Below are 288,358 nucleotides of genomic sequence, written 5' to 3'. Positions count from 1 at the left end.
GCGCGCTACTCATCCGCTAGATGGTCCTGGGTCAGCCGTGGGTGGGTGGGGAGGGAGTTCCATGTCTTGGCTGCCAGGTAGGAGAAAGATCTTCCCCCGGTGGTGGTTCTGCGAATCCGTGGGATGGTGGCGAGGGCGAGGCTGGCGGATCGGAGCTGGCGGGTGGGTGTGTAGAATGTGAGGCGGTTGTTGAGGTATTTGGGTCCCATGTCTTGGAGAGCCTTGTGTGCGTGGGTGAGGAGCCTGAACGTGATCCTCTTGCTGACGGGGAGCCAGTGCAGGTCTCTCAGATGGACAGAGATGTGGCTGTGACGAGGGATGTCCAGGATGAGTTGTGCAGAAGCGTTCTGTATGCGCTGGAGTCTTTTCTGTAGTTTGGCTGTGGTTCCAGAGTAGAGGGCGTTCCCGTAGTCCAGTCGGCTGGTGACGAGGTCCTGGGTGACCGTCTTTCTGGTTTCGGTGGGGATCCACCGGAAGATCTTTCGGAGCATGCGCAGGGTGTTGAAACAAGATGACGAGATGGCGCAGATTTGTTTGGTCATCCTGAGGGAGGAGTCCAGGATGAAGCCCAGGTTGCGTGCGTAGTCCGTGGGCTTGGGGGCGGTGCCCAGTGCGGGGGGCCACCAGGAGTCGTTCCAGGCGGAGGGGGATGGTCCGAGGATGAGGACTTGCGTCTTGTCTGAGTTCAGTTTCAGACGGCTGAGCTTCATCCATTCTACGATGTCTTTCATTCCTTCCTGGAGGCTGGCTCTGGCGGTGGCAGGGGTCGTTGGTGAGGGAGAGGATCAGCTGGGTGTCGTCAGAGTAGGAGATGATGTTAAGGTTGTGTTGGCGTGCGATGGCAGCGAGGGGGCTCATGTAGACGTTGAAGAGGGTGGGGCTGAGCGAGGAGCCTTGAGGAACACCGCAGATGATCTTGGTGGCCGCTGAGCGGAAGGGGGAAGGCAGACTCTCTGAGTTCTGTCGGAGAGGAAGGAGGTGATCCATTCCAGAGCTTTCCCTTGGATCCCGGCGTGGTGGAGGCGGGTTGTTAGGGTGCGGTAGCAGACTGTCGAATGCGGCCGATAGGTCAAGGAGGATGAGGGCAGCAGTTTCCCCATTGTCCAGCAGGGACCTGATGTCGCCGGTAGCTGCGATGAGGGTGGTCTCAGTGCTGTGGTTTGCTCGAAAACCGGACTGCGATAGGTCGAGGGAGCGTTTGTCTCGAGGAAGTCGGACAGCTGTTTGTTGACGGTCTTCTCGATGACTTTGGCAGGAAAAGGGAGGAGCGAGATGGGGCGGAAGTTCTTGAGGTCCGTGGGGTCCGCGGTGGGTTTCTTCAGGAGGGCGCTGAGCTCCGCATGTTTCCAGCTCTCCGGGAAGGTGGCAGATGCGAAGGAGTTGTTAATGATGTTCCGGATTTGGGGTGCGATGATGGAGTCAGCTTTGTTAAAGATGTGGTGTGGACAGGGGTCGGCTGGGGAGCCGGAGTGGATTGTGTTCATCACGCGGGTGGTGTCTTTAGTGCTGACGGAGGTCCAGTTGCAGAGGGTGGTGGTGGGGGGTGTTGGTTCGGTGGTTTGGTGCGTGGTCTGGGTGCCGAAGCTGTTGTGTATGTCGGCGATCTTGTGGTGGAAGAACGAGGCGAGTGAGTTGCAGAGGTCTTGCGAGGGCGTGATGTCGTTGTTGCTGGCGCTGGGGTTGGAGAGCTCTTTAACGATGCTGAAGAGTTCCTTGCTGTTGTGGGTGTTGTTGTTCAGTCGTTCGCGCCAGATTGTGTCCCAGGGGGAAGTCCACTGGGGTGTACCACTGTAGGAGTGTAATTGCAGCTAGTTGGCCAATCTCGTAAGTCTATATGTGCGGGCTCAAACTAAACACAGCACTGAATACGGTGCAAGGGGGAGACTGAAGGGGGGGCCTGTAGGGCCAGGCCCGCACTTTGTAGTCTCTAGCGTTTATAAAGCTGGGTTTAACATCATGGTACCGTAGTCCCCCCTGACTCAGCACGGCCCACTGGAATGGCCACCGTGCAGGTATGTATGTATGTATGTATTGGTGTTTTTATATAACGCAATGACTGTCACCCATCGGGTATCCTGGCGCTTAGACTTGGATGACACACACACAATGTACAGACAGTTGCATAGCTTACAGAAAGGGGTTTTAACAGGTTATGGGAAACAGGAACGTTTTCAAAGCCTTCTTAAAAGAAGTAAAATCGTCTGTGCGGCGTAAGCCAAGTGGTATAGAGTTCCACAATTTTGCCGCAGTGAATCTAAAGAATCGGCCTCCTAACCGAATCCTCAGAATCTTGGGAAGTGTCACCATACATGCTGAGGCCGAGCGGAGAGATCTGGAAGGTACATACCAGGAAAACAGGTTCTGCAAGGAAGAGGGACCCTGTCCATGAAGGGCTTTATGTACCAGGCAGAGGGCTTTAAACTCAATCCTCTGAGGGATTGAAAGCCAATGGAGCTCCCTAAGTGCTTTTGTTGCAGAGTCAAAACGACTACGTGAGAGAGCCAGCTTGGCGGCGAGATTTTGCACTCGTTGCAATTTTGCCACCAGGGTCTTTGGAGCCCCTAGAATTAGTGAGTTACAGTAGTCAAGCCTACTTAGGATGATACCTCTCACTACTTCTGGCCTAGATTGTACCGGGAGCATCGGTAATATTTTCCGCAGCATTCGCAGAAGTGCCATACAAGTGGCCACTGTTTTATTTACCGACACATCTAGCTGCAGACTGGAGTCAAACATCACCCCCAAGTTTCTGACTGATTGGGCCGGCATGCTGGTATCCCGGAAAGTTGGAGGCCAGAAATTCGATGGCAAAGGCCTAGGGGAACGGTCCATGGAACAATGCAACACCTCCGTTTTGGAACCGTTGAATTGCAGAGAATTACGGCTCAGCCATGCCGCCGTCATGGACATGCACTGATGGAAAGTCTCTTGCGACACTGCCTCCTTGCCCTCAAACGCGAAGACAAGTTGGGTGTCATCCGCATAGTTGGTGACTGCTATGCCGTAGGATTTTATCAACTGGATCAGGGGGCGGAGGTAGAGATTGAACAGGATCGGGCTGATGGCCGATCCTTGGGGCACTCCCTCTCCCACCTTTCTGGTGTTAGATTTAAAGGGCGGCAGGGCAACCATTTGGTGTTGGTTGTCGAGATAGGACACCAGCCAATCCAGAGCCAGTCCCGATACCCCTATTTCCTCCAGTCTCCTAATCAGGATCGTATGGCTGACCGTGTCGAACGCGGCCGACATGTCGAGTAATACTAAGAAAAATAATAATTAATAATAATAAGAAAGCAGCTCGACCTTGGTCGGCACGCGTCCGCAGGTCATCTAGCACTGTCACCAATGCAGACTCCGTCCCGTGGGCAGGTCTGAAGCCAAACTGGGCCACGTCCAGGCATGCGTTGCTCTCCATAAAACTGGAAAGATGTTTAGTCACCAGTTTCTCCAAGATTTTAATTGGGAATGGGAGCAACGAAATGGGTCTATAGTTTGCTGGACAGGTAGGGTCCAAAGTGTCCTTTTTTAGGAGAGGGGATACCACTGCCAACTTCCAGCAGTCCGGAACCTGTGCCGACTCAAGGGACTGACAGCAGATGGAGAAGAGCGGCGGGAAGAGCTCTTCCCGGAAAAGTTTCCAGAATTTAGGTGGAAGAGGGTCTAAAGGCGAGCCCGAGGATACCCCATCTGCCAGTGCACAGAAATCTTCAAAGGACGGCGAAGGGAAAATGTTCAATTGCGCAGAGCTGGCATCAAGCACAGGAACAGCCATAGAGGTGGAGTGGTCCAAAGTGTGGGCGATGGAACCAGGCGGTGTGCCAAGATTATTCAGGATTGTTGTGATCTTATCCTCAAAGGCCGAGGCCAGTGCGTTACATAGAGTTTGAGTGGCGGGAATGTTCTTGACGGTGCTAGCGGGAGATGCCAAATCTTTCACGATTTTGAATAAGGTCTGGGACTTATTCTCCGCTGCCAAGAGTGATTCCTCTAGGAAGCTGGCCTTGGCCTGCTTGATCTGGGCTTTATAGGTCGCCAGAGCCTGTTTAAAAAGAGCTCTATCAGACTCAAGGTATAACTTTCTCCACTTCCGCTCAGCCCGTTTACAATGGTGCTTGAGCTGGTGGAGTTCGTCTGAGAACCATGGCATTGCCTGTTTTGTTCTGCCTCTAGTTTTTGAAGGGGAGCCAGTGAGTCCAGAGACGTTAGAATTCGTTGACTAAGAGTCTCATAGCTGGCCGCCACATTATCACCCAACCTAATGCCATCTGAAAGCAAAGTGGGGCATGGAGAAAGTTTCAGGAGCTTCGACCATTGTCTGCCCACCTTAGTGGCTCCCACATTGCGTTTCTTCATAGATGGGGTGGGGAATGAAAGATGAAAGTGAAAAAGTGCATGGTCCATCCAACACTGAGGAAGGATGCTTCGTATGGCCACTTGGTCGGCGTCAGCAAAAATAAGATCGAGAGCATGACCCTTTACGTGTGTCTGCGAGAGTACCAACTGCTGTAGCTGGATGTTACCGTTAGCCTGAACCAACTCTTTAAAAGCGGAGTCGGTCGGGCCATCTGGCCATAGATTAAAGTCACCCAGCACTATTAGCCTCGTGTGCGTGTTAGAGAACTCGTAGATAACATCAATAAGTTCCATTACAGCAGATAGGGCACTAGCCGGAGATCTATAGCACAGTAGGCCTGAGTAAAGTGCGCCCCCCTGATCATTAATAGAAAAACCCATAAGTTCACAGCCTGGGATTGTCTTGGTAGCTATATATATGGAGCAAGCCTCTGGGGCACTGCTGTTGTGCAACAGTCGTCTCCTTATGAGAGTCTTGGGTTCCAGACCTGATCGATTTACACCGGGTCGTTTAACTGCTACCAAGTGGGCCGTTTCTACCATTAGGCAGGACTAGGTGGCCGCCTAGGGCGACAAAAGGGCTAGGGCGGCAAAAGAAACGTCTACATAGGAAAAAGGGTGCGCGCTGCACGCCTTCCACGGGATCATCAGCAGTCAGCCATTGCAAATTTGCGATCCTTTACACTCTAACGGCCACATGCATCAAACGATTTTGGAGTCGCAAACGGTGCGAATCGGAAAATTCGTCCGTTTGCGATTCCAAAATCTCTTTTTGGTATGCATGAAACAATTTTAAAAAATGTGTGCGATTCCTTAAATGCAATGCATGAATGTTTTAAAAAATGCGAATTTGCAAATAGGAGGTGCAAATTAACACGAGGTTGACCCTCGTGTTAATTTGCGAAATCTTTCAAAAATGCTAAAAAAAGCATTTTTGAAAGTGTCATGTTACACACACACATGTCCTTTGGACATGTGTGTGTGAAACTTGCACTTAAAAAAACATTTCAAGGGTGCAGGGGGGGTCCTTTGGACCCCACTCAGCACCCTTGAAATGCATCAACAACTTGTCATTCGCAAAATAAAATTCGCAAAAAGGCATTGATTCCTATGGGCCTCTAGGCCCATAGGAATCAATGTAATGCCATTCCTTAATTGCGATTCGCAATTAAGGAATCGCAAATACAGAAAATTAAGAAATCCTAAAAACTTTTAAGATTTCTTGAGGCATAGGATTTTGCAATTCCTAAATTGCGATTCCTTAATTTTCGCAATTTAGGAATTGCAAAATCCTACAATGATGCATGTGGCCGTTAGGGAATAGCCTCCAGTGGCAAGGTGTTGTGTAAAGTGAGGCGCACATTTCTAATACTTGCTCACTGGTTAGAGGAGGCAGACCTGGAAGCAGAGGTCAGCCCGGGACCAGGGTTCAATTCCCGGCTCGGCGGGGTCTTGAGTCCTAAAATGTCCATGGACTCGACAATTCTCGCTCCGGTGCCTACTCGATTCACGGGTTCACACTCTGCGACTCTGGGCAATAGCTTGCTTAATCTCCACAACGGCCCCTCGCGGCGGGATGCCTGGCTTTCACCTTGCGGATACCCTGCCGGGGTTATCTCACAGGGGAATACCAGGACGGGTTCCCTAAGCAAGCGCTTAGAAACCGCGTGGTGATTTGCGCTATATAAATTCCTGGACATTTACATTTACACCTGAAAGGGCTCGCGTATGCCTCTGCACAGCTCCAAGCTATCTTTCAACTTCGTCACGCCCGCCCTGCTCTCTCGCTGCACTTTTTAAAAAACACAGCAGGAGGCGCCATGACAAAGCTGAGGTGCTTTATCGTGCTCTTGGCCACCACCTGCGTTTTCGCCGCTGGAAACACAGCTGTCATCACTGGGGTAAGTGGTGAAGCGAACGTCGCACGTTTTAATTTTCTTAGTCCCGTCACTGCCCATGTAGCCTCGATGTCAAATGTTCCCTTACAGTGCGGGAGAACGTTTAGCAAGATACATATTGGCTTCTCACCTCAGCTGTCTGCACTTTGTCCAAATGATAAAAAACACAGACCATGCTTCGTTAAGTAATGAGGGGAGAACATCTGCATATGCTAAGTCAATAATGATATGAATAGTTACAGGTAAAGGTCCAGGTTCTTTATAAATCACTATGATTCTATATTTACCTGTATTTTCGAGGATGCCTTTTGGCCTACAGTTGACTACATACCGTATAGTATGACTATTAAAAATGTTTAGGTTGGCCAAATTACATTATGACTAATGTGAAGAGCAGACAAATGTCGTCTATGTAAATCAAATTTGTGTAATTGAGTTTTCCCTTTCTGACAGGTAACCTGTATGTATAATTATGTAGTTGAAAAGTAAAGTTACCGTCTGTCATCTTTCATCCAGGTCTGTAGTTTCCCTGCCAATTATTTTTGGGATTGAGGACAAAATACGTAAGGGGAGTGTTTCCTCTCATTAGCTGAGCTTGGAAACATTGAATCATGTCACAGCCACCAGAAACTCAAAATGTAAAGTATTAATTGAGAGCTATACATAAACATCAACATTTTCAATCACGAAGCTCCTCACCCAATTCTATTGCTTGTTTTTCTTTCATGTCTGGTTTATACCAAGAATTTGTGTTTTTGTGTGTCAAACGCTGCTTGCTTATTTCTTTTTATTATGTTCCCGTTCGACTTTTGAGGTGAAAATCCAAGAGGATATTCCACGTGGGCCTGATTCACAAAAATATTATTACCATACACAAGTTAATGCATATGTACTGTATGGATTTACAAATGTTTAGATATTCTTGGTTAAAAAACTTGCTTAAGTTTTACCCCAGTTGCATGTTTTCCTGATTCAATTTGTTTATTGTGAGCGTTACAACAGTAAACGTACAAATGGTACTTGCAGAAATTCAGTTTCTCTTTTAACTTAAGTTTTCTTTTTCACTAAAAAAAATGTTGTTCTTTATTGCGATCTCCCATTTCTACTGCTTCATTGTGATGTGTGTGCTTTGTGGCACGCGCTGCTCAAAACACTTAAGGGGTGCACTTTTATCTCAGCCATACGGTAAGGGCGTTGAGAACACCCTCTCCTGCTTTGTCTGCAACAGGAGGTAAAGGTAGTTTTTAAAACGTTCAAAGCAGAGCTCTGAGCTGATGAGATTATCTAATAAATAGACTTGTGGCCAGGTATGGAGTCGTAGCTGCAGGGTGTTTGAAATATGTAAAGTTTAGTGGTCTATGCTCTGGACTAGTGTGCATCCTGCAAATGAGTGAACAGGGTTTCTGTGCAAAAGTGATAGCAATTTGTCGAATATCTTTTCCCAATCTCAAAAGTAATTGAGGTAACGTGGAGGAAAGAATTTTTGTTGGAGAGTAAATTATGTTTGTCACCCGGATGGTCCCAAATTAGAGGCAGCCCAATGCTGCAGGTTCAAGTCCGGGTGTTCTGTTTCACTAGCACCCAGGAGTTGTCAGTGCTAAATAATTCAGGTTGCTGATTCCCTTGGTGGTAAAGTTAGAAACCCTCTACTTTTTGTCAGACACACTGCAGTATCTGTCTAGCACGTGTATGCAAAGGGGTAACGGTGGCTTCTATGTGCGTTGCAGCGCAGTGATCTACTACAGTTTGGCAAGGGTACCTTCTGAGAATACAGACACACTCTATTTCAGAATGATTTTTCCAGATGTGTCAGCATTGTTCTCCATGGTCATAAATGTATATAAAACAAATATTTCCACTTTTGGGAAGTTCTGTGCCCTCGAGGACGTGTGGTCCTTGTTTATACAGGTCTAGGAGGACGAACAACAAGGACAGGTTCCAGTGGTCATATTTGGTGGTGAACTAAACATGGGGATGTTAAGCACATCAGGATGAAGAGGAGACTTGGGATTCTCTTCCTTCAAGATAAGAGTTCTCCCCTGATAAGCATGTAAAGAATGGAACTGGCTCTTCCCTTATAGCATTAAAAGAATACTGATTGAGAGATCATTTCCTATGCTGGGTCCAACAAAACAGATAGTAAACAGTGTTCTTTTATAGTAATGCCCATTTACTAATGGAGTATGTGAGTGTGAAGAATGCATCCCAAACATGTCAACACCATTCAGAGCACATTGTTTTTCTGCACTCTTTAATATTTCCCTTCACAAAAATGAAAGAAAATAGTAAATGGTATGCACTCAAGATACACTTGTCATAAATGAACAACTTAATTTTTTGTGTAATAGTCAAGTTTACTCTACAATACTGAATCCTGCCGATATGTTCCTTCTATGTTCTGCTAATATTCAGGAACAAATTCACCCTTATTCTCACCATCCCAAATGGAGGTGGGGGCTATTAGGAATATAACCTTTTATTGGATGCATATAATTTTTTCAACGAAATGATATCATTTTTGTCAAAACATTACCAGCTCCATGTTATGTGTAGCTAAATAAATGCCTCCTGCTGCATCCTTCCATGGCAAACCATTTGGAGATATACCTGCAAGGTACAAGAGCGTGCTATTTCGAATCGTAAGCTTTGTGACCTGAGCAGCACAAGATGTATGCCAGTGTAATCATGAACTGGGCAATATAGCTGGTTCACTGTAGTAATTTGGCACCTGCTGTTTATCTTGCTGTAATTTGCTTTCTGGGCAAAACACAACCATTTTGTCACTTCCAGACTTTCCAAGTTCTTTTATATCTAATGCATTAGTTCTTCTTGCCTGGATGACAGGGGGAGAGAGTGATGGTAGTAAAAGGGAGGGGGCGGCATTTTTCAATTCTCGCCTAGGGCGGCAAAACACCTAGAAACGGCCGTTAGGCAGTATGCAAGTGACATCATGGTGCATGACATCGCATGAAGTAACATCACAGCTTGTGACATCACAGGTGGCATTACAGGAAGTGGCATTACAACTCATGAGCTCGCGTTACCGTGTCCCTGAAATGTTTTTCACAAAAAGGTGTGTCACCAACATGGAAAGTTTGGAAAGCTGTGTGCTAGGCAGACGACTTGGCAACGCTCCTCTTCAGATCATGATCAGCCAAACCCCCTCAACCCCATTTGACCACCACTGACATACAGGCAATTCGCCCACCTGTCCTCTCACATTCCCCAGCCCCTCTTTCCAAGCTTTCAGGAACATTGTAAATCCTCAAGGCCAACTCCCCCCCGGAACTTAGCAATATCGCCTTAGACCTCTCGGGCCCCCTTTGTGGCCCCACCTCTCTACCTGATCCCCCCACACATCCTTTACCCCTCACCCAGCACTCAGACCTGGTGGCACACCTTGATGATATATCTCTTCAGTTGCACCTTCTTACAGCCGAACTTCATGTCTTGAAAGCCCTCTCAATTGAGCATCTCCCCTTGATCAGCTCCCTGCTCTCCCTTCGAAATTTGGCCAGAGTCCCCTCTAGCGTGAAAACTTGCCCTGTCCAGCATCCTTCCCTCTCCACATTTGGTACCTTACCTCTCCCTAAAGTCCACTCCCGGCCCAGAAGGACGAAGACCGATCTAGCGTCTAATGATAGCAATGATCTGCTCTCCTCTTATTCCCTTACCTTAGACACCAACAAGACTCATCTCGGTCAAATTCAAGCCATTCACGCTAACCCAAACAGAGAACCCCCACACAACCTCAGAGAATAATAAATAACGACAACCTCAAGCGGGTGAACATCACACAGATGCCTCCCTCCCACACACCGGGACAAATTAAATGCCTACTGTTCAACTGCAGATCAGCCAGTAAACACACCTCTGATATCTTCAACCTCATCCAACACAATGAGATTGATATCGTCATCCTCACTGACTCTTGGTTGAATCCCTATTCCACTCCTATCCTAGACCTCCTAGTGCCTCCTTCCCATGACATAATTTGTCTCAACAGATCGAAGAAGCAGGGCGGTGGCCTAGCTTGTATACATCGGTGTACACATTTGGTCTCTCACTCTGAGTCCTCTACACTTTCCTCCAGTGAATACCTTTGTCCCAAAATCTCAAGTAACCACCTCCCGGTATGTAAACTACATACATTCTATCATCCCCCTGGGGGACAATCTCTCCTTCATTGAGCAATTAATGGAAATCATTGCCGGTAATGTCGATTCAGTAGTGTTCCAAATCTTCCTTGGTGATTTCAACCTTTACTGGTCTAACGCAAAAAGAGAACATGTCAAAGAGCTTTCTCTGGCTCTGCCCAGAGGATCTGGAACTCTCTCCCTCCTGAAGTTCACAGACTCACCTCCACGGTTGCTTTCAAACTGGAAGTAAAAGATTCCTTATGAGCAAGTTCTTATCTTAATTTGGGTTTGGCTCATCTGCTGTAAGACACTGGACTTACACCTTCACGTCTGGTACTGATTTGCTATATTTCCTTCATTAATCTTTTCTTCCCCTCCCAGATCCGCTATTCTAAGCTATTGTGATGGTTTGATTCACTCTTTGTAACTGTTTCGTTTGATATGTATTTGACGCCTGTACATCCCTGAACATTGTCCCTCCCGTAATGGTGAAGCGCTCTGATATCCCTCGGGATCATGTTCGCGCTATATAAAACTTTATAAATCAATGAATAGTACCAATTAAGAGTGCTAAAAATTACAGCCCCATTGTGAGGAGGAGCCCGCTTTTACCCCCCTGATAGACCCCTGCCGGGGCTCTCAGGACGTGTTGCCATCCGCCGCACCAGACAAGCGAAGGTTAACTAACCCCAGCTCCTCTTCCCTGCAGGAACGCCCAGGGAAGAGAAACGACAATGGGAGGAGGCCTAGGGCATTAGAAAGGCGGACCTGGCGGGAGAAGGACGGAACCCAGAAGACGCCAGGAGCAAGGAGGACGACACACAGAACCCGGACGGGAGGAACCTGGAAACCCTGAAGACGGCTGGACCTGACGAGGACCCACCCAAGATCAGCTCCTTCACAGCGGAGAACGAGGACGACATCACCGGTGAAGCAGAGGCCTGGTCCGAGGATTGGTGGACGCCCCCGGAGGACGCCTGTATACCGCCGTAACTCTGGAGAGTTACGGCTTTCGCTGTATGTGAATCAGGCGAGGGGGTTGGGGGAGGGAGATAACATTATTGGGAGTACAGGCACGGGGATTGAAAGTGTTTGCCTTTTTCTTTCCCTTCCATTTGCTGAGGGGAGGGGAGCGGGCGCACCTTTTTAAGTTTCTTAGCCCTGGCTTTCCATCCCTGCTTGTTGCCGTCCCTGTTGTTGCCTCCTAGACATTGGCATTGACTGTTTAGCACCATACTTAAGCTCGTGACCTGATGTAAGGGAAGAGTTGAGACTTCTGCATATTTTACCCCATCATTTGAGCACGTTCCCTACTCAGCCTCTGCACTGCCCTTAATCCGAATGCACCCGGTGTTCCCTACCTCCTTGGTGATGGTACTCTTTTACCAAGCCCAAAGCCTGTGACAGCCATACTTATTGCCTTTGTCTCTTCTCTTTCCACGGTACCCGGGGTAATGTCATCACCGCCCACCGGGAGAGGAGGAAACCGGCAGAGAAATCTCAAGCACCATCCAGAAACCAACACCCACAAAATCTCACCTGTGTTTTTTTTTGTGTGTACACTGTGATTTGAATAAATACGCCAACATAGATCTACGCATAAGACCTCCTAGCTTCTTTTCCCGCCCGTCCCTCTCACATCTAGTGTCAGAAGTGGGATCCAGGAAAATGGAGACTGCGTTTTAGAAAATGGCCGAAGGACAAGAAAAACTTGGCAGGATAATGGAGAAATTCTTAGCTGTTGCACAGGAAGACCGAGAGAAACTCCACAAGATGCTCTCAGCCCAGAGCCAAGCCCAGGAAAATGTTATAGGGAAGTTGGCTGATACGCTTAGTCAACCTCGAGGACATACAGGCTTACCCTCAGTTGTTTTTCAGAAATACATCGAGGGAGAAGATCCTCATTTTTTCTTTTCCAATTTTGAGCAAATGGTTCGAGCTGCTGGATGGTCCCTAGATAAATGGGGACAATATCTGGGTCTTTACAACAATGGAGAGAGAGAGGGAAAGATAATAATGCTAGGCACTATGTGAGGTGGGAACTCCTGGTCCCCCAATTAATCTAGAAAAAACAATGGAGGAGTAACCCCTCGTGGGTAGGGAGAAAAATAACTCTCTAATAATGAGCACAAGAGCTCTGGTTAGCAAATTTTGCCCCAACCTGTTACTGGATAAGGCATATCCTTATAGAAGACCCCTCACTCACCAACCTGGTTGGTGACATGCTTCATCATTGGGGTCCCACCCCATAAGCCGAGTGCCTACGGGGTGTGCTGCGACACCTGATTACAGTGGAGCTGGTTTCGTTTTTATGTGTTCAAGACTATCAAAAAATGTGTATTAAAAAGGGCCAACACTACTCACTTCAAGTATTTATTCTTGAGCGCTTGAACCCTTAGTAAAAATCAAGTGTGGCACCTTTGCCTAATTAGGAAGGCTTTGGTGTCAGAAAGTCGTGTTAAAATATATAAAAAAATAGCGAAAGTGTGCTATGTGATTGTGAATATACAAAATTATTGTTTAAAAAGGTCTACATGTTTCAACCCATACATGGATTCAAGGGTTTTCGTCAGGACCGTAGGTGATTTGAACTGGGTGGTCCGCCCGCGCTAAGGAGCGTCCTGCCCTAGTTCAATTTAGAGATCGTAAATAAGGATCTCGTGCAAAAAGGTGCGTTTTTCACTTTTGGAAAAAACCTGTGACAAGACAGAGAAACAAAAAACAGGAAGGGGTCACGCACAGGGGTAGACAAAATGGATTGTACCACATATAACATATATATTCATGATCATTAGGACAATCATAATATCCACGTGTGGAATCATACCAGCATATCACTATTGTGATTAGAACATATCTATTGCGTGGGTGGCAACAGAAATATAGTGATAAAATGCCGGGAGGTGCCTTTCAATCAAAGGGCAGCCGCCAAATGAGGGGTGTCGATATGGTTTGGCGTCTGTAATACGTGAAAAACAGGGGTCGATAAATGGGAGAGTGACCTATTAGCGTGCTGCGCTGTGATCGGCTGCCAAATAGATGTGAGCAGTCGTGAGAAAAACCGTCTCAATAGTATTGGGGCGGCTAGATTGTGCTTACGCTTGGAAGCGAGAGTCTCGCTTCATAGGCACCAGCGTAACCAAGTTGACAGGATTCCGTCTCCTGTAGATTAAAAACAACAACAAGTATCTAGTGTTAGCGCTTTGGTAAAAGCGCTTTTACAGTCGAATATTGCCCCAAGCAAAATTACGGGTGATCGTTCCCGCATAGCGATCCTTCAAGTGTACTTACTTGTCGCTTCTGTTCATCAGACCGATTAACCTACTTGGTTCTTGCTCGGCGTGCCCCGTGGAGTGTCTCCGGTGTCTGTTTGCCGGTAATGTGAACACTTCCTCGTTGGGCGTGGCCGGGTCACGTGTGGTGAGCACGTGATCCGGAGGTGGCCAATCACAGTGTTCAGTGAACACTGTTGTAGGACAACCCCAGGTAAAGCAGTGTTTACTTCGCCATGGTAACGGTTGTAATGCTCTAAGGCGGACAGCGCTCGCTTAGCTGAGTCATAGTTCTAGGGTATTTTTTCGTGTTTCTGAGCAAAAGCATAGATGTGAATGGGGAGTATGTACAAGGTGTTAAGTGTACAGAGAATGCTTACAGGGAATAGGAAAACAGGCAAAGTTGCCGTTAGGAGGCTTTTGTAAACCGGAACAGGCATAGGATAACTCCATGTGGTGGGTCTGGATTCCAACATGCTCTCTTATGTCAATACATTGTTCCACGGGATATTATCGTTTAAGCCGGTTTTGTGCGTGGAAAGTCTGTAGACCCATCTCTGTTCCTTCTCGTATAGGCGTTTGTCTAGGTTTGTACCAGGTTGTACTTGTTCAATTATTGTCCATTTTATGTCATCAGCAGTGTGACCTACCGATAAAAAATGTTCAGTAAGCTTTGTATTTGTCTTTTTGCACCTGATGGTGCTCCTGTGCTCTCCGATGCGAAGTTTTATTTTTCTACTGGTCATTCCTATATAATGCAAGTTGCATGGACATGTCAATCTGTAGATGACATTCTCGCTATTGCAGTTAGTCTGCCCTCTTATTGTCCACACTTTGTTGGGTTCCAACAGTAGTGTTTTTGTATTTGTGGTGAAGGGGCAGACACTGCAACTTCCGCATTTATAGTGACCAGTTACCTTAGGTAGACCCCAGAGATTAGTTTGTGTTTCTTTTCTAGGGTGTAACGCTAGGGGTCTGGTATTGACTACTGCATCTTTTATGCTTCGTGCTCTTTTGAAAGAGAATAAAGGTTTGTTCCATCTTAGATTGCCTGTGTTCAGAATGTTCCAGTGTTTTTTTATTATTCTTGATACGTCATTGGATATAGTGTTATATGTTGTAACACACGTCAAAGGTATCTCTTCCGGGACCCTTTCTTTTGGTTCCAAGAGCGCTGCGCGAGGCTGATTACGAGCTCGCTTCTGGCTTTTCTGGAGGATTCTGTTTGGGTAACCTCTGTTTTGAAGTTTCTGAGAAAGGTCTTTGGCTTGGCTCTTGTAATCATTTAGTTCACTACAATTCCTACGGATTCTAAGGTATTGCCCGTATGGTAAATTTTCGCGTAGGGGTCTGGGGTGAAAGCTTTCAAAACGGAGGAGGTTATTTTTGGCAGTAGGTTTATAATGGGTAATAGTAGTCAGTTTCCCATCTTTTTTTGTGATTTTAACGTCTAGGAAGACCAGGGTGTCACTGTTTTTTTCATATGTGAACTTTAGGTGATTGTCTCGAGTGTTTATCCAGTTGAAGAAAGAGGTTAGTGACTCCTCTGAGCCTTTCCAAATGGTTAGCACATCGTCGATGTACCTACGCCATATCAGGAGATTAGAGCTATAGGGGTTTGTATCGCTGAGGATGTATTTCTCTTCAAAGTCAAATACATACAAACCCGCTATGCTTGGAGCAAAAGAACTGCCCATGGATGTCCCACCTGTTTGTAGGAATATTTGACCTTCAAACTCGAAATAATTCCTTTTTAGTGCTAGCCTTGCACACTCGAGGATAAAGTTTTTGGGTGTTCTTGATGTCCATGTTTCCTTCTCTAGAGCTCTTTCTAGTACTTCCAGCGTTGCATCCTGAGGGATGCTGGTGTACAGGCTCTCAATGTCAAAACTCACCAGGATGGTGTCATTATCCACAGTGAGTTGGTCAAGGATTTGTAAGAGACTCTTTGTGTCCTGTAGGTATGTGCTGGTTCTTTGCACCATGGCTTTGAAAAAAACGTCACAAAATTGTGACAGTGGTTCGAGGACTGATCCCAAACCAGAGACAATTGGTCTACCTGGCGGTGGTGTCCTGTTTTTATGTATCTTGGGGAGGGTATAAAAGTAGGGGATTCTGCCTTCGCTTTTGCAAAGGAAATTTGCCTCCTGTTTCGATATGAACCCCTCTGTTTCTGCATATTCCACTAGCGATGTTATCTCGCTTTTCAAGTCTTCTGTGGGATCCACTGGTAGTCTCCGATAACTGTTGTCATCTGCTAGGAGTCGCAGACATTCGGTTTGGTAAGCTGTGCGATCTTGCACAACAATTCCTCCACCTTTGTCCGCAGGTTTTATTACAATTGTTTCACAATTCCGCAGAGTTTCGAGGGCGACCCTTTCCTGATTGGTCAGGTTCATGAATTGTTTCTTAGGTTTAGTGTTCTCAATTTCATTGAAAACTGCCTGCTCGAAAGTGGAAACTTCCACAGGTATCAAGTGTGGCGGGGGGGTGAAAGTGGCTTTGTTTCTCAGACCCGTTTCGTTAGGATCTGGATTCTCCTCAGAGATCGGTCTTTTTTCGAAGAAAGCTTTTAGTCTAAGTTTTCTAAAAAAGGAGGAGAGTTCACAGTGAAGTCTGAATTTGTCCAGATTCGCTGTCGGGACAAATCCTAAGCCTTTATTCAGAACTGATTCTTCCTCTGTGCTCAGTGGTCTACTTGCGAGGTTGGTTATTAGGTTTTCCGGTTGCTCGGTCCTGCCTGTTGCGGTCTGGGCTTGTTCTGATTCGCACTCGGATCTTCCGCTGCCCAGTGTACATGTGCTCCCTGGTTTTGATTTCTTCGTTTTCCCCTTCCCCTTCCGCCCCGGTATAAAAAAGGGGGTGTGTATGGGTTTGGTTGAAAAAATGGCTGCTGGAACGGTGGTTGCCAGCCATACATTGGCATATTTTGTGGGTGGTAGTATGGATCAGGTGGTCCTTGCATTGGTACCAATGCGTAATGTGACCAGTTCCCTTGACCTCTACCCCGTCCTCTCCCTCTTGGTTTGGAATTGCTTCCTCCAGAATTTGTACTCGAATTAGAAGTATTGCTTGAGGCATTACTGGAGGCATCTGAGGTATCTTCTCCTTTAGATTGAGGGGTAAACTCTGGGTCAGAGTATGGGTATGCCTTGGTATAAGAGAATTTCTTTAGATCCTTCTGGAACTTTTGTACTTTTTGCTGGGTCAAATTGTCTTTATAGTCTGTCATTTCCTTGTTTAATTCATCCAGTTTTTTCTTAAAGCCTGTAATCGTAGTTTTCATGTGGCTTTCTGTCACCTGGATCTCGACTTGTATTTTTTCGGACAGTCTTAAGGCTGTCTTTAATATCAAAACGATCCAATCGTGCGTGCAGTGCCATGCTATGGCCGCCCAGTCCTTACGAAAAGCTTCGTCTTCAAGAAAAATGCGTGGTGCATTTGAAACCAATAGCCCTTTAGGAGCCATACTGTTACTCAAGTATTCTTTTAGAATTGTCCCATGCAAGATGGTCCTAATTCTGTTTCTTTTCATCTCTGTAAGATTCTCCCAATCTTTTGTTGTTGAAATACTTTGTGCTATATTAGCATCTGCGAACACGGATAGGTCACTCATGATCTCATCGACCTCAGCAGAGGTATATGATAGACCCTGGTTTTCGGCCATGTTGCCAAAGGGTTTGGCAAGTGTAGTGTGGTGTCTTATGTGTTTTATCCAACTCTCGCAGCTGCGAAAACGAAGAAATCAAAACCAGGGAGCACATGTACACTGGGCAGCGGAAGATCCGAGTGCGAATCAGAACAAGCCCAGACCGCAACAGGCAGGACCGAGCAACCGGAAAACCTAATAACCAACCTCGCAAGTAGACCACTGAGCACAGAGGAAGAATCAGTTCTGAATAAAGGCTTAGGATTTGTCCCGACAGCGAATCTGGACAAATTCAGACTTCACTGTGAACTCTCCTCCTTTTTTAGAAAACTTAGACTAAAAGCTTTCTTCGAAAAAAGACCGATCTCTGAGGAGAATCCAGATCCTAACGAAACGGGTCTGAGAAACAAAGCCACTTTCACCCCCCCGCCACACTTGATACCTGTGGAAGTTTCCACTTTCGAGCAGGCAGTTTTCAATGAAATTGAGAACACTAAACCTAAGAAACAATTCATGAACCTGACCAATCAGGAAAGGGTCGCCCTCGAAACTCTGCGGAATTGTGAAACAATTGTAATAAAACCTGCGGACAAAGGTGGAGGAATTGTTGTGCAAGATCGCACAGCTTACCAAACCGAATGTCTGCGACTCCTAGCAGATGACAACAGTTATCGGAGACTACCAGTGGATCCCACAGAAGACTTGAAAAGCGAGATAACATCGCTAGTGGAATATGCAGAAACAGAGGGGTTCATATCGAAACAGGAGGCAAATTTCCTTTGCAAAAGCGAAGGCAGAATCCCCTACTTTTATACCCTCCCCAAGATACATAAAAACAGGACACCACCGCCAGGTAGACCAATTGTCTCTGGTTTGGGATCAGTCCTCGAACCACTGTCACAATTTTGTGACGTTTTTTTCAAAGCCATGGTGCAAAGAACCAGCACATACCTACAGGACACAAAGAGTCTCTTACAAATCCTTGACCAACTCACTGTGGATAATGACACCATCCTGGTGAGTTTTGACATTGAGAGCCTGTACACCAGCATCCCTCAGGATGCAACGCTGGAAGTACTAGAAAGAGCTCTAGAGAAGGAAACATGGACATCAAGAACACCCAAAAACTTTATCCTCGAGTGTGCAAGGCTAGCACTAAAAAGGAATTATTTCGAGTTTGAAGGTCAAATATTCCTACAAACAGGTGGGACATCCATGGGCAGTTCTTTTGCTCCAAGCATAGCGGGTTTGTATGTATTTGACTTTGAAGAGAAATACATCCTCAGCGATACAAACCCCTATAGCTCTAATCTCCTGATATGGCGTAGGTACATCGACGATGTGCTAACCATTTGGAAAGGCTCAGAGGAGTCACTAACCTCTTTCTTCAACTGGATAAACACTCGAGACAATCACCTAAAGTTCACATATGAAAAAAACAGTGACACCCTGGTCTTCCTAGACGTTAAAATCACAAAAAAAGATGGGAAACTGACTACTATTACCCATTATAAACCTACTGCCAAAAATAACCTCCTCCGTTTTGAAAGCTTTCACCCCAGACCCCTACGCGAAAATTTACCATACGGGCAATACCTTAGAATCCGTAGGAATTGTAGTGAACTAAATGATTACAAGAGCCAAGCCAAAGACCTTTCTCAGAAACTTCAAAACAGAGGTTACCCAAACAGAATCCTCCAGAAAAGCCAGAAGCGAGCTCGTAATCAGCCTCGCGCAGCGCTCTTGGAACCAAAAGAAAGGGTCCCGGAAGAGATACCTTTGACGTGTGTTACAACATATAACACTATATCCAATGACGTATCAAGAATAAAAAAAAAACACTGGAACATTCTGAACACAGGCAATCTAAGATGGAACAAACCTTTATTCTCTTTCAAAAGAGCACGAAGCATAAAAGATGCAGTAGTCAATACCAGACCCCTAGCGTTACACCCTAGAAAAGAAACACAAACTAATCTCTGGGGTCTACCTAAGGTAACTGGTCACTATAAATGCGGAAGTTGCAGTGTCTGCCCCTTCACCACAAATACAAAAACACTACTGTTGGAACCCAACAAAGTGTGGACAATAAGAGGGCAGACTAACTGCAATAGCGAGAATGTCATCTACAGATTGACATGTCCATGCAACTTGCATTATATAGGAATGACCAGTAGAAAAATAAAACTTCGCATCGGAGAGCACAGGAGCACCATCAGGTGCAAAAAGACAAATCCAAAGCTTACTGAACATTTTTTATCGGTAGGTCACACTGCTGATGACATAAAATGGACAATAATTGAACAAGTACAACCTGGTACAAACCTAGACAAACGCCTATACGAGAAGGAACAGAGATGGGTCTACAGACTTTCCACGCACAAAACCGGCTTAAACGATAATATCCCGTGGAACAATGTATTGACATAAGAGAGCATGTTGGAATCCAGACCCACCACATGGAGTTATCCTATGCCTGTTCCGGTTTACAAAAGCCTCCTAACGGCAACTTTGCCTGTTTTCCTATTCCCTGTAAGCATTCTCTGTACACTTAACACCTTGTACATACTCCCCATTCACATCTATGCTTTTGCTCAGAAACACGAAAAAATACCCTAGAACTATGACTCAGCTAAGCGAGCGCTGTCCGCCTTAGAGCATTACAACCGTTACCATGGCGAAGTAAACACTGCTTTACCTGGGGTTGTCCTACAACAGTGTTCACTGAACACTGTGATTGGCCACCTCCGGATCACGTGCTCACCACACGTGACCCGGCCACGCCCAACGAGGAAGTGTTCACATTACCGGCAAACAGACACCGGAGACACTCCACGGGGCACGCCGAGCAAGAACCAAGTAGGTTAATCGGTCTGATGAACAGAAGCGACAAGTAAGTACACTTGAAGGATCGCTATGCGGGAACGATCACCCGTAATTTTGCTTGGGGCAATATTCGACTGTAAAAGCGCTTTTACCAAAGCGCTAACACTAGATACTTGTTGTTGTTTTTAATCTACAGGAGACGGAATCCTGTCAACTTGGTTACGCTGGTGCCTATGAAGCGAGACTCTCGCTTCCAAGCGTAAGCACAATCTAGCCGCCCCAATACTATTGAGACGGTTTTTCTCACGACTGCTCACATCTATTTGGCAGCCGATCACAGCGCAGCACGCTAATAGGTCACTCTCCCATTTATCGACCCCTGTTTTTCACGTATTACAGACGCCAAACCATATCGACACCCCTCATTTGGCGGCTGCCCTTTGATTGAAAGGCACCTCCCGGCATTTTATCACTATATTTCTGTTGCCACCCACGCAATAGATATGTTCTAATCACAATAGTGATATGCTGGTATGATTCCACACGTGGATATTATGATTGTCCTAATGATCATGAATATATATGTTATATGTGGTACAATCCATTTTGTCTACCCCTGTGCGTGACCCCTTCCTGTTTTTTGTTTCTCTGTCTTGTCACAGGTTTTTTCCAAAAGTGAAAAACGCACCTTTTTGCACGAGATCCTTATTTACGATCTCTAAATTGAACTAGGGCAGGACGCTCCTTAGCGCGGGCGGACCACCCAGTTCAAATCACCTACGGTCCTGACGAAAACCCTTGAATCCATGTATGGGTTGAAACATGTAGACCTTTTTAAACAATAATTTTGTATATTCACAATCACATAGCACACTTTCGCTATTTTTTTATATATTTTAACACGACTTTCTGACACCAAAGCCTTCCTAATTAGGCAAAGGTGCCACACTTGATTTTTACTAAGGGTTCAAGCGCTCAAGAATAAATACTTGAAGTGAGTAGTGTTGGCCCTTTTTAATACACATTTTTTGATAGTCTTGAACACATAAAAACGAAACCAGCTCCACTGTAATCAGGTGTCGCAGCACACCCCGTAGGCACTCGGCTTATGGGGTGGGACCCCAATGATGAAGCATGTCACCAACCAGGTTGGTGAGTGAGGGGTCTTCTATAAGGATATGCCTTATCCAGTAACAGGTTGGGGCAAAATTTGCTAACCAGAGCTCTTGTGCTCATTATTAGAGAGTTATTTTTCTCCCTACCCACGAGGGGTTACTCCTCCATTGTTTTTTCTACAATATCTGGGTCCCCTTCTCTCAGGGGATTTGCAGGCAGCCTACCAGGCAGTTAACCCTCAAGGACTTACCCCATATGAAGAAATAAAGAAGAATATACTGGAAAGATTGGGGATAGATGAGGACACCTATCGTATAAAATTGAGACAAATCAAGGAGGGGGCCACAAGAAACTCCCAGGGCTCTGGCTTATCGTATTAGGGATATGATGGACAGATGGCTAAAGCCCCAAACAGCGACCAAAGAAGAGATCATGGAAAAAATCTATCTTGAACAGTATTTGAGTTCTTTGTACCCCCATTTACAGAAATGGGTACGCCAGCATAGAGGCCTAACTCTAGAAAGTGCCATTGAAATAGCCAGTGCCTTTTATAGGGCGCAAGAACTGCAAAAAGGACGAGATGATCATCATTGGAAACAACCAGGGAATACCCCCATCTGACCAACTAAACAACCCTCTACTAAACCAGAAACTGTCACCCTTTTACCTAGTCCCATGCCAGTACCTGTCAGGGCAACACCTCAACCAGGACCTCAGTGTTATAACTGTGGGGCTTTTGGGCACATAGCCACAGTATGCCCCCAGAAAGAGGAGCCCATAGAGGTTGGCCTCACTCCTACCTACTGTTGTAGTCCCTCCAGCTCCAGTTTTTCCTATCACAGAGAGGTCCTAGTTAATGGGGAAAGAAGACAGGCCTTAATAGACACCGGTTGTTTACAAAGTGTAATACAACCCCAAACCATCCCCGGAGGCATCCCTCAACCCATGGGTCATGTTAACATACAATGTATTCATGGGGATACTCAAACGTATCTCGCCACTGAGGTTCAGATACAGCATGACCCAGCCATAGATGCCCATCCCCTGCGGGTAGGTCTTGTTCCCAAACTACCTGAAACCCTAGTGTTAGGGAATGACTACCCACATATGTCAAAATTAGTGAGAGAGACATGGACAGAAGGGGAGGAGTGGAGGAGTACCGCTCCTTTTCCACAAGAGCCAGAACCCGGGTTTCCAGAAGGCAAGCCGAAGAAAAGTGGAAAACAGAAAAAAAGAGAAAAAAGAGACTGGACCAGAGCAGCCTTAAACCCGTAAGACCGAACCACTTATTTGGCAATATGATCGAGGTTTCTTTTCTGCCCAGAGAGAAGATCCCACCTTAAGAGAGGCTTGGAACAAAGCCATGGAAGAGGGAGACCCAAATCAAATAGGTCCTCAATTTATTTCCAAAAAGGGATTACTGTACCTATGTCGGGCTTGGAAGTATATCTAGGCAGAAGGCCAATCTCCTCGGAAGCGATGGAAGTATCACTGTCTTTCAGAAAGATACCACCCTCTAAGTGATTCAAGGAACACCAAGGAGAGAGTGCCTATCTCACTAAAAGAGAGATACCAAAAAACCATAGGTCTGCCAAGGAAGCGGGTAGTAATGCAGGTAGGTTTCAACTCAGCTCACTGCAGTGTGGAGAAAATAAACACATATGATAGAAGTTAGCATACGTATGATAGCTTAACAGACTTACCTAACATATGGCCACTTGTACTGTGCTGTCCCACACTTACCTGACCTGATGAACCAAGGTGCCCCAAAAGAGGTTTAGAGACTCTTGAAAATAACTTCAAGATAAGTACTTTTTGGATGGTCTCTCTTTGAAAAGAAAAGCAGGGTTGCCGCTGTACTCTGTAGGGTGCAAAATAGTGGAGAAACGATCGCATTCCTCATATAATTAGGGCAAAAAGAACCATAAGTTAAGGAATCCTTCTCAACATATCCATCCAGAAAAGACGCATCCAGCGTTTGCAGTACACGAGGCTTGCACGCCTCTAATAAAGAAAACAAAATAAACGCGTCCTCGCGTTTTGATATACAGCGGGCAGCGGCTTAATTCACGGTTGCAGGTCACAGAGAAGAAACGCGTCCATGCGTTTTAACGATAAACGGCTGGTTCTAAAGTGCAGGATCCGGTATACTCGAGCAACGGTGTTTCCCAAACACGACTCAAACCAGTTTTTCGTATTCGGCAAACACAGGTGTTGCAACCGTCAGCAATAACCTCACAACCACGCTACCGATGAGTTCAAGAATGCAGCATTGTTCGAAGCAATAAAGTTCAAGTTGAAAAAGAAAAACGCCTTGTGGAATGGTTTGTTTCTCAGAGAGGCAGGGGATCAGAGAGTGGGAAAAGGGGAGAATCCAGGCGCTCCAATACCTCGATAAAGGAGTTGCAAGAGTGAAGGTATAAAGGAAAGGAATACACTAGTCTTCTTGAACAAACACGGATATTCAAGACGGTATTGCAGGGAGAGGCTGTTGAAAGGTCAAAGGAGGGTTCAGCAAGGAAAACCAAGCACCGCCATATTGGTAGGAGAGTATTATGAACCTCCCTTCAGATCATATGACGGGTCTCAATGGCAGCATGGGACAGCACACTACCATTCTCCCTGGTGAGGCATTCTGGGACTTGTAGTGCGGGAAGCGCTTACATGCTTCTAGTCCTAACAACCTGGTAAGGGGGAGGAATATGCCACATCAGCTAATGGTTCCCCAACAGTATAGAGAGAAGTTGCTATTCCTGGCACATAGTCACCTATTGGGCGGGCATTTTTGCGAGGAGAAAACCGAAAAAACCATCTTAGAGAAATTCTACTGGCTGGGGGGCGTGGCTTGGAGGCCAATGCGGATGACAGCGTGAGCGCTGAGCTCCACTGAGAACCTCCGTAGAAATCCTGAAAAGTGAATAAACCAGACCCGATACCCCTCTGGACGGTGAGAGTGAACAAGGGAACCAAGTTGGGACAGCAACTCGCTCCCGAGCCGGGGATAAATCGCGGCTATCGGGAAGAGAATTAGAATGAGGACGGAGGCTGGGAAGACGGAGAAAATGGCGGCGAATGCATAAAGGGGACGACCGAGTCGGGCCGCGAGAGTGGGGAGCCAGGACTGCCAGGGAGCAGAGGGGGGCATAGAACACGTCTGGCAGGGAGAAAGCTTGCGAGTAGCCGAAAATCGGGAAGCGTTAGGCTGAAAGGGTCGATCGCGGTACACGCCGCCTGGAGGATCCACACGGTGGCCCATTGGCAGCGAGGGGAGAACGGAAGCTGGAGCCCTGAGAATGGAAGCGCGAACACCACCGGAGCGCAGCTCCTACGGCGAGCAGAACAGAGATGAGCATTCTCGGAGGAGGATAAACGGCCACGCGGACGACAGGCGGTCCAGCCCTGGTGAGCGAGCGCAGACGGGAAACGGAGCGACGAGCCCTGAAGGCGGCTGAGGAGCCCCGGGACTACAGCGATCTGCGCACTGGATTGAGCATGGCACTGAGAGCTGTGGGAGGTTGACTGGTCCCCTGTAAACGGCAGGAAGGCACAAGAGGAGCAGAAACGCAGGACCCGCGGCGACAACGGGCTGAGCAACAGGACGTTCGTGGGACGCTTGGGGGAAAAAGGGGCACCATCTTGCCTGCATCAGAAAATGACGGCGATAAGAGGAACGCCACAACATAGGGCCGGGATGCAGGGCTTATGAGGGCCCAAGGTGTGACGCATGACAGGGATACACGGACCGTAGCTTGGAATTGTGTATCCTGGAGAACTACACCACAACCCAAGGGCGATTTCAAAACAAAGGTGAGACCGCGGCCTTTCGAACGAAACACAGGAGCTGCTGCGAATGAGGGGTGCTCAGTGTGAGGATGTTTGATGGAGTGGCGCTGGGCCGAACTGGTGTCTGAAGGGAGAACAGACTGGGGACTGAACACTCAAGGCGAACTTGGGAAGGGGGGGATCACTGAGCCCCGCGGATATCAACGAGAGTAGGGAAGGAGCGTGAAACTTTGTTGAGGATATTAACCAACCATTATCATGGGCAAACCAAGAGCGAAAAAAGAGGAGTCGCAGCAGCAATCTGACACTGAGCTCTAGTCCCAAAATTAACAGGAATTGCAGGAGACTCATCAGGAATCGGGCATACAATTACAATTTGACAAAATCTTGGCGGCCATAGCGGATTCCCGAGCAGCCCTACAACAAGACATTGCACAAGTGGCGACAGGCCTAGGACTCTTGCGAGCGGACCATTCAAAATTAAAGGATAGAGTTGAGACCGTGGAAAAGGCACTTCAGGAGGTGGTATCCGCGCAGACCACGCTGACTGCGACAGTGGCCAATGTGCTGGAGCGCATTCGAGTGCTGGAAAAACGAGCCAAGGATGTGGAAAGTAGGAACAGAAGGAACAACATACGCGTAGTGGGACTGCCGGAAAAAGCGGAAGGGCCAGATATGGTGCGCTACCTAGAGTACTGGCTGAAAACGGTGGTAGCTCCTGAGGGATTGTCAACCTACTATACCCTAGAAAGAGCGCATAGGGTCCCTGCGAAACCGCCGCAACAGGGACGACCCCCTAGACCGGTGATAGCACGGCTGCTGCACTTCAGGGACAGGGACTTGTTGCTCCAGAAAGCCGTACTGATGGCCCCTTCCATGTAGGTAATAGTAAGGTAACCCTGTTCCCGGACTATACCTTTGAGATCCAACTCCGACGGGCGTCCTTCCAGTCGATCAAAAAGGAATTGAGGGCAGAAGGCTTGCAGTACTCTTTGTTGTTCCCGGCTAAATTGAGGATAGCGCGGGATGGAAGGACTCACTTCCACGAAATGCCTGAGGAAGCGTGGGAGTGGTTAGAGTCCTACAGAGCGGGTAAAGAAGGCCCAGAGCGTCAAACGTCTGAACGCGTGGAGGGCCAACAACTTCGCAAATCGCAGAGGATATGACGCCGACGGTGCGGACTGCATAAACCGACGTTGTCACAAACTGAGGTGCAACGACGGGACGTCCTTAAGGCAGTAACGGATATCTCCAGTGAACTGTTGGGAAACTCACAGAAGGACATGGATGCTGAGAAGGAAGTTGAGCACTCGGTCACTGACACATCAGGAGTCGAAAGCGTACAAGCACCGTCGGTCACTCCGGGAACGGCGGATGAACTGCTGGATGAGTAGACCTAGATAATGATTGAGTGAAATGGGGTTGTTGGGAGCGAGGGATGATGGCTGAATAGAGATGCAGATTTATTGATGAGCCTATTGGACATATAGTAGAGATGACCTTAGGGTTGGAGCCCACAATGGCGAACCAGAGCAAGGGTTGAGAACTTATGGAGGTCTGGCACAGTGTCTGGAGGGGGGTTGGGGAACGGGAATGTCATGTTTCTGGAGGGGGTTTGCAGTGGGTTTAGAACCGAAAAGCACAGGGTCACTGGCCGGCACTGAGCACCCCTGTTGCCCTTAAGGCATGCCATCAGTGACGACTGGTGGGCTAAGTGAAGACTTAGTTGTTACAAAGGTTTGGATGGGGGCTAACTATGTTGTTCTAGGTCCTGTTCTTGGGAGGGGGATGGGTCAGGGGAGTTTGGAGAAGGGGAGGGAATGGGGGAACCACCGGTGTGTCGGATGCGGGGAATGAAGTAATGAAGGTGGTACTGAGCAGTAATGGGGACAACACCTGATTTAAGATGTCTTACCTGGAATGTGAGGGGCTTGCACACGATGACAAGAAGGCACAAGATACATGCCTATTTGGTTAGAAGGGGAATACACATAGCGCTGCTCCAAGAAACGCACCTCACAAAGGCGGAGGGAATAGCTCTGCAATGAAGATGGAGAGGGCAGGTATTCAGCACGGCATATTCAGCATTTGCTAGAGGAGTACTGATATGGATACGGGCGGTGGTGCCGTTCCAGGTCATGAAGCAAACTATTGACCCTGATGGCAGATTTGTGGCCGTGGAAGGGAGACTAAGAGGGAAGGAAGTTGCACTGTGTAGTATTTACGCTCCAAACACTGAACAGGCAGGCTTTTTTGAACAACTGTCTGGCTCATTAGCACATTACAGTGATAATGGGGGTAGATTTTAACTCTATTGTTGATGTGTCCCTGGATAGATCGCACCCACCTTTACTGGACTCTCCTGTGCATAGATCGGCCAAGGGACGATTGAATTGGCAGACTAAATGGGGTTTGATAGACGTGTGGCGCACACAACACCCGCTGGCCAGAGAATATTCCTACTTTTCAGCAGTGCACGAGTTACATGTTAGATTGGATGCAGTCTTGTGCTCGTCGCAGATAGCTCCCTTAGTGGCGCACACAGAATATCTCACACGAACGTTATAAGACCATAATCCACTGTTATTTGACTTGCGTTGGTTGACAGCGCGGTCGGCTATTCCAACATGGAGGCTTCGGCCTGAAACGTTGGACGACCCGGCTTTCCACAGCGCCATAGGAGAGGGAATAACACATTATTTTCACAGCAACTACGAGGGTGATAGAGTGGGACGCATTTAAAGTAGTGATACGGGGGATTTGCATCAGTAAACACATGGGGGTGAGGAAGATCTTGCTACAGGAAGTAGGAAAAGCTGCGAGTAAGCTGAAGGTAGTTGAATTAGTTCGACCTGGCCACCCTGAAATGCAGGAGGAGGTGGTGGCAGCCAAGGAAGCTGTGGCGGGGGAGGTGGAAAGGACTGAGGAACAATAACTACAAGGCCTATATTACACGAGCGTACGATGAGGGTGATAAGGCAGGATCGCTGCTGGCATGGCTAGCCAATCCGATATCATGGGGTTCACCGATCTTGGCCTTAACGGAACGAGGAGGTGACACGGTCTTTACGCAACGAGAAATTTTGTACAGGTTCTTAGCTTATTATGAGAAGCTATATGAAAGCGCTCTGGTAGCTACGGTATCAGATATAGAAGCCTTCTTGGAGATTGGAGCAAGCAAAATTTTTAGGTCAGGGGATCACATTGGAAGAGGTTTGGAGCGCCATTAAACATATGGCCCGTAATAAGACACCAGGTGTGGATGGGTTACTGATAGAATTTTATCTACAGTTTATTGATCTTTTGGCCCCCCGAATGCTGGAGGTTTATAATGAAGCAAAGGAGCTGGGATGTCTCCCTAGTACCATGAGAGAAGCGCTTGTTATCCCGTTATTAAAGCCTGGGAAGTATAGCACAGATATTGCGGCTTACAGACCACTATCCATGTTGACCACAGTTTATAAGGTTTTGAGTAAGATATTGGCGACCCGCCTGCTGCAACACATGACAGGTCTGGTCCATGATGACCAAGCGGGGTTTATTCCAACCAGGAATACAGCCAATAATATACAGAAGCTGATACGGATTATGGGAGAGGTAAACCCAGACGCTCTGAACCCGATGGTGCTGTCGGTGGATATAGAAAAAGCCTTTGACGGCTTAGAATTGAGGTACCTGCATGCGACATTGGGGCGTTTTGGGTTAGGGGAAGATTTTGTGAACTGGACGAGGGTGCTATATAATGATGCGGTGGCCAGAGTGAAAGCAGGGGGGCTGATATCACACCAATGTGGAGTTGCACGTGGCACGAGACAAGGATGTTTGATCTCCCCGTTACTGTTTGCACTAGCGATAGAGCCCCTGGCGACGAGAGCGAGATTGGGTAGACACTATGAGAGCCTAGATTTCAGGGTGGGACCAGCAGTATATTTCGCTATACGCGGATGATCTGCTGATGTTTTTAGGAGATGCTGATGCGGCGCTGGATGGAGCGGCAGCCCTGTTATCGGGGTTTGGAGATGTTTCAGGACTCCGAGTAAATTGGGCCAAGACATGCCTGTTCCCGATAAAGCTCGGTGGGCGCCCACCGGAGGGTTTGAGCGTAGTGCGTTGGGAGCCGACATGTCTGGTATACCTAGGTGTGAACATATACCATGGAATGGCATACATTCTGGAGGGGAATATAGGACGATGTGTGAGAGCCTTAAAGGATAATATGACCTTTTGGTCCACACTGCCATTGTCTGTGATGGGCCGCATTGCTTTATTAAAAATGGTAGCGTTACCGCGACTGCTATACTACTTTAGGACCCTGCCTGTTTGGATACCGAACTTAGTCTTTAGGTCTTTGCGCACCCTGATAACAGGCTTTATATGTGGTGCAGGAAGAAGGGTTGCACTGGCCACCCTGATGCATCCGAAAGCTGAAGGGGGCTTAGCGGTTCCAGATTTTGAGTTATATTACTTAGCGGCACAACTCCAGGTGCTAACACAGGAGATCGCGAGGGAGTTTAGGGGCCCAGATAATAAAAGAGGGAAAGGAATACCACAACATGTTCTGTCCTATATAATCTTACAGCAGAAACTAGACCTAGCCGACCTTACCCAGGAGGAGAAAACACCACGATTGTCTTGGAATCGCAGCCAGCGCAAAGTGGGAGTGCTACATCCTTATGCGCCATAAATACCGTTGGGGATGCTTACAGCGTTACCACACGGGAGTGACTGGACCCATTTGATGGACTGGGAGCAAGCTGAGATACAGATGATTGGGGATTTGTATGAAGACGGGGAACTGTTGCCATACGGGGCCTTACAGGACAGGTATGACCTTCCCAGGGGAGGCTTTTTATTGCACGCGGCAGTGGCGCATGCCATACGGCTGCAGTGGCGAGAAGGACCAAGAGAACCCAAAACGACGAAGGCATGCCAATATGTGGTAATGGCGGCGTGAACTTTTAAGGCGGTCACGTGTTTGTATTCCAGAATGTTACATGAAGATTTGGCGCCCCTAGAGGATTTGAGGGTAAAGTGGGAAGAGGGAGTCGGGAAACCGATATCAGAAACGGCATGGGAACACATAGTGCGTATAGCTTGGAAGGGCACGAAGAATGCGCGATTCCAAGTAGTGCATTTTTTTATATTGCACAGAGCGTACCTGACGCCAGTAAAGATTAAGAAGTATTTCATTGTAGAGGAAGCCGTGTGTCCCAGATGTAGGAGGGAGGAAGTGGAGTTGGAACACATGCTGTGGGAGTGCCCAAAGATAGGAGATTATTGGAAGGAAGTGGGAAACATATTGCATGAGGAAACAGAAAGGAATTTAACATTCGACATGGCAACTTGCATATTACACAGTCAGTCAGTCAAAATATCTTTATTAGATTTAGTTAAAAATCATACAAAGAGATAAAACATTGCGAGACAAATAAAAACTATTTACAATATCATACAAATCAGTGCATACAATTAGGTTCTGTACCAGGCTCCATTTAAAAAGAGCGGATTAAATTCATTTTATACAACGTTTAAAAATATTAATAAAACTCATTTAGGGGGCCCATTACTCTGGTGTGTTTTTTTAGCTCTAGCTGCCGCCACCAAGAAATTTGCCATGCAAGATGTAATGCGAATGTCGTTCAGTGATTGGAGATAGAGCAGGGCTGGTCTCATCTGTGTGAAGCCAGCCTCCTTTAAAACAGATAACAGATATTTTTTCCTAGGCTCTAGAAAGAAACCACAAAACATAACAAAATGCATGGTATCTTGAACAGAAAAATAATCACAACAACAGGGGGGAGCTAGCTCTGGTTTTTCCCAAGTTTTAAAGTTACCCAGATAAAAAGGTAACAAATTAAACCTAAACTTGGTCAAGAGAAACCTATGGAATGGCTTCGTAACGAAACCAAGGTAGGGTGCTAGTGCAATGGGATTTACAAGCAGATAGTGTTTCCTCACTGCCGGTTTCTGCAGTTCCCTTTCCTCACGACCCACTCTTGCCCTACCCATGAACTGCTTCTTGATTAAGTCTATATCCTGTTTCTTAATGTCCATGGGGGATGTGAAGAGTTCCGGTCGTCCCAGTTCTGAAAAGGACTTCATCAGATAGGCCAGCCATGGCACCCTTTTAAAGTGGTCCAAAGACATGACATCAGCCATTATCTTATGATCAAGGGGCAGTTCTTCATTGAGCCACGTCTTTAGCCAAAAGATCAAGGGTGCCATGTTCAACCCATCAATGAAGAAATCCAGACCCACCTCCATATGTATGGAAAAGGTCGGTGTGGACTGTGGGACAGACAAGAGGGACCGTAGAAATCTGTTTTCCGCCTTCTGTATTGGTTCAAGATTTACATAGCCCCAAAGGGGTGAACCATATAAGGCCAGAGCAACAGATTTGCTATTATAGATCTTCAGGAGGGCTTCCATCGGCCTAGCACCCAGCCTGCTTGCAAATCCCATGAGGGCTGCTGATGATCTAGTCACCGCCAGCCTCTTAGCTCTGACCTGGGGTCCCCAAGAGCCCCTCTAATCAAAAAGGACCCCCAAATAGGGGAAAGTCGAGACTCTGGTGACAACCTCGCCTTTACATTCAAAGGTTTTGAATTTCCCCTTATTACTTTGGCGCCCAACAACCATTGTGTGTGATTTATTCGTGTTTATTTTTAAGTCCAGGTGGTCCTTAAATGTGCCAAAAGCATCCAGAAGACGTTGCAGACAGACACCAGTGCGAGCTATCAGCACCGCGTCATCCGCGTACAAGAGAGCAGGGATCTTAACTGCTCCTGCACGCGGAACATCACCCTCAACGTCCTCCAGGTAGGCACCCAAGCCATTAATGTAAATGGTAAAGAGCAGCGGGGCCAATATACAGCCCTGCCTGACCCCACGCATAGAATTAAAACTGGGCGTACACCTTCCCTCATTTGTAACCCGCACCACAGCAAATAGCTCTTGGTGAAGGGAAGCCATGTACCTGACCAGCGCCTCATCTATCCCCATCCCCAGGAGGGTGGTCCACAACTTAGACCTGTTCACCAAGTCGAAGGCCGAGGAGAGGTCCATAAACGCTAGGAATAGAGACCCCTCCTTGGCCACCGTATATTTCGAGATCAACAGATGTAAGTTGGAGCATTGCTCAACCGTTCCTCTCCTCTCTCTGAACCCATATTGAATATCGGCCAGCCACCCGCACTTCTCAACGCTATCCCTCAGTTTAACCAGAAGGACTCTGCCTAAGATCTTAACTGCAGAGTCCAGGAGGGATATGGGCCTATAACACCCGGGATCATCCCGCTGGCCCTTCTTAAAAATGGGGACGATGGTAGAAGTTACCCAGGTGGTTGGCAGAGAGTTGCCATTAGCGGCGGTGAAAACGTTAGCCAAAACACCCGCCCATAGCTTGGGTGAGTATATATAGAAATCGGCCGGCACCCCATCAGGGGCAGGGGCCTTATTCTTGGTAGTGGCCAAAATAGCTTTCTCCACCTCTGACCTTTTAAAATAAATAGGGGAAGCATCTGGGACCACCAGGGGACACACTTGACTAGCCGTCTCGTTGTCTCCGTACACCGTTCTAAAGTGGGCCAGTCATTTGTCGTCGGGGATAACACAATCCATGGCAACATTGGCTGAATCAGAGAAGAAGGGCTGGTTGATTATATCCCAAAATTGCCTGCTGTCCCTTAGGACAACCGTAGAAAGAAGATTTTCCCAGGCCTCGTGTTTGATATTGTCTTGTCTGGTCTTGACTGCTTGCTTGTATTCCTTCCTCAAAATAGCAATGTCAGCCCATATTACACTGGTTTCCACACATGTCCAAAACAAAGCTGACTAGTAAATTTGTGGACCTGGGACTGCTGTTAGCTAAAAGGGAAATAACGAGGCGCTGGAAAGCAAAAGAGGGCCCTTGTAGCGGAAGGTGGAAGGCAGAGATGCAAAAGTGGGTCAGCAGCAACAGTATGCTCAGATTCAAGCAGGCGAAACGTTCAAAAAAAGAAAAGGACTTTGAAACAGCACGGGCCTGGGAAATGATGGTGCAAGCACTAGCTGATACTCACCAGGAAGAAGACTAGGACAAGGCTACTAGAAATTGCAAATCCCTAGCAGGTACACGTTAGGATTGGCCACGCTGTAGTGCAATTGCAAAATGCAGTTGGAAATGGATAATCACAGTGCGACACACCGGGGGAGGAGGGGAGGGGAGGGGGTGGAAGTCGGTATGGTTTCAAGTAAGATAAGTAGGAGGTTACAAGATAATCCATCGAATGATACTATGTACAAGGAGATGGGAACAATATCATGGGAGAGGGGTTGGGGAGGTGGGGGGAGGTAATTGAAAGCGGATGCAATGGTATTTTGTAATAGATTGTTCAGAAAATAATAAAAATTGTTTTAAAAAAAATAGAGAAATTCTACTGGCCAGGTATTTACCAAAAGGTACGTCAGTACTGCAAGGAATGTCCCATCTGCCAAGAAAACAGCAGGATTTTACCCACGAAAGTTCCTTTACATCCCATGCCACTTATTCAAGAGCCTTTCTCGAGAGTGGGAATGCATATAATCGGTCCCTTACTTCCCTCTCACAGTGGATGTAGGTTTGCTCTGGTGTTAGTGGATTATGCCACCCGCTTCCCCGAAGCAGTAGCCTTACGCCAACCAAATGCCGCTCAAATTGCCAAAGCAATGATCAATATATTCTCTAGGGTGGGGTTCCCAAGAGAAATTATCACAAATCAAGGGACTCCATTTATTCTCACCTCTTGAAACAAGTCTGTCTTATGTTAAACATCGAACAAATCAGAACAGCAGCTTAGCACCCCCAGACCGATGGGTTAGTGGAAAGATACAATGCTACATTGAAGACCACCTTAAAAAAGCTGTTGGATCTTGAGTCTCGTAAGTGGGAAGATAAGCTTCCTTTGGCTCTCTTTGACATTAGGTGCAAAACCCAGAAAAATACGGGGTACTCCCCCTTCGAATTACTATATGGACGCCAGCCTCGTACCCTGCTGGACATGCTCAAAGAAGAGTGGGAAGAAGACCCTGAGGGTGTAAAACCCCTCCCAGAATATGTCCACAACCTAAAAACCCATCTGGGACAAATCCGTAGTATTGTTGCTTCCCACATGGAACAGGCCCAAGCTGCACAAGGGGCTCAATACGACAAAAAAGCTAAAGACCACAGTTTAGAGGTAAACGATTTTGCTCTACTGATGATTCCCTCTTCCGATCACAAGTTACTAGGACAGTGGCAAGGTTCTTATCGGGTTGTAGAAAGGGTCACTCCAGTAACCTACCGGCTAGAGTTGGATCCTAAGAGAAAAGCCCATACCCAGATATATCATATCAATTTGCTGAAAAAGTGGGAATGAGCTATTCCTGTTTTGTTAGGGATCCCTCCAGAACCTGCCTGTCTCTTCCAACAAAGTATCGACTGTGACTTGCCCGAGAAACAAAGACAGGAACTAGTGACCAGATAAAACCCCTCTCTAAGGTATTTTCCGTCGAACAGGGAAAAACCCCACTTATAGAAATGCCATCACCACACCCCCAGGCAAGAAGGTGAAACTAAGGCTGTACCATATCCCTGAGTCACGCAGGCAAGCCATAGAACAGGAAGTTCAAAACATGATAAATATGGGCATCTTTGATCCCTCTAACAGTGAGTGGAACTCGCACATAGTTTGAGTGCCTAAGCCTGATGGGTCCATCAGATTCTGCATCGACTTTAGGGAGGCTAACAAAATTTCCCAATTTGATTCCTACCCCCTTCTGAGAGTCGATGAAATGGTAGAACGACTGACACAGTACGGTACATCAGTACCTTAGACTTATGTAAGGGGTATTGGCAGGTGCCCCTGAAGCCACAAGATCGGGAAGAAATGGCATTCTCCACTCCTAGTGGGTTATACCATTTTACAGTATTGCCTTTCGGTCTGCAAGGGGCCCAGCCCCCTTTCAAAGGTTAATGAACCAGGTTTTAAGACCCTGTGCAGAGTTTGCAGCAGCATACATTGACAATATAGTCATCCATAGTTTGTCATGGGAAGAACACTTGTCTCACCTTACCGGAGTTATACAAGCACTGAAAAGCAGTGGGCTAACCATAAACCTGGCCAAAAGCAAATTAACAGCTTGCTCAGTAAAATATCTAGGGTACCTTAAGGGAGAGGGATATTGAAAGCCACAGGAAGAAAAGATAGAAGCCATCACCTCTATCCCCTTTCCCCAGACAAAGAAAGAATTAAGAGCTTTTCTTAGGGTTTTAGGGTATTGTAGAAGGTTTATACCCAATTTCTCACAACTGGCTTCACCCATGACTGATCTATTAAAAAAAGAGACAAAGACCGAACAAGAGTTGAGGCAACCCTCTCCTGGCCTTAAAAAAGCCTTTATGCAGTTAAAACATGCCCTCCCTTCCCGACCGGTCCTACTCAGTCCTAACTACTCTAGGCCTTTTGTGTTACAAATGGACGCCTCGGACGCTGGCCTGGGGGCGGTGTTATCCCAGATCGACTCCCAGGGGCACGAGAGACCTATACTATATATAGGCAGAAAACTGTTCTCACGAGAGAAAAGATACGCTGTTATTGAAAAGGAGGCCCTCGCCATCAAATGGGCAGTGGAAACCCTTAGGTATTATTTAGAGGGCCGAGAATTCACCCTATATACAGATCACTCCCCGCTAGAATGGTTGGCTAAAAACAAAGGACACAACGACAGGATACTAAGATGGTTCTTGGCGCTCCAACCATACTGATTCCGGACTCAACATTGAAAAGGAAAAGAACAAACAAATGCTGATTACCTCTCCAGATACCCACTCGATCCTTTTCTTGCTAGCAAGAAAGTTAGGGAAGGGGGATGTGAGGAGGAGCCCGCTTTTACCCCCATGATAGACCCCCGCTGGGGCTCTCAGGCCGTGTTGCTGTTCGCCACACCAGACAAGCGAGCGTTAACTAACCCGAACTCCTCTTCCCTGCAGGATCGCCCAGGGAAGAGAACCGACCAATGGGAGGAGGCCTGGGGCATTAGAAAGGCGGACCTGGCGGGAGAAGGACGGAACCCGGAGGACGCCAGGAGCAAGAAGGACGACGCGCAGAACCCGGACGAGAGGAACCTGGAAACCCCGAAGACGGCTTGACCTGATGAGGACCGACCCGAGATCAGCGCCTTCACAGCGGAGGACGAGGACAACGTTACCGGTGAAGCAGAGGCCTGGTCCGAGGATTGGTGGACGCCCCCGGAGGACGCCTGAATGCTGCCGTAACTCTGGCATCGGCATTGACTGTTTGGCACCATACTTAAGCTTGTGACCTGATGTAAGGGAGAGTTGAGACTTCTGCACATTTTACCCCGTAATTTGAGCACGTTCCCTACTCAGCCTCTGCACTGCCCTTAATCTGAGTGCACCCGGTGTTCCCTACCACCTTGGTGATAGTACTTTTTTACCAAGCCCAAAACCCGTGACAGCCATACTTACCGCCTCTGTCTCTTCCCACGGTACCCGGGGGAACGTCATCACCGTCCACCTGGAGAGGAAGAAACTGGCAGAGAAATCTCAAGCACCATCCAGAAACCAACACCCACGAAGTCTCACCTGTATTTTTTTTGTGTGTACACTGTGATTTGAATAAATACGCCAACATAGATCCACACATAAGACTTCCTAGCTTCTTTTTCCACCCGCCCCTCTCACAACCATTAATACTTCCATTACCAGAAGCAGTCCTGTAGGTGGTAATGACACTATTAGTAGTACCCAAGTGCAGAAGTAGCATCATTACTAGCAGCTGTAATAATACAGATCTATTAGTAGTAGAATTATTAATGCTGGTAGTAATACTATTGGTGATATTACTAGTAGTAACGGCCTTTATACTACCCATTAGTGTTAGAATATCCAGCGGTAGCAGTATCCCTAAAATCTGAGTCATAGAGATCAGAGCGCCACTAGTACAACCACTAGTAGCAGATACTACTGGTACCACCATTACTCACAGCAGTACTGGGAGTAAAAGTAACTACACTGGAGTTATAGTTTATTCAGTGCACATCTCTCACGTCCACGTGTTTCAAACAAGTGATGCTAAGAACTGTTACTGTAACTCAGACAACGCAAGAAGAAACAAGCATTGAAAATGCAATAGGTCTTGCCTTTGATTAAGTTAAAGCCATTTGCTTTGCTAATAGTATTGTATAGCAAAGCAAATGGCTTTAACTTAATGAAAGGCGAGACCTATTGCATTTGTAATGCTTGTTTCATCTTAGCTGGGAGAATGATCATGTTGATGAATAACTTCTCAGGCCAGTCTACATCAAGGCAATTTGTTTGAGTCTGTCTTATGTAGATAATGCATGCTCTCTCACAGTACATTCTGGCATGCCCTAAGTGGGTTGGTGGGTCAGGAAGTGAGCTGCTGGAAAGACAACACTGTTTGCCAAGGACAGGCACCTCTGGCTTCTGCAGGCCGAAACTCACACCAGCCTTATCTGGGGCCAGGTGTAAGATTACCGCGTCATTTGCTCATGTTATCAATCAATCAATCAGCAATTTGTATAGCGCGCTACTCACCCAGTAGGGTCTCAAGGCGCTGGGGGAGGGGTCCGCTACTGCTCGAAAAGCCAGGTCTCGAGTTGTTTCCTGAAGGAGAGGTTGTCCCGGGTCAGCCGTAGGTGGATGGGGAGGGAGTTCCATGTCTTGGCCGCCAGGTAGGAGAAGGATCTTCCTCCAGCGGTGGCTCTGCGAATGCGTGGTACGGCGGCGAGGGCGAGGCTGGCCGATCGTAGCTGGGGGGTGGGTGTGTAGAAAGTGAGGGGGCTGTTGAGGTACTTCGGGCCCATGTCGTGGAGAGCCTTGTGTGCGTGGGTGAGGAGTCTGAACGTGATCCTCTTGTTGACGGGGAGCCAGTGCAGGTCTCTCAGGTGGGTCAAGATGTGGCTGTGGCGAGGGATGTCCAGGATGAGTCGTGCGGAGGTGTTCTGTATGCGCTGGAGTCTTTTCTGTAGTTTGGCAGTGGTTCCCGCGTAGAGGGTGTTCCCGTAGTCTAGTCGGCTGGTGACGAGTGCCTGGGTGACTGTCTTTCTGGTTTCGGTGGGGATCCATCGGAAGATCTTACGGAGCATGCGCAGGGTGTTGAAGCACGATGACGAAACGGCGTTGACTTGTCTGGTCATCGAGAGGGAGGAGTCCAGGATGAAGCCCAGGTTTCGTGCGTGGTCCGTTGGCTTGGGGGTGGTGCCCAAGGCAGGGGGCCACCAGGTCTCGTCCCAGGCGGAGGGCGATGATCCCAGGATGAGGACTTCCGTCTTGTCTGAGTTCAGTTTCAGGCGGCTGTTCTTCATCCACTCGGCGACGTCTTTCATCCCTTTGTGTAGGCTGGCTCTGGCGGTGGCGGGGTCGTTGGTGAGGGAGAGGATCAGCTGGGTGTCGTCGGCGTAGGAGATGATGTTGAGGTTGTGTTGGCGTGCGATGGCTGCGAGGGGGCTCATGTAGACGTTGAAAAGGGTGGGGCTGAGTGAGGATCCTTGTGGTATGCCGCAGATGACTTCGGTGGCCTCGGATCTGAACGGGGGGAGGCGGACTCTCTGGGTTCTTTTGGCGAGGAACGAGATGATCCACTCCAGAGCCTTTCCTTGGATTCCGATGTTGTTGAGGCTCTGTACTAGGGTGCGGTGGCAGACAGTGTCGAACGCCGCAGATAGGTCCAGGAGGATGAGGGCCGCTGATTCCCCGTTGTCGAGCAGGGATCTGATGTCGTCGGTGGCTGTGATGAGGGCGGTCTCGATGCTGTGGTTGGCTCGGAAGCCGGACTGCGAAGGGTCGAGGGATCCGTTTGTCTCGAGGAAGGCGGCGAGCTGTCTGTTGACGGCCTTCTCGATGACTTTGGCAGGAAAAGCACTGAGAACGTCGCCTACCTCTGTAGAAGCAGCTTTTTCCTCTGGTTGTGTTATTTAAAAAAAAAACGACCAAATGCTACTACATGCACTGCAGCTGAAAACATTACTCTCGCCTGAAGCTGTCTTTAGGTGAATTTAGAAACCAGATTGAAAGCATATCACTTAAGTTTAGTGGCTGTTGCTTGAGGTGTTTTCTACAGAGCCATGCGTGCGGCATTACTTTGAACTATGCGAGGCGCGAGCTCCATGTAATCACAGCTGATCCCCGCAAGTTTCTGTTTAGACAGGCTCTTTTTATCAAGTGTGTGCGGTAAAGCTGAAAAAATTACACAGAGAGAGATGTGCGCTTGGAGAAAAGCCTCAAGTATGCGAGGCTGCGAGCTCCACGTAATCACAACTCATCCCTGGGAGACATGTGCGGGAGGAGCTAAATAAAAAAATCGCTTAGGGGCTAATTAAGAGACCCTGTCTCCTGCCGCAAGTAAAAGATCCAATCACAGTGGGCTGGGCCAAAAGTGGACAGGGTGGTAACCAGGAGGGACTAAAAAGCCTCCTGGACAATCATAACACCCGGTTTTGCATAATTGGTGACGCACAATGACGCGCACCAATGGAAAACACGGGCGGAGCAGAAAGCGAGCTTCTAAAATCGTATTGATGACAAGAAGCCGTCACATGGTGAGAGCAACGCGAGCGCTGCTAACGTCAGCCTGGACCTAAAAACACAGCAGAACAGACACACCCACATTTAATTACAAGCTAAAACAAACAAAGAGTTAGCATGAATAACATACTTCTAACATGTGTCATGTTGCTAGTTGGTGCACATGAGATGAGCCAAGTCCAATTATGATTGATTCCGAAACATGAGGACATCCTTCAGGAGAGAAGAGCACACACTGAACACTAGTCTGTATTTGGTGATTAGATGACAGTTTTCATCAGACTGTTTTATAAACAACTGCCACTAGAAATGTAAAGTTGGTCGCCTTCTGAATAGCTCTGCCCTCCGATGTGTGACTCACAGTTCCTGCGACCTGTGATTTAAAGTGTTGTGAGAGCGGTACATGCACACTCTCCCAAGCTGTAGCTGTGCTGTGATAGGTAGGTGTGTACTCTCTCATGCATGCATGGTTGATGCCAGTGTACCTGCACACTGCCAGGCTCTGATTGACAGGGTGGTGTGTGAGCAGATCCCATGATGTGTCTGTGAGAGTTGTACATGCACACTCACTCTCCCAAGCTGTAGCTGTGCTGTGATTGGTAGCTGTGTACTCTTGCACATCCATGGTTGATGCCAGTGCACCTGCACACACCGCCAGGCTGTGATTGACAGCCCAGGGCGGTATGTGAGCAGATCTGTGAGGGCGATACTTGCACACTCCCAAGCTGTAGCATCAGTATGTGCCTGTACTGTATCGAAATTGGAGATATAACTTCCTTGTTCCTGGGGATTCAATCTCATCAAGAAACTGTTCTAGCTAAATTCGTCCATCATCAAAAGAAAGGAATCGGTCAGTGTGCCAAATGTAGGATGAGCCTGCAATTGAGACAATATATACTGCCATAGTTTCTCTCTAAAAATAATTTGTTAGTTGAGACAGCTACCTGCAGATCATCCCACAGGTTCTCACACCTCATCATACTCAGTGTCTATTCTATATACTTGATCCAGGGTATGCTTTCCAACCCAGGGATGTCTAGGACTTCCTTTATCCCTTCACGATGGAAATGGAGCTCAGGGGTTGCCCAAATACGTCTCGGAGTGCTCATTGGCAAACTCGTCAGCTGTCGTAGAAATTGATTTTCCACTATTACCATTTTGGCCATATGCTTATGGCTCCAAAGCTCCACCTCATATAAGGCTATTCCTAGAGCCTGCTGTTTGAATATTTGAATTACTGGCAAGATTGGGCAAAAGTGAGATCCTCGTTGCGCTTTGACCAACCCTCCGAAGATTTGATCTAGTTTAAGCCTGCATCTTTCGATATGGTGCTGCCAACCTAGCTGCTCAGTGAGGGTCAGTCCTAGGTATTCAAACGTATGCACATGTTCCAGGGGGGACCCTTTGAGCTTAGGATTTGACCTCACAGAGTGGCAGGGATTTTTCAAGCCCCTTTGACTGCAGAAGTTCTCAAATCAGTCTTAAGATTTTTTGAAGCCCCATTGGTGATTTAGACAGTAGCAATGTATCGTCGGCAAACAGTGGGGCAGGAACCCTAATGCCTGCCAGACATGGGGCATCAACATGATAAGGTAATTGACATAAAGAGTAAACATGGTAGGAGCATGAACACAACCCTATCTTACCCCTCTGTGTACAGGGAATAGCTCTGTCAGCTCACCCAGCTGGCCACAACGGACCAGGGCATAGTTATGTTTATGGAGATTCATTAGGATGGCTAAGAACTCATTGGGTGTGCATATTTCAGCCAGACCTGCCAGAGGGTGGACCTAGGGACCAGGTCGAATGCAAACCGCAAGTCAACAAAAACAAAAAACTAAGAGCTGGCCATCTCCCGAAGCCACCATTTTCCAGAATAAAACTTAGAGACGAAAGACCTGGTCCACAGTACTAGTACACTCCTGGAAGCCCGCATGTAATGGAGTTATAATCTCTCTATCAGTCATCCATTCTTGTAAACTTTAAAGTATTATTTTACTGAACAGCTTCTGCGCAGTGTTGATTAAGCTAATTGGCCGATAGTTGGACGGCTGCGAGGGGGACCTTTTTATGAATTGGTATAATCTCAGCTCTGCCCAAGTTGGGGGAATTGGTGCACCTAACAAGATGGCATTAAAGAGTAAAGTGAAATATGGGCTCCAAACAATGGTCTCACTCAGGTAGAGATCACCCGGGATCTTGTCCAACTGAGGGGCTTTATTTGGAATGATCTTACTAATTGCAGAGCTTACTTCCAGCATTGTGATAGGTGGGATTCCTTCTCTGATATTCCCTTTGCCCCATCTACTAATTTGTCATCCCACAACAAAAGTGGGGTATTGATATCCATTCCCTTTACAGAGTAAATGTAATAATAAATAATAGAGGCTTCGGTCACGGTGCCTGATTACTCATATCCCTCTGTTTCAAGCCATGTTCTTCTCAGGGGACTGAGTCTGTATCTGGTGTGCTGCACCGCCAGGCAGTGCCAGGACACTGTACTGCTGACTGCCCCACTGGGACGGTCTCGTAGACAACCAAGCATCTTTTCATCCCTGCCACTACAAAACAACTCTGCTCACACAGCATGGCGAGGTATGTTATGTTATGTTATTAGGCTTTGTAGAGCGCACAGCTGCCCCAGCGAAGGGGCGTCCCGGCGCTGGCCGCGAAGAGGGCACAGACACACATAACAGTCTAAAAAAGTGGTAAAGTATCCTGTCGCATAACTAAACTGAAGGAAAGAGAAAAGTCTTAATAGCTTTCCTAAAAGCAAGCAAGCAGTCTATGCCACTAATTTGCTCGGGCAGGGAGTTCCATAGCCTGGGAGCGAGGTAGCGAAAGGAACGTCCACCCGCACGGGAGAGCCTCACTCTAGGGACAACCGCCAGGAGTTGCTCTGCTGAACGAAGCTGGCGGGAAGGGACGTAGAAGGCGAGTAGATTGCTCAGAAGGGCAGGACTAGCAGATTTCAATATCTAAAAGATAGACACAGTGTCTTAAAATGAATCCGCTTTTCAACGGGGAGCCAGTGCAACCTAAGGATAGTACTAGTGGCAGAGCAAAAGCGCGGGAGTCCCACCAAAGCTCTGGCAGCAGCATTTTGAACCCGCTGCAACCTGAGTATTTCCACCTTATTCGCCCCCAAAAGGAGGGAACTAGCATAGTCCAGGCGAGATAAATTAGTCTCCTGAACAATCAGTTGTCGAATTGGTGGGTCAAAAAACTTCAAAATGAGCCGGAGGCCTCTCAGAAGGCCAAAGCAGGTGGCAGCAACTTGCCTAGTGTGGGCTTGAAAAGTGAGAGAAGAATCCATCAAAACCCCAAGGTTTTTAACCACTCTCTTGGGCGTGGGTAATGCACCCAGGGCAGTAGGCCACCAATGCTCGTTCCACAGACTGAAATCTTTTCCCACCAACAGAATCTCCGTTTTGCAAGTGTTTAATTGCAGACAGTTGGCCGCCATCCATTCTGCTACTGCTGTCATTCCTTCTCTAAATCTGGAGGCTGTTGGGGAGGATGCTTCAGCCAAGGTAATGACAAGCTGCGTGTCGTCAGCGTAGGAGACCATAGTAAGGTCCCATTGCTTAGCGACCGCAGCCAGCGGCTGAACATAAAGATTAAAGAGCGATGGACTCAGTGCCGATCCCTGGGGAACCCCCTGATCGATGGAGTGGATCTGAGAAAGGAATGGGGGGGCAGACACTTTGAAAGATCTGTTGGTCAGAAAGGAGCGGAACCATTGTAAGGCCGACCCCCTTACCCCCACTTCCTCTAGCCTCTGAAGTAAGATGCCATGGGAGACCGTGTCGAAGGCGGCGCTGAGGTCTAACAAAAATAGCGCCGCACTTTGACCATTGTCCATGATGGACCGCAGGTGCTCAGTCATGGCTAGAAGGGCCGTTTCCGTACTATGACCTGGATGGAACCCATTCTGTGAGGGATCCAAGATGCATTAGAATTCACAAACTGAGTTAGGACATTGTTCACATGTGCCTCTGCGATTTTGGCCACCCAAGGAAGAAGGGATATGGGTCTGAAATTCTCAGGTTTGGTTGGGTCCAGTGTAGGTTTTTTTAAGATAGGTGAGACCCATGCCTGTTTCCAGAGAGCCGGAACAGTCCCAGTTGAAAAAGAAGAGTTGATTATTTTGCAGAGCAAGGCCAAAAAGATGGAAAGACAAGACAAGCCAAAGACAAGCAGAGCTAACTCAACACATGGTTGTCCACAGCAGTCCTGGCTTCTCCAGAGGGCCCAGTTCCTGTGAAATCCACGTTCCTTATTTATTGTTTTAAAGCGTAAAATAGGAATAATCCTAATATAAATCTCTTGGCGGACCACCTGCGCTAATAAATGAAACTCATTAGTAATGGCAAACCGAAACCATTTTCTCACTAGTAAATACAAGCAATAACATGAGCAGAAAGCCTGATAAACATTGCTAATCCTGGCGCACAATCTTGCTTAAACTGAAAAAGGTAAGCTTAACAAAACATTTCTCCATCATGCCCAGAATAGTGATAGGTTTGCTGTATCGTGAGCACTTCTTTGCAGTGGTAGCCTCTCGCTAAGTGGGATAGGCCGAGGGGGTGGACCCTGTTGTCCAACTTTCGTCAAGGCATCTAACCCTCCCTAGTACCAGCCTCGCCTCGGTCGTCCTGCGACCACGGTGGGAACCCAATGATGAAGCATGTCACCTACGAGGTTGGTGAGTGAGGGTTCTTTTAAAATATCCTTTGGGTTCCAAGGAAGTGCACCTATAAAATCCACAAAAAGTGGTTATAGCTACAGTAGCAAACAAAATAGGAGATCTGTACTCATGTTGGTATTATACTAATTATTTGAGAAGACGAACGGGTCTTGGCTCTTGCTTCTCACTCTCCTACTGATGTTTAGATGAAAAAGAAAACAATAAGGATATTAGAATGACCAACTCAAAGTCCAGACCATAATCTCATTTAGAAGCTGTGACACAACCTAAAGAAAGTTGTGCATAAACAAGTGTCTTCAAACATAACATAGCCTAAGCAGTTTTCTAAGGAGTAGTGGGCTGGAATCCCTTCCCAGCATTATGAGAGAGAGATCAACTCTTACAGGAAACATTCAAGTCAAGTTATTGCAGCCATAGGATACCCACACATGACTGAATCATGCTGTACTTTTCATTTCACACAAGGCTACTAAAGGTTAGCTGATTTTCTGTTTAATAATGACAAATTAAAATGTGTGTGTTGTCACATGAGATTAGATGTATGCACAGATAAAACTTGGATTTGTACGAATTTTGCATGTAAAACCTCTGAATATCAAAAGGGTGTACATTCTTTTTCTGTCACTGTATATTAGTCAAATACACAATGCACATCAGAAACTGACTTGTCTTAGCTCACCCATGGCAAATGTCAGAGCATGAGGGTATTCTCAAATGTTACTAAGTTCATGTTTAAAAACTACTTTTAATAAATATCACTGAATGTAATGATTGAATGTAATGCACTATAAAGAAACACAATAGCTGAACAAATGTTATAGAGTTTTAATCTTATTTTTAGGTTTAACCTCAATTACACCACCTAGGGCTGCTTGGGGCAAATCTATTTTCATGGTTTTCCCCAAATAACTCCACGGAGGTTGTGAAGTGAAACTGCACCCCCTTGTTGTTATGCAGTATGCTTCCATCTGCACAGCAAAACATAACAAGCATTTACAATGCAATGGTCTCGGCAATATTATAGGTAGAGCTATTGGCATTGCTCATCATTTTTGTATTTTTTTTTATCCCTAAATTAATGGCATTGTCATTTCTATTGGCAATAGCTGAATTGTTTGCAAATGTGAGACCTATTGCATTAGCAGAGAGAGAGTGAGGTAGTGAAATAGAGAGAGAGAGTTAGGTATTGAGAGAGAGTGAGGTAGTGAGAGAGAGAGAGTGAGGTAGATAGAGAGTGAGGTAGTGAGGGAGAGGGATGTTGTGAGGTAGTGAGATATAAACAGAGAGTGATGTTGTGAGGTAGTGAGATAGAGAGAGAGTGAGGTAGTGAAAGAGAGAGTGAAAGTGAGTTAGTGAGATAGAAAGAGAGCGAGTGAGGTAGTGAGATAGAGTGAAAGTGAGTTAGTGAGATAGAAAGAGAGCGAGTGAGGTAGTGAGATAGAGAGTGAGTGAGGTAGTGAGTTAGAGAGAGAGAGTGAAGTTGTAATGTAGTGACTTGCAATATCCTTATAAAATGTGGCAGGGGGTCTTTTATCACATATATATATATATATAAAAAATCTCAAATGTTGGTGGGAAAGAGAAAAACATGTCTGCCATATTCGGACGACAGGTGGAAGTCTACCAGCAGTCTCAAAGGGATTGATGAAGTGAATGGGGGCTACCAACCAACTCTTAAAAGCCATTGAAGTCGATGTATGCCTGTCGGCTGTCCTCAGAGACCAATGGAAAGGCTGGCCAGAGGACCCAAAGTGTTTGTGAAGTAGATTGAATCAGAACTGCTAAATCAGAATATTTTGTCAGGTCAATGTAGTTCGCCAGCCAGACGCAATGAGTTGCCAGGTCGGTAGAAGCCACTCAATCACCTCCAGGGGGATGGCAACAAGTATGCATGTCATCCAGCAATAGGTCTTCAAGTAATCAGTGGAATTAGGGTAAGGGCAATACCAACAGAGAAAGACAAAGGATGTATGGTATGTACAAACAATACTACTGTTCCAATTGGTACAGGTAAGTTGGAAGAAATTAATTACAATAACCATTTCATTTTCAAACCAGCAGATAAAGTGTAGGTTGTATTACCACCCATCTCCACTGGTAATGACATAAATGGAAGACTACCAGTCTCCAGGAGACTAGTCAAGTTGATGAAGCACTACAAGCAGTGTCAAAAGGATTCTGGAATATAATAAGGCCGGCTAGAAAGAAGTGGTTCATTTGCCAGAAATCTCTAATTGGGTTTTCTAAGTGTGGTAACCTAAAAGAGTTGAAGTGATTAAAACAAGTCTCAATCTGCAAGACCTGTAGATTAGAAAAGGCACTAAGAGCCTACTGTACTTGGTGGAGGAAATGGAGGTGTAGTAACTATACCGCAGTGTTTTGGATATGGATGAAAACATACTTGCTCTAACCTAACAATTCCACAATCAAGCTCTTGACAAAGTAGATGGAGGACCAAGGCTGTATGCAGTGGATTGGTGAGGTAGGTGGCAGCTCTCCCGCAATTTGCAAGGTTCTGAGGGGGGTGGCAGTCGGAAAACCACCCCCCAAGAGTTACGTCAACTCATTAAAATAATAAATGCTATCTTTCAGAAGTTGTACAAAAGGGGGTGGTGATGGACGGAGCATCTGAACCAATCAAACACTCACACCCAGTCAAAAGATCTGGGTTTGATCCATCACCGTTCTTTAGCCCACTCTGTCACCCCAGTTCAGACATGGCTATATGCAAATCAGTCTGACCCTGTGCCTCATGGGAACAGTCCAGCCCGAACTGCCAAGCCATGCCTTCCCTGGACCGGAAACAAGCTTCCGAGGACCGGTTTCTGGCATTACAGCCGTCTTCAGCCCAGCTTGCTCTACTACAAATGTGAATGCATATTTGCTTGTATACACCACAAGCAATCGAGCAACGAAATGAATAATTAACTTCTCAATCCCGGAGTAGTCTCCTTGGGGTCCTGAACTACATCCCACTGCCTAAAGTAATTACGTTGCTACTGGACAGCCAAGTATACCTCCATCATCCCAGGCCTAGTGCCTATTTCACACTAAAAACAACGCTGATCAGAACGTATTAGTGGGGACAGCATTTGTCAGTAAATTAAGCATAACACGACAGAGGCTGATGGAGCGTGGGCATTTCCGTAGTTTTTGTTGTTGCCACAATAACACCGTGTGACTTGCGTCGCACAGGATGAGTTCCACTTGTCAGCCACCTTTACACAGCGGGTTTTGTGCATGCTGCAGGGATTGGCTGGCTCCTGTGCATTAGAAGCAGTGGGTGCCGCAGGTCAGGGCCGAGGCAGCGACCGCAGCATTTCAGGACTAAGGTGCATTGTCAGAGCTGAGGGTGAGTCCCGTTACTGGGGGTGCAGGGTGCAGCGGACAAGTGTTGGAGCTGGGAAGGAGGGGCAGAGGGAGTATTAGCCAGAACTGAGGTGCATTGGCAGAGCTGAGGGCGAGTCCCATTACTGGGGGTGCAGCGGATCAGTGTTGGAGCTGGGAAGGAGGGGCAGAGGGAGTATTAGCCAGGACTAAGGTGCATTGGCAGAGCTGAGGGCGAGTCCCATTACTGGGGGTGCAGGGTGCAGCGGATCAGTGTTGGAGCTGGGAAGGAGGGGCAGAGGGAGTATTAGCCAGGACTAAGGTGCATTGGCAGAGCTGAGGGCGAGTCCCATTACTGGGGGTGCAGGGTGCAGCGGATCAGTGTTGGAGCTGGGAAGGAGGGGCAGAGGGAGTATTAGCCAGGACAAAGGTGCATTGGCAGAGCTGAGGGCGAGTCCCATTACTGGGGGTGCAGGGTGCAGCGGATCAGTGTTGGAGCTGTAAGGAGAGCCAGAACTGAGGTGTATTGGCAGAGCTGAGGGCGAGTCCCATTACTGGAGGCGCAGGGTGCAGCAGATCAGGGTTGGAGCTGGGGAGGAGGGGCAGAGGGAGTATTAGCCAGGACTGAGGGGCATTGGCAGAGCTGAGAGCGATTCGGAGTCTCATTACTGGGGGTGCAGCGGATCAGGGTTGGAGCTGGGAAGGAGGGGCAGAGGGAGTATTAGCCAGAACTGAGGGGCATTGTCAGAGCTGAGGGCGAGTCCCATTACTGGAGGCGCAGGGTGCAGCGGATCAGGATTGGCGCTGGGGGGGTAGGAGGGGCAGAGGGAGTATTAGAATAGCAGGGGACGCTGCCAGGACTGAGGGGCATTGGGAGAGCTGTCGTGAATCGTCGGGTGGACGCGCACCGGCCTGCAATCCTAATTAACACCAAAAAACTGGGGTCCGAGGGGGTGGGAGTGTGAGGGGGCATGTCTTACCTCGCAGAGCGTCGGAGAAGCATCCAGGCGCTAGCCAGTCGCTGACCTCAAGCTGCTCGGGGTGGAGGGTCCTCTCGGGCCCGCCAGGTGCAGACCCTCTGATGCTCGGAGTGGGCGAGCTCTCAGATGCCAGCCAGGGGCAGCCTTCCTCTGCTAGGACAGAAGCAGATAACATCAGGGCCTCTGCGGGTTGTAATTGATGCCCCGTGGGTGTGTGGGGGGGGAGGGGGGCTGTCAGGCCCCCATCGGTGTTACCCCTCTAGTCCCCTGCTGCACTCTCGGCACGGGGTGATGCGGGATGCTGAGGCCATCGCAGAAATGTTTCGGAAAAGTGAAGGAGCGGGGAAAAGCATTCCCTGTGTGTGTGTGTGCTTCAAAATGCCGAGTCGGCGGAGCTAGGCACTACGCAGGGCAGTTTGCATGAGCCCGGGAGCCGAACATGCCATCAGGATCTACACCTAGAGCCATTAGACAATACCAGACACGACAGAGGCAGATGGAGCGGACTGAAACAAGAACAAGGCACAGAGACGAGACGGGGTGACGGACGAGTGCGGAGCATTCAGGAGGGGGCGGGGAGGAGAAAGCCGAAGATGCAGTACGTAGAGGGGAGGGGAACACGCGCATCAAGCAGAGAGGGGGATGGGGGACTGTGGGGGCAGCATAAGAGTTAGAGAGCATCAAACAGGGGTGCAGGAGCACTAAAAACGGCATAAACGGGGGCAGAGGCTCGATGCTCACCTTCACTGCGGTGAAAAAAAATGGCGGCCGCAAGCTTCCGAATTTTTCGGAATCGGGGGCGTGGTTTTGTGGTTCTGAGTGACAGACAACGTCACTGTGTAAAGAACAGCAAAACTTACGCCCCCAAACCTGAAAAAGACGGGGCTAAATTGGAGTGACGCATCTCTCCTCCAATGGCTGGCCTCCGTTTAGGAAGCCAGCCAATGGAGGAGAGACGGGGCAGGGAGGCGGGTTAAACAGCACTACTAAGAGACATTAAATCTCCGACCCCAGACTGCGCAAGCGCAGCCTTTAGGTCCTCGACCTAAAAAGGGTTCAATTTGCTTGTCTTTCCAGCAAATAGAAAAAAAAACTCTATTACTGGGATGAAAACAAGCAAATAGAAAAAAAACTCTCTTACCGGGATGAAAACACCCCTGGACCTTCCTCCTCTGGTAGAAGGTACGAGGCGTCCCTATCCTCGAGTGTGCGCTCGACTGTCCAATTGGTCCCCTCCTCCAGGCTGCCCTAGCACGCCTGTTGACTTCCTGCTTGCAGTGCACTCCTTCCCATGCTCCTATGCTGGCAGTGCCAAGCAGACATTTTGTTCTTTTTCATTTGAAATGTTGATGCTATGATGTGTGCACATCTTTGAACGTGTGGGCAAGTGAGAGGTGTGTTGTGTTAACTGCCCACCATGGTGAAATGCTGGCCCTCACACAATGTGGGCAGTTTGTCGACATCCAAGGAATGATTCTAAATGTGGTCAAATTTTTGTCCTTGAATAATGGTCATAATCCTGGCCTATTCTGAGGAGTCATACCATGATGAGGCCAATCTCTGGCATAATGCTGGCCGTGACAGAATGGCATGGGTATAAGAGACAGGGACTGTTTCGAGACATTACTACCAATGCAACCTAAATTTCCATTCCTTACTACTCAAATCTGCACATCCCTATAAATGTGTAAAGATGAATAATCACACAATTTTAAAGTAAAACTTTAAGACTAGTTACTAGTTTAACACTATTCCTTTGGCATTGGAAAGGCACTACTGGAGAAGGCTGAGTTTGCCTTGGTCCAAAAAACACAGAGAATGCACTCCTACAGGATGGTCCTACTTAAAGGGTCCTTTAAGCACATTATAAACATAACCGAAATGATACACAGTAAGGAAAAACATGAAAACAAAAAAAAGAAATGAATAGTATAATTGTGTTATTAGTTTGATCATGATTCGCATAGGGAATTTTGGCTTCATGCGTGCCCAATTATGGTGTCAGCATACATATAACAAAACTGTGGAGCACAGCACACTGGAAAGGGGAGAGGGGAAAGAGACAATGGCACACCACTTCTACAGTACTACATCAACCTTCAGCCACATCTGCATTTTGTGTCTTAAAAGGTTCTAGCAATTGCGCCCACTCTAAGGATATTGGTTTCTTCCTCAAACCTCCATATTCTTCGCAATGTAACGCCTCCCTCTCAGCAGTGGCCTACTTTATAACCTCCTCCTGCCATACCACTACATGTGGTGCCTTGCGTGACTTTCATGGCTGTGTAATAAGTCTCTTATCCAGCATTAAGATAAGGCTTGAGAAGGGGTACAGTACTTTCACCTTCTTGGGAAGGGGAAAGTGACCTAGGAGACAGGCCTCAGGGGTATTCCAAGAGTCTCGCTCAGTGAGATTTGTGAGGCCCTGTAGAACCTCCGTCCAAAATTCTACAAGGGAGGGGTAGGTCCAGAACATATGTATGAAATCTGCCTCCCGGCTACGACACCTAGGACATTCCGATGCAGTATCGGAATTTGCCAAGCAGTGTGACCGTAAGTTCCAATTCTATTAAGGACACGGAGGCGAGGATTATGCTTATCTCTCTTTGCTTTATTATCATTCAAAAAACACAGCAGCCAGAAAGATAAACAACCTATCATCAACAAAGAAAAAACTACAACTCCCTACAACCAGGGAGGTATGTGAGTCAATAGTCCTTCCATCATTTCCAGCACTTGCAGTACATAGTCCCATGTTTGTCATTCCTCTTCCTCTTTCTTCGCGCGAGTCACGCCCAATCATCACTGGTCCTGTTTCGACCCATCATTTCCTGGAAAGGACACGATACGGTCAGGAAATGAAGAACTTAAAGAATCTGTAAAAATGCACAAGAACGACCGTATAGAACCAAGATTGGATGCACAATCTTAACAACCATCAAGAAGACACCAAAAGTGATTACTTACCACAGTACGGGTGGGTTCGCACTATTGTGCTCCGGGTGGGATAATCCTCGACTCCGTGTCCTTAATAGAATTGGAACTTACCGTCACACTGCTTGGCAAATTCCGATTCTATGTCAGGACCGGAGGCTTCAGATTATGCTAGTTTAAAGCTTACTTACTACCAACTGACCCACATCGACAACCGGTTTAAAATAAAACCTTTTGAACGTAGAGTCCGAAGACCAATAGCTACTCGCATCAAATCCTCTAGGGCACGCCCCCAATGCAAACGCCTTAGAGGCCATGGCTCCTCTAGTGGAATGAGCACCAAACTGTTTTGTGTCAATGTGCACTTCCTGCATGACCCAATGCACCCATCTTGCACTTGTAGCAGAAGACACAGCCTTGTGTGGTTTCCTAAGTGCTATCAAGAGTTGTTGTTCGCCTGGAGGACGAAATTCTAGGGTCAAGTCTTCATAGGTCTTGAGACAATCTACCACACACAACTTCGGAGTATCCCGAAAAGCCGGGTATGAGACTTAGTACGGTGCCCTATTGTAAAAACTACTCCCTCTGGCGAAAATGTTCTCGCAAGATGTCCAACGCACGGACATCTGAAGCGCTCCTGCAGGATACCAAACATAGCAGCATAGCCAATTTCGAGTATAATTCCTTCAAAGAAAGGTATTTATTGGGTTGCCAAGATAAAAGGAGATTCAGAACTAAATTAACATCCCAAAGGACCGAATACCGAGGCTCCGGAGGCAAGAACAACTGGATACCACATAAGAGTCTACAGACCAAAGGGTGCTCCCCAATTGGTTTCCCTTCGAGCGGGGCATGACCCGCGGAAATTGCCGAACGAATCGCATTTATTGAGCGATACGCCAGTCCATCAGACGCCAACTCTGCCAGAAAATTCAAGACATGCATGACGTCCGCGACCACGGGATCCAAGTCCCTTCAAACACACCAACGGAGCCATCTTGTCCAAGCGGACCTATAACGTTTTGTGGTGCTTTCTGCCCGAGCCTTTGAAAGGAGGTTTGCAGCCAGCTCTGAAAGGCCTGGCAGCGACCAACGCTGCTTGAAAATCACTACAACGCTGCTTGAAAATCACTACACCATGAGACGGAGTTGTCCCTGCGTGATTAGATGGTGTGGCATCCCATCCGAGTTCAGAAGCAGGTGAGGATACCGGGGGAGTAGGATTGGAAAATCCCAAGAAAGTTCCAGAAGAATCTGAAACCAAACTTGAGACCTCCAACAAGGTGTTACCATGATCACTTCCGCCCCTTGACAGCAGATTTGAGCTGCTGCTCTTGTTATCATTGAAAATGGAGGGAACGCATACCCGATCTCCGTGGTCAAATCCTGAAGGAAGGCATTTGTGGCCACTGCCATCGGATCCGGTCTCCAACTGAAAAACCGGGGAAACTGATTGTCCAAGCGGGCGGCAAAGAGGTCCACTCAGGTGTGTAACCTATCTACAATAAATTATGGCCTGTCAACCAGTGAGCCAACCATTGCAGTTGGGCCACTATGGAATAGGCTTTAACATCTGATGCTCCCGTGCCACCCAACTTAGGGAGCACTACCATTTTAGAAACGGCTATACGGCCTGCAGCGGTTAACGGTAAGGTATTCCAAAAAGCTACCTGGGTTCTGAGAGTATTAAGTGTATGGACAACATTTCCATCTACAGTGTCCAAGGAAGCTCTGTAGATATGAATCCCCAAGTATTTAAAAGTAATTGGCTCCACCCTGAACTGCATTAGACCAAATTGTAGCGCTGGGAGAGTGTATGTGTCATAGAAAGAAAAAGCCACAGATTTGGAGGCGTTCAGGCGCAGACTATATATCTCACCAAATTGTTCAAACACCTGGGCGACAGGTGCCATATCCACATACAGATACGCAAAATAGAGCAAAATATCATCAGCATACGCTGAAACAGAATGACATATTTGACCCACCGGGATACTATATGGTGCCATCGTACATTGCAGCTGTTGAGCCAAAGGTTCTATAGCAAGCACAAACAGCAAGGGCGATAACGGGCAACCTTGCCGTGTACCCGAAACACATTATACGCCGGAGAGATATTGGTGCCAGTCTTGGCCCTTGCCGTGTGTTTAGTATAAAGTAACTTCACCCACTCAATATATGCTGGGAGAATCCTGTATTTAACCAGTGCAGCCAACATATATGACCAACTTAAAGAATCAAAAGCCTGACGCATATCTAAAGAGAGACAGGCCGAACGTGGGGAATCAGCTCGGGCAGAGTGCAAGATGGCGCAGAGGCGGCATATATTTAAGGAGGTGCTGAGATTAGGTATAATGCCGCATTGGTCCGGTATGAATCAAAGTGGGGAGTAAGGGGAGCAGTCTTGATGTCAAGAGCTTACTAAGGATTTTGTATTCCGTATTGAGGATCAATAGGGGCCTATACCCTGTGAGATCTGTTGGAGACTTATCAGGTTTCAACAAGGAGGTCACTATCGCCTCCTTATTCGTTGGAGACAGTGTACCCTCCGTCAAGGCAGTAGTATATAGTTGGAGCAGTTTAGGAACTATAGGTGTTACAAAGGTAGAATAAAACTCAATGGGGAGCCCATCAGAGCCTGAAGTCTTGTTACTGGCAAGTCCTTTTATAGCGCCCTGGATTTCGGGAGCGGTCAAGGGGGCCGCCAGGTCTTCCTCCTGAGCCACCGTGAAGCGTTTTAAAATCCATGAATGTAGCAGTTGCATCCGTCCTGTCATGTGAGGGGGCAGCGTATAGGGCTGCATAATAATCATGGAATGTTTTATTAATGTTTATCTGCGTGGTGAGCAATTTGTGGTGGTTAATATGTAATTTCAGAATAGGGGGAGGGGGATGGGGTGTGGTTTTATCAGCCTAGCCAGTAGCATCACGATCTATCTGAATCCGCATGAGTGTGCAGCGTGTATGCATGCAAGTCTATCACCCTCAAGTTTTCCAACAGCTCAGCATATTTAACCCTGGCTTCCTGGAGGCCCAGTTCTTTCCTGGCATCGATCTAAGCAGCTACTTCTAGCAGTTGCAACAAATCCTCTTGATCCGTAAGATTCCGCATTGCTTCAAGCCGAATCCCCACCAGTGTTGCCATAGAGACCCCTCGGATTATCACCTTAAATTCCTCCCACTCAACAATCCTAGACGTTGCCGAACCTTTGTTGTCTTTAAAGTATGTGTCAATGGTAGTGGCCAATTTATCCCAATATATCGGGTCTTCTAGTTGTAGTAGTTGTAGGTGCCACGTGGGAATCGGTGTGGGGGGTCCGACCCCAGTTAAGCACCAGCTCCAAGGGGTTGTGGTCAGATATGGTCTTGCCCAAATATGTGGTGCGCACAATCATAGGGAACAAGTCTGGGGAACAAAGGAAGTGATCTAGGCATGTGTGCATGAGTGTGGGTAGGAATAGAATGAGTATTCACCCATACCAATGTGTTGCATCCTCCAAACATTCAACAGTCCCCAGCCCTTCGTCCAATTAGCCAAATTGGCCGCTTGTACAGTATTGTATTGTATTGTAATTGCATTTATATAGCGCTTACTACCCCTGACGAGGCGTCGAATCGCTTTTTCGGCGGGTAGCACGCTACTCTGGGACCCATAGAGGATTAGTGTTGAATTAGTATAGTGAAACATGCAAGTACATTTTAAGTGGTGGATAGGTTAGTCAGTTATTTGGGTTTGGAATGATAGCAGAAGGATAGAGGAGGACAAAGGTTTGTATTTATTTATCGCTCGCTTGTTGACGCATGCTATTCAGGAAGCCTATAAAGGATTAGTGGTGAATTAATATGGTGAAATATGAGGTCATTTCAGTGGTGGATATTAGTCTGTTACTTGGAGTGAGAAGGATAGCGGAGGGATAAAAGGGGAAGAAAGATTTGCATTCATATAGCACTTGTTACCCCTGATGGGTGTTGAAGCGCTTTTCTGGCGAGTAGCACGCCACTCCGGAACCCATAAAGGATTAGTGTTTAAAATTAGTATAGTATAAATATGAAGTAATTTGAGTAGTAGATATGTTATTCAGTTATTTGGGCAGTATATTAGTATAGTTAAATATGGAATATGGAATTTGAGAAGTGAACATGTTAGTCTGTTAATTTTGATTGAAAAGGATAGTGGAGGGATAAAAGAGTGAAGGATTATTTTTTTTTAGGTCTTAGCAGTAGGAAGAGGCTTTTGGATGAGTAAAAAGGAGTTTGAGGGAAGGAGTCAGAGGGGAGAGTTTAGTATGCTTTGTTTTAGGGGATCGGTGTAGTAAAAAGAGGTGTCAGATGATTCAAGGAGGGGTAGAGCAGGAGAGAGTCTAGAAAGGGTTATTTTGGCGATCATAGTAGTGGTATGGGGTTTGGGATAAATGAGAGAGTGGATGTAGAGGATATATTGATAGATGTATAGGATGAGAGATAGGGTAGTGCGTTAGAAGGAGTAGTAGAAAGAAGTTTGAGATGAGTCAGAAGGTTGGGCTAGAAGATATATTGAGCGAAGTATAGGCTGAGAAATAGGCTAGAGCATTGGAAATGCTAAATTAGAAGAAAGTGATAAATATATAGATCCATAAGTACATTGAAAGTATATAGATACATAAAGGAAGTAAGTATATTTAGATTAAATATATTGATAGAGGCACAGGATGAGAAATAGGGTAGTGCATTGGATATGCTTTTTCAGGAGAAAAGTAACATACACACAGATCCAAGTACAAGTACATGGAAGCTACATAGATGCACAATGGAAGTATGTACATGTAGACCAAAGATGATTTTTATTTATTGATGAATATTATTATTATTATTATTATTATTATTTTTATTTTTTATTTTCTCTTAACAACATAATTATTTTACATGTTTTATAAAGTAATACACAAATATAGGTACATATCTATATATATATATATAAAATTCTTTATTCGGTTTTTGTCATTATAAAACCATAAAAGCAACAGTATAAAATTTACAGTTTTAAGAATGTCTCACACAAAACAAATTTTTAGAGGTTCCTTCGATGCCTAATAATACATTTTAAAAAGTTCAGTATATGATAACAGGTACACTCCGAATCTAACATCTGTAAGAAAATCATGGCCGGACGACATTGTCTGAAACCCCAGGCTTTTAGTAATGGGTATAGCCAAGTTTTTCTATGAGGGTGATGATATTTACAGAACAGAATCGTATGCAAGCATGATTGTGCGGAAATCTCATCACAGGGGCACAAAGTCAGTTTGGATTCCCAAGTGTTCATTTGCGGAAAAGCTACTAGTCTGTGGAACAGATTGAACCTAAATCTAGTCAAAAGCATTCTTTCATATGAATTAATTTCCAGTGCAAGATAGGGCTGAATGTGTGGCGTTATCTGTACCATGTTTGCGTGTTGAACAGATTGTTTGTTTGAAAGCAGGGTGGTTCTGAGCGACTCTAGGTGGCTCATTGCTTTCTGTTTCAGCTCTTTCTTGCTCATCTCAATCAGAGAGAGTGGACTAGAATAGAACCTTTCTAGATCCATGTCCGTGAAGAATCGTCTAACATAGGTAAGCCATGCTATCCTGTGCGCGTTATCCAGGGCCATTGAATCCTCCAGAATGGCCTTGGTCAGCATGTTCTTATCGGATAGCCATATGCGTCTCCAGAGTAGCAATGGCTGGACTTTTATTAGGTCCTCGATGTAAGGAATTCCTAGTTCCATGTGGCATGCATATGTCGATGAGCACTTGGGAGCGGATAAAAGGAATCTCAGAAAAGAGTTCTCAGCTACTTGAAGAGATCCAGCATCAGCGTGTCCCCAAACGCCAGCCCCGTATAGGGCAATGGCTAGGCTTTTTGCAGAGTAGATTTGAAGCATCTCCACTGGTGATCTCCTTCCAAGTCTTTGTGAGAAGCTGATCAGGGCCGTGTTTGCTCTCCTAAAAAGATGTCTCCTCGACTCGATAGCTGATTTCCAATTTAGTTTCTCATCGATCATTATGCCCAGATAGGGATACTGTGGAGTTCTCTCAATGTTTTGTTTGTTTAATATGATGTTCTTAGTTCGTTTTCTCCCTCCACCAGCCACCATTATAAAAGTTTTTTTCACATTAATGTGGAGATCTAATGAGCACATAAAGTCAGCGTATTTGTTTAGAGATTTCTGAAGTTCTATAGGGGTGCGCGCCAGGATCACTGCGTCATCCGCGTAGAGCAGTGCCGGGATCATGCGTTGTTTTAGTCTCGGGAGGTCCTGCCCCCCTCTCAGCATTTTCTCTTCTAGCCCGTTTGTATATAGGGAAAAAAGGAAGGGGGCTAGAACACACCCCTGCCTGACTCCTCGCTCTACCTTGAATGATGCAGTGAGCTCTCCCTTTGTCCCGTAACGCACTCGCGCAGAAGCGTCAGAGTATAGTTCCCTTAGGAAGTCCAATAATGGGGGATCTACCCCCATGTTTCGCAGAAGGGACCACAACTTTGAATGGGAGACGCAATCGAAAGCAGAGGACAAGTCCACATATACCATGTACATTGTCCCCTGCTTTGCGTGTATGTACTTAGACACGATTAAACTTAAATTGAGGGCCTGTTCTACAGTTCCAAACCCTTCTCTGAAACCGAATTGAAGGTCCGACAGAATCTTATTGTCATCAGCCCATTGTTGTAGTTGTTCAAGGATTATTCTGCCAACTACTTTTCCTGAGGAATCTAAAAGGGAGATCGGTCGGTAACATTTAACATCTTGGCGATCCCCCTTTTTGAAAATGGGTATCATAATGGAGTTAGACCAAGACTCCATTAGGCCCAGTCTCGCTGTTGCAGTGCATACTCTGGTGAGTATAGGGGCCCAAAGATCCAAATGCTGTTTAAAAAGATCGACAGGAACCCCGTCTGGGCCTGGGGCCTTGCCCCCCTTACTTAAGTTCAGAGCTTTCAGAACCTCGGAGATATCAAATTGTAAGTTTATTGGAAAATTGGTAGGAGGATGAGGAAAAGTTGTTTCTTCGTTTGATGATGTTAATTTGAAGATCTGAGTAAAATGGTTTACCCAGGTTTCCTCATCAATCGCTACATCAATCTGGGGTCTGTTAGAGTCAGAGAGAAAAGGGGTTTTCACAATCCGCCAGAAAGACTCACTGTTTTTTGTGAGTGTGCTTTTATGAAGATCGTTCCAAAGTGATTGTTTCAATTCCTGTTTTCTTTGTTTCCTGACCTTTTTGTAGCACTGTCTTAGATGTTTAATTAGTTGCTTATCTCTTAATGGTTGTCTGAGGGCCTCTTTTAGCTTATTTAGTGAAGTGGTGCAGTCATGGTTAAACCAGCCTGGATTTGTTGAGTTATTTGGTTTGTTTTCCCTGGTCAGCGATAGTTTGATTTTATCCATAATAATCCTGAAGTTTACGAGAACGGTGTTATCGTCAGAATCCAAATCTAGGCATTTCATTATATATGGATATAAAGTCTTAATTATATCGCTGCTTAGCTTAATTGGCTCTATCTTGCCCCATTTCACCGTGAAGCCATTTACCTTACCCACCTCCAGTTGATTTTGGGAAAGGGTATGTGCAATTATGGTTGTCTTTGTTGGGTGGTTTAAGAGGTCCATATCCACTCTGAGAGCTGAGTGGTCACTTAGGTTATTTGCCATTAGGATAAAGTCTACGGTAAGCTGTCTCAGTCCATCCGTTGCGAGAACATAGTCGACCGTGGTCTCATGTCCCCTCCCTAGATAAGTGGGGCAGAAAGTATTGTCATCCAGGTTTTGCTTGTTTATTATTGTTAGTTCCAGGTCTGTAAGAAGGTTGTTCAACGCCTCCCCTTTTCCATCATGGATGAAGTGAGCGAGAGGGTTGTCCTGTTCATCCACCATCCCACAGTTGTGGTTGTTCAAATGTGGGCAGGGGTGAATATTGAAGTCTCCTCCCCACAGTACATGGACGGTGGCTTTTTTCCTATGTAGTTCAATGGATCTAGTGATTTTTTCCTGGATTGTAACAAGGATTTTAATAAACTTGTCCTCTTCTAGGTTGTTATAGAGGTTTACTAGGATGACAGTGGTTTCTTTGGCAACTGAAATAGAGAATAATTGGTAGTTTGGTGAGTTCTCACTTTTAAGTAGTTTCAGGTTAGGGATTGTATTCGCTATATAGGTTATCAAGCCCCCCTTGGGTCTGCCCGCAATACCAGGGAGGGCTGGGGAGAAAAAAGTTTTATAGCCTGCAATATGTAGCTCTTTAATAGCCCATGTTTCCTGGAGGCATATTATTTTGCCATTCTCTAACATTTTGGCTGCCGAACCGTCTTCTATTTTTGGGCGGAGTCCCGCTATGTTCCAGAAACTGACCGACAATATACAATAGCTGTTATCTTGTTCTTTTGTCACTTTCCTTTCCGAGACCCGAGATGATATAGTTGGATTATCATTGGTGGGAACTGGTGATGGTCAATCGACCATTTCCAGACTACTATATCGATTCGTTGTTGGAATGCCCTGCCAGTTTTCCCAGTATGGTGTATCTCCGTATCTGGGTCTGTATTGCCTCTGTGGACGAGCACCCCATTGTTCCCAATCTCTTCTTCTATTACGGGGTCCCATTATCTGCCATGGGCCGTCCTGCTGATGATGATTTTGATCAGCCGACCACCAGGAGGGCTCGGGGCCATTCTGCTGTAGGGGGAATTTAAATCCAACATTAGAAAACTCCCAGGGTTGTGGGACTGCTTTGCGCCAAAAATTATTTTGTTCGTTGAAATGACTATTAAAATGTTTTTTAGGATAAAAAAAGGAAAGACCCTTTGTATCTATACCCCCAGTTGGGTTATGTTGATCCCAAGAGCATATGTATTCGGCAACTTTGGGATCCTCAAATGTGATAACGATGCAATCACCCTGTATTACTTTTTTTGTGTGACCCACCCAGGGGGTCCTACCGACTGTAGCTATCCTACTTATACGGTTGGGAGGAGAGGGGCGATTTATATTCAGCCAATGCTGGACTTTGTTCTTTAATGACCAATTTGGTTCTGCTGTCTCCCCGACTAGTTCTGGTACCCCCGTCATTACAACCACAAATGGCGATGCTTCGGGTGGTAGGTGCATGTAAGATCTAGATTCAGGGACTCCTCGCGTGTTACCTTTATTAACCGTAGACTGTGGTTTATTCTGGGGAATATTTGTAACAACTGGCGTTTTGGGTGCTGGCGTCGCTACGTTTGTTGCTTTTGTGACAGGAGCTTTTGAAGGTATATTAGTATTAGAGTTTGAGGTTGTTGTTACCGGAAGCAATTTTTCTACTAGAGGATTTTTTGCGACCGGTTTTGGGTTTGTTAAGGGACCAGTTTGAATAGCTTTTTTGCTTTGCAAAGAGGGTACAAGTTGGTTATGTGTTCCCTTTTTTTGGATTTCAGATGTTAAGTTAGATTGCAAAGAGTTGATAATTATTAACATTTGAGTCTCGATATTTATTAGTCTTCTTTCAAGGGGTTGAAGTAAGGATTTTAATACCGAGGTAATATTGTTTGCCAGATCAGGGGTATATGGATCATTACTGTGAGGGATTATAACAGATGAGTCTATAACAGTTGTATTTATATTATTATTAGGTGAAGAATGGTGTACTAACACCTGATGATTAATAGGATCCACCACTCTTGGGGGTGAGCTCGCCAGGTTTGAGGGCGTGATAAGGTCAGTTGTCTCAGATGTTTCAGTTCCGTTAGCTAAGTCTACTTTTCCCTGTTCCTTCCTCTTCTTTACAGCCCCCTCCCTCCTCCCTCTTGCTTGTCTTACATCTTCTGGTGTGAGCTCATGTAAGAGTTCAGGTGTTTTTTCTAAATCAGAATTGGTAGATGAGAGGGAAAGTTGAGAGGCTGACAGATCTACATTATTCGGGAGGCTGAGCCTTTTAATTCCATCAGATGGTTCAGGAAGGGCTTTCTCTATCTCTGGGGTTCTAGCTGTGGCCAATGGGCCCATAGAGGAACGTCTTGCATTCGCTAGGTCTGTGGATACTCTGCGCTCTATTAGACTGATACTGTGGTCGATAAAGGTATTAGCCCTAGTAAGAAAATCGTCCATTGGGCCTAAAAGTTGTTCTCCTATCCCTCCTTTTTTTAGCTTCTTTAGTTTGTGACTCCTGGTATTCATTTTCTCTGAGATCGGTGGGGGGGTGTTGCAATCAATGGTAAGCAGTTGAGTAACGTGGAAATATAGGCTTAGAGGGGGGGCCCGGTCCGGACTCTGCCGTACTCGAACGGCCTCAAACGGCCCGCTCTTTGCCCGGTCTTCGCCCCGGGCTCCGTCCCGCGCGCGTCCCGCGTCGCGGAGGAGGTGATGGCAGTGAAATACGTGTAGGCGGTGGGCGTGGCCGCCGGGGGAAGAGGCACCAGCTGGGCTGACTCTGGAATGCTGGTCCTCGCAGTCCCCCGGTCGGTGCGCTCCGCACTAGAACTTGCCTCTATGCCTCGACCCACCGGACTCCAGCTGGGAGCGATGACAGGTCTTGCCGATTGCAAGACGCGCTCACACCAGCGAGTCCGCTGCAGTGGGGAGGCTGAGTTCCCAAAGGAGTTTCAGGCACAGTAGAATACGTCCGTGGCAGGCAGCAAAGGAGCAAGGAAGATGCTGTGAGCGGCACCCGCGAAGCGGGTGTCGCGAAAGGTAATGAGGCCGCGAAGCGGTGGGCGTGGCCGCCGGGGGAAGAGGCACCAGCTGGGCTGACTCTGGAATGCTGGTCCTCGCAGTCCCCCGGTCGGTGCGCTCCGCACTAGAACTTGCCTCTATGCCTCGACCCACCGGACTCCAGCTGGGAGCGATGACAGGTCTTGCCGATTGCAAGACGCGCTCACACCAGCGAGTCCGCTGCAGTGGGGAGGCTGAGTTCCCAAAGGAGTTTCAGGCACAGTAGAATACGTCCGTGGCAGGCAGCAAAGGAGCAAGGAAGACGCTGTGAGCGGCACCCGCGAAGCGGGTGTCGCGAAAGGTAATGAGGCCGGGAAGCGGTGGGCGTGGCCGCCGGGGGAAGAGGCACCAGCTGGGCTGACTCTGGAATGCTGGTCCTCGCAGTCCCCCGGTCGGTGCGCTCCGCACTAGAACTTGCCTCTATGCCTCGACCCACCGGACTCCAGCTGGGAGCGATGACAGGTCTTGCCGATTGCAAGACGCGCTCACACCAGCGAGTCCGCTGCAGTGGGGAGGCTGAGTTCCCAAAGGAGTTTCAGGCACAGTAGAATACGTCCGTGGCAGGCAGCAAAGGAGCAAGGAAGACGCTGTGAGCGGCACCCGCGAAGCGGGTGTCGCGAAAGGTAATGAGGCCGGGAAGCGGTGGGCGTGGCCGCCGGGGGAAGAGGCACCAGCTGGGCTGACTCTGGAATGCTGGTCCTCGCAGTCCCCCGGTCGGTGCGCTCCGCACTAGAACTTGCCTCTATGCCTCGACCCACCGGACTCCAGCTGGGAGCGATGACAGGTCTTGCCGATTGCAAGACGCGCTCACACCAGCGAGTCCGCTGCAGTGGGGAGGCTGAGTTCCCAAAGGAGTTTCAGGCACAGTAGAATACGTCCGTGGCAGGCAGCAAAGGAGCAAGGAAGACGCTGTGAGCGGCACCCGCGAAGCGGGTGTCGCGAAAGGTAATGAGGCCGGGAAGCGGTGGGCGTGGCCGCCGGGGGAAGAGGCACCAGCTGGGCTGACTCTGGAATGCTGGTCCTCGCAGTCCCCCGGTCGGTGCGCTCCGCACTAGAACTTGCCTCTATGCCTCGACCCACCGGACTCCAGCTGGGAGCGATGACAGGTCTTGCCGATTGCAAGACGCGCTCACACCAGCGAGTCCGCTGCAGTGGGGAGGCTGAGTTCCCAAAGGAGTTTCAGGCACAGTAGAATACGTCCGTGGCAGGCAGCAAAGGAGCAAGGAAGACGCTGTGAATATAGGTACATATCTATAGTGAAAACAAATGCTTATATACAGAGGGATATGCTGTTTCCGTATGGTGCTTATGTGGGGAAGAGCCAGATCTTGAGTAGTTTTCTGAAGATAAGGTGGTTGTCGGTGGATCTTATGTTGGGGGTAAATAGTTCTGTATGGTGCTTATGTGGGGAAGAGCCAGATCGTGAGTAGTTTTCTGAAGATAAGGTGGTGTCGGTGGATCTTATGTTGGGGGGGTAAAGAGTTGCATAGTTTGGCTGCTTGAACAGAGAAGGATGTGCCACCCATGGTTTTTTTCTTGTATAGTGGGATTTTGAGGCGAGATGCTCCTTTAGAGCGGAGGTTCCTTTGTTGAATGTGTTTGGAGATTTTATTCCTGATGAAGAGTGGTCCTATTCCATGTATTGCTTTGTGGGTGATACAAAGCAGCTTGAACGTGGATCTTATTGCATCCGGTAACCAATGCAGGGCTTTCAAGGCAGGGGAGATATGGTCTCGTGGTTTGATATGCAAGAGTAGTCTGGCAGCCGAGTTCTGAATCCGTTGTAGTCTTTTCATGGTCGTTAAAGGTGATCCGTGGTAGAGGCTATTGGTGTAATCGAGTTTGGATAGAACAAGGGAGATGGTAGCTTGGACCTTGTGTGGAAATCCCAAATGAGGGAAAATTTGTCGCAGCGTTTTTATAGTAGCTAAGCTTGATCTTGCTAGTTTATCCACTTGGACATTCATCGACAGCTTGGAGTCCATGGTCATTCCAAGGTTTCTTACTTCCTTCTATACTTTAGGCAGTGAGCCCAGTTCATCAGGCCATGCGGCAAGCGGGTTGTAATTTTTCCATTCGCCACACGTGAGTATTTCAGTTTTGAAACATTCAATTTGAGATGGCTCCAAGTCATCCACTGATCCACGGCTCTGAGACAGCTGAAAATTGGTGATTTTCCAATGTCTTAGGGGCATTCCAGTTGAATGAGTATTTGCGTGTCATCTGCATAGTTGTAGCACGTGAGGTGAAATTTATTGATCAGTACTGGTAAAGACTTCATGTAGATGTTGAAAAGCATGGGCAAGATGATAAAACCTTGAGGGACCCCTGCTTTTGTGGAGTACGGTTTGGACGAGAAAGGTGGGGTGTGGATGACATTAGTTCTCGAAGGTAGGACGCGATTCAGTCTAGAGCAGTTCCCTCTATGCCGCCTTCATAAAGTGTTTGTTTCAGAGTGTCATGGTCAACCATGTCAAAGGCAGCTGAGAGGTCCAAGAGGAGTAGCGCAGAAACCCCGTTGCAGTCAACTGTATTCTTTAGGTCATCCCAGATGGCAAGGAGGGCAGATTCAGTGCCTCTTCCCGGACGGAATCCTGTTTGAAAATCTGAACGTATGTCATTCTCTTCAATGAATTGTGACATCTGGGCAAACGCTGCTCTTTCTATCAGTTTGCCCAGGAAAGGTCCATTTGTAATGGGTCTGTAGTTGTCAGGGTTCAGCGGGTCCAAGTTTGTTTTCTTCAGTAAAGGGCGTATGTATGCCTTTTTGAGTTCTTCTGGAAATATTCCAGTAGTTAAGGAATTGTTGATGATTCTTCTTACTGGAATGGCAGCAGAGGTTGTTAAAGGAATTGTCTTGAAAGTTTGTGGCGGACAGGGGTCAGAAGGGCTGCCGGCAGGCCTGCTTGCTTTGACCAGGTCCATAAATTCATTGTGTGAGATGTGTTGGAAGGAACGGAGAGGCTTGATAAGAGCATTCTTGGATAGTTGTTTTGTACAAGGGTTAGTGCTGGTGCTTTGTTTCTGGTCTAAGTACGAGTCCAACGTGTCTGCTTTGTCCGTGTAATGATTTGCCAGTTTGTCTGTGAAATCTTGAGTAACAGGATGAGTTCCTTCTAGGCAATTTGGTTTTCGAAATTCATTAAGTATTTTATAGAATCCTTTATTTGCACATTTAGCGTTTTGAATTCTGTCTGAATAGTAGCTTTTTTGATAGCCGACTTATATAATCTGTTTATTTTTTGTAGGTGAAGTTTGTCTTGTTTGGCGTTTGTTTTGAGCCAGGTACGTTGCAGCTTTCTAATTTGTTGTTTTATGTCTTTTATTTCTATGTTTCTCCAAGGTGCTTTTTTTCTTTTGTTCTGTTGTGTTGTTTTGAGTGGTATCAGGATGTCAAAAGCTTCCTGTAGCCACTCATATAGATTCTGAAAAGAATTTATGGTTTCCAGATTTGTACTGGATGTTAGTTGTGTTTCCAAGTGTTCCAAATTGAGTTTGTTCTACGGCCGATAGGTGGATGGATGTAAGGTAGTTTTAGGTGAGTCGCTTAGTGTTGTTTTATGTTGGAAAGCAAGCAAGTGGTGGTCTGACCATGTGACTGGAGTTATAGTTTGAAAGGTAACTAGTTCAGTATTAGCAAAAATGACATCTAGAATATGTCCAGCGGTGTGTGTCGGATTTGGGACAATCTGTTGCAGGTTCAATGCGTCTAGGCCAGTGATTATTGTTTTTGGATGGGTCATATTGGTTTTATCAAACCAATGTAAGGTCACCCAGAATGCATAGGCTGGAGTGCATTGTTATCAGGTTTGAAACTGTGTCTAGAAGTGCGTCTGGGAATGTTGCCTTGCTAGGTGGAGGTCTGTAAAGGAGCAGGAAGTTACAGGTGGAAGACGGTGTAGGTTTGCATCTTGTTAGAAGAGCCTCACAATTCTTTATGGAGATGTTGTCAACTTTAGTGATATGTATTGTTTGCCTGAATACAACAGCTAGACCACCTCCTTTTTTGGCTATACGATTTTGGGTGATTATTTGATAGCCTAGAGGAATGGCTTCATGCAGGACTGGAGCCATATCCTCTCCCAACCATGATTCGGTTATGAATAGTATGTCTGGTTTTGCATCGGTGAGAAGGTCATAGATGTGATGCTTGTTTTTAGAGAGGGATTGAGCATTTATTAGTAGACAGTGTAGAGAGTGGCCTTTGCTGATAGTGGGACTTTGTTTTGTAGAAGAGTGATCAGTATTGTGTGGGTGTGTAGCAGGTGTGTTTTTTAGTGCTGGTATTAGCTGTATTAGGATAGCAATCGTGTAGCTGTTCTTTATCGTGTTCCTCATCCAGCATGCTAAGAAGACATTTTGATGGGTCTGCATATGTATGTGTTGGAGAAGGTGTTTGAGAATGAGTTGGAGTGCTGTGTTGCTTTTGTGGTGTAACATTGTTGTGAGGTAGACTTGGGGAAGAAAAGTTGTGAGGTGTGGCATGTTGCTTATATTTTTTGCTTGTGTTTAAGGCGGAAGGTGTATGAGTCAGGGGAGGTGGTGCAGCATGTGGCCATGTCGTAATGTTCTAAATTGTCCAATGGATGAGAGGTGGTTAGAAGAGAGGTGCTGTATTGCTGTATCTGTGTTAGGTGTGGTGGAAGAGTGAAAGCTTGGCATTGGAGTTTGTTCCTTTGTGTGCTTTGAAAGGTGGGTATATGTATGTATTTTGTGATGGTAAGTATTATGAGGTGTTGCGCTCTGAAGATCTTGTTGTGCTGGTGTGTGTGATATGTTTTGCTTTTGAGGTGTAGTGAAAAGGGGTGCTGATGTATATGTTTGATGCACTGGATTTGGTTGTGTAGTATTGTTTGTGAGAGGAGGTTGTGACGTGGAGGGGGTGGTGATGTGTTTATGAGTAGAGTGTATGTTGTGTGTAGGAGGGAATGAAGTAGAGGTGAGAGTGTTTATCTTACACAGGTTTGTTTGAAGATTTACAAAGTGTGGTGGTGTGCAGTGTGTGTGTTGTGTGTTAGTGGTATTATGGTAGTAGGGAGAGGAGGGTGTTTGTTGGACAACTGATGGAAGGATCATTATATGTTTGTTAGTGATAAAAGGTTGACTGTTAGGTGTAATTACAGCAGGGAGAGTGTGTCTGAGTGGGATGTAGTGATGTATGGTGTTGATTGGCGTTGTGAAAAGGCCTGTGAAAGGCGAGCAAGGAAGGCATCTTGATCAGTGTTGGGTGCATAGATCGACCCCAAGACCACTCGTGTACCATCCAGTGTCCACTGTAAGAGTACATATCTCCCTGGATCGTCAATTCTGCTATCAGTCAGTGAGAAAGGGACTCCAACTCATAGCCGAATCGCCGCTCCTCGGGAGAAGGCAGAGTACACAGCACCATATAATTGACCCCTCCATCGTCTCTGCACTTTAGAAAGCTCGGAGGATATCAAGTGCGTTTCTTGAACTCACACTATCTGTGCGCAGCGACGGTGTAATTGGGCAACTATCCCATGCCGCTTCTGCATCAAACCCATACCCCGTATATTCCAGGAGATGACAGTGTTTGACTTTGTCACAGACATGATATCAATGCATATACTCCCTCAACCCCAAGCCCCCCACCCCCCCTGCTGCCCCACCGGCCCCTGCCCCCCACACTCCCAGGAATATCGGGAAACAGACCAGTTTTTTAAGCACAGGAACAAAAACCCAATACAGGGTCAAACGACTGAACTTGAGTCGACCAAACTGTGTGAAAGCAAGACATATAACACACTGTATATAAAAGGGCTTCTCGCCTACGGGGCAGGCTGCTTACTTCAGATACGTAAGTATCAACTATGAATAGTGGAATAACCCAGGACAGGCCAGGCCACAGGACTATAATATACGAGCATACCCTGTACTCTCCTATGAAGCAGCCCAAGCTTGGTTCAGATTTCAACAGATGAGAAATAGTGTGCAAGGAGAAATAAGCGTTCCCACTCGGGGAAAGGCAAGTGTCGGAGTAAACGAGAATAATATCCCAGAACATCATACATTTACATTACTCATTCAAGTAAGGGAGTTGTGTGGACACAGAAGGAAATAACGCCATACTGCCCTTAGAGTCCAATGAGACCTCCACAGATGGGCTAGTGCTGATAGGCGCCCGAGGAGCCTGCAGCGCTAAGGCAGAACGGAGCACGCCTACCCTCCAATACTGATTGCTGCGACTGAGGATTAGACATGGTGCTCTGTGTAGTGAGCCCCCTCCATCTCCGGCGCTGAGGGTGACGTGGCTTAAGCTGCAGTTGTGAGGGGTGAATGTCACGTGCAGTGCCAGGAAAGTTCCTGTCCAACCATTCCCATGGACTTTCAGGCATGTCAAAGAAACAGGCCCGTTTGTTGAACATGCTCTTGAATTTGGCAGGGAATAAAAGGGCAAGTGGCAAGCCAGCAGCTCGAGCTCGGGCCTTGACCTCCATGAATGAGTAATGTAGGCGTTGTACTGTCAATGTCTAATCCGGAAAGATGGAGATTTTGGCATTGTCAAAGAGAATCAGGCCAGTTTCCCATGTTGTTTGCAAAATGTGGTTGCCATCCCTGTAGTTTAGGATTCTGGCCAACAACAGTCTAGGGTTATCCCAGGCACTGGTTTTCGCATAGGGACTTGGTGGGCCCGCTGTACCGTGAAATGCGTCGACAGACCAGTGGGGGCCACCTTGGTCTCCAGCCATTCCTCAATGATCGTCGTGAGGTGCTGTCCCTCCTCTTCTTCCGGAAGCCCAACAATACGAAGGTTGTTGCGTCGGGCCCTACCTTCAGCATCGTCAGCCCGGGCCTGTAAGGCTTCAACCTGCTGCTGTAATAGATGAATGTTCACATTATGTTCTTTCACTTGTGGTTGAAGTGTTAAAAGCGAGTGGTCATATTCCTTTACTTTATCTGCCAACTTTTTATGGTCGTCCTTGAGCAGGTTCAGTTTGGTAGTTATAGTGCCTATTTGTTGTGCTATTGCGGAGCGTGATTCATGGATTTCCTGGAGTATCATATCCAGCTTATCAATGAGAGGAAGAGGTACAGTTCCATTGTCACTTCGATGTGACTGTATTGAAGAGGTCTCAGAAGGCGGGGAGCCAGCCCGGCCCATGTTTGCTGCCACTTTCGTCTTATTTCTTCCCATTGCTGTCAGTAGTGTGGACGTGTCTCAGAGTATGGGGCCGGAAATAGCTTCTTGCGGGATCCGGTGATCTACAGTGCAGGCCCATTAATAGACACAACTGTGTTGGGTATCCTTTGCATCTCTTTCCCACCAGGATCCAAAGAATTGCACCCCACGAGTATAGGTACCAAGGGTGGATAGGTAGCCTAGGGCTCACGGTTGGATAACTGATTAGGAAGGTGGGGGGGTCTGGAAGGCCACTGCAGATCAAAAGTCGGCACCCGCTTGTTACATCAGTCAGGGGCTGTGCCTCCGATACACCCCAGGACCCTCCGGTACCACAGGCCCACCGGGAATGAGCCCTATCCACAGGAATGATGATTACCCCTACTGCGACTTCAAGGTATCACTCACTGTGTCCCTGCAAGTGGAGCACCTCAGTCAAAAGATTAACAGGTGTAGAAGAGAGTGGGGGGGAAGAGGAGCGACAACTGCCCCCAGTATGCCAACCAGCGCCCCCACAGCACTCACCACAGGCTCTGTCCAGTGGTTTTATAGCAGTCCACAAGCCGGGGGCCTCACGTGAGGGATCTCACCTCAATACCAGATCTCGGCGCCAGCCGAAGGCATCAGGAAAGGCCGGTGTTGCTAGGACTGACCTCCCACAGCGGTAGTTCGCCCCCACCAGGTCCAGTCTAGTCCGTAGGGTGGGGGGGGGGCTCACAATGTCAGACAGTGCTCACGCACTTTGCGCAGAGTAACCATGCCGAGGATCCGAAGGAGAAACAAAGAGAAAAGGGAGGGGGGCCCCGCCCCACCACCTCCCCCGGGTCAGTCGGTACAGTAGAACTTGTGCAGGAGGGGGGGCCCCCAAACACCAGCCCACTAGGCAACAGCGGAGTCACCCTTCCTCAATACACCGCAGGTCCAGCCAGTAGGAAGCTCCACCTCTGCAGCGCTGAATGCACTCACAGCGCCTCGTTCCTGAGATCCACTGCACCACGGTTAAGGAGAGCCCTACAGGCACCGGAGCAGTGCTTAATTTGAGCAGGACCTTTCAGATGCTCAGCACCTGCACTTCTTTCACAGGGCCGGGGCTACAATTTCTGACCCTGCAGGTGGTGGTCTCAATATTAATTGTTCAAATTCAAAATAAGAAGGATAACATACATTGCATGGTTTCTGGCTGGTAAATGTTCATAGACAGGTCAGCATACGCCTGTCCAGGAGGCAATGATTGTGTATCACCAAGTTAGTGATGATGTCATCTCGCCGATCACAAATACAAGAAGTCATCGCAAACTGTCTTGCATTCTCTTCCCAGAGTCTGCTGCAACATGCCACTGCCTGAGCCTAAGCCTCCCATTGGATAATTGTAGCTGGGGGCTGGCTCAAGAATGAGTTGAGGCAAGGAAGCTGCGAGAGCGCATTTGGAACTTGGGACAGAGGACTTTTGAGGAAGAATAAACAAAAGTAAGTGTGGACTTTCCACTTGCTGTGCAGCCAGAGTAGCATATCCTGCAGCCCTGCATTGCTGCTATCCTCAACGTGCTCAATGCAGCTGTGGCCCAACACAACTTTTGTGCGCATGGCGTCACCTGTAGAATATGTGCGCTGCACCCCAGCATGGTAATTACTGAGCGTGCATGAGTCCAGTAGGAACCACAGCCATACTTACAGGCATTGGCAGCATTACGGCTGGAGACAATGCCTGTGCTGTAGCAGGCAGGGTCACAGCAAGCTGAGCAGTGGATGCCAATGCCGAACGCCATCCCTGGACCTACTAATTACAGGCAGCACTAGTAGTCACATCACCTGCTGTGCTCGAGCAGCTACCTGTTCTGCAAATTACCCAGTTATACTACACTGATATATGCAAAAAAAGAATTTTCATTTGGTGTACATTTTGTTTTTGCACTCGGGTAAGAAAGTAACACATGTCATCTTCCTCTTCTTTGGGAAAGACAACAGGAAAACGCAGAGTTCAAAATAGCAGGGACATGTACAGGCTGGCGACAGGGCTCACAGGCAGCAGCAATGTTATAGATGAGAGAGAGAGCAGGAGTAAAGATGAGAAAAAAACAACAGGAGAGGCGAGAGATAAGACAGAGCTAAGTAGAAGAAAAGGTGAGCAAATCAGATACAAAGAGAAAGCAGCCATGATGTGAAGAAGAGAGCATTAAGAAGAGAGATGAGAATGAAAGGATGGAGAGGACAGAGGAAAAAGAAGCAGACAAATGATAAAACGGAGACACAGCTAATCCCTGCTAGAAGAGTGATCGTAAAGAGCCAAGATCGAGGGGAGAGAGCAGAGCATGGATAAAAGTGAAGAGGAACAAGCATTGGAAATGCAATAGGTCTCGCATTAGAAAAGTTGGAGCTATTGGTCTTGTAAATGACAAATATTTTATTTATGTGTTGGTTTTTAAAATAGCTAAATTGATAGCTTTGTCATTTACAATGCCAATAGTTATAACTTTTGCGAATGTGACACCTATAGCATTTGTAATGCAACATGTTTTGTATGTACGTGACTTAGATGGCAGCTCTGGTCGTTAGGCCACATCTCTAGAGAGATGTACGAAGTACTGAGGAAGACAAGATAAACTGCACTTCAATAATGATGTCGAAATTAAGTTAGTACCTCTTTGATCGTTTTACTGCAAAATTGTGAAAATTATGAGACTCTAGTTCAGAACAGTTCGAATTTAGCTGTAGGACAAGGCAACCCAAGAAGTGCCAGTTGTTGTGGTGGCGAGTGATGCTGTGGCGTTCAGTGATGCTGTGGTAGCGCATAGTGATGTTGTGGGTGGGTGTGTGTGGGGGTATGGGGGTGGGGGGTGTGAGTGTGTTGGGTGTGTGTGGGGTGCGTGTGTGTGTGGGGGGGTGGGGGGGTGTGTGGGGGGTGAGTGGGGTTGTGTGTGTGGGGGGTTGTGTGTGTGTGGGGTTGTGTGTGTGGGGGGTTGTGTGTGTGGGGGGTTGTGTGTGTGGGGGGTTGTGTGTGTGTGGGGGTGTGTGAGTGGGGGTGTGGGGGTGGGGGGGTGGGAGGGGGGGTTTGTGTGTGGGGGTTGTGTGTGAGGGGTTGTGTGTGAGGGGTTGTGTGTGTGGGGGTTGTGTGTGGGGGTTGTGTGTGGGGTGGTTTGTGTGTGTTTAGTTGTGCGTGTGTGTGGGTTTGTGTTTGTCTTTTGAGTTGTGTGTGTGTTGTGTGTTTTGGATTGTGTGGTGTGTGTGCGCAATTTATTCACTACTGTGGCTCGATTTTAAAGATGGGTAAACAAACACTAGGAGCATGCGAAAAACAACAAACGTCAAATAAATTAATGTACAAAAACATTGTACAAATACTTCACAGTGGCACTTTATTTTGGCATTTCACTAAAACATTTATCTATTCTATGAGAAAGAGATAGAAAGGCTGTAGATGATGTCAGTAGTAGGCAGAAGAAAGAGGAAAAACAAAAAGTTGGAAGAGGGCAGATGAAACAGGTAGTGATGGTAGCGTCAGGAGGCAGAGGAGGGGGCAGTGAATTTAGGAGGAAGAGGCATAGAAAAAAGGGGAAAGGTAGATGGAAACAAACAAGAGGGAGGCTCTGACAGAGGTAGTATTGCCTTGTTGTTTTCCCCAGAGTTCAGCTTTGGCACAATACTCGCTATGTTATTGAAGAGTATCAGTAAAATGTTAGCTCCTGCGGAGCCACAAATGGAAAAGGATTATCACTGCAGAGTCAGAATGTCAGAGGAAGGGGGAGCAGGTCACTGAAGGAAGTGTTTACACTGCAAAAGGGTACCTCCCCCATTACGCATGAATATAGCTTCAGGAAGAATTCTGGAGACAGAGCTATCATGACGAAGTGGTACCTACAGCATCATCAGTGCAGCTGCCCACACGCACAAACTACGTCTTGAACCACAACCAAATATCTCAGCAAAAATAACCATACGACATGCAGAGAACATAAGAATGCGCTACTGTACTTTGGAGTAATTGATTAAAAAAGTTAGTGCTCGGACTTTAGTCCAAAGCAGATTGCTGCTGCTCAAGCTATGTTATCCATTTTTGTGGCAAAGAAAGTGCACATTTACACCTTTTTAGACAAAACTGACTTAAACTACAGCAACCGCAAAAAAAAGCATGCAGGACTTAAACATGATGATGATCTGTTTCACAACATACTGAACGGATGCGATCATTCTTTAGTATTCACCGCACTGTTTACAATAGGGCACCCCTTACAAGTGTTACAGTTGAGCATCCACACAATCATTTACACAGGAACAGTTGGCAAACGATATCAAAATTAAGGATCAAAGATAGGAAAGTGAACTAATATTAGTCTCAACACATACACAGATACGTTGCAGCCTTATACAGTACAGTATAGAAAAGGACACTCGCCACCTAATACTTTGTAGCCTTGAACATTATAGTCGAGGATACCCGCCGCCTAAATGAAGTGTTCTCATTACCCAGGCAAAGCTTACCATCACATCAAGAAGCCAGGTATGAAGATTGCTGGCTAGCCATTGATGCAGAAAGTTATATTGAACAGGATACCTATAGATTTAGTCAGACATAAACGTAAAGAAACACCAATCAAAACAAACGAACCGCACTCAGGAAACTGGCAAAGGAAGTGGTTTAAGATGGAAGAGGAGTTGGGAGATGAAAGGCTTGGGCAGTAAAGCAAGTTCGATCAACAGTGAACAGCGGGAGGGGGGCGAATGGGGGACGGGAGAAACAAGCTCTCGGCATTGGGTGGTGCCTGAGCAACAGGGAGGCGACGAAAGGCAGCAACACGGAGAAGTGGTAGGTTGGAGATGATAGAAGAAATGTGAGCAACTTTCTTTATTAGCTACTGAAAACACGAGCGCCACAAACAAAACATTTAAAGTAAATTTTAAAAAAATCATAAATCAGTGTGAACATATGAATAATAGTTAGAACGACGGGCGGGAGGTGGTCAGTGAAATGAAGGCATGCGTTCTGACAAGACTGATTGGGAAACTCCATACTTGGGTTTCAAACGTACAAGCACAACAATGTTAATAAATAAAACGCCGAAAGTAGCCTACCTTTTAAACCAGCGTTAACGGTGGGGAGAGGTGTGGGGCGGGGGCAGCAAGACAGAAACATGCTGGGTGGGAGGAGAAAGGGAGCGAGTGAAAGCACGAGTCCAGTGGTGACGGTATGGAGGGGTGTGGGGCGGGGGCAGCAAAGGAAGTGTTTAAAGATGGAGGAGGGGTGGGGACAAGCTCTCGGCATTGCGTGGTGCGTGAGCAACAGGGAGGCGACGAAAGACAGCAACACGGAGAAGTGGTAGGTTGGACATGAAAGAAGAAATGTGAGCAACTTTCTTTATTAGCTACTGAAAACATGAGCGCCAAAAACAAAACATTTCAAGTAAATTTTTAAAAAATCGTAAATCAGTGTGAACATATGAATATCAGAGCGACGGGCGGGAGGTGGTGGTTGAAATGAAGGCATGCGTTCTGGCAAGACAGATTGGCAAACTCCATACTTGGGTTAAAACCAAGCATTGCGGAAATGATATAATTAAAAGCAAGCTCTCGGCATTGTGTGTGTGTGGGGGGGGGAGGAGCAGGGAAGCGGCGACGGATTAATAAGTTAAACAAGTTAAATGGTGTGAAACTGAAAACACGGCCGACCGGCCGTGAAAGCTTTTGATCCGGCAGGGGGTGGAGCGGCACCAAGCTGGGCAACAGATGGCTGGCGATTTAGTGCTGTGCACGCGCATTTTAGGTCAATGCGCTTGCGCATTGACCTAAAAGCGCACGGTCACAGCATCAAATCGCCAGTCTAGGTAAGGTCTGTTTAAGCCCCTATAGTCTCGCTCCGCTCAATGCGCATGCGCATTGAGAGGCGAGACCTAAAAAGGGCAGGGGTAGAATAAATAGAGGGCAAATCGGAAATGCAGGGAATAAGGTAACACACCAGGTGTGACAACGATGATAGAAAACAATTAGAGAGGTGAGAAGATAGTCTCTTAGAGAAAAGACGTAGGGGACAGACAACAGATCAAGGTTAGAAGATAGAGAGTGAGGCAGGGAGAGTGTTGAAAGTGGGGCTCATAGGAGGAAGAAGTGAGCTGTGGCCTCCTTGGCAAAATTTTCAGCACCTGCACTTCTTTTTTTACAAATTAAGCACTTACCGGAGGTACATGCGGGGTGGGGGGAAGGGCCCCGCTCACCTCCACCAGGGGTCCAACAACACCCCACCCGACGCCCCCATTCAGCATCCGCACAGTTCCAAACCAGGCCGGCAGCCGGTGTCTCGTGCAGGGGGACACCCTGCCGCAGACCCCACCACGCCTGGACAGCAACACAGTTCAGAGCACTAGGACAGCGCAGTGCTCTCAGGCCCGGTCCATGTTGCACCGGCCGATTTCTGCAGATCTGCTCCGGGACGCTGGGTGGTCCACAGCGCACTCCACGAGATTTAAAACGGGTCCGCTACATGCACCAGGGGATTCAGTAAACATGTGCTGCCCCACAGGGACACAGTTAGGGAAGATGATAAGCTCTTTTGGGGCACAAATAACAATGTATAAAAAAGTCGGATAAAAATCCCGGGCCCGGAGCTCGTCACCTAAGCGACCTCTGTCTTGGGCTGCTAGCCACGCCCCTACCCTAGATTAAGTATATCAATGGATTGACCCATATGACGCAGGCTGTAATGAAAAAAACCTATCCAAAGCAGCATGCACTATCTGTAGAATGATACAGAGGGCCATGCGGTGAAGAAACGGAACAGGACCTTCGAATGCTCAAGCTGAAAATGAAAGGAGAGCTGAGATAGTGACTGGGGGCATTGAACTACAATCAGCATCACTGCAGAGCCCTAAAACATTATCAAAGATCAGCTCGGATGACGATCAAAGCATGGGACAATGATTTGGAAGACATGATCCTGCCCACACGTTTGCCTCGAGTAGAGGACAATCTTTGAAAGCAAAACCAATGGCCTAGAGAGCACTCACACAATCAGGACAAGGGAAGTCAAGGAGTTAAATGCATCTAACTCCATGACAAGAGCACTAGAATGGTGCCAGCAGCTGGACACACACCGAGCATGCCAGGTAACATGCCAATTTCTTGGCCACCTCAATATCAGAGACATTCATTCAAGATGGAGGAAATGTTTTATTAATGCAGGATTGGGGTTTGGGGTGATGACAGTTTTACAACAGGCTTCAGTCCATCCTGTAGAAATGCCTTGAGAGAGACATCACCATACTGATGGGGCATCTCAAAGCCAAGATTGGAAGTGACAACAATGGGTTTGAAGAAGCCATGGGCAAACATGGCTATGGTGACATGAAGGAGAATGGTGAAAGGCTCGCAGATCTCAATGCCCTGAAAAGTCTGGTGATAGGTGGTAGTGTATTCCCATACAAAAGAATACGCAATCCAATGTGGATGTCACCGGACCATTCAAAGGACAATCAGATTGACCATGTCTGTATTGCCAACATTTTCCGGAGGTCTCAGCAGGATGTGAGAGTGATGAGAGGAGCAAACGTGGCACCAAATCTTCACCTTGTTGTGTATAGGGTTAATAAAAGCTGAAGAAACCATGGATGAAACCGACAAACCAATAATGCCAAACCTGTGGCTGCAAATGGAAATCAGTTGGGGTCATGTCGCAATGGCATCCAAGTGCCAATGTGCCCCAAAAGAGCTTATCATCCTCCCTAACTGCCCTGACAAGTCTTCCATGATCTTCATGAAGCGGACAGTGTGTCTTTACAGCCCTTCCTAGCAGCGCAAATTTCCGCTCTACTACTGGCCTTTAATGCCCTATTCAGAGTAAGCCTCAATACCCTGCATTGTCTATTAAACCAGGCTCCATGGGGTTGCTGCAGCTTACTGGCCTTGCCTAGCTCTTTAGTTAGTAATACCGGAGGGTTACTGTAAAACTGGTCGTAGATATTATGAACATATAATTCAAGGGAATTAGTAGAAATGTTGTTTTGAATTTTCTCAAGGGTATTTGCAACCAGCTCAAAAAGGCTGCTAAGGCACTATTATCCTGGATCATGTAGAACCATTTGAAAGCATGCTTATTATTAGAAAGGCCAAGATTTCCTATCATTTTCGAAGTGGGGTGGGAATGATTTTGGGATCCAATACTAGTGATTTTAGACTGACCATGTTATGGTCGCTGTCATGTCTCTCGACAACCACCATATCAATCAGGGCAGCCCACATTATTAAGGGAAAACCAAATAGTTAATGCAACTTTTCTGGTTGTATCTTTTAAAAGTGTGGGCACCCCTACTGTCTGAGCTGGTCTCTCCATTGCAGGCTCTTAGCCCCAGTGTAGAGAAAGCCCCAGCAACTGGGTGGTCGTTACCCAGCCACTTTTAACTGTGGGGAGATCAAGTTGAGGGTTACCTCAGCTGCATCTTCATCTTCTAAAATATCAGAACACAGGGGTCTGGAAGCCCCAAAGGTAACATTAACATATCTAGCAACAATTAACAACTTATCATGTGGGGGCTCTCTTATAGTCTCCAGAATAGATAATGCTGTGGACAGCCTATTCAGCCCTGTGCAACTATTATATACATGAAAAATACACAGGGTGGACCCATCACTTTCAAGGTTGATTCCTAAAATATCTGGAGTATCTAGACTAATCCTCTTGATTACACAGACTTTAAAGATATTTACCCAAATTATGAGACCTCCCGCCGGCCGCCCCCTCCCCTGTGAGACAGCTGGGCAGTAAAAAGTAGTATTCTCAGGTTGATACACCGGCTCTGTACACTAGGTCTCCAGTAAGAGGCAAAGGTCAAAACTATCCATAAAAGTCTCCCAGTTAGGGTCTGCCACCTTGGCTTTCAAGCCAGCTGTGTTCCAAGAAATCAGGTTCCAGGTTCTAAGTTGTTCAGTGGGAGAACCAGGGAGTGAGAGGGAAATCCCTGGTGTTGATGGCAGGTTCCCTATTCTATACCAGCTGAGGTGCTAAAGCCCCTCAGGGGTGCACCCTCCACTGTGGGAGCTACTAGTGGTGTCCACTTGGGCTGGAGCGATAAGGTTTCTGCTGGACTGTTGACTCACAGGAGTAGCCTCTGGTAGGGAAACACTCTCCTCCCTCAGAGCCCTACAAGTCCTCGGCCTTACAGTAGTAAGCTCCTCAGCCTGGATATTAAACCTAATTTCCTTTTTTGACTCAAGAACAACAGGTCCCTGTCCATCCTGATTTACACAGGGGAGCTGAGTACAGGCAATAACATTGGGCAGTCAATCGCTATCGTCTACCCTGGTGTCCTCACAGAGCCAGATCAAAGAGCTCTGGTATAAAGTTGCATTTCCGGGTTAAACCTGTATTCGATCTGTATTTTGGTTTCATCACACATATCCTGCGTGCATCCCTAGTCAACTGACCATCCACCAGGTCCCAGTTTCTCCTGACCACTCTCATCTTCGGGTTGCCCTATGGTCACTATTCTTTCAGCACTTACGATGTTACTCCTAATAATCGAGTAGCAGCCTTTTAAATTCCTGAACCAATGGGTAACCTTATTGATTAGGGAGTTTATTTATTTTCCCGTGCCCCCTGGGTGACCTTAAGGACCTGGTATAAAAACAACCTGGCTCTTACTTGCAGGATGGAGTCTAACATGCTGTGCCCCCCCTTATTGTTAAACAATCCCTGCGAGTACGTAATTTATTTACCGGGTGGGGGGTAATGTCATCTACACACCATCCCTCACTACCAGTCTCTCCCTCCTTGATTCTAAGTTCTTGAAGCAACCGCCCATTACATCTCAGCTCTTAGGGACCCACCCTCCCCCGCCTCCAGGAGCACACATCTTCAATTTAGACTCTTCCCCCGGCCCAGCAATAGAAACGGGGCCCGGGCTGTGCCATTCTATTTGGGTTTGTGATGCGCAGATAGCATACGGTATAGGGACATCGCCCCTCTCCTGTGGCACAGGATACAAGGGGCTCCTTTGGCCCCTCACATTGGATTTGGGGTCGTTACATGTCTCCTCCAGAGATTTGATGGCCATTCTCAGCTCACAAACTTCGCCCCTCAATCATTCTTCATCAATGCATCTAAGGACGTGTTAACCTGTGGGACACAATCAGTTACCGACACACCCTCCCCCTGAAGGCTAAGGACTGCAGATCTATTTCCGCAACTGATATCTGGGTTTACCAGAGTTACAAGTTGCTCTCCAACGCCCTGCTCAGCTGTGCTGCGAGATAAGACGGAGTTCACAATAGATTCAGCGGAGGGTGGGGCCTGAAACTTTGTCCGAGTAAACATATCTTGGACCCTCTTCACTATTTTCCTCTTGGCGCACTAGGTTGGGTCTTCTTCTGCTCACTGGGTACTGTAGAATCGTCCCATGATTGTAGGATTTCCTCCACTTCTACAAGCAGGCCATCTATTCTGTCTATTGCACAGTTTGCTCCTGCTGAGCTAGGATCTTTTTTTGCAGATGGTGACCCGTCTGTTGCCTTTGCTGCCTTTCTCTTCCCCATCAAAGTATGCAACGCAGGTTAAGGCCAGTCCACTTGCCCAATACGCCTAGCTTATTTTCCTTTAGTTGACTTACAAAGGAAACAAGCATTTGCAATGCAATAGGTCTCGCATTTACGCGAGTTTAAGCTATTGGCATTGTAAATGACAATGCCTTTTGTTTATGTTTTAAAAACACAAATAAAAATAAAAGCCATTGTTATTTGCAATGTCAATAGCTCAAACTCGTTTAATTGGGAGATCTATTGCATTGCAAATGATTGTTTCAGAGGCTATTGCTCAGATTCCTCATTGCATGGAGGGAATCCGAAAGTAATGTCTTTTTTATGTGGAAAAATCCCAACTTCTAAAGGATCCCACATAAATGAAAGGAGCCCAGATTATGGAAAACAGAATTATTTCCTTCAAAGCACACAGTGTGTCATGGGAGTAGCAGAAACCGGAGCTGCTGAATTCTTGTTTTAAACTACATAACTTCAACCTTCCGCTCTCCATGTAATCATATTTTGGAAAAAATACGAAATGTAAACTTTATCGTGATTGTGTTTGAGAGGATCCTGGAAAATATTCTATATGTCAGCGTGAACATAGTGGACCGTTTGTCACATATGCTAATTGGAATTGTTTGCATTCTCATCGTTATGCTGCAGTGCTCTGTTTATCGGGTTCTTTATTCATAAAAAATGCGCTTTCCTGTAGGGCCTGAAATGTCGGCAGCACCCCATCTTCATATAAATCGCCTATCATTTGGAGTCCTAACCGTTCCCACTCCAGAAGGGGGGACCAGTCGCCACCATGCGGCAGTGCTGTCAGCATCCCCAACGGGAGTTCAGGCGCATACGGGTGAACCACTCCAGCTCTACATATGCTCCTGTTCCAGCAGAGCCTAAGGGTTTTCTCTTCTAATGTCAAGTCCCTTAGGTGAAGTTTTTGTTGCATTATTATGTATGAGAGGATATGCCTCTGTATCCCTGCACCTCGCAATCCTTCAGCACCTCGAAATTCCACCGTTACATGTTGCGTAAGCACCTGCAGCTGGGCAGCCAGGCAGTAAAGCTCGAAGTCGGGAACTGCCATTCTGCCCTCGGCCTTAGGTCTCATCAATGTTGTTAACGCTACCCTCCGTCGACCATTCCCCCACAAAAAGCCAGTAATCATGGAACGCAACTCCCTAAACACACCCGGGGGAACCCATATTGGCAAAGTTCGGAAATAATAAAGTAATCTAGGTAGGGCCACCATTTTAAGAAGGGCCACTCTCCCTACAACCGAAAGAGGGAGTGTAGACCAGAATGCCATGCTTCCCTTCAGCGCACTGATACAGCCCCCCACGTTCCCCTCCAGCATGTCCGAGGCAGCATGATAGATCCGGACCCCCAGGTATGTCAGGCAGGTTGGTTCCCATGTCATCCCCCCGAACAACTGCGGCGGTTGTGCACATGGTTTCAACGGGAAGAGACATGTCTTACGCCAGTTCACCTGCAAGCCCGATAATGCACCAAAATGCGCGAGCAGGGACACTGCCCTCAGTGTTGTCTAAGAACAGAAGCAAATCATCTGCATATAAAGATATATAATGGGGCACGTTGTGCAACCACAGACCCCGACAGACTTGCCCTGACCTAGCGCGTGCTGCAAGGGGTTCCATCGCCAGGGCGAACAATAGCGGGGATAAAGAGCACCCCTGTCTCGTCCCTCTCAGGATTGGACACTGCGCAGAAATCATCTCACCCAGCCGCACTCTTGCTCTAGCTGAGGAGTAAAACACCCTCGTCCATGCCCCAAAGTGGTCCCCCAGGCCAAATTTCTCCAGCACGCTGTAAAGAAATGCCCACTCCAGACTGTCGAAGGCCATCTCTATATCAACCGACAAGGCCAGCGGCAATTGTGCATCATGGTGGTCCCCTCCCATAATCCGCACTAATCTCCGGATGTTCGTAGATGTGTTTTCCCGTAGGGATAAACCCCGCCTGGTCAGCGTGAACCAGCGTGGTCATATATGGCAGTAGTCGGGACGCCAGGATCCGTCTCAGTATTCTGTAGTCCACCGTCAGCATAGACAGCGCCCTATAGGAGGTCACATCTGTGCTTTCCCTGCCTGGTTTCAAGAGGGGGATGATTACCGCTTCACGCATCGACATGGGCAATTGACCCAGTGTCTTGGCTTCGGCGTATACCTCCAGCAGGCGGGGCGCTAAAATATCCACATAGTGTGCGTAAAATTCTATTGGTAGTCCGTCTGCTCCCGGCACCTTATTCCTGGCCATGCCCTTAATCGCACACCTGATCTCTGACAATGTTATATCCCCTCCCAAGATCGCAGCTTGCTCTTCATCTAGTCGCGGAAGGGGAATCCCCGCCAAATACTCCCCAATGTCCGTTTCCACCCCTTCCAACCTGCACCGATACAGTGACTCGACACCACCTCTCCTTGGGAGTAATCTATATCCCCTGCATCTGTTTCTATTTTCATGATCGGGTTCCCCTTCTGGACCAGATTTGCTATTCTTGCGAGCAGCGTGCCCACTTTATCTCGTTCAGCATGAGCTTTCACCATATAGTTCTTGTGAACAAAACAGCGCAGGCGCTCTACCTCAACCGCTACTGCTTCCCTCGCCTCAATGAGCTTCGCCTGCAGCGTCGGTTGCTCAGGCCTCTGCTTCTCCATCTCCCTCAAGTTAGCCTCCGCCTTGGACACGTCGCGCAAGAGTACCTTCCTCACCCCAGAGTACTTGCTAATGCAAAGCCCTCGGATGACCACCTTGAAGGCGTCCCATTCTCCCGCCCTAGTAGAAGCAGTTTCCTGGTTGACCTCAAAGTAATTCTCAATACCTTCTTTAATCTCTGTGCGGAAGACCTGGTCTTCCAACGTCTCCGGACGAAGCCGCCAGGTAGGTATGGAAGACCTCTCTCGCAGCCAGCGAAAGGACAGCAACAGCGGGTTATGGTCTGAAATGGTTCTAGCTAAATATTCAGAATGCGCTGGCATATGGGCGATCGACTGAGAACACAGTATAGCATCTATCCTGACGTGTAACTCATGTAAGCCGAAAAAAAGGAGTAATCCCTAACCTGAGGGTGGTGTGCACGCCATGCATCCAGCAAGCCCCATCTCTCCTGCCATTCCAAACGTTTCCCAGCCAATCTTTGTACTGGAGAGTCAGCCAACGGGGGATGGGACCTATCAAGAACAATGTCCGTGATGGAGTTAAAGTTCCCTCCCACTATCGCCGGGCCGGCTAGGTAATGCGCCAATGTTCCTGAGATATGATCCAGGAATCGTGTCTGATCCACATTGCGAGCATAGAGGCTACCCAGGACAACATCTCTACCATAAAGTTTCCCCTCCACTGCTACATACCGGCCTTCCGGGTCTATAATATGGTTCGTGGCCTGGAATGGAACACCCGCCCTCACCCAGATCAATTTTCCTCTGGCGAACGCCGAGTACGACGTGCTAAATATCTGGCCTCTCCACCTACGCTGCAGTGCCAGCCCCTCTGCTTTAGTGAGATGGGTCTCTTGAAGCAGAGCTATCTGGACTCCTCTCCGCACTAGGTATGAGTGTACTTTGTGCCGTTTCACCATAGAGTTCATACCACGAACATTCCATGTGGCACAGCGCAATTCAGGTAATGTATTCACTGTGTGTATTCATCCCCACACTGGGCCACCACATCTGTCCATCCCCACCAAATACGCCTCCCCAAACAACAATTCCCCCATAAACAACCCCTCTCTTCCCCCCCAGAACAGGACCTAATATAGAACTATCAGTCCCCATCCAAACCACACAACACACACAACTATACCCTGTAGTAGCCACCACAGGTTTGCCTTAAGGGCAAGAGGGGGTCGCTCGGCACCAACAGGCAGCAGCGCCAGCTACGCACCCCGCAGCTTATGATCCCCTAATGAACTCACAGGATCCATGTACTCCCCCATTTCGCCTATTTGCAATGACACTATCTACCATTCAGAGTCAATACAGCAGGAGACAACAGCCAGTCCACAGAGTTATTCGTCCAACATGCCCTCTGCCGTTCCGGGTGTCACCTCCGGGCCCTTAGTGCTATCAATTTCTGATCGCTCAGCCTCAGATCTCAGTCCATCCTCCTCCGATTCAGTCCCTGCGGCTGATTCTGTTCTCTGTGAGCCAGTGATCGCGGCCGTCGCCTCCAGCGCTCCCTGCCGTTCTACCGCCGATTGTGATAGCATCCGCTGTCGCAAGGCCCTGTTCTCCTTCCGCAGTCTCTGGGATTTGCGCACTCGTGGTTCTTTACCCTGTTCCAAGCACTGCCGATCTTTCCGGTCTGTTCCTGCTCTATATGTTTCTAGCCAGGTCCAAGCTTCCTCGGGCGTGAGAAAGACCTGTGTCAGGCCATCCACAATAATTCTGAGCTTTGCAGGGAATATCAGCGAGTATGGAATTCCTTCTTCTCTAAGCTCTTTTTTGATCGCTAGGAACGACGCGCGGCGTCTCTGGATGTCCTGGGTGTAATCCGGAAATATTGTTACTTTGCTATTCCCTATGACAAAGGGGCCAGCCTGCCGTGCTCTCTGAATTACCAGGTCTCTGTCTTTATAGTGGAGCAGTCTAGCTACCACTGGCCTGGGAGGGCGGCCCTGCAGTGGTGGTCGCGCCGGCACCCTATGTGCTCTTTCAAGCGTGAAGAATGTGGATAAACCTTCCGGCACAACTGTCGTCCTGAGCCAATTCTCCAGAAAGGCGATCATATCAGTCCCTTCCGTTTTTTCCGGTAGACCAACCACGCGTATGTTGTTGCGTCTGTTTCTGCTTTCGGAGTCTTCTGCCTTCTTCTCCATCGCCTCTATACGGTCCAGAGCATCCGCCATTTTAGCCCCCGGGGCTGTGTGGGCTGGCGCCAAGTCCCGAAGGGAGTCCTCGTTTGCTTTTACTTTATCCGCCAATTTCGAATGGTCTGCCCTCAGAAGCTCTAGCCCAGTCGCCACTTGCGCAATGTCCATTTGAAGGGCTTCCTTTGACGCCGCAATGGCCTCCAGGATCCTATAGAATTGTTGTTGGAGACTCGGTTCTGCTGTTGGCTCAACGGCTCCGGCCCCGTGTTCCGCAGTAGTAAGGTCATCCGATTCCGCCGTTCCATCCTTTTTACCTTTGGGCTTCATTGCGGCCGAATAACTCCTTCAACATTAGTCACCACACAGTGTCTGTTCTAGATCCCTCCACAGTTCACGCCAGTAACGCCGCATCCCCAGAAAGGCCAGGTCACGCGTGGAGCGCGCCCAGCAGTTCGCAGGAGCCGGCCCCTCTCCGGGCGAATTCTCAGCTGGTGCCCCTCTCGAAGTATCCAGCCACTCCACTAACCTCTGCAGGACAGAAGGTCACGCGTGTCCACTGTGGCGTAGTACCGCTGATTTAATTCTGCACTAGGTTACGAGTGCAGCGTGTACGTCCAATGGCGCCGCTGCAGTCCCCAGTCAAGAGGAGTGCCACTCCCGCGTGCTAACGCAGCTGTGCCAAATAGTTACTGGGTGTTCCAGTGCTTCTGCTCGCAAACCCACCAGGGGCCAAAACTCCGCTCCAGAGCGGGGGCCACAACGCCCCGGGGCACACCGCGCCTCTTGCAGCGCTCAATGTTTAAGGGACGAGTTTCTCACCGCTTTCTTCTCTGTAGTCACTTCGCCTCTGGAGCCCTCACCGCACGGCCGGCTCTCCTCATCCCAGCATGGGCAGCGCCGCCCGCCCGAGCCCCTCCTCACTGCCGCTGCACTGGGGACAGGTCCGCCGCACCACACGCACTCCGGCGCTGCCGTCAGGGTCCCGTGGTCTCTGCTGTCCTCTCCCGTGCGTGAGCTTTCGAACTCCACACTACTCCGCCGTACCTCCGGGCTCACCGCTCACCGGCACCATTCGTCAGCTCCAGGCGGCGTCCCCAACTCAGGTCCGCCTGTGTCCTTACGTTTCGGGCGCTTATCAGCACCAATCGAGGGTGCCCTTCGGCCGCACTGCCCCAGCCAGGTCCTCCGTCGCATCAGCCGGAAGGGTGCTCCACCATCTTGCCACGGAAGCAGGGTCCAAGAACAACAGCGCTCCGGACTCGAGCACCAATGTCCCCCTCCGTTGCACGCTTCGGGTCCAAGCGCCCAGGGCTCTATTCAGAAAACCCTCGCGTACTTCCGCAGATCCCGCTGTGGGTCTCCGACGTGCGCCTCTGCAGAAACGATCATCGGCGTCCCGATGCTTCCGCCATTTTGTCGCCTCACACGGAGCTACACCAGCTCAATTATCAGGATCTCGGGCCGCCCAGACAGCCCCCGCTACTTCACCAATCAATGGCTATAAGTTGTAGGTGCCCCAGAGACACAGGGCGCTAGGTCTCAGCGGTGGCTTTCGGGGGAGAACGGGATTTTTGCCGGGATCACGCGCGGAGCTCCGAGCTCACGCCGCCATTCCAGTCGGCGCCCAAGCCACGCCCCCTCCGGAGCTTGCATTTAACAACTATGTTCTATGACATGGGCTGAGGTAGCTACAATACCTGTGTATCATATATATATTTCTGAAAAAAGCAAAATAAGTTATTTCAGCTTCAGATGGAAACTACCAGTGTTTAGTCCCACTGCCACGATCAGGTCTGTGTTTTCATATATATTTATTATCTAACTGTAGAAAAAAAACAAAGTTTAAATCGACGTTATAGTTAGGTGAAAACAACCGGGGTGTGGCAAGGGTGCGAGTTGTAGTTACTACAGTTACCTTTAATGGGATAATTTTAGTGTTTTTTTTGTTTGAAATTTAACATTCTGACATTTCCACCTAACTATGTCACTTTAACTTCTGCTTTTTTGTGAATAAAGTATATTATAACCATGCCTAACTATAATGTTACTTTAACATTGTTTGTTTTCAGCTAGTTTTTATGTATTTTTTCCACTTAAATTAATATGTTATTACCATACCTAACTGGGCCTAGCCTGTGCTGTTCACAACCTTGCTGTCTGCAGCCAGGCCTTGCATCCACCCTTTCATGGGTGGGTAAACCCCCAATGCTGGCCAACTCCTATGGTCTTGCCGCACCCCAAGGTCTTGCTGCTTTTTTTGTGCACCACCATGGACTACCACGTAATTACATGGGGGGGCACTGAGAACCTCGATAGTACTGCCACAAAAAAAAAATATTTTACCCAAGGGACCACCCACAAGGACCAAAGGGTCAGAGTACTCCTCCCCGGCCCCCTTATAGTATTTGTTTTTGACGACACAGGGACACAAAAGGGGACCACAACTCTCTCTTGATGTTGTTGCCAGCCGATCAGATTACGTGTTTTGAGCTTGTGGTACCATGGTAGTATTGCTGTGGTACAGCATTGCTAGATATGATTATATTTTGAACCTTAATATTTAAAAAACTACTGAACAGATTTACACCAAATCACAAAAAGCATGCTTTCTGCATCAAGATCTATCTGTCAAATGTAGTTTCATTCTATAAGTAATTTTGGCTGTAGCTGTGTATAAAGTTCATATGGGAAACTGCTTGTGGAAAACTCATTTTGGGGACATATTACATCAATCATGACATGGTCAGTGACATCACTCATAACATCTCAAATGACAGCACTGATGATATCATCCACATAACCACTCACACCCCCCTAGAACCTCTTGTTTTTTAAGTGAATTTCTAAAGTTTTTCACATTCTATTTCCTAATTGAAATATCCCTTTAACCTTTGTTTTTTTAAGGGAATTTCTATGTCTTTTTAACTAGTAATCACGTTTACAGAGTGGTGGAGAAAGGGGTGGTGCTTCTGACCAGCTCTCAGGAATACCGCTGTATGGGACTTACTAGAGGTAACAGAAGGGCTTCTTGGCCTCCAAGGTCCCTCAGCATCTAACAGGACTTCATCCGCTCAACCTGTAGTGCACCAGGAGGCACATTTGCAGATTGATAGAGAAAGGGGTATGGCCTCCAAATACTTCTCAGCAATCCCAATGTATGGGACTTACTGGACGTAACAGGAGAGGTAGTTGGCCACCAAGGACCCTCAGCATTCAAGGGGACTTCATCCCCCAATTAGAAGTGTGCCAGGAGGTGCAGTTGCAGAGTGGTGCAGAAAGAGGGTGGGCCTCCAATCACCTCTCTGCAATCCCTGTGTGGGACTTACTGGAGGAAATAGAAGCGGTTGTTGCCACCCAAGGACCATCTTTTGCTCAGGGGACTTCATCCCCCAACCAGTTGTGCTCCAGGAGGGGCGTTTGCAAAGTGGTGGTAAAGGAGGTGGGCCTTCCGCAACTTGCTGGTACAGCTTATATATATATATATATATATATATATATATATATATATATATATATATATATATATATATATATGTATATATAATTTTTAAAGCCAATTTTTGAATCGATGCCAGGAGCAAGGAACCTAAGGCACTGGCTTATGGTAAGAGCAGATTTTCCATGCATTTTGTTGTACCGAGTCATGCAGCGATAATGAAAACACTGCACTTGTGACATTTTTATCAAAAGGAATGCAATTAAGGGATTGTGTGACTTGTTTTGAAAAAATATGGGATGTTAGTTTTGCGCAACATTTTATTTTGGAGCACACCGGTGCATGAAATGTGAATTATAAAGAAGAAGTAAAATTAAATATTGAGGCTCAAAGAAATATAGTTATATAGTAGAGAAAGAACTTGTCACACTGAAAGTATATCTTTGTCAAGTACCACGCACCTTAAACTCCAGGACTTCCACAGGAGCAGATGGCTTTTCCTCCACTCCCAAACTCCACTGGAAGCGGTGTTTAATCCACTGCCAATAAAGAGGGGAAAGGGGAATGGGACAGAAAGAAAGACTCCACTGATGTGCCTCTTCCTCACTGGTATTCTAGTTATACTGCTGGGCTCCTGAAAACACAAATGACAACATTAATGCATTCTAACCCCACTGATAATCTATACCAGACCTCCACTGGCTAACACAAACGTTTCTCATACCTTCACTTCTGCGGTGATTAGCTTCTCTCTTAATATATATATATATATAATATATTGCTGTAGTGTAGTAGAGGAAGTTTCTCAGTAGACTTACACAATCTGTTGAAATGGATTGGTTGGTAAGTATAATATATATATTACTACATACTAATGGACTGGAATAATGAGATGATACACTGCCAATACTAGACCGTAGCGTTAGTCTTTGAGTAGCCACAGGGAGATGTGCAGTCTTGTAAGGTTAGAAATGAAAAACTCAGCAGTTCATATAGGAGAAGGCGGCTCTTTAGTACTAGTTTCCAGACAATTAGTATACTGTTAACCCCTTCGACGCTCATGACGAGCTCAGCTTGTCATGAGTTACGCCTCTCGTACGCTCATGACGAGCTGAGCTCGTCATGAACCGCGGGTTTTCGCAAAAGTTAGCGCACAGCGGGAAAATGCGCCGCATGCGTGGGGTTAATAGTCTTTTGATGTTAAACGCTGTTGAGATTCTGCTGCTCAAAAATTAGGTTAGTTTGCATGCTCCTGTTACATCACAGGAAAGAAGGGAATGAAATGAGTTCAGCAAGGAACAATCTAGCTGGAGCTGCAGAATACTGGCAAATGGTTAAATCTACATAGTTCTGTAGCGCTTATAAATTAACATAAATGCAGGAAAAAATAACCTTGGAGGAGCCCTTAGCAAACAGTTGTTTGAATGTTCTAAAGAGGCTGTTTAAAAACGCACATGCAAAAAGACTCAAAACAAGTAGAAATGAACAACTTACTTGGAGAGAGAGAGATTACTTGTATCTCTACTCACAACTAAGCTGTACTGGCTGTAGAATCAATAGACAAATTCAGAGCTAACGGACACCTGTACTCCTCCTTTAGCATGCAACACTAGAACGCCTATCTAAAAGCTAAAACTACCACTGCAGCCGCCATATTAGAGACACAGTGCAACTTCCCGAATCCTTAATGAGAGAATCGGAGAAGCTGATTCCATGGGTAGACTTGCTGAGTCGGGAACCTCTTTGCACACTAACTGAGATACGGGATTGGCCAACCTTGACAATCTTCAGTTTTTATCACATTTTTATCAATTGAAAAAGGCTGTCTAATCGGCCGAAACTCATCTTTGGATACCAGAAGTTGCCATTTTGCATTTGGAAATCACAGGCTTTTTGAATAATAGTTGCTGCCATTGTTGCATTTCGAAATCAAGGCTGCTGTCATTGAACATTGTGATTTATATTTTGATCTTGAAATTCCTGATACAAAGTGCTATTGAAGGAAAATGGAATAACCTGTTCAGAGTGACAGCTTGAACGGAAGTGGAAGAATATTGTTTGTAATATATATATATATAGCGGGACATTTAAATACAAGTGGTCAAGTCGCCTGAACATTGTAAGGCATCAGAGGAAGGCTGCCAGGCCGAAATGCATCATGCCGCATATCTAATTAAAGGGTTTCCAACGTCTCCCCTGTGTGGCCTCTGCTGTCTACGTTGCTGGAGGAGGTGTGGAGTGATATTTTGCGCAGTTGCCAGAAATGATTATGCGCTACAGGTGCCCCGTTCTACAAGTTGGCCCGGGTCACTTTGGTGCATGCTGCGGCATGATTTTCATTCGTCCAAGGTTTTGGGAAGACTCGGAGCCCGCCGCACAGCACAGATGACACAAGGGCGGCTGCAGCGCGGTCCGTGACTTCACGGAGGGTGGATTGCATTGCCACATCTACCCCGGCCCAGTGAAAACTGTTTGATGAGGGGCTGGAACGTTTTGGGGACTGGAGGAAGCTGTTTTTAGATCAATATCACAGGATATAGACAATTGAGCACATCGCTATTTGCCTGCATTCCCGCCCAACCACTTGGTGATGTCCCGTGCAGCACTTACCGGAGAATGGGATTCTGGGACTCGCAGTCTTCATCTACAGCGAGTGGTGAGCACACAACTAATCAAGGGGGCAGGGCGGACTCTGACCAACAGGAGAACTAGCGGGACATTTAATTACGAGTGGTCAAGTTGCCTGTAAGGCATCAGAGGAAGGCTGCCAGGCCGAAATGCATCATGCCGCATATCTAATTAAAGGGCTTCCAACGTCTCCCCTTTATGGCCTCTGCTTCTTTGTTGCTGGAGGAGGTGTGGAGTGATATTTTGCGCAGGTGCCAGAAATGCGCTACAGGGGCCCCGTTCTACAAGTTGGCCCGGGTCACTCTGGTGCATGCTTCGACATGATTTGCGTTCGTCCAAGGTATTGGGAAGACTCAGCGCCCGCCGCACAGCACAGATGACACAAGGGCGGCTGCAATGGGGTCCGTGACTTCACGGAGGTTGGATTGCATTGCCACATCTACCCAGGCCCGGTAAAAACTGTTTGCTGAGGGGATGGAAAGTTTTGGGGACCGGAGGAAGCTGTTTTTAGATCAATATCACAGGATATAGACAATTGAGCACATCGCTATTTGCCTGCATTCCCGCCCAACCACTTGGTGATGTCCCGTGCAGCACTTACCGGAGAATGGGATTCTGGGACTCGCAGTCTTCATCTACAGCGAGTGGTGAGCACACAACTAATCAAGGGGGCAGGGCGGACTCTGACCAATAGGAAAACTAGCGGGACATTTAATTACGAGTGGTCAAGTCGCCTGAACATTGTAAAGCATCAGAGGAAGGCTGCCAGGCCGAAATGCATCATGCCGCATATCCAATTAAAGGGCTTCCAACATCTCCTCTGTGAGGTCTCTGCTTCTTTGTTGCTGGATGAGGTGTGGAGTGATATATATATATATATATATATATATATTATTCAAGGGAAGGGGCCAGCCGAGTGTCCAGCCTCCCTGGGCCTATTTCGGCCCCAGGGATCCCGTCCCCTGTGGCCCAGGCCTTTATTTTTTCATTTTTAAATTAAAGGGAGGGGGAGCCTAGCAGCCCCCTCCCAGGCCGAGTTTGGTCCAGAGGACCCCATCCCCCCAGGGCCTGGACATTTTATTTATTTATTTTTAAATAAGGGGACGGGGCCACACAGGCCTATTTTGGCCGCAGGGACCCCGTACCCCGGCCTCTATTGTGGGTGCCTTGGTACCACTCAGGGCACCCACTTACAACTGTTGGGGATCGTGTGGGAGCCTCAAGGCCCCCTCGGTCCCTGCCAGATCCCCACCTCCTGCGGGAAACGGTAGTGCTTTCACAGGGAGCTGCTATAAACGCAGCTCCGTGTGCATGAAAGCAATTTTGCTATGCTTCCAGCAAGTGAGAGCATATTTAAATGCTCTTGCTTGCTGGAGGTGAAGCATTTGCTATGGCTTGGCGGGAGGGGTAAAGCTCCTGCCAAGCCATAGCAAACAGCTATGTCCTGGAGGTGGGTACCCTGGAACATAACAGGAGCCGTCCCTGGGAGGTGGTAGTCCCCAGGGCCATCTATGGCTCCAGGAGGGGGGCCTCGCGGCCCCCTCCTTGCTTGAATTTTGCCTCCGGGTGGTGGTTTCCAGGGCTGTGGGTTGGCTGTGCGGCCCCTGTTGCATTAATTGAAATTAAAGCCCTGCGGAGGTGGCGGCCCCACGGCTGCAGAGGTGGTACTCGTGGCCCCCCGCATTGTTTAAAGATAAAGCCTGAGGGAGGTGGTGGTCCCTGGGGCCGGAGGGTCCAAGAGCCATTCCCCATTTATAAATAAATAAGCCCCGGGGAGGTGGTGGTCCCTAGGGCAGGGGCCGTACTTGCCTCCCCCTCATTCATTTAAAAAGAAGCGCAGGGGAGGTGGTGGTCCCTGGGGCATTAGTAAGCCCAGGAGGGGTGGGCGTGCGCCCCTCTCCACCTATAATATTCAAATGCCCCCGGGATCTGGCCCACCTAGGGGGGTGGTTAATAACGAAGTGTGAGAGTCTGCGCTTGGTTTTGTAAAAATATTTCAGTAGGATAAATGTATCCCTCTGAAACAAATATTAAAAATGCTTTTTTGGCCCTGTGGGTTTGCTGTGGGGACTCCCCAAGAGGCCTAGGGGGTCAGGGTGTTTCTACCCTGCCCCCTTTTCTTTATTTTATTAATGTTTTTTCTGTGACTCGGTTCAAGCCGGGTCACAAGATGGCTGCCAACGCTTCCTGCTTTTAACTTTTGTCAGCTAATCAGATCTCAGCATGAAATCGGGAGGGGTCCCGGATTCTCTGCGTCCCTATATATGAAACTAGAAATTTCTTTAAATAACTCCGCAACTACTGAACAAATTTACACCAAATCTCAAAAAGGCACTTCCCTGAACCAACATCTACCTTTTTTGTCAAATTTGGTGTAATTCCATCCAGCAGTTCGAGGTGTAGCCTTGTCCAAAGTTCCTGTGGAAATTAACAGGGGTAAAAACGTGTTTTGGACCCCACTCCCCCCGTTTTTTCGACCCCTACTTGATGGATCTCCCCGATACTTTCAAGACAGCAGCTGAATTGAGTGACAAACTAGTTTAAAAATTTCATGAGGATTCATCAAACAGCGCCAAAGTTATTGGCAAAACAAAACCACTTTTCCTTTGGAAACTAGGGGCCAGATGTAGGTAGGCCAATACCGGTCGGTAACGGCCAAAAATCGGTATTTTCGGCCGTTACTGACCGGTATTGAGCAATTGGGATGTAGGAAAGCGAAAATCCTGAGAATCGGTAAATTTACCGAATCGGTAAAGTTACCGAATCGATAAAATACCGAATCGGAAAAATTATCGAATCGCAACGGTTTGCGATTCGGTAAATTTACCGAATTGGTAAATTTACTGATTCGGTAAAGTTACTGATTCGGTAAAATACCGAATCGGTAAATAAGAATTGGTAAAAAGGAAGCTTGAGATGTAGGGAAGCTCTTAAATACCGAATTTGCTTGAAATTCGGTATTTAAGAGTCGGTATTTACCATGGATTGAAATCAGGTGGTAACCAGGTGCAACCTATAAAAATGGACCCAAATGCAATTCTACTTGCACAATGGCGGCATTTTATGTCATTGCAAGACTGCTACGGCTACAGGAGGAAGGAGAGAGGAAATGGCAGAGAGAGGAGCAGGTCTACAGACAGAGGATCACCCTGTTCATGCTCACAGAGGCAGAGATACTCCAGAGGTACAGGTTGGCCCCAGACACCATCACGGAACTCATCAGGGACCTCCACCCACTGTTGGAGCATACTACCCCAAGGGCACACGCTATTCCACCCCACATGCAGGTGCTGTGCAGCCTACACCTGCTAGAGTCTGGGAACTACCAGAGTGTGGTAGCTGCGGTAGGTGGGGTGACCCAGAGCAGCCTGTCAAGGTTTTTCCACAAATTCCTTGACGCCATGTTACAAAGGATGGAGCATTATATATCTTTTCCTGCAACCCATGCTGAACTGGTCCAAACAAAATCAGACTTTTACGAGATGGCACGATTCCCCAATATAATTGGCTGCATTGATGGCACGCACATTCCCATTTGTCCCCCTGCTGCCACAGAATACATCTACAGGAATAGGAAGTCAACGCACACCATCAATGTGCAGGTGATTTGCAATGCAATGTGCGCTATCACTGATCTTGTTGCAAAATTCCCTGGGAATACCCACGACTCCTATATATTTCAAAACAGCGGCATCTATGCACGGCTGACTGCAGGGGAATTTGGAGAAGGATACCTCCTAGGTGAGACACAGTCTGCGACCACCATAACACCTATTGCAGTAAGAAGTACAAGTATGCATGTGAGTAATGTATTCCCATTTCATTTCAGGCGACAGTGCATATGCCCTCCGCTCCTTCATACTCACCCCTTACCTCAACCCCTCAACACCCAGCCAAAGGAGATACAACCGGGCCCACAAGAGCACAAGGAATGTCGTTGAGCGTACCTTTGGTATCTGGAAAAGCAGGTTCAGATGCTTGCACAAGAGCGGAGGTGCAAGGCAGTATACCCCCATCACCTGCTGTAAGATCATTGCTGTGTGTGCAATGTTGCACAACCTTGCTGTGAAAAAGGGTACTGAGGTGGAGTTGTCAGACTATGAGGATCATGACAATGACATTGCTGTGCCAGACACACAACCTGCTGGAGTGTCAACACCAAGTGATGGCAGATACAGACGTGAGGAGATTACACGCAACTATTTCTGAGTAAGTAAGGAGACACAGACAGGTTGTGAATGAGAAGAACGTAATTTAATGTTGCCACAATGTTCATGCACTGAAGTGCAACAAAATAAACATTATAAACGTGGGGACTGTATGTCCCGGGTGACTTCACCCACACCGGCAATGTCACTTGCACCCGCGCTTCCATGAGCCACTGGGATGTTGGTCACTGCTTTCCGCATGGCCTGCAGCCTCAGCTGGGCGCCTGCTACTCCTACGTGGCTCAACTACAGCGCTTGCCAAGCTGCTGCGGCTACTGATGTTGTCTGCCTCTGCCACATCCAGGGCAGGATTCAGTGCAGTGTGTGATATGATCATAGCCTCTAGGGCACTAGTGATCCTGACCATGCCCCTGGTGACCTCGGCCGTGTTCTGTGTGAGGCTCTCCTGCATATTGATGCCTCTACGGCATAGCTGGGATGTGGCAGTGGCCAGACGATTAATGGCCCTATTGTGGACACGGGCATCCCTGCGCCTTGTGTGTTCCAGGCTGTCCAGTTTTGAGAAGGGCTGGGTGATGGAGTTGCTCATTTGCTGCATTCCTGATGCAATGTCTGCATTTGTTTTTGCTACCTCCCTATTAGATTCTACAATGTCTCTGATGCCCTCCCCCATGTCTCCTATGTGTTCATTTAGGACTCGAAATTGGTGGTGGCAGGCCTGTATGGATTTCCCCTGCATCCGTTGTATGCGCACCATGCTCCCCTCCAGCCCACGGAACACAGTGCCATCTCCAGGTCCACCTGCACTGCTGGGCCTGCGTTGCCTTCTGCACGAGGTTACACATGGTCTTACATTAGCTGACTATATTTCCCATAATGCATTGCTCCTGTATAGTGCTAGCAGTACTGGACTGGGGTTGGCCTGTCCACAAAGGGTAAAGGGAAGCAGGTTGGTATGGGGTGTCATGCTGCACATGCGTCTTACCTTTTCTTGTAGCTCTGGCTGAGCTGTCCACATCTCCAAGTCCCACAACACTGTCTGGCTCGATGGTTGAGGCCACCAACTCCTCCAGGTCAGTCAGGGGGGGCGCTGGGTTCCTGCCTCCACCGGTGACACCAGCCTGCTTATGTATTTCTGACATCTTCTTTTTTTGTGAGGCTCCTGATGTCATAAAAGCGTTTCTTCAGATCCTCAATGTTCCTGCTTGTGACTCCCACTGCATTGACCTTTTCTCCAATTGCAAGCCACATTTTACGTTTTGCAGACTCAGGTACAGTGAGGGAGTGCCTGCCAAATAGTTGCTTGTGGACTCTCACAACCTCCTCCACCAGTACCTGCAGCTCCATGCTGCTGAACTTAATTTTTCTTTTCCTCTCTGCCTTCTGACTCTCACTGCTGCTTGCCATTTTTCTTGTGGTAAACTCCCAAAAAACTCTCCCTGCTGCTCTGTGTCTCTGCTCAGTTCTGACTGCCTCTCCAGAACCTTCTAATGAGTTGCAGCTGCCTGGGTAGCCACTTCCTGGTAGGGAGGGGGAGGGTGGTAGCACCTGATTGGCTGTTTTCATTAGTTTCACTTAAGCTTGCTTTCCGATTCGGAATTTACCGATTCGGTATTTACCGAATCAGTATTTACCGAATCGGTATTTCCAATGCATTCCTATGGGCCTTTTGGCCCATAGGGATGAATGGGAATTACCGATTCAGTAATTACCGATTCGGTAAATACCGATTCGGTAAATTCCGAAAGTCCGATACCGATTTTTACCGAATCGGTAAAAAATACCAATTTATTCCCTACATCTCATTTACCGATTCTTGAATACTGAATCGGTAAAATTCGGTATTTAAGAATCGGTAAATTACATTTACCTACATCTGGCCCTACATCCTTACTTTAACTACCTACTGGCAGTCACCAGTATATCACCATATATCAAAGTCCACGCTTCTTCACTTTAAAAGAAGTCGAGCCCACACAGATCCATCAGGAAACTCGCTCTTTATTTATTCAAACGGCATGACGTGTTTCGCGTTATGTATGTGTACGTATATATATATATATATATATTTTTTTTACAAGAATACGCCGCACTCAGGAACTTGTAGGTCTCAGATCTTTATTTTACTTTACAGAGCCCAGTCTGCACACCAACGCGTTTCAGCCTTGCGGCCTTGGTCACGGTTGGTGGTATTACTTTCAGCTACTGTTTTTATTTCGTTTTATTTCCTGTTGACATACCCATGAATTCTGGGACATGTAGTTTCAAGATTTTAAAACAGTATTTCCACAGTGCAAACATTCTTTCTAAGTTTTGATTATTTTTGAGTGCATGTTAACCCTTTTCACATATTTATACATTTTGTTTTCATATTTTCTTAACTGTTGTTGTCTCCCTGAGCAATCATAGCATTTTGTATTTAATATTTGCAAAATATAAATTAGTTTTCATTTCCTAAATTATATCATTTGCTGTTCTTAAATAAAGATTTTCAAAAGCCCTCTTTATATATACATCAAAAATAAACGCTTAGGTAATTTGAAAAAAAAACATAGTGGGGAGGAAAAAAATTAAATAAATATATATATATATGTATATATATATATATATATATATAAATATGCAAAAAAGAAGGAGTTCCCAAGTTTAGGTGGAAGGCAGCTCCTGTATAGAGCACCCTCAACACCAGCGACACTCTAAATTTGCTCACCTCAAATGTCTCCTTTTCTATCAAAGTTTTTAAGCATAGGATTAGCACAGTGCTATCCACGCCGAGATAGAAATGGACAAAGTCTTTTGCCATTTGTACAGCAAAGTCTTTAAGCATAGGATTAGCACAGTGCTATCCACGCCGAGCTGTAAAATGACAAAAGCCATTTACCACTCCAGGCACAATATTACAGCTTTGCATTGGTAAAATACCATCCAAGCCAACCTGAAATGAATAAAAGCAACCCCTGACACGTGTTTCGCTGTCCTTACAGCTCATATATAAATATATATATATATATATATATATATATATATATATCTTCAAACCTGCCCCTCCCGAGGAAACAGGACCGACACAGTACAGATTATATATTCAAATGACATGGGTTGCAGGTAACGCATTTCGGCAGCAAAACCGACTTTTTTATTTTTTTGTTTTAACTCTCTTTATTGAATATAAATTGTACAGGGGACATCGACAGAAGAGATAAGGTAAATTACATCCCAAGTTACACAGTATATAGCTAGAGCCCTGTAAAGATCAAAGCTAAAATGTGTACCAAGGAGGGGTGGGGAAACAAGATAGGTGGAATAATGTGCTATTTCCTTGGTTTAAGAAACTGATAAAGATTATCGTAGGAGCGAAGTCTCCATGAGTTAGTGACACATGGTGTGGGGGGTTTATAGAGGTAGCCCCAGTGCATAAGGAACGTAACTGGGGTGTGTGTATATCTGTGTAATATTTTGCTGATGTGGTAAGAGCAAATCATTGTTGTTGGCGAGGTTTGGGAATAGTGAAAGTACAACTCAGCTTCCGGACAGGGGAGGGGAAGACAGAACCCAGGGAGGGGAAACACTGGAGGGAAGAAAGTGCTTAGGTAATCACTGGGGAGAATGATTAAAGCCTTTTTAGGGGGGGGAGCCCCGTTCGGGTATGACGGTGTAAGAGAGGCCTGATGCACACCTCTTGAATAAGGCATGAGGGGGGGTCCTCATGGAGCTGTAAAGCTCTCAGGCGAGGAGGAACCAGGCGAGATGCTTTATCTTGGAGAAGTGCTGGATTAGTTGCTGCCAGGTCTGGCTGAATTTAGTGTCCGTGTGGTTGATTTGGGCGGTGAGCAACTCCAAGGCTAAGACTTGCCATAAGCAAAGAAACCAAGTGGCAATAGAAGGGGGGGGTCAGGTTTCTTCCAGTACAGAGCAATGAACTGTTGTGCTGCCCTCTAACATATGTGTTATTAAACGGCATATCGAATGGGTCATGGCTACCAGTGTTGAAGGTCTGATGCCCAGAAGGGTTACTATTGGAGAGCTAGGGATAGGGAATCCAACTGTGTCTTTGATGTGGCTAAGGATTTCTTTCCAGAATAACGTCAGATTAGGGCAAGACCACCAAATGTGGAAGAAGTCGCCTCTATCACCCTGGCATCTTCAACAAGTTGGGGGGAAAGCCCAGTACCATCTGCTAAAATAGCATTGTGTCATGAGCTTGTAGGTCGACTCGCGCTGTGGGATGCTTTAATAAATTTGGGAATGTCCCGCCATAGCCGGTCCCAGCCCTCCGGGGGAATCTCCTCACCAAGGTCTGTATTCCATTATTTGTGTGGGGTTGGAGTTTATACAAATGTTGTAGCACTTTGTAGGTGTGGGAGATCAGTCCTCTCAAGCCCTCAAATTTGCGGACTAAAGTCTCGAAGGCAGTAAGCTGTCTGGTCACCCCTTTTGTGTAAGTGGGAGAGATTAACCAGTGCCATAGTTGATAATATTGCATCTGCGCCGTGCCAGTGAGGTGGAATTATTTTTTGCACTGGTCAAAGGTGAGTCATTTTTCTCCCTGAAAGAGGTCTGGATTATGCAGCATTTGCCTTCCATCCAGGAGCAAAAGGCCCAAGGTTGCAATGCAGGGGAAAAAATGGGGTTGCGGGCTATGAGAGTATTAGAGGAAGGAAAGAAGGTCAGACCCCGAGATATTGCAAGTTCGTCCCTTATGTCCAGGACCGTTCTCGTGAGGGTGGCTAAGTATGCGCTACGGGGGCGAGCCCGATGAGGAAGCCAGGCTAGGTCCCATAAAGGCCTACATGCGACCGCCCGGTCCATTCCGAGATGTAGGGAAGGTGACAGGCCCAATAATATTCAAAGAGGTTGGAGCATGCTAGCCCTCCCCGATCTCGGGGCAACATCAAGACCTTGTTAGAGAAACTCGGGCGAGACTTGCCTCAGATAAAGCTGGTTATATCCTGTTGGAGAGATTAAATATCGATTTTTGGGATTGGGGTAGGAAGGGTTTGCAATAGATATAATATCTTTAGAAGGAGTGACATTTTTACTGTGTTGATATGTCCAAGCCAAGAAAGAGGGAGGTTACGCCATCTGTGGATCTCTTCCCGAATGGCACGTTTGTAACTCGGCCAGTTGGCTTGAGTCCAGGTGGAGAGCGAAGGAGACAGGTCCAGGCCGAGATATCTATTGTTGTCTCTGACCATTTCAGAGGGATCAAATTTTGTAGATCTCATACCTCTGAGGTCGGTAGGGTGAGGTTAAGAGCATGGGATTTGGCTAGGTTAATCTTAAAGCCAGAGGCTTCCTCAAAATAGCGCAAGAGTGTAGCTAATGCTGGGAGAGATGAGGTCGGAGTAGTTAAGGAGAGGAGAAGGTCGTACGCCAACAAGGAGATCTTATGTTCATATCCTCCAAGGGGAATGCCCAAGATAGCTGGTGAACGGCAGATAGCGATCACAAGAGGTTCCACTACCAGGGCAAAAAGGAGTGGAGATAACGGACACCCCTGTATGATGCCTCGGTGTATGGGGATGGAAGAGGTAAGACAGCCATTAAATTGGATACGTGTGGTCGCTTGTCTATATGGAGCCATCAACCTGGAGATCATGATGGGTCCAAGTCCTATTCGCTTCAAAACTTCCCTGAGAAAGCGCCAGTCTACCTGGTCAAATGATTTCTTAGTGTCCAATTACACCAGGCAGGCAGGGATGTCTCTATATTGGGCTTTTTCAATCAAATGGGCTATGCGACGGATGTTGTCTGCGCCCTGATGGTGATTAATAAATCCGACCTGATCTGGGTCTATGATACCATGCAGGTAGGGTTCCAAACAGTTCGCAAGGATCTTTGTGTAAATCTTCACATGGATGTTTAGGAGTGCAATGGGGCGGTACGAGGTGCAAAGAGAGAGGTTTTCCCCTGTTTAGGAAATAGGATGACCTCAGCTTCTGACATTGTTGGGGTGAGGCCAGCGGTGTCCGTGAAGTTATTAAAAAGGTGAAGGAGGTGGTCTTGGAGCTGCGGATAAAACAATGTGATAAAAGGCAACAGTAAGGCCATTGGGGCTGGGAGTTTGTCTTGTTGGGAGCTGTTTAAGAGCTTTTGCTATCTCTTCTTGTGAGATTGGTTCATCTAATATGTTCATGTGATGGGAGCTGATAGGATCCCTGGGGCAGGAATCCAGGAATGATGTAATCTTCTCAGGGGCACAGGGTTCATCTGCATACAGATCCCTGTAGAAATTTGAGAGGGTTAGGGCCTTGTCAGATTCCAATGAGGCCCAGGTGCCATCTGCACGCGGAACTTTGGAAATATGGGCGCGTGTGGTCTGGGCTCATAAGCGCAGTGCCAGGCATGCCCCAACCTTGTCTCCCCCGCTGTAGAATTTTTGTTTGAGAGTGAGTAGGAGCATTCTGCCTTGTTAGTGTGGTGTAGTTGAAGCTGTCCTTGCAACACGGCCAGTTGCTTTTTTTGTGAGGTGAGGGATGTTGGTGGTCTTTTTGTTCTAAAGTTTTGATATCAGCAGAAAGGGATGATGCGGACAAGGCGAGCCTCCCGGGTTTGGGGTATCGCAATAGAGGAGATTACTCCCCAGACGGTTGCCTTAAAAGCATCCCATCTGACAGCCTCCAAAGTGTTATTTGTAATAACGAAAATCTCGATCTCGTTTCGGATCTCCGCCAGATCAACTAGATCACAAAGGACCTGGGGAGGTAATCTCCATCGAGGTTGAGCGTTATGTCATGGGTTGGGAGGCGAAAGTGATATTGAGATGTGAGCGTGGTCGGATATTGAGATGTCAGACATTTCTGCAGTGGCTAAAAATTGGAGCTAGGGGAGGGATAGGAAGTAATAGTCAACTCGCGAATAGGAGCAATGCATGTGGGAGAAAAATTAGAAGTCTTTGGTGTCAGGGTAGAGGTATCTCCAGGCCTCCGATAACCCTAACTCAGTAATGGCATTTTTAAGAGCTGCTGACATAACCCCAGTACACTGATATGTTTGTGCACTACGGTCCCAGCCGGGATCCCTCACCAGGTTAAAGTCACACCTTCGGCGTGGCCAAGCAGCATGGCCGACAGGACGTGAGCTCCTTCGGGACCCGACCGACCAGCAAATAAAATCCTGTATTATCCTGCCCAATACTGCCCACGGAGGTCCCCTCGGTGCTACTGGATCAGTAGACGCTGCGGGGGCACCCTGGGTGAGAGCAAGACGACGCTGGTTCCTGGAAGTGGCTGCAGCGGCTCTGTGCCTGCCGATCCGGTCGCCTGCAGCTACGTGAGGCCGGGACGGGGCCTGCACCAGCCTGAGACCCGAGTCGGCCTGAAGACAGCGGATCCTTTTGTTTGTGCCCGAGGAGGTCTGTGACTGCTGCGAGGGTCCCCCCTGTCACCAGGGACCTCCTGACTATCTCTGCTCTCGGCTCCGTTCCTGAGAGGGGAGCTGGGCGCCCCTGGGCGGGCTGCGTGGGATGCCGGCGTATGCAGCGGGGGAGCTTGCTGGCGGAATCTACATCTATTCAGGACCCGCAAGGCGGCGGGTCCTGTTCTGCTGGCTGAATCGTGTCCTGCTGGCTGGGACTGCACGCGGACCCAGCAATATTGTAAATTGCCAGGGAGGCGCCCTTTGCCATCGGGGGCCTCCCGGAATCCTCAGAGGCCGTGTTTGCTGGAACTTGGGGAGCTGGGTGGCCCCACTGGGGGCACTACGGAGCACCAAGGATCTCCTCAGAATGAGCCTGGGGATGAGGCCTCTTATCGCCTAGTCCGGGGGCCCTGTACATCAGCAACCGGAGTGCACACCGCTTTTGGAGCCCTCTCACTGCTCTGTGGGCAGGCAGCCTCTCCTGGACCTGGAGTGTGCAGTGGCTCGAGTTCTGGGCTGTGGAGTGATCCTGGATGGGGGTCTCCAGGGAGCTGAGCTTGGCGGTGGCTGCCCGGGAGGCCGGCACCCAGACCGGCTGGTGCTGTGGTGCTACACTCTTGGGGTGCATCCCTTTGCCTGACCCACCCCATGGGTGGAGACATCCTGGGTTTCACTGGTGGTACCTGGGGGGCCTTTTAGCTTTGGGAGATACTAGACGGTACGCTGTTGCGGACTGGAGGAGGCTCTAGGGTGCGGAGGCTACCTGGAGGCAGAAGATTTACCCCTGGACACGCGGGGGCAGCACCCGTCTGGACCCGCCCCCGTTTTTCTTTGCCTGCCCTCTCCAGGGGTCGAGCGAGGGTCGGGCTCCCCCTAGGAACATACCCGTGGCCGGCCGGGCCAGGCACAGCTGTGCAGACGGTGTTGTTGTTCAGGTGCGCGGCGGGGGCCTTGACCTGCGGAGGCCTGCCTGGACCGCAGCGCTTGGGTGACAGTCTTGAGGTGAGCTGCGCTAGGATCATTGCTAGACTGACTGCCGATCCTTCCTTCTGGTAGCGGCGGTCCTGTGCTCCTTTGAGTTTGTGGGTGGGGTACTGCCCTACTGTGCTTGTCTAGCTACATCATGAGCAAGGACAGGCTGCCGCGTGCCTCCAGCTCCAACACCATCATGCAATATACTACACAACGTCTGGCCCCACAGTGCATCACTCGTCAGACGGGACAGGACGGGGAAGGAGATGTCTCCGCTGAGCCATCGCGAGCTGAGCTCCTGGAGGCGATACAGGGGTTCCGTACTGCCCTGGAAAAACAAATTGAGACCGTCTCCATCGATGTAAATCTCCTGCTGGCAGACCTGTGGAAGGTGGCGGACAAGGGGGAGGGGGACATCGTCGAGCTACAAGGGGAGGTCGCCTCTCTGAAGCAAAAGGTCTTTCAGCTCACCAGTACCACCGGAGCGCTTGAGGGACGAGCAGAGGAGGCGGAGGGGCGTGCCCGTTGCAGTAATATCAGGGTCCTGGGCATCCTGGAGCGCTCGGAACAAGGTAACGCAGAGCCAATTCTGGAAAACTGGATAAATACTAGACTATGCTCTTCAGAACTGTCTGAGGTTTTTGTAGTAGAAAGAGCACACAGGGCGCTGGTCCCCCCGCCCCCACCTGGGGCTCCCCCCAGGGCCATCATTGCCAAGATATTAAACTATTGGGACAGAGATTGTGTACTGAACGCGGCAAGAGAAGCGGCAGACCTTACTTTTGACAATGCCAAGGTGTCCATTTATCCGGACTATACCCACCAGGTGCAGGAATAAAGGAAATCCTTTCTTGGCATCAAGCAGAAGTTGTATGAACTCCGCTGTGACGGGGTGGACTGCCCTTCCAATGGACAGGACAATGATCACGATTGGTGGTCGGCTGTTCCGCTTTTACCAGCTTCTATCCCCTCTCAGCAGCCCGCCCCTTATGCATTTGAGGACTGGCCATGTGAACCGGGTGGATGGGACGCCGCGATAGAAAATGACCATGGCGCCTTTAACTGGGGATTCCAAGAGGACGAGACTCCTCCCCACAGAGACGTCATCGCGGGAGCGTCACAAAAGGAGTGACGAACCAGGAAGACGCCAGACGGTGATTCCCCGGAGGTAGAGAGGAACCTGGAGTACCCACGAAACATCAAGACGGACCCAGCTGTATTTGCAAGGGAAAGACTAACAAGCAGGAGCAGGAAGGCATCCTTAAAAATAAAACCTTCTTTGAGATCACTCATTAAAGTCTCTGGCTCCGTGACTCCACCCCCTGTTGCCCCGACGCAAACCCCCACATCCGTCTACAGTACATGTTAATGTATCCTGCGAAACTCAAGGTAATAGCGAATGGGAAGCCCATTTCTTTGACGCTCCGGAGGAGGTATGGGAATGGATTGAGATTAGGGGGGATGCCCTCCCCCAACGTGTGCAGAGGGGATCTTGGAATACCTGGGGGACCAGCCCTTCTGGGAATTGCAGGGGCAGACATAGGAATCAGCTGGCGGGCGCAGCTCAAGCAGAGAGACAGCGGATCATGGTGGGAGATGACGGTGCCCTACGAGTGGAATCATCGGACTCTGACGATCCTCCCCCGCCGACCGCAACAGAGGCTCCTGAAGAGAACCTGGTGCCTGAAATGCTTCTGTCGACCACTCATGTGGTACCGGAGACGTTTTGGGCCCGTTGACACCCAATGCAGCACCGTCCTGAGGATGATATCTTTTCTTGTATTTTTATCTTTGTTCCTCCTCCTATTGTGGGGGCGGGAGGGGCTGGACTTCAGTGGACGGGTTTCTGTACCATTTGGCCATGACGGGCCACGGGTCCATGCGTGGGCGGGGTGGGGGCTTGCATTATGCCATGGGGCAGCTGGTTGAGTTGGGAGCTGACTTGGTGGTGGGGGGATTTCCTCTTATTTTGTAGGACAGTTCTGGCCCCATTTGGGCTAATGGGACAGCTGTGCACGTCCTGGCACCAGCATGAGAAGGGCATTTCTGCATGTTTTGTTGACAGTGAATTGCTTGTGGGAGGGGGAGGGTGTTTCAGGGGGGGTGTTATTGGGGTTTTTCAGGCATTGTATGTATCGCACTTAGGGCATAGGGCTTGGAAGGCTAAACGAGGCACGTAACGTGCAGGGATTGGTTACCACACCGTACATCGGGTTTAAAGTTTTAAGCTGGAATGTGAGGGGACTAGGCACATGCACCAAGGCATCAGGTTTCGATATCATGCCTTCAAGAAACTCATCTCACGGATTAAGGGGCACAGAAATTGGCAAAGAAATGGCGGGGACAGGTTTTCTACTCTTCATTCTCTTCGTATGCCAGAGGGGTCCTTGTGTGGGTGGCCCCTGGGGTTCCGTTTGCCCTACAATATGTGGAGGCTGAAATCCATGGAAGATATCTGCTGCTTAGAGCTAAACTGGATGGAAGGGACGTGGCCATAATGAACATGTATGCTCCAAACACCGATGTCCCGGACTTCTTTCATTCTCTGCAGGAGGTCCTGGTATCAGAATTGGAGGTACCACTACTCTTGTTGGGGGATTTTAACTGTGTTCTAGACCCCATTCTAGATAGGTCCCCACCTCGTACTGGCACGAAACCAAGGATGACAATGAAAATCCGAGAGGTCATGGGGAATGTAGGAGCCCACGATGTATGGCGCCAAACACTTCCAACCCAGAAAGTGTACACCTGCTTCTCATCCACTCATAATACATACAGTCTCTTAGATAGGGTCCTACTTGCATACCCAGATGCGGATATGTCCCTTGAGGTGGCCCACCAGGTGCGATTCTTATCAGATCACTCCCCTGTAGCATGCGTGGTTAGCTGGGGGAGGACCGCTGCGTCGCCCCTGAACTTGGAGGTTGCCGGCGGAGATCCTCGAGGATCAGATAGGGAAGCACCACTTAGAAAAAGTAATAACTGACTATGTCGACTTGTAGTGTAGTTCCTATATTCCCAATAGGCTCTGCGCATTGGAATAATATATCCTATAGATTAGACGTAGGACTGAGGTCGACTAGGTCTCTATCGAATATACTAAACTTAATAGTGAGTGCCAGCTAGCTCAGAGGTCACTAGAAACGTTCTCGAATTCACAAGAAGGGTTTAGTTTCTGACAACCGCATAAACATGACAACTTTGTTTCCCAAGAATAGGAAATATATCTCTCAGAGTCGTAGAAACAATAGATAAGTATTTAACTCAGCCAATCGTGCATGCTTCGTTTCAACATAGTTGTAGAGAAATAGAGAGACAGGCGTTTTCAATAAAAAGATTTATTGAACAGTCTTCTTTCTCACACAAGAGAAGTGAACTGCTACAATCGTTATGCAGACAGCAAAGTATAATGCGTACAGCGAGAATAGTATTATAAAATAATACTGTAAAAGCATTGTATGGTTTCTAAGCCATATAAAAATACATACATAAATATACAGGCTAAAATACTCAACTGGTGTTTCTAAAATATGCATACCCCAATGTACCTAACCTAAGTCTAGTACGAAGGATGAAGTAAGTTTTTGTGTAGCATAGGTTTAGGTGTTTTTGCCAAAAATCTACCGAAGGTTTCTCTAGGTTCTAATCAGCTCCATACCTTAGTCAAAATGAAGGAGGTCTGGTATCTCTGTCTCGGGACTCGATTTCCCAACACCCCGCAAGGGGAGCTTGGAAACACTGGAGCTGAATTCTCTGCAGGAGAATGGCAGCCTCTTGATCAGTGCGTCAGCTGGAGAGTCGGCTTCCTTCGGCACTTGCTGTAGCGAGCTGCTTCTGGCAAGTAGATAGTCGTACTGCTCCGAACCACCGTGTCTTGCTAGAGCAAGTGAAGGTATATTTATACCTTGAAGGTGTTTAGGAATGCACAGTCTGACGTAAAGTCAGGCATATGAAGGTCAGGAATGAACCCCTAGGGAATAGTTGTTCTTTGCAAAGTAGATGAGTACTTAGACAAATCAATATTCAAGCAAGGGGAAGTTCCCTAACTGCTTAAGCCGATTTTCCAAGAAATCGTTGTAACGTTTGGTACGGGTGGAAGTAGTGATGCCTGTATTTGGGTAGCATGGGCTATGCCTAAATAAGGGATTGATTTCTATGCCTATATAAGGGCAATGTGAATTGTACCTATATAAGGGCATGAATCGGTAAAATTCAATCGGAGCTCTAAATGCCAAACAACACCCAGTCCACTTTCTTATGTATGACATTGCTAAGTTCTAAACACATTAAAACATATCTAAACATGATGTGTTAAAACCCACCCAAAATATATAAAAATGCATTGGTACTGGTTGTACACGAAAAAGCATATGTGCTGTACGCATTTAAAGCAATGTTTCATTCAAAGCATATCATTTGACCATTTTGAAAATGCTATCCGAATGAATCACGAAAATACATTTATGAAATGGCTCTTAAATACAGAAAAAAAAGTCGAGACCATTCCATGGCAGATTATATAAACTGGTTGAATGTGGACAATGTCAAATATTGTCTCTTGGAATTTATTCAAAGAATTCTAGTTCCCTATGAATAGTTCTACTTTAAGCAGATTACTTTGTGCCAAAAAATAAAAAAATACAAATTTGGAAAAACAAAAGTTGGATCAGGAAAAAAAAATAGAGTTCCATAGTTAGATACTTGTTTTAAAAAAATGAAGGTCGAATTCAGAGTCTTTCAGAACACTGCATGCCAAATCAAAAGTCAGTGTTATTGTTTGGAGAAAACATCAAGTCTTCTAAGTCTGAAAAGAATTTGTCTACCATTGTAGGTGAAAGTTGGATTACCTCGTTAAGAAGATTAATTGCACATAGATGTAAAGCATCGCCGTCAGCGTTGGTCGAATTAGCAATGATGAATTGGATGGTACCTGTGTGCCGCTTTCCTCTCGTACCTCACCGTCAGCATTTTGCGTCTGTGAGATCTCAATGAATGCCGTCATCAGAATTGGTAGCCGCTGGGGACAACACTGCGCATAGGCCTTTACTGGGTCCAGCAAAGTATCAACATCCGTCGGCATGACTGATGGGAGTGTGAGACAGATGTCTAATACGCATTCTTCTCCACATAGCAGGCATTGTAGAACAGGTAAGATGCAATCTTGCCACATTGGTCTGAATGACATAAACCATGTGGTATTTAATTCCCTCAAACAAGTTAACACCAAAATTTGGACTATGCGCTCACGACACTTCATCGCCAGAAGAGTGTTCTCCACAGTGAACTGGGTATCGCTGGTGATTTGGCTTGCCATATTGGAGCAGAAGGAGCAAAAATAGTATCCCTGCTGCAAGTCCCAAAACGAGAGGCAGTCCGCCAAACACAGAGTGCACGAAGTTTGGAAATATTCCTAGGACTGCTTCAAAGGGTGCTAACAGTCCTGAATAAATCGTCTTAAATACATGAACAATACCACTCGTATCAGACATGTTTAAGATACGACCTAACATTTCTGAGAAATGTACAGGGCAGTTTGTAGTTAATAGGGTGTGTATCTCTGCAGAAGTCCTTGCGACTTGCAGATCATAGGTTTCTTTGGCCAAGGTCAATGGCATAGATTTTTGTAAAAGAATGGCTTTTATTCTGCTTAAAGTATCAATTCGTATAGAAGAGATGTTCAGTGAAGGCCATAATGGCGACTCCCGGTCTGTCTTGGTTTTTGGAAACAATACTTGCATACAGCAAGTGACCCTGGCTGACACAGTTACGAGATAGGCTAAACCTGGGAACATGACACAGCAGCTGTGATCATTCAACATGATGTAACTTCCATTAGAAAGCTGCCTAATAATTGGATCAATCACTGCAGCTGGTGAACCTTGCAGGTGGCAGGATAAATTGTTCGAGGAACCATCGCAGGCCCCATGTAAGTTTATACCCTGACATAGGAGAGAACCGCTTAGTGCGTTTTCAAAATTATTACCACTAAGAAACACTTCTTTCCCCCCACTCCAACATCTGTGTGTGTAAGGTAATTCCCAGGATGTCTTCATGTATTCTCTACCCAACCTTTCATATAGGCTGCTGGCATAAGTTTTAAGCAATACTGAAAATGGAAAATTGTAACAGGCAGAGTGATTGTACCGTGTATTATCCATTCAATAGCTGTTTTTTCAGCGACTGTAAATGGCAATCTTTCCAGTTTTTCAATGCTCAGCACCATATAGCCTGCTCCCCTCTATGCCAATTTGATTTGTTTATCTGTGAGATTAAATTCAGAGAACAGTGACGTTGTGTTGATTAAACGCCAAGGCACATAGCCTGAACGAAGGTTTTGTAACGTCCAGCCTAATATCATTATAGAACGGAATTGCGACGGACCATGTTGCAACATGATCAACTCCTGTTCCATCATGTATATGGCAGAGGATACTATGGTGTCCAAAGAAGATATCCTGGATGACAGAGTCGTTAACCCATTGTCAACTACAGAGAGAGATTTCTCCAAATTAATATGATCAATTTCTCGTATTCGTTCTGCAGGCTCTGCTTGCGTAATCTTCCACGCTTCATTATATAAAGAATAGATACCGGCGTATATAAAACTTTCATGATGTGGTGTAGTAGGTCCTTGTAAGAAGTCCCTGAGATCAGCGCCATCTTTAAGTAAAGATAAGGGTTGTTTTACTTCCTTCAGTGTAAACTTGTGTAGCCACTCAAGGCACAGTTTCCCTACACTGTATGATGTTACTATGCCTGGATGCTGTCTCTGAACATATCTTGGATCTGGCCTAGTGAACGTGAACCCTTGTGTCTTATTCAGGAATCTATCTTGACAGTTGTTTGTGTCTGTGGGCCACATTAACAATTTTTTCCAATCAGGATTTGTTCTGTTGTGAGGCAAAATAGTATGTACGTCGACCTCCCCCTCTGAAGTGTTACTGCTATCAGGTGTAGATGTAGGTATTGACGGGTTGTTTAAATCTTTTATCTCGGCTAACCCAAGACAAAATGTCTGTTGGTCAGTGTCATTCAAAAACATTATTTGCTCTGGGATGATGCAGGCTCTAAATAAAGCTTCTAATCCCTGAACCTGCCAGTCCTTTGTGCCCCAGACAGTTTTTGTCTCAATGGTGTCTTTCCAAAAGTCAAAACCTAATGTAGACAGCTGAGCATAAAAGGCCGCAGCATAAATTTGCTTTGTATTTATCAACATACTTTTCATTCCTGTCCTATTAAGATTTTTGAAGTAAAATGATTCTGGATTTGAAACATTATACCCTAAAAAGTATGGAAATTTGCCCAAAAATGTTTTTGAGCTACCCTTTGGTGGCGTAGGACAATGTTCCCATTGGTTATAAGTTAATACATTTCTAGGATGTGCAGATTTATGCAAGAAATGATGACCGTAGTGAATATAACAGTACATTTGGTCATAATCCGATGAACCTTCTAAGTATTCATGATTTGTAAATTTTGCAGACCTTTCTGAGTCTGACATCGTATTTTTAACAGTCTCGAAGTCCCAATCATCAGAAAAGGTACTAGATGAAACAAAGTCACTCAAGGAAATCTTGAATTGGTGTGGTATTTTCAACAGCTCCGCCGGACCAAGAATGTCATATTCAGTTCTGTCCCAAGCTATACCACCAGGTATAGGAACGGCTGTGATGTTCACTGATGACAAGTCTCTTTGTTCACGATGGGATGATTTGTGTGGCTTGAGGAGTAAGTTGATGTTCTTACTTGCTGTGTCCTTTTTAACATCTCTTTCATTTATCAGCATTCCCAAAGAAAATACAAGAGTCAACCAAAGTAGAAGAAAAAAGTACACCCAACACAATCCAAAGTTGAATCCATGGTGGAACCAGATGAGTCTTTTCCAGTTGATGAAAAAGTTCTGTTGCTTGTTCTCTTTAAAAAAAATTCAGCTAGCGTCGTTTCAGGTTCGCCGGGATCCTTGGAAAACGTATCATAGTCAATTGTAGGGATTGCATCAGGATTAATTGAAATCGCTGGAACCACTCGATCACTTGTTACATTTGTATAGTCAGATGATATTTCATTGTAGACAGGCGTTTCTTGACGAACTGTTATTTGGGTCTCAAGAGGTACAAGTTCTATTGCTTTGTTGCATAGTCCTTCTTTTTGCACTGTAGCTTCTTCAAAGGTGATGAGTGTCTCATTTTGAACCTCTTGGATAGTAGCCAGATTAGGGCTTCTGCTACATCTTTGGAGTCCACTTGGCCTACTGCTTATGATCGGCCACATGATGTGGTTTTACCAGGTCGATAGACACAAACCTGTTCTCCTTTTTACCAGCAAGGGGCGGCAGTAATACTGTTCTTGATCCGTGAATGGCTAGGACAGGTACTCGTCTGTAAGAAGGTCCAAATTCCTTCTTGTCCGCAATCTTTTCTCTGACTAAATCCCCAATATTTGGAATCCAGACAGGTCTTGCTGGGACGGATGGTTTTTCTTCAGTGGTTGTTGGCTTCAGGAGTACGTTACTTTGTCTGGATCTTGTTTTATTTAAGTCCTGCAAAACAGCCAAACGTTCTTTGATATCAAAGGGTTATTGTTCTACCACTGAAGTGTGACAATCGAGGTCCGGCACAATCATTCTAGTACCAAAAAGGATTTCATATGGAGTGATACCCCCTAGAGAACTTCTTGGCAGATTGTTAAGACTATGTTGGACACTTATCAGATGTTTGACCCACCCATCACCCGAGCCTAATACCCTAGCTGTTATAGATTGCTTTATGTCCCGGTTTTTTTCTCTACACTACCGAATTTATCTCAGGATGGAATGGACTAGAGTACCGCAATACAACGCCCATATTGGCCATGGCCTCCTTATAAGCTCGAGAGCTGAATGCAGGACCCTGGTCAGAATGTAGCATGCCGACTGCGTATTTGCCGATAAAGACTCGCAAATCTTTTATAACAGTTCGAGCGTCAGTCGAGCGCTGAGGCCACATCCAAATGAATCTTGTCTTAATATTTGTGGGACCGCATTTGCCCATAGGGACGTCTGCGTGTAGAAAGTCTAATGCTGTCTAACAACGGTGTCTGTACTGGGCTGGCTACACTGTAGTCAGGTATCTGGCGGCGTTCTCTGCTGCAATCTCTGTTGCAGTCATGGCAATTAGTTTCAAAATTGTAAATATGACCATTCATCCCTGGCCACCAGTACGTCTCTTTTAATTCTAGTATAGATTTAGAGATTCCCTGATGTCTCAGACCCTCTCCCAAATGTGCTTTGTGTATCAAAGCTACTCTACGTTTCCTGTTTGGAATCACTCTATCCCCCTCACTCCAGGAACTCGAGCAAAAGGAACGGAGTTTGCGTCAATTATGTATGAATATTTGAGTGGAAATTCATTAGGTAACGCTGCAACGCTGCCTTTGCCTGAAGCATTGACAGCTAGCATTATTTCGCCATCTATTTTTGTTTTTGAACAAGTGATTACAGCTACGGAAGCCGTTTGCACAGCTGCCTTCGCGGCTTCATCAGCCAATGAATTCCTTGCAAAGTGAACTCCATCACGTTGATGACTCAGTGTATGTATCACGTGAACCTTTTTGTAGTTCTTGTCGTAACTGAACTACTTGTTCCCAAAGCAACTTATGCTTGATTGTGCCACCTTTTGCATCTTTGAAACCTTTTCAATCCAGTTCTGCAAGTATTCATTGTAAGATTGAACGTAATAATATGACTTGCACACTATAAGTGTGGGGAATTCGCGATCAGTATTTTCAAGCGCCATCTTGAATGCTTGTAGTTCAGCTCGCTGAGCTGTACAATCTCCTAGAGATTGTGTTTTAGTGACCATAGGTCTGAATTTACCATCGTGCCAGTGACCTTTAACAATCGCGCATGCAGCACTATAAGCTTGTTTACCCCCAATAGCGGGCTGTGCTGATCCGTCAGTATAAATGATACATTCATACTGCTCTAGAGGCTGAATCTGAGTAGGCAGAGGACATTCTTGTTCATATTGTAGAAATTCTTTTGTTTTCAAATATGGGTCAAAAACGTATTCAACGTCTGTTGCAGCAAGAGAATTAACCCACTGTATCCATCTCGGATGTAAAGCTTTAGCATTCGGAATGCTCGCCTTTGTCACTGCCTCTAAGGCAGGTACAGGTGTAACAACCATTATGCGCTTACCCTGTGTGAGTGCTCTCTCTTTTGCTACTGCAGTTTGAACCACTGTCAGAATTTTTTCTGTTGAAGTGAATTTCATTTCTGCTTGTGTGTACAAATATGATTTGTAAGCTATTGGAACTTTTTCTCCTTCATTAAAGGTTAAGTACGTGAATCCGCATCTTCCTGGAATGATTCGAATCACTAAGTTGGGTACATTTACTCGTGTTTGCAAATGTTTTGTTGCTAACATGTCTGTTTGGACTGAACGCAAAATTTCTGTGTGTTTTTTAGTCCAATTAATAGTTTTAAAATCAGGTTTGATTAGTTCGTAGAGAGGTTTAACCCTTTCTGCATAATTTAGAATGTATGTTCTTCCGAAATTTAGGAAACCTAGAATTGACTACGTTTTTCAGCGTTTTTGGAGGTTGGAGCAGCGCACACTTTTCTAAAAAGTTTGCTGCCGGACTTTTGCCTTCACTTGATAACTCATATCCTAGGAAAAGGACGTTGAGGTGGGCAATTCTTGATTTCTTTAAATTGAATTTGTACACTACAGAGGCGAAGCCCAATATTATGGTGTTCACTCTGTTCAAGTACCTATCCAAGTCATCGTCTGTTAGAAGGAGGTCATCGACATATGATAATGCCTCATCATCACAGGTTTGTAGTAACTCTGTTACTCTGGCTTTAAATAACCCTGGACTATTCTTGAATCCCTGGGGGAGATGACAGAATTGACGATGTGTCCCCATAATTGTGAAAGCGGTCAAATACCTACTTTCGTGTGCAATGTTTTTACAGAAGAAACCGTTAGAAATATCTAATCTGGTTTTATATTTTTTACGCACAATGTTATTCATTAGTGCTGCACTGTGTGCATTTTGTACTGCAAAGGTTTTGCAACACGAGTTTAAATGTCTGTAATCCAAAACTAGACGATATGTATTGTCTGGTTTGGAGACAGTAAACAAAGGATTGTTCATGGACGAGGCGCATGTTTGAATCACCCCTTGGTATTCAAGTTGATCTAATATCCCCCTGACCTGTTTTTTAGCTTCTTGCTTAACTGGGTACTGCCTTTGTGCAGTTGGTTGATTTTTCAACTGGATTTTATGTTGAGGAGAATCCTCATCCCATTCTACATGATTTTTGTATAATGCTGGAGCCTGGTCTGCTGCCCATTTCCTAGCATAACTGTATTTTAAATGAATTGGAATATGGCTGGAGAAGCTGGCATAATGATGTTTTCGCCATGTGGGCACTCCCTGACAAATTCAGGTGGCCAGTCTTGTTCAACTAGAAGGATGTCATAACCCGGAGAGAGCTTCTCCCAAAAGAGTGCTCTTATTTTTCTAGTTATGTCCCCCTCCATCCGGAGTGTTACTTCATATAACTTATGTGGGACACTAACCCTGGTGTCTGCAATTTCAACTTGGATGTACTCATTCAAGACCACTGCCTCCAGATGATCCTTCAAGTGTGGTTCTGAAATTCTGGACCCTACTGTTGTCCCGGTATCGAGGCCCGATATCCGTGTCCCGAAACATCAACGTACCCTGACGAATTTGGTGTCGACGAACCGATAATGATTAGGACATCATTCCTATGTATTTGCGTCATGATCGAGGCATGCTAACACCCCTGAATCGTAGTTTCCGTCCCAACCCCCAGACTCCATTTTGTAAACGGTATCCATCTTGTGTCTTGCCCTCATGATAAGTCAATTAAAGGTCGAGCTTGATCTAAAAGGACACGTCCACCTTCCCTGACTTCCCCCTGACCTGTCCCAACTGACTCCCTTGCCTCCAGCCAAACCTGTTTAGGCAGCTCCTCGCCCAGTGGCCAAACCCGATAGCATCAATATACAACATACCATAAACCATTCACCGCGCACAGATCATGTTTTCTACACACATACACACCTGTCCACGCTCCCTGTTTATGGCCAGTTTTATGACTAGGAGGTGCCTTCCTTTATTGGGGTTTCACCGATATCTGATGGGAGTTCCGGGCTTGGCTGAGTAATCTATCACGAATTGGACATCTAAAATACGGGCTTGCCTACATGACTTCGCTCTTTTGTATTATTGTAGAAATATGTGTATAGCCATATCGTAAACTCAAGAATTCTTGCCTGCAGCTATTATTTTTGTATATAAGGAGAAGGCTGGTTCTGTAAAAACGAACAGCCTCCTGAGAACACATGACCCGTGTTTGTCGTGCTTCTAGGACACCTGTTACTTGGTAGCTATCAATAAAACTTGATCTCTGACTCGACTAGAAGACTCTGTGTTTCTGTGGTCCGGAACAGGGAGAACTCAGAGGTCTTCGGGTGTTATCCCCTGGCACCAAACGGGTTCCTAAAAACCCGTTACCTCAGTTGGCGCCCAACTCGGGGCGGTATCAAGCGGCGACGGTCCAAGCCAGATGTTCGTGAGGAGCTTTGTGTGAAAATTCCGGAGGACGGCCAGCCACTTCAGCGACCCCTGTATGTCGACGTGGTTCCGAAGGTCTTTGCTGCGAGGTTCCCCGCGTCCCGACGGCTACGAAGGACTGCTGCCCTGACTATCGCCTTGTTTTGGACCCAGTGATCCTTGGTAGAGCGAAACGATAGACGAGTCTTCTAGCGACGTCACCGATCTTCAAATACTTCAGTTAAGTATAAGTGGAGCGTCTCCCAGTCCTTAGTTTGTCCTTAGTTTTTGGTATCCTTGAGATACGCCTTGATTTGGTACTTGCAAGCCCCAAAGCCGAAGGACTTGTGTATTCACGAGAAATATCGTAACAGATAATCCTTTGAAGTTTGAAGCTAGACTAGTGAGCAAAGATGCCTGGTTTTAGCAGACTTGGAAACTTGTTTTGTCTTGGTTGTAGAAAGGACTCCCGATTAGAGGATTCCTGTCCGGTTCCTCCGATTGGAACTCCAACATACGAGCTCTACGTAAAGCACGGCGTAGGTCCTATCACATATAATGAAGTGTGGATAAAATACACCCGCAAGGATGGTGTTTTAAAAGGGCCCCAATATGGTAGTTTCGACTCAGAAATATTAGATAACCTAGAGGTCAAATTATTTAAGAGAAAAGCCCGGCCGGCGATGTTTGACTCTTTTCGCTTATGGCGCAAAGAAGCCAAACAGAAAGAAATAAAGTTAGCAAAAAGGAATAAAAGAGGTATGTCAATGGTGCAAGCTGCCGTTGCATACAGGGATAACGAGGAAGAGCAAGAAAACGAACAAATACTTAGGAGCAAGAAACTAGCAGTAGATAAATGCTACCCGATGTTACCAAATAAGGGACAAGGTCAAGAGGAAAGATCCGAGAAAGATCCATTAATGTCCCACTTATTAAGCTCACCTCCACCGTATGCGTTAGACGCTACTACAACGCCAAAGCGTTTCTCTATACCACGCCCCGGCGCACGAAACACAGCTCTTGCACACACGCCAGCTACTCTTCAGCTGGTTCCTACTTCTCCGGCGCAGCCTTCTCAAAGGCCGCCATCTTTGCTACATACTCCATCTACTTCTACCACTTTGCCTACAGCCCCAACTGTTCCCTATGATACTACGTCTGTCACTGTTTCAACTTCCTCTACTATTGCCTCTACTTCTTCTTTGCCTCAGCCTGTTTTTTCCGATGCACTTGCTCCTCCGCAAGCTTCTCCTTCTATTAGACAAAGAGTGACGGGTACCGTCACTGGTCTGCTTTCACCTTTCTTCGGGTCGCCTATAACGACCCCTAAAACAGAACATAGACAGTTGCGTAGTCAACTGCCTGATTACGAGGAAAGACGAGTGCTGAATGAATTAGCACGCCAATGGATTACGGACACTGTTAGATATGATGTTCAGTCTGTTATGGAAGTTTTCCGTCAATGGAATGCACTCACTCAGAGATACGTATTCGAAGAAATGTGTGTATATCTAGGCGAAGATGTAAAGACAAATGATCCCAAATATACAATGAACGAACTATGGCGTACACGCTTTAAGTTCTATGAAGGTATGATTATAGGTGCAGATGTTGAGAAAGCGATAGAATTATTGCTCTCTTATAGGAGTAAAGGAAACGTCTCTAGATCATGTCATGAAGACGATGCACCAGACGGGAAAAGAGCGAGACAGTACCCCATGAGAGAGGTTCCTCCGGTTTGGAGGGAAGGTGATGCGAATGCGAATCCACCGATTCTGCCTCATTTCCAGCGTGTATGGGTACATGTCCCCTGGAAAAGATCCGATGTCTTAGCACTAAAGCAGACATTGCCTGATCCTCGTAAAAACCCGAGTGGGTATTATAAGGAGTTATCGCAAACTGCAAGCTCATGTATAATGAATTTAGCAGACATAGACATGTTGTTCGGGAACGTTGTTCCACATCCTCTATGGAGCAAAATACGTCATACGAACCATGACCAAGAACTAGGTGACTCATGGGCGAACATTGCCGCTATCGATGCTATACAAATTGGTGGTTCTAAACCTGAGCCGTTAATAGCTGAACTTCCCGGTAGAATTATCGCGTACATGAAAACGATAATGCCCGAGGTACGCGTAAACTGGGACAAGCTATCTGCGTGCAAGCAGAAGAAAGATGAGAATGTGTCTGACTTCTTCACAAGATTTGAGGAGACTTTCACCGATCATAGTGGTCAGGATATGGCTACCGAGGGTGGTCAAAGATTGTTTGTAGACAAGTTCGTACATAATTTAATCCCTGAACTGTGTAATAAACTAAAAGATTCAGAGAGTGCTTGGGCTGTCTCTACGTCAGCTCAAATTTTAGCTACAGCCCAGTACTATGAAAATAGGCGCAAAGACGAGCTAGATAAAGTCGACAAAAAGACGAAAGATTTAAAAACTAAAGTTCTTCTCCAGCAAGCTTATCCGCCTCGTACGGCTAGTCAGCCCAATTATCAACCACAACAGCAGTATTCGAGAAACGCGCAAGGAAACGAGTTTTCCCACCAGCGTATTGCTTATGGCCCGAATCAATGTGCGTATTGCAAGGAAGAGGGTCACTTTAAAAGTAATTGTCCAGCTCTTGCGCGACGTCTGAGCGGTGCTTCAGGTGTAAGGGGAAGAGGTGTTCAACATGCCCCTAGAGGTAGGGGCCGTGGTAATTTCACGCAGAATACAACTTCTTTTCCGCCTCAGAATTTGATGAACAGCTTTGACCAACAGAATAATGCATCATCTAGGTCAGCTCAGTACTATGCTGACGACTATTACACCGAACACGAAAATGAGGGTAATGATTGCTAGGACAGCCATGGACAAAGAGAGGGAGTTGTTTCAGTTCCAGTAGATCAGAATGGACCTTATGTTGAGGTGATCGCCTCAGGAGTGTCAGAGCCATTTCTGCTGGATACTGGTGCTACAAAAAGTTCTATCATGCACTCAAAACTTCCTGGCGCACCTTTGTCCGGCGAAATGAATGTTCTCTGGCGCCCCTGTTAGAAACCCGATCTCCAGTCCTGTATCTCTTTCAATTGGCCCATGCGAATTAGAGGCACCCCTCATTCTTACCACAGGTTGCGGTGAAAATTTGTTAGGTTTGGATTTGCTAAAAAGGTTATATGCGACTTTGTACTGTTCACCATTGGGAGTACAGCTTACTTTAGGTAAGAAAATAGTTTCTCCAATGTATGTGTCAAAAGAAAATATTGCAACTGAATTGTCGTGTCTTCCTGATGTACTCTGGGCAAACGGTTCTAATGATGTAGGTCGTTTGGAGATAGCACCGTATGTCATAACGTTGAAAGCCAACGTTAGGTTGCCACGTATTCCCCAATACAAAATATCTAGCGAATGTGAAAAGGCGTTATTGACGATTGTTTATGACCTGATTGATAAAGACGTCATCGAAGAAGCAACAGGAAATGTTTGTAACAGTCCAGTTTTACCGGTTTTAAAACGTACCGATCCTTCACAGCCCCCTGTGTATAGGTTCGTGATCGACCTCAGAGAAGTGAACAAGATAGTTATCCCACAGTTTCCAGTTGTCCCTGATATTACTGCTTTATTGACGATGGTTCCAGCTTCAGCAAATTGGTTCTCGGTGATCGACCTGAAGAACGCTTTCTTCAGCATCCCGATTGCTGAGGAGAGTAGAGATATTTTCGGATTTAATTTAGGAGGACGAAGCTTCCGCTTCAAGTGCGCTCCTCAAGGCTATTGCGAAAGTCCTTCAATATTCAGTCAGGCCCTGAAAACACAACTAGACACGATTGTTCTACCGAATGGTTCAACTCTGATTCAGTACGTAGACGATCTGCTGATCGCTGCAGACACTGAAGAGATTTGCAAGAAAGCTACGTTATCATTATTGCATCACTTATGTGATATGAAGCACAAAGTCTCTCTTTCCAAACTACAATTTTGCCGACAAGAAGTAACCTACTTAGGTCACATCTTGTCGAAGGAGGGAAGGAGACTGACACCAGAAAGAATACAGGCAATCGCAGAACTGAGTGCCCCAAGGACACAGAGAGAAGTTCGAGCCTTCTTGGGCATTACATCGTACTGTAGACAATGGATACCGAATTTCTCACTACTAGCTAAACCCTTGCTGGCACTACTCTGCAAAGACACGCCAAATCCTATGCCTTGGTCTGAAGATTGCCAGACGAGTTTCCACGAGTTGCGTGATGCATTGTGTTCGGCTCCTGTGTTGGGAAACCCCAACTACAGCAAGCCTTTTACATTATATGTCCATGAGAAGGAAGGTTGTGCCTTATCAGTTTTAACACAACATTTTGGGGACAGACAGCGCCCATGCGCGTATTTTTCGGCAACTCTAGACCCTGTGGCTAAAGCCCTACCAAGTTGTCTGAGGGCTACCGCCGCAGCAGCTGTCTGCATCCGACAATCTGCTGGATTAGTCATGAATAATACTCTGATCGTTATGGTTCCACATGCAGTAGACATTTTACTAAACAGGACGAAGACACAACACCTTACCAGTGCTCGACTATCCAGTTACGAACTTACACTGCTAGCAAGTCACATCCACATAAAGAGGTGTGATACACTGAACCCCGCAACGTTATTACCCATTCCGACAGGAACAGACGAGATTGATAAACATGACTGCTGTTTTAGGACAGAAGAAGAGACAAAAGGGAGAGTAGACTTACAGGACACTCCCCTTCCTGAATGCAACGATACTTTATGGGTTGATGGTTCATGTTTCAAGCTGCCGAATGGTGATACGACTGCCGCATATGCCGTAACGACATTACACACCATTATAGAGACCGCGCGCATTTCCCATAATTCTGCACAAGCTGCAGAGCTAATTGCGCTTACCAGAGCATGTGTGCTAGTGAAAGGAAAGCGAGTGAATGTGTACACTGACAGCCAATACGCCTTTGGTGTGGCTCACAGTTTTGGGAGATTGTGGCGTGAACGTGGATTTCTTACGTCACATGGTGCAAAGATACAACATGGTCAGCTAGTTAGTGAGCTCCTCCAGTCACTGACCTTGCCACTACAAGTTGCCATTATAAAATGCAGTGCACACAAAAAGATTCAGGATGATGTTGGCCGCGGGAATGCATTTGCAGACGAGGTTGCAAAAGAGACTGCAAGGAACACAATGAGTCGGATGTATGTTGTAGGTCCCGCTAGATGGATTACTGATGTGGGAATGTGTGAGGACACCATTGAAAGCATGAAATCTATACAAGCCGAGGCAACTGAGAAAGAGGTGAATGAATGGAGAGAAAGTAAGGGTAGGTTAGATGCGAATGGTTGTTGGGTCGAATTGTCAGAACACCAGCGATGGCTATTACCTAACGCATATGTACTCGCAGTAGTAACAATGGCTCACGGATTTGCACACATCAGTTCGAGAGGAATCTGTAAAGTATTGGCCCCAGTATGGCAAAATAGCAATATCCCGAAATATGCAGAGAATGTGGTCAGAAACTGTATGGTGTGTTTGAAGTACAATCCCGGTAGGGGAACCCCAATTCCAGCTGGTCATTTTGCGCCTCCAACGTATCCGTTCGAGGTTTTGCAGCTCGATTTCATTCACATGGAGAGATGCAACAATCTGAAGTATGTGCTCGTTGTTGTTTACGCTTTCTCCAGGTGGGTGGAAGCGTACCCCCTTAAGGACAATACAGCCTTGTCAACTGCCAAAGCCCTTGTCAAAGAGTTCTTCCCGAGATTTGGCATGACTAGAATCGTCTGGAGTGATAATGGAAGTGAATTCGTAGGACACGTGATGAAGAGAGTGTGTGAGTGTTTAGGCATCCAACAAAAATTCCACTCTGCGAATCACCCCCAATCAGCTGGATTAGTAGAGTGCTACAATGGCACTTTGAAGCTCAAATTAGCCAAAATCCAAGCCTGCACAGGTCTTAAATGGCCTGACGCCTTGCCCCTAGCACTCTTGTCAACCAGAATGACAGTCCATTCCAGATTAGGACTTAGCCCCCATGAGATAGTGTTTGGCCGCCCAGCCAACGTCTGGGGCGTGCCAAGGCCAAACAAACTTAGCGAAATAGAGCACCCCGTACTGCTTGACTATTTGTGCGAATTGACAACTAAATTGCGTGTTTTACACCAACAGGTTCACAGTTCCTCTCCGCCAGCCTCTGACGATCCAGGTCACTCCATCGCACCCGGCACGTGGGTCTTGGTGCGGAATTTTCAGCGCACAAACAACGGACAGCCGAGGTGGACCGGACCTTACCTGGTACTTCTTTCCACGAGATCAGCGGTTCGGGTGGAAGGCAAAAAGAACTGGGTGCACGGGACCCATTGTAAACGGGTCCCTCTGCCCCTTCCATACGACCGGTGGGTCAACGAAGGAGTTGCCGACTCCGAGACAGAATCCATACCTCGTTTCATCCCTTTCAGCGATGCACGTCTAAAAGAAACTGCTACCGAAAAGGAGAGTGATCATATTTTACAAGGATTTGTGCCACAGTCTATGCAGTTGGACACTACCGAACCTGAGACATTGTTTGAAGACCACACCGTGCCAGGAAAACGACGGTACAATTTAAGGTCTAAACGAAGAGACTAAATAAAAACGAACGAATGTGATTTTCCCTTCCCCCAAGAACTATTTTTGATTTTTCAGCTCTCTCACTCTCAGGAAACTTGCTAATTTTTTTTTTTTTTTTTTTTTAAATAAACCTTTATTGTACAGTTCAGCATATTACAACCTCTGGCCTACAACCCGGCGGGCCGGCCCCATAATAAATCAATACTGTGAAGCAAGTAGATTCATACAGTTATTCAGCTATTTAGTCGATAATCAAGAGGACCAGCAACAGTACAAAAGGAGAAGAAAGGAATCGAAGGATACAGAAGGATTAATGAAAGGTTCGTTTTTTCATAATTATAAACACAGTCAGGAAAAGTGAAGGATAAGCAACCATACTAAGATTCTAAGAAGAACGGCCTAAGCGCGCATTGCCCATAAAGACGAAAATAAATCAGGATGAATGACAAAGCTATACACCCCATGGCCTAAAAGAACTGCACTAAAACATAAACCCCATCCCCCCACCCTGCACCCCTGCATTGGCTTCCGCCCATCCCCAACTAGCAGCGTGCCTATCGCCCCAAAACAAAACAAACTAAAACATCTACGAAAAGAAACTGGAGGAGGACCCTGGAACAGACCCCCGGCCCCCACGCACCCCACAATGGACAGCCCCCGAGCGAATAAATCCAATCATCAAGCAAAGTATACGACAGAAAAGGGGGGGGAATCATCAGTCGCCCGCCCTGCTCCCCGCACAAATGTCATATGATGATGAAGCCCCGCACCCAGCCCGAGTCCAGAATGCCCATTATCATCATACATCACTCAGCCTTGGCCCGTCCGATCAGAAGCACCAAGAGTCTCTGGCTCGTTAGTTGCATCCCCAAGGGAGGCAGAGTACCGTACTTGTTTATGAGGTCCCTTCCGGAGGTCAGATAGAGACAGCAAAGAACACCGGGCCCTTTGTGTCCCACCGTTACACTTTTCCACCAAATTGTCATGACATCGCAGTTGTGTGAAGAGCGCAGATTCTGGGAGAGAGAAAAGTACGTCACGTTTACATGTCCGCCTGAACCACTCGACAACCACATTCTCCCGGACATCTTGTGCCACGGGACACCCAACATCTGTTAGTAAAGCTGAATTGGTGTCAGGGACGTTCAATGCACAGTCCGCCCTCGTTGGTCCGAGCTCCGGTGTAATACCATCCAACGCAGCGTACAATGCCATCCCTCTCTGTCTCATAGAGAATTGAAAGTCCACAACAGCCGCCATCACATCTCCCAGCGTCTGCCCCATCGCGTCTCTTACAGGACTAATCGGACCCACTTCCACCGGGGATACTTCGGGCAGGATAGCGAAAATCGGCGTGTTAGGTAGAGCCCCTGCTGTGCAAATATCGGGACGCGGTCGGGTGCCACTCGTAGGGACCGCAAGGGCCATATCGCGTTCTGCGTCTGGTCTTAGCAGCCCGAGCCCAGAGGCGAGATCCCCGCAGCAACGCTAGTCAATGGCCAGCAACCGAGCCCTCATACACCAACTCAAAATGGGAGAGATCCAGCTCAGCACTATATCTCCCACCGTCAGGATAGTCTGCAGGAGTCTTTCAGGACATAATAAGTAATCCTGTTTCATTCCGCTGTCGCTGCTGTCTGAGTGAGGGGCTCACCATAGGAATGGGCAAACACAGCATTCTTCCGGTCCGGCTGGCTGTTCCTGGTATTGCAAGGCCGGTGTTGTTCAACTCGCCCCCGGGCTCTTTAACACGCAAAGCCCCGGCATCAAGTCAGCCACAGGCCGCAATCTTTACTTTGACATTGCGTCGTCCACGAAGCAGAGAAAGCACTCGGGGAAACACGGTCGTGCAGCGTTCTAGCTCATCCACACTGGGGAACAGCGCAGGCTCAGGATATGTAGCAGGATCTTGCGGGAGGAGAAGGAGGCCGACGGAGCCGGGAGCCTAGGCGGCCATCTTGGTCGCCGGCTTGGCTCCTCCCCCAACTTGCTCATTTTTGATTTTCGAACCGCCATCCGGTTCTGCTGCTAGGGTCGCGGTTGAAGTCTGGGGAGTGCAACTGGGGACGTTTAGGTCAACGGTTCTGGTTGGTCCAAGGGAGTTACCCCGGACTGAACAGAGCGCACTCCCTGGGAGAACCAACCTACCACTGCGGGCAGCAACTAGAGGATGGAGTTTCCTAGGGTAAAGAGACCTACCACACTCACGAACGTTGAAAGACAACTATGCACTGTACTGGCCAAAAGAAAGTTTTTGATGACATGTATTTTAATGTTGTGTAGCATAACGATGTTTTTGACTGGCTATACTCTATTCGTATTCCAAGTTACCTTTTCAAATGACACCCGGCCACAGCCTCCTCCTACTATCTCTCCACACTACTTTCACCCTCTACCTGAACACGAATCTGCCAGAAGACTCGAATTTGTAAATAACTCATTCATTCAACTCCTACACCAACACCAGTCCATCATGAACACATCAAACTGTTGGATATGTGGACTCATGCCACACACGACTGATAAGGGTATCCCATACTTCATCCTGCCATTCAGCTATTATGGTTCTCTGTGGGCTTTCCAGACCATGTTCCTATTCGCCTTAGAACCATACCCGACACGTTCTACTGAAAGTGACTCCAGTAACAAGGCACTAATAGCAGGGATAAGAAATATGAGTAGAGAGTTCGACACCTATCTTACGATTCCCAAAGATGAACTCACTCCGTACACTCGTTGGAACGTAACTAAATATGGGGTTTACCTGAGTAAGAGCCAGACAGCAAAGAAATCCCGCCCAGTTTGGATAGTACCCAACCGAGGTCACTTATGTTTACAAGGTATCGGCAGGGATCCCAAAGCACAATTAGGAAAGAGTATATGCACGGAAACCTATGTGTTCGCATCTCGAACTTCCCCTATACTATTAGCAGCCAAAGGCACGTATTTCGCCTGCCATGACCAAGCCCACACCTGGTTGCCCCCTGACTTCTCAGGTACATGCTTTATCGCATTTCTGCTGCCTCCCACCTACACGGCCAGAGCAGATTACTATCGGACAAGGACAGCTAGAGGTGTCGTGAGTAAAGACGACACCGCGGGTCAGGAATTCGCTGACTTCGCAAAGGGTTTTCTGCCATTTTGGGGGCCTATGGTGAACAGCAGGAATATTCGCCAGTTATCGAGGATAGTTGAATCCGCCGTGATTACAACGGCCGGAGCTCTTGGCAACTTGACGACCGAACTTCAGTCGGATCGACTTATGAACCTTCAGAACCGAGTTGCCCTAGATATCATACTCGCCGATCGTGGTGGTGTGTGTAGAGTGATCCAATCCAGTTGTTGCATTTTCATCCCTGATAACGCACCGACAGTGTACCAGGCCATCTCTAAGTTACACGAGATATCTGGTTCCCTTCACGTAGAAAAAGGGGACTGGTCCTTACTAGGGTGGTTCTGGGGACTGATCGCCACCTGGGGATGGAAAACACTGATCTTCATTGGGATGATCTTAGCACTTCTGTTTATGTTCTGCCTATGTGTACAGTGCGCTCCGGCACTATGTGGCCTCTGTGCTACCTCATGTGTACGGAAGCCTGTGTCAAGGGACGAACTGAGCAACAGAATGATGCTACAGCAGCATCTCCACGAATTCCTTCATACAGATTTAGACTCGGATTAACATGAATCATTGCCTTATATGAGGGCAAAAGGAGGGTGGTTCTGAAATTCTGGACCCTACTGTTGTCCCGGTATCGAGGCCCGATATCCGTGTCCCGAAACATCAACGTACCCTGACGAATTTGGTGTCGACGAACCGATAATGATTAGGACATCATTCCTATGTATTTGCATCATGATCGAGGCAAGCTAACACCCCTGGATCGTAGTTTCCGTCCCAACCCCCAGACTCCATTTTGTAAACGTTATCCATCTTGTGTCTTGCCCTCATGATAAGTCAATTAAAGGTCGAGCTTGATCTAAAAGGACACGTCCACCTTCCCTGATTTCCCCCTGACCTGTCCCAACTGACTCCCTTGCCTCCAGCCAAACCTGTTTAGGCAGCTCCTCGCCCAGTGGCCAAACCCAATAGCATCAATGTACAACATACCATAAACCATTCACCGCGCACAGATCATGTTTTCTACACACATACACACCTGTCCACGCTCCCTGTTTATGGCCAGTTTTATGACTAGGAGGTGCCTTCCTTTATTGGGGTTTCACCGATATCTGATGGGAGTTCCGGGCTTGGCTGAGTAATCTATCACGAATTGGACATCTAAAATACGGGCTTGCCTACATGACTTCGCTCTTTTGTATTATTGTAGAAATATGTGTATAGCCATATCGTAAACTCAAGAATTCTTGCCTGCAGCTATTATTTTTGTATATAAGGAGAAGGCTGGTTCTGTAAAAACGAACAGCCTCCTGAGAACACATGACCCGTGTTTGTCGTGCTTCTAGGACACCTGTTACTTGGTAGCTATCAATAAAACTTGATCTCTGACTCGACTAGAAGACTCCGTGTTTCTGTGGTCCGGAACAGGGAGAACTCAGAGGTCTTCGGGTGTTATCCCCTGGCACCAAACGGGTTCCTAAAAACCCGTTACCTCACAAGTTCTTCCGAGCTTTGGTGACTTCTGCTGTGCTGTCCAACATCGTTTAAGCCCATTCCCCATTCTTGAGTTGTGTCCTCAAGATCCTCGGCATGTCTGATTTTTAGACCCGCTACCTTCTTTTTGGTGAATTGAGTTTTCTTATTTTTTGGAACGTGTTGATCGTCTTTGGACTTCACGCGTTCTTTCTTGTGTTCTGATCGTCCTCTTCTTTCAGATTTCTGTGATGAAGTCTGAAAGGTACAAGAGGAACGTGAATCAGTATCTTGATATCTATCAGGTTTTCTCTAATTATCCCTATTCCTGAGGTTAAACCTCCTTTCAGAGGGCTCCTTTTGAGGAGACCTACCTCAGGATTGAGAACGCTTCTCTTTAGAAGTTTGTTTCTTCTTGGAAGGAGTAGAAGTGTTTTTAATAAAGACCTTTTCAGGACTTTCAGTCAGTTGTGGTTTCACTGGTTTACCACCCAAAGTGTCTCTACCTAGTTCTTCATAGGATTTTTCAATTATTCTGGCTAGTACCTGAGGTTGCTCAGTTACATCGAATTCTCTTAACTTTTGGCGGATCGCCACGGATACTGCTTCACCTTTAATATTAGCTAATATTATTGTTGAGACCAGTTTGAAATCTTTCAGTAATTTCATACCTAGATTTAAAGCAGGCTAGGCCCCGTATTCATTTTGAATCTGTTTCAGGACGTGTGGTATTACCGCCATTGACGGAACACCATATGTTTTAGTGTAGATTGCAGCAAAGACTGTACCCCATGTATCGCAGTCCTCCAGATGTGGTGGGATCCCCATTGGTAAACAGATTGTTAGAATTCTGTGTTTCTCATGAGGGGTAGTATCAGGAAATGCTGCCTCAATTTGAGTAATTTTTTGAGCTAACCAGAATGGAATTTGTTCCCGTTTTGCGGGTAATTTACCAATGACCTATTGTGTAGTCTGTGGTGTAATTTTGTGTTCCCCTGGTAGAGGGGGTGTGTTACGGAATCCTAATTTCCGGTTGGGTTGTAAGAGTCTGCATGACATATTGGACCAATTGTCTGTGAATTTTAATTATTTCCATTAGTTGAACTAATAGTTCCTCATTTGTCATTTCTTCAATGGCTGGATGTGGTGTATAGCTGGCTAATACCGGCCATGTTGCTCCTGGTCTACCTAGTGGACCGAGCCTTGTAACGTGATTTATATTTAGTGCGCCTTTAAACCAGAGCCCATGCTCTCGGTATGTTAGTGGAATTTCAACATCCTCGAAAGGAATGTATTCCGTTGGAGGTTCATCTTCTTTGTAGAAGTGAAACAATTTAGTTACTGGATTTGCTTCAGGGAAGACTATTCATGAATAGAATACCTCTGTCTGATAATATCCATGTGCCTCTATCACAAAAACTACCCTACCATCTCTTGCTGATAGGCCATTTCTTATAAGTTTCATAGTGATGGCTCTCCTTAGATTTTCTGGAATGCCTATAGCATCATCGTCATCGGCTTCATTAAGTCCTGATGCATTAAGAGTTTGTACAGCGTTTTCGTCTGTAGCTCCACAGGCCTCAGGCTGTTGCCATTATTCGACATTGTTTAATGATAGTTGCAGAGAAAGTTTTCCAGGAAACAAAGATAAGGTGCACAATATTTTGGAACACTGTATCCTTCAACGTTGAAAAAACAAAAACTAATACATAGGATTTTCGTCCTACTCGGCTATGGCGGATATTTTATCCCTTTACCCACTCCAGACGTCTATTGGAGTATTTTACGGAAAAAGGGGTCTCTGAGAAAAGCACGTCTGAGTTACTTTAGTATCTAGCGTTAAATTAGTGCCTTACCAAACGTTGGGCGCCATGTAGTGTAGTTCCTATATTCCCAATAGGTTCTGCGCATTGGAATAATATATCCTATAGATTAGACGTAGGACTGAGGTCGACTAGGTCTCTATCGAATATACTAAACTTAATAGTGAGTGCCAGCTAGCTCAGAGATCACTAGAAACTTTCTCGAATTCACAAGAAGGGATTAGTTTCTGACAACCGCATAAACATGACAACTTTGTTTCCCAAGAAAAAGCAATATATCTCTCAGAGTCGTAGAAACAATAGATAAGTATTTCACTCAGTCAATCGTGCATGCTTCGTTTCAACAGAGTTGTAGAGAAATAGAGAGACGGGCGTTTTCAATAAAAAGGTTTATTGAACAGTCTTCTTTCTCATACAAGAGAAGTGAACTGCTACAATCATTATGCAGACAGCAAAGTATAATGCGTACAGCGAGAATAGAATTATAAAATAATACTGTAAAAGCATTGTATGGTTTCTAAGCCATATAAAAATACATACATAAATATACAGGCTAAAATACTCAACTAGTGTTTCTAAACTATGCCTACCCCAATGTACCTAACCTAAGTCTAGTACGAAGGAAGAAGTAAGTATTTGTGTAGCATAGGTTTAGTTGTTTTGTCCAAGAATCTACCGAAGGTCTCTCTAGGTCCTAATCAGCTCCATACCTTAGTCATAATGAAGGAGGTCTGGTATCTCTGTCTCGGGACTCGATTTCCCAACACCCCGCAAGGGGAGCTTGTAAACACTGGAGCTGGATTCTCGACAGAAGGGCAGCCTCTTGATCAGTGCGTCAGCCGGAGAGTTGGCTTCCTTCGGCACTTGCTGTAGGGAGCTGCGTCGGGCAAGGAGATAGTCGAACTGCTCCGAACCACCGTGTCTTGCTATAGCAAGTGAATGTATATTTATACCTTGAAGGTGTTTAGGAATGCCATAGTTTGACGTAAAGTCTGGCATATGAACGTCAGGAAAGACCCCCTAAGGAATAGTTGTTCTTTGCAAAGTACATGAGTTCTTAGACAAATCAATATTCAAGCAAGGTAAGTTCCCTAACTGCTTAAGCCGATTTTCCAAGAAATCGTTGTGACGTTTGGTACGGGTGGAAGTAGCCATGGCTGTATTTGGGTAGCATGGGCTATGCCTAAATAAGGGATTGATTTCTATGCCTATATAAGGGCAATGTGAATTGTACCTATATAAGGGCATGCATCGGGAAAATTCAATTGGAGCTCTAAACACCACACAACAGACTCTTTTTTTTTTTAAACTTTATTTTTTTAATTTTTAGTTTCAACAGTTACAAAAGGAAGATCCCCCAAATTGGCATTGTGACAACACATGTATACAAATCGACCTTCTCATTATGGCACTTGTGGATATAGGCTTCATCTGGATATACTCGTACACACGAGGAATAACAGAATAGCAGGTAAATAAATAGATAACATTGTGAGGGTGCAACCAAGCCTCGCACCACGCCCCGCAATAAATAAACCCTTGGAAACCCCCCCACCCTCTCCATCAGATCCCGATCCCTGTGGCGAGAATAGTTCGTCATTTGCCCCTTCAGACTCGCTTTGGGAAGACTGCCCTACCTCTGCCAGACCCGAGATACACATGCTTCGCCAGGCAAGTAAGTCCTCCTGCAGTTTCTCATCTCTTCTGGTGAGCCGCATATGTGTTTCTTCGGCTAGGGACCACTCTTTCACATCTCTAAGCCATGTGGGCCTCTCTGGGGCCCTCTGTCCCATCCAAGTAATCGCCACCCTGCGCCTGGCAAGTACCAATATCAGTTGCAGTAGTTTATAGGAGAGTTTCCGTTTCTTGGGCCTAGGGACCAATGCCAATAAGCAATGCAAGGGTTTCAGTGCAATCTGTAGGCCTGTAGTGGCAACTATGTGATCCACCACACCCACCCAAAAGTTCTGGATCAACGGACAGTCCCAAGCTAAATGTAAGAAGCCTGCCACCCTCTGCACTGCATCTGGGGCACCTGTCCCCCCTGTCATCGGATAAACACCTCAACGAGATCGGGGTTAAGTAGGTACGGTGCAGGAAGTTAAAGTGTATCAATCTGAATCGTGCATTACATGAGACCTTACGCGTGGGAGCCCCTATTCGCTTGCGCTGCCCCTGTTCCACCGGGGTGCCAAGATCCACCTCCCAGGCCGCCCAAGCCGGTGGCACCGGTTGGGCGGAGTCCTGTTTCATAGCTGCATATAGCAGGGAGATTAGTCTGCGCCCCCTGCCGCAGGACAGAAGAATGTGTAAGGTGTGAGTCAGTGGGGGTGCATCCGGACACTGAGGCCAGGTCGTCCGCACCACATCGTGCAGTCCCTGATAGTGCAGATACTGCCCTCTCCCGAGGCCGAAGGTCTACTCCGCCTGCTCATACATCAAGAAGGACTCGGGGTATAGATCGGCCAGAACCTCACAGCCCCACTCCCGCCAGTTACGGAAGGACATTTGTTGTTCCATTGCCACCAGAGGGGCCAGTATCCAGACCGGGAGTTCTCTATGGAAGGGTGCTCTCCGCAGGACCCTCTCTACAAATCGCTGCCAGACGCCCTCCGTGTGACGCACAATGTAGGGCAAATTTTCGTTCGCCCCCCTTCCCTGCATCAATGCGACCTGTAGCTCCTGCACAGTTGCTCTGCCTGCCAATCGGCTTGTCTCCCAATTATCCGCGTCTGCGAACCACCTGGCCGCAGGTTGCAGCTGCGCCGCGTAATAATATAAGTCAAAGCGCGGGCCTCTAGGCCTCCCTCCTCATATGTGCGCACAACAGTGTGAAGAGCTACCCTACTGTGCCGGCCCGCCCAAAGCAGGGATGTGAGCAGCATGTTTAGGGTACGAAAGACTCTATGGGGAAGAGGACACATCGTATGTTGGAGGATGTATAGCGTCCTGGGCAGCATTACCATCTTTGCGACGGCCAGCCGACCCATTAAGGATAGCGGCAGGGAATTCCAAAAGGACACGTTTGTTGCAGGGACTGGATTACCCGATCAATATTCCGAGCCAGCAATTGTGAGTCTGCCGAGGCCACTTGAATGCTGAGATAATGGAAGCCCTCCCGTTCCCAGCGCAACCCAAGCTCCGGCAAGTCCTCCAGGGGCACTGAGTCAGGGCCCAACAGCGGGAAGATCAGAGACTTGTCGCGGTTGAGCATTAGTCCCGACGCCTCACGGAACCGATCCAGGTGGTACAACAATATCGGGAGTGCCTCCCTCGGGGTTTTTAAATAAAACAAGGCGTCATCTGCATACAGAGAGATGACATTGCATGTGTCTCCCACCGGAATGCCCCATTGTGACATCTCCGTGCTGACCCGAACAGCAAAGGGCTCTATGGCCAGGGCAAAGAGGAGTGGCGAGAGGGGACACCCCTGTCGTGTACCCCGTCCCAGCTGCCAGTCCTCCGATCACGCAGCTCCAAGTCGTATCCTGGCACGAGGGGACTTATATAGGATGTGGATCCATTGGCAAAAGTTGGGGCCCAAGTCCACCACTCGGAGGACCTCCTGCAGATACCCCCAATCAACTGTATCAAACGCTTTAGCGAGGTCGATGGATACCAGAACCATCTGCTCCTCGCTGCCCTGTACCTCATGTTTAATGTGATTCAAGCGCCGTAGGTTCATGACTGTATTACGCCCAGGAATAAACCCACACTGGTCCGTGTGGACCAGATGGGGCATATACGGTGCCAGGCGGGTGGCCAGCAGTTTGGTCAAGATCTTCACGTCAGTATTAATCATAGTGATCGGACGATACAAAGAAGGGTCATGCTTGTCCCTTCCCGGTTTCAGAATCATACAAATTTCCCCCTGTGTCATACTCAGTGGGAGAGTTCTGCTCTCAAGCGCTTCGAGAAATACCCGCAAGAGGAGGCGGGAAAGTATACTCCCGAATTCCTGATAGAATTCAGGAGGGAACCCATCGCTCCCGGGGGACTTAGCGCGCGGCAGGCGGGCCAAAGCTGTACGCACCTCCCCCAGCGTTAGGGCCTCATCCAGCTCCTCCCGTGCCACCTCGGAGAGGGGCTGCAGGGTCAGCCCTTGAAGGTAAGGGAGATAAGAGGCCTCGGTGATAGCGGGGTCCGCTGTATATACCCGTTGTAAACCCCGAGGATGCCCCGTTCCGAGTGAACCATGGCCGGGGTTGGATCCCGCAGGGCCACAATACGCTCCGGGGCCTGCTCCTTCCGGAGGATCCAAGCCAAAAGACGCTCTGACTTATCACCCTCCCTGTGAAGGTGCTGCCTATATTGACCGAGGGTATATTTGTCAAGCCAATCGTGGATGTCATGTACACGAGCGCGGGCAGTCTGCTTCTCCTCCCGCTGTAAGGCGTCAGTGGCCGTCGAGGTTTGTACATTCAAAAGAGTATCCTCCGCCTTCTGGAGGTCCTGATGGAGCTGTTTCCGGACCCCATAGGTGAGGCCCATGCACGCCCCCCTCACCACTGCCTTCAGGACATCCCACCTGATGGCTAGGGTAAGTTCCACCTGGTCCTGAAGGACATCCGCCGGCAACCTCCAAGCCCGGGGGTGGGAAACCGGGGCTCCCCATTGCACCATGCACGCTACTGGAGAGTGATCAGATAAGAACCGAGCCTGGTGGGTAACCTCAAGGGATATATTGGACTCTGCGTTTGCCACCAATACCCTATCTAAGAGACTGTGTGTGTTGTGAGTGGGGGAAAAACAGGTATACACTTTCTGTGTCGGGTTTCTCTGGCGCCAAACATCAACAGCTCCTATATTCTCCATGACCTCCCTAAGCTGTACAGTCATACGGGGCTTTGTGCCCTCTCGGGCGGAAACCTATCCAGAACAGGATCAAGGACACAATTAAAATTCCCAAACCAAAGCACTGGCACCTCTAGGTCATGGATCAGGACATCTTGGAGGGTCTGGAAAAAGACCGGGTCATCCGTGTTGGGTGCATATGTGTTTAGTGTAACGACTTCCCTCCCATCCAGTTTCGCCCGAAGAAGTAGGTATCTACCGTGGATATCCGCCTCCACATATTGGATAGCCAATGGGATACCGGGTGCCACCCAAATCAGTACCACTCTAGCATATGTGGAAAATGATGAGTGGAATACTTGACCCTGCCACTTTTTTTCTCAATTTCTGAGCTCCCTCGTCTGCAAGATGGGTCTCTTGGAGGCACGCAATGTAGACCCTATGTCTGCGAAGGAAAGAAAGGACCCTATAACTCTTAGTGCATGTGCCCAGCCCCCTCACGTTCCAGCTCATAAACTTATACCCCATGTCTGATGATGTAGCCAAACCAGCCATAGCGATCTACCCATAGTGTCACTCCAACCCCATGCCCAAAATGTAATACATACGATGCCTGAAACATTCCCCCTCAACAACCCCTTCCAAAACCCCCTCCACCCCCCACCCACGAGCAATATACTTGCAACAACAAAACTTGCCAAGATGCCCTAAATAAAAAGGAGACTCCCCTCCCCCATCCAGCTCCCGGCAAGGCCAGCTATCTCAGCATTAATATAGGGTTCGGACCGTCACAGTTGAAATACACACAATTTGTCAGACCCTCCGCCCCCCGACGATCACGTTTCCCCCCAGTGCAAATAACCTGAAAACATTCTCCCCCTTGCGAGAGGGCCTAGGTAGACCAGCCACCAGTCACGGTGTTGAACAAGCAATACACAGCCATACCCGTCCCTCAAGACGGGACCGCCGAGGCAACCAACTGGTCCCTCGCTGTCTCAGGAATTGCGGTAGTGGTAGGCGAGAGAGTATCTGTGGTGGGCTGCAGGGTGTCTGGGACCAGTACCTCCCCCCGAAGGGGAGTCATCGATGTCGCCGGCAAGCCTTCAGACTCAGTTGGTTCTAGGCGGAGCGGCAAGGGTTTCGATACCTTGGAATACAGGTGGCCCCGACAGATGCACAGGCGATAGCCCAGAATGTAGACCGTACAATTACTTTGTTGCAGCAGTCTGTGTCATTTTGGAATACCCTCCCACTTGCATTGATGGGCAGGCTAGCCATCTCTAAGATGGTGATGCTTCCCAGTGACTGTATGTACTTCAGAACTCACTGTGTCCCTTGCCGCCACGAGTTTTCAAAACTCTAAACACCTTACTTACTTCTCTGCTTTGGGCGGGCAGACGCAGTAGAGTTGCCCTGAACACTATTGTTCGTAGCTATGAGGAGGTCTGGAAGCTCCACACTTCGACCTGTACTATTACGCGGCGCAGCTACAACCCGAAGTACGCTGGTTCTCCAACGTGGATAATTGAGAGAAACGCCTCCTCTCCGGGAGGGTAGACACTCAGGCGGTACAGAAAGCACTGATGCTGGGAAGGGGGATGGACACATCTATTCCTTACATTGTACGGCACACAGCCACTATATGGCAGCGGTTTGTAGAGAAGGTCTTAACAAGGGCCCCCTTCCTCAGGGAACTCCCGATTTGGATTCTGATCCCCTTCATAGATATGGGGAAATACTTGTCTTTTCAATCCTGGAGGGAGGGTGGATGTGAGGTTCTTGCTGATCTCTTTCCCAATGAAGCCTTCATCACTTACGAACAGGCAGAGGAGAATTTTGGCCTTGGACAGGATCAGTTCCTACATTTCAGAGAAATTCAGGAGGTGGTGAAGGTCACCTGGCCTCAGTACCCGGACATCCCGCCACTGACACACACATTAGATATCATACTCTCCTGCGGTGCCGGTTGCAAATTGATTTCACTCTTGTACAAAGCGATGAAACAAGACTCAACGCCCCCGATACCGCCGTCTCGGGCGGCATGGGAAAGGGACCTCGCAATCCAACTAGATGATACACAGTCGGCACGCAGAGGTTCCCTCACACGCTCAGTGTCATGCAACGCCAGGTTTAAGTTAATGCATTTCAACTTCCTCCACCGCACTTATTTAACCTCGATGTCCCTAAAACACGTCTGGTGATAGGGAGATAGCTGCCCTAGATGTGCTGCCGAAAAGGCAGGTTTATTACACCTGGCATGGGATTGTCCAATGGTTCGGCAGTTCTGGATAGAGGTGGTGGGAAGGAGTGTAGCGGCCACTAGCCTTCGGATGACCCCTGAACCCTTGTATTGTTTGCTGGCGCTGGTCCGGAAGCGTAAGAAAAATAAATACCCCCATAAGCTTTTGCAATTAATGTTGGTACTTGCCAGGCGTAGGGTAGCTATAACTTGGATGGGGCAAAGGGCTCCAGAGGTGCCCACCTGGCTCAAAGACGTTTGTGAATGGTCCCTAGCTGAAGAGGTGAACATGAAACTTACTAGAAGGGATGAGAAGTTGCAAGAATATCTACTACTTTGGCGTGACATGTGTCACTCTGGGCTGGCAGAGGGGGATCCTCTTCGCAAGAGGCAACCGACAGTGAGGAGGGAAGTGGGTTGGGTGTAGCCGGAGGGTCTACTCACGATGGGGTGCAGGTGGGTTGACCCTAGTGCTCTGGGCAGTGGACTTCAGTAATGTGCCCGGTTTCTTCCCTCACTGTGATATGATTGTACATGATTTTCTCCTTTCCCCACTGTACATCTCCCTCCCGGACCCCACCTTTTGCCTTATAAGCCACTGATAATGTCAAAAATATGCCTACAAATATTTATTTGATGCCAAATGTTTTTTATTATGGTACTGTAATTTGTAAACTCAAAAAGTACGTTTTAAAAAAATAAATAAAAAATAAAAAAAGTCACACCTACGGATAATCACCTCTTTCGAAGGTTTCAAGAGGGCGCGTAAGTAGGAGCGCAGAAAAGTATCTTGGGCTTGATTAGGAGCATAAATGTTTGAGAGGGTCAGAGGTTGCATGCCACAACATATTCGGATTTTGAGATAACTATCTTCAATGTCTTTTATCACCTTCTGGACGGTCCCAGCCAGGCCAGCCTTCAGTAGCATGGCTACTTCGGCCGTTTTAGAAGAGGAGCAAGCCCAGTATTGTGTTGGGTATTTAGCATGTTTTTTGTAACCCAAAGGAGTTAGGTCCTTATTGGACATGGACAAGGCTGGACCATTTATAATTGCAAAAAACACACAAATGCCTAGACCACTCTTTTTATAAAAAAGAACACAGACAATTAATGAAGGTCAAGAATACTTTTTATTGAATTCTGACCTGGTAGTTATATTTTATACCTTTGACTTCTTTTTTTACTTTCAAAGTTTTTTTTAGATATACGTTCTGACTTCTTTTATTAGTGTAGTTAAGTCCTCTAACGTTTAACAAGAGGAGTTTAAATAGATTTGTCATTGTCGATCCGATAATGGTTTCTATGTGATAAGTGTATCAGGAGTGCCTATGTGAACCCAACCACCCGTCCGGGGGGCCCTTGATAGAGATGGATGAGTAGGGGCGTATGTAAGGGAGGGTGAGCACGAGGGTGTCCTCAGAGCAGTGCTCAGTCTCTCGAGGCTGAAAAATTCTGCCCATTTCACCTTTAAGTGAGACACATCCAACGAGCATAGGCAGAGAGGGATGGAAAAGGTGGGGAAAGTAGTCTCAACAGGAGGTGGCCAACAGGGCCAAACAAGGTCATGTCTCCAAGGAATAGCCCATAGTCCAAAGGATGGGCCATTCTGAAGAAGTCACTCTTCAAAGGGACACTGCAAACGTGTGTGGGGTTGGGTGTGGCAGGCACAAATAGGTCTTCAAGTCTCCACTTCAGCGACCCGTTGCAGCAAGCATCACAAGAAGTCCCAGCCGCCAGGCAGTCTCTGAGAGAACCAGGAGCCGGCGTCAAGACACACGGGATGAAGTTGGGGGCCTCAGGTCGTCACCGCTCTCACCCATAAGTCCGCCCCTGGGGGTCGCCACCCCCTCAGTGTTCCAGGCTGCTTAGGTGCATTGTAGAAAGTTGGTTCTCCTCCAGCTTGTTGGGGTTCCCGGGTTCCATGTTGAAGCTTGTGTGTTTAGGCTAGATGTTTCCCTGCGTGAATCATTTGTTTTGCTCAGGAGATCGAGATTGTGGGGGAGAGTCTATCAAGGTCCTGGGAGGAGTCCTGCTCTCTAAGGCACCTCCCACATTCCGGCAGCGGGACAGTGGATCACTCGAGATGGGAAAGACCTCCAGAGCGCCCATGCGGAGGAGGGCAGCCCCCATCCCCAGAGTCAAATGGGAGGTGGAGGAGCTGTTTTGCTTCACGCAATGATCGGAGGACCAGTTGTTTGCCCTTCCAGGAGAAAATCAGTGCAAATGGATGGCTCCACTGATACTTAATATTAAGCTCCCGAAGCTTATCTGTGATTTGTTTAAAGTCTTTACGCCTCCGGAGGGTGGCGGGGGCTATGTCCTGAAAGATTTGTATTGAGTAGCCATTGTAGGACAGGAATTTGGCACCCTGGATCTTTTTCAAGATGGCTTCCTTCTCGAAAAAGAAGTGAACCTGCGTAAGAATGTCTGGGATGAAGTCTGGATGGCCTCTGGGACCCCGAACTTGATGCGCTCTATCCAGGTCGGGCGGAGATGCCCCCTCGTTCTCATGAACCGCCTGAAGGTGGTCCGCGGTAAAGGCCATGATGTTTTTGCCTTCTACTCCCTGGGGGACTCCTCTGATGCGTAGGTTGTTATGCCGGCTCCAATTCTCTAGATCCTCCTGCTTGAGTAGATGTATGTTTTGATCTTCCAGTTTCGCCATAAGCTGTCGTGGCCCTCCGTCCTTGCATCCATGGTACGCTCGAGGTCGTCAGCCCGTCCGCTGATCTCCGTGACATCCCTCCGGATAGCCTGCAAACCGGACTTGAAATCTTGCTTTAACTGCCCTATTTCGGTCTTAATTTCTTGAAGGAAAGAGTTCATGAAAACCTGTGTAATCTGTAGTCCATCTTGGTCTTTACTCAGCGCTAGGTCCATGGAGTCTGGTGTAAGCTACAACTGTGAGTTGGATTTTAACCATAGGGAGGTCACTGGGTTCTCTCTGGACGAGCTAGGGTCTGGCTACTTGTTTGCTTTGTTTTTAGCCATGGCTGGAGGTTGCTCTCTGGCATCGCCCCGGCAACTACGAGGTAGGTATCGCTTTAGTGTTGAGGCAATGCAGCAAAGTATGTGTCAGGTTCAGGTGAGGACAAGTCGGGTGAAAGACTTACAGGTAGGGGACCAGAGGCAGGTTGGTAAAGAGTTGAGGCCCATCCCCAAGGAAGGACCACCGAGCCCAGGTCTCCCCACTACCACTTCAACAGGTAGGCACAATTAATCACCAGGGAAATGCCAGGCCCACCGTAGGTATGGTAAGCATCGCGCCCGGGGCAGATTAGTAAATGCGGTCTCCTGACCCTGGGGCAAGGTCCACGAGGGAACCCCAGACGGCAGACTAAGGAAGTCAACAGAAGTCTTGCCACAACAGCCCACATTGTTCAGGCCTCCCACAAGGAAATCCGCTGTGTTAAATGCGAGGCCAGAACTCCGCTGTAGCCGTGAACCTCCCCGGGGACTGAGTTCAGCTGCTGGGGCTACCCTGGATCCAAACAGGACCTCCACCAATAGTTCAAGAACCAATGGGGCCTCCACCACCTCCAGATAAGTGGGCTCAAGTCATAATCAAATGTAGGCCCAGTGGGCGTGCAACTGGGTACCTTGTGAATGGGCTTTGTCCTGCTGGCCTCAAGTGCGCAGTTCCACTTCACCGGGAGATCAGAGGGTGCCTCTCCACCGTGAAGGGGATCTTCTGAGGGTCGCAGGCCCCCCAACAGGGCTGCTGTGTCCAGGCGCAGTCCAAGGATCACCCCCTTGCACAGCCCTGCATGCAAGGGAGGAAGCCCAGCAGGCGGTCGCCGCGATCTTCCTCAGTCCGCGCTGCTGTTGGGACACAGAGTCTCAGGATCTGGGCTCAAAGGATCAAATGTACTCTTGGTGCTCCGCCCCGCCCGGGGGATTCATCGGGCAAGTTAGTGGGCCGATGGGAAAGGAATCAGGACCGGGGGGTAAGCTTCTGCGCAATGCATCAAAGGCAAGATGGGTGCTACGCACACAGGAGCAGTCTCTCTTCAGCGACTGCTACAGCAGCAGAGCTGATCTTGCGGCAGACCCAGTGCGAAAAGGGGGCACGCACTCCCGCTACTTCAGCGGGTCGGGCACCTGGCACCGAACTTTTCACCTCAGCGAGCCCGCCGCACAGCTCCAGTGCATGGGAGGAGACCCAGGAGGCGGCCCCAATGCGTCGCTCGGTTTCCTCTGCCCCCAGAGTGGAGAACCCCATGCCCGGGGATGCAGAGACTCGCCCAAGGATCGGCCCCCGCCAAGAGGCTCACAGCATCAAGTCAGTGGGACTATGAGCGGAGTCGGGGGGCAAGGTTTTCTCCTCCTCGTTTCGGCTGCAAGATGGCGGCGGTGGATTCAGCTGGGGCTCACAGTGATAACAGTTTGCTAGCCCCCCAATGCCTACGTAGCAGTTCTTCCCGGCCCTTCCCAACACCAGGCTGGGCACACAGCGGTGGCTAGCAGGTCCGGCAACCAGAGCATCCAGCTTTTACATACTGCAGTGGAGTGGAGACACAGCGGCATACGTCTCACTCAAGTTGCGTCCTGCTCACGCCCGTGTTTTTTAATTTTAAGACAATTGTTTTTATATTATTACAAGGCCTAACTATAACATCACTTTAACCTTTGTGTTTTTGCTGAATTTCTAGGAGTTTTTTATGCAGCTTAAAGGGGGGGCTCTGATGTGGAGTGGGACGTTGTTCCACGCTTTAGTAGTGATGTAAAAGAACGTCCTTCTTCTTGTTCTGGTTCTGTGCATGGAGTCCTGTGGAGTGGAAGTGTCTAGGTGGTTGGTGGAAGGAGATGCGACTGTTAAGGTAGCGGGGTCTGAGTTGTGTATTCCCTTGAATGTATATATGTGAAAAGTTTGAGATTAGTACGTTTGAGTATCAGGAGTCAGTGGCGCTACCTGACGTACAATGTGATGGGAGTTCTGTGTGGGAGGTTGAGGACGAGTCTCGCTGTCTAGTTCTGGATGTACTGTAGTCTTCTGGTGAGTTTTTTGGAGATCTTGGTGGAGAGGTTGTTCCCGTAGTCAAAATGAGTGATGTTTTTTCTGGTAAGTCATTTGAAGATCTTTCTCTGCATCTTCTGGGTGTGGAAGCAGAATCCAATGATAGTGTTTACTGTTGCAGTCATGTCCGGTTTGCTGTTGATGATGATTCTGAGGTTTCTGGCTTAGGTATGAGTCCAAGTTTGGCTGATCACCAGTTGGAGTTCCATGGCCACGCAGGCGGTGAACTTGTTTCTTTTGCTGGAGGTTTTGTACAAGAGAGACTATAAAGACTATAAATTGCGGGTCATCAGCATAGGAGAGCAGGTTGATGTGTGCACAGATGGCACTGGTCAGCGGGATTATGTATGCATTGAAGAGGGTGGGGTCGAGGGGTGAACCCTGAAGCACCCCGCAGATGAGTTTGTGGGCATCTGTGGAGTAAGGCTTTGTTCTGTCAGTTAAGAAGGAGCAGATCCAGTGGAGAGTGAGTCCTTAGATACAAATCTTGCGTAGGCGCAAGATGGGGTGTGAGACTGTATCAAATGCTGCAGAGAGATTCCAGAGAATGGGGGCTGCTGCTGTGTCTCGTCTGTCGAGGTTTATGCGGATGTTATCTGTGGCGACAATGAATTCCTAGTTTTTTTTACTTCAAGATCTTATTAATATACCTAACTATAACGTCACTTTTACCTTTGTTTTTTCTGTGAATTTCTTTTTTTTAAAATTATATCCATCCAGCTCCGAGCATAGCTTTTGACCATGAGCACTAGGGGGTTGGATGCAGGGCGAAGCCAACTTCCCGATGGTGGCCTGGCCTTTTGTCAGGCCCTGTGGTCTACCCCACACATGGGTAGCTAATCCCACGCCAAGCACCGCCTTTGGCTGTGGGTAGTGTGGCTTGGCTAGAGGGCCTGCCTGTAACCATGCACTGTGCCCCATCCAGCAGCGGGCAGCCAATGCCCCATTGCCTGCCAACCCCCATGGTCACACACCCCGCACAGACACCCTTCCAACACTTTTCATTTATTTTCTGTGGTACTGCAGTATACGTGGCACTCCAAGGTATTACGGGACGGTGAAAGTTTCACCTTTTAACGCTTGAACTGTCCTGCACTAAAATTAGTTTTTTTCATTATGGCCAGGGGGAGATCTCTCTCTGGGCCCCCACAAGGGCCAGTGGGACAAGGGACCCCTGTCCTGCTCCCTTGAATCTTCTTCTCTATTTTTTTTGATTTTTAGAGAATGTTTTTTTTTTCCATTTAACAGTTGTTGAATTACATTCATAGTTTTATACTGTACAATGTTTATGAATGAAGAACAAACTTTGTACCCATCCCCTGCATTTGTCAAAGAAGTTTCCCCATCCCCAAGACCCCTAGTTATGCATGCTATGTATGCCGTACGGGTAATATAGCATGTATTTATATTCTTATTCCTGAGTCCCCTCCAGGGCTTGTTACAGCTCCCCTAGTTGGATACTGAGTCCTTCAGAACCAACCCTCCCACTGCAGCCTCGAAACCTGCTTTGGCCTCCCTCCATGTTGCCAGATCTTCTGCATTTTCATCTACCCTACACCCACGTAGTCTGACTTCCTTCGCTACCGTCCACTATTTCACGTCTTTCCCCCATCTGTGCTCATTGGGCTCTTCTTTTTTTTTTAAACTAAGGATACAGGGACCTAGTGCCCAAGTCATGAAATGGCAACCGCAACATTTCTGTTGTTACTGCGACAAGCAATCAGATGGCTCGGTATGGCAGGACTGGTACCGTTTCGGCTACACTGAAGGTACAGGTGGGGAAAAGCCCTCTTGTCCAATCAGAATACCCTTTTTGTTTTTAATTTGCGGTACCGCAGGACTCCCATGGGACAAACCGAACAGATATCACAATATTTTGAACCTTAATTTCCCCAAAACGCCGAAAGGATTTACTCCAAATCACAAGCATTAGCATAGTCAACAGGTGTCGCCTTTGGAACCATATACGTTTAGCCATGCAGTAGATTATCCCCTATTAGCATGCCCACACACTCAACATTTTCTAACAATCCTGCTGCGATCAGAGGCCAAACGGTCACATAATAAATAGCCTGGATTAGCGCACACCCAGAACAAACCCCTTTCTAGAGAGCATTTTCTACGTTATGGTGCTGTAAAATATTCAATGTCAAAGTGAGATCTCACAGGGTAGCAAGCGATTCCTCATTAAAAATAGAAGAAACACTTAAGTTTTCTTTTAAGTACGAAAGAAGTCAAGGGACTTAAGCTGAGAGTAAGCAAACAAAACATACTGAGTCTTTGCCCCCAACAGCACGCTCCATTTAAAGCCTGCTTGCTTCCACGTGGTAATAATACAGGTTGAAGGCAGTACACCCGCAGAGTGCTGCAAGGCCTTTTAAGTTCTTGATGAGCCACAATAGGGCATTTGCAACCAGACCTCCTGCACGGTCTGAGAGGCACAACCCAAAACATTGTCTTTTTAATTGCTCCCTTTAATTTAATTGCTCGGTAGGGTTTTGATTTATTTTTTCTCCCTTTCACATAATCATAAAATGCACAATACAACTGAAATGCTTGTTACAAAACATCACTAGTAAAACAGTCAGCTGTTAATATTTTTAATTTTACAATATTTATTGCAAGCATATAGTGGATAGGTCAGGTTTTCTCTTTTTCTGGCGCTTGCTTGCAATAGAAATTAACCATTGAGGCAGCTAGCCAAGTCCAGATAGATTGGGGTTGCCAATGCCTGTTTGAGGGGCTCGGCCTCCTCTTCAGAAAGGATCCATAGGCTGCTTTGCACCCAGTGGTCTGTCTCAACTGAGGCCTCATAGTAAGACGCATGAAGTTTAAACTGCCCACTTCTAACTCAGATGTTGGCCCCGCCTTAACAATTGGTGCAAATAATGTTTACTTCTGTGTTCAGCATAGCGCCTATGCAGTGTGAAGCGCTATTTACACTTGGTTCACTTCCCCAATCATTGTTACCGGTAGCAATAGAAAGTGCAAAAGTAAAAAGAAATATGGAACTAATGCAAGGAAAGATGACGTAAAAGACATTTAAACGAGTTTCCTTCATTTTTTGGGTTATTGATAAATTGGCTGCAAACACATCTTTCAAATTTTGTTCACGACAATGGACAGCAGGGAATATCTTATCAATGTGGTCATGTAAAGGACTCTTCTATTTGCGCCTTTCAAATGATTTAACTGCACGGAAATGTGGGTTTTTAATTGATTAGCATAAAAGAAAGCAAAGTATCTGTACATGTTGTGAATTACAATTACAAAAAAACATGACTGAATGGAATGGAAAATATAAAAACCACAAGTCCCATAATGCCTCGGGTGAAATGACGCCCGCAACGGGGCCGAGCACTTTTAAATGTTGACCGAGCTGATTTGTCGGGGTGAGCTCTCACGCTTTCAAGCATATAAACATGGTCCATTGGAGCCTTGCTTCCTGTGCGGTAGTTGTGCAATTTTGTCCCTTGCCCTTTGAACTGCGTCATTGTTTACACTGCTTATTTTGTTGACAAAGATTAAAGAAAAATCAACATATGTTTGTGAAGACTTACAGTGTACAAATACCATGATGCAAAGCGAGAAATAAATCTAAAGGGGGCTGGACCTGCCAACCCGAAAAGAGTGTGCTCTGCCATTGCGTTGCATCGATTTCAATTCCTATGTTCTCATTGAGACATCATTTGCTGCATTACATTTAAATATAGCGCCCAGACGTGATCCAGTTTATACAGTGCTCAGTGAAAAGAGAATGTTCCGCTATATGCTAACAAAGCGCAGCAAGGCGCACAGGGAAATAAATGAATTTCATTCAACCTCACTCCCGGCCTCAAGTACCTCTGGTGCTATTACCGGACTGGTGACCTGAGCTCCTCTTAATATTTTTGGGCGCTATGTGTGTGTTTGGGGATTAATGGTCTGGTTTCGAACACAAAGAGGACAACATTGTAAAGAACAAGAGTGACAAAGATTGCCTTAACTGTTTTGTTTGTTGAAAAATTGTGATGTAGCGCTCGTGTGCTGCCTGCCTGCTGTTTCAAAGCACTTTGAGACACTGTAAGCATGCAGGCACAACATGACGGGGTTTAGAGAACAAAGTGATTAGAGTGCTACGTATGCAATGGAGAGGCACTGGCTGTGAAGTAATGTCGCCTAGAGCCCCCCCGTGGTTTCAAAGGTTCCCAGCCAGCGGGGTATATTCTGTACCTAAGGGCCTGCGCTCTCGCTGGCATCCACCAGTGGACTCCAGAGTGTATCTGTCTACCCCAGCGTCGAAGTGTATAATAAAAAAAAAAGCACAGACAGTGGGCATGTTTATCTCTCAAGGGGGAGCGTGAACAGCAGACGCGGGGACAGTTTACCTCGCTTTAAAAGTGAAACCCTCTCACGTCACACCAAACAAAGATGGCGTCGCCCTGTCCATATGGGCCATCCTAAAAGTGGACAAGGAGGTAACCAAGAAGCCAGATTTCCATTCACGCACGACCGTTTACCATAAATGATGACACAAGCCAACGGGAAACAGGGGCGGGGCTTCAAGTCCATCCGAAACTGTATTGATTCCAAAAGGCTCTCGCAAGGCGAGAGCAGTGTATGCTAACACCAGGCGAGACCTAAAAAGCAAGCTTTCTAAAGACAGATCCAGTTTTCTGCGAAATTTGCTGTAATTCTTTTCATCCATTTTTCCTGTATCACTTCCCAATCTTTCTTTGGGAAACTACAAGGTAAAAATGTGTTTTGAAACTAGCCTCTTTTTCTTGCTTCCTGCTTGACAGATCATCCTGAAACTTTCCAGGACGGAGCTCAGGTAGATGAATTTTTGCTTATAAAGTTTTTTAAAGATTCGTCAAACTGCACCAAACCTGCAGGAAAATAAAAATAAAAACACTCTCCCTATGGAAACTCTGACTTAACTATAAATGCCACTGTGTGATTAAATATATATATATATATTAATATATGGGATTCTACAATCCCTGCATTATAAGTCTGTCTCTAGTTTAATTAGTGACTTCTGGCACACTCAGTTGCAGATTACAAAAAAAAGATGTCAGAAGTCAACTGTAATTACTTATTACAGTTAAGTTCTGACGGCACAATGCTTGTTTCTAGAGCCAGCAGTCAAGGTAAAAGCCAGATCAGATCACGGAGCAGCTGTTTAAAGGAATAAAAATGAAACTGTATTTTTCTTTCTTCTGCTCTTTTTTTAACTCTACAGTGTCAGACAGAAAGTAGATATTTATGGCAATATGTTTGTTTTTGCACTCTATGGGAAATTATAGAAAAGTTAAGATTCTTTCTGTATGTTTCTGCTACGCCTTTTTTTGTTTTAAAATGACTTCTATTTAATTGCTTCTACTATCGTTTTCCAACAAGCTAACATTTATTTTGATGTGTTTAATTTTGCACTAGTGATCCTATTTTTATTCTTCATGTTCGCAAACATGTTCTTTCTTTAACATGAAAGAGGTACTCACCGAGGATTTAAGTGGTTTATGGGAAAAGGTGATGGTGTCACCAGGTTTTATAAGGGATAAATTACCCCTTGCCGGACATCATAAGGATTCTGCAAGTCACCTCAGAGTTCCATAACCTTAGAAAGGAAATCGGCCTTCGGCTTTGTTCCACTATGTGGCCATGTAACTCCTATGTGACTTGCAATATCTTTATAACATACAGCTGGGGGTACTTTATCATATATATATATATATATATATCAATGCTCGAAGGTGTCCACCTTTGAGTAGCACGCGAACAGCAGCTTGGTTTATGTATAGGTGAGGACGGGGATCCACTCGCAGACGCCGCTCCGTGCGGGATCTGCCCGACGCGTTTCGAAGCTCCATTTGCTTCTCTTCAGGGGCTTTAACGGAAGCGGTGTGCGCAACCGCCGACCCACTTCCCCATTTTATATATAACACACCCACCGATGGGAGGCTCAAATGAGACTGTGCATTCTGGGAAGTGTGGTCCGGGAAGCACACAATCAAGTCCTGTATGGACTCCACAAGTGGGCCCGTCCTCGATTCCAAGTACGACTGCTGCTTCACTTTAGTGACCCCCAGGGTGCCGGGGTGGTGCTTACTCCGCGGCTGGACGGCCGCGTATAAATCAATGCTCGAAGGTGTCCACCTTTGAGTAGCACGCGAACAGCAGCTTGGTTTATGTATAGGTGAGGACGGGGATCCACTCGTAGACGCCGCTCCGTACGGGATCTGCCCGACGCGTTTCGAAGCTCCATTTGCTTCTCTTCAGGGGCTTTAACGGAAGCGGTGTGCGCAACCGCCGATCCACTTCCCCATTTTATATATAACACACCCACCGATGGGAGGCTCAAATGAGATTGTGCATTCTGGGAAGTGTGGTCCGGGAAGCACACAATCAAGTCCTGTATGGACTCCACAAGTGGGCCCGTCCTCGATTCCAAGTACGACTGTTGCTTCACTTTAGTGACCCCCAGGGTGCCGGGGTGGTGCTTACTCCGCGGCTGGACGGCCGCGTATAAATCAATGCTCGAAGGTGTCCACCTTTGAGTAGCACGCGAACAGCAGCTTGGTTTATGTATAGGTGAGGACGGGGATCCACTCGTAGACGCCGCTCCGTACGGGATCTGCCCGACGCGTTTCGAAGCTCCATTTGCTTCTCTTCAGGGGCTTTAACGGAAGCGGTGTGCGCAACCGCCGACTGTGAGAAGTTGGCCTGATGTGCAGTGCTCACTATTCTAGTGATCACTATATATCAGTCCAAACAACCCTTATTGATGATTGGTTGTAAGTCAACCTTATAGACCAGCTATCCTAGTAGCATGGATACGAGCAGTCTAAGGCTAAGACTCTAGAGGGCGTGTTAAGCCAGCTGTTTTACCATCACATTACCCCTTGAACACCCAGTGAAAGGACACCACACAAGTGTTATGAAAATAAACAATGTATTTATTAGAATCACAACAACCCTGTACTCTTTATGAGGACAGGGTGCTAAGCACACAACAAAACTCTTACGAAAATACTTTTAAGTTAGCACGTTACACGAATGCCCGAGGGGCACGAAAAACCATATACACTAAAAGTGGAATGCGAATTACTAGCAGGTAAGTAACAGTTCTAATAGGCTTTGGAATCGCTAGGACTGGACTAGGGAATCGTTAGATTACTACTAGGAGGCCCAGGGGACTCGGGTGCAGAGTGTGCACTCTCACGCGGGATGCGGGACAAAGTCTATGGAGGCTAGTAAAGGCAAAGTTAGTGTTCACGGGCGAACCCGACCTGGTAGGAAGAAAATGACAGTGGATCCTGACCCTTGGATAGTGAGGCTATGCTGGGACACCGAAGTGCCGAAGTTACCTAGCCCAGGGGCTGCAGCTGCATAGGTCTGAAAAGACGTCGGGGATCTCGTTGCCGGACCGGGAGCCTGGAAGGAAGAAGTTGCTGGCAGGCGACCAGTGAAGGAAAGTTCGTTGGATCCAAGCCTGGATCGAGGAAGAAGAAACCTGAAAGCAGAGGGGACCAAGTTCTTGAATCACTAGCCAGTGATTAAGTGGGCACCAGGATGGCACCGGGCGAAGTCACCGCGGTCAGGTGAGTGGGCACTGCTGGGCTCTGCAGTCTCTCGGACCAGGAGGCGTTGTCGGCGACCAGGATGGAGGTGCGAGCTGTCCCACGAAGGATGAAGTCGTTGGCGTCGAAGTTACCCAGGATTGGGCAACAAGCCTTGGCTAATTCAAGCCCACGCGGTGGACTCAAAATGGCGTCTTGAGTGGACCAGGAGGGTCCAGGGTGCTCCTCTTCTGGAAGGGAGCAAGGGCCAGTCTGGAGCAACCAGACCAGCAGCAGAAATGTCGTCGGGCGTCGTCAGGAAGGCCACAAGCCAACGGGCTAGTAGCCAAACAACGCGGTGAGCAGCGGAAAGCAGAAGGGCCCCACGCAGATCGTGGAGATGCTGGGGGGCTGCACTTCGGAGCTGGAGCTGCTCAGAGTCGGGGCTTCTCGGACCCCAAAGCACTCACCAGTAGATTACTCGGCGGGCTTGCTGGAAAGAAGTCGTGCAGTCTTGCAGATGGCCGGTCCCTTGAGGTCTCGTCGCACCCACGGTTCTCAGCTGGGCTGTAGAGGTGGGTAGAGGTCAGAGGTGCCAGGGAAGCCGGTTCTCGTCGAGCTGGGCAGTCGGATTCCGGAGGAAGGACTTACAGCAGACCGCAGTGTTCTTAGATGGTGCCTGCGGATGCAGGGTGACTACTCCTTAGTCACAAGGGAGAAATCTTAGGAAGAAGTCTTGAGTTCCTTTCGCAGAAAGTAGTTTCAGGATTCAAAGATGATCTGATTTGGAAGGGGGCCAGTCTCTACCTTTATCCTGTAAAAAGGGGCTGGCACGCGACTAAGTCCTGCCCTATGGGTGGGACTAGGAGGGGGGTGGTTACACCCACTTCCTTGGCGGGCTTTTCCCCAGCACAGGGTCTGGAGTGACCCTGGAACTGGTTTCAGCCAGCCTATGCACAGTGAGCACCGGGGTGCCACGTGCAGTCACCTTCCTCTAAAGCCCTGCCTACCTACAATACACAAAACCCTGTCTGGGACGGTGCTGGCACCGCCCCTGGCAGGAAACCCTTTGTCCTTATCTCCTGCTCTGGGAGGACTCCCAGCAGCAGGAGGGCAGACTTGTGTCTCGGTGGCAGCATCCATTTTGTGGATGCTAAGGCTCTGTCTGACTTTTAACCGGGTTATAGGTTACAGGCATGTCGTGTCCCTCTAGAAGGGTGGAATGCTAACCCCGTCGCCAGAATTGGCGAGGGGTTAGTATTCCAATTCGTATGACACCTTACTCGACATGTTTTGATAAAGCGATACCAGAGTTGGCACATAACCGCGAGGATTATAATGCACTTAAGAGTATATGGTATGCGATATCATGGAAACGGCTAAGGGATAGATCCCGAAAGCCGCAGACAGGCTCAGCTCATGCCAGAGCACCATCTCACACGATTCCAAGCACTCTGCCTTCAGGATTGTTAAGGCCTGCCATAGGAGTGACTGATAGGAGATCTGTGTGTCCATTTTAGGGTTAGATATAGGTATACTATATCTAAAGCAAAGGGTGAGTACACCACCTTGCCCCAGCTGTCGTGCAGCCAGTTGTGTCAGTTTTAGTTAGTCAATCCAGGGGTGGCATAATACATGCTTCAGCCCCTGGGAGACTTCTGGGTACACCTCAGCCCTGGGTACAGGGACTTGGAGAGGGCCCAGTGCCAATTCAGTACCTGAGTACAATTTGGATAGAGAGAACAGCTAGGCTGTGGGTCTGATTAGCAGGCCCACAGCCAGGGAAAGTCGTAAACCAGTGCAGCAAAAAGCAAAAATCTGGGTGATCATAGGATTGCAGACCCTACTCTCCTACATGACCCCCCCCAAACTTTGGGACAATAAACTAACCTTGACCAGGTGAGTCTTCTTGCTCTAAGTGGAAATACCTGGAGAGCCCATCAGCATTGCTGTGATCAGTCCCAGGTCTATGCTCCACTGTAAAATCCATCCCCTGTAGGGAAATGGACCACCTAAGCAGTTTGGGGTTTTCACCCTTCATCTGATTTAGCCACAAGAGGGGCTTATGGTCTGTCTGAATGGTGAAGTGAGTGCCAAACAAGTAGGCCCTCAGCTTCTTCAGGGCCCAGACCACAGCAAAGGCCTCCCTCTCAATAGCTGACCAATTTTTCTCTCTGGGTGTCAACCTCCTGCTAATGAAAGCAATAGGCTGATCATTACCATCAAAATTCAGTTGAGACAGAACAGCTCCCACACCCAACTCAGAAGCATCTGTTTGGACAATAAATGGCTTGGAGTAATCTGGACTCTTGAGGATAGGTGCTGTGCACATGGCCTGCTTTAGGTCATTGAATGCTTTCTGACAGCTTGCTGTCCACTGAACTTTCTTTGGCATCTTCTTGCTTGTCAGGTCATTAAGGGGGGTCACTATGGACCCATAATTTCTGACAAACTTCCTATAGTACCCAGTCAGGCCCAAGAAAGCTCGAACCTGAGTCTGGGTGATTGGAGGAGTCCAGTCCTTGATGGCCTGTATCTTACTCTCCAGTGGCTGAACCTGGCCTCCACCTACAAGGTGGCCCAGGTATACAACCTGTGACTGCCCTATCTGGCACTTTGTGGCCTTGATAGTGAGGCCTGCCTTTTGCAGGGCCTCCAACACTTTCCTCAGGTGGACCAGGTGATCCTCCCAGGTGGAGCTAAAGACAGCAATATCGTCAAGATAAGCTGCACAGAAGTCATCCAGCCCAGTGAGGACTTGATTCACCAACCTTTGGAAGGTGGCAGGTGCATTTTTCAGTCCAAAGGGCATTACCACAAATTGATAATGCCCTCCAGGGGTAGAAAATGCTGTCTTAGGTTTGGCTTCCTCAGCTAACCTGATTTGCCAATACCCAGCTGTCAAATCAAATGTGCTTAAGAAGTTGGCAGAAGCCAATCTATCTATAAGCTCATCTGCTCTTGGTATTGGGTGGGCATCAGTCTTAGTGACTGCATTGAGGCCTCTGTAGTCTACGCAAAACCTCATCTCTCTCTTACCACCCTGGGTGTGAGGCTTTGGCACTAGAACTACTGGGCTAGCCCAAGGGCTATCTGAGGGCTCAATGACTCCCAGTTCCAACATTTTCTGCACTTCAGTTTTTATGCAGTCTCTAACATGATCAGGCTGTCTGTAGATTTTACTCTTGACAGGCAGACTGTCTCCAGTGTCAACATCATGGGTACACCAATCAGTTTGGCTGGGTGTCAGAGAGAACATATGTCGAAAGGATTGCAGAACTTCTGTAGTAGGGGATCTCTGTGTATAGTCATAATCTAGTGAATAGTCCCGCCCATGTGCGTGGACCCCGGAGCAATCAAAAATAATCTCTTACAGTGTCAAAAAATGCAGAAAATGCATAGACACTTAAGAGAGAATTTAAAGACAGATAATGCAGCCAAAAGGCTACACTGTCCAGTACTTCAACTAGAAATTTCCACCATAAAATCCACAAAACAGCAAAGCCTGTACAGATTTCCCTTGCTTAACAGCAAAATCCCTCAGGAATGATAGAGAGAAGAACCTGGACAGACAAGCCCCATAGGCTGCCATTATGTGGCTTAATTAGGATACTGTGCCTTTAAGAGAACCTTCCAGAACCTTCTCTCAGTATCCCAGAATGCATAGCAGGTCCAACTTAGCCTCAGTTCTTTTTTCCGGCTCCTGCAAGCAGGACCCTGGAGCATTGAGCTCTCCCTTTCAAGGGTTTTTGTTGGTGTTTTACACTGATTTCGATTTTTGGTACTTTTAAAGTACTCTGGTGACTTTCTTTCTGTGTTTCTGCACTCTTTTTTGTCCAATAATGCCTGCATTATTCGACAAGTGTCCTGAGTGCTCAAGAAAGAAGGCCAAGACAGACTCCCATGAGGTCTGTATTCTCTGCCTTCCCTCTTCCCACATCCCTGAGGAGTGTAGGATCTGCAGAAGCTTCTCTGGAAGGACCCTGAAGGAGAGGAAGAAGATCAGGCTTCAGGGGCTTGAGGAGAGGAAGCTGAAGGCACGAGGTGGGTCAGGAGGGGCTCCTTCTACCCATGCTGAGGCCTCTGGGGGGCTCCCCAGGGGCAGGAAGACCAGCCCGCGCCCAAGGTCTCCGTCTGGGTCAGTTGCGCTGACCACGACGTCGAGGGGACGGTCAACGGCCAGTTCCAGGTCTCCCCAGGGCTCTGGGTCGAGAAAACGTCGCCCGTCGACGTCGAGGAACGTGTTCCGGCCGCCGTCGAAGCCGGTGTCGATATCCTCGTCGTCGCTGTCGGCGTCGAGTGATCGACATCGGAGGGCCCGGCGTCGGCGCTCGCCGTCGAGGCGACACCGCCGTTCGCCGTCGAGGACATCGTCGTCGAGGGGATCCTCGTCGTCAAGGTCGCCGTCGAGACAAAAGGCATCTCCGGCGCCGAAGAGGTCGACGTCGAAGCATTCCAAAAGGCCGACGTCGAGACGGTCGAGAAGATCGACGTCGAGAAGGTCGGAGAGGTCGACGTCGAGGAGGTCCAAAGGGTCGCCGTCGAAGCGATCCAGGAAGTCGACGTCGAGACCGGCGAAGAGGTCGAGGTCGCCGTCGAGGCACCATCGCCCGTCGTCGAGGTTTCGTGGCTCGTCGATCTGGTCGGGGTCGACGTCGAGACGAAGACACGGTTCGACGTCGAGGAGTGTGATTCGGTCGACGCCGAAGGACCGTTCGACGTCGAGGGGACATCGGTCGTCGTCTGGACACCGGTCTTCAGCGTCTGTAGGTCCTAAGGACAGGCCCAGGACTGTGGGGGGCTCCCCACTCTCTGGTAGAGGTGATGGCTCGCCGGGACCGGCGCATTCCGGGGTGGATACTCCGATGAAGCCGTCTACGCCTCCTCCGCGGCCTGCTGTGCCGAAGGGTCCTCCTCCGAAGGCCCCTACCCCGCCTCCGAAGCCGGCTCCGCGGGACCCGCGTCCGGTTGCCCCTCCACCCCCGATCCCACCGAGGGAGGTGTCGATGCCTAAGTTCCCGACGCCTCCGAAGAAGACTCCTAAGAAGCCTGGAGCTCCTGACCCTGGGAGGCCGAAGGAGCGTCCGAGGCCCAAGAGGTCGAGGTCTCGCTCGGGGAGACGGGACAGATCGAGGAGTGGCCGCGGATCTTCATCACGATCCAGGCATCTTCACAAGAGACGTCGGTCCAGGTCACGTTCTCCTTCTGGGACCCGTTCCTACTCGCCCACGCTGTCCGATTCGCCGGAGACTAGGGTGTCTCCGATAGACGATATTAGCACATTTCAGGAGGTTCTCCTGCGTGGTGCGGCGAAGTTGGGCATTGAGGTTGAAGCGCCTACGGCTTCTACCTCGGTAATCTTTGAGACTTTACACAAGAGGCACTTGTCTCGCCCCCTGTTACCTCTGGTGCCGGGGCTCCTTGAGCCCGCCGAACAGCTATTCCTGACGCCGGCGGCGGTGAGATCTGTCCCTTCCAGGATACTGAAAAAGTATAGGGCTCCGGACTCTGACCCAGCCTTCTTGAGGAAAGACCCGGTACCGGATTCAGTCATCGTGACTGCTGCTCGGAAGCTTCATTCCACCTCCCCTGCGTCCACGGTGCCTCCGGACAAGGAGAGCCGGTGGATCGATTCTGCTGGTCGCAAGGCGTGTGGGACATCCGCCTCGTCCATGAAGGCAGCCAGTGACTCGGCTTTGCTGGGACGTTACGACCGGTCCCTTTGGGACTCGATGGAGCAGTTCGCAGACCTCGTCCCTCGAGACCGCAAGGAGGACTTTGTGGAGATCGTCAAGGAGGGGATGTTGGTCTCTAATCAGGCCATCGGCGCTGCAGCAGACATATCGTTGCTATCCGCGCACGGATATTGCCACGGGATTCACCAGAGACGCCATGCTTGGCTCAGGTTGACATCGTTGAAACCGGAGGCACAGCAACGCGTGGCGAATCTCCCGTTTTCCGGAGATACCCTCTTCGGGAAGCACGCGGATGATGAGATGGCCAGGATGAAGGCCGAAGCGGAGACCCTGACGGCAGTGGGCCTGGAAAAGCCCAAGGAAAAGAAACCCTTCCGACAGTACCAGCGTCGGTTTGGGGCGCAGGGTCGTGGAAGGGGGCAGTCTGCTGGTCAACATCAACAGCGGCAGCAGCAGCAGCAGTACAGGCAGCCCTTCCAGAAGCGACAGGGTGGTAGAGGTCGTCAACAGTCCTCTACCGCGACCAAGGGCCCGGCCGGGTCCCGTCCCTGAGCTGTTACTTCCCCCTCGTCCGTTACCCGCTCCGGTGGGGGGAAGCGTTCAATTTTTTCTGGCAGAGTGGAGAAAAATTACTCAGGACAAGTGGGTGCTGAATATTGTTTGCAATGGATACAGTCTACGTTTCACCAGCCCTCCTCCATCGATTCCTCCCGTCAGCTCGCAGTATCAACTGCGCGAGCTTCAGACGGAGGCGGACGTTCTGCTAAGGAAAAGGGCGATCGAAGACGTACCTCTGTCTCAAAGAGGAAGAGGTCTGTACTCTCGGTTCTTTCTTGTCCGCAAGAAGGACAAAAACGAGTTCAGGCCCATTCTGGATTTGCGGCAGGCAAACAAGTGGATTCGCAGAGAAAAGTTTCGCATGCTGTCGTTGCATCAGATCTACCCTCAGCTGCAACGGGGAGACTGGATGTGTGCCATAGATCTACAGGACGCATACTTCCACGTGCCCATTGCATGCAAACACAGAAAATTTCTGCGCTTTCAAGTCGGCACCAATCACTATCAGTACACGGTGCTACCCTTCGGACTGAAGTCTGCACCCAGGACATTCTCAAAATGTATGGCAGTGGTAGCGGCACACCTGAGGAAGAACAAGGTGTTTGTCTACCCGTACCTGGACGATTGGTTGATCAAAGCCTCCTCCTTCTCGGAAGCTCGAGCACACTTCCAGAAGACGTGCGTTCTCTTGAACAGGCTGGGGTTGCACATCAACATGTCCAAGTCGGTCCCGATTCCGGTGCAGTGCATCCAGTACTTGGGGGCCTCCATCAATACGCTGTCAGCAAGCGTGTCTCCTTCGGAAGAGCGACGTTTATCACTCGTTCGGAAGGCTCAGGCTCTCATGAAAACTCCGTCTACGACGGTGAGGACCGTGTCTTCTCTACTGGGATCGATGGCCTCTTGCATTTTTCTCACTCCTCACGCACGGCTACAGATGCGTCCTCTGCAGGAGTGCTTGGAGGATCAGTGGGACCAGAGGAGAGGTTCTTGGGACGACAGGATACGACTGTCTCTACATGCTCTTCAGTCTCTGAAGTGGTGGTGCTCGAAGGAGAATCTCCTCAGAGGCGTTCCCTTCCACAAGGACATTCCCACACAGACCATCGTGACGGATGCGTCTCTCCTAGGTTGGGGGGCGCATTCCGGAGATCTGCAAATTCAAGGGACGTGGTCCCCGACGGAGTCCACGTACCACATCAATTTCCTGGAACTGAGAGCTGTTCACTTGGCACTGAAGGCCTTTCATCCGTCCTTTCAGACCAACTCTCTGCTTGTTCAGACGGACAACACGACTACGATGTATTACCTCAACAAGCAGGGGGGCTCGAGATCGCGCACTCTGTCGCAGGAGGCGCAGGCGATCTGGCACTGGCTTCTGGCTCGAGGACTGTCGATAACGGCCACCCATCTGCCAGGTGTGCAGAATGTTCAGGCAGACGAGCTGAGCAGAATCGTGCAGGAAAACCACGAATGGGTCATAAACGACGAAGTACTAGGAGAAGTCTTCGCAAGGTGGGGAACTCCAGACGTAGATCTGTTTGCCACCGCCGAAAACAGCAAATGCCGAGGCTTCGCCTCCAGGTACTACCAGCCAGGGACGCTGGGGAACGCGTTATGGATCAACTGGTCGAACAGCTTTCTGTACGCTTTTCCACCAATTCCCCTGATTCCGGCGGTTCTCATCAAGCTGTCTCAATCCAGGGCGAGAATGATTCTGATTGCCCCGGAATGGCCCAGACAGTGGTGGTTCACGGACCTGCTTCACCGATCTCTCCTTCCTCACATGAAGCTGCCGTGCAGGCCGGACCTTCTCACGAAGTTCGGGGGGCGGATGGTGCACCCCAACCTCTCGTCTTTGAGTTTGGCGGCATGGCTCCTGAAATAGTGCAATATGGCCATCTGAATCTCCCAGAGGATTGTATGGGCATACTGAAGGAGGCTAAGCGACCTTCCACTAGGACTTCCTATGCTTACAAGTGGAAGAGGTTTTGCATCTGGTGCAAGTCTAAGAACTATGACCCTACGTCATGCAAGGAAGATGTCATCCTTCCATATCTGCTTCATCTGGCGCAGTCGGGCCTTAATGTCCATTCCATTAAGGTTCATCTGGCTGCTTTGACTGCCTACAGGAAAGGCCCTTCACAGACTTCCTTTTTCCAGATCCCTGTGATCAAAGATTTTTTGGAAGGCTTGAAGAAAGTGTTCCCTCCTGTCAGGCTTCCTTCGCCTTCATGGGACTTGAATGTGGTGCTGTCCAGATTGATGAAGGAGCCTTTTGAACCCATTCATAAGGCTTCGTTGCAGCACCTGTCCTGGAAGGCGGCGTTCCTCGTGGCCATTACATCGGCCCGCAGGGTGAGTGAGATTCAGGCATTGTGTTGCCAAGAACCTTATACTGTATTTCATAATGCTAAAGTTGTTATGCGTACTCACCCTAAGTTTCTTCCCAAGGTTGTTTCTGATTTTCATATCAATCAGACTATCACTTTGCCTACGTTCTTTCAGAATCCTTCATCTCCGGCGGAAAGGTCTTTACATTCCCTGGATGTGCGGAGGGTGCTGAAGTTTTATCTTGATAAGACTAAAGATATTCGTAGGTCAGACCAATTGTTCGTCAATTATGGCTCAGTCAGGACAGGTCTTGCTACCTCTAAACAGTCCATCTCGAGGTGGATTGTGTCCTGCATACAGTTGTGTTACTACAAAGCTAATAAGACCTTAGGAGGTAAGCCTAAGGCTCATTCCACCAGGGGCAAAGCTGCTACGACAGCTATGCTCCGTAATGTTCCCATTGCAGAGATCTGCAAGGCGGCCACTTGGAAGTCGGTCCATACCTTTGCTAAGCATTACTGCCTGGACACTGATGCCAGGGCAGACGCTCAGGTTGGGCAGGCTTCGCTGCGGAATCTGTTCGCACAGTAGTGGCGTTATTTTATTCTCCACCGCCGCTTGGTGTGGGGATGGGCTTGCCATTCTATTCACTAGATTATGACTATACACAGAGATCCCCTACTACAGAAGGAGTAGTTTCTGTCCTGTAACTCCAGTTCTGTAGTAGGGGTATCTCTGTTATAGTCATAAGCGCCCTCCCGCCTCCCCGGTGGAGTGTTGTTCATGATCATAATGCTACAGGTCTGGCGTTTCCTACGCCCTCGAAAAGAACTGAGGCTAAGTTGGACCTGCTATGCATTCTGGGATACTGAGAGAAGGTTCTGGAAGGTTCTCTTAAAGGCACAGTATCCTAATTAAGCCACATAATGGCAGCCTATGGGGCTTGTCTGTCCAGGTTCTTCTCTCTATCATTCCTGAGGGATTTTGCTGTTAAGCAAGGGAAATCTGTACAGGCTTTGCTGTTTTGTGGATTTTATGGTGGAAATTTCTAGTTGAAGTACTGGACAGTGTAGCCTTTTGGCTGCATTATCTGTCTTTAAATTCTCTCTTAAGTGTCTATGCATTTTCTGCATTTTTTGACACTGTAAGAGATTATTTTTGATTGCTCCGGGGTCCACGCACATGGGCGGGACTATTCACTAGATTATGACTATAACAGAGATACCCCTACTACAGAACTGGAGTTACAGGACAGAAACTACTCCTTGCCTGCAATCCTGTTGCTGATGTTCAGTGAGGCTGCCACAAAAGACAACACCATCAACTGACCCATCATCAGGATTCTGAGTGAGCAGGTCTGGGAGAGGGTCACTCTCTTCCTCCTGTCCCTCATCTGTGGCCATGAGCAAGCTCATGTCCTTCCTGTCAACATATGCTTTGAGCCTGTTAACATGGAGCACTCTGAGAGGGCTCCTGGGAGTTCCAAGGTCCACCAAGTAGGTAACCTCTCCCTTTTGCTCAATGATGGTGTGGGGCCCAGACCATTTGTCTTTCAGAGCTGCTGGGGCCACTGGCTCCAGCACCCACACCTTCTGTCCTGGCTGGTACACAGTCAGTACAGCCTTTTGGTCATGCCAAGCTTTTTGGAGTTCCTGGCTGGCCTCAAGGTTTTTAGATGCCTTTTCCATATACTCAGCCATCCTGGAGCGGAGACCAAGTACATAGTCCACTATGTTGGTTGCAGGCTTTTTGAGAGGTCTCTCCCATCCTTCCTTCACCAAACACAGGGGTCCCCTTACAGGATGCCCATACAGAAGCTCAAAAGGGCTGTAGCCAACCCCCTTCTGTGGGACCTCTCTGTAAGCAAACAAGAGGCAGGGGATCAGGACATCCCATCTTCTCCTAAGAGGTTCAGGTAGTCCATGAATCATCCCTTTCAGGGTCCTGTTGAATCTCTCAACAAGCCCATTGCATTGTGGATGATAGGGTGTGGTGAACTTGTAGTTCACACCACACTCTTTCCACATGGCAGTCAGATATCCTGACATGAAGTTTGTACCTCTGTCAGAAACGACCTCCTTAGGGAAACCCACTCTGGAGAACACTCCAACTAGGGCTCTTGCCACTACAGGGGCTGTAGTGGTCCTAAGGGGAATAGCCTCAGGATACCTGGTGGCATGGTCCACCACCACCAGTATAAACTTGTGTCCTGATGCTGTCTGGGGTTCCATTGGACCAACAATGTCAATCCCCACTCTTTCAAAGGGAACCCCCACCACAGGTAGTGGTATGAGGGGGGCCTTTGTTGTGCCACCTGACTTACCACTGGCTTGGCAAGTGACACATGAGCGACAAAACTCCTTGGTATTCTCATTCATATGTGGCCAGTGAAAGTGTGAGACAAGCCTGTCCCAAGTCTTTGTCTGACCTAAATGACCTGCAAGGGGAATCTCATGGGCCAAGGTGAGAAGGAAACCTCTCAGAGACAAGGGGATGACCAGCCTCCTGGTTGCACCAGGCTTGGGGTCTCTTGACTCAGAGTACAGGAGTCCATCTTCCCAGTATACCCTGTGGGCACCTGTGGCATTCCCTGCAGCCTCAGCAGCAGCCTGCTGTCTGAGGGGTTCAAGGGAAGGGCAGCTCAACTGTTCCTTCCCCAGGTCTGCTCTGGAGGGTCCCCCTGAGCCCAGAAACTCAACTTGATCAAGTTCAAGCTCTTTAGGCTCAGTTTCCCTCAGCTCTTCTAGATCAGCCTCCTCAGAGACTTGATCCTCAACCTGGGGCAAGGGGGAAGGCAAAGCCTTACCCTTACTGCTCTTCTTCTTGGGAGGTGTCTGGTCCATAATTTCAGGATCCAGCACCTGTTCAGTGGGGCATCTTCTGGCCTGTGACCTAGTCACAGCAAGCACATGTGCTGGCAAGCCTAACATCTCCATGTGAGTCCTCTGCTCCACTTCTGACCATTGTGATGACTCCAAATCATTGCCCAACAAACAATCAACTGGGAGGTCTGAACTGACTACAACTTTCTTTTGTCCCTTCACTCCACCCCAGGAGAAAGCTACAATTGCCACACTATGACTAGTAGTGACATTGCTGGCATTGGTCACCAGGAAATCAGTACCTGGCATGATCTGTCCAGGGTCCACAAAGTTAGGTGTCACCATGGTGACACTGGCACAAGTGTCCCTATAGGCCTGAGCCATTTTGCCATTAATCAAAGGTGTCTGCCTGTATTTGCCCAAAGTATTGGGACTTATTTCAGGGGACATATCCATATCCCCTGTACAGACAAGGACAGCCTGAGTGAGTGTGCCAACTAAGTTGTCAGACCCCTCAGTACCCAAGGTTAACCCAACTAATGCCTTGGGAGTGACACTACCACTACTGACTGTACTAGGGGGTGCAGTTGCTTTAGGAGCTGTAGTGGCAGGAGTTTGTCCTCCTCTTTTGGTGCACTCACTAAACCAGTGAGATTTACTTTTGCAGTACTGGCACCACCTTTTTGACTGGCCTTCTTGAGTCTTCTTCTTCTGGGAAGCCTGACCCCCACCCTCTTTGGTTTGTTGGGGACCTGGTGAAGACTTCTGGTCATTTTGCTCATTCTTAACATTACCCTTCTGGTCTGCTTTCTTCTGACCACCCTGGTTCTGGTTCTGGTTCTGCTTGATCCTTGTCCTGACCCATTTGTCTGCCTTCTTTCCCAATTCTTGGGGAGAGGTCAGATCTGAATCAACAAGGTGCTGGTGCAGCAACTGGTTCTGACAATTGTTTAAAATTTGTTCTCTCATCATTAGATTATACAATCCTGTGTAATCTGTAACCTTGCTACCCAGCAACCAGCCCTCCAAAGCCTTAGTGGCACAATCCACAAAATCAGACCAGTCCTGAGACTGAGTTTTCTGGGTGTCTCTGAACAGCAACCTGTACTGCTCAGTGGTTAAACCAAACCCATCAACCAGTGTATTCTTCAGGACCTGGTAATTGTTAGCATCCTCCACCCTTGTAGTGAGGAGCTTATCTCTACCTTTACCATCAAAGGAGAGCCACAGTATAGCTGCCCACTGACTCTGGGGAATGTTCTGCACAGTGCAGGCCCTCTCCAGAGCAGCCATCCATTTCTGGATGTCATCCCCTTGCTTAAAGGGGGGCACTATTTTAGTCAGGTGTTTAGTATCTAAACCCTTCTCTCTATCTCTTGGGAGATTGCTGCCACCAGTGGGAGCTAGCCCACTCATCTGCTGCTCTCTTGCCAGGGCAAGCTTCTCTTTGGCCAGGGCAATTTCTTCCCTTTCAATCCTCAGTTCAGCTTGTCTCATCCTAGCCTCATGCTCCCTTCTCTGAGGGGAAGTAAATCTCCTCTGTGGAGGATTCCTTCTCCCCTGAGAAGAGGCATTAGAGTGCAGAGATCTATTGGAGTCCCTAGAAAGAGATCTATCTCTCCTAACTCCAAGGTTAGGCCCACTTCGGGTTAGTACTGGGGGGCCCCCAGATCCTAGCCCAAGTAAGTCTAAGTTGGTCCTAGTTAGCCTTCTGACTACCTCAAGACCCTTGTCTACCTCATCCCCAGAGAGTACCTCCTCATCCTCCTCCTCAACTGCTGAATCAGTGTTGGGGAGGTCTGGATCCCCAGAGGTTCCCTCTAAGGCTGGCATGCTCTCATGTAACTGAGAGAGCTTTCTGGCATCATATGTCTCTAAGAGACCTATCAGAAAGGGAAGGGTGGGGTTAGACCCCTGCTTCAGTTTCCTGGAGACACAGAGTTGCCTCATCTCCTGAAAATTGAGAGCTGCATATCTTGAAGTGACCTGTGGAGGGTCAACACTGACCAGGGGAGTCTCAGTAGAGTCCCCCTGAGTCGACATGCTTTTCTAGTGAGGTGTAAGTGGTGCACTTACCTACACTATATGTTTGCCTACTGATCCCTTGCTAGAGTTGTAGTTTAGGGTGTGCTAGGCCCTAGGAGCTACAACAGCTGGTTCAGTAGAACTCAGAGTATTCTAAGCTATGTTATATGTACCTTTAGTACTTATGTGATCTTTCACAAGATATTCTTAGGGCATGTGTGGTAAAACAACAGCAAGCTCAAATCCCAACCGCTGCTCACCAATGTGAGAAGTTGGCCTGATGTGCAGTGCTCACTATTCTAGTGATCACTATATATCAGTCCAAACAACCCTTATTGATGATTGGTTGTAAGTCAACCTTATAGACCAGCTATCCTAGTAGCATGGATACGAGCAGTCTAAGGCTAAGACTCTAGAGGGCGTGTTAAGCCAGCTGTTTTACCATCACATTACCCCTTGAACACCCAGTGAAAGGACACCACACAAGTGTTATGAAAATAAACAATGTATTTATTAGAATCACAACAACCCTGTACTCTTTATGAGGACAGGGTGCTAAGCACACAACAAAACTCTTACGAAAATACTTTTAAGTTAGCACGTTACACGAATGCCCGAGGGGCACGAAAAACCATATACACTAAAAGTGGAATGCGAATTACTAGCAGGTAAGTAACAGTTCTAATAGGCTTTGGAATCGCTAGGACTGGACTAGGGAATCGTTAGATTACTACTAGGAGGCCCAGGGGACTCGGGTGCAGAGTGTGCACTCTCACGCGGGATGCGGGACAAAGTCTATGGAGGCTAGTAAAGGCAAAGTTAGTGTTCACGGGCGAACCCGACCTGGTAGGAAGAAAATGACAGTGGATCCTGACCCTTGGATAGTGAGGCTATGCTGGGACACCGAAGTGCCGAAGTTACCTAGCCCAGGGGCTGCAGCTGCATAGGTCTGAAAAGACGTCGGGGATCTCGTTGCCGGACCGGGAGCCTGGAAGGAAGAAGTTGCTGGCAGGCGACCAGTGAAGGAAAGTTCGTTGGATCCAAGCCTGGATCGAGGAAGAAGAAACCTGAAAGCAGAGGGGACCAAGTTCTTGAATCACTAGCCAGTGATTAAGTGGGCACCAGGATGGCACCGGGCGAAGTCACCGCGGTCAGGTGAGTGGGCACTGCTGGGCTCTGCAGTCTCTCGGACCAGGAGGCGTTGTCGGCGACCAGGATGGAGGTGCGAGCTGTCCCACGAAGGATGAAGTCGTTGGCGTCGAAGTTACCCAGGATTGGGCAACAAGCCTTGGCTAATTCAAGCCCACGCGGTGGACTCAAAATGGCGTCTTGAGTGGACCAGGAGGGTCCAGGGTGCTCCTCTTCTGGAAGGGAGCAAGGGCCAGTCTGGAGCAACCAGACCAGCAGCAGAAATGTCGTCGGGCGTCGTCAGGAAGGCCACAAGCCAACGGGCTAGTAGCCAAACAACGCGGTGAGCAGCGGAAAGCAGAAGGGCCCCACGCAGATCGTGGAGATGCTGGGGGGCTGCACTTCGGAGCTGGAGCTGCTCAGAGTCGGGGCTTCTCGGACCCCAAAGCACTCACCAGTAGATTACTCGGCGGGCTTGCTGGAAAGAAGTCGTGCAGTCTTGCAGATGGCCGGTCCCTTGAGGTCTCGTCGCACCCACGGTTCTCAGCTGGGCTGTAGAGGTGGGTAGAGGTCAGAGGTGCCAGGGAAGCCGGTTCTCGTCGAGCTGGGCAGTCGGATTCCGGAGGAAGGACTTACAGCAGACCGCAGTGTTCTTAGATGGTGCCTGCGGATGCAGGGTGACTACTCCTTAGTCACAAGGGAGAAATCTTAGGAAGAAGTCTTGAGTTCCTTTCGCAGAAAGTAGTTTCAGGATTCAAAGATGATCTGATTTGGAAGGGGGCCAGTCTCTACCTTTATCCTGTAAAAAGGGGCTGGCACGCGACTAAGTCCTGCCCTATGGGTGGGACTAGGAGGGGGGTGGTTACACCCACTTCCTTGGCGGGCTTTTCCCCAGCACAGGGTCTGGAGTGACCCTGGAACTGGTTTCAGCCAGCCTATGCACAGTGAGCACCGGGGTGCCACGTGCAGTCACCTTCCTCTAAAGCCCTGCCTACCTACAATACACAAAACCCTGTCTGGGACGGTGCTGGCACCGCCCCTGGCAGGAAACCCTTTGTCCTTATCTCCTGCTCTGGGAGGACTCCCAGCAGCAGGAGGGCAGACTTGTGTCTCGGTGGCAGCATCCATTTTGTGGATGCTAAGGCTCTGTCTGACTTTTAACCGGGTTATAGGTTACAGGCATGTCGTGTCCCTCTAGAAGGGTGGAATGCTAACCCCGTCGCCAGAATTGGCGAGGGGTTAGTATTCCAATTCGTATGACACCTTACTCGACATGTTTTGATAAAGCGATACCAGAGTTGGCACATAACCGCGAGGATTATAATGCACTTAAGAGTATATGGTATGCGATATCATGGAAACGGCTAAGGGATAGATCCCGAAAGCCGCAGACAGGCTCAGCTCATGCCAGAGCACCATCTCACACGATTCCAAGCACTCTGCCTTCAGGATTGTTAAGGCCTGCCATAGGAGTGACTGATAGGAGATCTGTGTGTCCATTTTAGGGTTAGATATAGGTATACTATATCTAAAGCAAAGGGTGAGTACACCACCTTGCCCCAGCTGTCGTGCAGCCAGTTGTGTCAGTTTTAGTTAGTCAATCCAGGGGTGGCATAATACATGCTTCAGCCCCTGGGAGACTTCTGGGTACACCTCAGCCCTGGGTACAGGGACTTGGAGAGGGCCCAGTGCCAATTCAGTACCTGAGTACAATTTGGATAGAGAGAACAGCTAGGCTGTGGGTCTGATTAGCAGGCCCACAGCCAGGGAAAGTCGTAAACCAGTGCAGCAAAAAGCAAAAATCTGGGTGATCATAGGATTGCAGACCCTACTCTCCTACACCGACCCACTTCCCCATTTTATATATAACACACCCACCGATGGGAGGCTCAAATGAGATTGTGCATTCTGGGAAGTGTGGTCCGGGAAGCACACAATCAAGTCCTGTATGGACTCCACAAGTGGGCCCGTCCTCGATTCCAAGTACGACTGTTGCTTCACTTTAGTGACCCCCAGGGTGCCGGGGTGGTGCTTACTCCGCGGCTGGACGGCCGCGTATAAATCAATGCTCGAAGGTGTCCACCTTTGAGTAGCACGCGAACAGCAGCTTGGTTTATGTATAGGTGAGGACGGGGATCCACTCGTAGACGCCGCTCCGTACGGGATCTGCCCGACGCGTTTTGAAGCTCCATTTGCTTCTCTTCAGGGGCTTTAACGGAAGCGGTGTGCGCAACCGCCGACCCACTTCCCCATTTTATATATAACACACCCACCGATGGGAGGCTCAAATGAGACTGTGCATTCTGGGAAGTGTGGTCCGGGAAGCACACAATCAAGTCCTGTATGGACTCCACAAGTGGGCCCGTCCTCGATTCCAAGTACGACTGCTGCTTCACTTTAGTGACCCCCAGGGTGCCGGGGTGGTGCTTACTCTGCGGCTGGACGGCCGCGTATAAATCAATGCTCGAATGTGTCCACCTTTGAGTAGCACGCGAACAGCAGCTTGGTTTATGTATAGGTGAGGACGGGGATCCACTCGTAGACGCCGCTCCGTACGGGATCTGCCCGACGCGTTTCGAAGCTCCATTTGCTTCTCTTCAGGGGCTTTAACGGAAGCGGTGTGCGCAACCGCCGACCCACTTCCCCATTTTATATATAACACACCCACCGATGGGAGGCTCAAATGAGACTGTGCATTCTGGGAAGTGTGGTCCGGGAAGCACACAATCAAGTCCTGTATGGACTCCAGAAGTGGGCCCGTCCTCGATTCCAAGTACGACTGCTGCTTCACTTTAGTGACCCCCAGGGTGCCGGGGTGGTGCTTACTCCGCGGCTGGACGGCCGCGTATAAATCAATGCTCGAAGGTGTCCACCTTTGAGTAGCACGCGAACAGCAGCTTGGTTTATGTATAGGTGAGGACGGGGATCCACTCGTAGACGCCGCTCCGTACGGGATCTGCCCGACGCGTTTCGAAGCTCCATTTGCTTCTCTTCAGGGGCTTTAACGGAAGCGGTGTGCGCAACCGCCGACCCACTTCCCCATTTTATATATAACACACCCACCGATGGGAGGCTCAAATGAGACTGTGCATTCTGGGAAGTGTGGTCCGGGAAGCACACAATCAAGTCCTGTATGGACTCCACAAGTGGGCCCGTCCTCGATTCCAAGTACGACTGCTGCTTCACTTTAGTGACCCCCAGGGTGCCGGGTGGTGCTTACTCCGCGGCTGGACGGCCGCGTATAAATCAATGCTCGAAGGTGTCCACCTTTGAGTAGCACGCGAACAGCAGCTTGGTTTATGTATAGGTGAGGACGGGGATCCACTCGTAGACGCCGCTCCGTACGGGATCTGCCCGACGCGTAAATAAAGCTGCTGCTCGCGTGCTACTCACAAGGTGGACAACCTGGAGCGTGAATCTATATGCGGCAGTCCAGCCGCAGAGTATGCACCACCCCGTTAACGTGGGGGTCACGGCAGTGAAGTAGCAGCCGTACATGGGATCGAGGACGGGCCCACTCGTGGAGTCCATACAGGACTTGATTGTGTGCTTTCCGCACTACACTTCCCAGAAGTCTCATTGGAGCCTCCCATTGGCGGGTGAGTTATATGAAATTGGAGAAGTGTAGCGGGTGCGCACACCGCTTCCGTTAAAGCCCCTGAAGAGAAGCAGATGGAGCTTCGAAACGCGTCGGGCAGATCCATTACGGAGCGGCGTCTACGAGCGGATCCCCGTCCTCACCTACACATAAATAAAGCTGCTGCTCGCGTGCTACTCACAAGGTGGACAACCTGGAGCGTGAATCTATATGCGGCAGTCCAGCCGCAGAGTATGCACCACCCCGTTAACGTGGGGGTCACGGCAGTGAAGTAGCAGCCGTACATGGGATCGAGGACGGGCCCACTCGTGGAGTCCATACAGGACTTGATTGTGTGCTTTCCGCACTACACTTCCCAGAAGTCTCATTGGAGCCTCCCATTGGCGGGTGAGTTATATGAAATTGGAGAAGTGTAGCGGGTGCGCACACCGCTTCCGTTAAAGCCCCTGAAGAGAAGCAGATGGAGCTTCGAAACGCGTCGGGCAGATCCATTACGGAGCGGCGTCTACGAGCGGATCCCCGTCCTCACCTACACATAAATAAAGCTGCTGCTCGCGTGCTACTCACAAGGTGGACAACCTGGAGCGTGAATCTATATGCGGCAGTCCAGCCGCAGAGTATGCACCACCCCGTTAACGTGGGGGTCACGGCAGTGAAGTAGCAGCCGAACATGGGATCGAGGACGGGCCCACTCGTGGAGTCCATACAGGACTTGATTGTGTGCTTACCGCACTACACTTCCCAGAAGTCTCATTGGAGCCTCCCATTGGCGGGTGAGTTATATGAAATTGGAGAAGTGTAGCGGGTGCGCACACCGCTTCCGTTAAAGCCCCTGAAGAGAAGCAGATGGAGCTTCGAAACGCGTCGGGCAGATCCATTACGGAGCGGCGTCTACGAGCGGATCCCCGTCCTCACCTACACATAAATAAAGCTGCTGCTCGCGTGCTACTCACAAGGTGGACAACCTGGAGCGTGAATCTATATGCGGCAGTCCAGCCGCAGAGTATGCACCACCCCGTTAACGTGGGGGTCATGGCAGTGAAGTAGCAGCCGTACATGGGATCGAGGACGGGCCCACTCGTGGAGTCCATACAGGACTTGATTGTGTGCTTTCCGCACTACACTTCTCAGAAGTCTCATTGGAGCCTCCCATTGGCGGGTGAGTTATATGAAATTGGAGAAGTGTAGCGGGTGCGCACACCGCTTCCGTTAAAGCCCCTGAAGAGAAGCAGATGGAGCTTCGAAACGCGTCGGGCAGATCCATTACGGAGCGGCGTCTACGAGCGGATCCCCGTCCTCACCTACACATAAATAAAGCTGCTGCTCGCGTGCTACTCACAAGGTGGACAACCTGGAGCGTGAATCTATATGCGGCAGTCCAGCCGCAGAGTATGCACCACCCCGTTAACGTGGGGGTCACGGCAGTGAAGTAGCAGCCGTACATGGGATCGAGGACGGGCCCACTCGTGGAGTCCATACAGGACTTGATTGTGTGCTTTCCGCACTACACTTCCCAGAAGTCTCATTGGAGCCTCCCATTGGCGGGTGAGTTATATGAAATTGGAGAAGTGTAGCGGGTGCGCACACCGCTTCCGTTAAAGCCCCTGAAGAGAAGCAGATGGAGCTTCGAAACGCGTCGGGCAGATCCATTACGGAGCGGCGTCTACGAGTGGATCCCCGTCCTCACCTACACATAAATAAAGCTGCTGCTCGCGTGCTACTCACAAGGTGGACAACCTGGAGCGTGAATCTATATGCGGCAGTCCAGCCGCAGAGTATGCACCACCCCGTTAACGTGGGGGTCACGGCAGTGAAGTAGCAGCCGTACATGGGATCGAGGACGGGCCCACTCGTGGAGTCCATACAGGACTTGATTGTGTGCTTTCCGCACTACACTTCCCAGAAGTCTCATTGGAGCCTCCCATTGGCGGGTGAGTTATATGAAATTGGAGAAGTGTAGCGGGTGCGCACACCGCTTCCGTTAAAGCCCCTGAAGAGAAGCAGATGGAGCTTCGAAACGCGTCGGGCAGATCCATTACGGAGCGGCGTCTACGAGCGGATCCCCGTCCTCACCTACACATAAATAAAGCTGCTGCTCGCGTGCTACTCACAAGGTGGACAACCTGGAGCGTGAATCTATATGCGGCAGTCCAGCCGCAGAGTATGCACCACCCCGTTAACGTGGGGGTCACGGCAGTGAAGTAGCAGCCGTACATGGGATCGAGGACGGGCCCACTCGTGGAGTCCATACAGGACTTGATTGTGTGCTTTCCGCACTACACTTCCCAGAAGTCTCATTGGAGCCTCCCATTGGCGGGTGAGTTATATGAAATTGGAGAAGTGTAGCGGGTGCGCACACCGCTTCCGTTAAAGCCCCTGAAGAGAAGCAGATGGAGCTTCGAAACGCGTCGGGCAGATCCATTACGGAGCGGCGTCTACGAGTGGATCCCCGTCCTCACCTACACATAAATAAAGCTGCTGCTCGCGTGCTACTCACAAGGTGGACAACCTGGAGCGTGAATCTATATGCGGCAGTCCAGCCGCAGAGTATGCACCACCCCGTTAACGTGGGGGTCACGGCAGTGAAGTAGCAGCCGTACATGGGATCGAGGACGGGCCCACTCGTGGAGTCCATACAGGACTTGATTGTGTGCTTTCCGCACTACACTTCCCAGAAGTCTCATTGGAGCCTCCCATTGGCGGGTGAGTTATATGAAATTGGAGAAGTGTAGCGGGTGCGCACACCGCTTCCGTTAAAGCCCCTGAAGAGAAGCAGATGGAGCTTCGAAACGCGTCGGGCAGATCCATTACGGAGCGGCGTCTACGAGCGGATCCCCGTCCTCACCTACACATAAATAAAGCTGCTGCTCGCGTGCTACTCACAAGGTAGACAACCTGGAGCGTGAATCTATATGCGGCAGTCCAGCCGCAGAGTATGCACCACCCCGTTAACGTGGGGGTCACGGCAGTGAAGTAGCAGCCGTACATGGGATCGAGGACGGGCCCACTCGTGGAGTCCATACAGGACTTGATTGTGTGCTTTCCGCACTACACTTCCCAGAAGTCTCATTGGAGCCTCCCATTGGCGGGTGAGTTATATGAAATTGGAGAAGTGTAGCGGGTGCGCACACCGCTTCCGTTAAAGCCCCTGAAGAGAAGCAGATGGAGCTTCGAAACGCGTCGGGCAGATCCATTACGGAGCGGCGTCTACGAGCGGATCCCCGTCCTCACCTACACATAAACAAAGCTGCTGCTCGCGTGCTACTCACAAGGTGGACAACCTGGAGCGTGAATCTATATGCGGCAGTCCAGCCGCAGAGTATGCACCACCCCGTTAACGTTGGGGTCACGGCAGTGAAGTAGCAGCCGTACATGGGATCGAGGACGGGCCCACTCGTGGAGTCCATACAGGACTTGATTGTGTGCTTTCCGCACTACACTTCCCAGAAGTCTCATTGGAGCCTCCCATTGGCGGGTGAGTTATATGAAATTGGAGAAGTGTAGCGGGTGCGCACACCGCTTCCGTTAAAGCCCCTGAAGAGAAGCAGATGGAGCTTCGAAACGCGTCGGGCAGATCCATTACGGAGCGGCGTCTACGAGCGGATCCCCGTCCTCACCTACACATAAATAAAGCTGCTGCTCGCGTGCTACTCACAAGGTGGACAACCTGGAGTGTGAATCTATATGCGGCAGTCCAGCCGCAGAGTATGCACCACCCCGTTAACGTGGGGGTCACGGCAGTGAAGTAGCAGCCGTACATGGGATCGAGGACGGGCCCACTCGTGGAGTCCATACAGGACTTGATTGTGTGCTTTCCGCACTACACTTCCCAGAAGTCTCATTGGAGCCTCCCATTGGCGGGTGAGTTATATGAAATTGGAGAAGTGTAGCGGGTGCGCACACCGCTTCCGTTAAAGCCCCTGAAGAGAAGCAGATGGAGCTTCGAAACGCGTCGGGCAGATCCATTACGGAGCGGCGTCTACGAGCGGATCCCCGTCCTCACCTACACATAAATAAAGCTGCTGCTCGCGTGCTACTCACAAGGTGGACAACCTGGAGCGTGAATATATATATATATATATATATATATATATATATATATATATATATATATATATATACACACACGGTATGACTACCAGCACTAAAATTCAACTGTACAATGCAGACCCTATAAGCAACATATTACATAATTAGAAAGAAATATCTGGATCTAGTGAAGGAGGGTATGCACACATATGAGCACTGGTCTCCTCAGACTTTACTATTGCAGGCTCCAAAACAGCAATAGTAAACATTCGTTGATTTGTACTTCTGAAATATGATCGGCCCTCTGTTTAGAAAGCTACAAAGCATACAGACTACAGCAGGAGAGTCAGGCTGTTACACGTTTTTACTTGGCAGATAGTCAGTGCTGGCTAGCCAGAAGATTCAATGCTTCCAGGTGAACTACAAGGTACTTGCATAGAATGTGGAGGGAGGCAGAGCTGCCGCCAGAGGACCTGGAGAGAACCAATGCTGGCAGAGGACATGGAAGCGGTGCTTGCAAAGGAGTCATGGTGCTAGTAGAAGCAACTGTGTATGGTGCCGAGGACAACTCCTATTAAGGCAAGATGCCCTTTGTTATTATTTCTCGAGCTGTAGGTGCAATCCCAGATCAACGACTGTAAAGCCTTGGGCCAATATTCTGGTCGGGCACCAGTGGTTATACTACTTCCATCGATTCCAGTTACAGGTGCACTGCATTCTATGTCGCAATTCAATAATTTAGTTTGTTAGAAAGCAACATACATAATGCTAGCAAATATCACTCATAGGCAAATTGAAAACAGAGAAACGTCGCACGTACATGAACTCAAATTTGCCATCTATGGGGTCCCCCTGCCTGGACCTCGCAGCACTGGAGGCTGTCAAAAGGTGGCGCACTAGCGCCATGTGCAGCTCTCACACTACCCATCTTGTGACATGATCCATGTGTGATTTACATGTCAGACCTTTCTGGCTAGCCCGTTTCTTTGAGCCAAGCCAAGGCCCGTGGATTTATTAATGTTCTACTTAAGCCACCTCCAAGGAAGCAGTCAGCCAACGAAACATGTCGAGGATAATCGTACAGCATTTGAAAGGCGTTTGCTGTTTTAGCGACTCACGAGGAATGGATTAGCACACGCTTTTAGAATACTGCATTGTATATGGGACGTTGAGCAGCCAATTGAGAATCGGGTGGGTTCGCGTGTCAGGCTGTGAGCGGGCACATTTTAAAGCAGCATACGTGTAAATGCTACGTTCAAACCTACGACTGCCACTGCTTCAACCATGGAACAGTCGCTTCAGCGTATCAATGCGTTGAAAAAAAATACCAACTAGGCCCGACATTAAAGAACAATATACCACAAACATTATTAGCATGTATATGCTGACGTCATCCTCAACTGCAAGCTATTAACAAAGGACCCGCCCATATCATGGATCTCTGATAATTGTTTTCCCGCCTCAAGGCTACACGAGCGCCCTCCGCCCCGCGTCCGCACCCGTAATTCTTCACCCTGGGTCCGGTTTTGCTCTCATGTCTAACGGCTCCTCCTCCTCCTCGCTGCTTATCGCTCGCTTCAGACAAAGCTCCTCCTCTTTCCTTCCCTCCTGACATCTCTCCTCTGCGCATGCGCGGTCGGTTGACAACGTCCCTCTCTGTATGCCAGAGCCTCTCTTGCCTTCTAGTTTCTCTCGCTGCTCTACGTTCTGTTCGATTCACGCGTCACTTCCTGTTACCAAGGGAAGGAGGGGGAGAGCGAGAGCGCGGCCCGAGGTGAGGAGGATGAGGGACTGGGGCACCGTGGGAGCGAGATGGACAATGGAGCCCCGGGTGGGGGGGCAAGTGCGCGGTACCGAATGCGCCTCACTTGGGAGATAAACTGAGGAGAGGAAGCGCGAGGGAGGGGAGTCTGAGCCAAGGCCTGCTGCACGGGGAGATAAAGCACAAATAATAAAGGGGGGGGGTGCAAATACGGTATTATCGAGAGGGCAGCAAAAGAGTGGGTTGACTGCTGTCTTGGTATTGAGTAACGGCTTCCTTAACATCCTAATACAGCCACAGCGTGGGGTATAATGTGACATATTCTAGTGCCGATGGGCCGTGGCTACCAGAGCAACATAGAGAATAGATAATAGGATGCCCGAGAAGGTGAGATGACAATACTGAGCTGCCAGATGACCGAGGATGGGTAACCGGGATTCCCGGTCGTGCAACGAGTTGGGTGTTTTGGAGAAGCTGTAGGGGACAATTTTTGTGTTGGTGACCAGGTTTAGTGTGGAAGCGCTGGAGGGGGAGATCTGTGGTGTAAAACACATGGTTGGCGGAGGAGCAAGCGTTTATAATAGTTATGTGGTTCATAATCAGTCTTCTGTACACCCAATGACTACTAATGAATTGGGCAGACGTAACGTTTGTTAAAGCACTTGCTCACCTCAACATTGGCATCAAGGGGCTCTATGAGAAAACATTCAGTCACAAGTTGCTCATTATGGCTACATATCTTACATTTCTTTTATAGGTAACTTGCAGGTGCAGCGCCCTTGTTGTGCATGCCTAGTGAGAGTGTAACGTACCCTGTTGCAAGCATTTTTGGTTGTCACGAATGGATAAGGATAAGGTATCTTGCAACTCTTCGTGATCGTGGTCCCTGACCGTCGCTGTTTTCTGCTGTTTATTTCTGAAGTGTTTCCCCATGTAACTGTTTACAGTCAAACGCATTTGTTGCTGTCAAACCTTCGCCACCCAGGCGAGGTGATCATTTAGTGTTGATTAGACATGCAGAGACAACTCTTTGGTGCAGTGATTGCTCTGCGACATGCTTTCGGCTCTAGAAACCTTTGTCATTCAGCAAGGCGATACCCAAGCGTAACTGAACCCCAATAGTTGTCAGTTAGAAACAGTAGGCCAACGGGGTTCAGTATCTCTTGCACCCATGCTCGAAAGCATTTTACACGCGTGTGGTTAAGTTAAAAGACTAACTTCTATATTTTAAGTGTTATTTCAGTGAACGGCAGATACTTCCTCACAGTTTTAACCATTACCTCTAGTAGTATGAACATATTAGCTTCCCTCCAGCGTGGTAGCAGTGAGCAAATAATTACAAAAAATACTCCAGTGATCTTAGCCACCTGCAAACAATTTCGTTTTGCTGTAAGTCTTTAGTAAATAGTAATGGTTCTTGTACCTTTAAGCAGGAATGTGTACCCGTTTGAGAAATATTTGCTTATGTCCTTCAACGGATTCAGAAAAGGGGGTGGTGATGAACAGAGTGCCTGAATTAAGCAGACCACTCTTACCCAGTCCAAAGATCAGGGCTTGATCCATCACCGTTTTTTAGCTCACTGCACCATCCCAGCTCAGAACTTGGCTATATGCAAATTAGTCTGTTCCTGTCCCAGTGCATGATGGGAACAGGGCAAACCAAACTACCAAGCCAATTCTTGTACTGGGAAGGAAACAAGCTTCCGACACTCTGTTCATCACCACCCCCTTTTCTGAATCGTTTTTGGCCACTATAGGTGTGGCAGGGTATGCTCAGACATGAGTCCCTTGCTCACTGCTCCATCAGGATTCAAGCAAGCCGGGCCGACGAGGCTGAAATGCCAGAAACCGGTCCCCGGTAGCTTGTCTCCTTTCTGGTGAAGAATTGGCTTGGTAGTTTGGTCTGCCCTGTTCCCATGATGCACTGGGCCAGGGACAGACTAATTTGCATATAGCCAGGTTCTGAGCTGGGATGGGGCAGTGAGCTAAATAACGGTAATGGATCAAGCCCTGATCTTTGGACTGGGTAAGAGTGGTCTGCTTAATTCAGACACTCTGTTCATCACCACCCCCTTTTCTCTATGTCCTTCAACGGGTCCGTGTGGAATAAGCCCTTGCGGTGGTTTCTGCCACACGTGACCATAAAGATTGGTAAGTAATCCAGTGTTATCGGAGATCTGTTCGAAGCCCTGTTAGGAATAAGTTCCGTGCCTGAAAGCCACAATGTACAGTGACGTATTGTATTGCCTCAGATTCAAATTCGAATAATGTTAGCATTATTTGTTGACAAAGTACTCCCGGAGTGTAAGCCTTACTACTCTGTTGCAGCCTTTTCGCTTGTTATTAGCTGTTAGAGGCGAGTGTGGTTTAAGAGGTAGCTAGCTAGTCGTAAGGCCCCATCAGGTATGGATGTCAAAGCATTCACCACTTCCAGCAGTGATTGTGTTTTTCTTTGTTGCAAAGCCTGTCTAATTAAGATGCAGCACAATAATTTCGAGCTGTTATTTGCTTGTTTGCATTTGACACAGCAAGGACATGTTAGGGTAGTGTAAGCAAAGGACCCGTGGACAGAGTCAGAGAGGATGAGGATAGAATTAACCTAATAACGTTCTCATTCTACATAGTTATTTCGTCCTTGTGAACTGCCATCATAGTCTTGTCTCTTGTAAAAAAAAGATGGTCGATGCGCTCACTTGTCTTGTACTCTGGACGACACAGAACACATTTTAGGGTGCCACAAATGGTTCAATGGGGGAAAGGTCGCTCCAGCCTTTCCGTGGTGTTCTTTACTAGATGGATCTACTCTGTCTATCCCTTTTATTGCGTGTTCCAGCGAGTAGTCCAGATCACTGTATGAGGATCGATTTAGTCGGGGGTGGTGGTGGTGGTAGTAGTAGTAGTGGTGGTGGTGGTGATGATGGCGGCACCCAACTTCGCCTTTGTGACATAGATGTTCAGCAGTAAGATATCTGAATCTTCCACATGTGTAATGTGTGGGTATTTTAATAAAGGCACTCAATAAATACCTGAAGCATTGTATGATATTCTCTGGGGTGCTATGGAAGTGAAGCATATCGTTTGCATAGTCAATTTATTTTGTGTTGCCAGCATTTTTAGCTTTCTTAGTAGTTTGGAAGAACATTGAAACAAACTTGGAAAATGAATTACCTGATTGCTGGCTACTGATGAGTATTTGTTGTAGCTGTTGAATCAGTTTTTCTGTAAGGTACTGAGGGTTTCATTTTGATACGTTCCTTTATCTCTAATATATACTGCTAGGCTTTCCATCTTTGCTAAAGGCATTTAACCAGGTCTCACATTGAAAAATATGGTATTTCAAAAACCCATCAGTTCAATACAGAATATTTATGAATCACGTGCCAGTTCTTAGGAAAGTAAAATACAGAAGTTTGGGTGTGGGGAAAATGAAAGAACGTTTTACAGCAAAGCTCTAAAAGTAAATGCTCACAAAGATTTAGCTGTACTGGTGAAAGGTCTGTCATTATTTTGATATCCAGTCTGTGAGACAAAATAATCTGTATTCTGCAGGGTCAGTGCATTTCCATGTGGACTCATTCAGTGCCACCACTAAGTGAATGAACTTCAGTAAGTGCAAAACGCATTGATGTCTGACCAAAAACTTGTCAGCACATTTGAGGAGTAATAAAGAGTAACTTTTACATTCTTGCTGCTTCTGTCCCCCTATGTGTGATTGTTTTTATTTTTTGGTTTGGTTGATTGACCTTTATCTAATAATTTACATAATCACGATTAGCGGTGGTCCATGCAAAAATCCTGTGGTTTGGAGGCAGTCTTCTTTGAGGAGTTGTTTTTGGGCCGAGCCACGCCACTATCTCGGAACCAGGGGTTATTTTCTGCTGATCCTCTGACCTACAGGGGATCAGCAGAAAATACCCCCTTGATGCTGCCTAGAAGGGGCTGTAAACCTCCTGGAAAAATCATGGAGATGAATGCCACCTCCATTCGGTTGCTTTTCGATGAAAAAGCTTTTTATCACCCAGTCCTACTAAAGACATCATTGGAACGGTGTATTTGGAGATTCAAGGGAGAGCTGGTGTACTAGTCATTGTGGAGCTCGCCTGGTAGACTAGGAAGAAAACGAAGAAAGGGGCTGCCAAGGCAGGGTCCCCTCAATCCAATGAAAAAAGTCACATTCCACATGCCCATATACTGATATTAACCTTTACTTGTGTTCATTCTCTAATAGTAAACAGACTGGTCCCACAGACAGATTTGGGTACAAAGGAAGAAAATAAAACTACATTCGTGAGGACCCTGTAAATGCACAGAGACTCTTTAATTATAATACTGTTGTATATCTCCTACCATCACAAGAACACTAAAAGATTGAGTTTGACCACATCATACCTAGAAACCGAAACAAGGGTTGCTGTCATCAAGAGGGAAGATTGACAACGGCAATACGTTAATGGTAGTTTGACTACAGGTCTCGGAAAGCATTAATAATAATAATAATAATATGAAACTTATAATGCGCTCAGCTTACCCTGGGGCATCCCGGCGCAGACGGACCAAGGAGAGACTCAGGTAATCATTATTGAGGAAACAAGAAGGTCTTAAGAAGTTTCCTAAATGATACGATCTTAGGCTCAGAACGAATCTCAAGGGGCAGGGAGTTCCATAAAGTCGCCACCTGTACAGAAAAACGTCTGCCCCCAGTTCGAACTCTCCTTACTCTCGCTGACTGCAGTAGGTGTTGTTGGTCTGAGCGTAAAGGGCGTGAAGGCTTATAGGGACGGGCCATATTACAAAGAATAGGGGGACCTTTGCCATGCAGAATCTTGTGGGCCGTGCATAGCGCCTTAAACTTCACCCGCTCCTTCACCGGGAGCCAATGAAGCATCTTAAGGGCCGGAGCAGCGGACTGACTTCTAGGAACATCCATAAGAAGTCTAGCCGCTGCATTTTGCACCTGCTGGAGAGTTTTAAAGGTCGCTTCGGGCGCGCCAAGAAACAACGCATTCCCGTAGTCAAGCCTCGAGAGGATTAAACCACGTACCAAAAGCTTCCTTGCTGGATCAGGAAGTAGTGGTAACACCTTTCGAGCTGACCTCAGAAGACCGAAGCAGACCCCCGCGGTCTTCTTGGCGTGAGTCCTGAAGGACAGATCTTGCTCCAACCATACTCCCAAGGACTTGATCTCCTTCTTGGGAGATGGTGGCTCACCAAGAGACCGGGGCCAACAGCTAGCAATAATGGAGGGACTGGTATTACCCAGGAGCATCAGCTCGGTCTTTCCTCCATTAAGCTTTAAAGCAGAGTTGGACATCCAGCGATAGACATTAGCCAGGCAGTCGTGTAATACCTCAGGTTGTTCCGCCAGCTGAGTAAGGCCCACCACCAGCTGAGTATCATCAGCATAGCTGATGATCTTCACCCCCGAGGGGGCGACTAACCTTTCAAGTGGAGTCATATATATATTAAATAAGGTAGGGCTCAACGATGAGCCCTGCGGGACTCCACTTTGAAGGGGAAATAGGGCAGACTGCTCTGCTCCTTCCCAGACTTGGTAGAAACGGCTGGCAAGAAACGATCCCAGCCATTTCAGAGCCGTCCCTGAGACACCTACCTCTGACAGACGCTGGAGGAGCACCTGATGACTCACGGTGTCAAAGGCAGCACTCAAGTCCAGGAGGATCACTGCCACTGACCCTCCTGAATCTAGAGTGCTCCTAGCTTCCTCCACTACTGCCAACAGGGCTGTGTCTGTTCCCTGGCTGGGACGGAAACCAGTCTGGGAGTCTCCCAACAGGTGGTTAGACTCTAGATGGTAAGAGAGCTGGCGGTTGGCCAATTTCTCTGCCACTTTAGAAAACCCAGGCAGAAGTGAAATGGGCCTGAAGTTAGTCAAGTTGGATGGATCCAATCCTGGCTTCTTCAGTAAGGCTTTTACCACTGCCTGTTTCCATCGCTGGGGCACGGTCCCATGGGCAAATGACAAATTTAAAAGGTCAGTCAGAGGGGCAGACAAAGCATTTGCCACAAGCTTAAGATATTTTATGGGGACTGGGTCACTTGGAGATCCACTCTGCATCTCAAGCAAAACTTTCGTCACCTCCTCTTCTGAGAAGGGGCCAAAGTGGGCTAGCTCAATAGGGCATGAGATTTGACAAGCCGTCGGCTCCAAGATTTGAGGAATATCAGGCAAAGAGGATAATATTTTCTCTATTTTAGAATGAAAAAAGCTCGCCAATTCCTCACATTTTTCTTTGGGATTGTCATGCACAACTGGAGGAACCGGGGCTTTCAGAAGTTCCTTAAACACCTTAAACGATTCTCCAGAAGAATTACTTGCCCCCTCGATCTTTTCGCTAAAAAAGTTCTTTTTTGCAACCTTCAGAGCATTTTTGTATATCCTCATCTCTCTTTTATAGTTGGCCCGGCTACCTTCCGTCGGCTCTCTCCTCCAGGCCCGTTCAAGCCTTTTACAGGAGGTTCTGAGACTCCTAAGTTCAGATGTGTACCAAGGAGCCGTGGTGATTATTCTCTCCCTGACCAGTCTCCTTTTTTTAGGAATTAATAAGTCCAGCGAGTTAGTGAGCCAATCACCCAAATGCTGATCAGCAATATTGGGGTCATCTACAATGTGAGGACAGGTTCTAGTGAGCTCTTCTGCCCAACTGTCCACCGGTAACTTTGACCAGAGTCGTTCCACAATGTACTGGCTGGGTGCGGAGTCTCTCCGGCTCCCCAGCAGCCAACTGAACGGAATAAGATGATGATCCGTCCAGGGGAGAGCCAACATCTGGAGAGCTTGCAGGTTCGCCGAATTAGCGAAAACCGCATCAAGCTGATGCCCTCTGTTATGAGTAGCTCCCACGGTAACAAGGTGTAGATCTAACTCACCCAGTGAGCTAAGCACATCTCTAGCTGTTACATCATTTGGATCATCGAAATGAAAATTAAAGTCCCCAAGGACAACAAAATTGGACGAGGCGGCAGCCAGAGGAATAACGGCTTCCATAAAAGAGTCTACGAAATTCCCCAGTGCTGCGGGAGGCCGGTACACAAGGAGGCCGGCGATAGAAACAGTAGGGGATATGCAGAAAGAAAATTGACACGCTTCCGAATTAGTGATTCCACAGTCTGCTGCTTTGCAAACAAATATATCTCTGTATACCAAAGCCACTCCGCCCCCTCTCCCATCCGGCCTATCAAGATGGTAAATGAGATATCCCGGAGGGAGAGAGTTGACAATATCGGGACCAGAGCATGTGGTTAACCACGTTTCAGTCAAGAATAAAACATCTAAACAATGATCCACCAGGAGGGAATGAATTTCCAAAGCGTGGCAAGGCAAAGATCTGCAATTAAGAAGAGCCATAGTGAGTAAGTCCTTGTTCCTACAAGCATTATCCGGGCGACACATAAGACAATGATTGAAAACTGTACCCTCAACCCAATAGTCGCGGCAGCTTAGATGTTTAGGCGCGCGAAGCGAAAGTAAAGTGTCACGTGAATACCTATAAGAAGGGGCCAGAGGTCTTATGGAGTAGGGCGGAGTGACATGCCCTAAGCCCGTCTGGGCCCGGACGGGCACAGACGGGCTTGACTCTGGCGAAACTCCGGCGACAGTTCGGCGATGACGCTGCGTGATGACGCTGCGCGTCAGCATGGCTGGCTTTATGTTCGCCGAGCGCGAGGAAACTAGAGCGCTACCCACGCCGCCTGTACTGTCCCCCCTCCCAATATGGCCACCAAAAACGAGGCAGTGGGCAGAGGCCCGCTAAAACGCGGTGATTTGTCCAATTTTAAATGGGAGTAAGGTGGCAGCAATGCGGGTATGCGAGTGGCCCTAATTTAAAAACAAGGAAAAAACGAACAACTAATAACAAATTATTAGGCAAAAACGGGGTAGTTTTAAAAACGCATTAAATTCAGCAGCCAGCAGCAGAGTGGGCTTATGGTCAGAGATGTTAAAGGGAGCTCACCTGAAAGTTGCCTGGCTTTATGCTCGCCGAGCGCGAGGAAACTAGAGCGCTACCCACGCCGCCTGTACTGTCCCCCCTCCCAATATGGCCACCAAAAACGAGGCAGTGGGCAGAGGCCCGCTAAAACGCGGTGATTTGTCCAATTTTAAATGGGAGTAAGGTGGCAGCAATGCGGGTATGCGAGTGGCCCTAATTTAAAAACAAGGAAAAAACGAACAACTAATAACAAATTATTAGGCAAAAACGGGGTCGTTTTAAAAACGCATTAAATTCAGCAGCCAGCAGCAGAGTGGGCTTATGGTCAGAGATGTTAAAGGGAGCTCACCTGAAAGTTGCCTGGCTTTATGCTCGCCGAGCGCGAGGAAACTAGAGCGCTACCCACGCCGCCTGTACTGTCCCCCCTCCCAATATGGCCACCAAAAACGAGGCAGTGGGCAGAGGCCCGCTAAAACGCGGTGATTTGTCCAATTTTAAATGGGAGTAAGGTGGCAGCAATGCGGGTATGCGAGTGGCCCTAATTTAAAAACAAGGAAAAAACGAACAACTAATAACAAATTATTAGGCAAAAACGGGGTCGTTTTAAAAACGCATTAAATTCAGCAGCCAGCAGCAGAGTGGGCTTATGGTCAGATGTTAAAAGTAAAAATTATGTTACAATAGTCGTATGTATCCATCCATTTTATTGATAGTTCTAGAAATCACTCATCAAAGATACATAGGCAAAACACTAAGACACATTAAGCACATTAAATGCATTTAAAAAATCAAATTGTAAAATCGCATACAGTACATCATCAGGCAGTTGGAAATGTCCACCAAAACAAGGTGGCGCAGAATCATTTAGGGCATAGCTGCTCGTGCTGGGCCTAGGAGAAAATTAGTTTATTAGTCAATTAAAACCATAAACAAAATCACAGTTCATTCATAATGTTTAAAAATACAAGAAAAAAGAATTAAACGGAGATTTATCACACAACTAATGCGGTTGCTGGACATCGTGCCACAATCTAATTTCTTGCTTCAACTTTCCTTCCTAGGCATTTTAGTCGAGATGCCAAAAACAAAACTACATTGGATAAAGTGGCTGAACAGGGGTTGATCTTTTCCCTGTTAACTAAAAATGCACAATTGCCATACAGACGTCTCAGGTTCCCTTAAGTGTATTGATATAAGTAATTAAGGTGCATATAAGCAGGACCGAGGTGGGTATGTATGCAGTGCCGGCTGGTCATGAGTCATGCTATAAAGTGCAGATGTGCAAAACTTTAACCGCATGCACGCTAGCGGTTTTCATGCTGCGCGCTGCGTTTAAAAAAAAAACGCGTTGCGTGACGAGCTCAGCTCGTCATCCGCGTAGCGCAGATTACGCCCATGACTAGCTGAGCTCGTCATCCACCCCGAAGGGGTTAAATCATTAAAAAAGCCAGAATAGACAAAGTAGTTATCTACGCAAGGTGGGATAGGGAGCTGCTGATTATTGCAATCCCTAGCAGCCCGTCCTTGCCGATTATCTGTACATGTTAAAATTGCCTAAAAGGTGTCTGATTTATCACATTTTAAAATTTAATTTGGGAGCCCTCTCCAGATAACTCATTGCATACCTGTTCGCTGATCATCCTTTTAAAAATATTCAATAACTGAGTCAGTCTAATGTTCAGCATTGTGTTGCATGGGTCCATAGACTCCACCGGAGCAGGCCTGCACGACCTAATTCCCCGTTCAAGGAACTCCTGTCTTAATAGAGATCTTCGTTGAACCATCAATACAGGACAAATGCATACAATATGAAGCAATGTTTCTTTTCCGTGGTGGCATAGACGGCAGGACCGATCTTCACTTAAACTGGTCATTCTCCATTTTGGTATGAGGTCTAGCGTGGGTATTTCTCCGAATCTTAAGGCCAGAAATGACTGTTTGATCTTCCGAAGGAAGGGTGCGTACAACAGGGCTTATTCTCTTAAAATGGAATATGATTTAAACACCAGCCACCCAAGACGACGTCTAGACAGGCTTTCTTTGTCTGCCACCCAACTTTGTAGTTTAGTTGATTTTATTTACTAGTGTCTTAAAGGTTTGCCCAGAAGTATTAGAGGTCCAAAGGTCACCCAATTCAAGCGTCCTAATGCTGTATTCTAAATATTTCTTGTGAGCACCATTGCTACGTTGTAAGTTAATTTCTATCCAGACTAGATTAGCCAGGGTGTTTTCAGCTACTGCTCTCCGGTTATGACAAAGCATGACGAATGCCGCCAGTCTAGCAAGTGTCTGTTTTGCAAGCAGGAATTCTAGCTGGATCTGTGCAGGATAGGCCGACCTGGAGAGCCTAAAGGAATGTTTGTAGGCTTTTATCAATTTATCTAACAGAAGAGCATCGTCCCCCAGCATGATCTCCTATCCACATGCAAGGGTTGGCAACAATTTGGCTTTCATAACTGATCCCATGGGCTTTAGATCATGGCCTCAAGTGCATCTGGCCAGTGACGAGAAGCCATAGTTGATGGTCTGTGCTTACTCCTTTATCACCTTCTTCTGGGAATCGAAGGAGCCATTTGCGGCTATTTTCACTCCTATGTATACAGAGTCTGACCTAGTCAGTTCTGTTTCCCCCTAATATGCCATTTTTGATTGGTCTTAGAAGGACAATTGCACACCATCACACTTGTGTTCGAAAAATCTATTTCCAGGCCACTCTTTTCAGTGTAAACTCCAAGAGTATTAAGCAGCCTTTGAAGGCTTTTTTTTCGAGTATTGCTGAACATCACCAGGTCGTCAGCATAAAAGTATGCAACATTTGTTGTGAAAAATGTATTTCCAGGCCGCTCTTTTCAGTGTAAACTCCAAGAGTCTTAAGCAGCCTTTTAAGGCCTATTCGAGTATTGCTGAACATCACCAGGTCGTCAGCATAAAAGTATGCAACATTTGTTGTCCTCCAACGCGCCTATTCGAGTATTGCTGAACATCACCAGGTCGTCAGCATAAAAGTATGCAACATTTGTTGTCCTCCAACGCTCGGTGCATGGACCTGCTGGTCGTCTAGCTCATTAGAGATATCTGCCAAAAATAGATTAAAAAGGAAGGGGGCTAGGACACAGCCCTGTTTTACGCCAGAAGTTGTTTGCACCTTCCATGATACGCACAAGCCATCTCCAATTTTAATCTTGACCCAGGTATCCGAATATACCAGCCTAATTACTCGTAAGATGTTCATTGGGATACCCCATCGCTTAAGCTTTGCCCATAGCTTGTCCCGAGGGACTCCATCAAAAGCTGCTTTGAAACCAGCGATGCTCATATAAAGAACTGTCCCAGTTGCTTTTTTCCTGATTAGGCTCAGGGTCATAAGATTTGTTGAAGTACCTAGGCCCCTTAAGAAGCAGGTTTGGTTTAAAGGGATTCTTCCTTTGTCGTGCGACCAGGATTCCAAATCATGCAATAACAGCGTTGACAAATATTTTAACTCAACATCCATCAATGCTATTAATCTGTATTTGCTGGGCGAACATGCCAAGCCTTTTTTTAAAATGGGATGGAGTATGGAGTCTCTCCAGCTGTCAGGAATAACATTGTTGTCCAGAATGAAATTAAACATTAATACTAGGAAGTCTGCCCATTGTGGGGCAAAATGTTTGAATAATGCCTGTGGTAGCCCATTTGGGCCAGGGGCAGAGTCTGCCCGGGACTTTTTGATGAACTTCTCCACTTCAGTTGCTGTGACTATTCGCTGTGCCACAGTGGTTTTATTAGGACAGTAAGGACTAGCTGGAAGCGTCCAACTGCTCTTAAAGTGTGACTTGAGGTAATGTACCCATTCTGTCTCGCTGATATTTACGTTATTTGCGGGTGACGGACCTTTCTCCTTCCTATTAATTATCTGCCAGAATCTTTTCGAATCGTAGGTTTTGAAGGCGTGTAGTCGCTGGGCTCATAGTGTTTCTTGTTTCCCTTGTTTGTACTTCCAGATCTCATTTTTTATCTACCGTCTCTCATTGCGAAGTTGTTGTAGTAGTTCTGAGTCTCCTGGATGTTGACGTGATTGCCTGAAAAGTTTGCATGTTTCCTTTTTTATGTTGCGAATATGGACGGGCATAGTTGACCATTTACCATGATCAAGTCTAGTTCCCTTTTTGTGGCTGTTCCCACTGTGGATTTTGGTCAAATTATTGGCAAAAGTCTCCCATGTCGCTACAGGATTGAGATCTAGTTGAGCTAGTACCTGTACCCTACTGCTAATGGCTTTCTCTTGGACCTATTTTTAGGTTTCTCCTTTTCCATTCCGCAGGAATGGAAAATGGAGAGAATTCTATTGGTCAAATACTCGTCAAACTATGGCTTTTTCGGTGCGGTTTTCTTCGAGTTCACGTGGCCACAGGCACGCGCTTTTGGGCCATAAACTTTCACGGCCATCTGTTCCCCAGCTCCAGCACCTCCCCTCTCTCTCCCCCCGCACACAGCCTTACTCCGATTTCTCCTCTCTCTCCCCCCGCACACAGCCTTACTCCGATTTCTCCTCTCCCCCCCCCCCCCCCCCCCCCCCCCCCCCAGCCAGCTTCCCCCCAGGCCGTGTTCCCTCCCATATTTCCTCCTCTCTGTTCCTTCTTTCATTCACAACTTGTTTAATTTAAGTACTATGGCGTCCGCTTCACCTACATCACGCAGTTACTTTTATTTATAAAATATGTAGGGGATGCTCAGAGCACACGCTTCGCAGAATGTTATTTTAATTTAATTAAAAGTTCACATGCTTCACGCGATATTACTTGTATTGTTGGTTGTTTTTTGTTTTTTAACATACTCAGCGCGGCGCCGGATATATTTGACGTTCCATGGCTGGTGCTTTGAACGTGGTTCTAGCGAGCCGTCCGTACAATTGAATAGTGTTTGGTGACTGTAGCCATTGTGTCGCAAAAAAAACATCACTCTGCGCCACCACAGCATCAATCTGTTAAACAATTCAACTACAAATGCATCAAAACATTTCTGTCAATGTATCTACATTTATTAAAAAATACATTAAAAAAGTCAAATATTTTCAATTATGTTCTTGATAAACGATTGTAATTTGTCAGAACAATATATAGAAGACAGGGAAAATCTAAACATGTACCTTTACTAATGCTATAAATGTAACATTTGCTAAATTTAGAAGTATTGCCATTTGTATTACAAAAAATATTACTTTAATCTTTTTAAAAACAAACAAATATTACAAACAATTACATTTTACACACTAGAAGCTCAAACTTATCTATTGCGAGACCTATTGCATTTCCAATGCTTGTTTGACTTTAGGAGCCTCTCCTCGGCAAATGGACTGGGGCTCGCTCCGAAAGCTCTCTAGCCCCAGCTCAATCCAGGCATTTTTAAGCAACCCAAGCCATCTGATTTTCCCCACCCCGTTGGCCCTAATGACTTTCTGCAAGCTATCCCTAAGATGGCACAGTTCATGGGTGCTCCAAATGTGAACCCAGAACAATAAAGGTGTCAATGTTATCTGTACTGATATCTCGTTGATCCCCAAATCAGGGTGGCGCGGGACCAATGGCGTGGCTTTCCCTAAGCACAAGATACCACTGAGATTTTCTGCTGTACTCAAGGCGCTCATTTTGCAGTGGAACCATAATACTGCTGCATATCGTACGCCCCCCCCCCACTTGTCTCTTGTAAATTTCAATTGCTGAGGGAAAGGAGAGCAGGCTGCTGTTTTGGCAAATCGATGTATGACTGCAGTGTGATGTTTCATAATTAAGGTATTCTTGGTGATGTGTGTGTCCTAAGAACCGGTGTCGGCCAGCCTGATACCCAGATAATTGAACTCTTCGACTCTTTCCAGTGTTTCAGGTTCCACCTTAATAACCCCTCTCGCTGTGCCTCTCTTGGTGTAAGGCATATATTTGGTCTTGGGGTATTAATTTTTCAGACCAAAGTCTCCACAAAATTGGTTAAAACTATCAATTAAGTTTTGAAGGCCCCTATTAGGTTTGGACAGCAGCAAGTCCCCAAAGAGGAGTGCCGGTATTTTCACTCCTGCCAGTGTTGTGGATTCATTGGCACAACTTAATAGGTAGGCAATACAGTTGTTAATATATAGAGGGTTGGGTCAAGTACACACACCTGGTGCACACTTTGGTTTACAGTAATAAACCTCCTTTAATTCTCCCTTCACACCGCATCTTACTTTTTGCATAGTTCCCCTCGTGGAGCAACTGGATCAAGTGCATGAAATTGGGGGGTCACCATCCTTCAAAGCACCTTCCATAGCCTTCGTCTAGGCACAAGTTCAAATGTAGCGCAGAGGTCAAATGCCAAGTAAAGGTCGCCCATGGTCAGGTCCACCCCCTTCCACTTTGCCAGGAGAAAGCAAAAGGCCTGGGCAAACTCAATGGTCTTCTGCCTGAATCCTGCTTATGGTCCTGAAAGAATGTGATTTCCTCACCCCAGTCCAACCACTGCCCTAGCACTTGCTTGCAGAAGATTTTTTACAGGTTGTCAATTGGGCTGTTAGGGGAGTAGTTGGCCGGCACACTGGGATTCTCCTTTTTAGGTCTCGCAGACCTAGCGCTGGAGCGCGCATGCGCCCCTCGAGGCTTATTGTGATTGAGATGATTTCGGCAGGGGACTTGAAGCCACGCCCATCATTTTCATTGGCTGGTGTCATACTTTATGGTAAAAGCTGGCATCCGGTTGAAAGTGAGGCTTTTTTTTACCGCCTTTCTCCTTCTGAGACGGTCCATCTGGACTGGATTGTTTACTTGCGGCGACACGGTCTCCTTCATTACTCAGTGTAGGTCCTTTTTTTCCATTAAAGTGAAAGCATGATGGCTACAGCTTGTTTCGTACTTGCAGGCACAATGTGCTTTGCTACATTCAGCATGCCATGCCCTCTTTCTACCCCGTTTGCCCACCCCACCACCGTTCCGAGATCGCAACTTAAAATGTTTAAACTGATACGGCTGTTTGCAACAATTGTTTGCTGTGGCTTCTGTCCTCTGTGGGACACTGCGCGTCAGTTGCCGGTGCTAACCCCGTCTCATTGCCATTCGTTGACTTTGCAGCATCGATCTAATATAAGGGCTTTCCTTGCTGTTCCTAAGACGCCTGTCATGGCAAATGCGTTATCGTTCTGATTGCAGCGCAGAGGTAAGCGTGATGGCGGCAGCTTGTGTTCCTTCCTAACAGCGGGGAGCCCGCTAGAAACCCAGCTGATGTGACGTCCTTTCATTGTAGACTGCGCGTCAGACCTTTAAACCATCGCAGGGAGGCCCCGGGACAATAGAATTCATTCCAAGAGCGCATGGTGACCGTTAGGAATAGTGTGGGTCAATGAACTGCCCTTTAGGCAGCTTTCGGGGTTTTCAAAACTCACAAACTGTTGGAGTAATCTTGGCTGCCTCTTTAGACACTCCCGTCTCACATGTGGTCTCAGAAGCCGCTCTTATCAATGCCCCAGGCGCACACAAACAGGCTCCATCAGAGGCCTCCGTGCTGCCTCTTTAGACTCACACATTGTCCCAGTGCTTCTGAACTGTCTGTTCAGAAGAGCAGACTGTCAAGGTGCTTCCTAGCTGTCTCTTCAGACAATCCCAGAGACCTCTTGAAGGTCTAATACCTCTGACACATACTGTTAAGAGTGCCTCTTCTCTGCCTATGCGGATGCACACATACTGTCAGATCGACTCCCGTCGTTTATGCAGTCTTACATATGATCTCTGAGCCCCATCACTGTTTATTTGCACTCATACGTTGTCTCGGAGATCCCTTGGCCGTCTCTTATGGGTCACCCATTGCCCCAGCGAATCTGGACCGTTTATTCAGACTCGTATGTACAGTCTGACTGCCTCTACGCTGTCTCTTCAGACTCGCACAGTCTTAGAGGCTTCTCGTCTGTCTATTTACACTCCGTCTCAGAGACCTCTTTTCTGTCTATTTACATTTAGACATAGTCTCAGAGACCCGTTGGCCGTCTTTTTAGGGTCAACCTTTGCCCCAGCGCCTCTGGCCCGTTTATTCAAACTTGTATGTACAGTCTGACTGCCTCTACGCTGTCTCTTCAGACTCACACAATCTTAGAGGCCCCTCGTCGGTCTATTTACACTCAAACATAGTCTCAGAAACCCCTTTTTTGTCTATTTACACTTTCAGTGAAATAAGTCTTGCATTTGCGAGAGTTTCAGCTATTGGCTTTGTAAATGAGAATCCTTTTTAAGGTGTTTAGAAAACCTGCAAGAGGTGGGTAAACGCCGCTTGCAGGTTTTTAAACACATAAATAAAAGGCATGATCATTTACAATGCCAATAGCTGAAACTCTCGCAAATGCAAGACCTTTTTGCACTACAAGTGCTTGTTAAAGAGAGGCATAATCTCTGCCCCTTTCCATGATGGAGGGATCTCCCCCTCACATTGCAATGGCGTTAGAAACCAAATTAATATAGGGGACCCACACACCTGGGTCTAATTTTTGACACATCTGCAGAAATGTTATCAAGCCCCGGAGCTGTCCCGTGCTTCAATAAGACCAGTGCTCGTGTAGTTTCCTCTATGATGATGACTACTGGGGGGGGGGGGGGCTCAGAGGCGTGGGAGGAAGAGTTCAGACTCCCAAAATGGTAGGCTAGCTGTTTCAGCGGGATTGCCTGACCTCCCATCACTCTTACTGACTAAAGCCCTGAATTTCTTCATCATTAGCTATACCTGCGTCCGGTAGCTCAGACCAGATGCTGTCTTCCCAAGATCTTTTTGCTCCTCTTAAGCTAGCCTGGTAAATGGCCCTGTTTCCCCTTGTAGTCTGCATACCACCCCACCTCCCCCTTTTTAATGCCTTGGAGGAGCTTTGTCTTTGAATTTTTTGCATTAGCCTTTAAACCATCCTTTTGGGTGCCACCGTGACACCTTGGTGAGGAGATTCCGCAACTTGGCAAATACCATTTTGTGCTCTGCTAGTATCACATCACTACCCTCCCAATTAGAATATGGAATACCCTTAGGAGTGGCCAGGATAGTGTATACGTCCTTAATTGCGTTGCCTTCCACGATAATCCTGCCATTTATCAGACCAAAATTATTGCTCCAGGGACCTTCGCTAATGCCTGTGACCGCGCGGCACCTGCAACTGTGACTCCGGTTGCAATCTGACACCGGGATAGTGCGATCTCCAGGAGCGGACTGCGGCGGCCTATGGAGCCTACTGGGGCCGGGGACTAACTTAGTGGAAACGCTCGGCGTGACTGCAGCGCCGCGGTGAAGCAGGCTGTGAGAGAGCCGGAGACACCCTCAAGGGCAACGGAACCAGACGATCGTCCAGCGGTGTGCGTGCACGACGGAGGTAGACCATAGACCCTTACATTAAATCTGGAGGAGAACACTTTGAGGGGCGAGGCCAAACGGCGGGAGCAAAGCCGGGGACTTTATTACTAGGGTACCTCGGGTGTCCAGTGCAGACGGAGGTGCAGAGACCGGCAGGGTGTGGAAAAGTGCACCGGTAGTGCAGCCCGGCACAAAAGGACCCCTCCCCCCTTTGTTTGTTTTCCCGAGTGACTGGTGCCCGATCCTGGCAGGAATGTGGTGGTGATACCTACAAGCAGCCTACAAGGAAAATACCCATGTGCAGAGGGTGATTTGCTGTGCATTTGGCAGAATAACACTTTTGACAACTGTAGGGGATAGCTGAGCCAGTCCTCTGAGAATAACGGACACCCACACCCCACCCCACATTCATTAAGCCATCGGGGGGTGATCTCAAACTGGGCAGGGAGCCCTAAGAACAACAGCGGACCGTGTGGGCGGATACCATCGATAACACGCAGTAAGCAACGCCTTCTGGGAGAAAATGGCGGGCAGGGGCCCACGGACTCAGGCCACACAATCTAAACTCGACAAACTCGCATATGGGAAAGACTTCCCACCACTCCCAGACCGCAAGGATCCTACAGATAAGGCCCCTGGGGTTGACGGTTCCAAGAAAGTAAAGTTGGAGGACATCATGGCAGCCCTCACTGACGTCCAGGCCACAGTGGGCTCAATCTCATCGGATGTGTCTCTATTGAGAGTGGACTTTCAAAAAATGTCAGCCAGGGTCACAGAGGTAGAACACGTAACCAAAACCCTAGTAACTGATACAACAGCCCTGCAGAGCACGGTGGCTCGGCTTGAAACTGAGAATAAAACAATGGCGGCAAAGCTGGACGATTAGGAAGGACGCTCCCGTAGGAACAACGTACGCATTCTCGGAATACTGGAAAGTGAAGGGAACCCAGCGATGGACCTCTATGTGGAGTTACTTATTAAGACCCGGTTACAACCTAAGGGACTATCAACCTTTTTCTTGGTTGAAAGAGCTCACAGAGTACCGGGGGAAGGCCTAAGCCTGGGGCACCCCCTAGACCTGTACTCACCCGCCTGTTCAACTTCCGCGACAGGGACGCAATACTACAAACCGCTAGAGTAGCCCCACCGATTCGGAAACAAAATTCTATGGTGTCCTTCTTCCCAGACTACACAACGGTGGTCTCAAGGCGCCGACGCAGTTTCCTGGAGGTCAAAAAAGAATTCAGAGCCAAAGATCTACCTTACTCAATGCTGTTCCCGATGAAACTGAGTGGTGGCGGATGGTAGGACATGGTTTTTCGAGACTCCAGAGGAGGCACACGACTGGCTCGAGGGCTGGCGACAAGTAGGTGGGCCAAGGCGCGGGAACAGAGGCCAACGCCGTCGAGGTGAGGCTGGGGACGCGGAGGATCGAGAACGGGGGACAGATGAACACTCGCAACAAACTGAAACTGAAGATCTCGGCTGAGAAGGAACTTTGCAACTGGAAAATGACCGAAATGTAGAAAGAAACGTACTTGGACAGTAATGCAGTTGAGCCTGCTTTGGACACTAGGCTGAGGCAGTCCTGGGGGGGGGGGGGAGAGGAAGTGCTGTGTTTCTCCTTGGACTTCTTACCCCTTCACGCAAGTACCTATCAGGGTTGGGATTGAGCACTCTGCTAAGTTGGGGAGGCGGGCAGTTTTGCGTCCGTCGGGCAGGGAGGTGGGGGGGGGAGACATTATATATGTTTTTTGTTTACTGATTGCACAATGAACAGATTTGAATGTTGTTGATCGATGTCACTACTCACAGAAACTCATGCTAGCCCTACTGTAGGACAAGTCGCCTATCGTTCTGGATCCTTTTAATATGCCAATGGGGGACGACACACTAGCTAGCTCACAGGGGGGTTCAGACACCATGACCCCGTCTCTGTCCATACTCACGTGGATTAGGCGAGCAGATTAAGCGTGGCCTGGTTTTGTAGTGCATAAAGTGGTATTGCTTCAGGAGACACACCTCACGGGCGCATCTACTAAGGCCATGGATAGATGGGGTTATAAAATGGTGGCACACTCCGAATTTACCTCCGGCTCCAGGGGAGTTGGTATATTGTTGAGGAAACAATTACCTTTGATTGTCAGCACTGTTAAAACTGACGATACAGGTAGGTTTGCCGCCATACATGCGCAGTGGGAAGGGAAGCCTATAAATATTGTTTACATACCCCCAGCGTTACAGGCGATGGCCCTCCCGGATCTCGGTGCATTCTTACTGGAATTGCCGGAAGTCCCCCCCCCCCCAATGAGGTGAGCTGCTCATTGGGGGGGACTTTAATTTGGTGGTCGATGCCTCAATGGATAGATTCCCTCTAAGGACAAACATATCAGGGACGTCACGGTTAGGGAGCTTCATGGCAGCTATGGGATTGGTGGACATTTGGAGGAAGCACCACCCCTTAGATCGCCAATTTACCTTTTATTCCAGTGTTCACAACAGCCTCACCAGAATTGATTATTTCATGGGATCCATGATCAACCTTTGTAATATTAACAGTATTGACATCAAACCGAGGGGCATATCTGACCACTCCCCACTGCTAATTAGCTACAATCATCATCAGCAGAAAAGACGTTGGATTTATCCAATATGCCCTGGGTATCTGCACAATCCCAAGATAAGGAGGGAACTAAAAAGGGTGACAAAGCAATATTTCCAGGATAATGTGGGTTCTGTAACCTCTTCTGTCACTTTATGGGAGGCATATAAAACAGTTCTTAGAGGGCAGGCAATAGCCTCCATTGTAATCCACAAGCGGGAAGGATAGTCAGAACTACACACTTTAAAGTCTGAGGTGATTTAATGCAGAAGCGCAACATACTACTAATCCAACCCCTGACGCGACCTATAATCTGCGGACCGCACAGCGCCGACATAAGGAATACCTGCCAGAGGTGGCCAGGCAGCAACTTACAAGCACACAACATAAAATTTATGATGCTGGGGACAAGGCAGGTAAACTACTGGCGTGGTTGGATAAGCGGGAGAAGAGGGACAGGTGGATAGCACAGCTTACGGGGGAGGGAGGGCAGCTCTCTACGGAACCACACACAATAGTGGACATGTTAGCAAGACACTTCCTGGAAATAAACTCATCTAACTCAACAATCTCGGAAGAGGAGGCACGAACACACATAAAGGACCTTAAAATGCCCAAACTGACCCCCTGAGGAAGCGCAATTGTTGAAAGGCGACCTCACGACAGAAGAGGTGACAATAGCTATTAAGGCATTATAATCGGGTACGGCGCCGGGGCCAAATGGAATACTGGTGGAATTCTATAAAAAAATGTATGACACACTCGCACCTCACTTGCTCAGTATGTTTGCTGAAAGTCTTGAGATGGGAAAACTTCCGCCGGACCAACGCACGACCACAATAGTAGCTATTTTAAAGCCTGGAAAACCAGCGGATCAGTGTACATCGTATCGGCCCATTTCCCTCATGAATGCTGAGGCCAAAATCCTTGCTAAATTATTGGCGCTAAGACTCGCACCCCATCTATCTAAACTAGTGCATAAGGATCAATCGGGCTTTATGCCCGTCAGAAGTACAGCGCTAAATTTACGAAGACTACACAGGGTGATGGCCCGTGCAGTGTATTTACAGGAGCCAGCGGTGATACTATCTCTGGCTGCACATATGGCATTTGATATGGTCCATTTGGGATTCGGACCAAAGTTCTGTGCTTGGGTCCGGCTACTGTACACGAAACCCATGGCACACGTCACAGCTAATGGCCACATATCGACAGATTTCCCCTTGGCCAGGGGCTCGCGTCAGGGCTGCCCGCTGTCACCACTATTGTTTGCCTTGGTACTAGACCCCCTGGCGGAGTGGATAAGATGGGAGCCGACCATTAAAGGCCTCAAATGGACAGATGACTGGGAGGATTAAATCTCCCTATACGCGGATGATATCTTGCTATATTTTACTTCCCCATGACGTTCTATAATCACACTTCTGGATGTGTGCACAGCCTATGGGCGGGCATCCGGGTACTCAATCAACTGGTCTAAATCCACCATGTATATGCTCCACGGTCCGCCGCCGCGCCTACTGGACGGTTATACACTACAGACAGTAGAAAACACGTTTAAATATTTAGGGATATACGTCACATCTAACTCTGACTTTTACAAGCGGAAGTTACAGCCAGCACTTGACCGTCTCAAGCGCGACATAAGACACTGGGAATCGCTACCACTGACTCTGCTGGGAAGGGCAGCGCTTTTTAAGAAGATTGCTCTGCCTCGCTTTCTTTATATCTTAGAAAACACGCCATATCCTGTGCAAGCTTCCTATTTTAAAACAATTGCGGCACAGGTCTCGGTTCTCTTATGGGGCCATAAGCCCGCGCGTATAGCGCAAGCAAAGTTGGTAAGAAGCTGGTACGATGGTGGCATAGCGCTTCCTGATATATACCTTTTATTACTGGGCAGCACAATTAAAAGTAATTAACCAATGGATACATCTTCCACAATCGGAACCAGCACTGATGGCGGACAGGGAGCAGTTGGGAGCGTCTGGTGTGCTAGCTCCTCTTTATGATAAAAAATTAGCTTTAACAAAGTCTGGGCCACTGCAACACACGCTTACATTATGGCATGCAGCGCAGGCAAAGTAGGGGTGGCAGGAGGTATTGACGCAACTTACTCCACTATGGGGCTGGGAAAACTCAGGCACACCAAGGGTTTCGACCGTTGGGACGCTATAGGCATATCGACGATTGGGGATATGTGGGAGAAAGGAGAAGTAATCTCATTTGATATGCTAAGACAGCAATACGACCTAGCCCCACTGAACAGTTTAGATATGTGCAGATACGACACGCATTACTGACCGAGATAGCACCTGGCACCGAAGTCCCGGAGGCATCTCCTCTAGAGGACAGACTACTGACTGACTCCATGCCAAAGAGAGCGACCTCGATAATTTATCGTAAATTAGTAAATAATTTACCTGACCCAACGGGAAACCTGCGGGAAAAATAGTCTCATGACTGTGGGGAGCTTGATGAATCAGAATGGCAGGAGGCGCTGGCATCCCCAAAGGAAGTGGGCATTCCCTCACGTCTCTGTTTGGTGCAGTTGCGCATATTACACCGCTCATACTATACTAGAAGCATTCTGCACAAAATAGGACGGATAGATCACCCCTACTGCCTGAAGGAGTGTGGTGAGGAAGGGACCTTTTATCACATCATTTGGGACTGCCCCAGAATAGCTGAATATTGGGCACAGGTATTCAGGACCATGTCCCAATCAGAGGGAGTCTCCCTGCTACCTGAACCCAGGTGCTGTCTTCTAAATATATGGGAACCCAACGATCTCACACGATCAGGACAGAAGTGGACGACACTGGGTATGATTGTGGCCAAAAGAAACATAGCACAGAGATGGGGTAGAGCGGAGAGACCTACCTTAGCAGCATGGAGGGGGATATGGATGCGGCCTTGATAACGGAAAGGACCGTGTTTAGCAGCAGGGGTTGCCCTAAAAAATGGAAGACAATATGGGGGGCGTGGAATGCCTACAGAGGAAATATCTGCGAACCACCACCAGATAATGAGGATGATAGTACAGATTCAGACTAGATCCATGAGCACGAGAAAAGCTGTGAAATGTATGACCTTAACTGTTGGTATACTATATATTGGGGACTTTTTTTTATGAATGTAACTGTTTCTGATGAGAAAAAAAAATTGTCAATGTTTTTGTAGCCAATGTTTTGTTTCTAAAGTAGCAATTTGTTTTTCCCTTGACTAGATACTAATCTGTTTTGTGTAGAGTGCCCTGTCCCAGTCCTTCAGTTCCCCACAGTTTTGTCATACATGACAATGTTAAGCTATTATATACTGATGTTTTTTTTTTTTTGTATATCAGTATAGTGTTCCAAATTTGTCTAACTGCGGAAGGGAATAAGCTGTTCTGAGTTCACAAACATCACCTTTGTCCAAGCAGAAAGGCCGACATTAAGGACGGTAAGTGTTGGTGGAAATCAGTGATATTCAAAGTGCCGCCCTCCTGACCTTTGCATGTGGCCCCCTGGTCCACAGTAGCACTGAACTGCTGTTTACTCGACTCAGTGCTAACATTAAAAAGATGTTAAATAAACAGGCAATCCCTTATTTAAATGTTAGTTGAAGATTAAAGAAAGGAAGTCGGGGCTCGAAAAATCCAAAAATGGTACTAGTCCTGCAGGACTAGTACCGTAAAAAATGTCCTCGACCTAACTGAAACCTACTTGACCTCCGTCTCTAAAAGCGGAGCAAATTTGACAAGATAACAAAATTTAAAGGCATCTTTATTGCTCATAACTTTGTGAGCAATAAAATGCCTTTAAATCTTGTTAGCTTGTCACATTTGCTCCGTTTTCACAGACCGGGGACAAAAGTTGGTTTGTTTCCTACTCGCCAGAAAGTGCAAGTAGGATCTAAAAACAGCTCGACCTCATTAAATTTAGCTCGACTATGCGAGCGGTCGAGTGGAATTTTCGAACCTTGGAAGTAACTAGCTTGCCTTGGCACTGCTTAGTTGTAAAAACTCCTTCATTTTGAAAGACTTCTTGTAGCAAAAATTTTAAATTACAATATGGTCTCTTAAAAATTAAAAAAGTGCATTTTATTAACATATAGAACCATTTCACCTTTGAGCATCATATTATATCAGTGCATTAAGAAGTATTCTTTTTAAAGTGATAGATTTCAAACAAAATTCAGAAACATGAATTCTTAACTCCACCATGACAATGCCAATAGTGAACTAAGAGGCAAGCCAGTTATATGCACTTTTAAGGTGGCCTGGTCTCCTATTATACATGAACAGCATTTTAGTTTATTAGATCAAACACAAGAGAAGCTTTTGTACAGTGCACATCCTTAAGTCATACATGTGCAGGTCCTCCTATACAATCATGAAGAAAAAGGAAGGAAAATAAAATGAAACCATTACCTAGGATAACACAAGGTGGAGAAGCAGGGATTAGTCCCAGGCTTTCTGCTTTCACTTTGTTTAATTCAGCCACTAGATGTATAAGCTTTGCTTTCCCTGCACGGGAAATAGCCATTACAACGCGGTCCTAACCACGCATATGCCATTACCACATACATGCTTTTACCACAAAATTTGTGGAAAAAGAATGAATGATAAGGGTATATGCCTGAAAGGTGTGCTTGCACTATGCTTTAGTGTTTAGTGTTGGTTTTCGAAGTTGTGCTCGCACCATGCTTTAGGGTTGGCGCTATGCTTTAGTTTAATAAAAAATAAATATATATATATAATTGTTTTCTTTTTAATTATTTTTTTAATCCGGGGTAAGGTTAGGTAGTTTTTTTTTCAGATTAGAAGAAATGCATTAACCGGTTTTAAAAATGTAAAATTGTCACGCATCCGCTATTGAAAAAAAAAGCCACTAGATGGAGCTATGACATAGCTAAAGATCGATCACAGGCAAACGAAGAGGCAGGAAAACCCGCGGTGCTCGTGTTGTAAAGGAAAAATGCAATCATAGTATGCGTAGATAATTATTAGATTTTATAAAATGAATGGTTAGACTAAAACATTCAACAAAGGGCACTTAAAAATGTATAAAAAATAAAGAATGTTCACAGCAGATAGCGGGATCGAATGTGGGATTTCGTTTATAACAGAGAAACGCCGTACCATCGCGGCACAGCCCATACCATTGAAAGAGAGAGAGAGGAAATTAACAGTATGATGATTATACTCACTCATTTTTAATTTTGACCACACAATGCCTTGAACAACCAAGCCTTTACAACAAAAGTTTCATGGTAAAAGCTTACGTGGAAAAGGCATATATGCCTTTTTCAGAATATTCGTTGTAAAAGCATGCGTGGTAATAATGTTTGCTAGCACCCATGGTGTAAACAGTGGTTAAAAGAAAGTACCACTTTCAAGGTAAAACAGTATCCGTCTACAAGGAGCTTATTTTATCTAGTTCATGGCAGTGGCGGGCGCCCTTTCACATCTGTAGCATAAGTTAGAAAAGTAACTCCAGCTTTATAGCTTTGTGAGGGGAAGTGTATATTCATGATTCCTGAGGCAGAAAATAAAGCCTCAGAATAGGATTTGATCAGGTCCAGTCACGGTCCGGGGAACCCTTCAAGATGAGGCTGCAAGCATCACTGGGGAGGTGGGAGGCGGTTGTCCAACAAAGGATTCCATGTCCGGATCGCTAGGAGGACCTCTCTGTGGTGTTGAGCCACTCGGGCTGTGGGCGTCTGGTGCAGACACGCAGTTCTGTCCTGATACTGTGTCTGAGCTGGAGTTAGTTGTCCGGTCTCCGCAAGAAGTTAGAGCCTTTACTTAAAGGCAGGGCAGGTCTCCCGAGTTCATGGAAGCTGCTGACTGCAGGACACACTGATTTCAGCTTGCAGGGGTTCCAAAGCAGGAGACCAGACAGTAGGGTTGGTGCCAAAGCAGTTGTCACTCTTTTCTGCTGCACAGCTCTTCAGTCCTCCTTCGTCATTTCGAATCTAAGGAGCAAGTTTCAGGGGTGCCCTTAAATACTAGATTTAGAGACGTTAAATGGATGTGCATGTTGGTACGAACGGGTCCCCTCCCTGGGGTGTGTACACCCCCTCTTATGCCACCCTCCAGTGGGAGGGGAGCATATACTTTGTCCTGATCGGGGGAGTCCCCTCATCTTCAAGATGGTGAGGACTGAGATGTGTGCTTCACTTCGCCTCCCCCACCTGAGGGGTGGGGTTGGCTAAGTTGAGCACATCGTTTTCCTGCTGATTCTCCCGCCCAAAGTGGGGGCCAGATGCTGATGGCTGCAGAGGCTGAGGGTAGCTAACGAAGTAACAAAAGCGGCAAGTCTTTGAAGCTTCTCCTTTGTGAACCCTGCCCATCATGGGCGAGGAGGCATGACACTTCTACCCAGGATGAGCTTTGTTTAAGGACCCAGGGAGTGGAGACTCTCTACCAACGGGTCCAGAAACGTGTCTGGTGGTGGCAGATTGCTGATAGCCAGTCGGGAACCACACAAGGGTTTTATTTCCCAGGGGGCATCGCTAAGATGCCCCCTGAGTGCATTTGACATTAAATCCCATACCCGCATCAGTATGGGTTCATTGTGCTGAGAAGTTTGGGACAAAACTTGCCAGTTTTCAGTCTACTCGTCCTGGGGCTGTGGTGTTTGTAATGACAAACTTCCAGCCCCTATACTCAGAATGGCTTCACTGCACTTAAAATGCCTGTGAGTGGCACATACACTGTAGGGGCTTATTGCTAATGCAGTTTACCCCCACTGGTGGTATGGTGCACCCTGCCTTTGAGGGCTGTAAGGCCTGTTTGAGGGGTGACTTAGCCATGCCACAGGCAGTGTGGCTGGGCATGGCACCCAGGGATGGGTGCCATGTTGACTCTTCAGTTTAGCCTGCACCAAAACACGCAGCCTGCAATCAGTGTGTGGGTATTCAGGTGAAGGGTCTGTGAGGGTGGCATAATACATGCTGCAGCCCTCTGAGGCCCTCTCTGGTCACAAGTCCCTTGGTACCAGGGGTACCTTTTACAAGGGACTTGCATGTGGCTCAGAGGTGCGCCAATTATAGAAACAAAGGTACAGTTTTGGGAATTAACACAGGCCTTGGGAGCCTGTTTGGCAGGGACCCAGGGCACACTGTCAAGCTGGCATCTGGCAAAAAGTTAAGGGGTAACCATGCAAAATGGGCCACTTTCCTTCAATAAAAAATAGGTTTTCTTTTTAAGGCATTAATATCATGTAGTCAAGGAGACGGCTGACAACCGAGATGATTCACAAAGTGCGTTTACTTATGTGACTTACTATATCAAATTTCTCAACGAAAAAACTGTGCATGCAAGATATGGCGAATGATCACAAAACTGATACCATCACTGTGAATGAATCAGAGTTCTAAGGATTTAATTCTTTACCAGATGAGTAGTATACCCGCAATGACAGACAATGAACCGCTATTTAACGGAGAAAGGGGTTCTGTCATTGACACCTAGGGTGCAAATGTTATTATCTGACTTCAAAGATATCGGTTTAAACCCTGTTGCTTGTCCTTTACAGTGGAGCACTTTCAGAATTCCTACTTCCGCTGGCAGTGAGTGACACTGCCAGCCTAAGTATGGACAAGAGAGGGGCCCTGCATTTCAGAGACACTGGCTTCTTGTGTCGCACTTGCACCACCCAGTTGGGAAATGGTTAACCAAACAGTTAATGGCATTGCTCTTTAGTTTGGGTTATGTAATGGCAAAGATTTTCTATTCTTCGTCTTGAAATAGGAGTTTGATCTGTTGTTGCTGCCGTTTCAATAATTTCCAATAGATTTGTGGATGGGAGGCAGGCAGGGTTAAGTGGGAAGGGTTTCAAGGGGGTCCCTGGGTGAAGCAGAGGTTTGATATGGTTATGGCACCATGTGATGAGCACAGGAGCCCAGAGACTCCTATGTACACTGTTTTTCTGGAATGTATGCAGTATGGTCAGACCCATTAAACCCCTTAAAATTCATGCATACCTCTAGCGCAGGCAGGCGCGTATCATGTACTTAGAAGAAACGCACCTTTCAGTACCATAGCTCCAGAAGGTGGCAAGAATGTGGAGGGGCAGATATATGGGACAACGTACAACTCATTGGTACGGGGGTTCTGGTGTAGATAGCCCCAGCTTGTGCTGTATCTAGCTTTTGAGGATACTAAGGGAATTATTTTTGGGATGGAAGGACCATGGATGTTGACTCTTGGGTGTTGGTGTGTGTTTGGGGCATAAACAGCCATTACTCAGTATTTTTGGATTCCCTCTCCCTGATATCAGAACCCCCCCCCCCAACCGCTTTTAATGGGCACACTGGACTTCACGACACTTTCATCACTGGGCGTCCTCTGGGCATTTTCTTGGCACATGGAGGCTGATGCACCTCAGTGCTAGGCGGTATTCCCATTATTCTTTGGACCATTTGCTGCCCACACTACTAGACTTATAAAAATAACTGTGCATTTTGATCAAATGTGCTGGATGCAGAGAGTACTAGAGTCATACTTTTTCAGATCACTACCCTCTTAAACTGGAGTTCACTTGGGGCAGATTTGGGGTGCCACATGGTAATTGTATACCGAGGCCCTACTGGATCCACCCCACAGAATCTCAATAGGCGCTTGTATTCAGCATTATTTTGCAGAGAACAAAGGTTCTACTTTGGTTGTGGCTGTAGACTGGAAGGCATCTAAAGGTAGTAATACATGGCCAATTTATCAAGACCATATGGGGCACTCATTCTGCATTGCGTAGCACTGAAAATGAGGCAGATGAATCACTGGGCTACAGATGTCGAATTAGAGCCTTACTTAAGGAACACACAGAACAGACCCATAGGCTTCGAGTGGTGGACTATAGATCCCACAAGTCTAGGTCTCTTGGGGAAGGGGAACAAGCTAGGCTGGGTTCTTGACTAGTTATTGAGCTTCATGGAAACCCCCAGAACCATAGCTGAGGCTGTGAGAACACATGTGGCAGTGGTACAGAATACTCAGTTGGGTATAAATGAGCCCTTTGCAAACTATTATTGTGGTTTATATGCGGCACCACAGGGAATTTATAATCCTCATTTGAGGGACTGAATCTATTCAATCCCTCTATCTGGTGGATCTATTACATTTCCATGAACTATAAGCCTATGTGGCTTGAGGAAGCGCATGCAGCTGTGGCTCAAGTGGCATGCAATAAGGATCATAGGCTGGATGGCCTTCTGCTGGAGTTCTGTACCCTGTATAGGGCACAAACTGCACAAAAGTTGCTGGTCATGTACCATGCAGCCAAGCGGTCTGGTGAATTGCTGTAGTCTCTACGGGAAGCCTTGACAATCGAGCTTCCAAAACCTGAGCGAGATCCCATGGATTTGCTTTACTACTGCCCACTATCGTTAATTGATTTTGAATTGCAAGGTACTGTGCAAGCTGTTGGCTAATGGTTTACTCCCAATGAGTGATAAACTAGTTCACCAGAACAAAACCGGTTTATTCTTTGGAGAAACACCTTCATCAATATTCATTGACTTATGTGGCTGATTAAGGCGGGCGAATCTGGTTAAGATTTTAAATTGGTGGTACTGCGCAACATAAAAAGACCTTTATGACTTTGAGGTGGTCTTTCTTTATGATGACCCTAGAGCAAATGGGTCTGGGCCAAGAGATGCTTGGCTGGATCAAATGATTATACACTAACTCAGTAGCCAGATGCAAGACAGGTTGGGTGATTTTTGTGTTCATTTCTGCTATGCATGAGACAGGGATGCCCCTGTCTACGCTTATCTTTGCCCTGCCCTTGAAGCACTTAGCATGTATGCTTCGTACTCGTGGCCCTAACAGGGAGAATCCTACTTCACTGTAACTGGCATATAGTGTCCCTCTACTCGGATGATACTCATTTACATTTGTGACCCACAATTGGTGCTACAGAGTTTGATGCAGGCACTGACTTCGGGGACATGTCTGTTCTAATTGGTCCAAATCATGTTTATTCCCCTTCGATACCTGACCCACAATAACTGAGCTGAGCTGCCACGCACTGAACTAGATTGGAATTTTGACAAGCACAGGCTCCTCTGTTGGAACACCCTCAATTTGACGATAGGGCAACACTATAGATCCCTGGGTGCAAATGCACAGCACCTTCCATAGTTCATAGAAAATCGACCAGTCTAAAACAACTATGTGTTAGAATTAAGAGCAGTGTTTCTGGCACTGAAAGCTTCCAAATCACGTGTGCTGCAAAAATCTGCTTATACGCACACCAACAACATGACAACCATGTATTGCATTTCAAAACTGAGGGACGCTATCTCTACATGTGTCTCAAATTGCAGGAGAGATGTGGCACTGGACTTTCAAACACTCTCATCCACCTTCTGGCAGACCACGTATTCAAAGAACAGCTTCTTTGCTACACTGCTCTGCCTGTTCCACGGTGTGCATCAATTGTACTAAAAGTGCAACAATCGCCCATGGTCTTTAAGTTAGTTGCACCAGCATGGCCAATACAGTGATGGTATTCCCAATTTCTTGACATGTCAATGCAGCTCTCTTCAAGCTCAGGATTTGGCCAGACTTGTTGACAATGTCAAAGTGCAAATTGACAGTCCTAAACCAGATTTACTGCATGTAATGCTTTGGCTCCTGAAGTCTTAGATTTTGGATTCCTTAATGTAGCCTATTCTTCATGAAGCACACTTTCGTGGGCCAGGACTAGGCCCGACTAGGCCCTGGTGTGGCAGTCAAGTAAGATGCACAGGATGCAGGAATTACTCCGTAGGCTGGAAGACCACGAGTGATCTCCCGTCGGTTTATTTATACCCCTGGAGCGAGCCAGTCCCGAGGGGTGCATGGATGCATGGTGTGTGATCCATTGTAGAGGAGAGCCCGAGTGGCTCTCTACATCCCTCCTTTGTTTCAGTCCGATAACACCTTCACCATCCTCACGGGGATGCACAGGCAACGTCTCGGAGCCGTTGGCTAGGACCCGGGTTGGGCCGGAGGCTGTATCGTTGGTTTCGGCCACAGGGAGATGGTATAACCCCAGCTGGGGTTTTCTGGGCCCTTTCACTGTCCTGGGTCTGCCTGTTCAACCGGGGACTGGCCCCTGTCTCTTGATCCAGTGATCTGGGCACCTCCACGGCTGGACTCCTCTCTGGTGATGACCCTGAGAGGGTTGTTCTTGGTGTTGTGTCCAGAGGTACTTCATCTTCCGGGTCAGCTTCCATTGTCCAGACCCCCCAGGATATAGGGGCATGGATTGGCAAATTTAGCGGCACAAAAATGAAAATTAAGCGGCACAAAAATGGCAATTTAGCGGCATTTTGTTTTGGGTTTTTTGCAACACCAAACACATCTATTTTTTTTTATTTTTTTTTTGTAAACTTTTTATTGAGGTTGTCATCATATATTAGTCACAAGATCCCCATTAGGGCAATATTCCATCAACTTAGTCTTTCCTCTAGAAATCCTAACAGTCCCAATATAGTAACATGCATAATATGCGGCCATTGCATAAGTGTGGCCAAACCGTTGATCGTCTATCCCACCTCTGTCTGAGCTTATAATTTCAGGGACCTTTTGCTTCCGGTTTGTATCCGAACAATCATCAATATAACAACGTCTAACATTAAAATGAGTCATCTCCCATAGGCAAACACAGATATCTTACTGTTTGTTATTTGACAACATGGAGCTATGTACATTTTGTTTATTTACAATTCAGCCCATTTGTTATAGGTAAAAGACATGTTAATCAAGTTAAAGCCAGACAAAGTACATGTTTACTTCTTGTGTAAACGGTTAAGCAATGGAAAAGAACTAGAGGTGGCCTTCTAACAAACCCCAGCGCACCGAGCCTTACAGCCAGCATGGAAATAACACTGCCGAGTCACAAAATACATAAAGACGGAAAACTTGGGAATTGATTAATGCCAAGGACAGCGCAGATTTGGTGTGAAAAGGACATTTATCAAAATAGATGTAGGATACGGATGCATTCATTTACTGTAAAGTTGCCCACAGAAACGTTAGAAAATGTGAAGCCAGTTAATATCATACATGTGGCGCTGATGCTTGCTTGTTAAAAAGCAATTTACCTATAGCAACCCGATCACCAGTTTCTATATTGATAGGACATAGTTTCTGTGGGTATGGATTTATATTTGATGATCCTGTATATTCACTAATCAAAATTCAATAAAGTTGATTATAAATAAAAAAAATTATATTCGGAGTGAATATTTTGAAAGGGCATTTGCGGCCTCAAAGTCTACCCATGCAAGAACAACTCTACTCTTCCATCTCCATGCTCCCTCCCCATTTCCCTGGGCTTTGTCGAGCTCTGAAATTCCTAGTTGGAAATAATGTAGTGTCAGAAACTGCTATTCTTGGCAAAGAAAATTGTTAAAAATGTGGGTGTGATACAGTATTGCAGCACAAGGGCAGAAGCCTGGATGTTTTACCCGCGGACTTTAAACACGCATCCCTGGCCGGGGGCCGGTTGGCCACATCTCCACTGCCCCCTCCCACCCGGGCAGCGCTCTCCCCTATGTGTGCGGCGGGCCCCCACCAGCGTGAAGGACGGACGTACCTGTGTTCTGCTCCGAGCCCTGGTCTCTGAGGAAGAGTCTTCGTGTGTGTCGCTGCCGCTTCGTGCTATCTCCCCCTCTTGCTTGTGTGGTGCTGTGGTGCTGGTCTTCTCCCTCGCTCGGCCGCCGTCCTCGACCTCCTGGCTCCTTCTCTTCTCTCGACGCACATCAATCCTGGGTCAATCCTGGGGGCAATGGGAAAATGGGTGCCTCGCTCCTTCTCTTTTAAGGCGGAAACGGGCGGAAATACGGCGAACGGGCGGAAACGGCAAATTTCGCGGGCTTTTTGCCAAATATCGCGGCATTTCCCGAGATCGGCCAATTTCGCGATTTTTTTGCAAATCGCGATAAGCTGGAGGGTCTGATTGTCGTGGCCTTCTTGAAACTGGATACGTTGTGGGTGACGAGTTGGTGTCCCTTTCGGGCCGTCACCATGGTCCCTTGGGCTCTTTCCACAACCCAGACCTCAGGTTCATAGGGTGTTCGAAACTTCCACCCGGGTTGTCTGTCTTTGATGACTACAGAGTCTCCTATGTTAAGCGTCGACTCCTGTGCTCTACGGGCCTCACTTGCCTTCTTGTTCGTGGTCTCTCCCCTCGCCTGGACAGCCTCGTCATCCCTCGTCCCAGGTGCCCATTTTGGATCCGACAGGATGCTGTCTCGGGGGGGGGCTCTCTTGAACAGCAGGTGAGCGGGAGTACATTTCGTGGTGCTGTGAGGAGTTTGACGATACGCCCCCAGGAATTGGTCACGGGCTGATTCTGGATCCTCACCACTGTCTACTGCGATGCGCAGTGACCGATTGAGGGTTCTCATCAGCCTCTCCACTTCCCCGTTCGCTTGGGGCCACAATCCGGTTAGCTTTCTATGTCGTATAGCAAGATTCGCCAGGTAGTCCTGAAGCTCCAGCCCTTGGAAGGGGGGTCCATTGTCGGACTTAATCTCCTCAGGCAATCCCATTATGGCGAAGACCCGGTCCATGACTTTCTTTACCTGTGGGAACGCTGTCGACGTGATAACCTCAACAACCGGAAACTTTGAGAATGAATCTATGATGACCATCATGTGACGACCGTCGGGAAAACTGCCAAAGTCTATACTCTGGTGTATCCACGGGGTGCTGCAGGGTTCCTCCGTGATCACGGGTGCTGGCGAGGGGTCTCCTCCCGTGATTGTGCAGGCATGGCATGACCTCACCATCTCATCCACCATGGTGTCCATGGCCGGGAACCAGACTTTGTTTCTCAATCTGGCTTTGGTCTTGGTCATTCCCTGATGTCCGACATGGGCTAAGGCGAGGATTCTCTTCTGTAGGCTCTCGGGTATCACAATCGGGTGTCCCCTCAGGACAACTCCTTCTTCCCCCACACTCAGTTCATTTCGCACCTGCCATATCTGTAGGCGCACGTGGCCAACCTCCAGCCGGAGGGTTCGTGCTCCATCCATGAAATGGGCCCAGCTGTTTTCTCCCAACGCTTCCCGGACCCTAGATAGGGTGGCGTCTTCCTGGGTGGCTTGTCCTATCTCCTTTAGCGTCATTGTTTTGGGGCAGGCCGCCTGCGAAACCATGTGGACGAAAGCCCCCACGCCGTAGTTATCGGCCGGAGGGTGGGCTGATGCAGTCACCTCCGGGTGTCGGGACAGATAACCTGCAGGATTGTGCACCCCAGGGCGGAAAATAATCTTGAAGTTGTATCCTTGTAGCTGTACAGCCCATCTTTCAATCCGTGGATGAGCCAGACGGGATGATCCTGCAAATAGAGGCAGCAGTGGCTTGTGGTCAGTCACCACATTGAATTCCTGGCCGCACAGGCATAGATGAAAATGTTGGCATGCCCACTTGATGGCCAGTGCTTCACGTTCGATCTGGGCGTAGCGCGTTTCGGTGTCGGTCAACGCTTTACTGGCGTACGCAACCGGCTTCCATACTTCAGAGCCGTGGTCTTGCATGAGCACTGCCCCATGTCCCACGGGACTTGCATCCACGACAAGCTCCGTCTTGCGCTGCGGCTGGATGTACGCCATCACGGCTTTGTCGAGCATGCTCGCCTTGATTTCCAAGAAGGCTTGGTTAGCTGCCACAGACCACTCCCACTTGTGGTCCTGGCGTGTGAGTGCTCGCAGAGGTTCCGACATCGCCGCCAAGTTGGGGATAAATCTGCCACACTAAGTGGCCATGCCCAGGAAGCTCCTCACCTCCGTGGGGTGCTTGCTGCCCGGATGTCTTCGGCCTTCTTTGGATCCACTTTGAGTCCTTCTCGCGTGAAGGTGTACCCAAAAAAATCTATACTTTCTTGGTAGAATGAGCATTTTGACCTATGTAGGGTCAAACCGCAGTCCATCAGCCGTTGCAGCGTCGCTCTTAGGTGTGAGTGATGTTCCTCGAGTGTATCTGAATACACTAGTATATCGTCGCTGAGGTTGATTACTTCTCGCAGCCCCGACAGCACCTCCCGAATGGCGTTTTGGAACACCTCAGCCGCGAATGACACGCCAAAACTGAGCCGCCGGTACCGGCGCAGTCCCACATAGGTCGAAAAGGTGGTGATGTATCGACTTTCCGGTTCCAATTCTAGCTGGTGTTACCCTGCATTAAGATCAAGTTTGGAGAATCACTTTGCGCCGTTCTGGTCGGCCACGATGTCGTCCATAGTCGGGGTGATGTGCCGCTCCCCCTTCACCACCATGTTGGGTAACCTCATGTCGACGCAAAGTCAAATTGCTCCAGGTTGCTTGGGTTTGGGGGCTACGACCAGCGGAGACACCCAAGGTGTTCGTCCGGACACTTTTTCTATTACTCAGAGTTCCTCCAATTTCCGCAGCTCTTCCTCCACCTGTGGGCGTAGGTTGAAGGGCACGCGCCGGTGCCGGAGAGCTATGGGCTGCACTGAGGTGTCGATGTGAAGTCGGAATTTCTTCCCTTTTAGCTTTCCAAGCCCTTGGAAGAGTGCTGGGAACTCTCCTAGCAGAGCTTCTGCATGTGACTCATGCACTTGGTTTACGAAGAAAACAAGTTTGAGGTCCTCCGCCGTGTGGCAGCTGAGCAGGGTCCCCTTCTTTCCTTCAGTTACTTGGAACTTGGCTTCTGTGGAGTGGTTCCCACTTACAATGGCGGTTTGAATTACGACCCATAGTGGTAGGGGGTCTGTTCCTCCATATGTGTAGATTCTTGCACTTGAGGGTGTGAGGGGTGGCTTTGGTGATAGTCTCTCATACTGATCAGAGTCCATTCCATTCACTGAAGCCCCAGTGTCAATGAGGGCCTGTACATCTGTGCCTTCAATGGTTACGGAGCACATGGGTGGTGGTCGTCGTTTCGTTCCTGATCGGCTAACATATGAGATGACGAACACTTCATAGTCGTCTTCGTACATTGGACGCCTCCCCTGCGCCTGATTGTCAGACGGTGGTGACTTGTCGTCCAGTGAGATTTCACGGATGCGATGTGATAGGCCTCTAGATCTGGGCGTCGTAGTTCGAAACCTTCCGCAGCGGGAACATGTCTTCCCCTTCGCTCCGCACGTGGGCGCCACCGGGTGATCCTCTCCGCAGAACCCACACTGGTCCCTTGGTGTGGGCTTGGATGCCCGGCGTGTCGGTGGAGGTCTACTCCGGATGGCATCCACCTTTTCTTCCTTAATCTGTAAGGGCCTTGTTGACGTCGGTGCGGCCACCGGTGCATGTAGTGCCGCCTCCATCTCTTCTGATTCTTGCATCCGATAGCTCGTGGGACCGGGCCAGGATCAGGATCTCGTCCAGCGAGATCCCAGGTTGTCTGAGGATGAGTTTCCTTAATAGTTTCGAGCGACATCCTAGGATGATCTGGTCTCTGATTTCGTCCCTAGATTCAGTGAAGGGGCACGTTTTGGCCAGCTGGCACAGCCGTGCGTAGAACATGTCAACCGACTCTGACTCGGTTTGCCATGCTCTCTTGAATTTCAATTTTTCAAAGTCATTATTGAGCTGTGGGTCAAATTGTGCGTCGAGCGCGGCGACCGCCGCGTCGTAGTCATCATCCCATCCTCGTCGCCAATGTCGTGGGCCAGGACTAGGCCCGACTAGGCCCTGGTGTGGCAGTCAAGTAAGACACACAGGACGGAGGAATTACTCCGTAGGCTGGAAGACCACGAGCGATCTCCCGCCGGTTTATTTATACCCCCGGAGCGAGCCCGTCCCGAGGGGTGCATGGATGCATGGTGTGCGATACATTGTAGAGGAGAGCCCGAGTGGCTCTCTACACGCACCAGCCTTGTTATATGAACATTCTGTGCAGCAAGGTAGAAACAAGCATTTGCAATGCAATAGTTCTCGTATTTGGGAGAGTTTAAGCTATTGGCATTGTAGATGACAATGCCTTTTATTTGTGTTTTGATAATTAACACACACATAAAAGGCATTGTCATGTACAATGCCAATAGCGTAAACTCTTGTAAATGCGAGGCCTATGCAATGAAGCGGCCACCATTGTCCGGGATGCTTAGAAAGTGAAAGCGTGCATGGTGCGCTGAATGTTGCAGGAAAAGCATGTCGTGCCTGCAGTAGGAGAAACTAAAGAAAATAGTGCTTACAGACTAAAAAAGACTCACCATGTAACAACCGAAGTAAAAGGGCCAGTCCTCATGGAAAGTTACAAATGAAGACAAGGCGGTACTAAGGAGGATCTAACAAACCTATTAACGAATTAGAAGCCAGCATTTATGAAAGACAATGACACAAGCCAATGACAAATATGGGCGGAGAGTAGGCGGAGCTTCTATTCCATACTCCAATACAGTATGGCTCTCAGAGCAGCGCATGCGCTGCCCAGGCTCAACCTTAAAAATTGAGTTTGTTAGTGAGCCTCTGTACATCTACTCAATGGGACTCCTTCACACTTTTGCTTATTGTGCAAAATTTTATTCTGTCAATGGAAGCTAGACTGGCCTACACCATTCTAGTTAATTTGTGAGCAATAGCTGTAAACTTTAAAAGCGACAATCCATTCTGTTTGGAATGTCCCAGACATTAAAGTCTATTTGGAATGGTTAATAGGAATTGTGCCACCAAGTGCACCCCTCATTTCTTTCCGGGATTTCAACATTACTTGTACAAGAATTAGAAGGTGCATGTGGAGCCACTGCATTCATGCTCACATCGGAGGTTAATCTAAAATGTTGCATTTCTAATAGAAATGACTTCCTTGTGTAGAATTGACAAACGCTATGTGCTGATTAGTGAAAGAACCTTTTCATTCCATTCCACACAGACTAAGTAGTTTTACACACACAGCGATAAGTTCAAAAGGTTGCATCGCCTTTTCACAGAGGTCAAGTACTTGACATTCCAACAAAACCCTTGAAGTAGGTCAGAAAGCAGCACTGTATTCACTGGATTTTAAACTCTTGTACTTCATAGATCTGTTTTGGCCCTTAAGCCAGACAAGTTTTGTCTTGTTGGAACCCACACACATTGGGGAAACCCATTTCTACAAGGGGCAAAGCCATATTGATTGTACAATGTATTCAGGTTTACTATAGCTGTTTAGCATGTTAAAAAGGGGCCACGCCTATTCCGGTGTGGTAAAATAAAATAATGCAAGGTGGAGTCTGCAAGCTGATCCATTGGGGTTTCAGCTATATAATTGCCAGTCATTCTCAAAACCAAAAGTTACATTCTTAAAGTTAAAAACTTGTAATATTCTAAACTCTGTACTAGATGGCAGGAGGACTGACAGCATGCAAAGATACAACACAGCCAGCTGCTAACATTTGTTGACAGGCAAGTACCAGTTTCCATTTCTGTTCCATTAATTCTATCTTAAGGGTGTAGAGGACAACTATTGTCTTTTCCTTTTTACAGATATTCAGAACATCAATAGCACAGTAAGCTGCAAAATTCTAGCAATTAAATTAATTGCAGTTTTACTGCTATCTAGAATGAATTTACAACCTGTTCCCATTGTAATGAACAAAAACCTCTGGTTTAAATATTCTATCAAGTTGTGTGGCGGTTCTTGCTTGACAAGTAAAAGAAAATTCAATATAGGTTTTAGTGTGGCACGTCTCGACCTCTATGGATTATCAAGGGTGAGTTGAGTGTTTCAGGCGAGTAATAAGATCTCCCTCTGAGGTCCGTGTACTTTGACTCTTATTTTTAGGTCTTGCCTAAGATGGCACATGTGCTGGTGCTTGTGAGACATTGTATTAGTTTAAAGGGACTTCAAGCTTACCATTGCTTCACATTTGGTTGACTTCATTACTCTTATTACTCTTATTGCTTTTGTTTGCTTAGCGCGTGCTGATTTTGTTTCCCCTTAGTGTGTTAGTCCCTCCTGTGACTCATGGCCAAAGTACAGCTTTCGTTCCCACTGAGTATCCTTCTGCTGTTCTTACTTTGACATCTGCCATTTTTTTGTTTCTTTGGGAGCAAGCACTCCATACTGCATGTTTGCAGGTTCTCTATTTCCATTCAACTCCGTCCCCTGCTTCAAGCTTGATTCTTTACAGTGGAGAAACTGTTTCTTTTCAGACTGTGAGTGTTCAGTATATTTGTCCGAATAAAGTTTTTGATCTGATGGCTGTTGCCCTTTTGTGTTGTCTTTGCACCCTCCATCCCACTCCTTCCCTCCGTCCTTGTGTCCTTTGCCTCATCCATCCCAGCTTCCATTCCTGTGGCTTTTTTGAAGTATGCGTCTCACATTGTTCTGACTTTTGTTGTTTTAGTTGTATTGTAGACATGATATTTCTTTGTGTTGCCCTCTCTTCGTCCATCCGTGTTGCCTTCACCCGCCCCCTTATCCGTATGTCTTTGCCTCCCTCCCACCAAAACTCCTGAGTGGATTTACACCAAAGTGTGCTTTCTGGACTAAAATCTAGCTTCTTAACAAATTTGGTGCAATTTCATTCAGCAGTTTTTGCAGTAGTGCTTCTTTAAATGTCTGTGGAAAATGCATGGGGATTTTACGTTTTGGGAACGCCCTTTTTTTCTCTGTCCCCTCTTGACTGATTACCCTGAAATGTTCCATGCACAAACTAGAAAAAAGTAGCCGTTTTTTGGAAAGCTTTGTAAAGATTCGTCAAATGGCACCAAAGTTATTAGCAAAACAAAAAATGCTTTTCCTATGGAAATGCTGACCTAACTAGAACTACCACTGTGTAATATTTTTACACAGTGGTTTCTCAGTGAATTCATAGTTGGCCCACAGCCTCTGTTTCCCGAGAATGGTGCTTATTAACTGCAGTGAGCTACTGCATGTAATATCCACAGATGTCTGTGAAAAGCACAGAAAATATGCAAGATGCTCGAGCCAATCTGTTTCAATCTCCACTGGTCTTGTTCACTGTGGAGTGCATCTTGCATATTTTTTTGTGTGTGTATATAGGTGTGTGTGTGTGTGTGTGTGTGTGTGTGTGTGTGTATATGTATGTGTATATATGTGTGTGTGTGTGTGTATATGTATATATATATATATATATATATATATATATATATATATATATATATATATATATATATATATAGTATACATTTGTTTTATTGCATGATCCTGGCTGAAAAGTAAGCCTGTAAGTCCTTTCAAAGAAGATCTAGCAGAAATTACATTGAAGTTAACCCTCTCAAACTTGTCAGAGGTGGTAATTGCCACCAAAATTCTTGCCTGCAAATTTAATATGTAAGATTTAATGTAACCAAATGTATGTCTGCTGGTTTAACACTCTACAGTAATCATCACTTACAGTAACACTCTACAGTAATCATCACTTAAATGCCTGTCGGCTTTAACATTTCAAATATTTGTTTTCACAACCAATAATCCAGACACAATGCCTTTGTTGCACCTTTAAATAATATAAAAACCCGGTCTGTAGCCTTGATCATTGAATTAGTTCCATAAGCATCTCAGTTATGCTGTGTTGAGCATAACATTTCCCTAAAAGCAGGAAGTGGAGTGGAAGGGCTAGTGCCAAAGATTCTTATTAAACTCTATTAGAAGGGAAGTTATACTCTTTTGATAACTGTAATGTTGTATGCATTTGTAATTTTATTACGATGTACCTGAGGGTTATCTTTATGGGAAAGCGTATGCCCAATCCAGTAGGTCTTATTTGTTATTGATGTCGAAGCATTTATGAAGGCTATGTTCCCGAGTATTTACAATGAAAGTTAAGATAAATGAGGTAGACCTAACCCATTCATGGTGAAAAGCATATGTTAGTAAATATGCATTTAAGGGTGGAGTGTTATTACTTTGTATTACAGTCTGCAGAGGTATTTTGTTACATGGAATATCATAGATTACCGTAGTAGGCATGGGATTTGGTTTTGGATCCCCCTCTGACATACTTTGAATGTGGAAAATTTAAACAGTGAGAATCTTTGTTAGACCCTCTTAAAGAGAGAATTTTGCTTTGTCTAATTACATTTTGTATACTTTTAAAATGGTATGACTTTGTCTGACGGTTGCATTGTAGAAAAGTTTTTCACAGTAGACCTGAATTGGTAATGCTGACAAGCCAATGATAACCGCAGTATTCTTTATTTGTTCATTAAGGAAAGTTACCTTAGATGCCATAGATGTGAACTGTTTATGATGGAAAGGGCATTAGGCTTGATTTAATTTTTACTATGGAACCTATATCTTGGGGTTTATTGTGTTTACACTGTGTAAAAAGCCCTTCAATCGGGTATTTTGGATGCTCACAAAGGGTTTTGGTTTTGGTTAACCCCCTTTGACGAACCCTAGGAATAGAAAATTAGCCTTTAATTTATTCTTGCTAGAATATCTTCAGAAGGCCATTGAGGCTTAGCAGTTTGCCAGGAGATATATATTGATACATAAGGCATTTGGATTGCCTTCTTCTGCAATTTCTGTCTGAGTGTCATTGACCCTCCGCTTCTACCCGTAAGAGCGTACTGCATGGGGTAATCCTTCAGTCCTCATCAGTCAATGGCTCTCTAATCCTATACATCCTATGTGGCCTTTTTAGGTCTCGCGACCTATCGATGCGCGCAGGCCGGCCGTAATTTCACTTTCCTGCTTCTCCTCCCCCAATCATTCATTCCCGGCCGCTCACAGCACATCAAAGGGCTTCGCCCAGCGTGCGCTCTGCATTCTCTCCCCAGCCAGCTTCCCCCATCCCTCGCACCCCCTCCTCCTTCAGGCCCCCACCATTTGCTTCCATAGCTTGCAAAGACCTCACAGAGAGCCTTTGACGGTATTGTCCTTGCTGTTTGCAAACATCGCATGTCTGTTTTCTGCCTCAGCAGTCGGTAAGCCAGCTGGCGCTTCATGCTTTTACTGTAATTTGCTACATTAGTATTTTTTCCCCGTAAGTCATTCTCAGCACTCCAATGGAGATCATAGTTTGCTTTCAATTCTCCATCTCTGGTCTGTACTTCGAATGTACGTTTGTGGTCTTTCACTAGCTCCGCTACCTAGTTTCTCTCGTAACCCTCCCACACTAAAGTCTGCTGCAGCTCGGTGTAACGTCTGCTTCAGCTCACCCAGTTTGCTCTTTCTTCACCATCACTCTCCCACCACCTTTGCCTCTGCCAAAGTTGATTCTTTTTAAATTGCGCTAGTACAGCACATGAAAAACAATAATTTTTTTTAATCTATAAAATTGCGCTCGTACTTGCAAAGCCATCAATAGCCTAAACCAGTCGTGCTTTTAATTGCTTTCAAATTACCCACAATGCGGAGTCATGCAAGGTGCAGACTCCTTGAAAGATCAGAACTAAAACTTAAAAATGCCTGTCGCCGATACAGGCTTTGCAAATGCGGACAACAATAAAAGCTACTGCCATCCGAAAAGCATTAGCAAAGCAAGAGCAGATTTTGCCAATGCTGGTTCGCTCCCTGTGCCACTACAAAAACTAGCCACCTGCAAATCCGTTTTGGCCCCGCCCCTTAACTGCCAGTCTGCCTCCCCTCTGTAAGAGAACAAGCAACCCCAAAAGCGTTGACCATGTGGGGCTTCACCATTTAGGTGCAGCTCGAGTCCTACGGCACAGCGAGCTACGGTAGCCCTCTTCTTGCGGCACTTAAAGCTGCAACTGTGGCCAATTCACAGCTTCTTTTCAACAGGTAAAAAAAGTGGGACGAGAAACCTTTTAGGAAATTCACTGCAGCTATAGAAGCTGCATGGCACGGGAACCTCCATTTGAAAATGGTCAATGCTTGAATAACTGCATCAGCGTCAACACCGTCGTGAAGCAGTCTCTTAATTGTAGCATCTTAATTCCCAATCACGCTGCGAGCTGGCAGGCAAATAGCTCACCAGATTGAAGTGAACATTAATTACATTTCATCATGACGCAGAGTTCTTCGGTGCCATGCGGGTGTGGGATGCTTAAATAAATAAGTCTTCACCACGGTCGAAATGCCTCTTACATTAGTTAAAACTTGTAGAATTTGCAACAATGGTGATAAGAAACCTGGAAAATTGATTCATCTAGATACGTTACACTGCAGAGGTTACTTTAACTACACGTGGTAGGCGAGCATTAATTAACGCTAAATAGATTAAAAGCACAAGTCTCAAGTAATACATACCAAAATACATTTTCAAAAACAAAGTAAAAAGAAGCATACAATCAAACATCTTGCGAAAATGAAAAATACAAGTGGAAGGTCCGATTCTTAAATCATTACGGACTGTACACACTGCAATTACAAACCACCTGCTTTCAATAGGGAACATGTAGCAACAAGCATTGGCATTGCCAATAGGTCTCGCTTGTGGGACCTTATAAGTATTTAGTTTTGCAGCACAATATCCTTGTTGCATAATCGGATATTGTGCTGCAAAACTAAATACTTATAAGGTCCCACAAGCGAGACCTATTGGCAATGCCAATGCTTGTTTTTTAACTGCCCAATCCACTAGAAAGTGAGTGTGCTTCAGTGTCCGAGCTGGTTGGCAAGTTCTTCATGTTTTATATTTCCTTGTTTTATAGTTTCCCTTTCATTTATAAGCTTCTCCTCTTTAAAAAAAAAATTAAAAACATTTTAAGAGAATTTTACAACTCCCCAGGTTGTGCTAACTGGTAGCTTGCTTGCTGATCATTTCATCTGCAGTGCGCCACATTCTGCCTGCCACTTTCTGTAAACCAGGTGACTATTATGGAATGCTGTTGTCCATAGAGGATCATTGTTTTACCAAGCCAAGATGGCCATAGTGTTAGTTTTAAGTGTGGTTGTCCTGCTGTAACTTTAAAACGGCAATACACTATTTACAATAAAACTGCAAGATGGACACACACTACTATAACTATTTTCGTTCTGCAAACATAATTCAGTCATGTTTAGACGCAAGCAGGTTTTCTTTTCAATTTGTTTCCACTGTCTTACCTATGTGATTGATTTTGTGCTTGTTTTATTGTGGTTGTGTTATAGAGAGAATGCAAGAATGAATCAGTGGGTGGATGCAGGAAGCAAAGATGAGTGATGGAGTGCATATATGATTACCTATTAAGTGTCTTAAGTTTATCAGTTATCCAAAAGACACTTTCATTCATAAGTCAGATCTAGTAGCATTACCAATGCTTGGTCAATTGATCAACCAATGTCTCAACAACTGCTGTCAAGCTAGACCCAAAAAAGAGGATAAAAGCATGCATTGAATTAGGCAGTCTTAAGTGTTTATCACTGCAAAGAAGATACCAGGTACGGACATTTAGGGCACCAGGTAAGCAAGCATCCAACTGACCTTTATAATAGACTACCGGACAAGTTAGTTACATCAAAGCCTACGATGCCTCCTTCTGAAATATGTTAGAAATGTGTTTGGCCCAACTGTGGGAATACAAAGCAATCTGTGGTTAAATGTCAAATATCTGAGCATTTCTGACCTCCAGTAACAGCAAGTTTTGACAAACTACTCGGCTAGTACAGTTTTTCCTTAAATTGAAAATGAACAGGTGTATATTTCATAGTAATGGAGTATTAAAACAATATAGACTTAACTTAATAGTAGCTTCAAAAAGAATAGAATTTGGAGAAGAAAATGTTATGCACGCGTCACAGCTTGCATGACTTAAGGTTTGTACTAACATACATGTTAATGAAAGTGTGATCATTATTCATTTTGATGGTATGTCATTGCTTATCATTGATAATTAAAATTATGTAATAAGTTCTGATTGTTGAATAATTGAACCTTTTTCTTTACTTAGATTTACATTCTCTCGTGGACAAGGTGCAAGCTACTAAGGTAAATAATGTGATATGGCAAACTGACAAATTCTGAGTACTGGTAAATAGTGTGGTTCTTGCCTACTTCTGTGGTAGCCATTTTAATGGGCTTGGAAGGATGAGAAAGATTGGATTTGGCACAATAAAATGGTTTTAACACAATGGTTCAAAGCCCCCAGTATTGTGCCAAGTTTGAATGCTTGAATTTGAGGTTGAAATCCAAGGATTTCCCGAAAGAGCAGCACCAGACCAATTGTCTCTGAAAAATCAGCGCAGGGATATTCCTTTAGCAATAATATTTGGAAGCTGAGCGCTTTAGGGTATTTGTAGGTTAACTAAGGAGAGGTCACGTGTTCACCTTATGACTTGTTTTTACAGTGCTTTCCCAAATTGAAGAATAAAGTATTTCTATGTACAGGGCTTTGATTGGAAGCAGAAGTTGTAACATTGCCTTCTGCCATGAGTCAGCTTTTGCTATTCATATCAGCATAGTCTCTACTAACCTTTTTATTTCCATGTGGTAGAAATACTGGTTAATTGAAAGTTGTTGCAGAGGTTAGGTTTTGGGTTGGAGCTCAGCGTGGAATTAGATTTGCTTCTACCTGTGATGGCATACTAAGTTTTATTTTTTATTTTAGTAAGATGGGGGCCAACTGCTAGTGAGTGACCTTTTTGTAACTTTTCATGTTGGGTTACAGATTTTGTGAGTTGGCTTTGTTCAGGGTTTTGATACTTAACATGTTTGGTACAGAGTTGTATTTTTTTCTTCTTCAAATGCCTACAAACTGAATAAAAAAATCATTACAAAAGTCTCACTACAGCTGCTTTCATAGTTAGAAGAATATTTTTTAAGTACTGATCTGCCCTTCTGCCATTTACTATACGTTTGACATGGAAGGGGAAAGACCACCAGTAAAACTGGTGTATTTGAAGTTGTGAAATTCCCATTCTCCTTTCTCATCCCATTGGTAGTTTAACTTGCATCCCTATTTAGACAGGAAGGATTTGGTGGGGGCAGGGACTTCGGAGTGTTGCTATAAACGTGCTTCTTGGCTCTCATCCCATTGATAGTTAACCAAAACACAGGTAAGTAGACTGGTATGAATGGTGAAGCTCAAAGGGTTTTTGTTTCTACCCACCATACCATTCTACATACTGAAAACCAACTTAAGTGAGCAGTTGACAGATTCATGGAGGAAAAAGCTTAAAGTAGGTCCAGACACTCCCCAACAAGCACCAGCCACTCAAGTTGCCATCCCTTAAATATAGTATTAAATTCATTCCAATTGGGTAGTTTTAAATAGTGAAAACAGAAATATGTTTCTGATACACTCCTAATCGCAGATTCCTCCATTTGGAATATTTCCCAGTCATCAGACTGGATCCTGAAAGTCTTGACCAGTACTTCTGCGCGATGGTAGGTGGCGTTGATCGGTTTGGTGGGATCACACACCCCTTCCCGGTGTGTGGACATAAGTTACTTTCTTTCCTATTACTGTGCAGATATGGAAAGCTACCTCTGTCAATTTTTGATAATCTTTTTAAAACATTGTGTTCACTATGTTGAGCTATTGCTCCCAGTGCACATGGGACATGTCCCCTACAAAACCTACAGGGTTTATACCTGGCGGGCAGTGTTCCAGGCTGATGTCTGTGTCTGATCCCCACTTGGTTTGTCTCTGGTGCCTGGGGTTGAGTCACGACTACAAGGTCTGCACCAAGTGCAAGTCAATACACACCAAGGCAATTTGACGGGCGGACGATGAAGATCCTGGTAGTGCAGCAGAAGACGACTCTTTTCTGTTTGCTCTCCCGGTCCCCATGCAGATCTCTGGACCATTCCCACAGACAATCGTTTTCGCCCTCTTAAGAGCTCTTCCTCAAAGTCTGATAAGCCGAACAAGAAAAATAAGTTGAAGCATTCTTCAGCTTCTCCATCCAAATGCTGTACTTCTTGGCCGCTCTCCCACATTCACAACTGCAGATCCGGTGTCTGGGCCCACTCTGCGTTACCCGGAGTTCCCCCAGCACGATGACTGCCCAATTAGAGTACTGTGATGCCATCTATGGGCCAACCATTCCCTCTAGTGCCTTGGCTGGGTTACTGCAGATGGCTTTGCCATCAACACCAGCTGGATCCGCCACTACGGGTGCCGCCTTCCACTCTGGCCCCCATCCTGTGCAACTCCATGATAAATCTATCATCCCCAACTTTGAACCGGCGCTGCATGTCCTTGCTGACACTGTCCATGCTCTAACAACCTAATGGACTTCCTGTCTCTTGATAGTCTCTACCTCCCAGAAGGGGAGATGAGGATGAAGGGTTTGGTCCAGCTGAAAATCGGTACGAGGAGCTGGGTGATGCTAGTGGTTTGGGCACTTTCCCAAACTGACATGCTTCCCCTTAGGGCCGATCTTGGATGAAGCTGCAACCTTCACCACAGTGATGCACAGGGCAGCTGCCAGCAGTCAAAGCCAAGACTAACATCTTGACAGAGGTGCTTCACCCAGGAGTGGGTTTGACTGCGCCCTTACTCCCCTTCGGGGAAGCCATCCCCAATGTTCTCCTGGGGGCCTGGGCTAAACCTTAGAAGGGGGCTACTTTGCACCCTGCGATTGCCCACACTGTTGTCCCTCCCCAGGAGACCCAGTTATCCTCTCCTAGCACCTCTCCCCTAAGAGCCTGGTTGTGCAGGCCTCCATCTTTATAATCAACCCAAATGCGTTCCTTTCCACCCCACCGAAGAGAGAATCCAAGAGACGGTACAGTGTATGCCTTTTAGATGCATTTTTTCCCACCAGCCTTGCCTTGTGGTTGGTTTACGCTGCATGCCTCTTGCGCCATTACCCCCATGCATTGTGGGACTCTGTTGCAAAGCTGCATCATATGCTTCCAGCAGAGGGCAGTGCCATCTTCGGCCAGGCCAGGCCTAGTGAGCTGTCTAGTCGCCACACCCCTCCGGCAGCTGCAGCCTCTAAGCTTCTTTAATACACCCTCCATCCAGTACAGCCATCCCATTGATGAGATGGCAGTATCAGACAATACCTGTCCCAATGGTCTGCAATTGCTTCCGTCATTCGGGTTATTATGGTTGTGCGGATGGGTTTCGCCCTGCCATTTCTGGATACCCTTCCGCCTTTACCAGCATCCCAAGAACAGCTGATTGAGGATTACCTTCCTTTCTCCATCAAAAAATGAAGGCTCTTTTGACCAAAGGAGCCATCAAGGGGATGCCGGCGCAAGACGTAGTTTGTGTTTGCTACTACTGCTACTTTCTGGTGCTGAAAAAGGACGGAGTTTGCCGGAGATCTGAACGCTCTGTTAAAGCTAAAATGGAGTGGTCTTCAAATAACAGACAAGTCACTCATGGGGAATTTCCAGTATCATTCTATTCTGCTCCGCTGAAGCAGGTAGTCTCTGAGCATTTGCCAGAGATTCTGCTTCAGCTTAAAAACTGCTTAGCTTGTATACATTTGTACTCACATAGGAAATAGTAAAAAACAATGATCTCAACAACAAATGCCAAGGAAAAAAAGTCCTTGAGAAATGCAGCTGTAGCAGGAAGATTTCAGACAGCTTTCCATTTATCATTAATAATAGTTGATTGGTTTCCTTCCTTTCTCACAACGTCTGGTTTACTTTAAACAAAACCTTATTCAATAACCTTGACAACACATTGGGGATTTTGTAGTGTTTATAACTAATCGTATGAGAACATGGTGCAGTTTCGACTTCCTTACTGGCTCTCAGACCCTGGTGACCTTTTACAAGAGTAAGTGAGATCAATGTTTTCCTTTAGTGATCTTTGAATAGGAAGGAAAACATTCTGCAGTTGAAGCCATTCCTTAGGCACGTAATTCTACTAATCTTTTCATAAACCCAGCTGCACTCAGCTAAACTATATAAAGATTTTTATCCCGGGAATATGTTAATGTAAAGGATACAGAAAAGAGCACAAAAAAACTATTGAGAAGGATGATCTCTTCCCCCCCCTGAACGCCTTTCTGCTGAAAGAAGTTCAAAATGCTCACCCTGGCTGCGGGCATTCTCGCCCTACAATTCACAGTGGGCAATGAGCATTTTCTTTTTACTATGCTTCCCTTCTACCTCACCAGTGACTCTTGGGTGTACACAAAAGTGATGGCGGTGGGTGCAGCTCATCTTTGAAATTCGGATGGTTACAGTTTTTCCCCTATGTCGATGACTGATTACTGAAGGTGGGCTCGCCTCAGGCAGTCATGGCTCACCTCCAGACTATGGTAAAAGTTTTGCAGTCGCTGGAGTTCACTATTGACACTCTGAAGTCACACCTAACTTTTCAGACCCCCTCTTTCATCTGAGCCATTCTGGATACAGTGCAGTTCTATGCCTAACCTTCTGAGTGGAAAGTCCTGGATGTGCTATGATACTGATGCTTCTCTCTCAGTTCTAGATTTCATTGCTACTGACTGGGGCTGCTGGGTCTGACGTGCTACTGCATCCTGCTGGTAAAACATGCCAGATGGCATATGCGGACTCTTCAGTGGGATCTGAAGTCCCAGTGGATGCATCACTAGGAGAACCACTCTATCTTGGTCTATATTTCAAAGAAGACTGCAAAAGCATTGCAATGGTGGCTGACAAACTAAGATTAGTTCAGCCTCAGGCCCCTCTCGCCTCCCCTCCCAGAGCTGACCATGCTGAACCTCTAGGAGAGGCATCACTTCTGAGTTGGGAGGTGAGAGAAAGTGGCTCTATATATACTGGACAATAATGAAGTACAGTGTGTATAGAGTCCACAAACCCCAAAGGTGTAACAAAGGTTAAAGTCAGGACTGACCTTACTCTCAAAAAGTGGTAGCTTGGTCGAGCAGTAAGGCCATACCAGAGGGCAGTGCAAATAATTTGTTGTACACACTCAGCAAAGAATTTCACACACTCAAAGACTGAACTCCAGGCCAATGGTTTTTATATCCAAAGATATAGTGGTTTTATTTTTAGAACCAACAGGCATAAAAATATACTTTGCTTGATATGAGAACTCTCACGTAATTACTTTGCAAGGAAGCAATAAAGTTGATGAGCACAATAGGTACAAGAGTTACTGAAGGTAACTCAAGTCTAGACACACTTTAGCATTGAGCTCAATGAATTGTTACCATAAAAATACAGGTGATTACAGTATAGATTACTTTAGCAGTTCCAGGACTAGATCCTAGATTCAGTCCTGGGGTCTAAGTTGAAACCAGATTAGCAAAAACGTTTGTTACTGTGGTGAATTTTCACGAATATAAAGCTGTTTTATAAGTTCACACTTCGAAACTTTTCAATGTAAATCTGACAATGTTATTCAATGGGAAGAAATTCAGGTTGCAGGTAAAATACGATCGCGTTACTTTTTTAACCCAGCACTTTTCTCCTAGGGCCAGCACTGGGGGCTTAACTCAAAACAGGTAGGTAATTGCGTTTCAATAATTCGTACGATTTTTAAAGAATATTTAAAGTTTTCAAAAGTGGGCACTTAGAAGACGTTTCATAGAAAAGCAGACAATGGGTTCCTACGGAGAAAATACAGATCACTAGTAAACCCGGTAAGGATTACTTTTGTGGTTCAGTACTGGGCTGCGAGGTACAGTACTGGCTTCTCCCCTGATCACAGGTGAGTACTTCGGAATTCGGACTTTGGCGGATTTTATAGAAATATTTTCAGTTTTAAAAACTTCACACTTATAAAATTTTCGAGTCAAAATTGGTCAAATGTTATCCAATAGCAGGTAAGTGAGTTACCGGTTTCCAGGTGAGTACTTGGCTGGTGAAGTTAAGGTTCTGGGCATAGACTCAGGGTCCCCCAGGGTCAGGTAAGTACAGTTAGTTCAATCCCAGCGGCACAGAGGCAGCCGGGTGCAGAGGTAGGTAGGCCAAATGATATCCAATGAGGGGAAGGGGGCCTTCGGTTGGTGGCTGCTGGCTAGCAGGCCATGCGGCTGTGGGAGCTGGGCTCCTGGTCACTTGCTCAGGGCAAGGGGGGAAGTAGGATAGGACAAAGGTGGCACAGCCAGCGGCACTCGGGAGGCTGGGTGCAGGGCGCTCTTGACCCATCGGGCGCTCAATGTTATCCAATGGGAAAGGTCAAAAAGGAACAAAGGCTGCAGGCACGGAGACTCTCCAGGGGCGACCAGCACTTCGAGAGGTAAGTTGGGATCTTGGAGCCCAGGTAGGTACCTCAAAGGGAGGCACAGGGGGCTGTAGGGCGCCGGGTGCAGGGGTGTCTTTGGGTGTCGGAAAAGCTTACCCTCGGCTGGTTGCGGTTGGGGTGGCCCCTGGTTCTGAGTCTGCAGGCGTCGGCTGGTTCGTCGAGGAGGGTCTTTGTGCACTGGACCTCGGGTCCCAGTCGCCGGGTGGATGTCCTCGTGGTCTTGGTTCGGTTGGGCCCGGCCCGGGCTCGGCGGGTGTAGAGTGGGCTGGTCCGGAGCTTCCTGGTTGGAACCAGGTGGGTTGTTGCAGCAGAGCCTCTGCTGATGGGAGTCCCAGTCTTTGGCAGGCAGGTCCTCCGGGTGTCTCAAGGTTGCTGTCCGCAGGAGTCACTGGGATTTAAGCAGGCAGGTTCCAGGATCGACAAGCCGGTAGGGCTGGGGCCAAGTCAGTTGTTGTCTTCCTGTTGTTAGCAGCTGCACGGCGGGTCTTCTTCTGGATCTTCTTTCTTCTTTTCGTCTCAGGATCTAAGGAGGGAAGGTTCAGGGAGCCCCTAAATACTACATTTAGGGGCGTTACAGGTAAAGCAAGGACAGGGACCAATGAGTCCCTGTCCTGGGGTGAGTACACCCCCTAGCCTGCTCCTCTCCTGTGGGAGGGGGACAGGAGCCTAGCTGGGATTGGACACGGCTCCCCACCTACAAGATGGCCGGAGCCCGGGGTCGTGCTTCGCATAGTCTCCCCCACCTGACGGGTGGGGTTGGCACAGGCTGGCACACCCCCCTTCCTGACCTAGTTTTTCCCGCCAGTCTTCCCGCCAGAGTGGGGGTTAGAACTGGTGGGGGCCAGTTGCTGGGTACAGCAAATGGTCTGGAGAAGCTCTCAGAAGCGGCAGGCCTTTGAAGCTTCCCCCTGCCCATCCTGGGGGAGGAGACCTAGCACCTCGCCCAGGATGTGCATTGTTGCAGGCACAGTAGAGCGGGGGGCTATCCACCCAGGGGTCCAGCAACAGGTCTGCTATGTGGCAGCCTCTGCAGCCACTCAGCCCAGACGTGGATTGTAGGTTAGGGTTTCAGTGGGCATCTCCAAGATGCCCTCTGGTGCATTTTACATTAAATCCCACACTGGCATCAGTGCGGGTTTAATGTGCTGAGAAGTTTGGTACCGAACTTGTCAGTTTTCAGTGTAGCCATTATGGTGCTGTGGAGTTTGTAATGACAACCTCTCAGCACCATATACTCTTAATGGCATCACTGCGCTTACAGTGCCCAAGAATGGCCTCTGTACTGTAGGTACAAAAGGGGGTGGTGATGGACGGAGCATCAGAACCAATCAAATACTCACACCCAGTCAAAAGATCTAGGTTTGATCCATCACTGTTCTTTAGCCCACTCTGCCACCCCAGTTCAGACATGGCTATATGCAAATCAGTCTGACCCTGTGCCTCAGGGGAACAGTCCAGCCCGAACTGCCAAGCCATGCCTTCCCTGGACCGGAAACAAGCTTCCGAGGACTGGTTTCTGGCATTCCAGCCTTCTTCAGCCCGGCTTGCTTGAATCCAGTGGCAAAGTGAGCAAGGGACTCGCGTCTGAGCATACCCTGCCACACTTATGGCGGCCAAAAGCGGTACAAATGGGGGTGGTGATGGACGGAGCATCAGAACCAATCAAATACTCACACCCAGTCAAAAGATCTGGGTTTGATCCATCACCGTTCTTTAGCCCACTCTGCCGCCCCAGTTCAGACATGGCTATATGCAAATCAGTCTGACCCTGTGCCTCATGGGAACAGTCCAGGCCAAACTGCCAAGCCATGCCTTCCCTCGACCGGAAACGAGCTTCAGGCGGGTTTAATGTTCTAAGAAGTTTGGGACCGAACTTGTCAGTCTTCAGTGTAGCCATTATGGTGCTGTGGAGTTTGTAATGACAACCTCCCAGCACCATATACTCTTAATGGCATCACTGCGCTTACAGTGCCCAAGAATGGCCTCTGTACTGTAGGGGCACATGGCTCATGCGCCTGTGCCCACACCTCTGGCATAGGGCACCCAGCTAGAGGGGTGACTGAAGTATGCCAGGGCAGTGGATTCTGTGGTGATGGCACACAGGGATGTGTGCCATGTCGACTCTTGGTTTAGTTCTATACTTAGGCACTCAGCCTGCAAAGGCAGTGTATGGGTGCCAGGGTACAGCGCCCCTGAGGGTGGCACAATAAGTGCTGCAGCCCTCAGGGGTCTTCTCTGGTCACCATGCCCTGGGCACCTAGGGTACCATTTACTAGGGGCTGACAGGTGGCCAGAGATGCCAATTGGGTTTTGTTTCAGTACAGTTTTAGGGAAGGAACACAGGCCCTGGGTACCTGGTTGGCAGGAGCTCAGGGCACACTCAGTCAAAGCACATTAGCAATTCAGAAAAAGTGGGGGCATTCCAATGCAAGAAAAATGGTACTTTCTCAAAGGAGGGCTATCTAGGAGGGGGATAGTTGGACTCGGGTCTCCAGTGGAATATCAGTTTCACATCAATGTTCTGGAACTGAGAGCGCTGCTCTTGGCGTTGAAAGCCTTACTTCGTCCATCAGAGGGAGACTGGTTCAGGTGTTTACATACAACACCACTGCCATTTGTTAATTCAACAAGCAAACCAGGGTGTGTGAGGTCATGGACGTTGTGCCAGGAGGCCCTGCACAACTTTACTGGAGCCCCAGGACATGTTCCTGGTTGTGCAGCACCTTTATACACCAAAGCAGACAACTCAGTCGTCTATGGCTTGCAGATCACGATTGACAGCTACATCCAGAGGTGGCAAAAAGTCTCTTCCAAGAATGGTGAGAACCTAGGCTCGATCTATTCACCACTGCAGAGAACATGCAATGTATGCACGTTGGGGTTTCCAAAGCGACTCTGACTGGGAGACTCATTCAGTTTAGAATGGAATTCGTGACTCCTATGTGCCTTTCTGCTGATCCAACTCCTGCCCCAAGATCATGACCAACTGGGCTTAACTCATACTAGTGACTCTGGATTGGGCATAGAAAGTATTGAATCATACTTCTGAGCACTGATCTTCCAATCAGGCTGCCTCTTTAGGCGCTGCCACAGCAGGTCATGGTTCTCAACCTGTCCCAAATTTTCAGTCTTCGTTTCGAGGTCTGTGATGTCCTCCTGGCAGCCAGGCGTTCTCGTTGAAAATGGTTAGGCTGTCTGGAAATTGGTTAAAACCGACTGTGCCCGACAATACCCTCCCGACGGAAAATCAGCTGACCTGGTTTAAACAGTGTGTCACTGATTTTTCACATTTATTGCACAGCGTGACCACTTGAGGCAAAGCAGTACAAACAGAACTGTACTGGAAACAGCAATTTGAAGCAAAACCTCACTCCCACCCTCTCTCTGCTCGTCCCATCTGCTCCAAAATCTTCAGAGCACCTCGAAGAGCAATATCTTAGATGGCTGCAATGGCTAATGCCGAGATGGGGTAAGGGTTCGATTGGGATCACAGTTGAAGCTGGGCACTTCAGAAAATAAGCATTTGCAATGCAATAGGTCTCGCATTTGTGAAAGTTTTCAGCTATTGGCATTGTAAATGGCAATGCCTTTCATTTTTGTGTTTGAAAACCTGCAAGCTGTGCGAAAACAAGCACTTTGTACTTATAGTCATTGTTAATGAGAAGGAAGGCTGGCAGTCTCTTTTACTGCCAGCGTTGCTTCTTGTAAGCAAGGGCTGTACGTACAAAGTGCGTGTGCACCGCTTTTAGGTTTTCAAAACAAATTAAGAAAAGGCATTGTCATTTACAATGCCAATAGCACAAACTTAAATGCGCAGCCTATTATTGCATTGCAAATGCTTAAGTGCTTTATTCTTAGTGATCTGCCCCAATTATAAGTGCACTTGTTCTTGGGGACTTGTACTTATTTTTCAACACTAAGCTTTGACCTAGAGCACGAGAGATGGAAAGCTGGAAAAGGACAAACCTCTATAAAGAACATAACCTGTTAGAAGTGTTCTAGAAACAAAACTTAGATCTTCAGCAGAAAGAGAATATGCAGGAAGAGTGCCAGCTGAACCCACGCAACACTTGGCCAGAGCCTTCTATGGTCTGAAGAATGGTGATCAATAGTTTTTGGGAGAAAAGTTAATCCAGGCTGTAACTGAACACCTCGAAATGTTTGTAGGTATGTCGAAAAGCTGCGGACCCCTGAAAGTGAAATAACCAGTACAAGCCTTTTTTGTCACAATTTGTTACCTCTATGAATTCAATGCACATTTGAATTACGTTAGGAACACCTCCTGCACATAGTAATCTGAGTTGGCAACGTGACCAAGCGTGTAACGTTCCAACTGTTGGCATCTTGTATCCGCCTGCCGGCAGGTCAATATCACATCATAGCAGAGCTGTGTCAGTCTTTCATCCTTCTGAGGATGATAAATGGAGTTCCGCAAAAACAAAGGTATAAAGTGCAAAAGATCTCAGATAAAAGATGCTTAAACATAGGTTCAAAAATAGGAAAAATATGGAGGACAGTAAATTAATAGGGCTATTGGTATGGTAGATAAAAAAAGAGGGTGAAAAGTCGCTGCATTTATCACCATCGATGTAGGCATGAATAGTTTGCCAGATAATAGAAAAACAGTGTAATGCCAGACAGTTGAATTAATTGGCAGAAATGTGCCAAATGATGAGGAAAAGTGACGTCACAGGTACAATGTTATGTTCTTGCATGACAAAAGAGCGCAGAGGCCAGCGTATTAAAATAAATGAGGAGCGCATGGGTTACTAAAATTGTTTCAGATGGTGTGCCTGCGATTGTGGATGGGCAGGGGGTAATAACTTCAGACACGTTACTTTCACATGTATGAAAAAACAGCTGAAGGTTAAAAGGATCGATTTAACCACTGGCCGACTTTCTTGTATACCACGCGCATACAATGAGAATGTGAATTACAGGTAAATGTCTCGTCCAGTTAAACAGCTGTGCATAATAAAATCCCCAAGGGCAGGAATTCGAGCACTCGTCCTCCAGCTAAATCTTTTATAGAGATTCAGTGTACTCGCTGTAGCGGGGCTAAAATTAGCAGGAGTACACGCCCGGGGGCTCTGCCTGAGGCGACAATGGGAAGGAGCTCTCCTCAGACAGGTATCTCTTCCCTCTACACTACCAAACCGGAACCGCCAGAGTGTTCCCAAATTAATTTTAGTGTAGAGCTTCAACCCGATCACTGGAATCTGCTTTAAGGAGATAAGGTGCACCTTCAGCCAAGAAAGAGACTACAACCCTGCGTGGGTAGCAAATGTTACCTAGAGCCAGTGTACATGTTGGGTGGTGCAGTCAGAGCAGTGAATGGAACTTCCGTTGGTGGCAGAAAATGCAACTTTCTTTAAACGAAGGAAAGCGTGCAGCTGAAAGAGTGATTGCAGCCTTCTGCTTGCACTCTACTCGAGCAGGGATAACAACCACCTGCTAGAACAGGCAAAATAACCTGTATCCAAAACCTGGAGTCTGGAGAGCGAGCTGGTCGGACAATGAATGAAACTTGGAGCCACAAAAAACGGGTGTGGAAATATATATACAACCTGGCTGCAGGCGAACTTGTAGAGGTTTCTTTGAATGCATTGAATCGTTCTGATGGCAGGAACGTTCAAATAGTTGTATTGGATGCAATGACAAGCTAAGCAGATAGCTTTAATGACACCGTATTGTGGCAATTAATTTTGTCCATCATATTGACCAGCATATCCTGCAGTCTCATGTGGTTTCTCAGGTAGGTGAAGTAGATAGGTGAACCACTACTGCAATGGTCACTGAGAGGGCCATTTAGAAATATAATGTATCCGTCTCACTTCAGTCTAGTGATCACTTTTGGATTTAAGAGAATCAGAGAAAAACTAATAAACATTTTGGATCAATCAGAAGCATACTACCCAGAGGCACTTGGTTTTGTAGATAGAATGCAAATCTTGGAATCTGGCTCCATATGCTTGCAAACAGGTTTGCTTGCAAACCACCACAGCGCCTCAACACCTGTCCAAGCAAGTTGTACTTGATAAAGTATTCGTGGTTTTCTAAAATGTGCCTGTGTTGAGCATCTGTTTCAATGTCTCAAAGATGCGCTGAAGTAATATTGAAGTTCCCGGCCAATGCTATATTCTCTGTGCGTTCTTGTCATGTGATATATTGTTATTGTATTGTCAGCATGAACTTGGACTTAGCTGTTGTTTAACAAGGGCAGACATTTCTACAGAAACCTGGTGCACTGCTCTGATCTCTCTATGTGAAGAAACATCAGTCTCTGGGACCATGTATCAAGAACACGCAAGTCTGAAAAATGTGGTCCCAGGCAAGGAGCAAAGCCTCCGTCACAATGGCTTACTTTGGAACTGATGTTTGCATAGAATGCCTTACAGAGATTCAAGAGCTTGGGAAAGGCTGCGAAGCTTCTGCCAATAAAGTGCACTTCTTCTGCGAAAGCCCCGAGTGCTACATCGTTCCACCTGCCTGTTCTACAGAGGGCTCATTCGTAGCCTTGAATAAGGAGCATGTCTAATGCCACTGACCCTGGGGCTGAGTATATCTACCTCGCTGTCAGACTTTAGCAGCAAGTTAAACAAGCGGCACTGAAAGTGATTGCATCGCGATCGCTATTGTAAACTAGCTTAATAAATTCATGAGCCGCTAGTTGTCGCTGCCCTCTGCAGTTGGTCTTTATTCTGAAAACGTTTGGGTCGTGAAAGTCAGTCTGCCAAAGTGAGCGAAACAGTTGTATTTTAATTTATTGAGTTTCAACCTGTTATCTTCTGAGACAAAACGGGCTCAGGACAACACAAAAAAAAAAGCTCGCGAGTGGTGCGCCCACCACTGCGAGCATATGTCTTCAATTATCGCACCCGTGTCTGCCCGTGATAATTGAAGACCTATGGGCTTTGGTGTGCATAACACAACAATAGGCCATAGGCGGAGCTACGTGACCACCTATGGCCTATTGCGTGTTCTGTTAAACAGCACGCACGCAAAGGCCATTCAAAATGGACCTAGGAAATGCACACGCACTAGCTGTGTGGAATTTCAAGCTCCATTTTTAAACCCCTACAAAAGGGCTCTTCGCTTCGGGAGCCCTAAAAATGGCCTGCATTCCCAGATCGTGCCTTTATGGATAGCTTATTTTTCTTAACAGGATTGATCCCCGTTAGAATGCCCTGACTAACATGAAACTGTGTACTAAACCTTGCTAGATAATATGTGTAGTTTTATATAGTGTGATCTAGGGCCCACCGGCACTAGAGTGATTTACATGTGTGCTGAATGCATACAAGACAAAGTTTTGTTTTATTGTAGGTCTTTAAAGATTAAGCGAGTTGCCCAGAATCACTGGATGCTGTGCAGGCGCTGGGATTCTGTCACTTCACAGCGAGGCCCCAGTAAAGGGACACTCCCTCCACCAAATCCTAAGACACTGGGGCCGAGGTGACAATACCTGGGCCCCCGGCGAGGCCCTGCATACTTTTTTTTCTCCCCCCAACCACTATGGCCTGCATGCGGCGGCCTGACTGGGAGGAGTGGGTTGGAAAACACTGCTGCTGGGCCGGTCCGACACATGGAGGGCTGAGGTGTGAATGGCTCAGTAGTTCACATCACAGATGGGCACACTGGAAATTAACAGAACACAGATTCAAAGAGCAAGATTGCAACAAAAAAAATTGTGGTCATGTAAAGCGCTCCAGTACCTTCGGGTATAAAAAATACCTGCACTATAAAAATTGCACAAAAACGCATCTTTTCTTTTTTTTTTGGGGGGGGGGGGCGAAGATAGCAAGGAAATAAAACCTGGAGAGCATTCTCAAATGTCAAAGTAGCATATCTAACTAGATATTTTGTGTAGTTGTATATAGTGGGATCTTGTCCCAAGGGCAGTAGAGTAATTTACATGTGTCCCGATTACATACGAGATGAGTTTAGTTTTATTGTAGGCCTTTAAAGATTAGGTGAGTTGCCCGGAATCACAAGATGCTGAGCAGGCGCTGGGATTCTGTTGCGTCAAAGGCAGGCCCAAGCAAAGGCACACTCCCTCCACCGAAGCCTAAGACACTGGGGCCGAGGTGACAATACCTGCCCCCCAGCGAGGCTCTGCATACATCTTCCTCCCCCATCCACTATGACCTGCATGCGGCGGCTTGAGGGGGGTTTGGAAAACACTGCTGCTGGTCCGGTCCGACACATGGGGGCCGAGGTGTGAATGGCTCGAGCCAGAGCAACACCTGGCCCCCAGCAACATGTGATCATTATCAGCTTGTAGGCATGAGATACGAGGGCTTTGTGTTATAAAATTGTTTCAATTTACGAGGTGATATAATGAATTGGGGATCATAAAAATTTGTGATGCACAATATTGTTACAGAAACAACTGATGACTAGCATGAAAATATAAAAATTATTACTTTTTCAACAAACATTGGAATCACGGTCACCTCGGGTGTGCTGCCTATCAGAAAAGATACTAACAACTTTTGTTTACTAAGTAAGCGAAGGGCAGAGTTTTGGAAAACTGTTTTTTTGGGACATGGAGAGAAAAGGAAGCACCTTAAAACAAATGAATTAGAACAGTAACAGACTCCGTGGGGGTGGGGGGCAGCCATGTGGTGGGATTAACGGTCGTTAATCCTCTGAACTAAATTGTGTACAGAAAATACTTTCCAGTAAAATTGTTTTTGTAGTAGACTTTTTGAGCTAAAATAAATTTTAAACGAAATGGGTCCTCCCTTGATGCCCCCAGAATAGCAGATTCTCGCTGTGGTTTCCTACCATAAATACCTACATTTATAGTGTTTCTCAATCACAGATCTGTGTTTTGGAAAGGTACAATAGGATCACACATCTGAGAGCATTAAAATGTGTCAATGAATGTGTTTTAATTGTAGAAAACAAGTTCTGCTCCAGGTGCGGCATCTAACTTTTATTTCTGAAACACATGTGCCTTGTCCTTACTCTGGTCCCATCTCACCTTTGATTAAAAGGAGGTAATAACTTGTAGCCCCATTCCTCCAGCGCCCCCTGCGTTGGGGCTCATGACAGCGCTTCCTGGGCCAGCCATGTCTTGCACCCACGCTGGCCAGATAACCTCCCTTTTGGTGTAAGCACCGATTTTAGAAATCATTTCTTGTACGTTGATAGGATGCGACTTTGCAAAAAACGGTTTTGTGAAGTGCCTAGTATTAATGTTACTATTAGTTCTTATATGGGGATGACATGGCACGTCTTTATTACTATATATCGAAACCACATGGTCCTGTTCATGGCACTGGCACACATATACTGATTATTAAAGCATAAACCAGAGAGGTACACGGTCTATGTACCATGCATCAGTGAACAACGTGAGCAATAATAAAAGCGAAGGATTGCATAAACGCCGGTAAAACACTGTTTGTTCTGTTTTTTTTGGTGCGAAAATGAGTAACCACTGAAAAGCACTGTTTTTTTAAGGTATTGAAATCACTGGAAAACACTAAAAAAAAAAACCACCAGAATTTACCAAAAATAGAAACTGAAAACAGGAAAGCCTAAAAATGGTATACGCCTGCCGTTGTTAAAAGTTTGTCTCCTGGTGGTCCTTGCGTCATGTGACCCCCTTTCTCCATCTGCTGGAGGTGTGCTGTTTGTTTTATATATAGCACTGCAAGGCTTTTCCCTGTGCACTGTTAAGGGTTACTTGTCAGACATTGCAGCCTTCCTGCAGTTGCCTGACCAACTTTCTCTTTACAAGTCACATGTGACTTTTCATGAAAGGTTTACAGCATTTGTTCCCTTCTACCCCATTTATGATGCCCCAATGTGAGCTCAATCTGGTCTTCACATTTCTGATGTGTTCTCCCAATGAGCTCTGCTCCTCTTGACTCTACAAATGGTCGTCTTAGTGGCAATTACATCGGCCAGAAGGGTCAGCAAGCTTCAAGCTTTTTTAGTTCACCTTCCCTAAACCGGTCCTATGAGTGCGTGACTCCTTCCTGCCAAAGGAGTCACCCACTTCCATGTTGGGCAGATGTTCACTCTGCCTACCTTTTTATACCCCACTTCCTATCTCCAAGGAATAGTAGAAGCTCTATCTCCTGGACCTAAAGAAAGCTTTCGTTTTACATTTGATCATATCAAAGACCAGTGTATGGACGATCAGCTGTTTATCTGGTTCACTGGAGGGAAAAAAGGAAAGGCTGTGCAGAAGCAGATCATCTCTTGGTGGGTTGTGCTCTGCATTAAGGTATCCGCAGTAGGCACTAGCTAAAAAGCAGCCCTCTGAGGGCTTTTGGGCCCATTCCAACAGGGCTAAGGCCAGTACTACTGTGTTAGCACACAGGAGTAACTGTTCTGTATCTGTCAAGCCACTACATGGGCGTCCCTCCTCACGTTTTCAAAGCCCTCCTGCTTGGACAGTTGGGTCGGTCGAGACTGGCATTTTGCCTGTTCTGTCCTTCAGGACTTTTTGGTTTGAACCAGTTCGCAGACCCACGTCCTGGGAGGTATCTCTTCTAAGGTGAGGCTAGAGATCTCTATCAGCAGAACAAGTTAATTACCTTTGGTATTGCTCTTTCTTGTAGGGACTCTATCTAACCCGTGATTCCTCACAGACCTTCCTGCTCTGCTAGACGGGATTTTCACCCAGAAGATTCCATTAGAATCTGCACACTGGTCACAGTTGTTTTTACGTGTCTCTGCGTTTTTGGCGTGGAAATAGGTACAAAAGAAACTGATGTCAGTGCACCAGAGAGGTGCTTATATGGGCACCACAGTGTTTCTTCCAACACTGAGGCAGGACCATTCGATGCCACCTACTGGCGCTCGGAGGTACTGATCAAGATTTTCCAGAACCAGTCTAACTGCTGCGAAATATTTGAAGGTGAGGAATCTGCAGTTAAATACCTACCAGATAAGGCCTTACCCGAGGTAAGTAACTTGGTTTTAACTGCACACTTATTCTTAATATAGATCTGAAATGGCTGTTTTAACTAACACCGGACAGGTTTATTTTATTTTTACTTCAACTGCTTTCGGAATGAATTCAATTAAAATATGTTTATAAAAACGAATTTACTTTGTGAAGTGACAAGTTTACGGCTTTTTGGTCTGCTGCTATGAGCTACTTAGTGTATAGGATGGAAATAATTCTGTTGCACATTAAGCCCTAAAATGGAGGTGCACTGTTATTTGTGCTTCTGCATCTGAAGCACAGAAATATTTGCTTTACTTTTTCCTATGATACTTCCTTGTTTTTCATTATTCAGTACTGATTACGTTTAAAGTTGCAATTTAAACCTAGTTGCAACTTAAACCCATCACCTAGGTATAGGAGCAAAACTCTAGTAATAAACGGAACCACTAAACTTTTAAAAACAGATATGTGCTTAATAAAATTGTCAATCTTTTTCTTATTATATACATGATTGTTTCAGTAAATCTCTGAAGATCAATGGGGCTGTTATTTTAAAATACGCTAACCCTAATTTTAGCTTTACCAAATCATTTTTAGAAACAAAGTTGGTTTAAATGTTTGTCCACCATATGGAAGCCGTCTTTTCTCTTCTATGAATGAAACTAACAAGGTAGACCTAAGCTTTCAGCTGCGTGTCTTTTTTAAAGGTTTAGACCATTACTGCAGGTCCCAGAGCGGGCACTTGGTAACTAAAATGGAAAAGCTTTTCAGTCAGAGTTGGCTTAACTAGGACCTCTTTAGAGCATCTCATTTTCAACATAAATTAACAAATTGACCACTTTGAAGGGGATATTTTTAGATTGATGCAACCTTCAGTTTCCTCAAAAGCTGCCACCTCCGTGAATTCATGACTTGTCTTTGAATGTGCAACTGAATGTTTTGAATCGGTCGTTTTTGTTGTCAATAAGATGTCTTTTTAGTACTTGTACGTTTTGCACTGCCAGGGGCACTGTTGGTGGATGTGGGTTTCTATTCTGGACCCTTTACCTCTTTGTTACAGTGATTCCCAAGGGATTCTGGGAAGCAGCTGTCAACACCAGCCTTACCATGGACAAACACAAAGTGAAACGGCAGCGCCTCGACCGCATCTGTGAAGGTATGAGCTGCGCTCTTCGCGCCTCACTTACTCAATCTCTTTGTCTCTGTCACACTCTTCCCCCTCCCCTTTCAGCCTCGCACTTTGCAGCCAGTCACTGTGTGTGTGGTCTCTGCAGGGATCCGGCCCCCCATCTTGAACGGCCCGATGCCCGCCCGGCCACTAGTGGCTCTTCTCGATGGGAGAGACTGCACAGTGGAGATGCCCATCCTGAAGGATGTCGCGACTGTGGCGTTCTGTGATGCGCAGTCCACGCAAGAGATCCATGAAAAGGCAAGTACACATTGACATCAGTGAAGACCACATCATATCTTGCCATCATAATCTTTCTACCTCCCTTCTATGCCCCCTTTCCTCTCCCATTTCTGTGCCCCCTATCCTCTCCGTCCTATTTCCCCCGTGCCCTCTTTCCTCCCCCAGTGGCGGACTGTGTAGGTAAGTGCAGTGGGGTGAAAGTGACAAAACAACGGGATCGGGAATGTAAAATAAATAAAAAAAAACCTTGCGCTCTATGCGGCTAGCGCTAGGTAAGGGGTTTTATTTATTTATTTTACATTCCCTATCCCGTCGTTTTGTCACTTTCACCCCCTAACCCACTGAGCTTAACTGCACGGCCGCCACTGACCTCTCCCTTCCTGTGCCCTCTTTCCTCACCCCCTTCCTGTGCCCTCTTTCCTCACCCCCTTCCTGTGCCCTCTTCTCTCCCTTCCTGTGCCCTCCTTCCTTCCTCTGCCTTTTTCTGGTGCCCTCTTCCCCCTCCCACATCCTTTTCCAGTGCCCTCTAACCTCCTCCCCCTTCTCCGGTGACATCTTTCCTCCGCTCCCCCCCCCCATCATTTTCCGGTGCCCTCTCCCCCCTTTCCTACCCCCTATGCCCCCTTTCCTCCCCCACTGCTCTGACCCTTTCTTCCCCCTTACTCCTTCGCTGCCCCTCTTACCGTGTCAGCCCTCAAGTTACTTAAAACGTGGCAATACGCTGCTGCACCGTTGAAGGCCCTTCATATAGGTTAACTCAAGACCTTTCAGTTGTTTATTGCTCTTTTTGGATGTTTAACTAGTAGTATGAGGTGAAACATTTGCACGGACTGTGTTGATGTACAAAAATTTTAAAATAATGCAATACTATCAGAAATTGTGCCTCATTATGCTGCATAATTGCCTTTTCTTGCTGCATACTGTAGTAAGTCCTGATGCATAATTTGTACCGTATCTTCCGCATATTTCTAATGGCACTGCTTAAAACCAGCTCCAGCCGCAGTGTGAAATGTCTGTATAGAGTTTTCATTGCTACTTTCCTCTCCTCATTTCTGTAGGTGTTGAGCGAGGCAGTGGGGGCCTTAATGTATCACACCATCTCTCTGTCCCGTGAAGATCTGGAGAAGTTTAAAGCGCTACGAATCATTATCCGAATCGGCAGCGGATATGACAACATTGACATTAAATCAGCTGCTGAGTTAGGTATGGCACTCCAGTGGGTGTACCCTACCCAATCAATGTACAGTACAGATAATGAGTGGGAAGTGAGGTCTATTTGGGCTACAGTTTATCTTGAGAAGGTGAAACTCCAATATTTAAAGTAACAATCTATTAAACTTCAAATAACTATATTGCAGTATTCACCATTCGTATTGAGAAACTTTTTCCACCAATTGGTATTTACTCATCTGGGGCTGCTTCTAGGTATGGTTTACAGCATCCAGGCTCATAGGAGACCTCCGGATATTTAAGAGGCCACAATTGTTCCGGGTTTTTTCTCTCTTTTTTTTAAGATCAGGAGTGTATGATTAAGAGAGTCGCCAGCAAAACTTTGTCCACTTCTGATTTACGGAATCTCTTCCTCCACTGTGGCTCCACTAGTCCTTGCTGCACTTGTCATTTCTCTGGCTCAATAAAAGCAGCCCCTAGTAGAAGTCGTAGATATTCATTAGACTGTCTCAGTCCGTGTAGAGTTGGAAAGCTCAACCCTTGGAGATTAGTGAATACTGAGATAACTGCCTCAAATCTTTCACCCTGTAACAGGCCATGTTATTCATTAAAATCTAGCTTGTAGTACTCTAGAGCTGGCACCTTGATGGACTGTGGTATTAACTACCATCTAGCGAAAATGAGTAGAGAACATTCAGGGGGAAAGGATGAGATTGCTGCATTGAATAGTTAAAAGTCCTCATTGTTACCACTCAAATGTGGTAAACCGACATACGGTGAAGATTTAAGCTGTGGTTTGTCATGAATTATAAATGAACTCACTATTTATGACAGCAGTTAAAGTAAATTATTTAAATACGAAGATTGAAAGACGCCCAACTTCAAATGAACAGTTTTGGTTCTTCCTTGTGGTTTTGAAGATATTTGGTTATTGCTGAGAGGAATGATCTCCAACTTGACCAGGTCAGGCCCACCTGACGCTAAAGTATGCTGGGTCTGAAATGAGCTCCTTCTGCCCTGCTTCTGTTAGTCTTGTGTTGTAGAAGCTGTAGGACTGGGACCCTGGTTAAGAAAGACCAAGTCCAGTACAAACAGTAACCTTGTCTTGAAAAGCCGTTTTTGAGAACATAAGCGTAGCTCATAAATGAGGCGACAGCACAAAAAATTAAATGAGGCTCAAATCATCCTTTGGCTTCGCAGATTTGCTTTGGCTTCGCAGATTTGCTTTAGCTTGTGTATGTGACAGTCTTTCTAATGCTTTGCAGTCCCATTGTTTAAGGTTTACCGAGCCAAATGATCACAGGGCAAACCGTAATTAGGAGCGCAGTGTAGTTAACATAGTTTCCATGCATGGGGTTGAAAAAAAAAGGTTTCTGAGTAAACGTAAGGGTGCATGGCTCCCATACAAATGCACACATAAATGGCGGCTACTGCTGAAACCGACACACTTTCTGGTGTTCGTATATGCCTTGCAGAGGTTAGAGGTAATTTTCTAGGTGAAGTTTAATTGTATCCTTTGTTCACATAGGCATCGCTGTGTGTAACATCCCCTCGTCATCTGTTGAAGAAACTGCTGACTCTACGCTATGCCATATCCTGAACCTCTATCGACGTGTTACATGGCTGCATCAGGCCATGCGTGAAGGGAATCGTGCATCCAGTGTGGAGCAGATACGAGAAGTGGCCGGAGGGGCTGCCCGGATTCGTGGAGAGACTTTGGGCATCATTGGCCTTGGTAATGTACACTTTGGATAGTACTCAACTGCTCTGGTGCCCCTACAAGTTTGTGAACAATAAATATGACTTGCCCACTGGGTATTGCAAGTCCCTGGTGTAGGAAGCTGGCTCTTTATATAGTGGACCAACATGAGGTACACTGTAAAGAGTCCATGCAAACCCCAGTTGACTGACAAAGGCACGAATGATAACCCAAATGTTTTTTTTTTTTTTTGGTAGTGTGGGCTAGCAGTTAAGCTTATCAGAAGGCAGTGATAAGCATTTATTGCACAAACAGAGGCAGTAAGTGAGACACACATCCAATAAAGGAATCCGACACCCAGTTTATAAAAATAGCAGATTTTTATATGAATTTAGATACCAAGATCATCTGAATTAGGTAAGTACTTTTTGAGATAAGAATGTTTACAGTTCTAAAAAGTTCACACTTGGTGCAATTTTTGGAGAGGTAATATTATCCTATGGGTTTAAAACATATATTGCATTTGAGAAGTTATCAGGGACTTATGGGACACTTCTCCTGGACTTAGGATGAGTATGGGCCAAGGATCAAGGCCACACCAACAGGTCACCTTGGGCCGGACTTCGGCGTGTTTCGGCATCGGGTGCCCCGTTCACTTCAATGGGGAACGGTCTGATCAGAAAGAGGCTGCAAGCTGGGACTGGAAAGCAAGTCAGGTTGAACCTTCCGGTTTGGAGGTGCTCCGGCACATAGGTACATTTTGTCTACTTCTCAGGCTGTGGAGCTTGGGTGCAGTGGTGCTTTTAAGTGTCTGGTTCCTGCTCATGTTCGAGGGGGCCTGCACAAAAAACCTGCAGGTGGCAACTGGAAGTCCAGTCTCTGCAAACCCAAGGGTGGGCTCAGCCTTTGAGGTTCTCAGGACCCCGTTGACAGTCATCTCTTTCGGACTCTGGCTATGGGGCACAGGTGCTTTGAGATGTCTGGTGGTGGTGGTGGTGGTTGGAGGCTCATTCTGTCTTGGTTGCTGCAAGGGGTCAGTACTCTGGATATTGGTGCTTTGCTGCTCTGGTCGGTCCTGGCATCCCCACACTTGGAGGGAGGACGGATCTGACCTGTGGGAGCATGATGACTTTTTCCTGGGCCGCTACAACTTGGGTAGTCCCAGTAAGCGGCAGGATGTTGAACCAGACCTTGCTTCTTTTGATGCCTGTGGCTGTAGGGGAGTAGCTCCTGTACTCCAAGGGAGTTCTCTGGCGATTTATGAAGCCTTGACAGCGCTCTTGGTTTCTTGGAGTTTGCACAGCGGTTGGACAAATTGGTTTCTCCACGAAGGGCAGGTGCAGCTGGCATGGTTGGTGCCAAGTCAGTCGATGCTCCTCTGTTCTACGGTCAGCAAACTTCTCAGGTCCTTGCATCAGGGGTGCCACCTAAATACTGTATTTAGGGCTGTTAAATGGAGTGTCGGGTAGTAGCCAATGGGCTACCTACCTTTAAAATGACTACACCCTCTATATGACCACTTGCTGTAGGAAGTGGGCATAACCCAAGCCAGAGGACCTAATTAGAGGCCTTCCATGGCCACAGTGCCCTTGGTACCATTTACAAGGGACTGACCTGTGGCCAAAGCGTGCTAATTGGGGTTTGTCTTGATGCAGTTTTAGGGAAAGAACATAGGCCCTGGGTACCTGTTTGGCAGGAACCCAGGGCACACTCAGTCAGATTAGATCAGCAGTTTAGCAAAAAGTGGGGGCAACCATGCAAAAAGATCGCACTTTCTTACAGGTTCTCAGTCCTTTAAATAGTTTTTTGAACATCCAGATGGGGAATGGTCCCCGCGTAGATCAGTTTTTGAAAGAGACCTCGGATGGATTGACACGAAATTGTGACCTTCTAGGTAGAAATGTGAAGTGTCCTCCCTACCGTCCTGCCTCTGAAACTGTAAAAGGCTTTTCTCGCTTCCTATCCTGACAGATACAATCTGAATTAAGAAAGCTGCTTCTCTGGGCAACAGATTTAGTTCACAGTTGTGTATTGATTCTTCAGTATTTCCCTAAAATCAGAAATTACAGGTATCTTGAACGACACGTTAGAGAGAGGTTTCATGTAATCTGTATTGCTGACAGATGGACCCGGATTATGTTGTATTGAAGGTCAACGCTTCCTAATTGAATTACATAACGTAGTTTCTTGATATGTCAAGGGCTTTTGTACGTGATAAAGTCACTATGAAGAAAGTCTCTTCCAGTTCAAAGAATACTAAGATTTTGTGTAAGGGTGCCTTGTCTCTTAACATCTGCTTGCAGTCATTGGTGAGAATCTAATATGAATGTTTCATATCTCAAGAGCTGGACTGTTCAGCTCCGGGCTGTCTAGTTGTGATGAACGATCCTCCCTTCGCTCCAGGATAGCAGATCCTGGCTGCAATGTAACTAGATATAACATGCCATAGACAGCTGTAAACGATCAGCGGGCAGATGTAAAAGATCATGGTCCAGAATTCCTGAACCACCTCATAGTGGGTGGGTTTAGTGCAGATTTGTCAGGCATTTGGTGAACACACTACAAAGATTTCATACCAAAAGGTCTGATAATCGGTCAAGTTCACTAAGAAGCCGAAAAATTCCAGTGTGTGATAACTGATATATAGAAAGCAATAGCCTGAATGCATAAAGTTAGCAGGAAATTCACAAAGTGCTTTCCTTGGCCTTCTCATTTCCTTACTCAACGCCAAATCACTCTGATATACTTTCCTCTTTTTGCATTAGAGTACCAACTTTATGCTAATGACAGATCCTTTTCTCATTTCTCAATTTTTTTTTCTTTCACCAATGCATCAGTCGTAGGTGTCTTATTGTTTCACTCCTGTCTACCACTGGATGGACTTGCACTTCCTGATGATAAACTTTGCTAAAACAGAGGTCCTGCGCTTTCCCTTCTTGCCCGTTCTTATCTCAGACTCCAGTCAATTTTCTCCTGATAAAATACACTTCACCATCCTGCCAAAACCCTTGGGATTTTGCGAAAAAATGTAATCCCTTTTATAATTTCTTTATTTCGGTCAGTTTGACCATAAAAGTACCCTTAAAATATTCTGAAATATTAAAACGTGATATAAGGTGTTATACTAAAGGAATGTACTAATTTGTAGCTCAAGAAATAATTAACAAAGGGGCTTAACTAATTACTATCAAAGGATTACATAAGAAATGCCCGATGTCAAAAACACATTGGTGGATCTATATACCAACTCATGGGTTATTCCAATTGTTCATTATCTGTATTCATATCCAGCATCAAGTTCATACATGGCTAAAGAAAACAGCAATAGGTTAGATCAACACATGGAGTGAAATATTGTTATAGTAAATTGATACTACCAAGGAAAATCTTCAATACGTGCAAGTTAGAGGACCATATTTGTAACAATAGAAAGTTATGAAAATAATATTGCTAAAGAACAAGAACCAAGCCCTGATAAAAAGTTAATGTACTCCTAAGAATATATATTCTCTTGAAACCACGTGCAACCAGTACGGCCATAGCAGTATAATATATTCAAGATCTGCCCACAGATAGTACCTGCTGCTATAACTCATCAGTTCACTGGTACTTTAACTACACAAGCTGGACTGCTACAAGAGTCTGCTCACAGATTTACCCTGATGCTAATTTGCTCTACTTGACAAAGTTAAACCTCAATGTTGAAGAGGTGGGGGTATGCCCGGGAGATTATATAGGGTTCTTATAACAATCTGGTTCTCCGCTCAGAGCAAAGCCATGCACAGACCACTGAGGCTTGAACCTAATGCAGTAATTGGCAATGCTCCCAACTGCCTGTCAATCGCTATGTCTCGCCATACTCTAATCTGGAACTTAAAATGAGAAGCTTCAATCTGCTAGCAGTACCAGGCTGCACTCTGCTGCTTCCAAGTTCGATCACTTCACTTTCACTGTACTTTAAATGCAGCAGTGAACAGAAAAAAAACAAAAAACAAGTCGGAAATAGGAAGTCAGGAGTTGGTCCCTATAAAATCCCTTATCAGAGAGGTGGGTCTAATTATACATTGAAGTCTACAGTCCCTAGCTTCCAGGTTAGACACCTGTCTCTGCTAAATAGATGGTCAACAGAAGTGGATGCATGGGTTGCTGTTCCTGGACCGTCCCCATCTGCCGGCTCCGGTATAAGAACTATCTATACTTTAATAATGTCTAGCAGGCGACATGTCCCAGTCTTACCCGGGTCCACCGGACTCGCGTCTTGGGTCATCAGCTCCACCACATTCAGGGTGGCACGGTCCGTGCTCCCACTCCCCGCACCTCACCCCCCCTCCCCTACATGTACAACATCTGCTATTATATGTTTGAGTCTGTCCTGTGGGTGTTACTTGTTTGCTGAGTTTATTCTCCTGTTTTCTTCCATAGAATAAATGTTGTACTACCCTCAAAAAAGCTCAACTTTTCCTTGGTCCAGCAGGTGTCTGTCTTGCACTGTTGGAATGTATGATTCTCAGTACGGAACCTATTTGTGTGGCTTTCAGGATGGTTTTTGGTAGTCTTGTTTGTGTTGTCCAAGGCTTCAGAGTTCTATGCACCTTTCCTTTCCCACTCTTTACATGGTGCCTCTTTTGCAGGTCGTGTTGGTCAAGCTGTCGCACTCCGTGCAAAGGTCTTTGGCTTCAATGTGATCTTCTATGACCCATACCTTCCGGATGGGGTCGAACGCTCGCTGGGACTTCAGAGGATGGGGACACTGCAGGACCTCTTGGTGCATAGTGATTGCATTACCCTTCACTGCAGCCTGAATGAGCACAACCATCACCTCATCAATGACTTCACTATGAAGCAGGTGATTGCTCTAGCACTGCTAAATGCTTTTTGTGTACATCTAATGATGCCACTTGTGTCTTTGGAATGCCTATTTATCTGCTGTCCTTCTCCATATAAATATTACCTACCTGTCTGATCAATGCTTGCTGCTTAGTGCATCTTTCCTAAGTGTGCCACGGCTCAGCATCCTCCCATCAACAGTCCTCTTACATGATGCTTCTTCCCTCTATGTACCTCTTGCTTGATGAGTTTTCCTCTGCATGTCTCCTCTTTGCTGTCACTTCCCGTTTGCTCAGCTGACTCTCCTTCAACATGCTCAGCCTTACCCCATTCCTCTTCCACAAGCTGCCCCTTCCCTTGGCTGGGTTTGTAGCTCAGACTCCCTCTTCCTCTTAAACCTTTCAGTCCACTCCTCACCAAGCCCACACTGCATACCTCTGGGGTCCGTCACCTTCCATTGTTATGCTTTTTCTTTTGCTACTATTCCTGTCTTGGCCCTCCTACTTGACACACCTTCCTCAAGCAAGCTTTTGTCACAGTGACTGCTCCTCGTGGTGCCTCATGCTGGCATATAGATTCTCATAGATGCCTTACCTGAATAAGTGTTCCTTCCTCTCAGATGCGCCAAGGCTGTTTCCTGGTAAACACAGCGCGTGGAGGGCTGGTGGACGAGAAGGCTTTGGCACAAGCTTTGAAGGAAGGGCGGATTCGGGGTGCTGCTCTAGATGTGCATGAATCGGAACCATTCAGGTAAGAATTGTTTTTACACAGACCAATTTGGAGAGGTTCATGTTTGCTGGTGGAGCAAAAGTCGACCGGCACGTGGGATCCCAAGATATGGTGAAGGAACAGGAATATGTGGATTGGGGAGGGATAATCTGGGTTGAGACAAGACAAAGTACAATAAATAACCTCTCAGGATAGACTCTGCATTATGTTTCCTGAGGTGGAAGATCGAAGTGATTTTCCAACAAAACACAAAATTAGTACCTTGAAAGATGCAACCATGAGAAGATGTTGGTATGAATATCATTTTGCATGATTGTCTAGCTCAGCTGTTTAGTCAGTATCTTTAGTGCTTCATTACGTACACTGACATCATTTATGGCAAATTCCTTCCCTTTAAGTTCAGGTGTTTGGTGCTGTGCACCTCCGTTTAAAAGATTAAAGTGTTCCCTTGTCCGCTGGTAAAACGGTGCACTAAGTAGATGTAACTAGCTGGCTCAGTATATGGTATACCATTAGATGGTTCTACGGTGCACAAAGTCCAGAGATTCCTCCAAAAGTGTACAGGGCTCAGTGTAAACCCAAAGTGCTCTATTTGTGGTAGTGTGTGTGAGCAGCCATAGGCCTAACACAGAGGAGTTTAAGACCTGACACACGGCTCAAAAAGGAGATTCACACCAATTTTCAGTTTTATGTTAAGATCAAGATATACGTTCTACGGTAAGTGCATTTTTCATATGTAAGACTTTTCACTTTAAAAAGTCGAAACAGTGCAATTCTTCAGTTCAGCAATGTTAATCTATGGGATGAAAACAAGAATGTGGTTTTTCAGTTTATACCACTTACAGTTCCAGTCTTCGGGGTTTCAAGTCAACACCAGTCCAGGTTCAAATGGGCATGTAGTTGCAGCACAGGGGTGGCTGGGTGCAGGGGTCAAATTCAGGATCGGGTGCCCAATGTTAACCAATGGAGAACGTGGGTGATTGAAGACTCACTGCCCACAGGTTAGTAAAGCGGTGTCGGGTGTTGATCTCCTTTAAGTTAAGTCCAAGGGTGGGCGGGGGCCACAAGGCAGCACCATTCTTCCATCCTCGGAGGCACAGGGGCAACCAGGTGCAGAGTGCCAACATCGCGTTGGGCGCCCAATGTAATCCATAGGGGGAGATATTTTTTAAACTAAGACTGCAGGCATCGGTCAAGAGGCAAGGTGAAGAAAACCCACAGCTGCCCAGGTAAGTAGACATGTTCAGGGATGTAGCGACACAGTTGGTCAAGCTCTCCAAAGCCCCGGGGCTTTGTTGTAGGCATGTCCTTGGCTGTCGGAAATCAGTTTACCGGGCAGGTTGCCGTTGGAGGGAATCTTAGAATTGTGGCTGCAGGGGTCAACCTACGGTGGACTCTGGCTCAGAACTGCTGGGAAACTTTCTCTGGACTGGTGGGCCACTTGGACTCTGGTCGTGGGCGTCTGGAGCAGTGGTTTATCCGGTGGGCGGATTCGCGGTTCCTCAGGCAGAGTTATTTTTCTACTTTGGAGTCTTTCTTCTGGATAGGTTCGCTGTCCATAGGAGATTTGGAGTCTTTATAGAAGGCAGGCAGTCATCCCAGGGTTTTGGAAGTTGCTGGGCCTGCAAGACGAGTCATCTTTTTGTAGCAGAGGCGAAAGACAGCAGGCAGGCTGGCAGGGCTGGAGTATAGTCTGTAACTGACTGGTCCTTCTTCTCTTGTGCTGGGCAGCTCTTGGTGTTCGGGCTTCCTAGGTTGTTTTAGATCTGATTTGAGGGTCTGGGGGAGCCATCTAAATTCAGGAGCTTTACGGCGGAGTAACCGGTAGGGACCAATGGGTTTCTTACCTGGGGTGTCTACACCCACTATTAAGTCACCCTCCTATGGCGGGGGGGGCATAGCCCTAGTCCTGATTGGAGAAGTCCCACCCTCTTCAAGTTGGTGGACACTGACAAATGTGCTTTACTTCAACTCCACCGATTGTATCTCGACCATCGGACCCGAATTTAGTTTGTGGACAAATGCTGTCATTTGGAGACTGCGAACATAACCGCGATTCCTGTACAAAACGCCGATCCAACAACTCGAAGTCTTGGACGGCTGGGTCGGCACCCAAATACCAAGTATGAGTGCCGACTGTCTGATTCTTACATTGTTCAGCGTCGTGGGCAACTAGCAAGCCCTGTTTTTCTCTGTAAGAGAGCATGGTCCTGATGAGAACTCTCTAAACACCTCTGAGTTCGAAACGCGTAGACTGCTATATGAGCCATAAGAGTTTCCTAATACTCCCAATTGTTTTAAATTTGACAAATAATTTGATCTATGGTTTTTGCTTTGAATAATACATTTGTAATGTAAATAATCTGTTGTGTATGCATGTGAGAGATGGTATGAGTGAAGTCTGGACTTGTGGTTAGTATGAATAGGAATGTATAGGATTTTGTGAATTCTGATTAAAGTAATGTATGTTTTGTATAGGAATGTTTTCTAAATGTTAAATTGGTGAAAATTTAACCAGAATGAATAAGAAATAAATGTTGATAATAAAAAGATTCAATCTAGAAATAAGGTAGTTAGGAATTTGTAGTACAAATAAGGTGAACAGTATTGGCAATTTCTTTGTTTTGACTTCATATTTAAACCTAGCATTAGATCAATTACAGGTAAAGGAAGCATGGGTAAAAGCTTTGACAATTCATAGACTTACGATAACCTGTTTCAAGCAATTGATCATTAAATCGGGAAGCTTTCAAGAAAAGTTTGTTCATTACGTGTTTCCATCTTGTGAAATCATATTGTGCTAAGACTATCTTAAGGCAGTGGACAAGGTCACTCATAAGGTATATAATTGCTTGTATGCACTTTTGTTTATACCTATAGTTGTTTAGATGCCTGTAGGGAATTGGCTTCTGAATAAGGAGATCTCTCAGAGCAATTGTTCTTGGGTATGAGTTTTATTGAACTCTTTTTAAAAGAACAGTTAAATGAAATCCTCCAGTCTCTTCTTGTCACTGGACTGACGTTGTGGGGGTATCTCCTTGGACTGCAGTTCGGGTGGTGCCTCTGGAAAACAAAACACAGAAGTCGGCGGGAACCGGAGTCAGTGGCTTATTTCCGACCTTATAGGAATGACACGGGAGGGCAGTGCTGGGGATATTTCCACCTTGAGAAAAAACCGTCACCAGTGATCAGAAATTTCCTATTTACAGGGGAAATTATCCAAACTAAGCTTAAACTGTGTTTGAGGCCCGCCTCCTGCCTAATCCCCTCAAACACTCTCGTACCTGTGAGAGCCACGCTCCTCCTGGAACGTGGCTGGCTTCTGCGTGGGATATTTGTGGGCTCTTCTCTCCTCGTCTTGTCACACCTGGATCCACTTACTCTGTTCGGGAGTCGGTTCTAGTTTTCCTTTTGGTCTGGACTATGGTTTCCCGGCGAAAAGCTTGGCGTTTTCTCTCGCTTCCTTGGACCCACCCTGCTTGTTAAAGATACAGGTTTTGACGTCGTTGTCAACTGACAGGCAGGGCTTACTGATTGGAGGTCCCAGATGACGTAGTCCATGGAGGTCGAGCTGGATTCCTGGAACATCGCTTCCTTAAAGGGTCCATCGCTGTTCTCGGTAAGAGCAGTGTGTGAATGAAACGGCTGCAAAAAAAGAGGTGAGAGCATGAGGAGGTAAGTTGTCATTGTCTGGGTCATTAAGGTGCATGTTCAGGGGGGATCCCTCCGTTCTGTCACAATGCCCTTTTATGAGAAAGTGCAATCTTTCTTGCATTGGTATGCCCCCACTTTTTGCTGAACTGCTGATGTGCTTTGATTGAGTGTGCCCTGGGCTCCTGCCAACCATGTACCCAGGGCCTGTGTTCCTTCCCTAAAGCTGTGGTGAAACAAAACCCAATTGGCATCTCTGGCCACCTATCAGCCCCTAGTAAATGGTACCCTAGGTACTCCGGGCATGGTGACAAGAGAAGACCCCTAAGGGCTGCAGCACTTATTGTTCCACCGTCAGGGGCCCTGTACCCTGACACCCACACACTACCTTTGCAGACTGAGTGTCTAAGTACAGAACTAAACAGAGTCGACATGGCACTCATCCCTGTGTGCCATGCCCACAAACCCTAGTACCCTGGCCTACAGCAGTCACCCCTCTGGCTGGGTGCCCTATGCCAGTGATATGGGCCCTGGTGCATGAGCCCTGTGCCCCTACAGTACTGGGACCTGAAGTCCAGTGCCCAAAGACCCTCCTCGACGAACCAGACTAAGCCTGCAGCCTCAGAACCAGGACCCCTCCAACCGCCACCAGCCGAGGGTAAGATTTCCCGACACCCTGGCACCCTGCGGCTCCCTGTGCCTTCCTTTGGGGGTAACTAGCTCTTCTCCAGGATCCCAACTTACCTCTTGAAGTGGTAGTCGCACCTGAAGAATCACCGTCCCAGGGTTTGTTCCCTTTTCACCTTTCCCATTGAATAACATTGAGCGCCCGACGGCTCAAAAGCACCCTGCACCCAGCCGCTCGAGTGCCTCTGGCAGTGCAACCTTTGCCCTATCCTACTTCCCTATTTGCCCTGAACAAGTGACCAGGAGCTCAGCTCCCACAGCAGTGTGGCCTGCTAGCCAGCAGCCACCAACCACCAACCGAAGGCCCCCTGCCCCTCATTGGCTAACATTGGGCCTAACTACCTCTGCACCCGGCTGCCCATGTGCCGCTGAGGGTTAACAAACTGTACCTACCTGACCCTGGGGGACCCCTGAGTCAATGCCCAGAACCTTAACTTCACCAGCCGAGTACTCACCTGGAAACCGGTAACTCACTTACCTGCCATTGGATAACATTGACTGGTTTGACTCAAAAAATCTTCTAAGTGTGAAGTTTTGAAAACTTAAAATATTCCTATAAAATCAGCCGAGTAACGAAGTACTCACCTGTGATCAGGAGAGAAGCCAGTACTGTACCTTGTAGTCCAGTATTGGACCACAAAAGTAATCCGAACCGGGTTCACCATTAACCTGTATTTTCTCCATAGGAATCCATTGTCTGCTTTTCTATGAAATTTCTTCTGTCTACTTTTGAAAACTTTAAATATTCTTTAAAATTCACACATACTTCTGAAATGTAATTACTCACCTGCCTTAAGTAGAGATCCCAGTGATGGACCTAGGAGCTCAGTACTGGATTACAAAAGTGACGAGAACATACTTTACCTGTAACCTGAATTTTCTCCCATTGGATAACATTGCCAGATTTTCACTGAAAAGTTTGTGTGAACTTTTGAAATACATTTTTATTCCTTAAAAATCATTTCAATAACCAAAACGTTTTTACTAAACTGTTTCCAGCTTAGACCCCAGGACTGAATCTAGGATCCAGTCTTGGATTTACAAAAGTAATCTGCAAAGTAATCAACTGTGATTGTGTTGAAAAAACCCATTGAGCTCAATGCTAAATTGTGTGTAGAACTGTGTTGCCTATTGCAACCTCTGTACCTATTGTGTTTACAAAGTCATTGCTTTTCTGCAAAGCAATAACCTGAGATTACTCATCACTGGGAAAAGTATATTTTGATACCTCTTGGTTCTAAAAATAAAACAACTATATATTTTGATATAAAAACAATTGGCCTGGAGTTCAGTCCTTGTGTGTGAAACCTTTTGCTGATTGAGTGTGTACAACAAATGCTTTACACTGTCCTCTGGTACTGCTCGACCAAGCTACCGCTTTTGAGAGTAAGGTCAGCCCTGACTTTAACCTCTGTTATACCTCTGGGGTTGGTGGCCCCAGAGGTATATTGCACCTTACTTTGGTCCAGTACATATAGAGCCACTTTCTCACACCTTTGGCAAATTAGACTAAGGAAGTGGAGACATGGATGCTTTGTGAAACTGCTTCTGAATCTGTCTCTCACCTTGAATATTAGCATTTTTTGGGACAAGACATGTATTACTGGTTGCAGCTGGCCTTTTGCTATATTAATCTTTCTGGATTCACATGCTGTGCGTTATTCCGCCATCTAGAGGTTGGGTCCTGAACTGTATATTTCCTTTTTTTTTTTTTCCCCCCGCCATTGGGTATGGGTTCAGTGGCGGTAGCTCCAGGACAAACCTGAAAAGGTTTATTTTTTAATTTTTAAAAATTTTCTTTAACAGATATAGAGACCGGAGAAAACTGATGAAACCCCATTGAACACCGAAGATGATCACTGGTTTTACACAGAAGAGTTTGGAGTTTTCAACCCTAGCAGACCGCATGGCTGAAGAAAGCTGTTAGGGCATGGAGCACACGCTGTTCAGGTTCTATCCTAAATGCCACTGCAAGTTTGCACATAAAGCCATCAAGTCTGCAAATTGTGTATGATCGGGACTACAAGCTGGAGGGCTGCAACAACTTAGCCGAATTTCTACCAAGACCCTCAAAGTAAGAGAAGAACATAAGCGAGCACACTAGGCCATAGCATAGTAGCAGACCCCCCCGGCAGGGCATAGAAGCCCTACAGCAACGGCGATGTCGAAATGGCACAGATTCCAGCATCAAGGCACCCAATGCAGATAAGCCTATTTTGAGGTCAAAGACGCAGAGGTCAAATACTCTTCAGATCTAAATGCAGAGCTACCACAAGAGGCAAACCCTTGGAACCAGCCTCGGCCCTGAAGGGGCATTGAGAACTCAGGAGGGATAAGGCATCCCCTGAGGGGTACGCTTCAGCATTGAAAAAGAGCTCACCAGCGGTCAAAGCAGAGAACAAAGCACTGAGTGGAGAGGTGGAACCTCAAGGCTGAAATGGAGGCCTTCTTCAAAAAGGGCGAGTTTTACTCCTTAAAGGATACAGGATGGCACTCGGACACTTAAAGAAAACACCAATCAAGTTTGAAGGAGACAATTTCTCCCAAGTGTACTGGACCAGGGAAGGGAATCCTTCAAGGAACCAGCCACGTCGAAGGCTGTCAACCCATGTTTGGTGAAGGACTGGCACCTTACACAGGACCCCTTCTACATACAGGGATTAGTGGTTGCTGATTCCATCATCCTGTCCACATCACAAAAACAAGCCAATTCACCTGCGTCACTGGGCTCACCACCCTTAAGCAGTGACACCTTGTGGGCAGGAAGATTCAGCTGTTGGCAGCGGTCTAGTTGAGGATTGCCAACTTCAACTTCCTCTTGAACCGGTATGCCTAACAGTTGAAGGAGATTGAGTCTCCTGCAACTCCTCCCAGAGCAATATCAGAAGAAAGGGAAAGCACTTGTCCGAGAAGGAAAGACTATCAGCAATACCTGGCTGAACTCAGCCCTAAAAGCTAGACACTGTGCAGCACAACGATCAGGAGGAACGCCTGGCTGACTGTATCTGGGTTCACGTAGGTGGTGTAGGCTACTTTGGTGAATATGCCGTGGAAGGGGAGGTATTTTTTTTTCCGATCGCCAGTGGGCGAATTCTTGCAGAGAGTGGTGAAGCAGCTAAATCAGAGAGGAGCAGGCCACACCAGCAAGATACTCAACAGTGCCTCCGTCCTTTTGCTCAACACTTGTAGGGGGTCAAAATCCGAGATTCCTCAGGGAGTAGCAATTCTGTAGTAGGGGATCTCAGTCTATAGTCATAATCTTGTGAATAGTCCCGCCCGGAGCACTCAAAATAGTCTCTTGTTTTCTTCTTCTGCAGTCCTGCATAGACACTTAAGGAAAAATCTAAGACAAATAATGCAGCCTAAAACTACGAAGCTACATTGGCCAGCACTTCCTCTCGAAGTTAAGAAGATAGCCAAATAATATTACATTTTACACACATTGTAAAGTTTCACTCCTAGAAAAACTCCCCTTCACGAAAATCCTTTGTCATAATAGAGAGGAAGAGTTGGACAGACAAGCCCCATAGGCTGCCATTACGTGTCTGGAAAAGGGATACCGTGCCTTTAAGGAACTCTCCAGAGACCCACGGTATCCCAGGAAAGGCAATTTACTTTCAGTTCTTTTTTCTGGCTCCTGCTAGCAAGACCCCGGAGCATTGAGCTCTACCTTTTTGGGTATATCTTCAATTTTTGGAGCTTTTCCAGTGATTTGAGTGTTTCACTCGACGTCTGGGGTCTTCCTCTTCCAGTTGCTGTCTTTTTTGACCAGTTTTGCCACCTCCATATTGTCGAAATGCCAGCTTTTTTCGACAAGTTCCCTGAGTGTGGTAGGAAGAAGGCTAAATCTGACCCCCACAGAGTGTGCATACTCGGTCTCCCTTCTACCCATGTCCCTGACTCCTGTGATATCGGTCACTCTTTCTCCAGGAGGACCCTGCGTGACAGGGAGAAGATTAGTCTCCAAGGCCTGGAGCAGAGTAGACATCAAGAACCAGGTGGGACTTCTGGGCATGGAGGGACTCTGTCATCATCCTCTGTTCGTGCATCGGCCTCTGGGGAGCTCCCCAGTCAAGCAAAGGCCCAGGAAAGGCACCAGTCCCGGTCGGGATCTACCCTCTTCGGGACTCATGCGGACGAAGAGATGGCCCGCATGAAGGCAGAAGTGGAAACGCTGAAAGCTGTAGGTTTGGAGAAACCAAAGGAGCCGCGGAAGTTCTTCTACCCCTTCCAGAGGCGTTACTCTTCAGAGATTTCAGCGAGGGCAAGGTCGCCAAGCTGGCCAACAGCAGCAACAACAGCAATACCAGCGACAAACCTTCCAGAAGCGGCAGAGGCGGCCAGCAGGCCTCCTCGGTGAATAAGGGCCAGCCCGGGTCTAAACCCTGAGGCGTTACTTCCCCCCTCGTCCGTTACCTGCTCCGGTGGGGGGAAGCATACAGAATTACTTGGCAGAGTGGAGAAAAATTACTCCGGACAAGTGGGTGCTGAATATTGTTTGCAATGGATACAGTCTTCGTTTTGGCAGCCCTCCTCCAGCTATTCCACCGGTTTGTTCGCAATACCAGCTGCGTGAACTTCAAGCGGAGGCCGATACCCTGTTAAGAATAAGGGCGATGGAAGACGTCCCTCTGTCTCAAAGGGGAAGGGTCTATACTCCAGGTTCTTTCTGGTATGCAAAAAGGACAAAAACGAGTTCAGGCCCATTCTGGATTTGCGACAAGCAAACAAATGGATTCGCAGGGAGAAATTTCGCATGCTGTCCTTGCACTAGATTTATCCTCAGCTGCAACGGGGAGACTGGCTTTGCGCAATAGATCTGCAGGATGCGTACTTCCATGTGCCCATTGCACAGAAACACCGGACGTTCCTGCGCTTCCTAGTCTTCACCAATCACTATCAGTACACGTACTACCGTTTGGTCTGAAGTCTGCAGCCAGGACTTTGTCAAAATGCATGGCAGTGGTGGCAGCGCACCTGAGAAAGAACAAGGTGTTTGTCTACCCGTACCTGGACGACTGGTTGATCAAAGCCTCCACCTTCCAGGAAGCGCAATTGCATTTCAACAGGACGGCCGTTCTGTTGAATCAGCTGGGTTTGCACATCAACATGGCCAAGTCCGTTCCGACTCCTGTTCAGTGCCTGCAGTACTTGGGAGCCTCCATCAATACTCTCAGAGCAAGCATGTCTCCTTTGCAGGAGCGACGCTTATCGATCCTTCGGAAGGCTCAGGCTCTCATGTCCGTTCCATCAACGACAGTGAGGACGGTGTCTTCTCTTCTGGGGTCGATGGCCTCTTGCATCTTCCTCACACCACATGCACGCCTCCACATGAGACTGCTGCAGGAATGTCTGGAGTATCAATGGGACCAGAAACTAGGGAGCTGGGACGACAGGATCCAACTGTCTCTACACGCTCAACAGTCCCTGAGACGGTGGTGTTCAGCAGAGAATCTCCTCAAGGGGATTCCGTTCCACAAGGACATTACCATACAGACTATTGTGACGGATGCTTGTCTCCACGGCTGGGGAGCGCATTCAGACATCTACAGATTCAAGGAACGTGGTCCCAGGCGGAATCCCCGTATCACAGCAATTTTCTGGAACTCAGAGTTGTTCATTTGGCTCTGAAAGCCTTTCATCTGTTCTTCCAGACCAACTCCTTGCTTGTGCAGACGGACAATACGACCACAATGTATTACCTCAACAAGCGTAGGGGCTCGAGATCGCGCACACTGTCCCAGGAAGTGCAGGCAATCTGGCACTGGCTGCTAGCGAGAGGACCGACGATAACTGCTACCCATCTACCGGGTTTGCAGAATGCTTAGGCGGATGTACTCAGCAGGCTGGTCCAGGAAAACCATGAGTGGGTCCTAAACGACGAGGTGCTAGGAAACCTCTTCGAAAGATGGGGCACTCCAGAAATAGATCTGTTCGCCACTGCCGAAAACACAAAATGCCAAGACTTCGCCTCCAGGTTTTACCAACCAGGGACTCTGGGAAATGCGCTATGGATCAGCTGGTCGAACAGCTTTCTGTACGCTTTTCCACCCATTCCCCTGATTCCGGCAGTACTCATCAAGCTGTCTCAAGCCAGAGCACGAATAATTCTCATTGCTCCGGAGTGGCCTCGACAGTGGTGAATTACGGACCTGCTCCACCGGGCTCTCCAACCACATCTGCGGCTTCCATGTCGGCGGACCTTCTCACGAAGTTCGGGGGCAGATGGTGCACAGCAACCTCTCATAGTTGAGTTTGGTGGCATGCCTCTTGAGATAGTACAATAGGGACACTTGAACTTGCCTGACAACTGGATGGAAATACTCAAGGAGGCTAAGAGACCTTCCATAAGGACTTCCTATGCCTATAAGTGGAAAAGGTTCTGCATCTGGTGCACGTCCAAGAACGCTGATCCTACCTCCTGCAAGGAAGATGTAATCCTTCCATACCTCTTGCATTTAGCTCAATCTGGCCTCAATTTCCATTCTATTAAGGTTCACCTCGCAGCATTAACTGCGTATAGGAAATGCCCTTCACAAACCTCCTTCTTCCAGATTCCTGTACTTAAAGACTTTTTGGAGGGATTGAAGAAAATATTTCCCCCTGTTCGGCATCCGTCGCCTTCATGGGAACTGAATGTGGTGCTGTCACGGTTGATGAAGGAACCTTTTGAACCTATTCATAAGGCTTCTCTACAGCATTTATCCTGGAAGGCGGCCTTCCTTATGGCTATAACATCGGCCCGCAGGGTGAGTGAGCTTTGGTCAAGAGCCCTATACAGTGTTTCATGCTTCCAAAGTTGTCATAAGGACTCACCCTAAATTCCTTCCGAAAGTAATTTCTGATTTCCATGTTAATCAGACTATAAATTTACCTACGTTTTTCCAACATCCTTCCTCTCCGGCGGAGAGGTCTCTTCATTCCCTGGATGTAAGAAGGGTGTTGAAATTCTACTTGGATAAGACCAAGGACATTCGTAGGTCAGACCAATTGTTTGTCAATTATGGGTCGGTCAGGACTGGTCTTGCCACCTCTAAACAGTCCATCTCTAGGTTGATTGTGTCCTGTATCCAGCTATGTTACCAAAAGGCTAACAAGACCTTAGGGGGGAAGCCTAAGGCTCATTCCACCAGGGGCAAAGCGCTTACAACAGCTTTGCTACGTAATGTTCCCATTGCAGACATCTGTAGGGCTGCCACTTGGAAGCCGGTCCATACCTTTGCCAAACACTACTGCCTGGACTCTGATTCCGGGGCAGACGCTCAGGTTGGGCAGGCTTCGTTGAGAAATCTGTTTGCACAGTAGTGGTTTTGTCTGTTTCCTCCACCGCTGGTTTGGTTTGTTGGGATGGGCTTGCCATTCTATTCACAAGATTATGTCTATACACAGAGATCCCCAACTACAGAAGGCGTAGTTTCTTACCTGTAACTCCAGTTCTGTAGTAGGGGTATCTGTTATAGTCATAAGCGCCCGCCCTCCTCCCCGGTGGATGAAACGATAATGTACTGAATGCTACAGGCCTGGCTTTATACACCTTCAAAAAGAACTGAAAGTAAAAGGCCTTTGGCTGTGCATCCCGGGATACCGAGGGTCTCTGGAGAGTTCCTTAAAGGCACAGTATCCCTTTTCCAGACACATAATGGCAGCCTATGGGGCTTGTCTGTCCAACCCTTCCTCTCTATCATGACAAAGGATTTTTGTGAAGGGGAGTTTCTCTAGATGTGAAACTTTACAACGTGTGTAAAATTTAATATTATTTGGCTATCTTTTTCACTTCGAGAGGAAGTGCTGGCCAATCTAGCCTTGTAGTTTTAGGCTGCATTGTTTCTTTGATTTTCTTTTAAGTGTCTATGCAGGACTGCAGAAGAAGACAACTTAAGAGACTATTTTGATTGCTCCGGGGTCCACGCACATGGGCGGCACTATTCACAAGATTATGACTATAACCGAGATACCCCTACTTACAGGACTGGTGTTACAGGTAAGAAACTACTCCATCTTCACCTCTGAGGAATGAATACTCAACATAATCTGATACAGATCTTGTATAGCATTCTAAAAACCACTGCACAACATCCAACCACAGGCGAGACCCCAAAGCAGCAGGATATCATACTCTTGAAAATAAGTCGCTGACCTGCTGTCAAAAAGTGCTATATAAAAGGTGCCACATCCAGAAAGGTAACAAGACATGTACTCCGCGTCCTTCCTGGTGCCAAACCGGACATGTCCTGAAGGCCTATCCTGCATCTTGGGGCCCTGAACAGGTACATCAAGACACAAAGGTTTCAGATGACAACACTGCAAGAGTCATTCCACTCGTCAGGAGAGGGGAACTTTATGACAGTAGACCTCAATGATGTATACCAGCACATGGCACTGAACATAAGGTGTTCCTGGGATTCGTGTTGAACCAGGTATACCACCAGTTCAGTATGTTGTTTGTCATTGGGGTAAAGTCGGCACCCAGGGTTTTCACAAAATACCTGGCTTCAGTGGCAGCACACCTATGAAGAAAGGAAATTCATGTCTACCCCTCCCTTTACAACTGGTTCCTAAAGGCAAAGTTGTCCAGCAGTGCAAGAACACAATCCTACAAACACTGCACAAACACCGCTTTTCCATCACCTGGAAAAGTCATCCGTGGTATGATAAAGGGCAAAAGTTTTTCCAGGGGCCAGACTGAACACAGAGCTGAAGATAGCCTTTCTTGGAGAGAGGAGGGTCCAAGCAATGACACCACAGCTCTCCTAAACTAGAAGGGATAAGCTCTGACTGAACACAGTGCCTACGTTTGTGGCCATGATGGAATCTTGCATGACGTACGTACAAATGCCAGGCTTCACCGGAGACTGATCCAGGAATGGCTAAAGAGACACTAGTCACAGGCAATAGGGAGTTGAGATTTAGTGGTTGTAACAGAGTACACAAGGAAATACAATGGTGGAACAGCAACAACCTTACAAAACAGATGTTTCAGACAACCAGGTCTCACAGTTACCATTACAACAGATGCGTCATGGGGTGGAAAGTGCACATGAACAGACTGAACATTAGGTAGGGGCCTGTGGTGCCCAGAAGACAAAGTGAAACACAAATATCCTGGAACTCAAGACAATGTTCCTAGATGTCAGTGTTTGAATTACAACTGAAGGGCGAAGGTCGTACAAGTACAAGCGCACAACACTACAGCAATGTTCTACCTCAACAAAAGGGGACAAGATCATGTGCTATCTAGCCTAGCACAGGAGGTATGGACTTGGCTTTATAAATGAAAATAACGCTAGTAGCAATCCACCTACCAGGAGTGGAAAACACAGAGACAGACCGATAAAGCGGACACACCGGCGCATCCCACAATTGGGAACTAAATGCGCACATACTTTGTTGAATCTTCAGAAGGTTGGTAACCCCGCACATGGATTTGTTCACTACACTGGAAAATGCAAAGTGCCAAGACTTGGCGTACAAACTACCTGTATGGGGAATACCTCATCGATGGAATTGTCTGGGAGATTTGGATACTCCTTATCAATGATCCTGCTGATTCCTCTGGTAATACCAGTACAAACAGATAACCATGATCCTAATCGCACTACAGTGGATGAGTCCAACGTGGAGCTGGGCAGAGAAATGTAGTGCCATTACCAACACTACAGGACATTCTAACCATACAAGGGGTCAAAGTGTTCACCTGGAACCAAAAGTACAGCTTTGCTCCTGAGAACTGTCCAAAAGAACCATGGATGTACTCAATGAAGCAATAAGATCAGTGCTTCACAGGTGTCCTCTCCAGGAATTAAGGGGTCGCCAGTATCTAAAGCAACCATAGCAAGGTGGATAGTCCAGACCATACACAGGTGTCACACAAAAGCAGGTATAACGCGAGAGGAAAAAACAGACCGCACACAACAAAAATGAATGACCATCACTTTCCTTCATAGCGAATGTCTCAATTAACAATATCTGTATGGCTACCACATGACCGAGGGTACACACCTTCACCAAATATTACGGTCGGCATGCAAGCAAGCAAGGAAGCCCAGATGGTCCAGAGTTCAAAAACACCTGTTTTCAAGTATGAGCTCGTTCTCTACCTAACCTTCCAAAGGACAAGAGAATTCCACAACATCATTGGTGATCAGCATGTGGATCCAGTAAGATTCATGCAGCAAAACTAAAAACGTATCTGTAGGAGAGGTTTTGCAGCTTGAAGATTTTCTGGATTCACATGTGACCGTCCCACCTCTGCCGTAAAACCAGTGCAGAGCAACAATGAGGTCAAGACAATTAAACAGTAAGACTGAAGAAGCAACAGACCTAAGAACCTTGGACGAAGAGTCTGAATATGAAAACCCTACAATGGAGGTTCCGGGGCGTACGTCTGATGTAATCTTGGAGGGACATAACAGCAAATGGTCGACAACGCCCACTCCGGGGAAAAAAAATTAACCCAACCATTCCGGACCTACCCACTAGATGGAGGAATAACGGACCGCATTTGATTTCAGAAAATCTTCAATCTGCAAAACTACTCCTGCTGGTAAGTATTCTTGTAGTTTCTTGTAAATCTTAATCAGACTTAGAAAAATTAATTTTACTTTTGCCTAAATGCGACAAACCAAATGTCTAATGGGTCACTAGCGTCCTTAGTCTGTGCCAAAAAAGATTTATGTAATTAAAGTAGTTACTTTGATACTGCATAGTTAACAATGAAATGTGTATGTGTAATGGAGTTTATTTTTTTTAACTTTTTGTTTCAGAACTTGATGAGGTCTTATTTATATTACTGTTTTGCTATTAGTAACGTTTTTATTAACTGCAGAATAAAACTTGACTCTCTAATGCTACTACGCATCAACAACGATTGTCTGTGAACCTCACCATGTTGGCGAATAAATTGCTGCTCACTTTCCCGCTATTGTTCGTGTTGTCTATTTTTTTTTTATACTGTTTCTCTGACTAAAAGCCCATAGGCCAAAGTTTTGTTTTTACTTTGCTTCGTATAAGCATGCGAGAACGTAGTTTAATTTAGGTCAAGGGTCTGAGAGTATTGTGATGCTGGGAATCTCAGTCTGCAGGGAGAGGGAACGGGGTGAAAAAGGTATGTGTCGGTGTCAGTCAGGAGTCAGTGAAGGGTATACTCATAGCAAGCATGTGAGTGAGAGTTTGCAAAGTGATTGACTCCACCCACAGACCTTCTTGCTAGAGCGCAAGGGACGTTACTGGGCTTCTTTGGATGAAGGTAGAGTGATTACTCATCATCCATTGGCCAGTCTCGGTAGGTTGGGGGATGGTCAGCACCAAAGTGGGTGTGATTGAGCTGGACTTGTTGAAGCAAGTTGGTCATACTTTTAGCTACTTATTATTTGGTTTTTTTGTTTACCTCCTGCTAGTTTCTCTCAAGGACCCCTGAAAGATGCCCCTAACTTAATCTGCACCCCACACACTGCCTGGTACAGTGAGCAAGCATCCATCGAGTCCAGGGAAGAGGCTGCGAAGGAGATCCGCCGAGCCATTGCAGGTAAAGATTAAGGTGTTGTTGAATGCAGGGCGACCGGTCATAGAAGGGAGACCCAGGGAAGAGTAATCACTGCTGTTGCTGGAGATGGCTTTCCAGGGGTGGTGGAGTGCACTAAGAGTAGATTAGCAAACATGTTTTCAGAGATCCACCAGCACTACTCAAGATAAGGACCATCTTGAAAGGAGACAAGAGGTTGTGCAAACGAAACAGGGGTAGGACACTAGTTGTAAGGAAATAACATCAGGTGTGGGAAAGTGGCACATGAATTGCTGATGACTTGGAGGTGGCCCTGTATGTGTGAATGGGCCAGCAGGTGTGGGAGGAGGCACACTGTAGAGAGAGCAGTGGTAAGAGACACCAGATCTGTAGGGAGCACAACATTGTTAAGGAAAGCCATTGGGGGTGTGGTGAAATTTTGGTGTCTGGGTACAGGCTGGCATATGTAGGTAGTTAAAAGGGGAGGAGGGACAGACAGTACATTTGACTACATCTTTATTTGTATTTTCTTCCTTCAATTATCTGAACTTCAGTCATAAATGCACACTATATTTCACTGCAATTCAACGTAACATTTCGGTGCAGGGATAGTGTCATTTTCTAAATATCAGCACCCAAAGGTGACTTTTGGGGTAATATTTTCAAGTGTTTTATGAACAGTTGTTGGGTGGCTGTGGGAACCATGTTATTTCATAGAACAGGGTCTGTTTTTTCAATAGCTCCCATTGTGTAGTGATGAGTTTGATGGGCTCGATTAACCCTAGTAAAGGTTTCAGGAGAATGCCTTATATAAAAAGGTTCAAATTGTTTTCTCAATCGAAATGTGACTATTGAACTTAAGAGCTTTAAGACTGCTGCACTCCCAGCCAAGGCATTGCCTTCACATGCATTACGTACCCCTTCTAGCGTCTAGCTTTTTTACCGACCAAACCGCTTCTCAAGATACATTACCTTTTAGCACAGTCAAGCCCCTTTGAACCTAGAAATTAACTGTTGGTCCAGTCTCCTGCTATAATGCACGGATGCTTAAAAAAGAATCCCGTTCATTCTAGTGGCAGCTGCTCTGCACTTGGTGCATTGCTCTGTAGTAGGAGATCTCTGTGTATAGTCATAATCTAGTGAATAGTCCCGCCCATGTGCGTGGACCCTGGAGCAATCAAAAATCTCCTAAGGTGTCGAAAAATGCAGAACTGCACAGACAATTAAGAGAGAATTTAAAGACAGATAATGCAGCCTATATCCACAGGCTACACTGTCCAGTACTTCAACTAGAAATTCCACCAAAAATCCACAAACAGCAAAGCCTGTCCAGATTTTCCTTGCTTTAACAGCAAAAACCCCTCTGGAATGATAGAGAGGAAGACATGGACAGACAAGCCCCAAAGGCTGCCATTATGTGCCTCAAAACAGGATACTGTGCCTTTAAGAGAACTTTCCAGAACTTCACAGTATCCCAGAATGCACTGCAGGTCCCTTTTACTTTCAGTTCTTTTTTGAGCTCTCCCTTTTCAAGGGTTTATTGGTGATATTTTTCACTTTTTCAAAGTTATTTGAGTGCTTTTCTTGAAGTACTTTGCTGTTTCTTCCTGTTTGTATTTGGGTGCACTCTTAATTGTGTAATATGCCTGCATTATTCGACAAATGCCCTGAGTGTTCCAGGAAGAAGACCAAGTCTGACCCACACGAGGGGTGTATCATCTGCCTTCCTTCATCCCATGTCCCAGAGGAGTGTGACATCTGCCAGGGTTTCTCTAGCAGGACCCTGAGTGATAGGATGAAGATCAGGCTTCAGGGCCTTGAAGACAGAAGAAGGAAGGCACAAGGTGGGTCTGGAGGTGCTTCATCTGCCCATGTGGAGGCCTCTGGGGGGCTCCCGAGGGGCAGGAAGACCAGCAAACGTCCCCATTCTCCGTCAGCGTCGATTGCACCGACCACGACGTCGAGAGGGATGACTGCAGTCTGTTCCCCATCTCCCCAGGCCTCTGGGTCGAGGCGACGTCGACATTTGGCGTCGAGGGACCTGAACAGGCCGCCGTTGAAGTCTCCAGTGACTATTTCGTCGTCGTCAAGTATTCGACGTCGAGAGGCTCGGCGCTCGCCGTCGAGGCGATTTCGCCGTCGGCGAAGAGAAGGTCGTCGTCGAGGGGATCCTTGACGTCGAGACGTAGGTCGCCGTCGAGGCGAAGAAGGCCGCCGTCGAGGCGAAGAAGGCCGCCGTCGAGTGATCGGCGCTCGCTGTCGAAGAAGCGTAGCTCGCCGTCGAGGGGCCGACGCTCGCCGTCTGGTCGCCGTTCTTCGACCCCGGGAAGGCGCGGAAGAAGTTCTGGTGCCAGGAGTCAGTCTGGCAGGCGTCAAGTGCCTATGGGAGACTCTCCAAAGTCCCAGCCCTAGTAAGGAGGGCGGTTCACCGGGCTCGGTGTACTCTGTTGTGTATACCTCTGCTAGGCCGAAGATCGTTAATCCGCCTCCTCCTCCTCCGTTACAGAGAGGACTTCCTCCGCGGGCTCCCACCCCGCCTCCTCAACCGCAACCCCAGTTACCGGCTGACAAGCCTCCTCCGATCCCTCCGAGGAACGGTTCGTTGCCACGATTTCCTACTCCTAAGGGGACCCCTCGGCCGAGGGCTCCATCCAAGCCAAAGTCTCCCATCCCGGTGGAACCGGCAGGGCGACCGAAGCCAAGGAAGTCGCGATCCCGCTCCGGACGGAGAGGGAGGTCGCGCAGTCGTCGCAGATCCTCAAAGAGGTCAAGACGGCGCCACAGGAGGCGCGGATCACGGTCCCGCACGGACTCTTCCAGAACCAGGTCCTTCTCCCCGACCCTATCAGACTCCCCGGGGACGAGGGTGTCTCCCGTGGATGACCTCAGCACGTTTCAGGATGTTCTCTTGAGGGGTGCTGCAAAATTGGGAATCACGGTGACTGCTCCTACACCTACGGCGTCCGTGATTTTTGAGACCCTTCACAAGAAGCATTTGTCTCGCCCTCTACTACCGCTCGTGCCAGGATTGGTAGAGCCAGCGGAGGAGCTGTTCCTTACACCTGCAACGACGAAAGCCGCTCCGTCCCGTCTTCTTAAGAAGTACAGGGCTCCGGATTCCGACCCGGCTTTTCTGAGGGTTGACCCTGTTCCGGACTCCGTTATAGTGACGGCTGCCAGAAAACAACACTCTACCTCTCCGTCTTCTACCGTGCCTCCGGATAAGGAGAGCCGATGGATCGACTCAAATGGCAGGAAGGCCTGTGGGACGGCCTCTACGTCCATGAAGGCCGCTAGCGATACGGCTCTGCTAGGGCGTTATGATCATGCCCTGTGGGAATCCCTCCAGCAGTTCGCGGAACTCCTGCCACGTGATAGGAGGGAGGATTTCCTGGAGATCCAGAAGGAAGGGATGCTGGTCTCGAACCAGGTCATCAGCGCGGCCGCTGATGGCTCTCTTTTGGCGGCGCTTGGGTATTGTCATGGGATCAACCAGCGATGCCATGCCTGGCTCAGGCTCACATCACTCAAGCCGGAGGCCCAGCAGCGAGTGGCTAATCTGCCCTTCTCGGGGGAAACCCTGTTCGGCAAACATGCAGATGATAAGATGGCCCGCATGAAGGCGGGGGCGAGACTCTGACGGCTGTGGGCTTGGAGAAGCCCAAAGAAAAGTAAGCCTACCGCCCGTTCCAGGGACGGTTTGGGGCGCAGGGCAGAGGGCGAGGACAGGCTTCGGGACAGCAGCAGCAACAGCAGCAGTTCCGGAGGCCCTTCAAGAAGCGCCAGAAGGGTAGAGGAGGTCAGCAGTCCTCTACAGCGAACAAGGGCGCGGCTGGGTCTCGACCCTGAGCTGTTACTTCCCCTACATCCGTTACCCGCTCCGGTGGGGGGAAGCGTTCGATTTTTTTTCTGGCAGAGTGGAGAAAAATTACTCAGGACAAGTGGGTGCTGAATATTGTTTGCAATGGATACAGTCTTCGGTTCACCAGCCCGCCTCCATCAATTCCTCCGGTCAGCTCGCAGTTTCAGCTGCGCGAGCTCCAGGCGGAGGCCGATGTCATGTTAAGGAAAAGGGCGATAGAAGACGTACCTCTGTCTCAAAGAGGACGAGGTCTGTACTCGCGGTTCTTCCTGGTTCGCAAAAAGGACAAGAACGAGTTCAGGCCCATTCTGGATTTGCGACGAGCAAACAAGTGGATTCGCAGAGAGAAGTTTTGCATGCTGTCGTTGCATCAGATTTATCCTCAGCTGCAACGGGGAGACTGGCTGTGTGCCATAGACCTACAGGATGCATACTTCCATGTGCCCATTGCACACAAACACAGGAAGTTCCTGCGATTCCAAGTCGGCGCCAATCATTATCAGTACACAGTACTGCCATTCGGACTGAAGTCTGCGCCCAGAACATTCTCGAAGTGCATGGCAGTGGTAGCCGCACACCTAAGGAAGAAAAAGGTGTTTGTCTACCCGTACCTGGACGATTGGTTGATCAAGGCCTCCTCCTCGGAAGCTCAAGAGCACTTCCAGAAGACGTGCGTTCTCTTGAACAAGCTGGGGTTGCACATCAACATGTCCAAGTCTGTCCCGACTCCGGTACAGTGCATCTAGTACTTGGGAGCCTCCATCAATACGCTGTCAGCAAGCGTGTCTCCTTCGGAGGAGCGACGCTTATCACTCCTTCGGAAGGCTCAGGCTCTTATGACCACTCCATCTACAACAGTGAGGACAGTGTCTTCTCTACTGGGATCGATGGCCTCTTGTATCTTCCTCACTCCACACGCACGGCTGCACATGAGACCATTGCAGGAGTGCTTGGAGGATCAGTGGGATCAGAGGAAAGGATCTTGGGACGACAGGATACGACTGTCTCTGCATGCTCTTCAGTCTCTGACGTGGTGGTGTTCGGCGGAGAATCTCCTGAGAGGGGTTCCCTTCCACAAGACATTCCCATGCAGACTATCGTGACGGATGCGTCGCTCCACGGCTGGGGGGCGCACTCCGGAGACCTACAGATTCAAGGGACGTGGTCCCCGACGGAGTCCACGTACCACATCAATTTCCTGGAACTCAGAGCTGTTCACTTGGCGCTGAAGGCCTTTCATCCATCCTTCCGGACCAACTCTTTGCTTGTTCAGACGGACAATACGACCACGATGTATTACCTCAACAAGCAGGGGGGGTCGAGATCGCGCACTCTGTAGCAGGAGGCGCAGGCGATATGGCACTGGCTTCTAGCCAGAGGACTGACGATAACTGCTACCCATCTACCAGGTGTGCAGAATGTTCAGGCAGACGCACTGAGCAGACTGATTCAGGAAAACCACGAATGGGTCATAAACTACGAAGTACTAGGAGAAGTCTTCGCAAGGTGGGGGACTCTGGACGTAGATCTGTTCGCCACCGCGGAAAACAGCAAATGCCGAGACTTCGCCTCCAGGTACTACCAGCCAGGGACGCTGGGGAATGCGTTATGGATCAACTGGTCGAACAGCTTTCTGTACGCTTTTCCACCCATTCCCCTGATTCCGATGGTGCTCATCAAGCTGTCACAGTCCAGGGCGCAGATGATACTGATTGCCCCGAATGGCCCAGACAGTGGTGGTTCACGGACCTGCTTCACCGGTCTCTCCTTCCTCACATGCGGCTGCCGTGCAGGCCGGACCTTCTCACGAAGTTCGGGGGGCAGATGTTGCACCCCAACCTCTCGTCTTTGAGTTTGGCGGCATGGCTCCTGAGATAGTGCAATGTGGCCATTTGAATCTACCAGAAGATTGTATGGACATACTGAAGGAGGGTAAGCGACCTTCCACTAGGACTTCCTATGCTTACAAGTGGAAGAGGTTTTGCATCTGTTGCAAGTCCAAGAACTATGACCCAACGACGTGTAAGGAAGATGTCATCCTTCCGTATTCCATTAAGGTTCATCTGGCTGCTTTTGACTGCCTACAGAAAATGCCCTTCACAGACTTCCTTCTTTCAGATCCCTGTGATCAAAGACTTCTTGGAAGGCTTGAAGAAAGTGTTCCCTCCTGTCCGGCTTCCTTCGCCTTCATGGGAATTGAATGTGGTGCTGTCCAGATTGATGAAGGAGCCTTTTGAACCTATTCATAAGGCTTCTTTGCAGCACCTATCCTGGAAGGCGGCGTTCCTCGTGGCCATTACATCGGCCCGCAGGGTGAGTGAAATTCAGGCGTTGTGTTGCCAAGAACCTTATACTGTATTTCATGCTGCTAAGGTTGTTATGCGTACTCACCCTAAATTTCTTCCTAAAGTTATATCTGACTTTCATGTTAACCAGACCATAACTTTACCTACGTTTTTTCAGAATCCTTCTTCTCCAGCGGAAAGGTCCTTGCATTCCCTGGATGTCAGGAGGGTGTTGAAATTGTATCTGGATAAAACCAAGGATATTCGTAGGTCAGACCAATTGTTTATCAATTATGGATCAGTCAGGACAGGTCTTGCTACCTCTAAACAGTCCATTTCTAGGTGGATTGTGTGCTGTATACAGTTGTGTTACCAAAAAGCTGGTAAGACCTTAGGGGGTAAACAAACCTAAGGCTCATTCCATCAGGGGCAAAGCTGCCACGACTGCTTTGCTCCGTAATGTTCCTATTGCAGAAATCTGCAAGGCGGCCACTTGGAAGTCGGTCCATACTTTTGCTAAGCATTACTGCCTGGACACTGATGCCAGAGCAGACGCTCAGGTTGGGCAGGCTTCGCTGCGAAATCTGTTCGCACAGTAGTGGTGTTATTTTCTCTTTTCTCCACCGCCGCTTTGGTGTGGGGATGGGCTTGCCATTCTATTCACTAGATTATGATTATACACAGAGATCCCCTACTACAGAAGGAGTAGTTTCTGTCCTGTAACTCCAGTTCTGTAGTAGGGGTATCTCTGTTATAGTCATAAGCGCCCGCCCTCCTCCCCGGTGGAGAGAGATATTCCTGGAACTCCAGTTCTGTAGTAGGGGTATCTCTGTTATAGTCATAAGCGCCCGCCCTCCTCCCCGGTGGAGAGAGATATTCATGTAAGGAATGCTACAGGTCCGGCGTGTTACGCCTTCAAAAAGAACTGCAAGTAAAAGAGACCTGCAGTGCATTCTGGGATACTGTGAAGTTCTGGAAAGTTCTCTTAAAGGCACAGTATCCTGTTTTGAGCCACATAATGGCAGCCTACGGGGCTTGTCTGTCCATGTCTTCCTCTCTATCATTCCAGAGGGGTTTTTGCTGTTAAAGCAAGGAAAATCTGGACAGGCTTTGCTGTTTGTGGATTTTTGGTGGAATTTCTAGTTGAAGTACTGGACAGTGTAGCCTGTGGATATAGGCTGCATTATCTGTCTTTAAATTCTCTCTTAATTGTCTGTGCAGTTCTGCATTTTTCGACACCTTAAGAGATTATTTTTGATTGCTCCGTGGTCCTCGCACATGGGCGGGACTATTAACTAGATTATGACTAGAACAGAGATACCCCTACTACAGAACTGGAGTTACAGAACAGAAACTACTCCTTCCTGCCAACTGATGTTTCTTGGAGCATAGAGCCCCCTCCCTTTTAGGACTATCTCCATGCAGCTACAGTTTTACTTCCTGCCTCCTAGGACTCCTTATTTCTGCCCCCTTCCGTAGAACCAATCGATATATCTTAGCCCACTCTGCTCTTCCCAGCCATCCTTCATCGCCTCTTTCTAAATGAGAACCGTTTTCACATGCCATTACTCTCCTAGGTCTAGTAATAATAAAACTCTTGACTTAGTCTTCCAGTCTGATGGCAGTTCGCCATGACACCAATCCTTTCCCCTGTAAGCTTTTTTCATTTTCTCCTTCTGTTGTTCAATTAAGGAAACCCGGCCTCAGAAAACCTATCTTGAGTCACCATGATTAGAATGTTCCCTTTTACATCCTCTGGACTCTCTCGTTAAGTGTTTATTATTGTCCTCCACATTGACCTTTACCTGCACAGGATTTCATTTCCATATTTCGTCTCCACAGGTCCCATTCCTGATGCTCTGCGGAACTGTGTTAATAAGGATTACCTTCTGGCAGCAGCCCAGTGGCCTGGAATCGACCCAGCAGCTGTGCATGCTCATGCAGAGCTAAACGGAGCATCAGTTTACAGGTGAATGGACGGGGGGGCACCCAAAGGATAAGATCTCATTGCTCTTGTTACAACGTGATATTCAGATATGATTGCCAAAGCTGTTAAAATAGCTTTTTCAGTATGAGAGCACATAGGAGCACCTCTGTACTGCAGATATCGCATTTATTGTCTTGTTTAGGTTCACTTGACTGGAGGGCTGGCCTTGTTCAAGTGCTTGGGTTAGTGTTACCGTAGAGGGCTGGGGGCTCCTGCTATACTCAGTAGTTCAGCTTTTTCCCACTAACAACTGGAAGTTTGGTTCAGGGTCCAATTGCAGGTCCTACAAAATATACTTTAAGAATTATGATGGCTAAATGAAAGGAAGATCTGAGGGTGGAGAAAAAATATAACTGGGTGGCCCAGGAAGTGTCTGTTCTACTGCTTCCATGCACACACTGAGGAGAGACTCCCTAAGTGGGATATCAAAGGAGAAAAGGTATCACCAAGCCTCTGGCCATTCCTTATATGTTGACTCGACAAACCTAAAAGTTGGCATTGAAGCATGGTTCCGTAGGCCCTCTCCTTAACAATATTGATACAAAGGCTGATAACTCTGTATTTGGCTACCTCCAGCCACCAGTTGTCTGGTATGAGGGGGGCAGTTACTCCTTTAATTAAGGGGAATACACTTTGTGAGGAAATGGGCTGTATTATGTGGTGTGGTTTTGCGACCTCACTGTGTAATACTTACCCAACCTTTAGGGCCCTGAGGTTTGGTTTGTTAGTCAAACTTTCAGCTCAATCTCTAGTAGCCGTGGCTCTGAGAAGCAACGCTAACACAAAGGAACAAATGTAAGCATTTAAACCGCACCAAAACAATTGGGGGAAAATCATTAAGACACCAAAGAAACACATCACCAACTTATACAAATAAAATGCTTTTTTATGTATTTTTAGACACTTGTATGAAGCTGGATCTTTATAGAAATATACCAAAACGAGAGATGCTGTGTAGAGAGTCCAGGTATCCCTTATTAGTGGACAGGCTTGCTTCAACAATGCCACGGTGCTCTTTTTGTGGTAGTGTGGTCGACCAACCTTAGGCTTATGAAGGAGGGTTGTTAAGACATTTGTTGCATACACACAGTCAATAAATGGTACTCAATAAGGAGATCCACACCAATGTGAAAAATAGCACACATTGTTATATATTTTTAGACACCATGAACTTCATTAATGGTTAAGTGTATGAAGCTGGCTTTGTATATACTATACCAAAGTAAGGTATAGTGTGCAGAGTCCAGTGAATCCCCAAAGGCTTACAGAGGTAAAAGTAGATAATACCTTACTCTGTTTGTGGTAGTGTGGTCGAGCAGTAAGGCTCTATCAGAGGGCAATGTTAAGAATTTATTGTACACACCCAGGTAAGAAATGATTTTACACACTCAGACTGAACTCTGACCAATTGTTTTGTATAAAAATATTTCTTAGTTGTATTTTATTTTGAGAAACAAGCAAGACTTGGTGCAGGTAAGTAAAATTGTACTTTTTAAGGATGGTACAGTTGAATGGAATGCAGTTGGCTTTGTTACAGCTAGGTCTAATGTTCAGAAGCAGTTGAAATTACTTTTCAGTTAATTTGATTACTTTTAGATTACTTTTCAGATTGTGTTCTACTCAGTGTGATGTGCCTAGACATCACACTGGGACATTTCCTGCATAAAAGGTAAGTGAGTCAGTTTTTCTTTAAACAGTTGCATAGTTTCCCATACAATTTCCAACTCCACTCAAAACATTTTTCTCAAAAAAGCAGTCAATGCAGTACTATGGTAGAAAATCAGGTTATCGGTTTTAAGGTAAGTACTCTGTCTTGGGAGTTGGATTTCTGGCGTTAAAACCAGGGTTCCACCAGGTTCAAGGATGCAGGGCAGCCGGGTGTAGAGTGCGGAGGCCCAATGTTATCCAATGGGGGATAGGGGCCTTTGGTTGGGGGCTGCTCACAGGCACGCCACTTTGATAGTAAAGCTCCTAGGGTTTAGCTCAAGGCGAAGGGGATCCAAGATTGCAGACAAGATTCACCCACAGCGGCACTGGGGTGGCTGGGTGCAGGGTGCTTGATCGACATCGGGAGCCTTGTGGTTTCAATGAGGAAGCTCCCGTCAGAACAAACACTGTAGGCTCGGGCAAGAAGATCTTCTGGAGACGACCACCGGTTGGAGAGGTAAGTTGGGATGTCGTGGGATGCCAAGACACAGTTGGTTGGGCCACCCAAGGTCGTGGGGCGTCTGGTGCAGGGATGTCTTTTGGCATCAGGTTTTCCTTCCCGGCTCCGGTCTCGGTCGGGCGTTCCTCTAGATAGGGGCTGCAGGCATCGTCAGGAGACTTGAGGGAGGTCAAGAATCAACAGATCCCAGGTCCGGATCGCCGGGGAGACCTCCTCGTGGTGTTGGGCCACTCAAACTCTGGCCATGGGCGTCTGGTACAGAGTGGTGCAGATTTGGCCGGAGCCAGAGTCTGTTGGTGAGCAAATCCTGGGAGGGGGGTGGGTGGGTGGGAGGGTGTATGTGTGTGTAGCACCTCGAAGTGTGGCCCAATATGTGCTGCAGTCCTTAGAGGCCATCACTGGTCACAGTACCCTTGGGACACATTGTACAAGGAACTTGCATGTGGCTAGAGAGTTGGGGCAACCATGCAAACAAAAGGCACTTTCCTTCAGTAAGTACTTTTTAAAATGGCAGTATTGAAGAAATCAGGTAAGTACACTTGTATTGTCTCTAATGCTTTAATGTTATCGTGTGGCGATCAACACATATACTGCATATGGGTAGTTGGTAGCGACTTACAGGACCAATCTTCTGAACTTAAGTTAAGTACGGGGCAAGGTCCAACAGGTCACCTCTGGAGGCGCTAGGGCGTCCAGGTGCAGAGGTGCTTTTTGGAGTCTGTTGTCGTGTTGATTTCAGTAGGAAATGGTCCTGGGACAAAGAAGCTGCACTTGGGTACTAGGGGTGCCAGTCCAGCTAAACTAAGAGGGGGGCGCAGGACTCCCTATCCTAGTGCACATAAGGACACCTTTGGTCCACTTCTCCTCTGACTGTAGGGCTAGGTGTAGGATGCTGGGTTTCTGTTGCAGTAATACCCCCTCTTTTTGCCAGATTTCTGATGCTCTTTGACTTGATGTGCACAGGGTTCTTGCCAGTCGAGTTCCCAGGGCCTGTGTTCTTTCGCAAAACTGTAGCTTGTACCCACAATTGGTAGGTGATAATGGGGTAAACCCTTTGTTCACCGACCTGGGTCAGCATGTAGTTACAAAAAGAAGTGGTCGGTTACATAACATATTCATAGCGTTCATTTCATCAGTAAATGGTTAGAAGGTACACATAAACCAAGTCAAAACTGAACTGAATTTAATTCAGCTATAAGCAGTGATATCCAATATTTACACAGTTATTTTGTATTTAATTCATACAATACATAACAATGGATGTGGTCATTGTTCAAAATAGTGCTCAGTGGGTGTCAAAAAGAGGGGTTCCAGATTCAGTAGGGTAGGGTGTGGTTGGAATAGATGGAGGGACAAAGAAAAGGAATTGTGTCCTGTAGACAATTCAAAATTAATCTTAAAACATTTCCCGTCTATAATAGATCACGCTGTTCCCTATACAAACAATACACGAGGACCAAATATGGCAAATTCTAGTGTGACGTGTATGTTTGCAGTCCCGGATGGGTTGGGAATTGGCGTGGGATTTGGAAAATTCTTTAATTCGTACTAGTAGGTGTGGTATCAGTCACACACCAACTAGAAGGATTAGTCTGGGAGAGGTTCTCACACACCATCTGTTGGTCTGCTGGAGTTAATCCACGGCATGATTAACTCCAGCAGACCAACAGATGGTGTTCACTAACCTAGAAGAATCTAAACACCACCACCGGCGCAAGTCTCCAACTGAGGTGGGACTCTTTTACACGCCTGAATGAATGTGCTCACTAACACTATCTTCACTGTCCTGATGAAGACCCTAAACTGAGGAACCACCCGCCCTTACTACCGGGGTCGAAACGTCGACAACAGTACTCTCCAACATACACGTCACACTAGAATTTGCCATATTTGGTCCTCGTGTATTGTTTGTATAGGGAACAGCGTGATCTATTATAGACGGGAAATGTTTTAAGATTAATTTTGAATTGTCTACAGGACACAATTCCTTTTCTTTGTCCCTCCATCTATTCCAACCACACCCTACCGAATCTGGAACCCCTCTTTTTGACACCCACTGAGCACTATTTTGAACAATGACCACATCCATTGTTATGTATTGTATGAATTAAATACAAAATAACTGTGTAAATATTGGATATCACTGCTTATAGCTGAATTAAATTCAGTTCAGTTTTGACTTGGTTTATGTGTACCTTCTAACCATTTACTGATTAAATGAACGCTATGAATATGTTATGTAACCGACCACTTCTTTTTGTAACTTGTACCCACAATTGGCACCTCTCTAGGCACATGTCAGTCTCTTGTAAAAGGTACTATGGGTACCAAGGGCACTGTGAACAGGGAAGGCCTCTAAAGACGGCAGCACATATTTGCCACCCTTAGAGGTCCTGTAACTTAACACAGAGACACTGCCATTGCAGGCTGCGTGCTTTGGTGCAGAGAAAAGTGAAGAGTCAACATGGCACACATTCCTGTGTGCTATGCCTGCAACCCACTACCTATAGTACTGGTAAGATACCCCTCTAGCTGGGTGCACTTTACCACTGTTGAGGGTACAGTTGCATGAACACTGTACCCCTACAGTGTCTAGGTCCATTCTTTGACATTGTAAGTGCAGTAAAGTCATAAAGAGTATATCGTCTGGGAGTTTGTCATTACAAACTCCTTAGGACTATAATGGCTTTACTGAATTCTGGGACGTTTGGCAGAAAACTTCTCACCATAGTAAACACACACTGATGCCAGTGTGTGATTTATTATACAATGCACTCAGGGGTCATCGTAGAGATGCCCCCTGAAAAACGACCAGTCTCTGGTTGGTTCCTTGACTGGTAAACACCAACCTGCCACCACGAGATATGTCTGGACCCCCGGGATGGGAGCCTTTGCTGTCTGAGCCCAGAAACAAAGCTTTTCCTGGGCGGAGGGGGTCACTCCTCCCCACGTCAGGAAGAGCCATCTGTGGCAGGGGAGCTTCAAAGGCCTTGCCGCCTGTGTAACGCGACCTCAGCCTCTCTTGCTATCAGGAGTAGGCATCCTTCCTGTCTCCCCTCCTTTTCGAAGGAAGACAGACCGGAACAATCAGCCTAGAAGGTGTGCCCACCTCTGCCAACCCAACCCCTCAGGTGGGGAGGAGAGGTGAAGCCCACTCTTCAGTGCCCGCCATCTTGCAGATAGCAGGCACGCTCCAATCAGGATAAGGGATTGCACCCACTCCCCCACGTGTGGTTGTGAGCATGCCAAGGGTGTAGGCACCCTAAGGTGAGTAAGCCCATTGGCCACTGACTTCGAGACCCCCTAAGACGCCCCTAAATAGCCTATTGGGGGCAGCCCTGTACCAAGATAATCGCAACCTACCAAGAAGGACGAAAGAAGACGCCCAGCAGAGGAGACTGCAGAGAAGAACTGACTTGGCCCCAGCCCTACCAGCCCACCTGCAGTTTGCAGCGATCTTGAGCCACAAGTCTCCTTGTCCTGCAGCCAGCGACCTCCAGAAACCCTGGAGGACTGATTGCCTTCAACAAAGACTGGATCTCCTGCGAACAGCAACTCTGTTCAAAAGAAACACTAAATAGAGACTCTTAGCCTTCTGAGTAAAAATAAACTCTACGCCTGAAACCACCGATGCAACCTACGGCCCGAGTCAGTCCCCCACTGGTCCCAGTGGGTCCCCAGCGCTCCAGGGTGACCGTACACTGTGGGTTGACCCCTCCAGGACTCTCCTACGTCACCTGCAGCCTTTGCACGGGGGACCCTGTGAGTACAAGTTGAAATCTGACCTCAAAAGGCGCCGCTACATCCGGCCCCTGTGCCCTGGAGAAGAGGACCTGAGGTGCACCTACGTCCCATAGCCCTCCAACTTACCTGCCCAGCTGTTGGTTCCTCCCGGAAGACTTCCTGCAGCCAGAACGGCAACTCCCTTTGACAACAAACGGGCACCTGATGCCAAATCAGCACCCTGCCGCCCCTGTTCCACTGTGGGTACACCTTGTATGCTAAAACAGACACCCCCCTGCCCCCTTCTATGTTACTATTTCCCTTTTCTGTGGTGCCTCCATTGCTGTCAAAATTCAGTTGAAATAGATCTTAGATATTTAATATTTATGGTGAGTGTTACACTGGGATCTTTGGGAGCATACCGGAGAGCTGTTGGAAATTTTATTTTTCCTCCTTATTTTTATAAAGGTACTTTGGTTCGTTCTTGAACCAGAAAAGGCGTTCTGTTAGCCTAGACTAAGAGTAGGTGTGGAAGAGTTACGTACTGTTTTCGTTGTGTTTTCTGAATATATATATATATATATATATATAATTTACTCCAATAATGTACTACTTCTTAGTACTTTTGATTTTCTCTATTCCTGTTTCAATGGTTCATCCATGTTTCTATTTCTCTCCAGTAACAGTTGTCTTGTTGGTTGCAGGTTTCCCCCTGGGGTTGTTGGAGTCGCACCACCTGGACTGCCAGCAACTACTGTGGATGGGCTGGTTGCTGCTTCTCACCCTTTGCCTCATGGAATGCCCTCTCTTTCTCACACCCCATCCCCCGGACAAACCAACAAACCTGACCCTGACAGAGAGCCCTCCGACCAATAGCATTGTCCTTCCTTTCTTCCTTTCTTTTCCCACCTCCCCATCGTTTCCTCGGATAGAGGCCAGGATCCTGGATTTTTAGCAGCCCTCATCTTATCTGGTAGAAGAAACTAAGCAGAGACATGCCGGGACTGCTCCACTTTGAAATGTTGGACCACTTCTTCTGAGCAAGAGGAGAGCTATTATCCAGAACAGTATACTTTGCAGATTGCCTTTCAACACATTTTTTTAAACAAGTTTAGTTTTAAGCAGAGATTATCCTGACCGTTCCATTGGCCTGGAACTGGCTTTTGGCAATGAATCTGGGCCAGTCTATTGATTATCCTCGTGCTGGTGCAGGACAACATGAAAAGCTGCAGCACACTCCTCTATTTTTCCCCCTTACTTTCTTTAGCTCTATGCAGCTTGGCAGTAAGATCATGAGCTGCAGAGGTGAATGTAGACCCATACATGTGTGAGCTTACCGCTTTATAGTGAAAGAGGGTAGTTCCCACTGGCACCCTGTGACTTGCCCCAGGTAGTCTTGTGTGTGCCCTTGCTCAGGAAGGTAGGTGTATGTTTACATGAGGTAGACATATGTAAGCTCAGGTATTGAGTAGGCATGCATACAAGCAAGGTCAGGGGTGTTTTTGGGTGAAATTTCTGATGGCTATAAGTGTTGCGTACCATTGGGCATATACAGGTCAGCGAGTGTGGTAGTTAAGGATTGGGGGTGTTTGACCTCTTATCGCGATGTGTGAGTGACAGTCTTTGTGCTTACAAACAGTGGTGAGAGCAACTTCTGTACTGATTGTAAATGATTACAAATGGAAGTCTGCCCCCTTCCCCGTTGCTGTGCTGATTGAGGATTCTGTCATCAGCTCTTCAAGACACTTGGCTCAATATTCAAAGTGCTCAGAAATGTTCAAGTTGTCCTGTGCTGGAGATAAGGCTGGCACTTCCACACTCAGAATCTGCCTGCAAAGTTGCAACTTTTTGTAACTCTTGGACATTTTCCATTTGATGGAGCAAATTCCTGGCTGTTGACGCACCACTGGAAGTGACTTCCTGCCATTCCAAAACAAAGATGGCTGCTGTTTCCCTCATTTTCTCAGTGGGCCTCTGCCTGATAATGATGCATCATAGAAAACCAACAGATTCAACCCTTATTTTTGTACAGATTTCTAGCGTGTGTCTTTGCTCTGCCATGGCAGACACATGCCCACCTCCTGTAGTGCGTGCCCAGACCTCTCCCGTGCAGTGTGTATCAAAGGTGGTTGCTGGATCATGTGATTTTTACCTACAATCTTCATCAGTATTTTCTTTCGATGGAGTAAAAAATATTTTAGAAACCAGTGGCTCATAAGTGTTTGTTTTGAAAGGTAAAATCGTTCACTTGGGTTTTATCACATGTATTGTGAGTGTCCCCCTTCTTTGAGAACATTGCTTGGAGTTGCACTTATTTCTTGCGAGAATGCTCTTATCTGAGGGACTGCAAGGACTCTAGTTCTGCTGACTGGTTAATAGCCTCCTTCAAGTGAGCTGTAGTAAGGAGACTGCTGGTGCAGAGTTTGCCGAGAGAACATGTGCTGCATGGGATATTGTTGACTATAAGGGGCTTGGAGCCTACCATTTGTTGTCTTAATTATCACTCTTTGCTGCCTCCTAATTGGCCAGCGGATGCCCTTTCACTACTACTTTCGTTTGGCGCATGGAAGAGGAAGTGAAACAAGCCAATTAATCGGGTACTGATTGATTTAGCTTGATTAGTGTCCTTCAGCGTTCCAGGCACTGCTCGCACTGTGGTTTAGGTACTCTCCTTCACCCCTAAACCTTCTGTTGCCCGTCTTGGCCACCACCACCACCCTCCAGAAGAAAATAAACGCAACCATTACTGGCTGCGTCGCAATGCTTTTTTCTAAATTTTCTTTTCTTTTAAAATTGTTGTTTGTTGCCCTGGATACAGATTGCAAACTGCCACCACAATATTTGCAGAACTCTTATCTAATTGGGAAATGCTTTGTACGCATGCCTTTCCATCTGCTCGTGTACTTTTTACATCGCACCTTTGCAAGTGGTGATTTCCAACCTGGTAAAAGAAATCCACCCTTTAGGTGTCTGGTGCGCCCAGTATATTGAGACAGAATGCTGATTGCTACTAAAATGTTGGAAATATCAGCATCACACTAGCTCTTTGGTGTGCAATAACGTTAAGGGTTACTGTACTTCTTGCAAATAGGGCATATCTCGTGCCACCTTCTCAGAATTATTCCTTCTAGAGACAATTACAATCTCCCCACTGTCTAGAGGTGGCACAGTGTCCGTCCTGCAGCTAAGGACTGTGTGGCCAAAGTCTGCATTCTGAGCTTCATCTAGAAGGTAGGGGCAACACACCAGATGACTGCTTGGGAACGAAAACCTCCCTTTGGTAAACATCTTATTTTTAAGTTCTCTGCTGGAGTACTGTTATTTGAGCCAATTTCTGCTTGCGGATTGTGAGTCTTTTGGCTTCCTCAGTTACAACAAGATTGCGTGTGTTAATTCTCATGTTCTGTATTTTTTTAGAGCAAAAAAGTATGTACTCCTTGCCTATTTAGCTTACCCCTTTCAGTCCCCAGCACTGGAATTATTCGAATACCTTTAAGTTGCCTGAACCTCTGCCCGGTCCCCTGTTATTTTGTGCTCCTCCTGCTTGCCGTCTAAGATTTACCAGCTCTGAGTTGGCACCCTGCTCCTCACTTTGTGACAGTCTGCCATGCTCCCACGTGCAATATAAGGATAAACTATTCTGTTGTTTGTCAAATAATTACGCTGCAATGCGCATGATGCATGTAATGTCTACTGCTATTTAGTAACGTGTTCCCTGGGGAAAGAGAGACGTGGGTCAGCCCTTCTCACAGAATTCCATTTGAAGTGTTGCAAACAAAATAACGTCATTGTTTTTAAATCTCCTTCCCTCTCCCGAATGAAAATGACACCTCTGAGGCATGGTTGAAAAAATACTTAACAATGACAGAAATCGCCCCCATGATAATTTGTCTCTTCCGCAACTGGCAAGTCTCTACCTATGAGGATTAAATGAGGCAATCTTTGCTGGTTAGGTAAGGGTTTGAATACGTGACATGTAGGAGGCTGGCTTAATATAAGGTGCACACTTATATAAGCGAAGCACCTTGTACTAATCCAGGCAACCATTTTGGTGGTTTTAGTAGTCTTAGACAACCACAGAACGCTCTCTAAGTGGTAGCTGTTAAGAGCAGCCTTAAGGCTTAGTCAAGGAGTGTTAAGCAGCTAGTTTTACTAGAACTAAACATAGAGTGAAGGTTAAACGAAAAAGAACCACACAGTGTAGCTATAAAAACAGTTATACCAATGTGTTAGTATGTCTAATAAATATATCTCCTACTTGGAGATATCAGCACAATACCTACAGTACTTTAGATATAAACAGGTAAGTAAGCATAAATGCACAGTGAACTCCAGGGGAGATCATCCCATATATTAAAGAAGTGGAATGTGAACTGCGACCGAAGTCTGGATTGGGACCAGAAGAGCTGGTCACAACTACACATGCAAGACAGAGCCCGTAATGAAAAATTGGTAGCTGTTTCTTAGACGGTCCCGTAGAGGTAAATTGATTATTTAAGAAAAGCACACCTTTACATTGTCATGCCGCCTGTAGGAGGCTGGCTTAGTATATGGTGCACACTTATTCAAGTGGTGCATCCTGTACTAATCCAGGCAACCCTTATGGTGATTGTAGTGGTCTCGGTAACCGTAGAAAGCTCTCAAAGTGGTAGCTGTGGAGAGCAGCCTACAGGCTTATCTTGAAGGAGTGTTAAGCAGCTTGTTTTACCAGTTTAATCTGTAGTGCAAGTTAAATGAAAAAGAACCACACAGTGTTTACATAAAAATACTTCTATTTATTACATAACACTTCAAATCAAATCACTTTCTTCAGTATTGTACAAACACCATAAAAGTACGACATGAAAATACAGGTTAAAATGCTAAAAAATACACGTTATTCAGTCATGCTTTAAAGGACAATAATAATAGATTTAAAAAAGTGATTTGCCATTCGTTTCAGTTCATGTCAGTTTGTTTGTCTCTCAACTAGACCCTACTCCCTCCGGCCAATTCTCTAGTGTTTCTGAGTTTGAATGCTAATCTTAAAAAGCTCGTAATGGAGAGGATGGTCAGTTAGTCGGGGCCATTTGTAAATATAAAAGCGCGGCTTTGGCGTGCCTAAATTTAAATTTCTTCAGCAGGCTAATTCAAAAAAGGCGCCTGGGCAATGAATAAAAAGGGCACTGTAATACAAAATGAAGGGTATCCTGCGGAGATCGATGATGGCAGCCGCAGGGACCCTTTGGCTCAGAGAAGTTCATAAAACCTGCCGGTTCAGCTAATAAACAGTGTAAAAGGTTGAGCCTAAAACGTGTTATTAAAAATCTGTCATGAGCGTTATGGGTGAGGGCCGGGTACGGCTCCATTCCTTCACTAGACCTTACTCATCATCAAGCAATCTTTATTTCGGCAATATGCCATAAAAGAATACAAAGCATAAAAAGGCAATATTCATGGATGGCAATTTCAATTCATTATGACAGAGAAATATGAGTTCCTCAGCAATTTCCAGGTGCCGACAATTTGGCAATAATCAAACCAATAAAAAGCGCAACTTTAAAAAGAGAGCAATAAATAGTTGGTGAGAAACATTTTACAATGTACAAGAATTACGGAATGACAGTGTTCTTTCTACTAACTGGCCATCCCTAATCAGGTTTTTTTCGAATACCTTCGCTAGTGCCACATTGCTGCCAGTAATTGCGATACAGCGAATACAGTGGGTCTAGCTGTGTCTGTTTTTAGTACTCTAAAAGCATACATACATTGTATAAAACCCAGGTTCTTAAACAATGGTACGAGCCAGTACTTCCTGGGCTTGTGGTATACTGGACAAAAGAAGAGAACGTGGAGATCAGTTTCCATGTCACAGCTACACCCAGGACAATTTTTCGGAGCAGAAGATGACCATCTACTAGTAAAGGCTCGCAAAGGTAGAGCACCATATCGCCACTGTACATACAATTTTCTCGCTAAAATAAGGTATATGTCATCCATAAAGTCCTCAAAATAATAAAAATCTTTGATCATTAAAAAGGAAGCAGTTAAGGTGCCGACTTGGGGATTGGAGAGTGCAACAGTAAGTTTATCATCCCAAAAGATCCTCTTGAGTTGGGTACGAGTGATCGTTTTGCAAGCCCTCTCCGGATCAGACCATAGGACTGGTACTCTTAGCCTTACACATTCATTCTTTATGAATGTGAGCCAGGGAATTTTCCCTGTACTAGAAAGGGTCAGTAATTCTTGGAGTTCCTGCCTGTAGTCTGATAGCTCCGGAGTTACCCAGAGCCTGCGCCAAAACCCGAGTGGTTTTAGTGCTAGCTCCTCGTCAATGGGTCTGACCCCCAGATCAAGCCTTAGAGGGAGGAGTGGTGTGCTAGATGGTAATGCTAGCAAGTGTCTTAAGAATTTATTTTCCATCTTAGTAATTTCGGTCCTGCAATAATATCCCCATAGTTCGCCGCCATACATAATCTCACCCCTGGCTTGTGTTCTGTATACCTCCAGAGGGGGACCAACGGGTTTGATGGTGGACTTGTTGGATAGCTTGAGAATTCCGCCTGCGAGTTGGGCCAGTTTTAATTGTGACTTGATTTGCAGGGGGCCCCACGTCAAGTTCTCATTAATGGGGACCCCCAGGTAGTCAAAAGTCGATACCCTTTCCAGGCTTGTAGTACCTAGGCTTGGGTTTGGCCGGGTGGTGGCAGGGGGATTGAAGATCATGAATTTGGTTTTCAGCAAATTAATCTCCAGTCCCCGACCGCTACAGAATTCTGCAAAGCCGTCCAGTATACGCTGTATTCCCATTGGGGATTTGGACAGCAGGAGGGTGTAGTCTGCTAACATGATCGCAGGGACCCTGCAACTGGCCAGCTTTGGAGCATCGTTGTACTGTACTCCGTGCGTGACTACCCCATTGACATAGAGGCAGCACAGAGTGGGTGCAAGCACGCAACCCTGCCTTAGCCCCCTGCCAGCAGGGAATCGAGATGTCAGTGCACCATTTTTCCCACATCTGACTTGGGCAAAGTTTGCCTCTTGTAGCCTCATCAGTATGGACAAAAGATGAGCCGGTTTTCCCAGATCATGGAGCACAAACCAGAGTTTCCCCCGAGGAACTAGGTCGAAAGCAGAGCGAAGGTCGACGAATACCATGTAGAGGCTGCCACCATCTACTCTCACCGTTTTGCAAAACAGGAGTGACAGACGAAAGATTTGGTCCATGGTGGAGGTATTCTTCCTAAATCCTGCTTGATAAGGATTGTGTGCTCCTCTATCCAATCCTGCAAGCGGTCCAGTATGAGTCTTGCAAAGATCTTCTGAGGGACATCAATAAGGCAGATGGGCCTGTAGTTGGCTGGGAGCAGAGGAGAGCCCTTTTTAAAGATGGGGACTATCTCTGCGCCCAGCCAAGTACAGGGCACCGCCATGCCTCTCCGGACCGCATTGAAGAGAATCTGAAGATAAGGACACCATATTTCCGGCTCATGCCTGAAGAGGTCACCCGGAAGTTTGTCTAGGCCTGGGGCTTACCTGTGGCAAGTTTAGAGATTGCATTACAAACTTCCTTCATCGTGAACTCCTCCGGTTCAGAATGTTGTAAAAAAACTGGCTGTGTAGATGTGGTTTCGGGGGTGTCTGAGAGGACCTCAATGGAATACAGAGCCCGGAAGTGGTCTTCCCAGTCTTCTGCTGCTATATTCGGTTCAATGGCAGCTTTTGGCTCCCCACAACCATTGTTAATTATAGACCAGAATTTCCGGGAGTCTTTCGTTGCTAACGCGAAGGATATGCTGGACCACTTATCATGGTCCCACTCTTCCTTTGCACATTTAATCAGGCTTTTGTAATGTGCTCTCCTGGCTTTAATTTCAGGTTTATTATTGTTTTTTATGGCCTGTACTAGCTCTGAATTTGTCTTCCTGCATGCTGCATTATACCAAGTGCATTGATGGACCCTTTTGTTCTTCTTAGTCACCCGGGGGTTAGGTACCTCTGCCAGGTTAGATACTAAATCCGCATGGAGAGCCTCCAGCTTGGTATGATAATCAGGGGGCAGTGGTTGAGTATTTAACACATCAACCTCGACAAAAAGGGGAACTATCCAATTATATAGATTCCCACGTTCTTCCGGGTGTTCCATTAATTTGTGCCATCTAACTCTACGCCTGTCATTGGACAGAGTAAGCCTGGCGTCAGTACCCCAAGGATGGAGTGCTACTCCTACTAGTATTGAATTGAGCCCAGTTCTAGAATTAGGGCATTATGGTCGTTCTCAGCTCTAGTAACAACATTTAGATCAATAACCTTAGACCATAACCGAGTTTCAGCCAAGATGTAATCAAGACGTGACATATGTCCGGGTTTGTTAAAAGTACACCTGACTGGGGTGTCTGAAGGAGTGCGGCCATTACAGGCTTGTAGGGAATAGTTTAAAGTTAAAGCCGTAATCTGTTTGGCTAGAGGAGACCATGCCCTAGGAGGTGGGGCCTGGGTCGGAGGTATGGACCAATAGCTATCCTCTGCCAATAAAACATCATCCTTCATACCCTCCAAAGGCTCATAATGGCAATTCAGGTCGCCCCCTACCAAAAGATGGATATCGCTCGGCATGGTTTGCATAAAGTGGGACAACTCCTCAATAGTCCTAGACTCACTGGCTAAGCTAACCGGGCAAGAATAGACATTGATGAGGGCAAGCTTGGAAGCATTTGGCCAAGCGAGGACTACACCTTGGATGTCTTCAGAGTGGGTATTTAAAGTCTTGACAGTGCAGCCCAAATGAGAACCAACCCAAATGGTAAGACCTCCTGACGGGTGACCTCTTCCCCCCCCCCCCCCCCCCCCCCCATTGGGCCGGAACATAGAACGAAACAAGACCCCCCGGAATTGTTCTTTTCGGACCCAGGTCTCTTGGAAGAGACACACGTCGTTTTCGTCCACAAAGGATCCCCAGTCAGGACAAGTCAGTTTATTGGGCAGCCCTGCGACATTCCATGATATTATTTTAAGTGAGTCTTATGGTCCGAGGCAGTAGTCGTGGGAAGCTCCATGTGACCCCCGTGAGTTACCCTCTACCAATATGCTTGCTGACAATTCAATGCTGCTGACACTGGGTGGCAGGTAATTGATTTAGGTGGGTGTGGTCAGTGTATTTACCATACTACTTCCCTCGGGATGTTCTCCAATAGTGGTTCGGGGGTTTCCTTTAAGTTCATTCCCAGGTATGGCCTCCACTTTCTCGGAGACTGCCCCAGTTGCATCCTCATGGTTATACTGAAGTCCATCTACCATATCTAGACAGCTGTATGTATTTTGAGTACAGTTAGCCAAGGGTGCAGGGGGTTCTCCATACCTGGCGTTGATTATCCCACCCCCTGTCCGAGGCCCAGCTAGCCTCCAGTCTTGATCGATGCCTGGCCTGCAGCGCGGGGGGGCAGGGGGATAGAAGTAAGACAGTGGGAAGGATTGTATGGCTGACCCAGTATTGGAATGTGTCCACTCGCAAATGTGTGATACGGTCCTTGCTCCCTGAAGTTTACCAAAACAAAGTCTCCCAAAATATTCTTGGCCCTGTGACCCACCCATGACACCCTACAAACAAGCAGGATTTCACTACTGGTGTGAGACGGGAGCGGTCTGTTTTTGTTGAGCCAGTCTATGACTTTATTTTTAAGGGACAGATTGGATTCCTCACTAGCATTTGTCTGTTCAGGTACCACTAGATATGGACTGGATTCGGGGGGCAAATCAATTCTGATAGATCTAGTTGTGTTGCTGCGCTGGTGACGGTGCTGTGCCACTTTATTTTTCTCGTTGTTAGCCATTGTCAAATGGCTATCGGGGAAGGGGGGGCAGCCGTAGGTATCTGGGTTGGACTAATCACAGGTCCCGGCAGCGGGTGAGGAGGCAATACAACATTTTTAGACAGCAGTCCCACTTGACCATTATTTGCTTGTGCTTGCCCAGAAGTCACATTGTTACACTTTACATAGTCTATAGTCGCCAATGTTACTTTTTCAATATTTGCCAACCGCTGCTCTATAAGTGAGAGTCTCATCAGGAGGGATTGAAGTGACGACTGAAGGAGGACACCCAAATTCAACATAAGCACGACCTCTATTGCGGCTGATGTGGTGGATGAATTTAGCCCTTCTGGACTGGTTGCCGCTGGTGGTGGTGGTGATTGCCTACTATCTATAACATTTGGAACCTGGGCTGAGGTGACAGTCATTACTATTTGTGCGCTTCGCAAGCTTGGGCTTCCTACCACGCAGAGCTGGACCTGCTCTCTTCCTTTTAGGTATGGCCCCTTCGATTCTCCCACGTAGCTGCCGGATGTTTGGCCCTTCCGAACCACATACTGCTTGGCTACTTCCAGGGTTTTTTGTTGGGGAATTATTCTCTACCACTGACGGTAGCTGTGTCTCACCAATTGGAGATCAATTTCCCAGACCCCGGGCGGTGTCGTCATTTAGTAAAATCTCAGACCCTTCAGTGGCAGACTTTCATAGTGTGCGCTCTGGCGTACGGGCATTCGCTAGATCCCCCAGGATCTTTTCGCGAAGGCAATATCTTGAGAGAGCCGTCGCTCAGTCAAAATTATTTCACATTCCAGGACTGAGGTTGCTCTTGTGATAAAATTGTCCAATGTCCCAGCTACATATCCTCCCGATGTCGGTTTCTTACTCCGACTTAAACGCCCAGCCATTTCCCCAGTAGAAATGTAAATGCTACAACAGTGACTTACGGGGTATCAAGTATCCTTCAGTGTGCACGATACAAGGTGTTAGAGGGGTAGCCCGGTCTGGTCTCCAACAGGCTCAAACGGGCCCGCCCTTGGTCCGGGATTAGCCTGGCGCGCGCCTGCGTCCCGGAGAGCGTGTCCAGGGATATAGGGAGGCAGTATCCGGGGTAGGAGCGCGATAGTCCGCTGTGCGGAGACTCCTGGTTCTGGGAGTCCCGCCTGCACCCTCTCTCCTGTGTGGTGCTGTGTCCAAGAAGCAAAAACCGCTGCGAAGCGGGGGCCGGGAGCGGTAATGAGGCGTCTGTAGGGGGGAGGAGCGCGATAGTCCGCTGTGCGTAGACTCCTGGTCCTGGGAGTCCCGCCGGCACCCTCTCTCCTGTGTGGCGATGTGTCCAAGAAGCAAAAAACGCTGCGAGCTGCTCCCCGATGATCGCAGCCGCAGGGACCCTTTGGCTCAGAAGTTAATAAAACCTGCCGGTTCAGCTAATAAATAGTGTAAAAGGTTGAGCCTAAAACGTGTTATTAAATATCTGTCATGAGCGTTATGAGTGAGGGCCAGGTACGGCTCCATTCCTTCACTAGACCTTACTAAGTTGTAAGTCCTAACTGAATGTTTGCCCCATTCCCTCTCTTCTCTGGAGGTGATTTTGTGAGTAACGAACCTCTTCCTCGCAAAATCTTTTTCTCGGCTTGGTTTGCCGGTCTGGTTTGGGAAGAGGTCTTTGGAGCCTATTTTTTCCAGTTCTGACTTGAGGTATTTCAGCCAAGGATTGTCCATACCATTATCTCTGCCGAGGCAATCCGATATTATTTGCCTAGTCAGGGTTGCCTCCGGGTTCTCCCAGATCTTTAACCACGCTAGCAGGGGTCTGACTTGTATCCTGTCCTCAATAAAGGCCCCTCCCAATTCTTCGTGCACAATATATGCTGGTACGCACTGTGGGATCTTGAGGAGCCTCCTCATGTATTTGTTCTCCTCCACCTTCAATTTGTCAATCTTAGCAAACCCCCAAAGTTCCGCACCATATAACACTTTAGAGCAGCATGAAGAATTATATAGCATCATTTGCTCCGGGGACCAACGGCCCAATCGGCAGCCAAAATTCATGATTGCCCCTGTGCTAGACACTAACTTAGTACAGCGCTCATCGATTAATGCTTTAAAACTAAGTTGCCCATCGATTAAAATACCCAAGTACGAAAAGGACTGCACCTTTTCAAGTTTGTGTTCGCCTATTCTATAGTTGAAACTTTTCCACTGCTTCCGCCCAGCTTCCATCACATATGACTTAGGTTAGCCGACAGGTCTAATTTTTTTCATAAAATCCACGAAGCCATCTATTAAGATCTGAAGGCCTCGCGGAGTCCGTGCCAGCAATACCGCGTCATCAGCGTAAAGCAAGGCGGGAATAGCCAGACTGCCTAACCTTGGTGAGTCCACATTTAGGCTTAAAAGTGCATCTTCTAATCCATTTATATACAGCGAAAATAAGAATGGCGGCCAGGATGCACCCCTGTCGCACCCCACTGGTGCATATAAATGACTCGGTGCATCCGCCCTCTAAATTATACCTTACTTTGGCCGAAGTATTCCAGTGTAAAGCTTTTAAAATTTTTATACGGTTCTGATCTACCCCTAGCTTGCTTAGTTGAGCCCACAACTTCTCCCTGTTAAAGCAGTCAAATGCTGCTGTAAGGTCCATGAATGCTAAATAGACCGTTTCATTGTGGGCAATGGTGTATTTAGCTACAAGGAGATATAAGTTTCTGCATTGATCTGTTGTAGATCTTTTTGCCCTAAACCCATATTGGACATCGGTGATAATCTGTTGGTCCTCAGCCCAGTCCATCAGACGATTTAAAACACGTCCTAATACTTTAGCAGTGATGTCTGAGGGAGATCGGGCAGTAACACTGTGGGCTAACTATTCCCCTTTTTGACGATTGGCACGATTATGGCCATTGACCATGAACGTGGAAGCCCCATGGGTATGGCTGCATTTAATACTCTTGTAAGGATGGGTCCCACAGGTCCACCTTACTTAAATAGAGGTCCGGCTTTGTTTTTGGTGAGCCCCCTAATGCCTACAGTAATCTCCTCTAGGGTGAATTCAAGTGTAACATTCCACCTCTCCATCCCTTCACAGTTATGCTGCGACTCACTGATCCTCAGATTATAGAGTTTTCCAAAGTGCTCCACCCACTGACCCGGGAGAACATTAGAGCCTATCTGAGGACTGTTTGCGTCTTGGAAACATGGGTTGTTAATTATCTTCCAAAAGGCAATGATGTCCTTCCGTTCTGCAGCTCCTCTCCGGTCCTCCCAAGTTTGAAATTGGAGGGCCCACTTCCGTTGTTTTAGAGTCTGTTTATATTTGAGTCTGCATTGCATTACCCTTTGTTTGTCCCTGGGATCTGATCTTAATGATGCTCTTAACTGTCTCTGTGCTAGCGAACATGTGCTATCAAACCACCTGGGGTCACTATTTGATTTGGTCTGTCCTGTCGTTTTTAAGAGGCCATCTATTAGGCGACCCATTTCTTCAAATAATTCCACTAGGTGTGGCCCCTCCATGGATATATCTAGGCACTGCTACAGGAGGTGTCCCCCTTCTTTTGCTAAGGACCTATAAAAGCTTTCCCCCATTTATTCTCGACCATTTCAGGCGCCTGCCCTGATTGGCCATCCTTTCTACAATTGACCCCGCGCCCCTCTTTGTGGCCCTATTTGCATTTGTCGCTGCCAAAGACAATACTAAGGGGTTGTGGTCGCTAAAACCACTTAGTTCTATTGAAAAACCCCATACCCACCTCTTTAGCAACTGGGACACTAAAATAAAATCAATAAAAGAGCTGCAGCCCCTTCCCTTGAATGTTGGGATAACCGGCTTGTTAGGCTCAATAACCAACAAATCCATTGTGTGCTCAAGCCCATAATTACTAATCAGCCTGCTCAGTTCCTTGCCCTATGGCGTGTGCTCCAAATGGGGTCCCTCCTCTATTTTGCAGGCAGTCCAATCATTTTTTTATGGGTAACAGTTTTGGGCACAAGTGGCAATTGAAGTCCCCCGCGACTATTAGCATAGGAGCCAATGTACTTTCTTTTTGTTCGGATAAGGATTTTAACTTTCCATCCAACTCACTCACTCTATAGCCTCCTGAGTTGTAAAAGTTTACCAGGGTTATGTTAAAGCCCCTGCTTTTAAATCCTAGGCCTATCATGTGTTCAGAATTCCACTTTAAGTCAACCCATTTCCGTTCCAGGGACACATCTACGAATACTAGGAGGCCTCCCCTTGCTCTACCCACCAAGGACTTTCTTGCAGGAATCCCAAATAGTTTGTACCCAGCTAACTGAAAATTTGAGTGGTCCACTTCCCAGGTTTCCTGGAGGCAAATGATTTTAAATTTGCCAATGTATTCCAACCACTCCCGGTTCTGGAATTTAGCTGACAAACCCGCTACGTTCCAGGATATACAATCAATAGTGCACCCTGATATATCCTCCTCGGGTCGTGAGTCTAGTCTTGCTCTCTCAGGTTCTTGGGGTACCTCTATTCTGAGTGTCTGTGTGGGGATTGATGTGTATGGGATGTATCTTCTCCTGCTTGCTCTTTCCCCTGTGGATTAGAGATCTGCGGTACTGCGTTCCCTACCATGTCTTGGCCCAGTTTCTCTCCCTGCAGTCAGTCCACTTCACTGAGGTGTCTACCCCACTGGAGGGGTGCATATCTGTTGTGTACAGGGAAACCCAGCCCTGCCCCCTCCTCCCTTGTCATTATATGTTGACCA

General features: G+C 47.3%; 1 protein-coding gene and 1 long non-coding RNA gene across 6 annotated transcripts; one reads left to right on the top strand and one right to left on the bottom strand.

Annotated features, from left to right (window-relative positions):
• Window positions 1-51,217: 51,217 nt before the first annotated feature.
• On the bottom strand, window positions 51,218-172,284 carry LOC144768782 (uncharacterized). Its single transcript, XR_013598630.1, has 3 exons — window positions 172,166-172,284; window positions 88,626-88,798; window positions 51,218-51,451 (listed from the first exon to the last, which is right to left on the bottom strand). It is a non-coding gene; the product is annotated as an uncharacterized LOC144768782 (long non-coding RNA).
• LOC144768779 (C-terminal-binding protein 2) lies at window positions 172,279-276,041 on the top strand. 5 transcript variants are annotated; one of them, XM_078652704.1, is made up of 12 exons: window positions 172,282-172,440; window positions 195,650-195,747; window positions 217,033-217,070; window positions 235,200-235,295; window positions 235,414-235,568; window positions 236,609-236,753; window positions 238,249-238,455; window positions 243,051-243,265; window positions 243,866-243,996; window positions 259,710-259,837; window positions 267,803-267,929; window positions 274,542-276,041. In XM_078652704.1, exons 4-12 carry the CDS (start codon window positions 235,247-235,249, stop codon window positions 274,711-274,713), a joined length of 1,329 nt encoding a protein of 442 aa, XP_078508830.1. In that variant the 5' UTR covers window positions 172,282-172,440; window positions 195,650-195,747; window positions 217,033-217,070; window positions 235,200-235,246; the 3' UTR covers window positions 274,714-276,041. The 5 variants fall into 5 exon arrangements, with proteins under 5 accessions (XP_078508834.1, XP_078508830.1, XP_078508833.1 ...); XM_078652705.1 differs by lacking the exon at window positions 172,282-172,440 and adding an exon at window positions 172,796-172,815; XM_078652707.1 differs by lacking the exon at window positions 235,200-235,295 and having other exon boundaries at window positions 172,309-172,440; window positions 235,371-235,568.
• Window positions 276,042-288,358: the final 12,317 nt, after the last annotated feature.

This window comes from Lissotriton helveticus, chromosome 7 (genome assembly GCF_964261635.1).
Source record: "Lissotriton helveticus chromosome 7, aLisHel1.1, whole genome shotgun sequence".
Taxonomy (NCBI): Eukaryota; Metazoa; Chordata; class Amphibia; order Caudata; family Salamandridae; genus Lissotriton; species Lissotriton helveticus.
The sequence above is the reverse complement of the archived record's forward strand: the minus strand, read 5'-3'. Positions and strand labels throughout refer to the sequence as shown.

Excerpts from the sequence above, each read along its gene's own strand:
- LOC144768779 (XM_078652704.1), top strand. The coding sequence starts at position 235,247 with ATGGACAAACACAAAGTGAAACGGCAGCGCCTCGACCGCATCTGTGAA. Across the intron at positions 235,296-235,413 it reads CCTCGACCGCATCTGTGAAG|GGATCCGGCCCCCCATCTTG; the intron begins GTATGAGCTGCG and ends TGGTCTCTGCAG. Across the intron at positions 235,569-236,608 it reads CGCAAGAGATCCATGAAAAG|GTGTTGAGCGAGGCAGTGGG; the intron begins GCAAGTACACAT and ends TCATTTCTGTAG.